This window comes from Poecilia mexicana, unplaced genomic scaffold (assembly GCF_051168715.1).
Source record: "Poecilia mexicana isolate PSO_F unplaced genomic scaffold, ASM5116871v1 scaffold_5, whole genome shotgun sequence".
NCBI classification, from domain to species: Eukaryota; Metazoa; Chordata; class Actinopteri; order Cyprinodontiformes; family Poeciliidae; genus Poecilia; species Poecilia mexicana.
In genome coordinates, this window is record NW_028263374.1 from 24,458,576 (window position 1) to 24,717,044 (window position 258,469).

At 37.3% G+C, this 258,469-nt stretch overlaps 4 protein-coding genes and 1 non-coding gene across 8 annotated transcripts; 3 read left to right on the forward strand and 2 right to left on the reverse strand.

Moving 5' to 3' along the window:
* The first annotated feature begins 1,151 nt into the window (after positions 1 to 1,151).
* On the forward strand, positions 1,152 to 4,355 carry klhdc7a (kelch domain containing 7A). The gene has a single exon (XM_015006818.2). It carries the CDS (start codon positions 1,280 to 1,282, stop codon positions 3,521 to 3,523), a length of 2,244 nt encoding a protein of 747 aa, XP_014862304.2. The 5' UTR covers positions 1,152 to 1,279; the 3' UTR covers positions 3,524 to 4,355.
* A 10,254-nt stretch (positions 4,356 to 14,609) lies between these two features.
* Positions 14,610 to 20,816, forward strand: dhrs3b (dehydrogenase/reductase (SDR family) member 3b). Its single transcript, XM_015006820.2, has 6 exons — positions 14,610 to 15,421; positions 19,001 to 19,144; positions 19,277 to 19,396; positions 19,809 to 20,047; positions 20,155 to 20,280; positions 20,406 to 20,816. The coding sequence occupies exons 1-6, from the start codon at positions 15,227 to 15,229 to the stop codon at positions 20,488 to 20,490; spliced, it is 909 nt and encodes a 302-aa protein (XP_014862306.1). The 5' UTR covers positions 14,610 to 15,226; the 3' UTR covers positions 20,491 to 20,816.
* A 37,497-nt stretch (positions 20,817 to 58,313) lies between these two features.
* lrrc38b (leucine rich repeat containing 38b) lies at positions 58,314 to 72,266 on the reverse strand. The gene is made up of 2 exons (XM_015006817.2): positions 70,587 to 72,266; positions 58,314 to 59,392 (listed from the first exon to the last, which is right to left on the reverse strand). The coding sequence occupies exons 1-2, from the start codon at positions 71,212 to 71,214 to the stop codon at positions 59,145 to 59,147; spliced, it is 876 nt and encodes a 291-aa protein (XP_014862303.1). The 5' UTR covers positions 71,215 to 72,266; the 3' UTR covers positions 58,314 to 59,144.
* A 7,079-nt stretch (positions 72,267 to 79,345) lies between these two features.
* trnai-aau (transfer RNA isoleucine (anticodon AAU)) lies at positions 79,346 to 79,419 on the forward strand. The gene has a single exon. It is a non-coding gene; the product is annotated as a tRNA-Ile (tRNA).
* Positions 79,420 to 96,541: 17,122 nt separating this feature from the next.
* On the reverse strand, positions 96,542 to 226,356 carry ephb2b (eph receptor B2b). Of its 4 annotated transcripts, none has more exons than XM_015012588.2 (16): positions 226,175 to 226,356; positions 181,883 to 181,962; positions 166,121 to 166,805; positions 133,460 to 133,615; positions 129,321 to 129,656; positions 116,221 to 116,345; positions 115,081 to 115,243; positions 113,073 to 113,181; positions 111,694 to 111,761; positions 109,973 to 110,095; positions 109,561 to 109,808; positions 105,290 to 105,505; positions 104,706 to 104,855; positions 103,101 to 103,294; positions 102,131 to 102,286; positions 96,542 to 101,019 (listed from the first exon to the last, which is right to left on the reverse strand). In XM_015012588.2, the coding sequence occupies exons 1-16, from the start codon at positions 226,224 to 226,226 to the stop codon at positions 100,911 to 100,913; spliced, it is 2,970 nt and encodes a 989-aa protein (XP_014868074.1). In that variant the 5' UTR covers positions 226,227 to 226,356; the 3' UTR covers positions 96,542 to 100,910. The 4 variants fall into 4 exon arrangements, with proteins under 4 accessions (XP_014868074.1, XP_014868077.1, XP_014868075.1 ...); XM_015012591.2 differs by having other exon boundaries at positions 109,973 to 110,086; positions 111,694 to 111,758; positions 226,175 to 226,322; XM_015012589.2 differs by having other exon boundaries at positions 111,694 to 111,758; positions 226,175 to 226,322.
* Between the last annotated feature and the right edge of the window lie 32,113 nt (positions 226,357 to 258,469).

Here is a 258,469-nt window from a genome sequence, read left to right on the forward strand (position 1 = left end):
TCCAAGTTATATTGACCTGCGTAAAAACACCAATTAAAATGCATCTTGTGCTTTCTTTCCTCATGTTGCCATAAACTGATCAACCATAGCAGATGGTGAAAATAAGAAGTGCAAGTGTCTCAACACAAAAAGTCTATAGATTTCAATCACACTCTTGTTTTTCTACTGGGAGCAACAGTGAGGATAAGAAGCTGCTTTCATGGCCTATTTGTGAATTATTCAGAAGTCAACCATGCTCGCAGAATCCAGTTTCTTTTTTTGTCATCAGGCTTGACTATCAGATGACCACAGAACCCTTGCAGCTGACAGGACACCTGACACACCCTCTGAAAGAGTCCCACGTAACGTATCTTTATAATGCTTCACAAAGGGCTGGTGAAATAAAAAATCTGTTTTGTTCCTGATTGTAGGCTTGCTCTAGTATGTTATCAGCAACAATAATGACAGCCTCACAGTGGAGAGTGGCATGTTTCACGTATGACAGAAATACATGTTTACATCCAGTGGGAATAAATGGCACTGTCAGTTTTCACAATGGAAAATCTTCTGATTGTGTTTTTCATGGCCACCTGACAGTTCTGTTTTTGTATTGCCGTTTATCTTTTTTGTGGCCTACCTTTCTTTGGGCTTATTTCCAGAAATAGTAATTTAGGAGACTTTGCAGGCACAAGGTCGAACCTTTGCTCTTTGTCATAGCTATGCAAACAGATGTATCCTGGTTATTAACCATTTGCTAGATGCACCCATCATACCTCTCCACCCCTTATTCAAACTAGACTTTGCTACTGCAGCTCTAAACAAAGTAGGAAGTTAACGAAATGTTATCCATGATTATGTATCTGATACATTTTTCAGCAAATTGTAAGCCAGTCCACTCTTTGACATGTTTGATTTGCAGCAGCATGGACACAAAAAACGTTTTTGTTCTTTTAAAGGTATCATTGATCTGAATATGTAGATGGCATTTAAATGGTTTTAAGAAAAACAAGAGTGAGTCAGCAAGCCAAATATTTGGATACTCTGTGGATAGTAAAAGAAACTGCATCTGACTCGCTACAGGTGGTGTATGAAAGTGCCCCGCCTCTCCAGAGCAAGGGATGCAAATAGCTACTCTAAAGCTATCATTTTACACTTGATCCTTTGGGCAAAGAGGCGTAGTCATTGGATCACAGCAGCTCTTTTACAATGGAAACCAGACAGCTTCATGCAGCTGAGGCATTTAGACAATAGCTGAAAGGTTCATTCAACCAACGTTTGCTGTCTTATTTTTTTTCCAGCTATGCCTATTGCAGACCTTCTCGGAGTCCAGTTCGACATGCAGCTGCTGGTGAAACTTAGTTTCTCTGCTGCTGCAGTGCTGCTGGTTTCTTGGGCCTACAGATTCTACAGATCCAGAGACGTGAGGAAAATTAAACCTTGTGGCAAAGAAAACAGAGAGACAGAAAATTCTGCCAGCCACGACTACAAGAGGACACAGCAGCATCTCTGTTTTCAAGACAAGGACGATGATGCCAAGCAAGACTTAGCGACTAATGACTTGGAATCCAATAGCACCAAGGGAATACTTAATAAATCTCATTCACACCAAGTTGAAAAGAGTAAGAGTGTATTTAGTCGTTTAAATGATGATCAAAATAAATACATGGGGAAGGAGAAGCTTCATCAGGACCAACCAACTGTTTGCCCAAGTAATATTTCAATTGGATCTACTTTGAAGATACATGATCCAACAAATTATGGGTTGGCAGCTATTACTGGACGTCGCTCTCCTTGCCGTTTAAAGAAGCTAGATGGTGGAGTGGGTGTGAGCAGAGAGTTAAGACAGGACTTGGAGCACCAGGGGGTCTACTCCAGCTTCCTCTCCAAGGCGGAGATCAAAGTAGAAGATGCCAAAGTAGTACTGGAAGGATCAGGAGACAAGACTGTGAGTGGAAAAATATATGACTATTATGTTGAATCTTCCTCTCACTCAATAACAGATTCAAAAACGTTGCTTGCCCAGTATGAGCGGAACACTGTATCGAAGAAGAAATATAGAACAGAGGACACCAGCTTCATTGATGCTCCTGTAAGTCCTATTGTTATGCGTGATTTGGTTTTTCCACAAAGTGTTGTAGTGGAAGACTCCTTGCAAGGACGCCCGAGGCACCCTGAAAGGCCTTCTCTCCTACGCAAGGAGAGCTATATGTCTGCAGCAGAACAGTCTGAACCTTCCATCCACTTTCAGATTTCAACAAACTTAAGCCCAGTGACTCACCGTGGGGCCTCAGCAGATAATGAGACCATCTATCTTCAAAAATCAACAGATAAAGTACATAATGTGAAGGAGGCAACTGATGTAGAGACTATCGGAGGTGGTTCATTCTCGGGTCTTCCAGCAGAAATATTCCTCAGCACAGATCTCGAAATTTTGAAAAGTAAACTTAATCTTGGAAACTGTTTAGAGATACTTCATCTTGCCAAGAAAAAGGGGCAAAAATCCGTTCAGCAAGCAGCCCTGGAGGTTATGTCAGACAACTACCTACAGGTGCTTCGGGACCCCAACCTTTATGGACGGCTAATGGCTGATGAGCGGGAACGAATTCGGAAGCAGAGAATGAGAGCGAGAAGGTTTGTCATAGTTGCAGATATGGACCCTCAAGACTGTTTCAGAAACACAGCAGCACAGAGAGCAACATCAGAACAGAGGAGCACATCCAGTGCAATGTACTTTTATGATGACTACAAAGATGTCTGGCATTCTCTTTGCCCGATCCCACAGGAGGTCATTTCTAAAGCCTGTGCTATGTGCACAATGGATAACTACTTATTTGTGGCAGTAGGTTGTCAAGGCAGTGACAGAGAAATGACACCCTCAAAGAGAGTGTTTTGCTACAATCCTTTGACATCCATTTGGAAAGAGATCAGTCCTATGAATGAAGCCAGGCCCCGCTGCAAACTGGCAGCACTGGATGGCTACATCTATGCCATCGGAGGGGAGTGTCTCTCCTCTGTGGAGCGCTATGACCCACGACAGGACAGATGGACATTTGTGGCTCCACTGCCTAACGATACCTTTGCTGTTGCACATCATGTGACTGTGTGCAGTGGAGAGCTCTTTGTTTCTGGGGGTACTCTTAGATATATTTTACTTCGCTACAACCCCAAAACCAACACCTGGAGGCCAAGTCTCATTGTAGGCAACAAAGATAGATCTATAGATATGGTTGCTGTGGGAAGATTTCTCTACAGATTTGACATTAACCCATTGTTGGGAGTCAGTGTGTTCCGCTACCATACGGTCGCACGGCTTTGGTATGAGTGCAGCGCCAAGCGAATGCTGCACTGCCCAGCCTTCCAGTGTGTCGCAATGGATGGCACAGTTTACTGTCTCAGCCGACACTTCACCATGAGATTTGACGCAGATGAGATCTCTCCTGCTTTTGCAGATGAGGAGCTGAGTGTCCTCTCTGAAGCAAAGGGCTTACTCTTCCCCTTTATCCTTTCACTACCTGATAAGAATCCTCGACAGACAAGTGTGTAAAAAGGACTAAGCTTTTTTTGTTGATAAGATTTGATAGTAACTGAGTACTTGTATGAGAGTTATTATATTAGGGTAATAACTTACTTTATTGTCTTACAAAAAAATATCACCACAAACTGGTAAGCCATTTATTTGAAACATTATTACTATACTCTCTTCATGAAACCACAGCACATCAGTTTAATAAACAACTTTATTTTGTTTTTTGGACTACAAAGATGTGTTGTTTGCTATGTTCTATCCTTGGCAGTAGATATAAAAGATTAGACTTTTAATGATAGTCAAATTACTATTTGCTTAGATTTACACAGGAATTGCTGCCATGTTAATTGTTTGCTGCTTTGATTTGCCACTTCTTCCTCCCATTCTGGTAGTTTAATGCCATCCCAGATGCCTAACCTCTTTTCAGTAAAAGGTAATTCATAAAAACAATCTAGAGTAAATTAGTTATTCAAATTTGAACACTCAGAGTCTGTGCAATAAACTGATAATTTACCTCTGTGCTCATCTGTGTGAGTCATGAGTATAGCTTATGCAGTGGTCTGGATACAATGCTATTATCTAAAGCTGCTCTTTAAAGAAATGACAGATTGTAAATGGGTATGCCATGAGAATGAATGGTTAGCTTCCAAAACATTTGTCACATTTTAATCTCTGCAGCATTTACATTTTTGCAGGTATTTGTTAACACTTTAATAATTCTTCTTTCATGACAAAAAATGCTTTATCAACTCATTGAGTGGAATCATTTTCTTGTAACAGTCAGACATATTTACCCTGTAATCTACTTTTATAAACATCAAATAAAAATACAATTGTATCTCTCACTGTTCATGAACCCACTGTTATTGATTGTCAGCAAGAAACCTCTCAATTTTTGTTTTTCTTGAAACAGGTGACAGAAAGATAAGTATAATCTAAACAATGTATTGTAAACAATATTAACATGTACTGAAATTTATTTTGCAATGAATTTTCTCACAATACAAACTGAAGCTGCACACCTGAAAGATATGGAGTGATATGCCGCTATAGCGCCATCATGTGGTTCAGAAAGCTAACAATAGTCTGCTTCCATGAATGCAGTTGAAGACTTACCATAACACAAGGACATAAGGCTCTTGGGACACTTAGGGAGTGGTGCAGTAGTACGACTAACCAGATTACACAGGAAGAAACAAACCTGATCAGGAAGGCAGCAGGAAGTGAGGCTTTAGAGGCCTTAGAGGCTTCTTGATTTACCTCATTACCTACATCAGATCAATTTTTAACAGTTATTTTGTATTTGTCTTTTTTCATAACTTCCATAGATCTGGTATGATTTAGATATCAGAGATATCATTTATTTATTCAGTTGTCCTTTTTTCTTCCTGCATTGTGAACACTTTTGCACTTAATCAACAAACATCTTCACAGAAATATATATATAAAAAACAACTTTTTATTGTTTTAAATTCCTAAGCTGTCTTTTCAGTTAAGAAAGTTGCAGTTTTAATAATGAAAATATGACCTAAAATTTCAAACCACTTCAAACATAAAAACAATGGAAAAAAAAATCTTCAACCATATTCTTCTGCCAAATTTGTTTTGTCATCACATCTTGAGTAAAGCAATAATCTGAAACCTGTAAATATGGATTCTCTCTCAGATTTAGATCATTGTTGTTATTGACACCATATTCATTGTCAATAACGGGCACCAAGTGACTTTTGTATCCTGACAGTAAGTGGTCACTGATGGAAGTTGTGATTTCTGCTTTTCCTTATAGTCATCCATCGACTACATTGGGGCTGAGTTGATTGAAAACACTGTAAAAAGAACAGAAATAAAACCGTCATGTTACAGCAGTCGGTGATTACACACCTGACTGAATTGGAGCAATAAAATACATCTGGGACACTCTGGTTTTAAATATCAATGAACAGAGTTTAATTTATTTTGTCAATGCCATAAAAGAGATGGATACCGATGCTGATACTTCACAGCATGCTTCACGTGTATAATCTCTACATCACAACCTTATTTGCATATTAAATTGTCGCCTTATCAGGAATTGGCTTGTTCAACCTCCCAGACTGAAAGGTGGTGCTGGGATTCTAGGGTTGTAGTGTTGGAAAAGAACTATCGATTTTATGTGCATAGAACTGCTCATAGTCTGTTGCCAAATAAAGTGAGGGCAATGAAGAGTGGTGGTCAAACACAATCCTTTACGGCAGTCCATGGATAACAATATAAACAAGCGTTGCACACAGCCTCATGCGATTAAGTTATGCAGGGCATGACCTATTCTTTTTCAATGCTCTTGAAAAGGCTTACCATGTGACACGAGCAAATTGCTCTAACTAGCCTCTAAGTGCCTTTTAGGACTGATGATTTTACAGATTTTTCATGACTGCTGAGTCTTAACAGAAACTTGCATTCACAAGGAGTTTTATCACAGCCCTTTATCTTGGCCATCAATATTATGCAAAAGTCTACAATTTATAGAAGAAAACCCTGACTCACACAGTTGTGACAGGCATTCAATTGATGTTAATACCCTGAATGAGCAGTTAAGGGCTGACCTCAGCTCTCAGCAGGGCAGATCTTCTCTCAAAGACGTCTGGCTTAAAGTCCCAGTGGGGCCTGTAGTCTACACGGCTGGTGCTGTTAGCTATCTTTGGCTCCCGAGTGAACTATGTCAGAAGGAATAAACAGACACAGACAGCAAAGAGGAATGAGGGAAGGGGGATATACAGAGGCTTGAGCAATGAGCCTAGCTCCAAGATCAGCAAAGCTCACATTTCACTATCGACCCATTCTGTTGCACAGTATTCTTTAAGTCATTTTGCCTCCTAAGTTCTGAACCAGGAGTCGATAACTGATCCTCTAGTCGATACAATCAGTCTTCAGTTTGAGTCGGTCCCATTAAGATGCTGAGCTGATGTTAGATCAACCAAGCCTTGATAACTTTGCAATTTATCTTAATATTAGCTGAGGTTCTAAAACAAATAATGCTACTGCAACCAGGCCATAGCAATTAGAATTCAGGATTAAACAATAATCTGCATTTTCTGATAAAAGAGAATATGATAGACTGACATACAATGTTGAACTACTGCAGTAAATTAAAGTATGTAGGTCAATAATACCATCACCTTAGCTGAAGTCTTCCTTCAGTCCAGTTGCCCGTCAGCACTCTACTTTTATATCTCAGTTCTATTCTCCATCCGATTTGGGTCCATTTATCCTTTTCAATATCCTTTTGGTCCAGACTTTACCCACTGTCAAATCTGCAGCATTTTCTGAGCAAGGCTGGCAAATCAAAAAGACAGCATGTAGTCACCTGATCCCTTAGTGGAGGAAACAAGCTAAAGCTTGGTTGCCATGGACACAGCAAACACTAAAAATAAGGTAAGCTGGGTTTACTGTTTGCAAATGGGAGATGTCTTACGTGTTAACATTAAAGACATACATACTTTTGGGTTGAGTTATGACATTTATCTTTCAGTAGTATTTTTTTCCAGTTGTGGTGGACATTCTTCAGGGCAATGTTTTGTGATGGGAAATATTAGATAACAAGATTTCCCATTGTGTCATAAAATTTGGACCAAGATAGAAAATACAATGAAATATATACAGGTGCTGGTCATAAAATTAGAATATTGTGATAAAGTTCATTATTTTCCATAATGTCATGATAAAAATTAAATTGTCATATATTTTAGATTCATTGCACACCAACTGAAATATTTCAGGTCTTTTATTGTTTTAATTTTGATGATTTTGGCAAACAGCTCATGAAAACCCAAAATCCCTGTCTCAAAAAATTAGAATATTATGAAAAGGTTCTCTGAACGAGCAATAAAAATAATCATCTGAATCAACAAAGTAACTCTAAACACCTGAAAAAGATTCCTGAGGCCTTTAAAAACTCCCAGCCTGGTTCATTACTCAAAACCGCAATCATGGGTCAGACTGCTGACCTGACTGCTGTCCAGAAGGCCATCACTGACATCCTCAAGCAAGAGGGTGAGAAACGGAAAGAAATTTCTGAACAAATCGGCTGTTTGCAGAGTGTTATATCAAGGCACCTCAGTGGGAAGTCAGTAGGAAGGAAAAAGTGTGGCAGAAAACGCTGCACAACGAGAAGAGGTGACCGGACCCTGAGGAAGATTGTGGAGAAGGGCCGATTCCAGACCTTGGGGGAAGCAGTGGACTGAGTCTGGAGTAGAAACATCCAGAGCCACCGTGCACAGGCGTGTGCAGGAAATGGGCTACAGGTGCCGCATTCCCCAGGTCAAAGGTCAAGCCACTTTTGAACCAGAAACAGCGGCAGAAGCGCCTGACCTGGGCTACAGAGAAGCAGCACTTTGGACCACTGTTGTTCAGTGGTCCAAAGTACTTTTTTCGGATGAAAGCAAACTTTGCATGTCATTCGGAAATCAAAGTGCCAGACTCTGGAGGAAGACTGGGGAGAAGGAAATGCCAAAATGCCAGAAGTCCAGTGTCAAGTACCCACAGTCAGTGATGGTCTGGGTGCCATGTCAGCTGCTGGTGTTGGTCCACTGGGTTTTATCAAGGGCAGGATCAATGCAGCAGCTATCAGAAGATTTTGGAGCACTTCATGCTTCCATCTGCTGAAAAGTTTTATGGAGATGAAAATTTAATTTGGTCTGGAATCGGCCCTTCTCCACAATCTTCCTCAGGGTCCGGTCACCTCTTCTCGTTGTGCAGCGTTTTCTGCCACACTTTTTCCTTCCTACTGACTTCCCACTGAGGTGCCTTGATATAACACTCTGCAAACAGCCGATTCGTTCAGAAATTTCTTTCTGTTTCTCACCCTCTTGCTTGAGGATGTCAGTGATGGCCTTCTGGACAGCAGTCAGGTCAGCAGTCTGACCCATGACTGCGGTTTTGAGTAATGAACCAGGCTGGGAGTTTTTAAAGGCCTCAGGAATCTTTTTCAGGTGTTTAGAGTTACTTTGTTGATTCAGATGATTATTTTTATTGCTCGTTCAGAGAACCTTTTCATAATATTCTAATTTTTTGAGACAGGGATTTTGGGTTTTCATGAGCTGTTTGCCAAAATCATCAAAATTAAAACAATAAAAGACCTGAAATATTTCAGTTGGTGTGCAATGAATCTAAAATATATGACAATTTAATTTTTATCATGACATTATGGAAAATAATGAACTTTATCACAATATTCTAATTTTATGACCAGCACCTGTATATATATATATATATATATATATATATATATATATATATATATATATATATATATATATATATATATATATTTTTTTTTTTTTTTTTTTATTTTATTTTACACCGGAAAAGAAAAGGTGTGATTGGCCCGATTAAAAACATTAACATTTTGGAAACCATTCATTGCATGTTGTCAGATGGCCACAGGAGCAGTGGGTTTTAGAATGATAGCACCATCTGTCTGTAAGTAAGCAATGGTAAAATATCATGACTCTAAACAGCTTTCTTTGTATTACACCCTATAACATCTTCTGGGGCTGCAATGCTTCCAAGGCTCTATGTTGGAAAAGAAGAGACAATTTTCATAGCATGGCCTAAACTCAGTGGGTGTGTGATTCCTTCTGAGCACTTCTCAGCAAACATACAAGTCTCCAGGTTGTGCTGAAAATAGAATGCCATTCAGCCATAAAACAATATGGCCACAGCACGATTTTACTAGTATAAGGGCAGTTTGAAATCTGCCATCTGTAGGAACTGGGTAGATTAGGAGCTGAGTGCAGGGGAATGACAGATGTCTGCCCTCTCTCCTTGCCAGCTTTTGGCAAAGCACGGCAGCCAGGGTAGCCCCTCTGCTGTCCTCTCTGACTGCAACTCTGTTAGAGTCCAGACTAAACTCTGTCACAGTCACAGACAGGAAATGACATGTTCCAGACCTATAGTCGTTCAGCAGGATCCCTGTGATCAGGGGCTAATTGGTGGCTAAGAGGTGTAAAAGAAGAGACAGAAATAGAGAGAGAGAGAGAGAGAGAGAGAGATGTGATTAAGTTTCAGTGACTCTGCAGGGGAATTGGGAAATTTACCTTTAGTGAAAGCATGCAAAATGACTTTGCTTGAATATTTTAAAGTGAAAGATTCGCGTGTCATGGCTATGTCACATCAAATTTTTACATTGAGGTTTAGAATTGTACTATATTTATATTTTGTTTTTACACATTGAAAAAAAATCATGTAGAAAATAAAGACATAGTTGTATGGGATTTATTTATTATATACCAAAAGATTTTGTCACAATTTGTTCAGATAAGGAGGGTCCAATTAACGAATTATCATAGACCATGCCAGTATTTTTTATTGTTACTTTTATCCTTTTCATATTATGCCTACATTTTAATTCAAGTAGTAATTCAGGGTGATTTTCTATGCAAATTATTTGTGATTTTAAAATAAACTTTTGCATTGCCAACAACAAAAAACAAAATCTTGATATTTTCTAAATAAATTATGTGAATTGTTTTTCTGTACGACAGATAAACACCATATGTAGGTGGGGAGGTTAGTGCAGCCTCCCCACTCTATTATTTCAGACCAGTTAAGTTTGAATTACTTTAGCTATTGTTATTATTTTTCTGGAGAATCTTTTTGAATTAATCTATTAATCTAATTTAGTAGTTTAATTTTGTTTAAAGCTACATACTTTTCATGTAAGAGAACATATGAATGCTTTTGTCCTTGAATAAATTAACTGAACATCTATTCTGCCCAATCCCCACAAACTGCCATCGCCGTACATTAGAGGTTTTCTCAAGCTATGATACACAGTAGCAGATTCATCTGGTGCCTTCACACCAGCCCTAGTGAATTGAAAAATTGGTTTATTTGGAGAGGCTTGAATGAATAATTGAACTTGGTTGTTGATCAAAGAAGCTAATTTTGTTCTACCTAAAACTATAGTTCTCAGCTCACTTCAGTAGAACATATGTAGAATACAACCATGGGTATTGTGGTTAAAAACAACCAAAACTGACGTAGGTGTTCGTTCTGGCTTGCTGTTCGACGCGGAGTGAAGACGAGGCAAAAGCTCTGATAGAAATATGGTCAGACAAAAATATGTCACAGCTGCTGGTAACCCACTCACAAGGCCAATGAAGTTACAGTGAAGGTGAAAGGCATCACAAACAAAATGCATTTTTACGTGACATGATTAGAGGATGTGCCAGTTCAGAAGAAATTAATTTCTCATTGATATAAAGAAGTAGTGAATTTTCTTGGCATTCTCAGCAACATCAAAGATGAGAAGCAGAACATGTCATTCAAAATGTCTGGCTTATTTAAGACACTGAATTGTGAAAGGAAAATGTAGATATCCCAAAAGAACTGAATTGTTAATTGGACCAGGAATAAAGACGCAGGGTAAAGTTAAAATAACTTTACCCTGCAAAGTTATTTTAACTTTGCAGGGTAAAGTTAAAATAACTTTACCCTGCAACAGGCGCAACACGAGGTCTTTACTCTGTGGGAATATGTGCCAAACAAGTCAAATACACACATCTTAAACTATTGTTATAGCTGACCTGATGACCTATGCCCAAACAATGTTGGATCCAAATATGTCAGCAGAGAAACCACAGATCTACAACAAAAGGTTGAAACTGTTAAAACAAACAAGAAAAAGAATGTTCTTGATGGGTAAAGTCAAACTGAAGGTTATTCTCTCTGAGAGAGCGTGTTTAGTATGACAACATCAAAGAAGGGAAATACACGACTTTGTGTCTCTGAGCAGCTCTGGTAGACGTGATTTCTTATCTAAAATTTCTCTCATCTTGGTTTTATCAGCTGCTGTAGGACAAAGAAAGGACAGCAGCACAGCATAAAAAAGTTGGATTAAAAGAAGTCTTGGATCTAGTTTTAAAAATAAAAACAATATTTTTATTCACGTAAAAAAAAAAATAACATGGCAGAAACACAATGAGCACAGTTCCAATCATGCTGATGCTGACCACAATTGCCATGCCAACAAACAAACCCCGAACCATGTGTAGCTTACCACTATTTGAAGCCCCACGAGGAATGTCTGAATTCATCAGCTCAGAGTACACGAGTCCAATTACAAGAGGGATGAGGGCTGCAGCAAGAGCAGCAAAGCCAATTATTAAAATTGTCGAGCCAATGTCCATGGTGTAGCTGGTCTGCTAGGCTGAAGGTAAGTCATTAGGAGAAAATGTTTTATCTACCTGCTTTGAGTCCCTTTTCTCCTTCCCACATCTGCATACAATATATTCTGACCTTTGTTTCAAAACTGAAAATCTTTAGCTGCCTGATGCACAGCACAAATGATTTGATCCTTCAATATATGTCATGGCTGTGTGATAAAACTACATATGGGTTGTTCAAATAAATCCCTTATATTTAAAGTTGAATATTACACAGAAACATTTCAGTTCTGTCTTGTTAAAGAAAACCGGTATAGTTGAGTTCCAGCGGAAAAATTTTCAGACATATCCAGAAAAGTTTTAGCCTGTTTTTTTTAATCCTCTTGATGCCACGACAAACCCATTTATTTCAAACTGCTTTTGCCGCAGGGCGCCTTCTTACTGTGTGTATTTGGAAGAAAACATTCTGAGGCTTCCCCAAGAAGGCTGTCTGGAAACGCTTATATCTGAACTTTCACTGCTAATCTGTAGATGGCAGTGATAGCTTGGGTATAAATGTGCAGCAACTACTGAGATAACTCATATACTCATCTTTTGCAATATGTCTAAAAAAAACACATACTGTGGTATGAACAGAATTATGTCATGTAATGTCCTGTAATTGAAATTGGATCATTTGAAAACATACGACTTTAGATGAGAATATAAAGCAATTACATTTCTGAACATTTCAGAAATTTCCAAAGTAAGGACAGCATCTGGACATGGGTTGTTCCAGAGGTTGCAGTAAAGCCCTCAGAGTCCCTCTGCTTCCCCTAAGTAGCTCAGTCTAACACAAAGCAACCATTGTGAGGTTGCTCTTTAAAACCAGTTGCTGAAAAAGCCTTCAGTGACTCCTGGTAAAAATCAGTGTCAAGGCCAAACATCACAGAGTGGAATTTTGTCTGAGGTCCATTAATTCATATGGATTTTTATAAGCTATGCATAGGTTTTTTTGAAAGTAAGACCGACAGCTCTGTGAGAGTGAGTGTGACCTATATACTAAATTTCACACTTATCAGAAAGGAGTAACCAACTTCAAAAATACTGTTGCAACAAATTAGGCTTACACAGCAAGATAGCACTATGGTTGCATAAGCAGGTAGGTATATATAGAGAAAAAATTGTCTGCATTTGTTAATAAAAAATTGAAGTGTGGTGTGTAGATTGGTCTCAAAAATATGTTTCCCCGTTGCAGTATTTTTCCCCCCAATGTTTCAAATGAGTTGAATATTGAACAATGTAAGCTTGAGTAAATACAGTATAATTTTTCAAATGATAATTTTATTTATTAGGGAACAAAACTGTCCAAACTAACCTAATATGTGCAAATACATTAATAACCCAATCTAAATAAAATCAAGAGCAAATAAGAAGCAAATTCACTGACATTTATCCATTTGGAAAATGTTACAAGACATTTCTGATTATTTGAGGCTCAAGTGAACCATCAAATTGTCCACAAATGGAGAAAGCATGGAACAGTGGTGAACCTTCCTGGCAGTGGCTGGTACACTAATTTACTCCAATAACACATCAACAGCTCACCCAGGGCAGCCACAAAAATGTACAAGACTTTAAAAACAAGATTTCTAGATTGTGAAACTTTAGTCCGTTTTTCTTTGCAACAACTAAATGTGAAGGCATCTGTGAACAGCTATTTTCATGTCTATTTAAGCCAGATTATAAATTGGACGTAGGTCTGGACTTTAATTAGTTCATTCTCACTCACAAATAGACATTCATCTAAACCACTTCAGTAAGGTTCTGGCATGTTCGGGGTTGTGGTCGTGCTAGAGGGTGAATCTACACGTCAGTGTTAGTCTTTTGTAGTCTCTCATGTTTTCTTGCAGGGCTGTCCTGTATTTAGCTCCTTCATACTCTGGGGAAGAAACTCTTCCCCAGAGTATGGTACTGCTATCACCATGTGTCACCACAAGGATGTTGTGATCAGAGTCATATGCAATGTTACAAATAGGATTCTGCACATGTGCCTTAGTCTTAGATTGTCTTCTTTTGGTTTTCTGGTGGCCACTTGTCCATGAATGTCAGATTAGTGGAGTTAATGATAAATAGTTGAATTTTTCACAGATTCCGTGGGATCATTTCTTACTTCTCAAATTGTTATCCACTTCTGCCTCTCAGTTGGTAAGCCATATCTTTTTTAGGTTAGCAGTTGTGACGATATACTCCTTCTATTTTTAGATGATGGAATGAACAAGTACTCTGTCAGATGTTCAAAGCCTGGGTAGTAGTTTTAAAACCTAGATCTGATTTACATCTGTTCACGATACAATGCTTGATCTTTGCTTATGTTCTCTGTCTATTTTTTCTTCTGGCCATCACAGAACACATGTATTTATACTGAGATCAAGTATCACGCTAGAGGGTTTTATTCACTCATTAGTAGACTTCTGGAGGGAGTTTGTGGCACAGGAATTCGTCAAAGGATTCCAAATCAAAAACGGGATGGGGAAATGGGGTTTTATTTCTTGTTATTTATTTATTTATTTATTTTTAAACAAATATTTTCCCTCCACTTCACAGATTCACAGATTTACATAAGGGATCCGTAAAAAAAAGCCCTTACTGCTTTCTCATGGCTATGTTTGTTTGCACGTCACTGATTCACTATTTGCTTGCTTAATTGTTATTAATTGTTAAGCGTAATTAATTGTGGGCAGTTGGTTGATTTATGGTGTAATTGCCCAGCTACTTTTCGGACATTGTCTAAAACTCCCTCAAACCTTTTCACCCAGCAAATCCTAAGTGATTTTTGTATTGTCTTACTGCTGTTGAGCGATTGCAACACTACTGTTATTCTGTTACTTATGCAATGAGGTTAAATTCAGGTCAACGGGATTACGAAGTTAAATTTTCCCAAAGCAGACTGAGCACCCACCTGGGACGCGCAGGGGGTTACCGCTGGAGGGGGGAGCTGGACCACAGATTGAGAACCAGCGCTGCTGTAGACACATAAAGGGGGTGGGGAAGATGCCAGTACGCAACCAGTCAGGGCAGACGGGCACTGGAGCAAAATATTCATCCACACTTAACATGTCAATCAGGATTAATACCCTTACAATCCGCCCCTCTAGGTTCACCAGGACTTTCCACAAGTGAAAATAGCTCAAAGTCTAGGAAGAGGGGGTAATATATAAAGCAGGACAGGACAGGAACACAACACCAAAGACCGCGGCGGTTTCAGTAGCGCACAACAACACACTGCGTCGCTTGGATTTGTCTTTCACGCTTCTGCGTCTCACTCGGTGGCTGACAAGCAAAGATGAGTGATTACTCAGACTTTTCATGAGCCTGATGCCCTTCGAGGATGTCAAAGCGCTCAAAACAAACGCACTTCTGGGTTTCATTATTTAACATCCCGCGTCCGATGTGCTCATGAAAAACTTTCTGAGGCTGTAGATAAAAAAAAAATATAGATATATATGTTTGCAGATATCTCCCGCGGCGCACTGTTAGGAGGACATTAGAGCTAGTCAGCGCATTACTTGTCTGCTGTCTGTGGCCACTTTCCGAGATGGAGCTGAGAAGCGCATTTCGTATGCTTTTCTTCCCGATCCAAATGTTCTATCACATAGTCCGGGCAAGTTTGTTGTCGCTGTTGCCAAGCAGCAAGAAGGACTTAAGTAAGGAGGTGGTATTGATCACTGGTGGAGGTCGAGGGATTGGACGTCACCTGGCCAAGGAGTTCGCCAAGCAAGGAGCCAAAAAGGTAAAGTAATTAGACAACATAATGCATACATTTTGTCATACTGTTGTTGTTTTTTTATTATTATTATTTTTGCAAGGTGGAGTTGGGGAATGGCTTGTGCGCAAAAGTTCTGCATAACTCCGTGAGCTATTCACAGCCATGACAAATCAGTGACCTGTTATACTTTTATTTTTTTCTATTTGTGAAATTTAATCTGCTGGAAAATCGACCAGCATATCCACAGTACAAGTTCAATCTGTTTTGAAAGCCACAATAGAGTTGTTTTCATGCATTGCATTAGGACGTGGGATGTCTTATAGAGTAAATGCAAACTAAGATGAACCTTACAGAGGGAAAAATGCATTATTGAAGCAGTTCCTGCAGATTAGAAAATGGCTTTGTAAGCATTTCTAATTTGTCTCTTGTGAGTTAATACTTAGTACAAGCCTGGAACACGGGGAGACCATGAGAGATGCTTTAGAACAGTCCAATTTCAAAGTACAGTAATTTCCTATCCCTGAAAGTCATATATATATATATATATATATATATATATATATATATATATATATATATATATATATATATATAGAGAGAGAGAGAGAGAGAAAGAGAGAGAGAGTCAACTTTGTCAGGGTCATATTTATTATAAATTTATGTTTTTCAGTAGTAATGAAGCCCATTTTTGCCATCTCAACCAAAAACTCCTGTCCTCTGTCAGTCTTAACCAAGAGCTTCTGCTTGGATCTGAAATGCTTTGCTGACTGCTTTATGCTAAGGATAACAATCCACCAGTGGTTTGTCTACTAATCTTGAAGATGAACATTGCACAGCCAAGTGCTTGAAAATTATTGTTGTCTCTTTAATAGGGTTGTGTTAATGGAGAAGCTCTTTTTGATCACCTCGTATGGTCGCCTTCATTACACATGGGTTAAAAATGTTGTAATTTCAACCCACATTGAGCAGACCAATTGAAAGTTGATGACTGTAATCATCTGTATATGTGTGACACAGGCATTGCAGCTCAAATGATCTTTTGAAACACAATTTTGCCAGCTTGAAAACATTGCTGAAAGTTCGCTGAAACATTAACTGTTTTCCTGCTTCTTTTGATGCCACATCCTAGGGGAATGAGCAAGAAGAAACCAGTTGATTTAAAAAGCATTACTTTGCAGCTGCACAACAAAGGATGTCACTATGCTTTTCAGCACCTCATTGTTGACTGTTATCAAGGTGTGAGGGCTTTGAAAGCAACACCTTTGGTAATGTCTGTAACAATTGCTCTGTGGATAAAGAGATGCTAGAAGGAAATAGGTGGGCAATTATGGATATGGCTGACCTATGTGAACTTTACACTCACCCCAGTTTCAGCCCCATTGTGACTGGAAGTCAAAATTCCCTGATTTGCTTTTGCTCAGATCTTTGTTTGATGTAGGCTAAGATGACTATAACTGTAAGAATTTACCAAGATGAAGAGGGGTAGATTCAACTGTGAACAAGTTGACATATGTCGCATGTTTTGCAAAGGGAAACTCGTGTTTGCAAAGAAAGTATGTAGTGAAAGTTTCAAGAAAGTCAAAGCACAGACAAATTTAAAAAGTACATTTCTTCAAATATCCTTTTTGAAACCAACGTTAGAAAGAAAAGTAGTTGTCAACAACACAAGTAAACCTTCACGTGGAAGGTGAACCAAAGGAATACACAGACAACAGGTCTGTGTGGTTGTGCTTGTGTTGTGCTTGAGGCGGGAAGCACACCACTCCCAGCTGGGTATTGCCCTGCAACTGACCTTGCTGTCTCTGCAGTAATTAGACAGCGGCAGGCGACTGCCTCCTGAACTCCTGCTGCCCCCTCTGTGTGCCGCCTCTCTGCTGGCTCATACAATGGGTGTGAAAAGGAGGGTTCATACCCACCCATACATTGAGACTTGGGAGATAAAGTATCACTGTAATTCAGCTGAAGCAACTCAGTACACAGAGAGTTGTGCCTCAGTCTGTATCGAGTGACGTGCTCTATCCCTGTCAAGAATTTCTTTCAAGCTCTACCACATTAATTTGTTGATTAGAGAGCTTTTACTTGATTCGTGTGTTGACATTATGTCTTGTTAGGCATGCCTTGTTGGAGAAATCAACGCTTTATCACCAAAGAACACTGCCTTTGCAAGAACAATTAAAAACAGTTTTCTATCCGGATAACAATTTGGCCAATGTGTGCTTGCTCTGATTGTCCTGTGTGCTTTGACGGGTGATAAACTGATAAATTAAATAATGTTTTAACAGGAGAACACGGCTTTAAGTGCAGAGTTTTAATGAGAACTGTCAACTTTATTTGTCTTGCTCAAATCCTATTAAGAGCTTTAAATTATTTATCAAGACCTGTCTTCCTTCAGTGATTACTTAAATGGCCTTGCAAATGAAGCAAACAAACAAAACCCCAATCAAACGAGAGCTGTTTTCAGAAGGAGGCAAACGCCTGATTGCCAACAGTTCTGATAAGGAATTGAAGAGCATATTGAAGATCTGTGGTGCCCCAAAACTATATTGCTTAAATATTTGTTTATGATAATCTACCATGTTCACCATTAACCAGAACACTACCAAAAAGAATCATAATGTGAAAAGACTGGATCTGAAGATCTTCCATTGTTTTCTGACAACACTATATTTGGTTCCGTTCCAGTTGAGTTTATTTATTCAGCACTATGCAGTCATATATTTAGAACACCGACGCTATAAAAAAAATCCAGTTTCTGCACAATTGTCAGATATAACTTCTGTAATGACATATTTCAGAGTAATATCTCAAAGTCAATGTAAATTCCTGCATACCAACTGACTAAATGGGTGTTTACAAATAAACATTGGCAAAATAATATGAGATTCCAGGCTGAACATTGGGCCAAGAAGCAGCCTTGCTGTCCACACGCTTCTTGACTTAAATATGCAAGATCACTTTACTGTGGATATTTTTGCCCAGTGCTATCCTCACAGTCATGGGCAACCAGCCAAAGCCTGCACTGACATCCTCAGCTCTTCACACACACATTGTCTTCGGACTCCCTTACCAGCAATGACAAGGCTCATCTGCCCAACAAGCTGTGTAATCTCTTTGAGAATTTGTATTTGAGAGATGAGGATGGCTGACCCCGTGATTTCATTACCTTTCCCTGACCCCAAAGACTGACAGATCTAATTGCCCAATCACTGAGTCCCCCTCCTTCCCATCCCCATCCAGCCCCAAGTTCCCTGCTCAAATGACCAGCGTTCATTTAGTGTACGGGTGGATGAAGAGACAGTTCATTCACAGCAACCTCGAAGCCTTTAATCTTGTACGAAGACTATTTGTTTGAGTAAAAATGGCCTCTTTGTTCTGTCAATGAAAAGAGCAACATGTCTTATTGCCAAAAAGTTGCATAAAAGATGTCATGTTCAGTCAAAGACTGACTATAGCAAATAAAGAATAAGTAAATCCCCTTTCTACCCTCTCACATAATATACAGTACACATAAGAGTGCACTGAATTAGTTTGTGTTGTCCTCAGTTTCTTTGCAGAACCTCTCTTTATTTGTCTCTAACCTTTAAAAATCTTGCTGCTTATCAGGTGATCCTTTGGGGCAGAACAGAGAAGTGTTTAAAAGAGACAGTTGAAGAAATCTCCCTCTCTGGATCAGAATGCTGTTACTTTGTATGTGATGTGGCCAATCGGGACGAAGTGTACAAACAAGCCAAGGTGGTGAGAGAAAAGGTAAACTGTCCTAGGTGTTGTGAAGCTACAAGCAGAGGCAATTCCATCTACCTTTAAAACATCTTCTTGCTTTCCAGCATTTCATTTCCATTTTAATGTCCGCGGTATCTTGTGCTTTTTTTTTTATCCAAGGTTGGAGATGTTACGATATTAGTGAACAATGCAGCTGTAGTGCATGGTAAAAGTCTGATGGACAGCGATGACGATGCTCTTCTAAAAACTCAACATATCAACACCTTGGGACAGTTCTGGGTAAGCATTTCACAAGTCAAAGCAGAGACTGTTTGCCTGCAGAATTAGGGGAATTCCTTCTGGTGGATTATCCTTACTTTTATGTTTTGATTATAGTATGAAAGTGTATGCAGAAGGCTCCCCAGACATGTCAGTCATGACTGCTATTATGGCAGGTTAAGTGAAGAATTTCCAAATTGCCTCTCAGTCTCTGACACATCGGAGGGGTTTTGAAACTCTCGACATTTTTTTCTGTATTAAGATCAAAGGACCTTGTCATAAGGAGACATAAATGGAATTGTCAGCTAAATGTAATGGGAAATATAATATGTAATGACACTGCAGACAGTTTCTCATGTTGGTTCTGTTCTTCATTCCCCTTCCTGCATTTGTCTTCTTTCTTTCTTTCTCTCTTTTCATGTTAATGCTTTAGACAACAAAAGCTTTCCTGCCTCGAATGCTGGAACTACAACACGGCCATGTAGTGTGCATTAACTCCATCCTGTCCCAGTCCCCAATCCCTGGGGCCATAGACTATTGCACCTCTAAAGCCTCATCACTGGCCTTCATGGAGAGCTTGACACTTGGCCTATTGGACTGTCCTGGTGTCGGCTGCACCACTGTGCTTCCTTTCCACACCAATACAGAGATGTTTCGGGGTATGAGAGTCAGGTTGGTAGACACTCGAAGCTCTGAATCTATATAACTAGATAAAAGTAATAATTTATTTAATAAGATTGCTCCATTTATCTCCAAATCTTAAATGTATTCTTTTTTAGGTTTCCTCAGCTCTTTCCACCACTTAAACCTGAAGTAGTTGCCCAGAAGACTGTTGATGCTGTCAGAACCGACAAGGTCTTCCTTTACTTGCCCTGGACAATGCACGCCCTTGTTATACTTAAAAGGTAAAACAAATTCTCTTTTCATATTTTCTGTTCCTTTCATTTGATCTGGGCTTTTTAAAAACATTTTCACCTTAAGTCATGCCTTTTATTGAACACTTTGTCCCTCATCTCTCCAAACTCTCCAGCTTCATGCCGCAAGTTGCCCTTGAGGAAATCCATAGGTTCTCTGGGAGTTATACCTGCATGAATACATTCAAAGGAAGGACATAAATCTGGATTGTACACATCTCGAGAGACTTTTGTGTTGAAATAAAGGGAATATGGACCTTAAAGCAATCAAAGGTGGAGGATTTCTTTTGAAATCGAAGATGAACACTTAAGGAGCATAAAAAGTTGCTGCTTCTGCACGTAGAAGTTAGCGGTGAACTACATGAAGCACCTCCCTGTGTGTACATGTATAAAGCAGAATCCATGCATCTGTACAAGCTGTTATTCTGGGAAGGTTTTTGTGACACATTTACTATTTTTACAATTTTTAAATCCTTTTTAATGGGTCTTAAGGAAAACAAAGTAATAAAACTGAGTTTTAGAAATAAGATGTCTTTTATGTTTAAAATGAAAACACCAAGTATCCACACAGTATTATATGACTGGGATGTGACTCTCAAAGTGTGATACCAGTTGAATTTATTCTGAGCACAAGGCAGTGTCAAAGATGTCGAAAACATAACACATTCTCTTGGGAGGCGCATGAGGCGTTTGTTTGGTCTCAGCTTTCAGAAAACACTGTAGGTATGCAAGGTAATGTAATTCTCAATGAAAAATAATGAACCCAAATCAGATCAGTTTGGCCCTCCACATGTGGGTAAAATGGTTTTGCACAAAATTCAATTAATATGGACAGGCAGTGAGACCGCTGAAGTTATTGCTCCCAGCAGTTATCATGAGGCTTTTATTATTCAACAAAAAGAAATTTTATTTATTTAAGGGGAAGATGATAATATATCAAATTCGATTTAACCAGTTTGACTCGTACCCAGACAATGTTAAGATGTCTGGAAAAATGGTACATTTGTGTTTGCAGATCAAACAAACCCCCAGAGGCTGATATAATAGAAGAATGGAACAATGTGGGTTCTCTTTAGCATACGAATCTGAGCACATTCAAATACTGTAATTCAAAACACGTGGAAAGAAGAATAACACAATAGATAAGATTTGACTAAATTCACAATTACCTTTTTAATCAATGTGTCTTTTTTCACCCTGAAGAATAAAATTCGGAGTTGAGCTTGGTAGATCAATCAACACCTTTTAGTCTTAAAAATGTTAAACAGATCCTGCATGTTCTATAAATCCGCAAGGATCTTGGAATTAATCATTGCATTGACTCACAAGTGCCTTAAACCACGTTTGAGTAAATGACCATTGATTTTATCTAAAGAGGCTGTGAGATACGGAGCCGGTAAACAAGTTAACTCCAGCCTGTTAGATGAATACTTTGACATTTTGGTAAACGTGCTGATTAACTTCCATGCCTAAGGTTATAAGTGAATATCAATACTGCTCTCATGTTTCTCCCATAACTGAGAAGCTAATTAGCTCACTGTAGCATTGTGGGGGTGGGATCTGTGCTAACCTGGCTTTTTCCAGAGGGAAATAATCTGCCTACTGAAAGTGATATTGATTACTTTATCTAAATCTTAGCAAGATAGTGTGAGAAGCCCACTGTATCTTCCTACTTTCTTAATTAATTTGGATTGAGGGCAAAATACCATCTCAAGCACTTCACTGTGTTCTGCCAGACAGGCTTAGGGGAAGGCTCAGAGATAATAAGTTTTATTTATTTCTCTCAACATTTCATGTCACTCATTTTAGTCAGCTTTGGATTTACTGCAAACTAAATTTTTAAGTGCGGCAGCATAAAAGTAGCTATCACCATTTGTTTTTGATTTGTTTACACTGAAGGTATTTTCATAGTCGATGTAAAATGGAGTCAAGTTCCCTTTCTTTAGTTACACCAACACCCAAATGGGAAAGCTATTTAAATTAATGAGCATCATTACGTTTTATGCTTTCCATTCTCTTTTGCATCAGAACTAAAACAAAGTAAATCTGACTTTGTTAATATTTGATGAGATGATTATAAGATATTCTTTACTAAGGTTTATCACAGAGAAAACAAGCTGTATTAAGAGTAAGCTGTACCTTTTTTAATGAATTTTGTTGAGCTCAGGTTTTTTTAAAACTGAAAGACTTTTCCTGGCATCTTCAGAACTTATTCTTAAATAAAACACAAACTATCAAAAACTAAACACCATATGACAATAAATCTGCTAGATCTTATGTGAATTACATATATGCATCATATCTCTAAGAACTGCTGGCATGAGTTTTGCTATAACAAAGTTCGTTGCCAAACATATTTATAGACTTTTCACATTTTGCTGCATTGCAACCAGAAACTACAGTATATTTTTGGTGAATTATGTGATGAGCCGACACAAAATAGTGCATAATTCTGTAGCAATTATGCACTATTTTGAAATGTTGGGCAAAGTATTAAGCTTCCTTGGATCAATAGGTTTTACATCCTCTGTTTGCCATTTACAGCCGGAAGTCTTTTCAGATATGTTTCTACTTGCTTTGCCCAGGTATAGAGAGACACTTTTTCCATTTGTCTTTGAAAAACAACTCAAGCTTAGTCAAATTGGATGCAATCATGAAATTTAGTTTGTTTTCCTTCATATTACCAACCAAATTGGTAATATCTGGACTTTGACCAGACCATTATAACATTTTAAATCGCTTCAGTCTAACCATTCCATTGTCACCCTGGAAACATGATTAAAGTCATCCTGTTGGAATGTGAAGCTCTGTCCCAACCCTAAGCCTTTTGCAACCTTTGACAGGTTTTCTTTTTAGATTGTCCTGTGGTTTTCTTCCTCCTTCTTCATATCAACTCTGATCAGATTCTCTGTGCCACTGAAAGGAAGCATCTCCACAGCATGTCACTGCCACCATGTTTCATGGTGTTTGTACTTTGTCCCACACAGGGACTTACATTTAGAGCAAGATGCTTTATGCTGATGTCATTTGTCTGCTAAATGACTTGTGGTTTGTGGCAAACTGAAGATGGAACTTCTTCTGGATTTTCAACAATTGAGTAATCTTACCTCTCATGAGTCCAGATTGAGTATATGACTACTCATCCTGTCAGTAGGTTCCTCTACAGGAGCTACGGATGCTAACCATTTGCAGTTCAAGTGGTTAGGATTACTTGGCTGGTTTGGAGTTTTTGTATTTTGGGATACTGGATTAAAGATTGCTTTGTTTACATGATTAAAACTTGAGATATTTATTTGATAACCTAATGCTGCTTTAAACTCATCCTTAACTTTATCCATATCCTGTTTAGTGTGTTCCTTCGGTCTTCATGATGCTGTTTGTTCATTAATATCCTCAACTAACCTCCAAGGCCAGCACAGCTGTACTTGTACTGAGATTGAATCACACAAAGATTTATCTGTTGACTAACTAGTTGACGTCTGCAAGTAATGCATTGCACAGGATTTGTATTCATAAAAAAATATGGAATGATGTCACTTTCCTTCATCTTCAAAGTTTTGCATTTACAATTTTCTTGGTCTGTTTAAAGACCCAATAAAAACATGTGTAAGCTCGAGGTTGTAATGTGACAAAATGTGAAAAAAAATAAAATAAAATAAATAAATAAATAAAAAAATTCTAAAAAGTACTGCAATTATATCAACAATAGATGGAATTAAGATACTAAGATATTGCTTAGGTTATCATAAAGATTGCAAGGAAGTTTTCTTTTCACTAATTAGTATGTTCAGATTGTTGTTCTTCTTAGACTGACATTCAGGGAAAATTGACCGGAGCACAACTTAGGGCTAATTCATCAAACATGCCTACTCTATGCAGCGTGGTTAACCATGAAGCAAATAGTCTGTAAATAAAATAGTTGATACACACACATGTGGTATAAAAAAACCTGCAGATTCATGTATTCTGACATAGCAGAATTTTTTGGTTCTCTGAAATAAACACAGACAGAGCACACTCTTCAAAACAATTCTCCAACTTCTAGTGCAAGAGAAATGAAAGGGAATGGTGGCCACAGCTTCAATCACAAGAAGAAACACCCCATGTCTGAACTCAAGTCAGAGTGGTTTTAAACACTGGGAGAGTGCTTGGCCTTTGGCTGCCAGACAAGGCTCATAAACAGTCATTTGAATCCCGGCGAACCATAGATGCCCTCCTGTGTGCTCACGATAGGGCCGCTCATAGTGATCAGTAAGTGACCCACACGAGCTTAGATGGAAAGGGAACAGGGGAAAGAAGGCACTGCTGAGAATGAATCCGAGCCTCCTTCTAGGGGCCTGTTTCTCATTCTCTCCATGGGCTGTTGCGAAAGCAGTGGGAGAAGCAGCGTGTTGGGATGGAACTAGGTCGAGGAGGCATGTTGTGCACGTATGCTGGAAAAGGAGGGCTAAAATGGCTGGAAATCTCCCGGGACAGGTTCAGTGCAGGGTTAGCCAAAAAGCAGAATAAATCAAAGTGGGGCTTGGAAAGTCTTTTCCCTTTTTGAGCGCTGTCAGCTCAAGGGTTACTGACCAAGTGCAGGTGGAAGCAGTGAGTTTTAGGATGGATCACAAGAGAAGACATATGTGACTCTAGCTGTCCCAGCTGTGACTACATTCCCAGGTGTCTGTTAATTTTCATTGTGGAGTTGTACTCTAGGTGACCTGTATAGGATACATGCTGCCTCTCACCCTGTGATAACTGAGACACACAGCCAGCCCCCTGTCCCCCACTTCCCTGAGGAGGCTTAAGTGAATTGTAGACTGATGGATGGGTGACATACTCTAGACTTAGAAGATTTTGGACACATTTGTTTTCTCTTTGAGTGGCAGGATTGAAAAGCTGTAAAGTTAACTTCATGCTCACTTTCAATACTGATTTGAAATAACGTAGCCCTCAAAGTTGATAAGTAATTATTTTCCCATCCTGAACATTTACTATTAAATTCCATAGACTTCTCCTCTTCTGTACTTTAAAGCAACACAGTTTTTTTTTTCTTCTATATGCAGGTCAAGCATGTAAAATCCCAATGCTGGGGCTTAGAGAGTCAGTCTTCAACGATCCATTAAATGTATTTTAGAATCCCAGATCTGCAGACCATTTGAGTTGCTCTGCAGTGATGCTGAACGCATGTGAAACCTCAGCTAGTCCCAGATTCTGTCATTATTCGCATCACATACACTTGCAGATTCAGTGACATTGGTTTTCTTTGGAGACATTTCTCTGTGACTTTGAAGCTATGGCTCTGCTATATGCAATAAATCTACTTCATCACAATTTTTCTTTTTTTCCTATTGCTAAAACATAGGAAATGTTCATTCTTTTTCAAATTCTGCACAATGTGTGTCACATTTGCAGTAAGATTCCTGAGAAAAATCCTTCTGCTTTGCTCTAACACACTCAAGACAAGAGCTATCAGATATGTGAGCAGCAGACTATTATCTGCAATAAACCCCATAAGGTCTGTGCGCTTTGTGAACACAACCTTAAGTGGATACCTAAATGAGAATGTAGCAAGGGGCAACAAGGAGGTAGCAGAGTTCAGTGAAGTAATATTTGTTACAAGACCTTTTCCACTTTCTCTGAACAATGCCTTGGTCCTCTCTCCAGTTTGCTGTTGGGGTTCATCCATCACTGAGTAGGTACTATGATAAAAAGCCTTAGCCCTAACCCACAGCAAGGAGCCAGGCGTGACGCCTCAGTTGACCTGTCAAACTGTAAGAGTTATTATACACAGTAGTGTTAAAGGTTAAAGGGAGCAGCAAACTCGGAGGGTGTCAGTCCTCCAAAACACATCCAGGGACTCCATATGAATACACAAAATAGGCTACAACCCTCGAATGAATGATTAGTTGTGTGAAGTAGTTTGTTTAGATGGTCTTTTTGAGCTTCTGATGTATTGTTGGAAGATCTCGGTGCACAGTAGCTGTTTTCAGGGTACACTCTTAAAGATAGCTGCTTATAGCAAATAAACAACAACAAAAAGACTAGTAAAGAATATTGTTCCAGGTAATAAATGCAACAATTTCAAATTACCTGAAGAAATGTCAGCGCAAGTGATGTTTTAAAGAATGGAGCTTTTTAAAGCTAGATATAAATCTGAGGCACAATTCCAAGCCATAATTTTCTGTGTTTCTATATAAACTGTGCTCTGTTAGACATTGAAAGCTACAGAACCCTGCCTTAAACATCTCCACAACTTTATCTGTGACCTGCCGGGGGTGTTCATTGGTCTTAATTTGTTCACTGATAACAAACCTCTGAGGCCTTCACAGAACAAATGACTTTATGCTGAGATTAAATTACCTATGGATGGATTCTCCTAGCTAAAATAATTAATTTTAAAGGGTATTGGTTTCACTGCATTGTATTTAGATGCATTAGATTAACTAGGGCTGAATTCCAAAGTTATCTGTTATTTGTTTGTCTATAACTTAAAATGCCAATAAAATAAAATCACATTCGTGGTCTCCACAAATGTGGGCTCTGGAGCTCAGACTTTTATGAAACCTTGTTCTTTAAACAAAATAGTTCACTGACAATAATATCAGTTTCTCTTTTCACATTGCAAGTTACCTTAACTCCTGGGGTTAACATATCTATTATATATACCAGTCAATAAACTGACATAATGAACACCTGCTTAATGCTGTGAAAATTTGTTGGAAATTTAAATCACACCGATACAAAAATAAATTACAGATACAGTATTTAGTGCTGTTGTGAAATAACAAAGGGAAGAAGCAAAACAAATGGCCCAACAGGAGGTTTCAACCTCTTACAATATACTTTTTCTAAGATAATTTGCCATTTTAAAAGTGAATGTTCTATATTGTTATGCGATATACCACAAATCTCGAAAGCAGAGTGAAAAAAAAAAAGCAGAGACGGAGCATTTTAATTGCTTGTCTTCCTGGGTGCCTATAGAACATAAAAATATGCCTGGGGAACATGACTCTCTACTGTGAAACCACGAGTCTCTGTTTCACATGTGGTTTCCAGTGTTCTGCTTTTGAACACTGACAGTTAACAGGGAGAAAGTGGGAGGTAAGAGCTGAGGGACAAACAAAGCAAAGTAAGGCCTCCTTTTCACTGCGAGCAGAAGGCAAACACTCAAAGGGGAAGGGTGTGGGAGGGTGAAACACAGTTCACTTTGCACGGACGGGCTCAAGATATTTATAAAGCCCACCAGGCATCACGTCAGGAGAGCTCTTCTGAAAAATGTTGTTCCCAGATGCACCACTTCAACCAGACTTATTTATTACAGTCCACCTTCTTCACAGATTACACAACATTCACATGTCCGAACTTTTTGGTCTGATGTCTTACCAGCAGGCCGCTTTACTCAAGGTGAATCAGATGTGGGTCAGATAGAGGGCACTGGTCTCTTATCTCTCTAAACTGAACATCAGAGCAGATCTGAAAAGCTTAGACAACCATTTTCCTACAGCTCTGATATCGTCAATACCCATGGAGTCATGAGGGTTAAAGACTCCAAGTAAGTTTCACTGGTTTGATATGAAGAACATTCTCGTTGCTTAAATGTAAATGTTGAGGAACTTTTTTTATTTTACTTGCTGAGCTAAGAACCTCTCAGTCCCTTACATAGCAATATTACACAAAGAGCTTCCTTAGCCTGCATACAAGTCATGTGATCAGCGCTTGCGGTCTCTGTGAACTACACCTGAACTTAGCTAAATGGAAACAGACCAAACACACAGTGTGCGTCAGGATGAAAGCATCCCTCTGGAGGGCTGTAACCATAGGTTTGGAAAAGAGGATGTGGCTTGTGAAACAGGACAAGGGAGCTGGAAAGCACTGTTTTCAAAGAGGTGGATCAGCTTGATGTTTGCATGTCTTAGCAAAAAGAAAACAAGAAAAGAAAATCATATTTAAAGTGTAACTTCACTTTTAATTATTAAAAGATAATATTGCTACCCTCCTATTGCAAACCTTTAAGCCCCCCCACCACCCTTTGTCCTCAAATTTCTCTGGATATCTTACAACAAGTTGTACTTTCTTACTTGATGTACTTTCTTAAAATACATCTACACATGTTATTCCATTTAACTCAAATGTTGCAAATTAACTAATCAGAAATTTATAAACCAATGACATTCTCATCTTGGCTTTCCAAAACTGAATAAAGGCATTATAATGGTAATTGCATTTTTCTGGAAAATAATAAAAAAAATATGTAAAAAAGCCAACTTTCATATCATTCAGGCATTTGGCAAAATAAGGTAATCTAATAATCCAAAAACAGGATAAAAGACTTGTTTGACTTACATCAGGTGCCAGGCAATGAAAATAGTAAAGGTTATGTGTCTTTTTATAAAGTGTGTGTAAAGAAAAGCGTCCTACTGTACATATTTAAATATTTAAAAATAAAAACATTCACTAAAAGTCTAAGTCAAAAAGAAATGAAAATCCCAAAGACACAAAACAAAAAGTTTTCCAATGTACGACTTTTCACCTAACCAAAGGATTGGTTTTTGAGTTTACGATGCACTTGTACATTTTCTAAGTGCTTTGAAAGCCCAAGAGACTCCAAGACAAAGTAAGAAAAATGAGAAGCGGAAAGGTAGGAAACAAGCAGAATGTATTTGTGCCTGTCACACAGAAGCCAAGAAGAGTAATTGCCTTCTCAACACCTCAGGGGTGAAAGGTTAGCTGGGAATGTGGGGGGCAGTTGTGCAGCCTGCTGTAATTAGCCTGCAATTGAACAAATAAGTCTTCCACCAGATCCCGGTGATCTGGTTTAGACCATTGATGACCTTAAATGATGATATAGCAGCCTTTTGGAGAACCAGCATACACAATAACTAGATCTTTTTTTTTTTTAAATGGACATATGTACTGTCTCTTGCTTGAACTATTGTATGAAATTCATTTTGCGTAACATGTTATCTAACTCACCCAGACAGTCACACAGTTGGAATTGATTAAATATTTCTTTGAATTATTCTATGAAGTATCATTAATTTGGATAGGAGCATGTGGGGTTAATTTGGTTAAAAGGAAGATTTGTAAAATGACTAATGTGCAACAATTAAAAAACTGCCTCCAGGAGACATGCCAGGATTAGGTATATTCTGAAGTATTTTATCAACATAAGGATAGCTGCATCGCAACCTGTTTTCAATTCTCCCAAAGCCTGAAGCAGCAATTTTGCAACTCTTTCCATTGTTTTTCTTGAACCATATAAGGAGAAAGAACAAGAAGAAACATACGTCTCTTGTTTGATTAGACCAGGTTTTGTATAACAGGATGATCAGAGCTACACTCCCCCTTTCCAGCCACTGCTCTGCTGCTGGGCTTGGATGAGCCAGACTGGACTGAGATTGAACTGGGCCAAGGAATTCTCCACATCTGGCTTGTATCTACAGCTTACGGTCATTTGGATGCAGTCAATAGTTTCCAGTAGATCCACAAAGACTGAATTGTTCTGGGTTTGGGTCTTGTCTGCCTTGCTTAAAGAGGGCGTGGTGCTCTGGCGCCTTACTGCCACAGCTGGGGCTGTCTGTCAAACCTTCATGTGACACAAGACACTGTTATCCCCAGTGTTAGAAGTGGAAGACAGATTGGGTCTCGCCAAAGCCTCGCCAGAAATATGGCGAGGCTTTGAGGAAATCTGAGAGTTTGCATTCTAAGTCTCAATCTCAATTGGTGAATGAAAAACAGACTTTGATCAAAAAGTTTGTTTTCCACAGCTTTTAAGTGCATCACTTGAAGGAAAGAAATCAATATGCAGAACTCTTTCAGAGACTACAAGCACTTGCCTCAGTGAACTAAACCACACTCTGGTCCCTTTCCTCCCCCACCAAGGTCCCACACTACACTGCAAGTTTGACAATTGGGTTCAACACCAGGTCAAGCTCTTGGTTTGACAATGGGCCAACCAGTCTTCAATGGGAGTAAAGCAGACAGCTTTCCCACAAAGAGCTCAGTAACACAGAAGAGATTCTGGCTTCATGGCCTCTTCTATTTAAACCACACTAACTGGAGTTAAAGAAAAAATCTTTTTCAGTGTTCTAAAACCTGACTGTTGCTGGTTTTGCTTTTGCTGCCTTTGGACACGAACAGTTAAAAATTCAGCTATTTGCTTCTCTTTGAATGATAGTTAGAAGTTGTCCTATTGTTTGCACAGTGCATGAACAGAGAGTGTGAAGTCCTCAATATTTATAGAAGTCACTATTTTTGAGATTGTGAGATCTCAAAAATCTCACAATCTCAAATTTCTATTTATTTAAAATAAATAGAAATTTATTTTAAATTTTTTTGTCCTGCAAAGGCATCAGTTTGTTGCTTTTTATTCTAATCTTAATCTGTGAACAAGTTTTATAATGCAGGTTTTTCATGTTTCTGTGTGTATGCTGGTGTATGGCAGGCGAGCGCTGACTGAGGGACATGGATCTTGCACACTGAGTGTGTGAACTCTGGCTGAACCCCTGGGTGTACTGTTTCAGGCACGCTCTGACAACCTCGCCCCAATGACCCGGCTCGCGACTGCACAGTTCACAGGGAGGTCTTCTACTCACGCACTGCAACTCCCTCCTCCCACTACCACCCATTCTCCCTCCCTTTCTTCCCTCATCCCCTATCTGCTTCCCCTGCACCCTGCTTCACCTCTCTGTTCTGCCCTCCCTCTTCTCTTAACTTTTTTCAATCTTTTCCTTTGCCATGTGTTTTTTTCCACACAACCTCTCCTACTTTCGATTCTCTCTATATCTGTTTCTATCACACTATTGTCAACAAGACAGAAACTGTCTACTGGCATCTGGGAGAGACAGCCTCAGCAGACCTGCCAAAGTAGACAAAATCTTTTTAAATACTCAAGCACTTTAACATCTTTATCAGCTTAGGGAGCAAGTTTCTATTGTGGATAAACTTTTCTTGACACAGATAGCATAGTTTCCAAGACAGCATTATCATTCTTGATATGAATCTTTTAAAAAGAAAGAGAAATAAAAAAGGTTTCAATGACAAGAACTTACTTGAAACAGGTTGTGGTTGCAAAAAAATCTAACTGAATTTACAGTTGCACCCTCAATTCAGTTCTTATGTCAAATTTTTATATCAATCTTCATTCCCCATTACACACGTGTCACAAACTTTATTCCAAAATTTATTAAATTAATTTCTTTTCTTAAAATTCCATACACAAATATCTAACAAAGAAAATGTGGTTTATTAAAAAAGTTTATTAAAAATAGAAACCAAGAAATCCCATTTGTGTAAAATATACACAGCCAAACTCCAAGCCTGTGTCCTGAGACTGTAGTCTGCTTCAGCACACCTAGCTCCAATATGAGCTCGTTCACAGAGGTCTGTAGGACTTGACTGCATGCTAGTCAGGCAATTTCACCATTTTATTCAAGTGTGTAGGACACAGACATCTAGAAGTTGTTTGACTCTGGTCCTTGTGGAATACAATTTGGCACCTCTGACCTAAAAGCACAGTGGGATCAGGGTTGATACATCCTGATTTAAATCATTCTGTTGTAACCCTTGACTGTATGTTTAGTGTTTGTGTCCTTCTGGTAGTTGAATGTCCACCTCAGTTTCAAGTTCTTTTTGCAGCCTCAAACAAGTTTTCTTCCAGGAATTTCACATGCTTAGCTCAAAACATCTCCCCATAAACTCTAACCAGAATCCCTCTCCTGTGTGAGGAAAGAAATTCCTTCAGCATGATGCCACTACAGCCACATTTTACCGTGGGAATGGTGTGTTCAGAGTGGTGTGCTCTGTGAGTAACACACAGTGTTTTATATGAAGTCCAAAAAGTTTAATTTTAGTCTCACTCGACCAGAGACCCTTAAACTTTTCTTGACAAAGATAGCAACCAGTGACCAGAGACCAGAGTGCTCCCTATACATTTTATACTAACTACAGAGAGGAATTTTAATAGATTTTTTTTACGCTGTTTTTCCTGCCACACATCAGATTTGTGATATGTGACTAATAGATAATGAACAGATTCATCCACCTCAGATGTAGATCTGTGCAGCACTGCCAGATTTACAATGGAGCTCATGGCTGCTTGGCTGATTAATGCTCAACTCTCACGGTCTGTCAATTTAGTTGGATGACCTTATCTTGAATGCCTGCCCCTGTATTCGGGTTGTTACTTATGAATTAAAGTCGAAATTCTTCCTTCCACCAATATCTTCCTTCCACCTTTTTGCATGGTTATATGTGGGTTTACCTTTGTGGTTGTAATATTCCATAATTTGATTAGGTTTAAGGAGTGGGATTACTTTTGCAAGATACTCTGCAGATGTACTTCACCAGTATTCCATATTTAAGAAAAAATAAATATGTTAGACTTAACTTTGATTTGACACTGACATCGTGTACTGGCAGGTTAATGAGTGCAAATAAACATGGTCTCTATTTGAGCACCAAATAAAGACGCTTGATGAATGTTTCTTTAACATTTATGGCTCAGTTTCTTCTTCTGTTTACTCTAGGAAACCCAGAACATGTCAGTTATCTCTTACATATTTAATCTGACAATATCACCAAATATCACCAGTGGCCTCAAAATCATTTTTTGTGTCACTGTTTTGATCCTGTTTAATTTACTCAAACATCACTGAAATAATTACAGATTTTTATCGATAGTTTTTATAGTTATTGGTCTTGTTTCTATTTAAACTCCCACTTATATGTTTTTCAGTATCCTGTTTCTTGTCTCTGTTTCACCACCTTTTTGTTGTTTTTCAAAGTGAGGAAGAATTGGTGCACCACATTAAATATGACCGTGTAAAAAAAAAAAGTTGCTTTAAATGCTGTTCCTCTGTTTTACTTCTATCTTTTGGTCTTAACCTTTTCTGATGTATATTTTTTAGAACCTTCAGATGCTATATTAGTGTGTCTGATCAAACTCTTTCCATTAGGCTGTAATAAGACAAATTCACATAGCAGGGCACCTGATGGAAAGAAGCACTTTGTAACACTAAAGGACTTTCCATGTTTATCATACTCTCTCTTGTGCCGTGTCACAGATCTTCAAATCTCTCACTGCTGATCACCCCACCAGTCATGTCATTAACTGCCTGCCAACCTTTCTCTAACCCCTGGTACAAGCTTTACTCTTGACATTATGGGAGGGACCACTTAACCACTCAAAGGGCCCATGCTGTGCTGCCTATGCAAACTGCCTGATTAGTTGGCCACACCTGACTTGCTGTTTGGTATTTGATAGATTGTCCTTCATTTGTCTTTTTTTTCCCACTTCATCTTCACAGACAGCACATCAAGCAGTTTTCTATTTGTTTAGTCAGCTGTTAATAAAACCAGTCAAGAAGGTAAGCAAATAAAGTCTTCATATTTTGTATTTAGAGAACATCAATATATTACTGTTTTCTCTAATCTGACATGACTATATAGTTTGGCTTTTAAATTGCAGCGCTGTGTCAGTGTCCTATTAGGGCAATAACACAAGCCTGTCCAGAGACACTAAGGGATCAGAGCTTTCAAAAACATGCCTTCATCTGATTGTCAGAAAAATATTTATTGGGAAAGGTGCCTTTTTTCACCCTCCCATCCTCAGAATGACCTCTGTTTACCTAGGGCATGCCCCCGTTACTCACACACCCTGCAGAACTCCTGCTGGAAATGGGTTTGTATTACAGGGCCCCTAGGGGGCTCGCAGCAGGGACTGGAGGCCGTCAAGAGCAGGCCCCTTTAGCCACGGACAGCTCCTCCGCTCTCGCAGAGTCAGCAAGGGAAAGACCTGAACTTGGGATGACCCCATCAAGCAAAGTCCCCAATGAGTTCATCTACAGGCCACAGCTCCGGATCCCCTCACCCCTAAATTTTCCTGCACTTCTATTTTTTTTTTTTTTTTTTTTGAGGCATGTTTTTCCAACCAGGCCGAAACATTTTCCAGAGAAGTATCAGTGTCTCTATCCTCCCCACCCCTTCCTGCTTATCTTCTCCCTTTCTTTTCGACTAGCACCATAACCCCATCAGCCTTCTCCTTTGAAGAGTCATCTAGTTAACAAGTTTTACTCTTCTCACAAAGATAAGCAAGAACTCTAAAGTTTATTGTCCCTTCATATGATTGTTCCTTTTTATGACCACCACTCAAGGAGTTCTGTCATTTCCTGGTTTCTTTCTTTTTTTCAGATCTTTCTTGATAAATTGAATTTTACATGGTTGATTAAACTATCTGAATTTATATAATTACATACAGAAAGCATATTTGAACATGATGTGGGATTAAATTCTGTATCTTTTCTACAAAATAATGCTGACTTTATTATGTTCACTTGAGTTTTTTGTAATTTTCTCCAAAACGTTTTGAAGAAATAAACTTTTAAGACATTTGCCACAGCAGGAAGCACTTACTCATGTCCTTGCATGACCCCATATGACAGTAACTCCATGAAGGGCCTAAGGTACTTTTACCTCTCTAACCTTTCCACATTTTGTCAAGTCACATCAGCAACTCTGGATGTATTTTATCGGGATCCTTTTAGATTTACCAATATAAAGTTGTATCTAATTTTGATGTGGAAATGAAAGTCTGTGTGATTTTACATTTATACATTTATCTATACACAATTATTCTTGAAGGGTTGTGTGAGTGAGTGTGTGTATGTGTGTGGGAGGGTTGAGGGGCTCTCCCCAGTGGTTATTGAGTGTACATCCTGGATAGTTTGCCGGTTCGTAACAGGCTTTAAATGTAATTTATTTATTTTTATATTTTCACAGGAATTAATCTGAAAAGTGTGGCATGCAGATATGTTTAGTACCCAAATCCAATACTTTGCATTACCATATTTCACTACAATACAGCATGCATATCTCTACTAGATTTTTACTCTTTTTTAATGTTTTATTGGCTCTTGTGGCCTTTATTTGAGAGTGGTTAGACAGGAGGTAATGAGAAACTCAAAGGTCATCAGGCTGGGACTCGAACCTGTGGCGTCTGCTTTGAGAAGTAAGGCATCTATATGTGGTTTGTGCTTTCACCCCAGGGCCACAACAGCACCCATTTTCACTTCTTGCAACAAATTATTGACAAAATAGCTCAAATTTTGTCAAATTGAAAGTAGAAAGCATGCAAACATCCTCAACATTTTAGCTACAGCAAATTCTCAAGGGTGTTTTGGTCTGAATATTCAATGTGCCATTTGAACACAAGAAAATGCTTTCATCTAAGCCATTCTTTTCTAGCTAAGGATGTATATTTTGGCCAGATGCCTTCAATGGTCTATACAGTGGACAAATAGTTGTCTTGTGATTTCAGCTTCTTCCTATCATATGTTGATGTGTCCCTGGGCAAGGCACTTAAGCCCCAAGTTGCCTACAATCTGCGTATCGGTGTATAAATGTGTGTGTGAATAGATGAATGTGACATAAATGTAATACACTTTGCAGAGGTCAAAATTATTGGAAAAGCACTATTTAAGTTTACTCCATTTACATGGTGGAGATTTCTGTAGCTTGGTCTGTTACAGCCTCCAACAGGTATCCTCCTTGTTTCTACACCCCTCTGTACATCGATCCATTTTCTGTACACCCTTGTCCCTACTGGGGTCAGGAGGGAGTCTATCACAGGGCAACACAGAAAGACAGACATGCACACACTTAGGGAGAATTTAGAGAGACCAATTAACCTAATAGTCATGTTTTTGGACTGTGGGAGGAAGTCGGAGTACCCGGAGAGAACCCATGCATGCACAGGGAGAACATGCAAACTCCATGCAGAAAGACCCCAGGCTGGGAATCGACCCCAGGACCTTCTTGCTGCAAAGCAACAGTGCTACCAACTGCACCACTGTGCAGCCTCCTCTGTACTCCTATCAACTGTAATTTCCTTCCCTGTTCCTGCTGGAGAAAAGCATCTCAAATTATGCTGATATCACCATCATGTTTCACCAAAAAACTGGTGCATACAATGTGATGCTTGCAGCAACTTCAAACTAATGGCTGCTATATCTGATGATACTGATGATATATATATATATATATATATATATATATATATATATATATATATATATATATATATATATATATATATATATATATATATATATATATATATATATATATATATATATATCTCAATAGGGGTGATATCTATGGGCTGCATGATTAATAGTTACCCTCTCAGCTGATTCTCTAACTTTAGCTGTGGATGTCTACAGTTAGTCCAGAGCTCCTATGACACTCTTGGCTGCTTTTCTGATTAATGTTCTTCTTGCCAGGAATGTCAGTTTAACAGGACAGCCATATATTCATTGGTTTGCAGCTGTGCAATATCCTTTTCATTTTTGGATGATGAATTGTATAGTACTTTGTGAGATGGCCACAGTTCGACATATGTTTCATAATGTATCCCTGCTGTAACCGCTTCCATATCTTCAGCTGCAAAAAACTACATCACTGCAAAAAGAAAGTCCAAATCCTGAGGTTTCTAAACCACTTACTCTCCTCTCCATTATTGCACATTGAGATTATGTCCATAAACACCAGTCGTACTTGTCAGATTCTTGACAAGGAAAAGACCTAGTGGAGTCCAAACTGCATTGGGAACAAGCCCAACAAGCCCTGCTACCCCATATTCCTGCAGCACTCCCCACAAAATTCATTGTGGAATAAGGACATAACCATTCCCCAGATCAACAAATACCTTTAGAGCAGAAAAGCAAACTCCTATTATTCCCTAAGCAGTGCAGTAAAAGCAAAGATCTGGTGATAGTTACACAGCCAGGATGAAAGCTAAATTGTTCCTCCCAAATTGAGTTTCAGTGAGAGTCTTCTCTTCGACACCATAGAGCAAGCTTTATTCAGGAGGTTTAAAAGTGATAAACTTTGGATTGTTGGAATATACTCTCTTGTCCGATTTCTTGTCTCCCAGGTCACTGGTGCTGTCCTAATCCTCCATGTGACAATGAAGTGTGTCATCCACACTGTCCAAAGCCTTAAGCATCTGAGGCCAAATATCTTTCACACCTAGGTCCCTTTTTTAATTACCTCTGCCCTGTTACCCTGTTGATGGAATCAGCCTGTCCCCAAAGGAGAACCAAACCCCACAGTCCTTCTTCAGCCTGATTTCTTCCATCACCATGGCCCATTCAAATCAAATGTACTCATGCTCCCTCAAGGCATAATATACATCAATCAACCAATCACATTTTATTTGCATAGCACATTTCAGCAGCAAGGCATTTCAAGGTGCTTTACATGATTAAAAAACAAAATAAAAACAGCATGTGACATTGAATAAACAGTTAAAAAGATAAAGATTTTTGGAAAAAAAAGAAAAATAAAGAATTTAAAAAAAGAAAACAAAAAAGATAAAAACATACTTTTGTTACGGAATTTAAGCACCTATTATCACCGAACTCCGCCGTCCGTTTAACATGGGTATTATCCAGGCCCCGTCGCCTAACAGGACAAGGTCTCCAACCTTGCAGCACCAGGCTTAGTCCACCTATCACGCAAATTTTTGCGCTAGGATTTCACCATCCTACACAGATTTTTGTGCACTATTTTTACCTGTTAAGAGTCTAGAATTTACAGGGTTTTTATGCGCGCGCAATGACCCTCAATCACTCGCCACGTTTACATAAATAGATAAAAAGTAAAGATAAAAACATTAAAAACATCGAAGACATCAAAAACCTGCACTCTAACCCTAATTTAGCCATAAGCTACGTTAGCTTATGGCTAATTTAGCCATAAGCTAATTTAGAGTTCCCATAAGCAACTCTTAACAGGTGGGTTTTAAATTGAGATTTAAAGGCACCCAGTGTTTCAGTTGTTTTACAGTTTTATTGAAGTTTGTTCCAAATCTGTGGTGCATAGAAACTGAATGCTGCTTCTCCCCGTTTGGTTCTGATTCTGGGGATGCAGAGCAGTCCAGAACCGAAGATCTGAGGGGTCTAGACGGTTGGTACAGCAATAACAGATCTTTAAGGTATTGTGGTGCTAAACTGTTCAGTGATTTATAAACTAACAACAGTATTTTAAAGTCTATTATTTGAGCTACAGGGAGCCAGTGTAAGGACTTTAAAACTGGTGTTATGTGCTCTATCTTCCTGGTTTTAGTCGGAACGCGAGCAGCAGCGTTCTGGATCAGCTGCAGCTGTTTGATTGATTTATTAGTCAGACCTGTGAAGATGCTGTTGCAGTAATCAATGCGGCTAAAGATAAAAGCATGGATGAGTTTGTCTAGATCGCGCTGAGACATTAGTCCTCTAATCCTGGAGATGTTCTTCAGGTGATAGAAGGCCGACTTTGTGACTGTCTTAATGTGGCTCTGAAGGTTCTGGTCAGAGTCCATCACTACTCCCAGACATGGGCGTAGGTTTGGGTAGGAACGGTAGGGACATGTCCCGACCAATATTCACGGGATATGAAAAAGTCCCGACCAATTTTTGCCATATTGGCTCAAAGAACGTGGATCTACAATCTTTGATTAGCAGCAACAGGCGGTGCGCGGAACGGAAGCTTCTTAGTTTGACATTTATTATGAGCCTCCGAGACCGTGTCGGAACGGTGCTGTCGGGGGGAGGGGGGGAGGGGGAGTCAGTTGAATCGTCGGACGTTCTTTGATTAGCTGCAAAAGGCGGCGGCTAGCTGGGCACACGCGTCTCCTTCTGAGTCTCCGAGACCATGTCGCCACCAAAAAAGAAAAGGACAGACATTAGAAGTTATTTCGCTACGTCGGTAAGTACAGTGAGTGGACCCATAAGTTAGATATCTATCACGCAACGCATTTGTTGTAAAGTCCGGTGTTTAGTAAGGTCAGCACTGAATGTGAGGTAGAATAGGTCTGTTAATTATGTAATATTTTTTCTTTTTTTATTTTATTATTGATTTCTTCTTATCTGCAATTGTGTTTGCTGTATCCAGAGGATATTTCTTTTGATCTTACTTGTAACGTTTGCTGAATTTTGTAAAGGAAAAAGTAAAGTGTTCTTGAACTGATCTGCTGAGTATGACTGTATCTGGTTGTATACACAAGATGTATGATATGGTTATGGTTGGGGGAAGGGGGTTATTAAGCCAATGTGGTTTCCCCCCCCTTCTCAAAAATGTTCGGTGCTCTTGGGCATTTCACTGTGCTGCCGGGGGGGGGGGGGTCAAGGTCCCCACCAAAACTTAGACCGAACCTACGCCCTTGCTCCCAGGTTACGGGCCTGATCGCTGGTTTTCAGTTGTAATAACTGAAGCTGTGCATTGATTCTAGTTCGCTCCTCTTTAGGTCCAAAGATAATAACTTCAATTTTGTTTCTGTTCAGCTGGAGAAAGTTTTGGCACATCCACCCATTTATCTGTTCTAAGCATCTGTTCAGTGACTGGATGGGTTCAGAGTCACCTGGTGACATCGTGATGTAGAGCTGTCTATCATCTGCATAGTCATGGTAGCTAATCTTATTTCCTGCTATAACCTGAGCCAGTGGGAGCATATAAATATTGAAAAGAAGGGGTCCTAGGATTGAACCTTGGGGTACCCCACACGTGACCTTTGACCTCTCTGATGAGAAGTTTCCGATTGAAACAAAGAAATCCCTGTTCTTTATGTAAGATTCAAACCAGTTGAGCACTGGACCGGAGAGTCCGACCCAGCTCTCCAGTCGATTCATTAGAATATCATGGTCAACAGTGTCGAAAGCTGCACTGAGGTCCAACAGAACCAGCACTGTGGTTCACAGTTGGTATGTATATGGATATCATTCAACACTTTCACAAGGGCCGTCTCTGTACTGTGGTGAGCATGAAAACCAGACTGGAAGGAGTCAAAGCGATTGGTTATTGTTTGGAAGTTATTGAATTGTTTAAAAACTGCTTTTTCAATAATTTTGCTGATGAATGGGAGGTTGGAGATCAGCCTGTAATTCTGCAGTAGTCATTTGTCTAGATTGTTCTTTTGTATCAGTGGTTTGATAACTGATGTTTTCAAAGCCTGGGGGAAAACACCTGAAGACAGCGATGAGTTTACTATTTGGATCAGATCATTAGCAACGACAGGCAGGACTTTCTTAAAGAAATGTGTGGGTAGGACATCCAGACAGCAGGAACTGGAGCTTAATTGACTTATAATTTCCTCTAGGGTTTTATAATTAAGTAGTTGAAATTGGGTCATTTTTCCGGCATTTGTTTTGTTTGGGCATAGCATTGGTACTGACTTTGGAGTGGATGTGAAGATTAATCCTCTAATCTTTTGAATCTTTTCTGAAAAGAAACTGGAAAACTTGTTGCAGGCGGCATTAGATTGAAGTTCAGGTGGTAACGCCACCTGGTAACGATCTTGTTGGCAATGATGGTGTCACCTGGAGGATAGATTTTACCAATTGGCAAATTCTAATTGTTAATATACTGTATGTGTTGAGGAAGATTAGATAATCATTGCAATGAACAGGAATAAAGTGGATTGTAAATTTAATAAAATTACGACGACGTCTGTTTTGAATGTATGCTATATAACTGCACTGACATAAACAGAAACATATTTCATGGTCAAATGGACTTCAGTTCCGTTACTTATAAGTTTCAATCTGCAAAGGTCAAAAGCGGTAATGGGTGTAGAATTGGTCTATTATGCTGTTTGTCCCTTAGACATCTATGTGGATAAGTCACCAAGTCAGTAAGTCAATGTCACAGAGAAATGAAGTCATTTTTTCCTGACCCAACTCTAAACTACTGCTCAGGCTCTAACTTCGCTAGACCTTTCCCATTTAGCCTGAGTGCTTCTGTGAGCTCAGAGGAGAGCTGCTGGCAGGCAACCAGACATCAGCAGTGGTAATATAAAGGCTTAAAGACAGACAGGACTCCAGAGGCTCTGGCAAGCCTTCCCTCATGTATTTTGCCTAATAAAGTCCATTACACTCAATATCCTCACCTTAGTTGTCTACCATTTATGACACCATTGAGGGGGCCTGGTGGATTTATGGTTATTAAAATGTCCCCCAGAAAATTGGATTTCTATTAAATGCTAAGGGAAGGAATTTTAACAAGCTAATCTGTTGGCAAGGTCTTCGCAGTTTTCCACTTGAAAGGTGAAAAAGTGAAGGTAAGAAAGTGAACGCTTGTCCATAGCTTACATAACATTTCACATGGTGCCTAGTAAGATTAGTTTAAACTCAAATAATAAATTTACAATGAAAATCAGAGTCAAAGACAGTAAACACCCAATCTGCAAACAGCACCACCGAGTACAAGCATTTTGAGATTGTCACTGCCACGTAGAAAAATTATGCCTTTGCACCCTCTTGTGGTGCCCATATATAATTACATTTTTTGTAAGAATAAGAAATTGTTTGTTCCATTACTTTAATTTATGTATGAAAAATGTATGTACCTTCAATGGATATTGTTTCCCTCAGAAGAATTTATTCAAATGTTGTCTTATTTGGGAAGATTTAAAAAAAAAAACAAAACAAAACAAAAAAATTAATTTTAGAGCTCAATTAAACTGGGTGTTTTAACCTCTATTCAAAGATAAAGTTCAGGAAGCAAAATAAAAAACCCTGTGATTAAGCTGTCTGGAAAATGTTCAGAACCACTCGCTTAACAATAGCTGGGAGGCTCTTTTTACAGCTGCTTACAGTTTGAGCCTTTATTACAGAATACATTTCATTCAACATCTGCTTGCTTCAGCGAACAGGAAAATGCAGCTTTGTATGCTGTCCTTTTGTTGTCATTGTGCACTCTCACAGAAATCGTTTCTAGAATTTATGGCATGAAAGATCTGACCATTTTTTTTCTTAATTTCATAAGTGAATGACGTGTTTTGTTTTTTTTTTGTTTTTTTTTCAAAGTAATGACTAGCTTTGAGACCACAAATATGTGGGGAGGGTGGGTGAAATAGCACGTTTTACAGCTCATGTTACAGTGCCAGTGAAGCTAAGATAAAACTAAAATGCATTTTTGACCTAAATTGAATAAATCACCATTACATTTAAAGATATATTCCAAGAAATGCATAATAAGCTAAATTTTATTTAAATAAAATATTAAAACAATTTATTTTTGTGAGTCTTAGTAACTGTTGCACACGAAGAGTTCAAAAGGTTTTTGACAAAAAATAGTAATATTTCCAAACTTGTTTATCCCAAATTTGCCTCAATCATGCAAATAGATTTAATTTCGACTGGATTTCAGCAAAGTTAAAGGGCACATTGGAAAAAGAAAGGTTTACAATCTACTTTGCCATGATAAATGTTGTGATAGGATACACAGACAAAAATACACACAATAGTGTCCTCATCTGGTTCGAGAAGGACTTGCAGTAGACTGAAAACATTCTAGTCAAAAATGTGATATGTGATCCAAAGACAGTCTTCAAGTGAAGGGAAAGCCCAGTTACATTTCCGCAATCTTTGCTACAGAAAAACTACAGAATCCCCACAGAATTCAGGTTACCCTTCTTTTTCTTCTATGCTTTTAGCCACATTCTTTATTATCCAAGTGTCTTTTAACATGGAAGTCTGCCCTTGTTTAGGTCATGCTGTCTCTCTTATTTAATAAGCTCTTATTTAATAAGCTGCAGACTAGTCCCAAGATGGCATGGTACATACATAAGGAATCAGCAATTGTAACGTTTTGCATCACAGACTCTGTCCAATATTCAGTCAGTGTTACTTTCTGGAATTTAGCTTGCATTGCTTTCCTCTTCTCTTCAGTCTCAGAAAGCTGCTGCAGAAAGTTTACAACAGTTTTAAAACTCAAATATATAATAAAGTAAAAAAAAAAAAAAACATTTTAATCTTTTAATATAGTCACTTGTTACACTTGTGACTAACACTGACTGCAGTCACTCTACTAAACACAAGGTGCCACTGTAGAGAAAATAATACTGCTACACAGCCAGAGTGGCAGCAAGAGTTTATTAGAAGTCTACATTTTGCACACAAAACATATCACATTTAAACTTATCACTGGATGACCAATCACAGATGCATATAAGTCTTTATTGACTGAAAGCAATACTGTCCACATGTTTGCATAGCTAAGCATAAGTATACTATTTTACTCTCCTCCGTTAGAATGAAATACTTCTCCAGTTCAGAACTACAGTCACTTCACAACTCTCACGTCCATAAACACAATAAAACACAATTTCATTTTTAGAATCTTGACAAGAATGTCTTAAAGTTTATTAGAGACAAATAGTCATCAAATGATGTTGTGTTTTCTTGTTCAGTACTCATCTTTAAAATGAATCACACTTCTTTTGTTAGATAGCTCTGTTCACTTTATTGCTAACGTTCAGTCTTCGGTTAACTTCATCTCTACTTCTCTGTCAGAACAGTGTTGCCTTTACACAAGAACTCGCTCTCATTGCCCCCGGTGGACAATAGCAGTACGACATGCACATAAACAAAGTGACAGGATACAGAACTTGCAGCTTTAGCTTTCAAAGTAAATTAGAAAACATGAACACATAACACAAAATAACTCAAAGACATGGTAAGATGAGAACACAAATGACAACAAGGTTCTTCATCAACTTTAATTTCTCCAGCTTAAGTACTCTTTTAATAACTACATTTGAATTTCATCATTTTTTAAAAGTATTTCTTTAGTTTTAGTTATTGATCATTCATTGTACATTTTCTTTTTGATTATTGGCTTGTGTCAGAATTGATTTTTACTCTGATATTTTGCAGAAGTGCGATTGTCTTGTATGCAGTGTCAGTCAGTGGCGCAGCTGCACATTATTCAGGTGGATGCGAAAACATAAATCGCCTCCCCCCCACCCCCACCCCGAGGCGACGTTACGTGAAGTGTAAAATTCGCTACATGTACCTTGTTATGTGCGAGAGGTGAAGGGGCGTGAGGCGCGTCTCCCCCTCCAGACGGGGTTTTGGCGTCCCTTCTGGTGCTGCGCCCCTATGCGTTGCATATGCTGCATACCCACTTTTTGCACCTCTGGTGTCAGTACTACCCCAAGAAATTAAGCTATGTCTCAGAATGGAGTTAGCCTTACAAGGCCTGAAAGATCTTACAGATTAGTTGTTTGGATGTTTTGTTTTATTATTTCTTTCTACATTTCTTTCAGTTCTTTGAAGTGAAGCAGTGATTACAACCTCCAGCAGTGTCTTATCAACCTGGGGCCTGTAGTGAAGATGCAGCCATCTGCCTGCTTCACAGGCCTGTAAAGATCATGTATTTAGATTTTTCAGAGTGATCAATGCAATGTTGCCTTAAGTGCAACTCAAAAAAATATGCCTTGTCATTTGTCTGAATATTTTTTTAAGTCTATACAAACTACAGTTTGTACAATTTAAAATGTATCTGAGTCTCACTGGAGCTTAACATTTCTATTTATTCTGTACATGTCAGAATCCCAGATGGAGTGGGATTTAAAATGCAATATAAAGGCTACAACAAGAGAGAAGCAAACAGATTACAGGGACAGAGCAGATTATACGACTCGAAGAAGCTCAGATTTCTTTAATGTTTGCAGCCACATTGCATATGCAGTCTTCAAGTCTGAGGAAGAAATTTCTTTTTTTAAACCACCTTCTTGTTTTGCAGCAGGGCGGCTCATTAGCACGGATGTCCGCACAGATATGGCTATGGTTTGACTACACCTTTTAATTAGCTCATGTCCCAGTGCAAGAAGTACATGGAGAGAATTTATGTATACAGAAAGCAGTAATGTGCCCCATTTCAGCCAGTTAAGGTTTTTTTCTGTTTTTCCCCACAACAAAGGGACTGACAAATTTGCTTACTATCAAATGGGTTCCAAAAGAAATTAATAACTGCTGTATTCAGAATTAAAAGCCATCAGAATACATGACAGTGTAATGTTCTTTATACCCATAGAAATAACTGAAGCTTCAGTGTATCAGTTTGATTTCAGAAATTTAATTCAGATTGACTAAATTACCATTAAAAAGACTGAAAAAGATTAGATCCAATGACACTGATTTGTCACCAGATGGCAGTCCATGACTATCTCCACCGAATAACTAAATATAATTTACCACCTTTGATTGTGCAATAAAACACATATGTAGATTAAATCAGGGACAAGCTTAGAAGTTTAAAGCTATACACAGAAATTTAGACAATATTTCTGTTATTCTTTCTGTTGGCTAAAACAAACAAACAAAAAAATCGAATGACTCTCTAAGTTGAAATTGTAATATTTTTTATTCATTATAACACAGCTCTTCATCTATTGGATCTTGCTACTTTTAGCCATGACCTTTACAAATTTGGTTTTCAAAAAAGCAATCTAAATTATTTTTTTCAGAGGGATAAAAAGTATATATTGGCTACTCTGGTAAATAGCATAATCCATCCATCCATCCATCAATTTTCTGTACACCCTTGTCCCAAATAGCATAATGGGTTTTGTTTTTTGTTTCTCTGAACACTGAATCCTCCTGGGTCCCTTTGTGATTAACGCTCTTCTGATTAACGCTTAGCTGGGGGACAACTTATGTGTTGCAATATGGCAAAATGAGAATAAAAAATAAGATTATAAGGGGTATCAATATTTTTGCAATAAACTGTAAATGTGGGTATTCTTTTCTTGAGTGCTGCAGAAGACTGATGCTTTGGTTTATGTCACAAAAAACAACTGACAGTGCCAGAGATAAAGCTTAAAGTAGTGGAAGAAAACCCTATAAGTCTCAATCAATTTCTAAGATGAGAAACTAATCAGTTTGTCTGCGTGAATGATGTGTTCTTTGAGAATCCTAAATAGGTTAATTTGTGCTCACAGGTATAGTGAGTGTGTTGATCCATCTAATGTGTCTTTCCTTAGCGTAAATAATTTATACATTTTAATTTAAATTAAAATCTTTGAAATAAGTAAAAGCTAGACAAAACTTTCTGCTAAATATTATTTTTGATGAGTTTATGCTATTGCTTTAGTAGTCAGCAGGGCAGATTTTTTTGTGCAGTGCAGCACTATTGCTTTAGATGTAATACCTTCTGACAAAGTATCCTGCCTGACGAAGCACGACTGAAGACCTCTCAAATCTCTCTTTAAGCATTCCATAAAGTCATAGTCTAAAACAGCTTCAGATCTGTTGTTTGAGTGTCAATTAATTTTTATTACAAGGACATAATATGCATCTAATTAGTAAAGTGAGTCCGTGAGCTGAGGCAGGATTCTTTGTCACAGCAAGTAGATCGGTTTCTCTGCTAGATGAAATCATTACGTGTAATCTCTCAGGTGGCGCTTGTTAATGTTAATACAGCAATTACTAGAAAGCACCTTGTTTTTCCAATCTAACAACTTAGTAATGAAGTCGTCATTTGTTTTTGCCTTTGGAAAAAAAAAAACAGTGCCAGGAAAGTGGCAAAATAGTGCTGTAATGTAGAAGTGGGTAAAATTAAACTTTGAAAAATTAAAATGAAAAGTCATGATAAAGTATTTTCATATTTATCCACTATAATTTGTTTAAAAAGCAGTTTTATTCAAATTTCTTTAATTTCATTTAGCTGTTTTAGTTCTGAGTCAAGTGAATTTTAGTGTGATTATTATTTCTCACCCTATCTGTAATAGTGATTAGTTAACTTCTTTGTATTAAAAATGTTTAAGAAGTGAATAATCTAGTGACAAATATTTGCAACCCATTTCTCCAATGTCTAATTAAGCATTTCTTGAAAGTCTTGAATCAATTGCTCTTTTACGTCAGAGCATTTCAAGACACATGAATTCACTGATGCTTTCTTAACCCCATATAACAAATTCAGGAATTTCCTTTCTATAAATATTATTTTTGAACAATTAACCATATTATTCTCAGTTAAAACATATTTGTTGTTATTCCTGTGTGGTAAGAAAATAATCAGAATTTTTGCACACTACAGGATCAGGATTATGTGTGGTTAGAGTGATGTGGAATTGAACTTAACTGTGGAATTGAACTTAACTGTGGCTCAATAATAGAGCGTTTTAGAAAAATAAATATGGTGAAAAAATACAGATTGAATATCATAAGTGGGTAAGATGAGCTACAGAGTACATGATATTGAGCTAAAATTAAAATAAAATGTTTGTTTTAAAAAATATATATACTTCTATTTTTTGGCACATCCATCATTCCATATATTCCAAGCTTGCTGTTAAGTCAGTGATGTATTTTGATTAAAAGCATGTGCTCAAAGGGGAAAATGGTATTCAGATTTGTTCTCTAATTAGCAGAGATGGGTCAGGATTAAAGGCAGGGAATGCCAAGGGCTGTTGGTTTGCTGTTTATTTATGCATGTATGCCACAAGAGACATGAATAAATGATGAAATAAGCATGTAATACATCATTATCAAAATGGTGGCTAGTAAAACACAAGCCAGAGAGTCATTTGGGGGCAGTTTTGTATGTTTCACTTTGGAAGAATGTTTTGGGTTTTCAATGTGCTCATTTATGCACACAAGTGAGAAAAGTACTTATATCTGTCATGACCTGAGTAAGAATCAGAAATAGAGGCCTTTGTTCATGGTGACAACCTGTCTGTTCCTGAAAGGCATCAAGTCGTCTTTGCTTTAGGATAACTGACAGTGATTGCTGAGCATGCAAGCACTGTCTCAAAGTAACTGGTCACAATTAGCTGAACATTGCCCCAAACCTGAAATCACTCCCCTAAAATAAAACCATTGACGATCAAAGAATGTGAACTTGATCAAAGTATTTTGTCTTTATTTTAAGCAAATGAGAGCAGCATGAGTCATAACATTTCTTTATTTTTGTTACAGATTTCATTCTCAACATTCCTGTGTTCAAAGGGGAAAAAACATGAAATTATTTAATTAAGATCACATTACCAACCCAATTTAATAATCCTAAATTCACCGTAATCCTGCTCCAACCCATTGTAGTTTTCTTTCTCTATTTCTTATCCCTCCAATAAAAGTGATTTCCCCCATGGTCCTTCAATCCCACTCTTTGTTTAGGTAATCTAAACAGATGTGGACTTCCCTCAAAGTCCCCCATCAACTCTGCGCCCCTTCTCACATAAATTAATCCGAACCATGAATGTGATAGCAGAGTGCCATCTGCTGTGCTCAAACGCTCTCTGAGATGGGCAGAGCTCCACATCTGGACTACTGCCTGCCCATCCTGTTTTCTACTTATTATCCTCTTTATATACAGTCCCCACCACTCACTCAGAATGCAACAAGGATTTAAAAGCTCATCAGGCTTTATAGTCTTAATAAATCAGCATCACAGTCAGGGATACACCAGATGTTAATATAACGTAATGTGTGCAGCTATTTTGGAAAGAAAAACCAAATTGAGATCTGATCAAATTACATAATTTATTGTTTTACATTCACATATACCATGTTTTTTCTTTTACCAGCTTCTGATCAGGGGTTAAACTGGAGTTTCGTTCAAGATAAAAACTTGTTTCTACGATTTAGATATAATTATAAGTGTGCAGATATCTTTTTTTCTGTACCTACTAATTTGAACACTTCAGTGGCACCAAATATTAACATTGAAACAATTAATGTAAACAATGAATACAGTTCATCAAATGTGGTTTATAGTGATAAATAATAATGGATGTTGGAAAAGGTTGATACATGATCAAAGTCAGGTTGCCTCAGTAAAAGATCTGAAAACTTACTGATTAAGAACTGGAGATGTTGCAGTTAAACCTCTATTAATTGTCAAAAGATCATTCATTTATATTTTGTCACAGATTCCTGTTGAGACATCTAGAAAGACATCATCATGTTAAATTTGGATCCTCTGACCACTCACATTTAATGTTAAATAGAAAGAGTTTTGCAAAAAAATATATATTTCCAAAGTGTTCTGCCAGCTGCCACTATAAGAAATGACTAAGTAATTAGAAATGAAATGAACACTGATTTCCAACACTTTAGATCTGATGAGTTACAGTTATCACCATGTGGTGATCAGAGGGTTAACCACTGATGATCTGCACTCGGTGCTGTAAATGAGATATTCAGTTTGATGCCAGAAATGCCAGTCGAGCAGATTATCTTTGAAACTAACAATCTGTAACTGCTAAGGGATGCCATGTCCAGAAATAATAGACACTCCGCTAGAGTAATTAGTATATACCCAGACAAGAGTGTATTGAGAGGTAGTAGATGTTTGCATATATTCATGTGTTATGTTACATTAAAGACATTTTTGGAAAGCTTTTTTATTTGATTTGTTTTTTTTTAGATGAAATGATTATAAAACAAACAACTTTAAAATTAGAAAACAACAACGGTGAAAAGAAGTTAGATTTAATAATGGATTTAATCTAATCTATGCATTCATATAGGCACAGATTTATACACCCACTAATGTTTGGTGAACTCGTTTGTCTGTTAGGAACTTGAACAGAAACTATATTATTGTTTGAAACCAAAATCAAGTTATTGGCAAATGCTTTACGTTTCCTCTATTCAGAATTTGTAAAGCTCTTTCAAATTGGCTGAATTTGTGGCAAAAAAAATGGAAACGCATTTTTTGCCACAAAAAAAAGTGCATTTTTTTCCGTATTTTTTTTTTTTTTACATAAATGGATTGACATAAATGCATTTATGTCAATCCATTTTGACATAAATGGATTTGATTTATGTCAAAATCCATAGAATTTTGACATAAATTCTATGGATTTTCAATAGAATGTATGTCAAGGCCAATCCGGCACCTAAATCTTGTCCTGTTCTTTTGATTTAAAAGCTGTTTTTTTATGTGCTTAGGCTTGTTGTTCAATACCTCACTGTTGTCATGTATCAAAATACCAACTCAAACTCAACCATAAGAAGAATTGACGAGAGTAATTGGGAACAATCCAAAAATAAACAAGATGTAGGTCTATCATAAACTGAAAAATTCTGAAACACTTGGTTCTCCCTTAATGGTGGAGTGACCTATTTTTCAAACTTAGGTCAATTTAAAGCCCCCAAAGCTTTATTAGGTGATGTTACTAATAAAATGGAGTGATTTATTTATTTGATGTACAAAAAGTCAATTGACTCTACTCTATTTCAGCACCATCAAAGATATACTGGAGAAGTCTTTTGAGACAGATATTGATTGAGTCATTAATCTGAATTACCACATCTAGACACACAGAAGATACATGTCCGACAACCAAACGGATGCTTTAGACTTCACTGCCTGTAGATCTTCCATCTGCATGCATTCTTCTTTGGTACGTATTCACGAATGTACACAGACAATGTAAAGACAAGGTTGCAGAAAAAAGACACATGAGGGAAGGCGTTGCTTTTCCTATGAACAAACAATGATATAATAGAAAAGGTGGTTTAAAAGGCAGGAGGGCCCTGATGTTTACTACATGGAAAATGCAATAGATGGTAGATTACGATCCCATCAGACCAAAGGCTTTGCCTTGACATTTAGGTTGTAGTGAAAGAGGATGTTCCAGTAAGTGAAGCTGAGTCTTTCTCACTCTTTGTTTTTAGATGTACTTCTTTACTTACTTTTGTGGCTTTCGTGTTTTTCACTAAGCCCAATCCATCTACAAACTCCAAGTAGCTCACATAGATAAGTGTAAAAATTATAATAAATCCCTAATTAATTTTGCAAATGCTCTGTATGTTCTTCACCTTTACAAAAATTCCTTGCAAAGGTAACAAATGAAAACTAACCACTGAACACAGATTTACCAGATCCCTGTTTTAAGCATTAAGCATTTCTGAAATTGAATTCATAAATAACAGAATAAAGAGGAATAAACTGAGCAGAATTGCTTTTTCAGGTTTAGATAGGACAGGCGCGACCAAGTCCAGTCACTGAGACCTCGACTGCAGCACACCTGAATTAAATGACTCCTTAGCATGTCATTAATTTCTGAAGATGCCTGGCAAAGTGCCATTCAATTGACTCTGGTGTGTTGGACAAAATAGATAATAGCTCTGGACTGGACTGGGGATATAAGTAATCTTTATCCACATGTATTTACAGTAAAGCCTCTGATTGATTTCTTAAGCTAAGCAACATACATGCCTCTGTATTTTCTACCAAACCACTTGTCTTTGGCAGAAACTTGTGCAGGTATAGATGCAAATATGTTTTACTAGACAGTAGATGTTTGTGATACTACATATTTAGGTAACAAGCCGATACCAAATAAATACAGGACCCTGATTGCCGACACTAATATTTTTATTTAATTTTGATGTGTCATCAAACTTTTTGATATTTATGTTTTTGTGTTTTTTCCTTTGAATTATTTTGGTCAAACCTAGGACAGAATTTGGACAAAGTTTACCTACAAATGCAAAAATTAGCATTTTCAAATGTTCAAGCATTAGCAAATTTCAAGAATGAATCTGAAACTAAAGTGTCGATCAATACGATAGTATTGATCCAATACTGACACCGACATGGTATTTATACTGTTGATATTTTGGATCAATTTGCCCGCATCTACTATAATTTAAGTGCAATTCAAATACGTCGCTAGTTGCACCACATATAAATGTAGTTTTTTGCAAAAAACTTTATTTATGTGGCAAATACTGACTTCATTTGCTGAGTGAGTGAGTCAGTCAATGAGAGATTCAAAGATCTATCCCCTCCTCCCATTTTGTGCTAGCAGCTAACTCGTTCTTCATTCAATTTTAATGTGTTTACCACACCAGATGAATTTCTCCAAACACACATCTGTCAGAGTGATGACAATCACTAAGTGATCCCCAGTGGGTGATTGCAGTAACACCCGTTCCCCCTCACCATCCTGTGCATATGGGAAATATGTGATGTCATTTGGCTTTAAAAAATGTGCAACTTTAGACAGTCAATCATGAGTCACAGAGACATGTCATTTCAGAATGCGAATTTGTCAGAAATTTACTCAGACATAGTTGGTAAAAACAAAATAATACAATCACCAAAAAACTGCACATCATTTTTTAATTAATTCTTCTTTTAACATTAGCTTTACAACAGGCAGTATGATGTATTTTCTTGGAGAATACATTCTGAGGATAGCTGGCTCTGCCAAACTGCCAGACTGTCTCCTTAGATGCAGTGAATGAACTCTTTTACGGGAACACGCACTGATGCTCATGGCTGCCCACAGCTGTACTGTCCCTGATTCACCTCAAGCACTCTTTGTTTTAAATGACAATTCAAAGGGACAAAGAACTGTATTGTTTTATGCAAATCTTTACCCCTCTATGTAAAGATCAAAGAGTATGAGAATGCAGTTTTCTGATTTGAAATGATAAGCATAAAACAAAGCATCAAGATCAACGACATTGTAAAATGCAAAAATGGTACACTTTACTGCATAGGTGCCTAAATCCAGTAAAATCACAAGGCAAGTGTGGTATATATATATATATATATATATATATATATATATATATATATATATATATATATATATATATATATATATATATATATATATATATATATATATATTTTTTTTTTTTTTTTTACTTCCCCAACATATCTGAATCACATGAATGGTTCATTACCATACCTCCACTAAGCTGAATGATATGATGATGAGACAATTCAACCATTTGATTCAGGTGTGTTGGGGCAAGGACACATCCAGAGGTTACAGAATGATCTCAAGGACTTTATTTGAGTCTCTCCTCCTTTCACAAAAACTATAAAGCTGTTAACAAGGACAGCACTTGATGTATGCCTATTATTAATTTAAGAAAAGTTTTTTTGGAAAAAAAAAGTGTCTTCTTTTCTTTTGTTTGATTAAGATTGGGATTTGTTTGGGGTGTTTTTCAAAAAAGATCAATCTCAAACTTAAAATAATGAAAACTACAAAAAAAAAAAAACACTAACACCCTAAAGAGATCAGTATATGACTTGTGTATATCTACTCCTTAATTCTTTCTTTCAAAATCTACATTTTGTGCAATTCTTTCCATAATTCCCCACTTCTCTAAACACAATTAAATGTTCTGATTTTGGTTACTCACACACAGGGGGACATTAGCTGTGGCCCCTTTTGATATTTTAAATCTTTGAAGTGCTGCTCACTTCTTCTCAAACTCTAATTCCACAGTAAGGTGCCAGATCATTTATCATTCAAACCTTCCTGTCTAGGTGTTGGTTTACTTTCCTTTCTGTCCTGCTTGCTTCCTGCCTTACCAAAAGTAAATAAAAGCGCAAATGCTACGATAGTGACAATATTCACGGGATTAACCATTTCATTGTTTTACTAATTTACATGTTAGGTGACTTGCAAATTTGATTAACATGTGAAACCAGATATTTACATACTTGAATATAAAGACATTTTGATGTTAAATCAGACCAAACTTCTGTTGTTTCAGGTCAGTTAGAATAACTGCTAAATGGCACAATTCAGTAATTTACATACAGAATGATTACTGTCTCTTTTGGCAATGAGGGGAAGCCCAGATGATGAAGTCATGACTTTGGAAAACTTTTATAGGTTAACAGATGCATTTGAGTTACTTGGAGGCACACCCAAGAATATTTTTTAAGGCCACACCTGGAACATATTGCTTACTTGTTTGACATGATTGGGAAGTCAAATGAAATCAGCCAAGATATTGTGAAGCTGCACAACTCTGGTTCATCCGTGGGAACAATTTTTGTTCAAACAATTGTAAATATATATATATATATATATGTGTGTGTGTGTGTGTGTGTGTGTGTGTGTGTGTGAACAATATTGTGAAATGTATATATTTCATTTAGTTGCCAGGTCTAGTTAGTTGATGACCAGAGTGAGGCACTCTACAGGGTTGTGTGCCTCCCTGAATCCCTCACTCTTTCTCTTCCTGCCTCGGCGTCCAAGAGCACGAGCCTCTGGCTGTGTAGCCATGACAACCAAATGAGGTAAATGGTTGCAGGAGAATCCTCATCACGACCACCATCCTCACACATCTCTCTTCAGTGGTGCATGAGCATAGTACGATGATGTCTTTCGTGCATGATAATCCTTATCCACTGTTGTAATTCCTTAGTGGAATTCCAATAAGTGATTCTGTTCTGCCGAGTACTGTCATTTTGCTCAGTGTCAAGCCAACATTGCATCTCCTTAGGGAGAGAGTTATTTTTGTCCTTCAGTCTCTTGACTTTAGCGTTCTTTAGAAAAGAAGACTATGATGTTGTGTGGTTTTAATTTTTGATGTTGCATGCATCCCTCATCAATAAGGTAGGGAACATGCTTGGATAGTATTTCCAAATGCATCCTCTCTGTGACAGAAGAAAAATACACAAACATCTGCCATCATATGTGTGCAGCTTTGCACATGGGCGAATCACGGGCTACTACTGAACAGAAAATAGACACAACCAATTGCAAAGCTCGAATGTAATGGCATTGGGTGACAACTGACATTCATTCGTTACACTGTATTGCATCAAATCAGACTAAATCAAGAATATTTACATGGAAACTCCAGATAATTGCTGCAATTTCATATGACATTTTTCATTCTCAGTGTATTTGTTTTCACCTTTTAAAATATATTACTGCTATTTGCATATTTGCAGAGTGATAAGATTGCTCTGTGAAATGACACACTGTGCTGTGTTTACAGATGAGGATTATTTATCTGCTGCCTTGACAAGCCAAGTCTGTAAACCCAAGAAAACAAGAGGAAGAAATTCACATATATTACAGAGTTCTTTTTCAAATTTTCCAACTGCCACTTTATTAAAATGATCATTTCTACTGTTGTTCAAGACAGGTGAAATTAAACATACTGATGCCTTTTAACTTGCATTGATTCCTGCTGAGGAACATTGTAAACACAACATAAAAATTATCACAAAATGCATTTCTCTCTTTCAGTGCTACATCTTGCCAAATGCTACCTAGATTTTTCATGTATGCGCCGTGTAAGTAAATTTTATTTGGAGCAAACACAGATGAAGACAGGAGAAAGGATTTTATTACTATCAGTTTTTAACCAAACATCAATATACAGCTACACATACAGTCTGTTTGACAGTGTCTGATTGACATTTGGAAATGCATTCAGTAGCAACAGTGTCGTCACTCATTTTTCCGTCAAAATAATTTAGATTTGACCCATTCTGACATTTTGTCTGACAAATCACAACAATAATTTTGGTATTTTATGCAAGACAAGCCACACAAAAGCAGCCACCAGTGTTTCTGCTTCCCAGGGATGTGCAATGCCAGAAAGTTACAAAGGGGACAAACAATGTAAGTAAATGCTTCATTTTGGAAGCTGTAATAGAAAAATAGACATGAATCTGAAAATTATCCAGTTGGTAACTTAACAGTGCATGCTCTAATGTACTGATATTGGTAGTAAAATAAGTAAGAGAAAGTAAAATGTCATGCTAACATTTTTCATTCTAACAACTAATCTAACATAGTATTTTCAATATACAATAACTACACAGTAGTTGCAAATAATAATGATATGTATAAAAAAATCTCCCTGTGATCCCTTCACATCAGTTTGTGCATCTGGATATAAAAAAGCAGGTTATAATGGGTAAACAAATTCAATTAACTCACTTAACTTTAACTTTTTTGAGGGTATAAAAGGAATATTTTTTGCTTGTAATCTTGCTAGGTTTTCCAATTTTCTTCACCTAGGAATTTTTAGTGTTAGAGTGAACTTATTCAGCTGGAACAACTTAGAGAAACATAGCTCTGGCTATGAGTAACAGTTTGATTCTGATCAAAATATCACATGTGGTACAATAGACTTGGATTTAACTTTCGTACTGGTTGCTTGCAGGGATATATTAATAAGTATTGATATTTGGGGCACGTCTCTTTTTTTATTAATCTGGCTTAGCTTTGTGTTTTGGTACTCAAAGTTAAAACTGGAAGCACTTTTCAATTTCTCTAACTGCCCAAACAATTTAACAGAATGTGACTGCAGAAATGTATGTTCAACCCTGGAAAAAAACAAACAAACAAACAAAAAAAAAAACAAAAAAAACAACAAAAAAAAAAAACCTTTGGATGTCGTCTTGACAGACAGGAAGTAGAGGGTCAAGGTAAAAACCTTTAATGTAATAAAACAGAGAGGTAATTCAATCTAATTAGCCTTATCCTTCCCTACTTCCTGATGTTTTGAGTTTTAAGGAATATAACATTATCTCCCAAACTCCTGTAATTCCTTTTCCTATGTTTTATTATTGGATTTCCAAAGGAACACTGCTTTTACATCTGATAAATTCCCAAAGCTGACAAGTCTGTTACACTGATGGACATTTCAGAAGCAGGAGTTAGCAGAAGGTCAGTGTCTATTATTTCTATTCAGAATGGGAAATCAGTGTGTATCATGTTTAGGCAATACATAATATCCATAAATTGAAATTTTACCATACAGTGCCATTGTTGTTAGAATGTGGGACATATATGGCGCATATATGAATACATACATCAACACTACAAGTAGATTACAACAATTGTTATATGATTTGAGACATCCTTTGAAAAATTGTACTATGACTCATGATTTTTTAATGCCTATTGAAAAACAACAACAATGAATAAGGCCACATTTATATTTTGTCATTTCTGCAAAATGTGCTATTGACTGCTGCACATTTAGGGTTTGAATTCCTTCTAAAGAGAAAAAAAAAGAATGTGTCTCTTTTTCCTCTTGTATTCCCCGCACAGAAATGATCACAATATATGGATGGCTCTTTTTATATCCACTGGTTGACATTCTTTTTGCTACATCTCAGTTTGCTGAATTACAAATGATTACAAGAACATGAGAAATAATTACATATCAGCTTTTGTGCATTTCAAGTCCTTATTACTGAGGATTTGAAAACACTAAATGCAAATTCAAGACAAAAAAGTGTCCAGGACTCTGCTTTATTAGCTATGGAGTGTTTTGTACCATCATGACTGCAGGACCAGTGGAGAAAGTGTTCAAATGTGACTTTTTCTCTGTGTCAGTTGAGCTGTGTCATATACTCTTGAGAAAGACAACTTAAAATAGATGTAAAAATAAATAAAAATAAATAACAGAATGGCAGCTATGTTGAAGATAATCTAAAGACAAACCGTTTCCCAAATGGCCAATCTTTTGGCTGTTGTAAAAGAAATAGCCATATGTTGGAAATTAAGGTTAAGCACTGCAATGAGCGAAGACTGCTGATTTGGTCAAAAGCTCCTTTCAGATCAGACTGTCAGGCTCAAATGTGTTCTACAGGTGTTCTTCATGACCAACTTAGAGACCCCAAGTGAAATAAGGTCAAAGGTGACCCACTGCTGTTTTGTCTATGATCCACCTGAGAAGGTATAGTCACAGAGCCACGATGAGCATAAGATGAAATGGGGCAGCTATAGGACACTGTGATGATCCCCCAGTTTGGATTTAATCTGAGAAATATGTTTAGTATAATCTGGGACAGACACAAATGTGCTAAGCATGACTGCACTGCAATTTTGTTTGTATTTGAAGACCTGACTGTATTATGACAGTTAGCTTGTAACTCACAAAAACGATCCAATTCAGATACTACTGGGTATAAGATAAATGTTCAACATACATGTGTGCGTTGCTCTAGTAATTGGAGCTGAGTTACACATGTAGCCCCATGAGCTCACCAAATCAACTTGTAGGACATGAATGCCAAAGGAAGAAATAAGGAGATCTTTGTGTTTATGTGTTTATCACAGAGCTCTGATCTGAAAGATGCTAAAGACTGACAGGAAGAAATTGTAAATCTTTGGAGATGGTAATTGTTTGAGTACAAAGGGTTTTTACAAAGTGCAAGTTGGTTTCTATTGTGAAGCTACTTCTGCCTCTCTATGTGACATGCCATCCACTACAAAGTCCTCCCATGTCATCTTTCTTCTACTGAAACTTAATCTTTGGCAAAGACAGTAGTAGTCTAAATGAGATACCTGCCAAAATTAGGTTTGTTGTTTAAAGTGCATCAACAGAGTAACTAAATAGATTCAATTTAATACCATATTTTCGTCGTAATTTCCAAGACTATACTGTATATACTTTAGAAATATCTTTCTCTACATAGTTTACAGTAATGAATCTAATGAACATACTATCCTCTTTGTTTTTATTTTTGATTACATACCATTTACTTTTGTACTTTTTGTATATAATTTGTAATTATATAATGAATACTGCTGGAAGTTTGAGAAGACCAACTGTCAACCAAACCCTTCTTGTTAAGCTTTCCGCCTATGATTAATTCAGAAGGAGCAACACTATTAACCTTCTTCATATCTTGAGAGCAACCTTTAAATATAAGCAAATGAGGCAATCCAGACAGGACACTGTTAAATGATACGATATGCCAGCATATCACATTACAAGCAGTTAAATATTGAGGTCACTTGTCATTATGACATCCTTTTATAAGGGATTTTAGGTCAGTGAAGTGTCCTGCTTTACATAGATTAAGTTCCAGTGAATATGATTTTAAAATTCACAAAAGCCTTTAGCTTTCTTTACAGAATTTCAGATTCCAAAGCTGAATGTTCAGCATTAGATTTAGTTTTTTGGTTTTTCTAAGACAAAAATGACAGCACTACAAGAAAAATATTTTCTATGTGTTAGTAGTCCAGTGAAATCTATTTTTCTTTCGATACAAGTCATAGTCTTGGCCTCATTATTTTTCTTCAGAATATTTGACACTGAGCCAAAAACTTTGACTTTTCACAGACAAAAATATGATCCTCATATAATTTTTGAACACATGGAGTGGTATACTTACAAACCTCATTCCGTTGAGATGTAATTTGTTAGATAATATGTATATCCATCTTTTGACTGTAACTGTACCAATCCATGATCCAAGGGTTCTGGAGCTTTACCAAGTAGGAAACAGCACTGACCACACACTTTCTTGAGTGTCCTCAACTAGTTTGGAGAACGAGGAAAAACGTCCCTGCAAGGAAACCGTTTTTACTCCTCACTCTCTTCTTCATCTCCCTTGGTGCCTTTACTCCAGCGCTGGAAGCAATGAACAGTTGAAGCCAAAAAGAAGCTGGTCATGATGGCCACCACAGACACAGAGATGCCAGAAAAAATGATGATGAGCAGGTCTGTTAGAGTTAGGGTGGCCTGGCACTCACGAAAGCTGTCCTTTGAAAGCTGTGTCAGAGAAACACGTCTGCCATCCATGGGAAGGGAGCACTCCATGCCTTCCACCCCTGAAACAAAACAGGAAATGGAATTGGATTAAATCACCAGATATATTGAATGGTGGTCAGTGTGATTAGGTTTCAGCTCAAGTAGCCAGCAGAAAATAAAAGATCCCTGGTTCAGCTTTCTTGCTTGTACAAAATACTTGGATTCTAGTTTGACATTATGAGTTAAAGTTGCTTTGTGTTTACCGTATTCCCACCCACAACAAGGCAGCAGGTACACACTTACTCTCACTGGAAGAGTGTGATGTGTGGTTGCATACTGTGAAATAAACTGAAAACAGTAATTTAGGTAGGTAGCTTTAGATCAGCCCATTTTAGGAGCCTCTAGTGTATTACTAACACACTACTATGTTATTAATAACTAAAATTGTTCAGAAAATATGTCATGTTGGTTAATACATCCCACAGAAATCCACCTGTTTTGATAGTAGTTTTGGCTGCTTTCATATCCAGCATCAAATCTGAGGATGGATTAATGAATATTTAGTGTTCATTAATCTCAGGATCACAGTTCACCTACTTTGCATCCTTTTTATCCCACAGATTTATAAAAATAAATTGCACAATGATCACAGTCAGTTTTACAGTGCATATCCTTCAATTGGTTGCACCGACAATTTTGTTGGCCTTGGAGCCTAAACTACTACAAGCGTTAATTAGACATATGTCTTTAATGCAGGGCAACAGACTTTAATTGATGCACTCTTAACATTGCAAACACAATGCTCTATGCAGCACTGTGCAGCAGAAGACAGAAGACGTTTGGCAATGCATTGTACTATAAGAAACACTGCTGTAGTTATGTGGGCAGATATAAAGGCTTTCAATGTGGGTGGCTACTTTTCACTGTTGCTGGGCATGCAAATAGATAAAATTTCTAAAACAACATATGTTCCCCTTAAAGCATTTTTTTTTATATAATAATACGAGCAATTCTTTACAGAAGTTTTCATTACAATCTTTAATTTCATTAACATTTCTTTTTACTATTTAGCATCAAATATATAAATGTATCACTGAAGTAAGAACCTAATAAGACAAAAAAGCATAGCAAAAATCAGAGAATGAAATAAGCAGCTTGTGCAATCTGTAAGGCTTAGTAAACATACATTCAACATCTAAATGTTGTGACAATGGAAAAAGACATAATGGAAATTTGTGATATCATGGAATTGGTTTTCATGGTCCTCTGATTAACTTGCTACACTATTAATAAGGTTTGTAACTGAACTCTGTAGGAGCTTGATAAAAGTTGGTGACACTAATCCCCTAATACAAAATAGATTCTTACATCTCATCTAACATTCACTTTGTAGAGAACAGGAACTGTTACGCACCCATAATTGCAGGAAGGGGACATGGTGACACTTCTTGAATATTTCATACACACAGTTAAAATCAGATATTTACATATGCTGTATAAATACACAACATTTTGTTTCTGTGTTGGATATCAAAGCAGACAAAACCTTTCTGATGTAGGTTGGTTAGATTTAGAGTTATTTTTATATATAGATGTTAAGAAAATAATAATGTGTAAGAGATTTTTCTAAACAATGTATTTATTGGCTTTCTTCAGATCCACAAGCTTGTATGCATTTCTTTAGTATTTGGTATAATTGCCGTTTAGACTGTATAACTAGGGATAACCAACTTGTGTATCCTGAGCTGGTGGTGGATTTCCATAAGATCAGACCCACGTCACCAATGGCAACAACAGTCCAGGAAGTGAACAGAGAGACAGTGGACTCTAACCTGGATGTTCACTTGAACACTAAGCTAGACTGGATTCACAACACTGATACTACAGGAAAACTAACTGCTGAGGAGAGAGACTGAGGTCTTTTGGAGTGTGGGCCCAGTGAAAGTGGTAGAAGACAGAAAAATCTGGCAACATCACTGTTGGACAATGTCCCACCCCTCATATATGAAGCTGCTGCTGAAATGGAAAACTCATTCAATGACAGACTTCTGCATCCTAACTGCACAAAGGAAAGTTATCGTATAAACTTTTCCTCATAAAGTATATGGAATTGGTGGTGGTGTATTTTAAATGTTTACATACACCACCAACACTTCAAGGTAAAAGGTAATCATACGTTTTAAGAAACATCGGCATGGTCTTCTATTTTACACAAAATTATTCCTGTTGAATGTAATGCTTCGACGGGTGTCACCGAATTAATTTGTCATACTATTTATAATTAACTAAAGCAGGCCAATAATAATAAAAAAAATGTGAACAACTCGATTTTAGCTGATAATTCATGAAAAGGCTAGGAAAACACTTTAAAAACAGGGTTTTAAAGGTATAAATAGTGATGTTAACATTATTTTCGGTGATTATGTGATGAAAGAAAAAATAAACACAATAAACCATTTCAAATCTTTCCTCTTATATAAAATGGGATTTATTTTATGTAGTTGACCTGAGGAAAAAAAAGGTGTAAGAACTTGTTGGGACAAAAGTGCAAACTCACACTAATTCTATGTTAAAGCACTTTTTGATTTAATTTGAACAATATGTCAATATGTCAGAGTAGGACATCTTGACCAGGCGCATATCTCTTAATCACAACCCTCTTCAAGAGTCACCACTTATTAAAATTAATACATTTAGTTGTGGATTCTAACCCAATGCAAATCTTCAAATAGGATTGCAAGTTTGGTCTCAATGAAATGTTGAAAAATAAAATGCATCCTCATCTTTAACTTCAAGCAGACACCAAAATTAACATTACACAATACTAAAACAGATTGGACTGACTAACAGATTAGAGAATTACCCAACAGCTGTGGTTCTTTGCAATTGTGACCTTCTGAAGCAAAGACTATAATGACAGTTTCTCATAATTACAAGCTGTCATGAGGATATTCAGATTAGCGCTGTTGTAAACGAATATTTTTGTAATCGCGTAATCTATCGATTATTCTTATGATTAATCGAGTAATCGGATAAAAAAAAGATAAAATAAAACGTTGGTGAATCTAACTTAGCAGTATTTCTATCGGATATCAACATCAGTCCAATTTTTCACATTTGAGCATCCCTAACAATAACTTTTCCGTAGTTTAGAAAATAACAATAATAGCTCATTCTCTATCTTAACCTGAAGAAAAGTAATACAAAAATCTGAAATTATATTCAATTTAATAATAAAGAAACAACTTTCGTCAGCAACTCAGACGGAAGTGAGAGCACTGCGCGACGCAAATAATGACCCTGCCGGAACACAGTGCATTAAATAATAAAACATAACTTAACAAAGTTTCAAGACTTTTCCTGAATTTTCCTCGAGGAATTTTAATAATTGAGATACCCAAATCACTCAAGGAACCGTTCCAGCCCTAAATTGTAGTGAATTTAGTCTCATTTGAGACACACAGCAAACTGACCTCTTTACAAATATTTCCTGACTTGGCAGCATAGATCTAAATCCAAGTATATGCCTGGAGATATTTGTTTTACAAAATAAAGTTAGAGGAATTATTTTAACAGAAGCTAAGAAATAGCTACTAAGGTGTTAATTAGCTGGTTTAAAAAACCCTAAAAGTCAATGCAGAAATAAACGTTCATAATAGTGTAAATAGTGGTGAAAAGGTGTAAATAGTGGTGTTAAAATTCCTTTCAGTGATTCTGTGATGAAAGAAAAGAAACCAGGATAAACCATTTGGGTGAAATTCTTTTACAAAAGTTCACCCAAATATATGTTAATTAAAGGTTCCTTTACTACAGTCAATTGTAACAGATTCATAAAGATAACTAAAAAGAACACGCAAGCAAATGGATGAATTAGAAAATATTACACTAAGTAAATAAAACTATAATAAAAATAAGTCAATAAGTCTAGAATTGACATTAATGAACAACATAAAAAAAACTTTTCCCATTATTTGACATTTCCTTAGAGCAGAATTGACTGACCTGATTTTAACAAGACAATCAGCTAAAAATTACTTTTGCTACATTTACATTATTTATTATGAGGAAATTTAGTCTTAACTAAATTTCTCTCTGGTTTTCCAGCCTGAGAACGATTTGAAAAATATCTAGATGTAGTCTGATGTAGGAAATAAAATGAATAAATGGCCCTCAAAATTTCAAAGGCTTTTAGTAGATTATTGCAAAATTACTGTGAGTGCATCCAACAACATGGACTAACAAAAGAACAAAGAAAGAAAAACTAAATAAAAAAAATAATAACCATTCCTACAGTATAAAGCTCTTTCCCTTAGAGCTCATCTTATTTGTTCAACACCTTAGAACATTAGTGGCTGTCACACTAGAGCAGCAAAATCTCAGGGAAAAACAAACGGAGCCAAAGCAGAAAGCGAAACCCAACTTTGAACAGCTCATATATCTCTCTATCTCAGGAAAACCAAAACAAGGTTGACATACAACCAATAAAGCCACTTCGCCATAGGACAGAAGACATTGTGTGGAAGGAATGAAATTTATCTGGTGAAAACATGTTGTATTCATCACTGTCTTCAGAATGCAAACACGATAGGTAGTTACACATTAAAAAGGGTAAGAATATTGTGCATTTAGCTGTTTTGTGAAGAAAATGCTTCTCATTGATTATAGAGAATGGTACAAATAAGTCTCATACATTGTATGTTTTACTAATATTTGAATTAAAATATTTTTTTCTTCTTCAACAGATGTTGGGTTTGATGTTTTACATTCTTTCTGTCTTCTCTCTCTTTATGGTAAGTCATAAACGTTTTCTCCAAAACAATTTAGATTCTCTGTGTAGCTTGTTTTTGTCAAACTATGTTAACTTATTTACATTTTAGTCATAAATCATAAATATCTATATAAAAATAAAAGGTAAATAAATGAATCAGAGCCAACACAGCTGTTTGTATAGCTTGCTAAGTCATTGTATCTGTTTTCCTTAAACTGCCAAAGTTGAAGCTGAAACAATATGGCTAGAATCTATCTGCCTATCTTTGATTTTCTTTTCATGGATCCTACATTACACAAAATTACTAGCTATCAATTTTAATCAAAATAGCCAACTATTTTGATTAAAAGTTTTAAGCAAGTCCCACAACTAACTTTGACACACATTTATCCTTTTTATTCAGAGGAAATGCACAGGCCGAGTGAACACAAATGTACTTAAAATCTATAGGATATGAATCATATTACGTTGAATTGAACATGTAAATGCTATATCAGCTGTCTTGCTTTTTCTTTCATGCTTATTTTGTGTATATTTCCTAACTCTGGTCATGGAAGTCAAAAACAACCATGATGGGTTTAAGGACTTAACAAAGTTGAAAGGAAAAAGTTTTCAAATTGATGATATATACGCTAAGTTTTTGAACTATGTAGTACACTAACAGTTTATAAACTACTCCTGAAACATGTGATATGTCAAGTATTAAGACTCTACAGCAGGCAACTGTTCAGTGATGTAATACAAATCACGCCCTTACACTCTCAGGTTTGTCTGCCCACACAGATATGTTTCAGTCTTGGCACGAACAGTTGATAGATTACATTTAGGATTGCAGCCAGTCAACAGGACAGGCTATCTCCTGTCTCAGCCGTGATTGATCTACCTTGCTGCCTCGTTTCACATCCCTCCCTTTAACGCCACCCTATCTCTCCAGATTGATCTCTGAGCAAGTCAATTAACAGTGGTCATACATTACTGTTAATGTAGCTGAGCTTACATTTATAACACTTGAAACATAAGTGTATAGCGACCTTTCTAATAATCCAAGCATTCAGCTATGATACTTGATTTAACCTCTTGAACATATGGGTAAATGTCAATAGATGTAAATCACTCATACATGATTGGAGTCACAAGGAAAAGTTCTTCAGTTCTAAAAAACAAACCAAAAAAATAAAACAGATTTAATACCTAATTGGAAAAAATGTGAGATTCATTCAAGTTGGAAAAAGAATGGATGGTAACAGAGTGAGTAATATTTGCAAAGTATGCACAAAGAGAGAAGCATTGCTGCGACTCAGGGAAATGAGTGAATTATTCATAAGGGAACTCCGTCTGTGGAAAGATTCAGCAACCTTACACCAAGCATGCACAAATTTAGTCACCATTAAACCACAAAGCATGCTGACTGCGACAAACAGAATATTTAAAATATCCAAAAAATACATTTTTCTTTTATTTTCGAATAACATAATTCATTCTGATCATAAATACAGATGCTAAAAATGCCTTGAATTTTTAACACATGATAAAGAAAACTAAAATAATGTTCAAACAGGTTTCCACAGGCATCCATGTAAATAATGTGTTTTACTTCTGAAAGTGGCAGATTGTCCTCCCCTGCTTTTCAGCATGTACCACATGATGCTATCACTTTTTGTAAATCTGTCCACCTTTTTCCCCACTCAGCTCTCCCTCGCCAGCACCATCTCTCACATCCAAACTTTAAATAAACATTAAATTAGGCCAAGATAAAACAAGCTGTCAGGTTGTGTTAATAGAACAGATATTTTCACATCATATACCCATGGGTGGTAAAGATAGCCAGAGATGCCGCATTGAGCTTTGCAGCTTCATGTTTGTGCTACGTAGAACTGGTCAGTGACACCATATTTTCAGAGCTGTTTGTGCACTGTGATAACGGGTCTCAAAGGAGCAACTCAATAGGCTGTGAAGGAAAATTCAGGCTTTGACCCCAGTAGTCATATGAACTGCTACTTTACAGAGACACTGTTTGGGTCATGACTAGTGTTGATAGCAACACCATGATGGGCCTGAATCCCAATCTGCCATCTCCCAAAAGAAATTGGCCTGCCCTGCCCTGTAGGCAGCTGTAGCTCCAATTACCCTGGCCAGTGTGCTGTAGAACTGTGTCAGTCTGAATTATATATGGCCTTTGTTCATCCTTAACCCAAGAGCACCGGAGACAGCAGTGGATCATGTTTACACTCAATCTTCCACTGAAACATTTATGAACCTGATTGGTGGCTAAAAGAAACTTTTACATGGTGACCCAATAAGAAATACAAAAATAGATTAATTGACTTGTGAGTCAACTTTAAATAAAGAATTAGTTATATCCACTGCTACACTAGAGACAAACTGAAGTTATTTAAAAATGAACAGTGTTTTCTGCTTTTTTTTTTTTTTGCTTATAATTTGAAATTCAAAAATTTCAACTATCTTTCAACCATCCATCATTCTGACCTGCGGTGACACAAACAGAAAAGGATGCTGTGCTGTGAAGTTAAAATCACGAGGGAAATCAAGAAGTGAAAAATGAATTGGGAATTGGATTTACTGAAGACACTCTGCAGCTGCTATATTATGCAGGCACTTATGAAGAATGCTGCAACTATTTCTGTCCTATGGAGAGGAATGTCTATAGATTAATTTCTGTCTATCATACGGGTTCTACAGTTTAGAGATTTTTAAATGCTGATATCAACAGCTCAGAGGAAGCTATTCAATAAGCTCATCAGGAAGGCCAGCTGTGTGCCCGGATGCTCCCTCGACCCAGTTCAGGTGGTGGGAGACAGAAGGACTCTGGTTAAAATAACATGACTAATGGACAATCTGGAGACCTTCTTCAGTGACAGAGTGCTGCACTGTAGGAGCGCAAAGGAGTGTTAGAGAAGATTCTTCCTCCCAGCAGCTATTAGATTGTATATTCTTCACTGCTCCCAACAAAAGCGATATATGTTTACATCCATTCTGAGATTTGCATAATCATTAGCAATATTTTCCTCATTACTAATATTCATTAAAGATCATTTACTGTAAATGATCTGTTTTCTTTGTAATGTTTAACATGCATGCACTTTATGTACGTTTGAAAAACAAGTCATCCTACTCAGTTACATATCCCTTGGATCGGAATACGCCTTCCTGATCACTGTCTTTATGCAATAATCCTGTACAACTTATTATTGCTATCATTAATCTATCTGTAATTAATAAACACATAAATAAAATAAATAAATAAAATAAATAAATAAATACGTGTGCACACGCGTGTGTGTGCGCATAGATGTACTTTGATGCTACTGTTACACCTGAATGTCCACACTGTTGGACATTAAAGATTATTTCTATTATGTTCTATGTTTGGTAGTGTCCAATTTCAAGCGACAATAAAGTACAAAAGTGCTCCTACTTTTTCCTCATGAAGGCTTGGGAGTCATTTTAAGTTTTTGCTTATATCCCAACTTTCATACCCAGAAATCACCATGTTGTCCAGAGCTCCTTCCATTTCGTTTCCTTTAATATACCACCTTCTGCTTATGTTTTGAATATTTTCAGATCAGATTTCTCTTGATAAGTACGTATTTTTTAATAAATTCTAAAAATAAATATTGATTCAACATTCTAAAGGTCCTGGAGCTTCTTAAAGAGACAGAGGCCCACTTTCAAGGTGGGTGGTATCATTAGCTACAGTAAATAATGGGGGTATAGTATATTTTCCAGGTATATGGAGCCATTTTGTAGCACAATCAAGTAACTATGCTGCCTTCAGTTGTTATGAATATGTTATAGTATATCAAAAAACACTTTGACTTCACATCATAACCATATCTGATGCCTTGAAATTAGCTTGTCTCTTTAAGCACGTTATCACAACAATGCTTCTCCATATTGCCCATTGGCGTCCTATACAACCATTCACAGGAGCTTTGCAATTTGTATGATAAGCTCAGCAAACTCAGTAGTTTCAACAGGTATTTGCTAATTGCTGCTGCTGTTAGTCTGGAGGAGCTGTGTGGAGGAGACACAGGGGAGGGACGATTCATGGGGCGGGTCCTGAGCTGAGGACAGATGCAGGCGTTAAGCAACCCCCATATGGCTGCCACATGAAATTAAAGGATTCTTCAAACATGCATGAATGAGTCAAAGCAATGTTCCAGGTGTGTTTTTTATGAAGAAATAAAATTATAACATATTTAGCTCAAAAAGGTTGATGTAGCTTATACCCTGCCCCTGCCCTTTAATAACACCTCTCTTGATTAAAACAGGTTGCACAGGAAATACTTTGAAATGTTCTAAAAATGCCCTATAGCAGACTGTAGTGGTTAAAATATTCCCCTATGTCTCCCCTTGAATAAAAGCTGGTCAAACTGAAGGTTGCTGTTTACTCATTTTATTGACCCAAAGTGTTCAAGCATTAAATTGAACTCCTACATGACAACCAGTTATTTGTGTGCACTAGACAAAGGAGACATTTTTTTAAATGTCATGGTGCAAGAACAAAAAAAAACTCAACTCATAAACAGATTTCCATGATTTTGTCCAACTAGATTATATGTTGCTAACTTACATCAACTGATGGCGGTTGTTAGAGAGGCAACGCATACTGCAAAGCCTATCAAATCAAGCTCATTCACTAATGAGTATCCATCTGTGATTGTATAATCATGTCTCTTATGTTTGTTTTTTTATTTTTTATTTTTCAGAGAATAGGTCATACTATTTAACTAATGTTAAGAGCTCAGTCATTATGTTTATTGGATCTGGCAGCATGAGGACTGAATGTGTGAGCAAATTTTCCTACCTGAGGTGGCAAAGGAAAAAAGATTTGAGTGCAGAGTAGGGGCAGAATCAATAGCACAGAACACCATGGCCTATATGTCTGTAAGTAGTTTAATTTTGTGGGTTGTCAGCAGACCTGAGAAGTACCAAACCAGTTTTCAGACTGAGCACAAAAATATTCAGTCAGAAAACAGTTAACTTTCAGCCAATTTTATCTTGCAGACAGAAAGCAGGTCTTTATTACAGAGTAATATGCTTGATGAAATGCTTATATTGTGAAACTTTAAAGGTTTATCAATTTAAAAATTCTTCCCATCTTTTACTGTGTAACTTTAACTGATTCCTGCGATTATTTTTCCACATTTAAAAACACACTTCTTTAGCACTCCTTCGATTATTTGGCTCATGAGTAATCAGACTTTATATGAAAGTAGATCTTTCTGAAACAAAGCTGACAGTTTCCCCAACATTATCATATATTTTCAGGGTATTTGATCAGAACAGCATTGTTAAATCATTAAAATGTACATTTAGCTTAAATGGGTCTGGCAGCATGAGGACCCATGTACATTTAAGCTAAATACATATTTAGCTTAAATGTACATTTTAAGAAAAAAATCTATGTTATCACATCTCTGTAATCTGAAGTGAAAATTATCACCCTTAGTACAAGTCATGTGTGGCTCAGCCGTCAGATCTGTTTATTTTTGCTTCTTTGCTCCCACATCCTACCCTGCTCTCATGAGATAAGTCCTGTCTGTAACAATTGCAAAGAAATAATCTGTGCTCTACAAAAGATTTAACTCCCAAATAATATTTGTAGCAGAACACAAACACATACCATACAATAGGAAATACATGGATCTACAATTGAAATAGCATAAGATATGATTTCGTATCCTTTTCATCATGGAAAAGACTGGCAGCCCCTTTTTAATACAGACACCCTGGCTGTTAAAACCAGTCAACCTTATTTAGAGATTTTACCTAAAAAGCTATTAATATTTCATGTTCCTCTAGAACAAGCATGCACATACTGAGGCTGCTTTGTAAAACCACCAAAATGTCCATCCGGTTATGTAACGTAGCTCTCACGGCTAAATTACATTGGTGGATGGAGTCTGCCAGCCTAAAAATCCACAAGGATAAAGCAATGTACACATGATGGGAAAAATTGTCTTTATTCTCTCTGTAGAAAAATAAAATCTTTGCGTTTGCCTACTCCAGCATGCATGAAAATGTGAGATAATAAACCATCTTGTTAAAAAAAAAAAAAAAAAATGTTTAATCTCATGAACGTGCAAAATTGAAGTCAGTGCTTGGTTCACACGAACACTCAAATCCTAAACCATATGAGTTTCTTTAAACCATAGAAAATATTAAACAATTTTAAACACTATTAAATTTTCTAAAGTAAAACATAACTGTCACGATGAAAAACAAGTCCTATTGTCTCATGTTACGCACTGAGTCTCCCACATCAAGGGGCTATGGGGGTGGAGGCAAAAAAGAGACAAAATTAGAACAAGGGAGGGGGAGGGGGTTTCCTCTTCCACTGGGAAAATAAATAAAGAAGCAAATAGACCAGGGAAGTGTGATGTCGTTGGATTTACCATGTACCAATGAATGCTTCACTCAGATTTACGTTATCTGACTAATGCATAGTAACAAAGTGCTGTTTCTAAAATGACATTACTTACCATTTGGAAGCTTGTGACGATTTTCCATCAACCATTCAAACAGGTTCGTGAAGTTGCAGTTGCAAACCCAAGGGTTGCCCTCGAGTCTCACCACCCGCAAGGAGGGCAACTGACTCAGGGCTCCCACCTTTAGGGTAGATAGTGCATTACGTTCCAGTTCAAGTTCTCGCAGAGAGGTGAGGCCCAGAAAGGCGTCCTCACTCACCATGCTCAAATATGGGTTGTTTCCCAGTCGCAGTTTGATCAAGCTACGGGATTCCCCAAAAGTCCCCTTTGGGATTTCAGTCAGATTGTTGCTACCTAGGTCGAGGAAGACCAACCTGGAGGAAGTGCTTAGAGTCCCAGGTTCTATGTAAGAAAGGGAATTGTTCCGGAGGTCCAAGTAGACCAAGTCACTGTACAGAACCAGAAAATCCGAAGGGATACGGGGTATCCAGTTGTCGGCCAGTAGAAGCCTCCGGACATCCAAAGGGATCTCTTCAGGAAGACGGGTTAACCCCCGGCCACTACAGTCCACAGTGTGAGGATCTGGGCACAGGCAGGTTGCTGGGCAGTTTTCGCCCCAGGTCCAAAAGACAGAGGACAGCAAAACGAGGATAGGTTGAAGCCAGTGGACCCATGGCAACATGGTCGAGAGGGTCAAATGAATTAGGGGAGAGGAGGTTTAGGTTAAGGACAAAAGAGAGAAAATGGATGGGGGTTGAGAACAAAAAGGCAGGGGTCAGAGGGCAGAAGATTGGGAGAAGGGAGGGGAAGGGATGAGTGAAGGGGGTGAGAGAGATCAATCCTCTTGAATGAGCATCTTGATGTTATGGAGAGAGATACCTGACAGAGCTTAGGAATTGTGTGACGGCAGAGCAGCAGAGGAAAACTCTTTTCTAGGAGATCACGTAACAAGCTGCTAAGATAGAACAGCAGTCTATCTGTTTTATATGTGCAACTAGAGCCTGACAGTAACCAGTGGGAATAACGGAGGATAACACAGAGGGGAATGTAGCTCAGAAGCGGTAAATTAACACGAGCAAGCTGGGAGAGAAGAGAAGTAAGGGAAACAGACAAGGGAGAGGGGGGTTGAGGAGAAAGCTGTGTCCGCCACACTACCCCACAGTTCGTCTGGCAGCAGTGATAGACAAAGACAATGAGCACTGTGACAAAAAAGGATAAATGGAACAGTAATTCAAGCATGACAAGGAAAGAGTTGCATTCCTGCATTCGTCCATTAGTCCAAAGTCTTTGTGCAGAAAAGCCAAACGGTGTGAAAAAAACAGAGCTCACGGAGCATCGCTCAAATGTGTGGTGATGTTGCCCCCGCTCGCCCTTAATTCTCTCTCTCTATCTCCGAGTACCCTGCAACATGCTGTAAAAACAAAGCCAGGCTCAGTGCTCTGCTGTCCAGCATCATTTCTAAGCTGTTTGAGAGACAATCCAAATGCCCAGGCAGGAGCCTTGTGGATGTAGGATGAAGTGCTGAGCTGCACACAGCCATGCCAATCCAATGTCTGCCTCCGAATCTACCACGGTTTATCTCATGCCCTCTCCTTTTTCCAGGGGGGCGTGTCTGATTCATCAAGTCACTGTCAACACGTGATGTCACTTCCTATAGTGAGAAGAAATTAAAGGCAATAAAAGCTGTGTTTGTAAAATAGCGTTAGATTCTAAAATATATTATCAGCTGTTTGTTTTTAAAAATAATATTTACAAATATGTATGCATTATTGTTGTTGTTGTTGTTGTTGTTGTTGTTGTTGTTGTTGTTGTTGTTGTTGTTGTTGTTATTGTTATTTAAAAAATGTGACCACTCTATTTTCCTAACTAAAAAAAAATATCTGTAGGAAAAAATTATCTGCCAAACTTGTGTAGTTTTAGTTGACTACTAAGGTTGTTCCTCTGAGTTTCAGGTTGTTTTTATTTATTTACTTACGATGCTCTAGCTTCCTCTCTATATTTGAGTCCATACAAACAAGCAAATATGATAGTAATTATGGCAACTTGTACATCAATAATTTTTTATTCTTGGCTAACATATAATTTTCTTATAAAATAGCCCTCACAATACTAAACTAACAGCTCAAAAAAGAGACTGTTTTTACACAAACAAAAAAACCCTGAAGACTTTCTTGAGAAATTTCTGTGCTTGCCTTATGCTGCATATTTTGTTTATTTCATGACATTTTGTTATGAAGTCCTTTTTGTACCTTTTATCCAGCAGTTGTAACTTCTTCATTCAAAATCAGATCTATTGGCCAAGTTTGTGTGCACAAACAAAAGTTTGACTTCGGTTTCACACACTCACAGCACACACACATTAGGCATAAGTATATAAACTTCAGAGTAAATAAAAGATAACAGGAAAGAATATATATATATATATAGATAGATAGATAGATAGATAGATAGATAGATAGATAGATAGATAGATAGATAGATAGATAGATAGATAGATAGATAGATAGATAGATAGATAGATAGATAGATTTTTTTTAAAGGATCAATTTAGCAGGGCACTGCTTAAACTGCCACTGCATTTGTTCCAGTCTTGAATTATGTTTTTATTCACAGAAATTGTGTATTCACCTGCCATCATAATGGTTCTTATTCTTATCTAATCCGTTTGTCTACATAACCTGCATGCAGACACCACTGACAAGAGCTAGCCACCAAAGTAGGGCATTGTTTTCACATGAATCCACTTCTGAATGACATAATATGCACAATTTATGGCATTCAGTTTGTGCTGCTTTCAGATTCATTTGTTCATGTCATTTTTGCCACTGTAGATTGCACTAAGTGACTAATGCTTGAACCTGTATTAGTCATCCACTTGTAGTAGGGCTTTTTTTATTCATTGTTGTAATATTACTTTACAACTGCAAGGATACAACTACAGAGTAGACTTTCCTTGGGGGCAAAAAAAAAACAAAAACAAAAAAACAGTTGGCACATATAAAGCCATGTAACACATTGTTAGTATTCTGTTGCTGTCCATAATGAGTTGTTCCTTTGTCATTCCAGATTGGATTTGAGATAATTAATAAAACTAGAAACTGATTTGTGTTAGTAAAAAATTGTTCCTAATATGCTGATGAATCCATTAACTATTATGCTGCTGAATTAGGCGGTCAGCAGATGTCCACATTCACCCTGTAGAACAAAGTTTGATGGGTTAACGTACACACAGGCAAGTCACCTACAACTGCTATCTCTACTGCATATGAATATGAAATGCAGAGTTTCAGGTCTGATTATTGGTTGCAAAATCTGTCCAAATATTCACACCAGCAATGTCTATTACATTTGGTGATCTATTAAAAAACGCACTGCAAATTTAATGCTTAAGGAAACTGAGATTTAAAAAAAATATACAGTATTTTTAATGTGATGTGCTCTAAAGCTGCATGTGCAATTTAATTAATCAACCCTCTCTATCCATTTCTCATGTTGTGTAGACCTAATTTTAGCTTTCATGAATTTAAGCTAAAAATCAACTCAAATTTACTGCACCTAACTTTAAATTTCTTAAAGTCAGTAAGATTTAATCTTTGTTAAGGGGATGTTTGCTTTTTCCAAATTTGAAATAGACTATGTTTCTGTAGCTTCATTAGTATTTTAAGAAACAATTATAGTTGTTTTACAATGTACTGATAAAATTATTACATTAACGCATTTTATAATCCATAAATGAAGTAAAACTGTGACAGGCAGTGACGAATGTTAGCTAATAACAACGGTAATGCTATCGTAATAAAACTGTTATAATGTTATTCAGTAGAAGTCGTTTTATTTGTTTAAAAGTTATTTTGAAAGTTACTTTCAAGTTGTATTTGATGACAGTGAAACATAAAGATTTTCCAGTCAGAATTGGATGTCCCTGTTGCAGACATTCAAAAATGGATAACACTGATAAAAACTGACTTATTGTATCAATGTTTCTAATCCATATTTTACAAGTAAACCCTCCATAAGTGCTAAAGTCTTCCCATATTCTTCTACTTTGTGTCTACATGAGGAATAGGCAGTGTGCTTTTGTTTTTTTATTTATTTTTTTTTTTTACAGACGCTTAAACAAATTGATTTTACAGTCGGTAGCAATGACTCTCAGCTATTGGTGTTCAGAGCAGAAAACATTTGAAGTACAAGAGGAGTAAGACTGTGCGTCAAGGTTCCATGACCTTGTCAGCAATGAAACAGCATCATTCTTGATTTTCCTTTTCCTTTTTTCCTCAGGTTTTCTATGGGGTTACCATTATGATGAACGATTCAAAGTTCAGCTTTACTGGATTTAAAGTACTACAGGGAATACATAAAAATGTTGATGATAAAAAAAGCCTTAAGTTGTTTTTCTTGCACATTTAATGATAATATGCTAAGAAATTGTCCACCATAAAACTATTTTTGTCAATGCACACTGCCCTTGTCTAATATTTTAGCTTCTTAGTTGTATCTATTTAGGGAAGCTTCAGTGAAAGTTCAGCTTCTATTTATAGAGATAACAGGAGCATGCTTGAATTTGCACAGTATCCACACCTGCAAAATGCCTTCTAGAGCTACATCTTGATCTGCTGCACATTTAGCATTTCCTTTGAAGCAGTCACTGCTTTCTGCTTAAATTAACTGACTGACCAGCCGCAGCTGTATATGAAGTCAAATTAATCCCATGCCTAATGTAGATTAAAATCGGATTGTGTGAGTGGTTGTAAATGAAAGAGCACTGTGGTGGCAGGATAAACCACATGGGAGGATTAGTTTAGATTTCCAAGGCAGACTTCAGAAAACTAATTTTCACAGAATGCTGTGAAAAATGCATTACAATTGCATAACTAACAGACCTAATACTAATAAATGTTCGCAATCATGACAAATATATTTATCAATTTGAGTTCACAATTGAGACGTGTCATTTGTTTTCATTATAACAGGCATGGTTATGTATTAAGGCTAAAGTTTTAAAGAAACGTGGTTAGGAAAACATTACAATGGAGTTTAGAGATTTTACCTAAAAAGGTATTAATATTTCGTGTTCCTCTAGAACAAGCATGCACATACTGAGGCTGCTTTGTAAAACCACCAAAATGTCCATCCTGTTATGTAACGTAGGTCTCACAGCTAAATACATTGGTGGATGGAGTCTGCCAGTCTAAAAATCCACAAAGATAAAGCAATGTACACATGATGCGAAAAATTGTCTTTATTCTCTCTGTAGAAAAATTAAATCTTTGCGTTTGCCTACTCCTAAATTCCAGCAAGCATGAAAATGTGAGATAATAAAGCATCTTGTTAAAAAAATAAAATAAAATAAAAAATGTTTAATCTCATGAACGTGCAAAATTGAAGTCAGTGCTTGGTTCACACGAACACTCAAATCCTAAACCATATGAGTTTCTTTAAACCATAGAAAATATTAAACAATTTTAAACACTATTAAATTTTCTAAAGTAAAACATAACTGTTACAATGAAAAACAAGTGCTATTGTCTCATGTTACGCACTGAGTCTCCCACATCAAGGGGCTGTGGGGGTGGAGGCAAAAAAGAGACAAAATTATTATTATTATTATTATTATTATTATTATTATTATTATTTCCTAACTACATTTTAAAGAAACGTAGTTAGGAAAACGTTACGATGGAGTTAAAATCTAGTGTCTTATATATATATATATATATATATATATATATATATATATATATATATATATATATATATATATATATATATATATATATATATATATATAACATTATAACATTTTACACATCTAGAAATTTAGGTTTGAAACTTTAATTCTTCACTTACAAACTAAAATTATCTTTTACTAATCTTTCAGCAATACATATGTCTTTTCTCCACAAATAAACTCAGGCTGTTTACAGGTCTGAGCCTGAATGAAAGATATGACAAATAAGAGTAATACAGCCCTGTTGATATTTTTTTTTCAGTGCCTGGTACAACCATTATAAGTCAACAGTACGGCTCTCAGTGTGAGTAAAATCAGTAGGAGGGCTTTCCCTATGGATCAGCCAGTGTGAGAGCAGAACAGCTAAGCTCTTTCCGACTGCAATTAAAGAACAGGCCATCAATAAATGATGAATGTCAAACACAGCGTGATGTTTGGCCTGGTAAGAAGCCTAGTATCCAACAGTATGTAGATTAATGGTCACAGCAGGGCAGGAAACAACTGGTGGCATGGTGGAAACAGAGATGGGAGACGAGAGGAAGTTGAGAAGACCCTGTTGCAAATGTCACTATGTCCCTTTCAACACCTCTCACTATGTGGCGGTGGACATTCAAGATGGAACAGCAGCTGTTATTTCCTAAGCCATTCACTGACATTTGGTATTCTTGGCACCTTGCCTTTTGCCCTGATAGGACGTGAGATAAAGAATGATGTTTCTATAGCCCAAGGACAGAGTAGAAGAGATGGCTCAGGGCAGCCAGTGATCATCTCTGCAGCAATCAGCGAGTAATTCAATATAGTGCAGCAAGGTACAAAGTCCATATCCTAAAAAAGTTACAGGAAAGAGCAGCTTAGCACCATGATCCCTGGTATTTCATGTTGTTAAATGATACGAGTGCCCAGGATTCCCACACAGCTGGGTCTGTTTACAGTGATGTCCAAATGAGCAAATCTGGGATCACATGGCCTTCTTCATCTCTGTGAGAAGGCCTCTTTCTTTTGCAATTTTTGTCACCAGGGTGAGAGAGATGAGTCAGACTTATTTTTGTTTTAGAACCTCTCTGCATGTAGTAAAAGCCTGCAGTCATTGACACTCACTAGGAAGAGACATTTGCAGCCCAGATAAGAAAACAGTGTGTGCTGTATCTCACAGTCACTGCAGTGCAAAACATTGCTGACGTGCAGCTTCTAAAATCTGTTGGAACATAAATGTGGGATGTTTTTTGTGGACACAGCTTCTCATTTTGTTTTTGAGTATTATTATCCTAGTTAAGGTCTGAAGGCTGAAGTATTTCTTGGGTAAAAGACAAGGTCAACATTTTGGTAATAATTTATAGCAAATCCTGAATTCTTCGCTTTTCAACATGCTTTTACCACTAAATTCACAGTAAATGTTTTATTCCTTGTCTTTAGCAGTAAGCTATTTTAAGGTGATGCAAACGCTGCAGAATTTAAAACAGTGTGGGAAAAAAGCCACCATATAAAAACATGAGAAACGACCTTCAGTGCCAAGGAAGAAAGCAATCATTTACCATGGCCTCCTAACTGTGTCACATCTCAGCAGGAAGGGAAGCAGGTGAGAAGTAAAATGACACACAGAAAGCTCCAAAGAGTAAATAAAATATTAAGAGTAAAAATTAAGGATGCTTTTCATACATTAAAAATGAAACCCAATGATTTACAAATTTGTTGCATTTTTTCCCATTTATGTTGTTTTCTACTGGACTGAGATCCCACCTGTCAAATCCCAACTCCTCCTCGACTCATCATTTGCCAACGCACACCTCTGTGGCCATGCCAACTGCCAGGATGAATGAGGTAGTTAGTTGATCTCACAGAAGGTTTGAATTTCCTTCCAGCAACTAAAAAGCTTTCCTCTCAGCTGTGCTATTTAGGGAAGTGTTTATGTGTCGACTGGGGTTTAGCTGTGCTGTGTCTTGCCTACGTTTGTATAGAATAACCATGCCACCTCTAGATATAGCACTAGTGTCATGTCATCCAAGCCTGTTGTCATGCCTTGAGCATTATCAAACATAGTTTGTTTAAAACCCTTTGAATCTGTCAGATGTACCCAAAAGAGCCAACACACTGGCAATGGCTGCATTGAAAGATGAAAGCAAGTGCTTACCTACGACCAAGAAACACAACCCACGTTGAACTAATGTCGAGGAAATGACACAGTATCACACATCATTATAGCCTAAATGCATTAAAACAATCTTATTAGATTTAGGGTAAAACTACGTCTGATTTGAAATATCTACCTGAAAAGTTAGGCTTCAGACACCAAAAGTGCATCCTCATTCTCATTAACATTTTTTGAAAGAACTAAAAGAGGAGTGACTGGAAAAAATATATATATTCCTAAGTTCAATATAAGAGGTTGAGGAAAGAATCAATTGAGGAAGCATATGTATTCATCAGGTTATTAAGTGTGAGACATTGATATTCATTGTTTTTTCTCATTGATTTTGTGTGTAACAGCACCAATTCAATATTTCAATTTTTCATAAAGCTCTAAACACCTTCCTTACAATTGTGAACTTTACTCTCATATGGGGATATCTGTGATTTGCAGGGTTTCTGAATCAGGGTTGGGGCAGGAGCAATCAGTAAACTGGGTCTTCTTGTGTGGAACAAGCTTCTAACTTTTTCCTATGAGGCAGTCACTCTATTTGTTTTTAAGACTAGGCTTAACATTTTGTTTTGATTGGTTTTTATGTTTTCCTGACATGTCTTTAGCTGTTTTTTAAGAATTTAACTGTTCCAATCAATGTCTTTGTGTATTTCTGATTTTTCATGAAAGTACACCTTTCATTGGTCTATAGCAGAAAATCAAAATGAAAAATACAGTACATAGATTTGTGACTACAATGGGAAGGAATGTAAGAAATGGAAATGAATGCTTTTGCAAGGCACTGTGTAACTCAAAAGAAAATTAATAAGTATGAATTAAGTTTGGGAATGTATTCGTTGTAAAGAGGCACTATAGAAATTAAATAAGAGAATTACATGCAGAATTTGTCAAATCCTGTTAAGATCATGTAAGTTTTCCTTAAATCCATGGAAGCCCAAGAGTATGTATGGCCGGTTAGCTCAGCTGGTTAGAGCGTGGTGCTAATAACGCCAAGGTCATGGGTTCAATCCCCATACTGGCCAATTCAAATCTAAAGTCTTCAGAAAATCAACGCTTCAAAATAGCAGAAGGCTTTAAATTAAGCCATGATGCATAAAGTGTGCATTTCCTATGCAAGTGTCAATGCTGAATGATTTTGGTGAAAATGGCAAAAGCATTTGAAGCCAACTGCTGAAGACTTGACGAAAGGAAAGAAATAGTCCATGCAGTGTGAAGAACCCAGGTAAAAGCCAAAACTAGCTAAAAAAAACTAATGATAGCAAATAGGTTACCACTAGCATGCTGGGCTACAGTAAAATCCATGACATGTAAAAGAAAAAAAAAAAGAATCCATACCTCTTATGGTTCCTGAGATAACATTTGTTTGGAGGCAATTTTTAGCACGGTAACTACAAAAAACAATGCTATATGGAGTACGAAAAAAACAATGTCAAAAGTTCAAATGATTCCCAGGTGTTAGCATAAAAGCTGTTAAACTGCCCAACTTCAAAATCGCCACTGCTTTGTGTCCTCCATGACAGCTCTGAAACTGGATCATTGATTGCAATGAATAGGCAGAACCTGAAACATCCACAGTGAAACGCAACCGACATTTTATAGTGTAATTCTCAATTCTGCCACAGGATGGAGCGGTTTCCCCCATGGGGAGAAAAATTCATAAAAAGCTGAATATTATAAAAAAAGTATGAATGTTATAAATACCAAGAGATATAGCCGGCATTAGGAGAACAAGCTGAATAGTATAAAAGTTGAGTGGTAAAAATAGAACAAAGTATGCAGGAAAAGAGGCGTGGCGAAATTTACGGAGCAACCAGAAAAATGGAACTCAGTGTGAATGCCCACAGCATTCACACTGAATATCATTAGACATGGCTGATGCTAAACAGTACCAGATGGTGGTGTGGAGTTGGACTAACAGGTACTAAAGCTAAATACTAACAAATACTCTGACTGTAGTTTGACCCCACTGACAGGGAGCTTTACGGGAGGACATGGCAGGAATTATCATCTCACTGCTCATTATATTTGGCACAATGCGATCAAAATGTGTATTCGGTAACCTTCTGCCCACACACACGCACACACACACCCACAAGCTTTCCTTTGACTCGCTTAATCTCTCATCTCTCTTACTGTATTTATTGCTGGTGCAATCCTTTTAATTTTTGAGCAAAAGTTCGAAGGTCGAGAGTGACATCACTATCAGTCATTCATCATCTGTCTCTCTGCTACACACTCACTTTCACTGAGACACATGCACAATGGATTTGGAGAAAGAGCAGAACCCAAGGACAGCCTGTAACACCCAGAAGCCCTCTGGCTGTGCAGGACAGTGTGAGTGAAAAGGGCAATGTGAAAAGCTTTCCAAGGGAAGTCTCTGTCTTTGCCCCCAGTCTGGGTTCTCTTAGTATGTTGTGTATTTAGGTACAGCTCATGACAGACAATACTTCAGGATACACAGATGGTCTGACCCATGACGTTAAGATTAACAAAACATCTGTTTCTCCAGCAAAGCTCAATCAAGAGACACACAAATTATTGGCAAGGCACATGCTTTACGTAAGTATTTGGTAGTAATATTGTGACTAAACAAATATTTTATATTTATTCTCTTTCTCAATTAATAGACCATAACAACATATAAGGTCATTTGGTTTAATGTAGCAGACATGACTTTAAATCACCACTGTATTAATGTTCCTTATTCTAGTTTGTCACATATCCACATACAAAGTTTTCCAAGAGCATGTGACATCACATCATACATGACAGAAATTTTTAAGCAAAAATTTTAGCTTACATGGCTGATTAGATAATGTACAACAATCTTTGTGGTGTTTTATATCAACTCACAGATGTGGTTTAACTGATGTACATGATGATTTGTACTTCTATTAATTGAGTTTCTGCTGTTTTTCTTAGTAAACCAATGGCAAATTCCACATAGTACATATAGCATCATTGTGCCACATGGCCTCTTGGTCTTCTCAGCCCTTAAACATTTACAAAGTATTGTTTAGATGAGAGGGAAAGAAACCTCTCAACATTATGGGAAATCTTCATGTTTAATCTTTTGTCCTTTTTTTCTTATGCCTTGAGCCCAGAGGCAGTCCTAGCCAGTTTGTCGCCCTCCTCAAGATGGTGCCATACATGAGCGGTTGTCCATGTCGCCCATAAACTGCCACTGCTTGAGCCTTATTGGCAGGAAGGAGAAACAAGAAGAGAAATGGAGGTGAGCTTTCAGTGATTTACAAACTGAGAAATAAACTCCTCAGTTTGTAATCTATGGTTTTGTTGGTTTGCTTTTATCTGTTCAGCAACGTACTTTCACTTGGTATGTGAAAGGCAGCAGAAAGATATTGTTAAATGTGTGCAGACTTAATCTATATGCAATGACTGATTTGCATTTGCTACAGTATGAAAATAGCTTAGAGCTATATCTTTTCAAAGCTGGAACACATTTTAAGAACGCTCCACTGGGTGAGAGCAATGTCTGTCTGTACAATGCGTGATACTATAACCTTTAACATGGATAAAGAGTGGTTAAGGACAAGGTTCAAATGCTTAATCCAACCTAAGGCTCTACTAAAAAGTGGGTCTAAAATTCTCCATATTCCACAAAACTCTAGAGAATCCACCATGAAGATGTCACAGATTTACTGAGCTCAGCTATGGCAGTTGTCCCCAAGGTTCAGGCACAAGCAAAAATAGAACTGTGGTGATTGACAGGCTCAGAACCAAAGACAGATTTTCACTGAGCTTTTTTTTTTTTTTCTTCAATTTTGAGTCAAAGGTCATTTTATGGCTTGAACTAGAAATATGCAAGAAGCATCTATTATATTAAATAATATTTTCACAACTATGGACGTCAAATAGAATTCTATAAATGTCAAAAAAGTTACAGCAATAGAAATATTACATTGCTGATAGAGGGCAAAATGGATTCTGGCTTTCATGTTGTTTATGCCACATTTTGGCTCTAAATGTAGAGGTCAGCTCCAGATCGGTTACATCTGAGGCCAGGGTGTTTCTTATGCTCTTCACCAATCACAAATCATATTTGGGGCCACAGAAAGAGAACTTCAAGATAACAGTTGTGTGTTTACATATTGTTTTATCAGTCAAGTCAAATAGGGTTTTATTTGGTCAGGGCCAAATTACATCATTGTGAATAATGTTAAATACTATTTAACCTTCAGAAGTACAAATCAAATGCATAGAAAGCTCTATTTTAACCGTTAGTTAATAGGTAGTTTTAGCTATACATTCTGCCACATCTGGCCCTTTGAGGACATTTATGATCTTGATGTGGACCAAAATGAAAATCACTTTGACACCAATGCTGTAGATCATGAAAACCTCTCAAATTACATTTCTCTGCACTAATGCTTTGTCAAGCTTCTTGACATGTTACTCTTCTGTCATGTTGGCAGCTGACATCATCATTAATATGTCCCTGGCAGAAGCTCAGGGGTCAGGAAGTCCAGCTGTGAGATGGCTTAAAATGATGACCTGGTGCTACTTGGCAGTGTAATTTCAGGCAGTGTATGTTCTATGTGGTGCTGCACGACAGGACAAAAATAACAACAGTGCAATTTCATTCTCTCCTCCCTAAACAGTGGATATAACTGGCATTCTCCTTCTATCACGCTGAGTTTGGCAGCAGACGCTGATCTCACCATATAAATACTCTTCTGTCCACGGGTGGTGTCAAAACCCAAGGTTAAGTCTGTTTGTGCTGGCAGCATCATAAAATATGTGCTTCTGTTTCAAATTAGTCCAGGAGAAGATGAAGTTGTGCAGGGCACTCCACGTAGCGGGCACACACATGGAATGCATAATTTCATCCAAAGGCACATTAACTTTGAGACGGCTAATGACAGGGATAGAAACACAAAGACAATTTTGATTAGTACAAGTTGAAGCGGGTGGAGATAGTTGCCAAGGAGAAGTCCTGAGTAAGAGGTGTGACACATGTGCGTCACTGTTTTTTTTTGTTTTTTTTTAATATACAACTCTACCCTCTTCTCTTGTGCGTATGTCTGTCCTTCAGTCCTGCCACGTCAGACAACATGTTCCAGCACCCACTACCATCACGACCCCCATCACCAAGGATAAGTGGGTGGGGGCCTCCGTCTGTTTTCCTGTTTTGAAGATCACTGTCAAAGTCATGACTCCACATGTAATGAGAGGAGGAAAATATTTCTGACCGCTACATCTCCCTCCTGTCCACAGCTAGTCAGCAAGTGCAAGGATGTTCTGTCAGCACATGCCAATCTGAATGTGGGGAGATACACACAAACACATCAATGCAGAGAGGTGTCAAGTGCTTTGAGTGGTACTGTACCCTTCCTCTGATTCAGCTGTGAAAGTAAAATTGTTGTAGTAATGAATAGACTTAAAGTGACATTTAGAGGAGGCAATCTCAATCAGTAGAGTGAGCAGAGCATGACTGCACATGTATATAAACTAAACAAACAAAAAAAACTTGCTTGCAGAATCAAATTAATAATAAATGTATGGATGCCTTGTGTCCTGTGGTACTGTGTTACATAAGGAAGGAGGCAACTAACTGTTTAAAGGACATCTTGGGATAAAATTTACTATAAAACACAGTCAAATTTGACATAATTCATCGAATTAAATCTAGAATATATCCCCTCTCTCTCACCCCATTTATTTTTGATTATTGCTTAGTATTTTTTTCATATCTTGTTGACCCAGATGAGTTTAGTTATAACAAGGCAGGGGGATCAAAAATTGATATATTTCAAGTCACATGTAACCTTTCAGAATTTCTTTTAACCTCATTTATATAGGTTAACCATTGAGGGACAGTGTCAAGAGACACCTGAACAACCAAGTGAAATGCATTAATCAACACAAAATACCAAATGAAACAGAGATAGAAACAATCATCCATTGATACCATCTCTATCCATCCATCCATCCATGATCTTCCAGGATCAGCAGCTTAAGCAGAGAGACCCTGACTTCCCTCTTCCGGGTCTCTTGGGCCAGCTCCTCCAAGAAAACCCCAAACCGTTCCCAGGTCAGGCGAGAAACAAACTCCCTCCAGTGTGTCTTGGGCCTTCTCCTCCTGATGATACATGCCTGGAATACCTCACCAGTGTTTCCTCTCCATGTGGAGAAAACTTGTCTCTGAGTCCCTCCTGGATGACTGATCTTTTCACCCCATCTATAAGGGAGATCCCAGACAACCTGCAGAGAAAACTCATTTTGGCCGCTTGTATCTATGATCTCATTCATGCAGTCAGTGGCCAAAGCTTGTGACCATAGATGAGTCTTGGAACGCAAAGCTTCGGTTTGCAGCTCTCATTTCACCATGATAGACCGGTACAACGCTCACATCACTGCAGATGCAACAACAATCCCCCTATCGATCTCCTACTCCATTTTTTCCTCACTCACTAACAAGACCCCAAGATACTTCCACTTGACGCTGGGCCTTTTCCTGACCCTCAGTTGAAATCTTCTGAGATGATTTCACACCCTTAATATGGAGCTCATGAAAATTAAACCTACATGGTACTTCCTAACCTCACACTGCTTTCAGTAAATGCTATAATTAATTTTCGAAGTTCGAAGTTTACCAGGTTGTGTTATGTTTGTAAAGTTTTGTGTCAGGCGTTTAATTTGGAATGTGCTTTTGCAACTTTTACATTGTGCTCACCCCAACCCACATCTGTGATCCCAGCCCCACTACTTCCTTGGTCATCATTTTAGATTATATACATTAGTTTTTTGTTATATGTTTTTTTTCTTGCTGTTGCTGCACAATTTTTGTTTGCTTTATTAAAATTAAGGGAGTTTTCATCATGGGCTCAGCTTCTAGTTGTTTATTGCTGCTTACTTGTACCACAGGGACAAAGGGAACAACTGCCAGACTGTGATTAATTGTTCTCAAACTCTGTCCTGCAAGTAGGAAGAAGAATTCATTTATTTGACTAAAGCCAATAATCACTTGCATTTTTGACTTTCATTAAAACAGAGAATATTTAATTGGCAATTACAGTATTTAATTAAAGCTGTAATTTGCCAAGTGTTAACTGAGATCTGCGTTTCTCTGTCAGTTACTGTGACAACTGTTTAATTGTCCTTCTCTGCTCAGTGTCCTCAGTTTATTCAATGGCACTCACCGCCCCAAGGAAGCCAGACTAAGAGACAGGTTGCATCAATATGTTTATATTGTCCAAAAAAAAACCTAAAAGTTGACTTAACAGCTTTTAAAATAAGAACTGCAAAATTAAATCACAGAATATCTGCTGTATATATTGTTAGTGAAACCATATGGGCTGTGCTGACCCATTCTTAAATTATACCACATTATGTAGTGCTCCTGTTATTGAACTTTAACGGCTCTAGGTTTTGCTCCAAAATACTTTACAGAAGACATTTAATCACAAATATAACTGGGCTTTTCACACTATTGTGGCAAATTCTTATGACATAATTTCTATATGGCAAATCCTACTTTAAAATGAGCGAAGCAGTGAAGAGATTACAAGATAATTACACATCTGTATTGTATAAATCTAACATCACATGAAATATGGTTGGCAGACCCTATTATCACTATTTCATTAATTTCAATAAACATGTTCACACTGACAGAAATAGGAAGTTCAGTCACATTTATTTGTGTATATATTCAGAATTACTAATAATCGAAATGGCAACAAATCAGTCAATGTTCAGCTCCAAACTCACTGTTTAGAAAATTACATGGGTTGAAAAGGTTAGAACTTGCCACACTGAGTGACTGAAAGAGAAATGGTTTACCACTTCATGAAATAATAACATTAAATTGGAGTTCAAGAGTTCTTCGGACTGTAATTTGTGAAGAATGGTGGCTCAAGCGTCGTGATATTGGGATGTTTAGTGATGTATTGTATTGGGTATTCAAGAAATCATGGATGAGTTTGAACACATCAAAATTCTTGGAGAGGTCTTGTTCTCCTGTGCTGACATAATGGCCTTGGGTGTTTCAGCAAGACAACAATCCCAAACATACCAGAGAGCAAATACCATCTGGGTTTAAACCAAGATAATTACAATTTTGGAGTGGCACATCACAAATCCCCGATCTTAATTCAACAACTTGTTGACTGACATCACATATACCGTTTTTGAAGAATAAAAGAAATGCAAAGAAATTTTGAAATGTACTCCAATCCTCCTGGGCTGGAATCCACGGTTAATAGGTTCCAGAAGATTCTCTATTCCATGCATACAGATGCAAAATTCTGAAGAATTTTTCTATTTAAATGGTAAATGTTTGAATTTCAAAAGAAAAAAAAAACAGTCATTTTCCTTTTTCCTCTCTGTCTGTAGTGATAACAAATTGGATACATTTTCTTCATGCCTCGATTTGGAATAGAAGTCAGATTGCCCGGTGTTTTTTAAAGGGTCTACCATTATTTTAAACAAAATGAGAGATTCATAAACAAACTGGTTTATGTGAAAAAACACACCAGCAAGTCTTCCCATATTTATTCTTGAATAGTTTAGTGCCCAGAACAAATATTTGAAGGTATATTTACAAGTTAAACATTTCAGTGTAATTGTCGTTATTGCACTAATCAGCTATTTGACTGAATATTTTAGGTCACACTACACAGCAGCCACAGTAAACAAAGTGAGATGAGCTACAACAAGAGCATCATTACTAGACAAGTCATACATAGAGGGGCTGAACTGCTGCACCGTAACCAGAAATAAAATGCCTAACCTAATCTTGCTCTCTCCTCTAAAAGTTCCAATTATTTGAACTTAAATGAAGAAAAAGGAGAAATGTCGCCATCAGTTTTACTCCAATCTAAGGGATGCAATAGAGAGAGTCACAGCAAGGAGTTTTGCCATCACTTACGTCTACCTTCCTTATCATTTAGCACCTTCCTATTTGGCAAATGCCAGTGTGTCATAGACAAGCCTAACTCCACAATACATGTATGCATTCTAAGGACTTTGTGCCAGCATTACTCAGTAAGGGGCATTAAGACATCTGAGCATGAGATAAATTGAATGGCTGGTGCAGAAGCACTAGGAACGTGAGTTAAGAGCAAACAGATACCATGAAACATCTCCCATAGCCTGTGGTAGTCAAAGCAGCTCTATCTATCATCCTCCTCTTCTCTCTTAACCCCTTTAGCTCAACTGTCATTCTACCCCAAAGAGTTTGATGGATTGACTCCACTTACTGTTTATCTCAACCCAGCAAAAAAAAAAAAAAAAGCTACTTTGGAAAGTACCAATGTACCAATTTGTCATGTAGTGTCTTTTGTTTTGACTTTAGTAAGGATCAGTTTGCGAAATATCAGTTTGCTTGCATATATTAAATTAAAGATATGTGTTTCTTGAAATACAGCAGGCTAAAAAAAAAACTTGGATACTTGGATAGTTAACTCATTATTTTCAAAATATTAAGCACATTATTAAACGCCTCTGAGGCCCCAGTAAATAATACACTGCACATCATCACACGATGCTATTCATCTGTAGTCATGAACAGATGGTATGGTGTGAGTGCCATGTTAATAATGTCCTCCAATCAGTCATTTGTGGAACTGTAGTTAGAACTGCTCGTATAATGACACATAGGAGGAGATTAAAGGTGAGCTATGACCTTCCTGGGATTACACCCAGGCCTAGTAATCTGTTGAGACTGGAAGACACACTCTGCTGCATCTTAAAATATTCTGTCACTGTCTCCACCTGACCAGAGATCAGCGGAGAAAATATTACCACACAGCAGCTGACGTTTATTACCGTGCCTTGACTGATGTCCTATTTGCCTCTTATTTCTCCTTGAGGCCCGATTTGAGTCCCATTTCTTCTGTTGACAAATGTCATCAGCTCGGGCAAAACAACAGTGGATAAGCTAAATTTATTTGTATTAAAAATCTCTTTCTCTCTCCCTATCTCTCTCTACTCACTCTCACAAAAGAGGAAAATTGCAAGATGTCTAGACAGGCTGAGACCTTGCGGGGATAAGGGGGGATGGTTGAGGGAGCTGTCCTCCAGAATCTTACTGATTGGCAAATTGTCAAACACTGCCACCCTGTGGCAAGCTGGATAAATAACGAGGCCTTCTTGTGACGTGCAGCTCTCAGACTTGATAAACTGCTTTGAGGAAAATGGTAGGTTATCCGGTGATAAATATGTTTTACGGGAAAACCTGGAAACCTGTAATGTGTGTATCATGTGCAAGTGAATTATTCTGCCTTTTAAGGTTGAACGGTTTCCGTTACTCATGATGTTTTTTGTAGACAACGTGGAAGACAGTAATCTAAATCCAGCCTGATCTTCTTCACCCTTTTCAAAATTGTGAAAACAGTAAGAACCTAAAGGCCTGGGGGTTGTGATGTGGCTCCTGAGCATAAATATTTAAAAAGTTGCAGGCAACTGGCTGACCTAGATGTGAAATAAAAAACAGAATAAAGAATACTTTAATAACCGTCAGGTCAATACTGATAACAGAATCATGAGAGTTGTATTTCCTGATGTACATTTTCAGGATATCAACCAATGTATACTAATCCTCTGTGGCGATCCCAAAATTAAACCATGAGAGACATGTTGTCTCTCTTCTGGTTTCGATATGGATTTTAAAAAAATTATAAAATGCTTTTTTTTTTTTTTAGCTAGGCAGCAGAGCAGAAAGACCATGAATCATTTCTGGCAAAGAAAAAAAACGAACAGACCTAATAGCAAATTTCAAAAAACACTGCAGATATCATTTCCACATTTGAATTAATTAATACACAAAACAGACTGCATTTAAAATCAGCAGGAAAACAAAGTTGATAGATCCTGAACATTGGAATCGTTAAATTTGATCATATTTTAGGTAGCATCTCTCGTAAATGCTGAAAAATGTTTATATGTAAAATATAGATTACATGTTGTCTTCAGAATTTAACTCAAAAATTAGAGTTTGATTTTATTATTTTATTCTCAGCTCCATAGGTTTTGACAGATTTGTAACATGAATACTTTTTATCAAACACTCTCTAGTCTCTGGTCTTCTGCCCATTTCAGTTCGCCAGCTAAAATGTTTTATCTGAATGAAGTGAACCAAAAAAAATCTCCTTTCTCAAACCATTAAGCTAATGCCTGCAAAATAAGTCTGACGTTTGGAAACCTTGCTCTTTATTTAAATGCCATCTTCAGCTGCATTGGATCATCTGTTATTTGACCAAACAAATGATGTTTTTTTCATGTTTAATTAAAATAATATGTAATCATTGGAACTATTAATACTGGGCCTGTTGCAAATTATTATTTTAGTAATCAAGTAATCTGTTGATTATTGTGAAGATTAATGGAGTAACAAATACGGTGTTCCTGTCTCAGTTGTCATGTTCATGCTAGCTTGTAGCTTCCAGCGTCAAACAGTTTCCCGGTCCAGATGTTCAAGCCAAGCTGTTTCCGGATTGAAGCGCACCGGTAGGGAGTCACATGGTTGCGTCATAATGACGTCACCAGGACGTTGTTCTTGTGCTACTCACGAAACTGAGTAGCGTATTTTGGTTACAGGTTTCTTTTCTTTTTTCTTCTTTTTTTCAGTGTTATGATTATTTTATTTATTTTGTATACTTTGATACGAGTTTGCTTGAGTTAAAAGTTATTGTAATGTATTTTTTTTTATCTCTCTTTTTTTAACCTGGATGTCCATCCATAACTTTTTTTTTCACCTGAAGATGAGCACAATAAACACCATCTAAAGTGAACCACGGTATTGGCCTTTCATTTTTGTCCAAGTGATAGCAGAGCCCCCCCCCCACACACACACACACACACACACTTACTTAAAGAAATCATGTAGTTTTAACAGTAATATAACACATTGAACGTTGACATAGTGTGATTCTTTGTTTTTGCCACTGGAGGGCAACGCAGCACTATTCTTAGAGTCACTTTGGACATTTCACAGGAGGACTACTTTCAGAATCTATAATCCATAAAGTCTCAAAAGACAGAAAATCTAAAAAAGGGGAAAAAAAGAAAAATGTCAAAAATATGCATTAGAAGACAATTTATTTCAAATTAACATAGATCTCAGATTGGAATTAATTTTAAATAAAGCCCCATCTATAAATCATACCTTGTATACTGTCAGCTCTGCTATTAGCATACCTGCATCTGAACCTAAAGAAAAACTCCTCTGAGCAATTTTGCAAGAAGGAAAGACACTGTCTTTAGTTCTACCCGAAATGATGTGGCATCTGCAAGTTGGGTAACTGAGGTGGAAGAGCATTACAAGGAGAGGGAGTTGAGAGTCTAAAAGAGAGTCACAGAGAGTTCACATGTCTCTCTGCGTTGTAGGGAAAATGCAAAATCTGTGATTTGACATCTGCGCTCTGTAGCCCAGTAACATGGCATTGTATAACCGCATGTTTATTTTTGGTCCTGATTTTGAAAAATCATCTTTTTACTCATAAGCATTTATTAATATTTTTCATAAGCCCCATGGGACTATTAATATTCATTCGATGCAATACAAATAAATGATATGTAATTTCCTAGGATGCACTAAAATAGGAAACTGCATTATGTTTTTTTTAATTATAGGTGTCAATGACAGCATTTAGCATAATTTTTGCTTCTGTTTTATTGTCATGCCACGGGATCATGCCATAAATGAGGCCTTTATTTAAAGTTCCTACAAGGACTGCATTAGCCTTTCAGTAATATTTACTGAACCTACTGGGCCATGTCAAGAAACTGCAGGATAGAGGTTGAGCCGGGTGTAGTTTTCTGCAGCCCAGGCACAGTTGTTGACATTTGCTTTAATTCATCGGTTCAGGCAAAGGGTATTTTAGCAGTATGTATTACATTAGCCACTATCTTCAATTCAATTCAGTTCAATTCATGGCGTCCTGCTTTTTTCCAATTAAGGTTAGTTGTGCGGTAAACAGATCCATGCTCCCTGCGCTTGGAGGAAGGACTATGTCTTATTTCATTCTGATTCCACTCTCCATCATGTGTTTGGAACGGGAAATGATGTAAATTACTTGTGACAGTTCTGACCCATTTGGAAATCTTTCCACACAACATGAGTTTGTGAACTCTTCCTTTCTTACCCGTGTTGGTCCTAATGGTCTTAGTGGCCACAAAGAGTTTTTATCTCAGCACCATTGTAGCAAATTTTCATTGACCTGCTGCCTTTAAAATTGTCTAGCTCACAAGGACTTTTGATCAGATATATTTATTTTGGTGTGGAGTTTCTTTCTGTTGTAGATATATTCATAGCTCTTAAATATATATGCACATCCTTATAATTTTTTATATAATTATAAATCATATGGTACTTGTATAAATTATGTTTTGTTTTTATTTCCATGCTGTCTTATAAAAAGTAAACAAAATATTATTCTGAAAAATCACACAAAACAGCTTTTTATTTGTACAACTGTATAAATCATAAATATTCAACTGTTATTGCTGTTACAACATAAGTAATAAAACACAAAAATTAAAAAAGCCTAACAATTATTCTTGTATAAAACATTTATTTTATATTATTAGTAGTAGTTGCTATAATTATTACAAGAAACTGCAGTGTAAATCAGATTTGAGTTCAGATGTGATTTTTTTGCACAAATAATTTGTGATTAAATGTTTACCATTTAATCTTCTTTCTGCACTCCTCTTGGTTGCATGTAGAAGTTTTGTAATTTCAAGAAAACAAAAAAAAAAAAGCATCTGCGAATGTTTAAACAAAGTAAATGTGTCTATGTACCTTTTTTTTTTAGAAACCTTATCGTAGACACACACACATAAATTCAACTTACAAAAACCGATACGGTCCTGGTATTTCTGCTTCACCGAATGTACATTCATGCATGACTTGTTTTCTACCAATATTTGTTTTTCTAGTAGAAAATATAAACATATTTGTTTTCTTAAGTCAACAAAAATGTGCATTAAAATATATATTTAAAAAAATTACATTAAACATCAAGACTGCCCTCCATAAAACTGCACATGAAAAATGAGTATTTATTTCTGACTAAAACTAACTGATGGATTGGTCCGTTTATGAGTTACCACAAAGGCAACCAGTGAACTTTCTTTGATCTGCAAAATGATCACACATGTTTTCCAGTGTTTTGGTGACGACAGATGTGGCCAACAGAATTTTGTCCATGCTCTTGTCCAATTCCTATGATATCGCAAAGATGCTGCGAATGCTTTTTTTTTTTTTTCATGCCATTATTCCTTTGCTCTTAATTTTAGTTGTGGAAGTAACAGAATGTGGCTTCTGGCAGTGCTTAAAACCACAGGCTTCGGCAGACATCCTTTAGCTTCACCCAATAACTATGTTTCTAGTAGGAAATGACACAGGCACTTTAAAAAGGGTAAAAAAGCAATGTAAAATATATCAATTATAAAAGGCATTTCTTTTTATGTAATATTTTAATGAAAAGTGCAATGTTTTAAATTATTTCTGCACCCAATAAATGAATAGAATTATGTATTATGATAAATGTTGGATTAAACAATGAAGTGGTGATGTTTATATAAAAAATAATATAAAAAAGGTGTTTAGCAAAACTGTCTTTGTGAACAGTATTCAACAACATACCTCTAGCAGGAAAAATATTGTGTTCAAATGTTCAACATCTGCTGTGATAAATTTGTGTTTTAAAATTTAGATTTTCAACTCAGATTTTTCTGTTTTTTTGGAAACATTACTTATGTATGTTTTAACGGATATTACCTTAGAATGGGCCATATTTTATTCTTAAAAACTATGGTTATACAATGATAATGATGCTTTACAAAGAAGAGATATTTTATTCAATTATTCTACATTTTACAACCAAATGTGGGACAGATTCTCCAGCTACCGACTGAAGTTGGAATCTATGCTAGTATTGGATGTAAATTGTATTTTCAGATGTAGGTAGACTAATTGTACTCCTAATTTGTGTTCCTTATTGGTCTTATCTCCCTTGAAAAAGAGATGTTGATCTCAAGGCATTTCTTAGTTAAGTGAAAGTTAACTAAATAAATTACGCCCTTTGTCTTATTAAGTTATAAAGGCTAATGAGGTGCTTACACAGACATTACTAAATTTTCTATAATTTTCCATCCTCTTTAAATTCTACTTATCATTTGATATAAATTTGACTGAAAGCATCTTTACATTTGTGCCAAAAATGCAAACTTACATTTCAGTTATAGATTGATGCCTGATTTTATTATTTCTGTTACCTAAATAACAAATACAACATCAGCTGCAGATCACTGTAATCATGCCTAATCCCTGTTTTTCTCCCCGGTCTTACGTTTTTATCCCCTGAGCTCTGACTTTTTAGTCTCTATCGGTTTTCTCTGATTCTCTGATATACTGAGCTCTTAGGCATTCAGGTGTTGGGGTTGGCTGCTTACGGGTGGTCAAAAGGTAGCAGCACTGAGGGCTCGGCATACCATTGGGGTCCCCCTCCCCACTGAACTCTTGAACCTTCTCCTCTCCTGCCCATGGGGTAAACCTCTTAACGCACGCGCCATTCTCCGCCAGGTCAGGCCAAGGTCTGTAGCCTTTCACGCGTTGGCTGCTAATGAGGTTTCAAAATCTCCAAGCAGGGTGAAGGCAGTCTGACCCACACTTGAGAAACTGAGGGTGTGAGAGACGGCAGTACCCTTGGTCTAAATTGCTTTTGACATAAAACCATCAAGCAATCTGCAGTAGTCTGGCTCTGAGGGCAACACCAAGAGAAGTAATAGTAACTCAAATGTTTAATTTGACCTCAAAAATGATCTCTGGATTTGCAGCTGTCTTTGGGTAAGTCCTTTCTGATGAGTATCCAATGTGACATTTGTGGACATGAAAGCAGGCACAAACTTGTTAGCCATGTTCTTATGGTTGTGTATTAGAGGGACACGTATTAAAGTTTAAACTCCAGGAATTTGGATTATTTCTCAAGGATTTTTCTTTTGCAAATCTTTGTGTGAGCTCAATGAAATGTGAAAAATATTGAGTGAAATTGTTCTGTTATTCAGTGTAAGAAAACATATTGCTATGAAAGATATTAAATTGTCTTAAATCAATTTTCTGTTTGGTCTTTAAGGTTACCCTGAAATAAATAATGATGAAATACCTTGAAATACCAAGATACTAAGCTCTGAACAACTGTCCAAAACTTGGTAGAGTATCTTTTTTCTGTTTTAGGTCACTGCAAAATAAAATTTTGATTTTATTTTGCAGTGAGTACCCAGCAATTTGTCACTTAGTAAGATGCAAACTTTTTTTTTTCTTATTTTTGACAAGGCCACTGGAGTACCAGCTTTAGAATTTACTGTTGCAGAATCAAAAGCCCCTGCCCTCCGTTCCACATTAAAGACTCCCCACTGCCTCATCTCACCTTACTAGAGCTCATTTCCACAGCAAAATGGAAACCCAAGGTAAAGTTTTTTTTTATTTTTTTAAATAAATTTAAGCAGCTACTAAACATAGTAACATTCAGCAAACATATCGCAACTGAAGGCTTGCTAAAGTGGTTTCAAAAATATTTTTAAAAGCATCCATAGACTACTGCTGCATTAATAGTTTTTTTTTCCTCTTTACATAATTACAGAAATATAACTGTTGATGCATTTACTGCATTCTTTATGTGCAGTGATTATGCAGTTTAATTCTATTGTCAATTTGAAATAACTGTCAGTATAATATTCTTTTATAAATGAATTTAGATTATTTTATTTTTGTATATTAGATTTCAGTTTTTTTTTTTTTTTGCTGTAATTCCTAATTTGATATGTATTTTAAATTCTTTTGAATACTTCAAATGTACTCATGAACTAATTTATAGTCCTTTATTTTAATTATTTTATATTGTGAATGTGACTTAATTCTTCCATTTCAAAAAAAACACCTGATATTTGCTGTTTATTTCTTTTACACTTTTATCTTCTCTTATATATAATATGCAACAATATTAAACAGAGTTTCTGTAACACTGCTTGATTTAATTCTATAGTATGAACTACTCCTATTGTTCATGTGTAACTCCGTGTTAAGTACCAGGGGAGTTGTATACTGTTAGGCGATATAGTAGCTGCAGCTATACATTAAGCATGATTAATTGCATATACTATTTAATATATTAAATTGTGCACAGCAAGAAAAAAGTGAATAATTACCTGTTGATAATTAGTAAGATTAACATTTAAATGTGCATCCATTATAAGGTTTTGTTTAGGTAGGTTCTTTATAGATGTTAAATGATATAAAGGATAAGTTAAGCAGGCGTAGGATTTAACAAGTATTTGTTTCTTTTATCTTCCTTTTTGAACTTACAAATATCAGTTGTATTTAGGTTCAAGGTTTCATAATGCCCACATCTTAATTATGAAGCTTTACACTCACGGTTCGTTGTCACAAGATTTCATTTATTTATCTGTGCTTTAATATTAATAGAAACTATATTCTTATAGTAAATAAATTACATCGTCCCTGGTACCATTCATATTACATCCATTTCATAAAGAAATCATCAAATACACTTAAAGTGAGAAAGAAATTAGCAAGATTCCACGTTATTTCACTGTATATAAATACATTAACAAATAGAAAATTGTAAAGCAGCGTTCTGATTTTATTAGATTTAACATTGACTAGTGATAAAAAAATATTTTACATTTGGTTAGGGGTTTTATATCACTGCCATATTTTCAATTATAATTTTGTAACACCAGTTACATGCTTCTCTGTCTGTTTTGTTTTCTTATCCTGAAATTACCAATATTATACTTGGTTTCAATTTAGTTTATGGCAACTAATGGTTTTATGCATAAAAATACCAAATTGTATCTACAATAGTTAAATAAAACAAACAAATGGAGCTTGCTCCAAGTTTGGTTGGGGATTTTGATATAAAGATTTATTTACATTATTAAAAAATGGAAATAATCCTAATATTTGAGTTTGGTATGATTAAATTCATATTATTGAATAGATTTTGCAATGCTTAATTGTGTTTTGAATTTTTTACATTTTACAGCTTTTTTAAAATTAATGCCACAATTTAACAACCCTGTGGGCCTTCAAAGGTTCTTTGTCTAGAGCGGAAAAAAATAGTTGAAATGTGGTAAATAAATCAACTACTGGCCACATTTTCTGTTTTTCGTAACAGATCTTATTTTTTTATTGAGGAGAGTCAATTTGGGCTTTCCATTTTAGAAAATAAAACAATGACAATATTACAAATAATGAAATTGTTACATCATTCACAGGGTTACAGTCAATATACATTTATACAGAAATACAGGATCTCCCACATCAGTCACAGTGGTCTGAACCGGCACTGGTCTATTATGTGGGCATTAACAGATCAGTGGAACAGGGATATCCCCCTAACTGCACTAATCAGGAGCCAGAGTGGTATTTGGTGGAGGGGGTAGATGTTGGGGGCAGGTGGGAGCAACAGAGGGGAACACACAGTCACACAGGAGAACACATGTGCCAGGACGCTGTAATGGTACAAATGTTTGTTCAACAGGGGAAAATACACGGGCTTACTCTTAGCAGCAGCCAGTATTTGTCCATCAGCAGCTTGCTCAAGTCTCCAAAACACTGGAGATTTGCCTGCTGCAGAATTCACAAACTAAATGGGCTTGAAAATGTCAGTCTAAGAACATTTGAAACACATCAGTAGAGGGCGCCATGCTGCTTCCCGCTGCAGCTGTTAAACTACACAACATGAGGCTGACTTCTTTATAACATGGATCGGCTCATGTTTATCATGTAACTGTAACACTCAGACTTTACCCTTTTCCTCCGTCCTTTAAAAAATGACACACTGTAAAGGGAAGGCTGAGTAGTTATGCTTTGCATCCCAGATGTAAAGATTAAACTAATTGTTTTGCTACAGAAAAATGTAGTTCGAAAATGTGGAAAGCAACCATTGACGTCGGAGCCAAAAGGCATTTTGAAAAAAAAAAAAAAGTAAAAAGCTTTTTTAATGAGTGCAGCAGGAGAATATGTATGTAAATTAAGCAATGTGCACAATTATCTTTTATATATATGTATATATTTACAAATCACCAACTGTCTGAGTAATCATCAAATAATAAAAATATCCAACTACATCTCTTAATTTTGATATCCATTGCCGTTTGAGGGAATCATTTCACTTACATCAAATATTCTGTCTCATTTCAGAGGAAATAAAAAAATAATTACAGTGAAAATTCCTTCAGAAATATTCTTGCCATAAATGTGTCACAGATGAATCAGAAACCTCATTTTTTATACATTTTAACACTCTGTATTCAGTTGCTTAAATTAAACATAAGGGGCCCACTGTTCAATGTGCTCCCTAAACTGCAACAATGTAGAGTTGCAAGAATTAGATTACTTTTTAAAATTTTACAATGCAAATATTTTTTTTCTAATTTCATAATGCAAATCTGAAATTTCAAATGCAAAACCAGCAAAAGTACTTGCCTTGCAAAAAAAAAAAAAAAAAAGAATAGACAGTAAGCAGAAGGGATTACCCACAACCTCTTTAAGGTAGTTCCTTAAAATAAATGTCAAGAATAATTGCTTGATTAATAACTCAAAGTCTTGGCAGCATCCAGAGACAAGCCTCTGAATGAGCCATGATGGGGCTGGAGTAAAGAAATACTGTACCTTGCCAGCCTTTCGCATACTGCAAATTAATTTCTTGCACATTAAGAGCTTTTCCTGATGACGGAATATTTCCCGCACTGTGAGAATACATGCTACATTTTAAAACAAAACTGATGAGCTGGTACATGCTGCGAAATAAAAAAAATAGAAGTGGGAAAAGGTCAGAAAAAACACTAAGTATTGGTGGCATCTAGGTCACAGTACTGCCTCTCACTTTGCTTCCCCATTTTCTGTGGCTCACGATTCTCCCCCTCTACTTTTACAAAGTGTTTCATGAAAAAATTCCAGCGCAATATTTGCTATTATGTATCCTGCTGCAGAGGAAAAGAAAAAAAAATCAATCCCTGTCTGCTTTAAAGTCGGTGGACAGCTGGGGATAAAGTAAGATAGGATGACAGTGGTGGAGTAACTGAGGTTTCTCTCTCTTTTTTTCTTTTCAAAGAGAGTGTTTAGTCCCAAAACTGCCTGTAGTGGGAACATGAAAACTCAGGTCAGCGTCTGAAGGTTTGGTTCAAGTAAACATGAGAAGCATTGTCCAGTCTGGAGGAATCTCAGTGGCACATACCATTAGGACAAGACAAGACACAACTGCTATGCTGTTGAATGTTAATATGCCTGCTGCTGCTGATGCGTTTTAAACACGCCGAGACGGAACCAGACAACTGGCCAAAGCCGACTATGAGTAGATCAGAAGAAGCCGTTTGACAGGTGGTCGACAGGCATGTGTGTTATCAGGAGGACAGAGAGAAGAAATCGGTGCCTGGGCAGAGAAGCTGTGATCGGGGTGCAGCCGCCCCACTGTGACCAGACACATCTGACCGATGGCTCACAGCTGGACACCCATGTCTGTCTGTCAGCTCTCAGGGCAGAGCCCGGCAGGAGCTCGGCATTACTGCTTATCATTTATTGGTCGTGTGCATAAACCCATGTCTGATTTACCATCTCTGAAGAGTCACGGGGTTTTCTTGAACTCCATCTCCCCTTTTTACAAAACTTACAACAGGTTAACAGCAACAACACAAACCAGGACTGGCAGTTCTGTACTCATGTAACAGTTAGTCATCATAAAATAATATACAATGAATGCATACATGTGAAGACAGAAGCTTTTACAAAGTAAAGCTTTATCTACATGGTTTTGTGCATGATTTGTCCTTCAAAAATAAATGGAAAGCAATGGAGGAAGATCCCAAGAGTTGGTAACAAAAATAAACTCAAAACTCATGGGAACAATAGAAATTCAAAAATAGTCATACCAGAATTGCAACAATATAGCACACATTTTAGTTTTTATTCAACAAACGTATGACTGTGACATGACTGTGAATGTAAAACAACTGTGTGGTATCAAAACTTTAATCATTGAAGCATAAACATCCTTTTTTTTAAACAGGAAAACTGGAAGAATACTGAATATAGTACTAGACTAATCGCTGCAAATCAAAGCACTGTGAAATTAACCACTCACTCAGCATGCTATCAAACACAAGATTTGACACTGTTAGAAGCTACCTTTCTCTTTGTGTGTGTGACATGTGAGTGCAACATGTGCAAGTACGCACAGACGGCACTTGAGATAAACACCCTGAAGGAGGATGCTGTAACTGGATTATTTTGTCTTTCTGTAGAGTCTGATGTAAACAGTAGAACCTGTTCTTATTTTTTGTTTTTATCTTTTTCTAAGAATCTCTGCTGGAAGTCAGTTTTGCTATCTTTTTGCACAAGCTAAAACGATGCAGCTAGAGGCAACAACTACTTAAATCCTCCCTGTAGTACCTGTAGTCATTCCTTCAGCTCTTGAACTAATCGCCTAGAATAACTATCTTTGAGTCATCATGTTATGGCAGGTCAAGTGCATCTGATATGTACAGCACAGGATCATGACTAGAGTGTGAAGGGGAAGAGTTCTATTTGGCAGACTGTGAATATTTCACTGAGAAAAAAATAAACTAGTCTTTAGTTAGAGGAAGCATGGCAAGAGGGATTCTTCAATACAAAATATCAACATTAAAAATTTCTCTCAGTGAGAGAAAAGTTTTTCCCATTTTCTGTCGAGCCGATTTCACTGCAAGATTTGTCCATTTCACTGATTGTGGTTTTAACATCAGTCTATGCCACAAGTTGTCCATTTCATGGTTTGCGTTTCTTTTTGTTTTTTTTCCTTTTTTATTTACCTGTGGTACCAGTTGGGCGTGCATGTCAAGTTCCCCTTTGTCCTCCAAAAGGCCACAGAGATCTCTGCGTTTCCACATGCGGTCCAAAATTTAAAACAAAAGACAATTTCCACACTTTGTTGAAGATCCTCTCCTCAACTCTTCCTTCGTTTCTTTTGTTGCCCTTTTAAAGGGTAGCTTTCCTACTCAGTTCTCTAGTGTACAACCTCATATCATCTATAAATTTAGATAAACTCCTTTCCTTATCAGTTTTTTTTTTCCTCTTTAAAAAAAAATCTTTACAAAATTAGCAGAATAAACAAAAAAAGGGGGGGGTAATAAATGCTGAAACAAATAAAATTGGTGGAAGATTGGAAACTGATTTGCTGGTCACTTCTAACCTCCCGTATTTCTGGCTCTAATGGTGGGTTTGGCTGTGGGCCACCTGGATTCTTCATCACTTTGACTTGCAGCGTCACAGCTCTCCACAACTTATCCCAAGCATGGAGGGAGAGCCAGGGAGGAGAGAGAGGAGGAGAAGAGAGGGAACAGGAGAGGGGAACGTGGGGCTTGATAGCAGCCTGGTGGGAAGACCAGACACAATGCCACACAGGAAAAAAGAAAATCCACTGCATTCTCCACGTCCAGAGCCCTGTCTCCCAACACCTTTTGCCCCCCTCTGCTCCTCTCAGGAGGGTCAAACCTCCACTGACTGAATCTGGTTCATCTGTGCACGCATCATCTGGACGCTGTTCAGGATCTTCTTTTGATGACCTGCTAAAGTCACACCAACCCTCAAGATGTCACTGTGAAGCACAAAAAACACATGTCAGCCTAATGTTACCAATGGCTATATACAATATTTTATAACCAACCTATAAATTATTGATGCATGTATAGAAAACAAAACTGTTAGCACTAATGCTAGAATAAATGAGAATGCCAGAATAAAATCTGAGGTTCCACAAGACTTTGTTTTGAAACCACTATTGTTTGATTTATTAAAAATATGCTTATCTGCTACTTCAGTTCTTTTCTCTCCTGTGATAATTTTATTTTATTTTTTCATAGAAATGTTTCATGACAAGTATAACTTGTCATCTTAAAAATATTTTCCATTGGTTGAGTTTAAACTTATCTCCAAAAGTACATACTTGTTGTAACCTTTCTTCCATCTTATCAGTACATTTTTCTTTTTGTTGTTCTCCATTGGGTTTTCTATGACTCTGTTGTGACATGCTGTAAAAATTATTATATTTAATTGACAGACGTTTTCGCTGATTTGTTGGTGTATCACTTTTTATGGAGCAAAAGTAATGCTTAGATTGACATGCATACATGTTTTTTTTTTTACTACAGCTTACTCTATTTAAAGATCTTTCACTCTATAAAAGTTGTGGCAATGCAAACATTATTTAGTCACAACAGGGCAGCTATTTATCTACTCCTATGCTGCATCTCAGCGGTAACCACATTTGTTGGATTACACATTACCATCTGTTTGCCTGAAAAACTGAAGCTAAACATCTCTGTGGGCTGATCTCTGGCTTGTATTGTTGTACCCTGACAGGAAATGACTTTTGTTGTTTCTGTACAAGCGGGATGATACTTTTTCCAGCAACTTAACCCCATGTGCTCTTTTTCCCTCTTTAAAGTAAGGATCAGTAGGGCCTTGTTTAATACATGAAAAATGCTTTAAAAAATCCCAAGCTTTAAGTTATTGTGCCCACTGTTTAGCGTCCCAAGTCAAACATTATTTGAAAATAGCATCCAGAAATAGCATAAATTACAACAGGCCGCAGAGTCTTGTTTCTGCTAAGATTTAAACCCCAAACCTCTGAACACCCACTACTTTTCAAAGTTTTCTCTTGCACTTATCAGAACTTCAGTGCAGGCCAAGGTATCATTAACACTTACTCCATGGTCATCTGAGACACCACATCAAATGTAGAAAAGTCAGAATTGGCAAAGTTTTCTTTGTACTGGCCCATTTTGATGGCATCCAGCCACTCATCCACAGTGCTGAAGGTGGAGAAGTCTGGGATGCTGCGGTCCAGGAGAGGGAGATGGACCCTACAGGGGACATAAGAGGGATGGATTAAGAATAATAATAGTTCAAAGAGGAAGATCTAACATCATGGTCAGTCCAGACCACCTGCAGACGATTCAAACATGAATTATTATGTTACATTTTCAAAATGTTTGACAGCACGTAGAGAATCCCACAAGCCTAATCCATGAAAAAATATTTTCCAAACTGTTTCCTCATAAAGGGTATTTTCCAAATGAGGTGATAGTCTTCAGGGAGCCAGCGTATTCACTGAGTGTCTGTGGAAAATCTGGGTTGTGGTTCTGCACTATACCGCAAATGAAAGTACAGGCCGGGATAATGGAAATCAGCAAAGCCCTGGCCCTGACAGCAAACTAACACCCAAAGCAGAGATGCCTGAAAATGTTTTGTTTAAAAAAAAACAAAAAAACTGCAGAGCTGCTCCAACCCCAGGGTTGCCTGGAGCATTCGTGGGAAGGTTTGGATCGATCAAACCAAAAGGCTTTAATTTACATAACCGCTAGGCGCCAGGAAAAACAAGAGAAACTGCATTTGGCAAATGTGAAGAGTGCCACAGATGACACTGTCGCAAAAGCACAAATATTTTAGTCAACAATTGAAAGCCTTGTTGCTGACAGAAGCTGAGATGAATCATACACTTAAAAATGTTATCCATATCAGTGCGGAAGAAACCAAAATAAAAAGGCCTGTTTTCTGTGATGCCAATGGAGACATGAATAAACGCACAACCAAATACCTCACGGGGAGAAGAAGGAATCACAAAAAGGAGAAAAGCGCAGCCTGAAAATACAAAGACTCAGCTTGTGTTTTACTTACCCTGAAGATAAAGGAGTCATAGCTTTCAGTGTGTTCGGATTACGGATCATCTTGTCGAGGTTGTTAACAATCTGGCTAAACTTGGGACGGTTGTTACGGTCCTTCTGCCAGCAGTCCAACATGAGCTGGTGCAGCGCGTTGGGACAGTCCATCGGCGGGGGCAGCCGGTAGTCCTGCTCTATAGCATTAATGACCTGTGAGGGGAGATAAATCACTTTAAGGAACATATCACATATCAAAACATGCAGTTTCCCACAAAAAATAAATAAATAAATCTATTCTAAATTTGGAGTTATTAGTAACAATTAGTTCAGGTATTGTTTTATGTATTCATTAATTGTCTGACTTATTCACATGTTAATATAACACTAGTGAAATATTTGCAACTAATTCACAGCTTCTTTAGTAAATAAAATTATTTAAAAACTAATTTTATATTTAGGTTATCTTTGTCCCATATTAAAATTTGTTTAAGTATGTGAAAAAAATTAATTTGATCAAAAATAAATTAATTAAACAAAAACTGAACAAATCGGTAAGGAAGCAAAAAGTTTTTAACAACACTTTATGATGTGACACAGATGCCTACTTGTCTTACTCACTTTTCAAAATGCTTCAAACAAGAAAACATATCATTTAAGTAAAAGAAAAAAAAATTAGAATGTCAAAATATAATTGATTTCTAGTGTAGTTTCAAAATTACCTCTGGTTTTAAGCAGTTTATTTCAATTTTTTAATTGTTGTTTTCAAAAGAACCAATAGAAAAAATGCTGTAGAGTTAACTATATGTTCCATTTTCCTGACACACGACTTTGATAGTGAGCACACTGATATCAAAACCTGTAAAAATACAGACTAGGTGTTTTTTTCCTTTTTTTAGCAACATACTCTGTGCTAAAAATTTGATAATCAAACACCTTTTAAAGTGTATTTAATTTTTAGTTCCCATAAAGCCACTTTACAGGTCTGACACTTGTATACAGAGGTAGAGCATAGTTAACAGAGAGGAACAACCCCAAGCACACTTGCAGGAAGGGCACACAATCCCCTGCTCATTATCAGGGTCATTAAAGAAACTCCATTCAGACGCAGATTAATCTTATTCACAAGACCTCCAAACGAGGACCCCGATGGAGCAGAAACACTATCTGGAGCTGCTAATATGATAACCGTTGAGGTTCTCAGTCCCTCTTAGCACATTAGTGTTCTCACTTTCAATTTGAAACTATTTTCATTATCTCTCTCCCTATAATTTGCTCTCTCCTTCACTACCCAGAGGGAAACAGAAAATGGAGACTCCAGTCAAGAGCAGAAATTGTCCACTGAACACTGCTGTGCATTTCAAATGATCTGATTATGTCTGTGTGTAAAGTGTGGGGGAATTTTCATATAATTGTGTGTCTCCTTTCTCGTGTGTTTAGCCAAGAGAAAGGAGACACCATTGACAAATTTTATCTCAGAGGAATTTGAGGCTTTATTAGAACGCAGCGAACCAAAAATATATATGTGCGCTGAGAGTTGGGGAATAAATGTTTTAGGGTGGCCCCTAGCCTAAAAAAATTAACAGCACCAGTGAAAATGACAGAAAGCTTGTTAAATACGTACGTCTTGATTGGTCATGTCCCAGTAAGGTCTCTCTCCGTAAGACATGACTTCCCACATGACAATCCCGTAGCTCCACACATCGCTAGCTGAGGTGAACTTCCTGTACTGGATTGCTTCGGGAGCAGTCCATCGGATAGGAATCTTCCCTCCCTGTGAAAATGAGGGGAATGACCCAAGTGAGGCAAGTGACACCGAAACCTGACCGCCGCAGTCTGGAGAGACACTATTCACAGAAACAATACTAATTGTAATCCAAACTGCGAGGTGAATATAACAAAACTCTTAGGAAAGAAAGTGTGGTTCATGGAATTTTCTAGCCAGAAGACGGATGAGGAAAACAAGTGGAGAGATGACATTTGTCCTGATAGGGGGGAACAGAGTGGGAGGGCACTGTGGCATACGTCAATCCCTGGTTTAGTCCTTAAAATTACACGGGAAAAAAAAAAAAATAAATAAATCCTTCTGGCAGAACTATGCAAAGAGTTGTCAAGCAAGGACTCATTTCACTTACTTTAGAAGACTGATAATATCCACCAAAATCAGTTGAGTGTGTATACAAGGTAAGAGTTCAAATATTTTATTACCAGAGCACTTGTGTACGTAGGATCTGATGTATCGTCCTCCAAGAAGCGTGAGAGACCGAAGTCTGACACTTTGCACACAAGGTTGCTGTTGACCAGGATGTTCCGAGCAGCAAGGTCACGATGCACATAATTCATGTCAGCAAGGTACTTCATGCCCGAAGCAATGCCACGTAGCATACCAACAAGCTGGATCACAGTGAACTGCCCATCGTTTTGCTGAGGAAAAGATATATTAGGTCATAAATTATTTATAGATCAAAAGGAAAACAAATCTCTTAATACATGAGGCTCACATGACAATACTGTACTGCAGTAAACTTAAAAAGGATAAATCTCAAGGTGAAATTTGATTCAGTGACAGACAACTTCTGGGGTTGCTTGAAAAAGTATCTTATTGGGTTTTAATGGCATATCTGAGTATTTATGTTTAGATTTTTTTTTTGATATAACCTCAGAAAAAAAACGTTATTTTTATTTTATTTTATGCAGGGGCAACTATACTATCAGTCCACAAAATGCACTGGTTTCATGGTTGCAGTTTAACTCTTCTTTTAAACACATTGGAATTCTAAGCATATGCTGCATTATGGAAACAATGATATTTTGTTACAGCATTTTATAAAGAGTCTTTGACAATGTTCCTCCAGGTTATTTGTTTTTTAGATTATGTGTAAAGTCTGCCTGCTTGAATCAGTTTGTTGGGACTTCAGTATTTATATTGTACTAACAGTGAAGAATTACTAAGCGGTGCCGTCGAGAGCTTTCTTCTCTCCTGTTATGCATTCTAGCATATAAAAACACCATATGGATGTGTTAACAAGGTCAAAAGCTTGATTCTCACCGGGGGTGGCCTTTAACCACCAAACTGCCAGCCATATGCCAGTTTTTAAGATTTTTACTTAGGTTGTCTTGTTTAATAATAACCTTGCAATGGCTCGACCTTTTGATCAAAGTTTTATGCAAAATGTCTTTGTTCGCATCGCGAATCACAATTAAGATATGAATTAAGACATACACCAGAAAAATATGCATGTACTGGAGAGAGCTACAATGATTAGGGTGATGGCAAGTAGGTCTGCCAACGTCAAAGATTTCATCACCAAAGACAGACAGGAAAAATACCAGTGGACATAAAACAGCAACTGTTTTTTATGAAAATAATTAATAATGCCCTTAGTGACAATGACATCTATACCAGTTCACCTCACAAGAAAAGACATTTTGAAACTTGTTTAAAGTTTGATGCCCATTTAAACATTTAACAGGGGAATGAAACAGATTATTTATCTATTTATGATTAGATAAATAATGATAGGATGAGATCATTATTTATCTTCCTGAATTTCAGTGCAGGAATGGCACTGCACTTTATCCTAATATTACCTTCAGTGACAAGATTGAGGAATGAACATATAGTTGGTACAGATCAAACATAATGAAGTTATTTTCAGCACACGTTTTAAGAGGGAATCCTGTCGGTGCTGCACACCAACAGGTTTTGGTTGAGCTTAACTTGCCTCTGTGGGACTAGGCAGGACTAAGCTGGGACTGGCTGTCTGCATACAGCTGTCCCCCTTTCCGTTCTGGTGACGGCTTTATACCCCATGCTCGGGTAGTGTCTGGAGCAGTGGTGCAGCTGTGCCTCCAACTGGGCACACCTGCATTACTTCCACCACCCACCATGATGCAAGGAAACCAGACGACCCCGGATAATGGGGCATGGGAGCATAAGGTTGAGTGTGGACTGACAAAAAAAAAAAAATAAATAAAAAGCTAAAGGTGGAAATAGCAGAGCAGGCGATAAAGGCCCAGACCGCAGCAAAAATTCATACAACCTATTTCTCTTTCTAACATTTTACTCCTCATTAGCTGAGTGGATAACTCTCATCATGCCAAGCTGCCCATCCTTGTGTAGCACAGCAATTAAACAGGATGTATTATTCATGAAACCTTTCTCACACATACACACTAGCACCTAATCTAAAAGCCATCTTGCCATATACTTTAATTGGACCAAATCCCCCTATGTGATTTGGGTCAAGTCAGGGGAAAGACACACCCCTAAATAATGTCAGTAAAGGTCTTGTTTGAGTTTCAAGAAATAACTCATGGAAGTCTGGAGTTCATTCTGTTTATTTTCTAAGCTCATAGGTGGCTCAAGATTCAGTCCCAGCTATGATCTCTCAATCCCCGCTCCATTTCCTCAGCTTGTTTTTTCTACAGCAGTTAAGCCAAACCTTCAGCAGGCAGCTCAGTAGTCTCTACTGCTGCTGTTGCAAACAAACAGCCATCAATTGCTCTAAAAGATACAAATCATGTTCAGAGGCTTTGACACTGTCAGCAGCTGTTGCCAAACTGTCACTGTTGGGTGCTACAAAGCTTTACTGTTGTTTTCAAAACAAGTGGGCTGTCAAATATGTTTAACATGCATCTACATATACAGAAAAACAGCTTTCACTGCAAGATCAGATTCCCCTTGCAAACCAAAAAAAAACAAAAAAAAAACTGATCCTTTGCCTCTCCGAGGTCGGAGGCAGAATGCAAATAAAGGCTCTGAGTGTGAACCCAGGCTCAGCGGTGCGCTGACAGGGGTTTTTATGTTGAATTCAGGATGATGGCTTTGATGTTGTCTTGGAGGAGGAAGTTAATACTGACAACTTGGGATGGTTGTCAGTGGTAAAGACAGTGTTTAGGCATCTTAAGCCTACAGTGAAATTGAATTTTAAAGTAAAAATAAAATAAACAAAAAAAAACAACTTTTATAAATGCTTGATTTCATAGTTTACTGTTTTATGAAACACATTTAAAAGTATTACGGTATTTCATAGACATACACCTTATAAGCTGGCAACTTTTTCACAGTGGACCCTGATTTTTGCCCACCCAACTTTGGAGATGGGTAATACCTTTTAGGTATCACCAAATAATAGACTATTATCCACATCTGCTTTTGTCATCACAAATGACTTCAATCTACTAAAGACCCCCATCTTTTGTGTATCATAAACCGCAGATAAGTCGGAGCCGCAACATTTGGAAACACCTTCTCTTGACATTTTTGGATATAAAATGAAAAGAATCAGCACACAAAATGTGTACAAAGTCTTTCTTCACAGTGAATGAACCTATTTATGAATCATGGAGTCCATTCAGGTTTTTCTCTGTACATTGTCTTTGCACATTAAAAAAGCTAATTTAAAAGCAGTTTCAAATAAATAAAGTGAGAAGGCCTATGTGTAATTCTTAAAAGGCATTCTTACTATGCTTACTGAGAGTGGTTGAATATCAGATATCTCAAATTAACTCTCTTTTAGAAAACACCATGCATCATGAGCCCCCGTTATTTGTACACTGCTCTGCTCATTCACTTAAAAAGCCAACAGCATCAAATAGAGTAGAAGCAAGCATGCAAAACCATCAGAACAAAAGACCTGATTCGATTCTGCAACTATCCCAACACAGTTAGTGATGGGCTGTGGAACATGTCATCCTATAGTGGTTTCATGTTTAAACATATGACATTTATTTTAAGCCTTGAAAAGTATCTGAATGGCATGTAAATGGAGGGTTCTATATAATGTCCCTCGCTGGGGAGATTGTGAAAATTAAAAAATCCAATGAACTCATGAGCACTTTATATTTCATGTCAGGGAGCAGAAGACAAAAAAATAATTAGAATTTCATAAGCATCCATGCGTGGTGCTGCATAATAAGCAGCGAGCCCAAGAGTGACAACAATTCTTCGTTCCACCTGACAAGACACTTTATGAAACAGAGCACAGTAAAGACTGACAGAAAATATTATTGAGAGATGGGATAAAAATGAGCATTTGCAATTGAGTACAATAACTCTCCGCTGGTAATAAGGACCTACTACGGTAAAATTACCTCCAGCAATTGAATTTGATTAATCTTTATTATGCGAGTTGTTGAATTGTGTTCTAGATATTAGTATGCTGTATGCGGAGCAGGACTGATTGCCTCTTGTCAGCTTTTGACAGATAGTTTGAATTTATCTCAAGAGTTGTTTAGTGCAGTAGAATATGCTAGACAGAGTTGTCATAAACTCATTATGCTGAGATCATTGAATCATCTCTTTTATTCTCGTCAAAGCACAAGCTTTGAACAGAGACCTCCACGCTTCAAAGGAGGCAGTTTTTGAGGCCAACACTGTTGTTAGAGCTATCATTACTCTGTAGAGCTGTAAAATTGTTAGTAGTAAAAGTAAAAGCATAAAAACTGCTATAGGGGAAAATTTTCTGGTTTCTTACTCTCAGGAAGGTATCAAGGGATCCATTCTCCATGAATTCAGTGATGATCATTACAGGACTGCTCTTGGTAACCACTCCTTCAAGATGAATGACGTTAGGATGGTCAAACTGACCCATGATGCTGGCCTCGCTCAGGAAGTCTCTCCGTTGCTTTTCCGTATAGCCAGACTTCAGGGTCTTTATGGCCACAAACATCTCTCTTTTTCCGGGGAGTTTTAAGTTGCCGCTGCACACTTCCCCAAACTCCCCTGTTAAAAAGTAACATGGAAAATAGATCAATTTATAAATCCCCCATAATTAAATGTGGAACTAGAAATACGCAACACCTACACCAACTGCACCTACTTTGACTTAGCTATAGCTTTGGAAAATGCTTTATTCCAATCATGGTTCAGTGAGATTTCTTCCTTACCTGCACCAATGACCTGTTCAATCTTCACGCAGGATATATCAATCTCCTTGGCAAACTCCCTCACTGCCTCATTTGGGTCCTCATACGTGAATGGATCAATGTAAATCTTCATTCCTGGAGACACTTGGAAGACAGGAAAGAGCCACTATAATATTTAATTGATGTGGTCATGCTAGCAGACCTATGGGCCAGACAGTCAAATGCAGTGAGATTCAGCAATAATTCATTCATGTTCCATTTCCACAGTCCTGTGCAATTATGGGATATTTTTTTTTCTAAGACATAAAGGTAATGAAGGCTGGAAGATGGAGGAGGTACTGTAATTACAAACGGTGGTTATGACAAGTACCTTATGGCCACTGTGTGTGGTTATTCAGTCAGCAAGGACATGGCACCTTCAGTCATCTTATCTGTGATTTAGTGGGTTAATATATATATCATCTCCAGTGAGCCACAGTGCCATTAACACTCAGGAGAGGAACCAGGGTCCTGTATTGGCATCGTTCAACTCCACCTCTAGAAATAAATTGGCTGTCCTAAGCTGCAATGCCAGGTAAATTGGCTTACGGTGGCCTTTAAGTGTGTGGGGACTTAAGTGTCCTGAGTTTTAAATCCGATTATACTGCACATACCTCCACATCAGACCTGAGGCCATCTGAATGGATGCACAACTCACACATGGTCGGCTGCAGTGCAAGAATAGCATGCACACTGCCTCAAAACCTGGCAGACTGCAGCGAGAAAACATGCTGCAGAAATGGAACAGATGGAAAAGATCTTGCCCGGTGCAACCCCCCATTACTAAAGCCCACAATCTCTTCTCAAGCTGAAGCACGGTTCAAAAGACCACCTTCCTTTAATGGCAAAGACCACCATAAACAAGGGCAAAAGCCTGAACTGTGAGTGGTGTGAGAACAGGATGCACACAAGACACGTTGGCTTCTGATAATATCTGTGAAATAGCCAGCTATTTACTGGCACACTCTTGACTGTAGCTAAGACTGGAGTCCTTTGCACTGCCTGACTGAATTCTGCTGAGAAAGTTATTGTCTTATGGGTGAAACTGACTTACTAAAGAGGAGAGTGCTGAGACAAAAGTGCTGAGACAAAATTACACAATTGTATAAATTCAACAGTTAAAAAAAAAAAAGATCTGTTAATGGGGTCAGACGGAAATATCTTTCTTACAAAATTATCCATGCATTAACGTCACTGAAACTCTTTCTGAACTATAAGAAGGAAGAAAATCATTGAGTAACTCCACTTATTCACCAAATTCCTTTGAAATTTTTTTACAAAAGCAAATGACTCATGTACATTAGTAGTCTAACGGCCTTTAACATAAGTGAAGACTGACCTATTTCTAACATAATGGAATTAGTTGACTATGAAATGTGATGCCTGGAACACACAGCTGAACACAAATCTTGTTGTTAAGTCCGCACCCTAAGTGAGCGGAATCAAATAATGGGAAAGATTTCACAAAGGTGCAGGCCAGGGGTAGTGAACGGCCGCTGTGCAGGGTCCGCAGACAAGGACAGCAGCAAGCAAGGTGGTAGCCATGGAGACAGGTGTGTGAGGCTGTTGCGCGCTGGATGGGTGCCACAGGGATAAACTGCGTGACACGGCAGTCATAGATACAGGTGTGTCTAATCCTGGAGCGGAAGCTGTTGGTGAGAGTGAGCGGAGATGAGCGGCGGTGGTGGTGGTGGTTTACTCACTGTGGCCGCTGGTGTAGTGCTGCAGTTTGTCTGTGTATTCTGAATCACCCCTGTCAAAGCCACGCCTCCTGGGGAAAAGACAAAGAACTCTAGCGCTGGCTCAGAGAGAGGGAGTAAGGAGGGGGAGAACACATGAATCAAACACCCCCAGGTGTAGCTAAGCTGGAGATAAATCGGCTAAAACCAGAATAGAGGGTAGAAAAGGGGTTTTTTGTTTTGTTTTATTGCTGCACAAAAGAAGGCATTTACACCAGCATACCACACAAACATAACTAGATCTTTCTTTTTAGAACCTGCTTGGTTTTAGTGGATGCATTAATTGTGTCGCTGTGGTAATTATTGTATAGTTAATGCATAATTTCCTTTTTTTTCCAATATGCATGTATTTTTACAATCTACAGTCTAAAGACAGAGTATTAAAAACAATGTACTGGTGCATGTCAGTGAATTAGATTATTTAAAAATAAATGAATTTATATTTAATATTATTAAAAAGGCAAAAATCATATACTACCTTAATTTTGCACAGATTGATATTTTTAACATTTATATTTGTGCACATTTTTGATAATTATGGCTTGCAGCTAAAATAAATATCAAAACATTAAAAAAATGACATTAAGAAATCATTTTTAAAGTATATGTTTTATGTTGAAACCTGCACAATTAAGAAGACTGTTGATTTACAGTTTCCCAGGATGCAGTTGTTAAGCGTATCCACAATGTAATTGCTACAGAAGCTGGCTGTTCACAAAATGGCACATTTTAGCATATACAGTATATAAAAAGTTCAGTGAAAGAAAAACGAGGTAGAAAAAAATCCACAAGCAACATATAGAACGTTTGCTCATAGATAATGTCCTTCTTTGTAGATTTTTAATATTTTTTAAATAACTCTTAAATAATAGAAGCAGACCTTTTCATTTTGTCTTTCCAACACAATCTTTATTATGTCAGTTTGAAACCATAACCTAAGACAATGAGTTACTCCATATGTAAAAGCCTTGGGGAAATCTGCAGCAGTAACACTGTAAGGTTAAGGAATTTATCTTGCACATACTTTTCAGACTTAGAAATGCTGCACAGGTGCAGACCTGCACTGTCAATATAACTGGCCCAAGTGGGAACTGAAATCCAAGCCAGAATACATGAAGATTTAATACTTCTGCAACTGAAGTATCCGCAGAGCTTTAATTTTTAAACACCAAGACTTTTAAATGTACTGAAAACTTTTGAACCGAGGTAGTTTTATTTGTTCAACAAAAAAGCAGAGGGGCAAAAACGAGAAAACGACAAAAAGTTAAAAAGTTCACACAAGCTGAAAAGTAAAGTGGCATTTTTAGCCATGTTTTTTTTTTTTTAAGACAGAATGGACTCACCGGTTACAAACGATGATGATGACAACCAGAGCAATGAGGAAAACCAACCCAGCAGCTGCTGAACCAATGATGAGTGGAAGTTTCTCCTGAATGCTTGTGTTGTATTCCTCTACAAAAGAAGAAACACAGAGATAAGCATAATTCCATGCATGCACATACACACAGTCACACAGATCCACAAGCTGAAACATATGGGAAAGCATCTGAGCCTCTGCAATGGGTGGCAGACAGACATACGGCTGGGCGAACCATTGAGCATCTTGGCATCACTGCTGGCTGCACACAACATTTTACAAACCGCATCGAATGTGCTCCGATGCTGCAGATATGGACAAATCATCTGGCAGAAAGTGTGTGAAGTGAAGGAGGAAGAGAGCATATTTGGATGAAAAGCAGACTGGTCACACAGCCAGGAATGAGAAGCTTGCGACTAAATGGGCACACAGAGACAGAGAAAGCTTTTTTGTTTGAGAGTCACATACATTTTTTTTAATTATTTTTAAAATGTTTTATATGGGATTTAAATGATGAATTCAATGCAACTAATTAAACTTAATAAAATGTTCATGTCATTACTTCTGAAAAACTTCATCTGTCCTCTCTGTTTCTACTTTGCTGGAACTGTTAAGTTTTTTTTTTGTTTTTTTGTTTTTTATGTTTGTAGAACTGTTATTCACTTTAAACTGTATCAGCAGCATTTTTCATGCAACTCAAAATCACTTTTAAGTGGAAGTTGAACACACTTAGCACTGTACGCCCTCTGTTTACAAAATATTTCCAGTTCTGAGTCAGTCTGATATTTTGTGTGTGCTGGGATCTGTGTGCGCGGCAGCATCACGGATGTTCCTGTGAGAGTTCAGGCTAATGATGGCTCTAGGCTCTGCAGGCTGATGGAAATGAGATGTTCAGAGGGGAATACCCAGACATAGCTCTAACATTAACCTACTTGACTGATGTTTACTAAATGTAAGCCATGTTTTAGATAACAAGACAAATTCAATCTGATCTCTAACACAGTGGTTGTTGTAAAAAAAATTAAAAAACATTATTAGTGCTTGATCTAATTATTCAAACTACACAATAAAATAATATGATAAACAGCACTATGAAAAAAAATATTTATCCCTTACATATTCATTCTGCTTTTGTTTTTTTTTGTCAGATTTACACATTTCAGACCAACAGGCAAATTTCAGACAACGATAAGGAAAGTAAACAGCAACATATCAGGCTTTCACTTCTTAAGCTAGGAAAGCTGTGCAATCCGGCCTGACCAAGTGTGAAAAAGTAATTACCTCCTTGATAAATTATGCATCACAATTGATTGACAACAATTTTGAAAAGCTGAGTTCCATTTTGCTAGCCACACCCAGGAACAAATGCTTCTAGACCAGATAAGCCAGAAATGAATTATACAGAACCTGTCTGACAACATGAAGCAGGCAAAAAGAAATAAAAAAGCCACAATCTATGCAAAAAAAAAACACAACAACAACAAAAACTGAAGCAGCTCAGCAAGTCAATGTCTGAATGGTTTGTGTGCAGTGGGTCATATTTGCTGTGTCTGGATATCACACACTGTATGACCAAACCTGTTATACGTACAGTTTTATCATCAGGTTTTGGGTCTTACAAGATAATTTTTTAGATTAAGGGGGCAAATTCTATTCACACACAACAAAATTAGCTTTTTTCTTATTTTTATGTTATTACCTCAAATGACCTAAATACGTATTTGAAAACTGTTTTTTTTCTTTTTTTTATTGGAATTTGATGTAAGTATAACAAAAAGAAAAATAAAACATACAGGAAATCTATCACTTCACAAATACTTGTTTACAGCAGAGTAATTGTTTTAGAGTACTTGTGCTTTTTCCAACACATAATGCGTCCTTCTCAGTCCTGCAGCTGTCTGAAATCTTACTGCCCTACCCGGTGTGTTGAAAAGCCAAGGATGAAAGGTGATAAGAACTCTGCGTGCTGCAGTGAGGAATGGCTGAATTCTCACCCTCCGTCATGGTCTGGAAGTACAGTTTGCCACTGTAGCGTCCAAACCCAGCTACAGTGCGGGCCCGGACCTGGAAAACATAGATGCTCCCAGACTTGAGGCCACGGATGACTGCCGTGTTGGTCTGGCTTCTGATGGTGGTAGAGTTATACTCTGATTGATCCTGGGGGCAAAAAAAATTCAGTAAGTTTCAGTGGACAATTATGAAATTGTGCAATTGCATAAGGTAATTATTTTCAAATGCTCAATAATGCAATTGTACATTAGGGGCCCAAGCTAATGATAGAACTCACATTTAAGGTATTTTTTTTAAACAACTAAAACAATTAGTTTTTATTATGAAGGGAAACATTGAGAGGCTGCTGTTAGGAAAGTAGACTGGGTGGCAGTTTGAGGTCAGGTGGATCCTCTGAGCTACGTGTGATGATCAGAGCTATATTCCACTGCCATACTTTCCCTCTCCAGAATGTTGACATGTTTGAGAGCAGAGACTGGGACATTTTTAGCGGCTTCCTTCAATACGCTTCTCAGCATACACTTCTGAGTCACAACAGGAGCTGGGACAATTGTTTTGACAGCTCTCTCCAGCAGTGTCAGTAAGAGGAATGATAGTCAAAAGGCAAGCAACAGACAAAAGCTTGAGAAACTACATAAGTGCTTCTCCTCGTGTGTTTTCTTATTAACTGACATGCTGGAGTACACACACATTTGCATCTGTGAGTGTTCTTTTGAGAAAGTATGCTGATTCGGAGGAGCTTGCCCCTCAAAAAACTATTTTTACATCAGTCAGCGTACCATTGTTTCAACCACAAGTCTCAGCACATCAATCCCCACTGGCCCTGCTGTGGGGCTGAGTGTGTTTTTTTTCTTTCCCAGTGACTGACCGTGATTGTAATTGGAGGAGAACAAGCAGAGGTTTGAAGCAATATTCAGAAGCTACATGCCTCCAAGGATCTGCTGCTAAGCAATTGAGCGGAGAGAATTCACATTTAAAATACACTAACGAAACGATCCAGCTCTTAACAAACTAACACTATATTTAGCTTGATAAGAATAAAAATAAAATACATGGTCTGTGTTTTATGTTCAATAATGACTGGATGAAGCATTTGCAACATGTACTTGAATGGCCAAAACTACCTTTTCATAATACTGTAGTTCATAGTCCAAGATGACACCATTTGGCTGATCTGGCTGAGACCAGGAGAGGGTGATGCTGTCCACAGTACGGCTGACCTGGTGCATTATAGACACAGTAGATGGAGCTGTGAAGACACAAAAGCAGAGTGTTACCTGAAAATTAAAAAGTACAATCAGCTTAAACTCCACAGTCACACTGAGAGAATCTATCTCATATTTAATCTCATAACCAAACAAGAGTTCTGGAATGCTCTAAGCCCATACAACATATAATAATGTGTAGGCTCCAGCTGGAGCATCAAGGGTAGAAATTAGGCTTACAAGTCACAACAGTGGCAGAACCACATAAGCAGGCACATGGGACTTCCCGATGTGAAATGCGACTTTGATGAGATGAATATATGCTTGTCATGGTGATAACAGAGTGCGTTCCTCTAATATTATTCAAAAAACACCAGACCACCATGTAAAGGAAAGTGGATCTTGTTATTTTACACACACACACAAAAAAAACAAGCAAACAAAACAAAAACCACAAAACAGTATCATAAAAGCCAAAAACAAATACATGTTTGTGTTGATTAGGAGAACTCTCATTTAAACTTCATGCTGATTTGCTTTTTATCCCAAAAGAACATCATCCAATAGCACTGATAAACTAGTATAGTCAAAAGAGTTACATACTTTAAAATATTTCTGGGACTAAAAAAGAATCCTAACCACTGCGTAAGAAGCAACCACACAGCACTGTCAAACTCTATTAAAGTCATTTTTAAAATATTTATGAATTTAAACATCTTAAGATATTTTTAATTGTACATTATTAATGAATAGATCGTTACTGTAAAATACAAACACAAGCTAATTTTTAGACTAAAAGTAAAAAGGAGGTTTTTTTTTAGGTTGAACATCATTAATTTATTGTACTCGTTTTATTTTGTCAAATATGAATGTGAACTAAATTTTACAAAAATGAAATTTTTTTGGTTTTTAGATTATTTATGGAACTATTAACAATATTTATTAGAATCTCATTTTTGTCATAATACTTGCTATGCTAGCAATACTTGCTAGAAAACATCATCATGGGTGGTCTTCTATAGTCTTACACAGCCAAGTGACCTTAAATATTGTCAGGTCAGACAAAGGCGTGATCACCCCAAGTTGTCCAGCAGCCATTATGATTAGTTCAGGGTGCCACAGGTCAACTTAAAGCTAAGAGAGGCTGAGGATAAAAAGCTCCGTCTGGGAGCTTGGCAAGGCCTGTAGACCTAAATGTCTGAGCCTCTCTCTGTGTGTGAATAAGTAGGGTGGGTTGAGGTGTCAGGGAAGGAGGGGTATTGGGCAAAATTTATGTACACCGAGCCCCACGCTCATCAGTTTCAGGCCCATGCAACTCACACACACTGCCCTCAGCCAGCAACAGAGTTACTCCCCTGAGTCCAAGCAATAAAGTCAGAAGTCTCTCCCTCGGCACGCGTTCTCTGTTGAAAATCCATTGACTGGAAAACTACAACTACCACGCCTCTATAATATAGGGCTGTGAAGTTGCAAGAGTGTGGTTGTTATATAATTATCTATAAATTATGCACATGATTTTTAAAATACCACCATGTAAAGGAAAGTGGATCTTTCATAAACTGACTGCATACAAGTATTGGGAGAAAATGTGTCCTTAAGTTGTGTAAAGAAGAAAAAGAAAAGGAAGTTATTTAAGTAACCACAGTGACTCAGATCTAATAATAAAACATCTGTCAGCAAAACTTTGCGTGTCCTTCCACTAAAACAAAACCCTCCGTCTAGCATAATAAATTGTGATCTCACATAAAAGAGGCTGGAAAGTCACTGAGTATGTTATGTGCAGCTGCCGGAAAATAATAAACTGAGACTCTGTTATTCATTTTAGCGAAACACTCACCAAGATACCCTGTAACTCTTTAGTGTTTGGCATGGTGATCCAATCCAGGAGTCAGAGGTACAGCAATGTTTACAGTGTGCAGTCAGGACACCAGCCTGAGGAATCTCATCCGTCTCAAACTACTCCCCAGTTTGTTTGCAGTCACAAACGACAACCTAATAAGGCAAACAGTTACTCAAAGGGGAACTCACGAGTATCCCATTACGGATGCACATATATTCAAGACGGCCACATGGCCTTTTCCTGCATAGCATTTCCATTAAACGCACGGAGCAGCCATGCCCAGAAACCTGATACAGGACTGGAGAAACAAAGGCAGCTCATGTATTCATGTATAGAAGGATGGACACATGCCAGCATTAAAAAAAAAAACCTGTTGGAGGAGAACATCGTGGTTTGTTTTTGTCAATGGACAACTTCCAGGTAGACTGAGTGGCAGTTGACATGTCTGGCCTCAAAGAAAGCAAAGACGGCAAAGTGAGAATCAATTAAATGAGGATATGGCTATATGAGGTAAATACTGCACACAGAAGTAAAGTGTTGAAACATTAGGCAAGTAGAGAAAAAAACAAAGATGTTTGAAATATAAAACCAGCCGTGCTGCATATTTTAAGGTAATTCAGTGCATGCACTTCAAGCTAAATTGATGTTTCACCAATTGAGTGTGGAATGCATTGGCATGCCGAGACGATGCTTCACTGAATTGATTGCTTCAGGACTGATTCACATGTGAAAACTATTTTCTTACATCAAATTTATGAACTAATTCCGCGAGTGTCTTTGGCACTTTAATTCTTCAAGCCTACCTAGATTCTTTTTTTCCGTATCTTAATCTGTAATTTTGAGGGTTAAGTAAATACTTCAGTTTCCTGTGTGTAAACATAAGTCGTCAAATTATGCCACTAAACACATGTTGCAGTATTTCAGGTCATTTTCTGTTGTTGCAGTAATCATTTCTAAATCATGAAGATTGTATTCACTTAAACACAATTAGAAATTAAAACGGTGGTTGGAGAAACCTTGTTATTTACATACTGTAAGCCAATTCTATCAAGTCTGATCTTTTTCTCCTGAGTAACAGACAAATACTTTTCACTGACAGATTTATTCATAGGTTTTCTCAGTGAAGGCTGTAGTCATGCTTATAAAAGAAAAGAAACAGTTACAAAGACAAGGGCATGGATTGCAAGTTCATGTAATTAAATTAGATGGGTGAATTGGAGAGAAAAATGGTGCGGTATTTTATGGTTTTTCACCAACACCACAAAACATGAGCATGTGTATATTGTGCGTAGTTTTAACTGTGGACAGGCTGTGTCTACTTTTATTTTATTTTCAATAAATCACAACTTCTAAAAAGCTCAAAGCAAATAATGGGGACAATCAAATCAGATAATGAATACGGGGTGGAATGACGCAGTATCAGGTTTCTTAATTGAACAAAGACAGGCAGCCCCAGCTGTTGTCAGAGAATTAGGTTTCAGACCCCACATTATTACCCCACACTGGATCTGATAGAAAAAACAGTCGCTCCGAGTCCACTCCAGAATGACACTCTGGCCTTGAACCAAGCTACTAGAACACAAAGGCTCTGTTTTGCTCCACATCTGCGATTGATGTTTTACTGCTATATCTGAGCACCTAATGGCATCCCTAATCAATTAAAGATGGAGTTTACGGGGATATTTCTGCTGATTAAAAACAGAGCCAATTTACAGAGACATTTTTCCGCTACCGCACGTAGTACAAAAGTGGGGCTTTCATCCATCCAATTAATGTGTGTCTCTGTAATGTTATTATATTGCTCTCGTTTAGTGGGCTTTTCCACTCTCTCTTTGAAGATCTCCTTGACTTGTAGTGTTTGGCCTCCAATAATAGGCACCGTTAGGAACATGATGGGCATCTTCATTAAGCAAAGCTGATAAAGAGGGGCCACTGTGGGTGACTGGCAGCAAAACATTTTGGACACACACTTACTGCACAAACTTCCAGGGGAAAAAAGGAGTCCTATCTCGTGTCAATAGCCACGAAATACACAACAGCTTTTATTATCAGAGAAGTGGGGGAGAACTATAGGTTTATTTCACACAGCTCACAGTCTGTACTATGTAATAAACTAAAACCTTGGAAACAAGAAGATATGTTGAAAACCTCAAACGTTTTTATGCCTGTGGATCATATGCCACAGATAAATGTTTAAAGTCTTTTATCTGAATTTTTCTTGCAACCCACTGTGTCTGCAACCATGTGGCTCTGATTTGATTAGACGTTCTGCTGCAAAGAGCAATGCTATGATTTGGGGAAGATGTGGGGAGGTTGCGAGAACAGGTCAGGCCTTGTAAATCCCTTTCCCTTTTCATTGTAAAAATCAGTTTTCCCGCAGCGCAAACTCTCACAAGAGGGCCTGAACCAGTTGGCCGTATACCATGCAGCCTCCCAAACTTGCAGCCACTGCTCCCCTCCTTTGGGCTTCTGACCATTTATGAGTTGCAGAGACATCTTACAGGGAGAGGCCCATATTTGCATGTACTTTTAGCGTGCTGGCAGACATCCCCGTTTCCCCAGCTGCAAGGGATTGTGGGCTTTACATTTAAAAAGATTTTCCAATGCAGTAAAGCTACGAAAGTGAGATTTCAGTTGATCAAGCTTTAAACCAGCTGTATTGGAAGAGACTAGGGGCTCTAATACACTCATACAAACACCAAACTAATTCTAAATTGGGCTTGTTAGAGGTTTGAATTGTTTTCGGGGCTACCAGTGGATGGGGTTTAAATGTAGGCCAACTTGTTAAATTTGTAGAAAAACTAAATGCAATGCAGATTGGTGTACAAGTAGAAAATTTCCAATAGGAAATTAAAAGCATTTATAGGTTTTGAATAATTATGGTACTTTGTACAACTTTCCCAGAGTTTTAAAGGGGAAGAACCATTCTTAAGAAAGGTGAAAAGACAGCAAATGGTAATAAAATATATTTTCCTTTAGTGGGCTGTGCTTTATATGGGGCAAAATAAAAAAAAAATATATAAGTCTTTTTTTATAAAAATTGTGCTGAACATTTGCACACTGTCAGAAATGTCATCTTACATTACAGAAAAAAAGTCCTTTAGTAAGGGTAAAACAGCCATTTCAATTGGTAAAAGCATTCCAGGCAGAATAAAGCCACAATTTTGAATCCACAGATTCGCTGTGGTCTTTCAGTCTCTCTGGGCCGATTAAGACTGAACAGATAATATTCGAGTTGTCTGCTGCAGCCGTGTAGATTGAAGCCTTTCACGTGTACAGGCGTGGGTCAACGCTGCAGTTTAATCAGCAGGCAGCGTATCTGCATTTAAACAACTTCCAAATGGGCAAGAAGAAAATCTCCACAAACCACAGGTTGCATGTCAATATTATTCAAAGTTGGAAAACAAGTGTGGACTGTGGCTGTCTTTTTTCCATTAAGGCAAGGCTTTAGTGGTAGTTTAGATTGCACAATACTGTGGAAAGTAAAATAAACAGAAGTAAAAAAAATATATATAATATATAAATATATAATATATAAATATATAATATATAAGACCAGAGACCAGGATTGCTTGAAGCAATTTCTCTCCAGGGGAATTTTGTCCCTCTACCCAGAGAGAAAGAATAAATATTTAGTATAAAGCATATGGACTAGATGTGAGAGATTTTTTTGAAATGATCTATAGTTATAAATCATCAGTATATTGTTCAGCATAATATCCTGAATATTTGCAGTTGGTTGCTACGTGATTTTCATGGCTTTCTGAGTAGGTGAGATAATCTGAGCTTTTGAACATTAAATCAGCACATTATGCAAATGTACCAAAACACAGAATGATCACTTTTGCTGCTTGACAGAAAATAAAAAATTGCCTCTTTCAAGCACATCAAAGGTTTTAGGCCTTCTCAAGAAAAACAGGCTCTTCTGCAAATTGGATTAGCATTACATTTTTGTTGCCAGTGTTTTTATACAAATGCATGCTCAGATACTAGGGGGAATCCTCCTGCCTAAATAACTGCATGACTATTTTGAGTTGACAAGCAGTCTTATAAAAATATGTGACATTTTAATCCAGCCGTCATTCTTGTTTTAGAAGGAAAAGCTGGTTTATTTATGTTTGTTGTTTTTTTTTTTAAAACCAATGTGCTGCATTGTTATTTTGATTAACAACAGTGACTTTTTGGCCCGACATTAAGGTCATCCAGTCCTTTGCAGTGTGGGGCTGCTGCAATGAGCGGTGAACAACAGACAGGATTATAAAAGATCATCTATGCTTATAAAGGTCCCAACCCCAAATTACAGATAAAACCCTCAAGAGGATGATAGAAGTCGAGTTTTTATGATCTGCATCGTCTATGTGAGAAAATCTAGGCTAAGCATTAAAAAAAAAAGAGTTGCATTAGTACAGAGTTAGTGGGGGTGGGAGCTTATGTTCAGATGAAAAGACAGTTCCAAGACCGTTTCTGAGACAATAACAACTGTGTTTTGCATCAATCTTCAAAGAAATGTCAATGGAAATTTTAATGCGCTTGGCAAACCTAAAGGGGTGAGAAAGACGAGCAGTCCATGAGGAGAAGTAAGAGAGGGAGGGCTGTCATTGAGCTTATCACAGATTCATCTGCTTAATTGATGAAAGTAACTCTATAAATTTTACAGAAAAGTTAATAAATTAAAAGCAGCGCTCTTTGAACCACTCTTGGATATAGCAAGTAAACAAATGACTACATTAAAGTAAATTCAGTTGTTTAGAAATTTCAGGATGCGGTTAAAGCACTTAATGATAATTAATTGTGCATTTGTATTTACTCTCTTTTACTGCACACTAAGCTGAAAGATCGCGGCCTTTCAACCTTAATTAATAACCAAACAATGTGCATTTTCTACTCCTCTCTGTTGCACATGTACAAAGCAGCAAATCTTTGTGTAATGTACTCACTGAAAGGGGAACAAAGCTCACTAAATGATTTATTAATAACAGTAATTAGATAACTAATTTTGATGTTTTGTGGTCTAATTATCTTCCAGGAAGTCCTAATTAAATTCAGATTCCTTGTACAAACTATAAAAAGAAATCTAAAGAATCTCTCTGTCAACCCTGCACACCGCTTACAACATATTTAGTTTCTAAACATATCTTAATGTTTGTCAGCTGTAATATTTCTTTGTATATACGCTGCTCGGTATCATCATAAATTCTGTGCATGTGTTTGGCTGGCTGGATACCAAAGCAGCTTTGCTCTAAAGGTTCTGTCAGTGCTGAGCTCCAGGTGCCTGCTGAGGCCTCCTGTCTGTCTGCAGGGCTGACCTACGCTGGCACTCACCATATGTGCCCTTCTCGTCACCTTCTGTCACAGTCGTACTGAACAATGTATGTTGGCAATCCTCACCTGACTCTCAGTCGGTCTCTTTATCATTTAGTCAACAGCTTTGACACTTTCAGATATTTTCAGCTCAACCTTGCTAAACATTTTCTCGGATTACTTTATAACAAGGCCAGTCTAACTTCATACTCTTGACTACTCTAAAGACAAACAAGCAAAATTCATCTTGTGCCATTGCTATGTTTATTATACCTGGTGTCATGAGGATACAAAAGATGTATTATGCCAGATGCAGATTTCTTGATTGTCAATACTTTATCAAGGGTTTGCAAAGTTATATTTTGCAGATTTTCATTAGATAATATTACACAAATATATTGTGCCTTGATTTTAGAGCTGTGAAAAAGAAATACATTTTTTTTATTTTTCAGCCGGTGTCGTGAACTATAGGTCAAAAGGATAGTGGCCACATTTGGCTTTCTAGTAGCTATTTTGGCAGCTCCACCTGGCTTTACACCAGTGCTCCACTGAAGCAGCAAAGTCCCTGGTAGCCTGGTTACAGTGAACCTGAGCAATTTGAGGCATAATTAACTCATAAATCTTCCCTAGACCATATGAAAAGGCTGAACCTGATTACACCCCCCGTCCTCAGCATAATGTGAGAATCCACAATCAATCAGCTAGTCTGATAAGAAAGCAATTCAGGTTCTGTGCTTAATAATTTTAAACAGCAGCTCACCTTGAGCGAATGAAATGTCTAAACAAATATGTCCTCTGAAATTTAATATACAAAATCACCACAAAGAGCAAGACTGAATGTGCAAAGATCAAATTTATCTGTTGAGCAAGGCTGAATTCACTCAGAGCACATTATATATATGTTGCCCTCAGGTAGTGGATGATCTCTATTCAGAGTCCTGAAATTGATGATATAGCAAGTCTACAGACAGAAATAAAATGATTCATTGCCTTGGCCATCAACGTGTCTTCACAATCTTAGCTGTAGTCCTTGCCATTTATAGCAAACTCACTTCTTTAGTAAAATCACACACTAAATCACATATGCCCATGAAGACCATTTCCACCCATGTTGTGTGTAGGCAGAGCTATGAATGTTGACAACTGCTAGCAGCACTTACATAGATGGAGGATCTGGCCTAGAATCATGCAATTGCTTCCATGTGTCTGGAACATTTAGAATAATTCCAATATGCAATGTGCCTCTTGATTGCTTCCCTAAATTGTCTATGTGTTAAGCCGTGAGAACAGAAAAGAAAGCAACAAAAAAAAGTAGTTGGACTGCTCCCAAAAGAAAATTTAGACTGATAGAGGTCCAATATTATCATTACAGTAATGGTTAATGAACGATATTTACCTTTATTAGATAATTCTGTATTCTTTTGAAACAGTGAAAATACTGCAGCATTTACATGGCTTGTCTACTTCATCCCACAATCCTGCACTGCATCACTATCACTGACAGATTCCTAAACAACTACCACATGGTCAACCTCCTCACTTCCCCCTCCTAAAACACATACCCAAACAGCAGCAAGATTGAAATAAGCATCAGTTATTATTATTGGCCCAGTTTTACTTGTGGGACCAATACTGGGATGTTTAAAAAAATTACAACATTGGCTGATCTATAAAACATCACCTTATCAAGCAAGAAGATGATTTCTTTAAGAGGTTAAGGCTCCCTGGAATATCAATAAAATAGTGCAAGTCTGACCTGATAATAGGTCAAGCAATTCCCCAGGTTGAAATATGTTGTCTAAAGGAAAGCAAAAAGAAGGTATAAGAGTAAAACAATGAAACAGTTTCCAGAATACAGAGTTGGAACCAGGTTTAGATTCACTATATAAAAAGACACAGTCTCTCTTAATGTCTGTAATACATGTAGATTAAATCTTGGGTCAGTTTAGATGACACAAAATAATTGTACTTGCTAAATGATATTTAGAGAGGCAATATTTGCCTTTATTTAATTTGGGGAAGTTCATATAATTATGTCAGGACTTTGCAAACTTCTTATAGATTAAAAGAACATATAATAATTTCTAGATGACTGAAGGTGTCACATTCATTTATTGAAACAATTCTACACAAGTAATATAAGAATGTTCAGCTATCATTCTGAACATTCTCAGGAGATACAATTTTATTTAGAGTGAAATGTTTTAATCATACCCATAACAAAAGTTAAACGTCTTCTGAAGATGTTAAGGTGAAATTGCAAAGAGACATTATCCAGTAGAATGCTGCATTAACATGGGTCAGGAAGAAGCCATGACTCCAGCAGTAACAGAAAAGGTAAGAAAACTGTTTGCAAATGCACTTAGGGACAAAAAAAAAAACATCAATTATCCAGGATTGTCTGATGAAATTACAATTAAAGTGTTTGGCCTTTACTACCATTGTTAAATTAGAAGAAAAACAGGAAGCTTAAAAGCCGTTCCAACTGTGAAGGAGGGGACGGCAGTATCATGTTGTGTTGGGATTTTATTGGCTGAGGGTCTGATTAAGTTCACAAAATAGATGCCAGTGTATGTAGATATCAGGCTCCGATTGCACTTGCAATACAAATAAAAGAAGGCACAATGAGTCAGGAGAAATGTGATCTTATCCTTAAAGGAAAAGGCTACCATTTTCTCAGTTTCTCATATTACCATAGCTATAAAGTGAATCATCCTAACCCTGTCCAGATTTGTGATTTCTTCCTTGTGTCATCTTTACAAGGAAGAAGAAAATAAACAGCGAGTGGAAATTGTGTGGATGAAAATGTGTTTTTGGTGTCAGAGGCCAGCAGAAAAAGGGCAGATAGGTGAGATGATAGGAAGGCAACAGCAGCTCAGATAATTCATGGGAACCGCAGTATGAGCAATACTGCCTTTGAATGCACAACATGCACAACACACTGAACCTTAAATAAGACAGCAACAGAAGACCAAGCTAGTATACTAAACTTCATACTCCTCTCAGCTGTGAACAGGAAACTGAGCTCACAATTTGCACAAGCTTAGGCCCCGGGGAAGACCCAGGACACGCTGGAGGGACTATGTCTCTCAGCTGGCCTGGGAACGCCTTGGGGTTCCCCCGGAGGAGCTGGAAGAAGTGGCTGGGGAGAAAGAAGTCTCGGCCTCCCTTCTGAAGCTGCTGCCCCCGCGACCCGACCCCGGATAAGCAGAAGAAAATGGATGGATGGATGGATAAATGCAAGTGTTCCAAAACTATCTAAAGTATGTCAGTTCTAAGACTTTACGTAATAAATCCGTGGAATAAAAAATTTAGACCTTCTTCCTTGTGTGTAGTGTCATATAATGTATGCATACCACATACTGCTAGAAATGTTTTATGAGAGACAAGTGTTAAATCACTGCACTCACCTGTCAAGCACATTTAACTTCATACTGATACTCCAAATAGACAGACACCACAGTCCATGACAAAAAGCATGAAGCTTTGAACTTCGCAAGACACCTTAAGCTAGTTTATCGTCAGAAGCAGAGTAGCAGTTTATAGACATAGCAATGCCAACATGGATAAGCAAACTGTGAGTCATATTAAAAAAAACAAAAAACAGCTAGGGACACATTTCAAGAGTCTGGTAAGCACAAGATGCAAGTTTTTCCAAATTACTCATATGCTTATAAAAGAAATTTAAACACCTTCAGGGAAAGAATTTGCTTTGTGTGACATACAGTGTGTAATTAAGCACTATATTTTCAGAGGAAATCATGCCCTTCATTACAGAGGCACTGTCACCAACCACCCACAGAGGTCGGTTGAGCCTGAAGGTAAAGGAGTGGAGTGTGTTTGATTGGATGCAAAGTAGTAAGTTTCCCTTTTCCCACACACCAAAAAGTTATTGCTTAGCAATCCATAAGACATTTTTAATTTGCTCACCCACATTACCAGGTTTGTCTGTTATTGTGACAAGCTCATGGTCATAAGTAACAAGCTCCTAACATAGAATGTCTAGAATTGTGAGACTTTTGTTGTTGTTTGTCTTAGATAGAGAAATAGGACAGAATTGCCTGAGGTAATTAAGGATGACATGATGTTTATGTAACCTCCAAACCTCACAACCCAGAAGCAATTATTGGCTCCTGGTCCCCATGACCCCAGTTCTGTAGCATTTTGCATCGCAAAACCGCAATCCTGTGTCCTAAGAGTTAGCAGGGTACAGGGTGATGGGGGAGGTGGGAACACTGAGTGGGGGCGAGCAAGAGTTGAGTTCTTTTCACAGCTCGCTCTGACGGGAACTATTGCTGTCTAATATGGAGTGACGGGCACTTCAGTGGAGAGGGCGTAGAGCCCCCCAATTTCCGCCAGGTCCCCTCAGCAGGAGCAGCAGAGAAGCCAAGGGTTGGGGTGGCAGACTTATTGTGGCCCAGTGAGTTGGAGTGGGGCATGGGGCCTCATTACAACGCTTAACTGCACTCACAGGCCCTCATTAACCCACCACACCAGTGACTCAAATCAAAACAGACAAAAAAAAAAAGAGGGTCAGTGCGTGAATAAAAGGTTCTATTCGAGCTGTAGCATTGTAACTGAGTGCGTTATGGCATTTTTAAACAACCAGCCCCCAGTAAACATTTAATTCTAGAACAATGTGTCAATTTAAGTATAAAAATGTCCTATGTAAATGATTCATTTGCTTCCTTTTCAAGCAATTGTAAATTTCTTGTTAGACTGATTCTGTGCTGGCTTTGGATTATATGAGGATGGGGTTAATCAATCTAATAAAACTAAATAAAACCAGTTCACAATAATTCAGATAATTAATCTTTACTGATGACCACCCTATCTTTTTATCCAGTCTTCATCTATCTATGCATTCCCCTCAGCTGCATACAAATAGCCCTGGACAAATTGCAAATTCAGTAAAATCAGCCCACTCAAAATGCCTATGGACAGACAGTTGACCAGTTATATGCATGTACACTTATCAGCCACTTTATTATGTACACCTGATTAAGAGCTTGCTCACACATAGCACTGCAATTTCATTGACTGCCATTTCAGTCAATGAAATGGCAGCAATTCAAAGCATTCAGGAATGTGAAGATGACCAGCTAAATGTATTTGCTGATATCCTGGGACTATCATGTCTTTCTTTCTTACACAGATTGGCCCCAGAAGCTGAAAACACCCAGATAACAATGGAGTTTAAACTTGAAAACATGGAACCAACCTGCTTTGTATCAACAGTGCAGTGTTGTAATACTATGGGAAACATTTTTTAGCACACTTTCCATCAGTCTTCATAGCCATTGTACAACAATATTTGTTAACAAGTGGCTAGTGGTGTCAGTGAAGGCATTGTTGATGCAAAACAGTCAATGCTTTAGTAATGTATTTTGATATTGAAATGCATACTAAAGACAAAGCCAAAAGCTGAACTGCACTGGCCAGTTACTCCTGAAGAGATCACATCACTACTAACAGAGATATTTTAAGTCTAACTCTTCAGTCAAGTGTTGTAGTTATTTAACAGTATCAAGAGAGTAGACAGCTGCTGGATAGCACTTAGCTCCCTGGTCTAAAGTACGTAGTGATGAGGTCACACATTAAAGACCAGCAGGCCATCACATTCTGTCCGTCACATCATCAGCAGTGCTCTGTTTCCCATTTTATAGCCCTTAATCTGCATACATCACCATAGAAAAGAGAAAAGAAGCAGACTTCGAGGGGGCTTTTGCACAACACATTATGTACATGTGGAGAAATATGTGTGATGAAAATTGTGCAGGGCATAAGCAATGGAAGAGTTACAGGAGTGGGGAAGAAAAAAAGGGGAAAACCACATGGCGAAGGCAAAGCGCTGAAGAAGACAGATGGACCTACTTACCAGCCTGGTTAGTGGTAATGTTGACTGAGGCGTACTGAGGAGAGTAGGGGCTCTGATCTGACACCCCGTTGACAGCCTGCACCTCAAACGTGTACTGTGTGTGGGCCAACAGGTCACTAATGTACACCCGACTTTTTGTCAGGCCAAGCTGACGGGGTAAAAACTGAACATTGTCCCCACACCGGGTGCACCCGCCGCGGCCTCCGCCACAGCTCTTGCAGATGATGTTGTAGACTACATCCTCACGACCTCCAGAATCTCGAGGTGGCATCCACTCCAGCATCACAGAGGTTTCATTCACACTTGAGATCACGGTCTGTGGAGCTGAGGGCACAGCTAGAAAACAAGGAAGATTTATAGTCTCAACATTTAGTTAGGTAAATGCGCAGAAAAAATAGCAAAGTATTTTGATCAAAATGTTGTGCAGTGAATCTTGTGCACCAGATATAATTTTCCTCCCACTTCACAATTATGCGTGACTGTGTTGGTGTACCACATTAATTCCCAATAAGATACATCTAAGTAAGTAAATGTAAAAGTGTGAGAAACAGTGTGTGAATAATTTTGAAGACACGGTATTGCATGCACTTTTATTTCATTGTAATTGCCTTTGTAATATTATTTAAAGGCAAATGAGCAAAGTCATGATGCTTAATTGGACCCTACTTATCCAAATACAGTATGTTCTCAAACACTGGGTGTTCATCGAAATATTTTATAGTGGCTCAAGTTGGCCAGTTATTTTTCCCATTTAGCTAATAAAATACATTAAAAATTAAACTTTCTGAGCACATATGTTCAGTTCCAATTTGGCATTATCAAACCCGAATCATGATCAACGAAAACAATTTTATTCAGCTTTTCAAATTCACTCTTTAAGAGTATTTTCATGTAGTTAAATTGAAGGCAAAGCTGTCTTTCCTATGTCTTTCAACAAAACTTTGTTCAAAGGCAGGGGGGTCTGACTAAGACTCTGGCGAAAGTCATGAAAAACTGATATAGAAAAAAAAAATGATTGTAGCTCATGTCAGTGCAACATTTGGGAAATCTGGAGGATGTGTTGTGCCCTTGACAGTGTGAAGGGTATAATTGCTATCTCTTCTTAGACAAACCCGTAACAGGAGAGGAATTCCACCAGCTTGTCTGTATAGCCTCTTAGAGTTGACTGCATTCCAGGCTTGCAGTGCCTTTTCCCTTGAGATGCCCATTTACACTCTCATTTTCAAAGTTGATCTCCACTTTGTCAAGTGCTTTCCTAACATCTTTTTTTTACATTTTTTTTTGTTTAATGGAGAACAGCATAGCGGCTAAGAGAGACCTACACTTTTCTATTGAGACATTCTTAGCAGGGCGGAAACTTCCACATGTTGCTGCGTGTTGAGTGGCAGGGCAAACAAACAAACAGTGAAAACTGTTTATCTTTTAAGGCCATGTGCACCTAATTACAGGTGCTGGTCATAAAATTAGAATATTGTGATAAAGTTCATTATTTTCCATAATGTCATGATAAAAATTAAATTGTCATATATTTTAGATTCATTGCACACCAACTGAAATATTTCAGGTCTTTTATTGTTTTAATTTTGATGATTTTGGCAAACAGCTCATGAAAACCCAAAATCCCTGTCTCAAAAAATTAGAATATTATGAAAAGGTTCTCTGAACGAGCAATAAAAATAATCATCTGAATCAACAAAGTAACTCTAAACACCTGAAAAAGATTCCTGAGGCCTTTAAAAACTCCCAGCCTGGTTCATTACTCAAAACCGCAGTCATGGGTCAGACTGCTGACCTGACTGCTGTCCAGAAGGCCATCACTGACATCCTCAAGCAAGAGGGTGAGAAACAGAAAGAAATTTCTGAACGAATCGGCTGTTTGCAGAGTGTTATATCAAGGCACCTCAGTGGGAAGTCAGTAGGAAGGAAAAAGTGTGGCAGAAAACGCTGCACAACGAGAAGAGGTGACCGGACCCTGAGGAAGATTGTGGAGAAGGGCCGATTCCAGACCAAATTAAATTTTCATCTCCATAAAACTTTTCAGCAGATGGAAGCATGAAGTGCTCCAAAATCTTCTGATAGCTGCTGCATTGATCCTGCCCTTGATAAAACCCAGTGGACCAACACCAGCAGCTGACATGGCACCCAGACCATCACTGACTGTGGGTACTTGACACTGGACTTCTGGCATTTTGGCATTTCCTTCTCCCCAGTCTTCCTCCAGAGTCTGGCACTTTGATTTCCGAATGACATGCAAAGTTTGCTTTCATCCGAAAAAAGTACTTTGGACCACTGAACAACAGTGGTCCAAAGTGCTGCTTCTCTGTAGCCCAGGTCAGGCGCTTCTGCCGCTGTTTCTGGTTCAAAAGTGGCTTGACCTTTGACCTGGGGAATGCGGCACCTGTAGCCCATTTCCTGCACACGCCTGTGCACGGTGGCTCTGGATGTTTCTACTCCAGACTCAGTCCACTGCTTCCCCCAAGGTCTGGAATCGGCCCTTCTCCACAATCTTCCTCAGGGTCCGGTCACCTCTTCTCGTTGTGCAGCGTTTTCTGCCACACTTTTTCCTTCCTACTGACTTCCCACTGAGGTGCCTTGATATAACACTCTGCAAACAGCCGATTTGTTCAGAAATTTCTTTCCGTTTCTCACCCTCTTGCTTGAGGATGTCAGTGATGGCCTTCTGGACAGCAGTCAGGTCAGCAGTCTGACCCATGATTGCGGTTTTGAGTAATGAACCAGGCTGGGAGTTTTTAAAGGCCTCAGGAATCTTTTTCAGGTGTTTAGAGTTACTTTGTTGATTCAGATGATTATTTTTATTGCTCGTTCAGAGAACCTTTTCATAATATTCTAATTTTTTGAGACAGGGATTTTGGGTTTTCATGAGCTGTTTGCCAAAATCATCAAAATTAAAACAATAAAAGACCTGAAATATTTCAGTTGGTGTGCAATGAATCTAAAATATATGACAATTTAATTTTTATCATGACATTATGGAAAATAATGAACTTTATCACAATATTCTAATTTTATGACCAGCACCTGTATAGTAGACGTGTCCTCCAGGACTAACAAGATAAACAGTTCCACTCCGCCCACAACATCCTAAATCTGAATCGATCACTTTTTATTTAACCTCTTTTTAATTGGCTGCAATTAACAGATCTCTTGCACTGGAAGAAAGCCCAATGGAGTGCTCTTCTTGGAGTCTCTCTGAAACACAACTCCTCTTTGGCATCTCCTTCTGAGGGAGGAGGACTAATATCCCTCCCATTAGCTGGCGGGCCTCTCTGATGGGCCTGTTTTCTTGCTTTAATCAGACCAGGCCCTGCTGCGCTTAATACGGGTGACGTGACGCTGCTGCTTTCTCATTCACAACAGCTGCTCAACTCCCAGACCCAGGCTTATGCAAATCTCCTTTGTTGGAGACCATCAAATCTTTTCCCTTCTCTCCCTTTTCAACAGGCTAAGAGGGAGTTTAAGGGAAAAAACACAACTGAAACACTGAAAGGTGCTTATTTTTCCTAACTCTCCCCTAGAGCACTAATTCTCCTTCCCTCCACACCCCTTTTCTTTCCGGATAAAATTCCTGGTTTCTTCTTTTATAGCTGTCTGTCCTTCATCCTTCCCCCCCACCCCCTACCTTAGTGTTGCTTCGCTCTATCCATCCATCTGCCTTTTTCTTCTCCCATATCAGCGTTAGTCTCAAATTCTAATTCTGATTCAAACGGCTTCATTGGCATCACAAGGGAACGCTTCACCCCGGCTCATTCTCTGAGACTGACCCTTCACAAAGCTACGTGCCCTGGCCCACTAACCTCCAGTCTGGTTTGGAGTAGGGACTGTGTGATGTTGAGGGAGGGCAGCCGAGCCTTGTCTGCCAGGTCAGATCTGTGGACAGCCACACTTTGAGCATGTCAGCATTATGTTTGTGCGAGGGGCAGCTCTGACAGGGTTTCTCTGTTCAAAGCTGTGCAGATGACTATCATCCTTTGATCTCAGAAACTTCTACTTGCGGGTGAGAAATGTGCGTGTCAAAGACTTCATATCTGAAACTAAAGAATAACTGCTCATGTCTGGATAGTTTGTGGAGATGACTTGAATGCTGAGCAACTATAATGAAAATGGAAACCCATACGTACTTGTGCATGGCATCTGCAGAGGATCAGAGTCAGTACGATAGTATCCATTGCGACAAACGCAGTTGATGGCGCCCTCACTTGTGGTACGGCTGTTGATGGGACACTGCATACAGGACTCATCGCCTTGAGTAGGCTTGAAAAATCCTGATGGACAGGCTGAAGACAGAGGACAAAAAGAAAAATGTAGTCATTCTTAATAAATCTTTTTTTTTTTCCCACAAAAATAGAATACTGATGAAAATGCCAGGATAAATATTGTACAGTGAAAAACAGATGTTTACATACACTCTATAACAAAATTAAAACTGACATTAAATCTAAATTTTATGTGTTTATGTTAGCTGAAATGACTAACAAAAACATAAAATTTATAATTGCTAAAGGCTAGAACGATGTGGACACTTCTTTCTTCTTTTTTTACTTCTTGTTTTGAATTTACAAGAAATTAAGAGCATCTGGGGAGTCCCAGATCATGAAGACATGGCTTTGTAAGCCTTTGATTAAGACCAATTTGCAACATTTTAGTTAATTGGTTGCAGACCCGTGGATGCATTTTAAGACAGATCTCAAACATGCTGCTTGTGTGACATCATGAGAAAATCTAAATAAATCAAGCAGAGTATCAAAAGGAGAATTCTGGACCCCTGAATGCCTTGTTCATCATTGGATTCAATTATGAAATGTCTGAAGGTGTTACACTCAACTTTTCAAACAATTATAAACAAACACAACAAAGGAATGTCCAGCCGTTATGCTGCTCAGGAAAGTAGCATCTGTGGTTCTGCGTTCCACAGATGAACATGTTTTGGCTTGTAACGTTAACATCAAACCCCGAACAAAAGCCAAAGAGCTTGTGAAAAAGCTGACTAAAGCTGGTAAGACAGTGTCATTATCCACAATGAACCAAGTCATGTACAGGCAGCACTAAAAGGCCACTCAGAGGAAAAAGCCATTACTCCAAAAGCAACATAAGAGCCATATTGTACTTTGCAACTGCCATTCATTTCTTTATTGTCCCACATAGGGAATTTTGGTGAGCGGCAGCAGTCAGAGACAGTAATGGCATAATCCACACATGTCAACACAATTACCACACCACATGCATTCTGGGAAAAAGACGTAAATTTTTGAAGACATGTTGTGTCTGATGAAACTAAACTAAATCCAATCTGTGAAGTATGGCGGTGGCAGTGTAATGTCGTTAGAGTTAGCTGCAGGAGCAACTGATGCGCTTCCATAAATCATGACGTAAGAATGACATATGGAAATATTGACGGAATCTCTCACCACTCGGCCATGAAGTTTAAAGCTTCAGATCAAATGGGTCTTCTAAATGGTAAATGATCCAAAGCTTAGTATCAATGTCGCAAGTTGACTCTTTGTAGACACATAAACATAAAAACATGTAAGTTTGCTTTGAATTATTCACGGTGCTGCGGTTGTCTGAGAAATATCCGAAGCATTCTGTTCCCACACAGGCACAGGCAGGGTAATCAAAACATACACCGCATTCAGCATTAAATACTGTAATTATGTGTGTGGATGAGTCATCTCTTCTACATAGGTGGTTTTGTTTGAGTGTTGCCATAAGATTCAGTTGCTGTTGTGATAATATTGGTGGTAGTAAAAAAGAACAAAAACAAAAAAAAAAAGAACTGTGCTTTTGGTGAAATCTGTTTATCCTTCACTGGTTTAAAAAAAGTAATAAAAAACTGACATTTGCACCTGCACCATGTCAAGAGCTTTTCTTGTAACTCGAGCCAAAGAGAAATCTATGGATTTGCTTCAGGTAATCTGGCTTCAACCTGCTCCACTGATGGAAAATGAAATATAGAGGTACTACTAAGACCGAGGTGTTGGAAATACAGCAACCTGAAAAAAAAAATGCACATGGGACATTGTGCGTGTCTGAAGTTAAAACCCCTTCAGGTATTTTGAAATACAGTTTCTTTTTCTTTGGCAGCTTTATAAAAAGTGGAATATGCAGCCAGATAAAAGGAGATGAGAAGGCGTTCTTATATACTGTTTGTCAATTCTTATATTTTACAACAACATACTAATATATAATTTTAATCTGAAATTTTCAAGGTAATATTTATCTACATCCTCTTATTGCTACTTGTACAACTTAAACACTATCACAACTATAACAGAAAATGTTATGGAACAAAATTTCTATATTTTGCAAATTTTTTCATTCTCTAACTGTAAATGCAATTACATTACAGACATAGCATTGGAGCATAAAAACACCAGTGAATAATACTAAACTACATTACCCACATAGCTTAGCATCAAAATACATAAATTAATCCACACATTGCTTCTGAAGAATATCCGTGAAGAACAAAGATTGACAGTAAGTAAAGATTCAGACGGGACTCTAAGGCACAGTTTGGCAAACCTGATATGCAACAGTTATAGTAAAGAAAACAGTAAACCTGTCGATGGAAGCGTTTGAACATGCAGGGTGTGGGTACTTAACGTGGAGCTCAAAAGTTAAATATTACAACACTGACACAGTTGGGCCCGGCCATCTGGCGCTGTGGCCCCTCAGTTTTTCTGAGTAACCCTGGCTCTTAAAGTCGAAGAATCAAAGAAAAAATATTTAAGCCATGGCTAAGCTATTAAAATACTACAAAGCTCATAAAACAGAAACATGTCAAGTTCTGAAAGATATGGGTATTTGTTTTACCCTGTTCAAGAAAATTACAGCCATAAGTTTAAAATAATTAGAAAGTACAATTATGAAGTTTTTACACCAGCCCAATTTCTTCAGTTTTTTGTTACTAAATATCTGAATTTATTTTAATATTCTAAACTCCTCACCAACTCATTTGTCTCTCATAAGGTCTGTCAGTTGTATTTGGAGGAAGCTGAAATCGAACCTACAACCTTCACAAGACAACTAATCTACCCAGAGTAACAGTCTGCTGTAACCCAGAACAGAAGGCAAATTTCATAGCCACTATTTAAAATCACGGGAAATACCCTGTGAGTAGTCATATTATTTAACATAACATAAGCCTAAACTGTGACAGTAAAAGATTTTATTTGGACTTTTGCCTTATTTAAAACTATGATATTACTAACACAATTGTAATAATCACATGCATAAGCTAATTCAAAGAATTTTTAAATGATCATCCAACAGTAAATAAACTGAGGCAGTGTGGATGTAGAGAAGCTAACCTAATTTTCTAACATATGATTATATCTAGTTATCCAAACTTAAAAGTTTATCTAAAAAGGCACACGTGACAATCTTAGTTAAATAGCAGAAGTGTCAACAGCAAAAAGTTACTCAAAATAAAATTCAAATAAAGTTAAAGATCTTTTCACAAAGTATTAGTGTTGACATGTTTTTCTTCTTCTATGATTGATGGAGAAAAAGGTTTGGGGGACTGAGAGAAACACGAGGCCTGGACATTCACACTGCCAGTCAACAGGGTCCATTAATGAGGCCCAGGCAACAGCTATGTGGGGAACTGGGATCAGACCAGTGAGGTCCATGAGAGTGTGGGGCTCCACGAATCAACACCATAGGAAACAGCAGAAAGAGGGAGTTGGGGCGGGAGTGTAAATGAAAACAAAGACATAAAATGGAAGAAGTTGGGAAATTTTTCATCCAAAGAATTAAGTGAATTACTGAGTCTGTATTAAATTAATGTGTGGTACCAGCATGCAGACTAGGCAAAACAAAACGAGGAATAACATTCAAATCTGGCTGTAGAGGAGACTGAATGAAAATAACTGACTATGCAGAGCCGCATGATGCCAGGCCATGACAGTGGTTGCATTTCTGTGGTTCCTGATGGATGACACACTAGTCCATAATTTAAATTTTCCCACTGAGATCCTAAACCAACAGACATTATTGTTTGTTCACTAAAGGCTGTAAAACTTTGTGTAAAAAACTACATGAAGAAATATTCTCTTAACAAGACATTACATTTTCTGGGACTGTTCAGTTTTATTTTTTCAGATAGATACAATTCCTCTATAAGACAACAGTAATTTAATGATTTGGGTATTTTTGTATATTTCTTCTAAGGTATTCTCAATAAAACTTACTTAATACATTACACAGCTTATAATGTTATGCATTATCAGTATTAGGGGTTGCTACAAAGTCAGCGATACAAAGAAAGCGTCAGTCTAGCTGACACACGTTTGCCCAGAAAGAGTAAAAGCTGCAAGTCAGTGACTCCATGCATTCTGTATGCTTAAATAAAAATTAAACTGAAATGAAACTGACTTTGAATCTGTCAATGTAATTGGTTGGAATTGTCTTTCTTTGTAAAGTGCCTTAAGATAACGTGCTATTAATTGGCGATATGTAAAACACATTTAATGTAGTTGAATTAAATAAACCAATCAACATCACCGCTTTCACTCAAGAAGATATAAGGGGACATCTATTGTAAAATATGAGTGTTGTAGCTTACAGTATGTTTACCTTGGAGAACCAGACAGGTTGGACTTTCAGTCCAACTAAAACAAATGACTCAGCACTAAGAAACACACAAAGAATTAGATGTGTGTACTTTTACAAACATTACAGTTTGATAACTCTTATTCATGTGGTAAAAGAGACTTGAACCAATGTAAAAAAACAAACCAAACTTTTTTGTGAAGACCAAATGATCCACTTCAAGACGACAATATTATATGTCTTGGCATTCCTCTGTGCTTTACCATGGTCGTTATTTTAGGGAGAAATTTGGGGAATTTCCATTTTATACTCGGATGACAGATTTAAAGAGTTGCACAGTTGGTTGGTGTCAGATGCAGAGCAGCGGAGACAGGGAGAGCTGTGATTAAAAATCAGATCCGGAGCTTTAATTCCCTACCTACCCGCCTGCCCAGACTGCTGCTGTTGAGCTGTTTGATCATCACGCTGGCAGGATTGCTCAACACGTGAGAACTAAAGGCAAAAATTATCTGGATGTTTCCTCCGACTAAAAATATCTTTCTGCTTATCAAAGTTAATTAGTGTCGGAATATTTACTGACAGCAGCCCCACTGTTGTTCCTGCTCTTTTCTCCAGTCTGCTAATAATATCATCAATAGCATCAATCAAAAGGAGGCTATAGAATTTTTTTCTCTCCTTATCAGACTGCTAAAACAACTTTTAGACATAAGAGTGACAATAAAAAGTGGGCAAAAAGCAAGAAGAAAATACAAATAGTAAATCTTTAAAACAATTTATAAACACCTAAAACCCAGTTTAATGGTAGCTCAGTGGAAAGGGATTCAGGTCTAAGTCCTGAATAGTAAAAATAATAAAAATATCTGCCATCTGGGTGACTTAGTTTTATTTTTAGCATGGTCTAATCATTTAGGTGCTAAGTGTTATATTACTTTAATTTAACACTACTTCTTTAAACATCTATCCCCAGCCCCCCAACACACACATAGCCCAGCTGCTTATGTCTGCCAATGTTTATGACTGATAGTAATATATAGTCACATAAAAGCTTTAATTAGAGGTTTTTGCAAGACTCACTGAATAAATATAGGACTGAAGGAGCTGTAAGGTAAGTCACTGCACTAGGGTGCTAGTCAAGTTTTATAGCAGGTAATTTGCTGGTTGTTTCAAAGGTTTCCTGAACATTACAGTTGAAAAGATTTACAGCACATTAAAGAAGGTACCTGCAGCAAAAAAAAAAACAAAACATCTGAATCCTCCAAAGCAGACGGGTCTGTGTGGATATTTATGTGTGAGGGAAGAGAAAAACAAGCCAATGCCAACGTGAACAGCCATGTTGGCTTCTTCATCATGTTTATGTGGTCTATCAGCCATCAAACACACAGAGAAATAGACACATTTACAGCAAATATATAGAGAAAGGTGAGGATTTGACATTCCCATTTCATTTAACAGATTTTCCCCCAACAAAGGGGGATGCTACTGAACAATCGGGAAAGCAACATAAAGCAATCCCATCCATGGCTATACCTATTGTAGCAAAAAAGAGGAAGAGGCGAAAAAAAAAAGAACCTTCTACCCGGCTTCCTTCCCAGAACATCTCTCATCTACAGCACCAAACAGGGAAGCGTTTTGTCCCGCAGTCTGAAGAATCACAGCAACTGTAGGACGCTCTTCCGGCCCCCTCTTCCCTGTTCTTTCTTCTAAGGACACATTTCATCCTAACCGAAAGCGCTTTATTTAATGAACACACTCTTAGAGAAGAGAAAAGGGAGACAAAGACAGACAAGGTCTTTGTGTGTCTCCATGTGTGTGTCTGTGTGCGTCTGTGTGGTGTTTAAGGTGTGAAAGACAAAAGGCTGCAGGGGTAGGAAAAAAAAAGGAAAAAAAAATCAGAGGTGCTAGGTTTTGTGAGCACAGCAGGAAAAAGTGCTGAAAGCGGTGGAAATGGACGGCATCAGTGGGATTTAGTGGAGGGTATTTCCCTGATTTCCCTATTTCCCCGAGAGACACAAACTGCTTTCGTTGGCCTCTGTTGAGTCTGGGGCTGCATGTACAAATGATATAAATAATAATGGTCACACTATAAACATAGTCATGTGAAAGTAATAATATAAATACCAATCATGTTTTTGAAACAAAGTTCAGTGTATTTGAAAGGCATATTTGTGATAAACCACGATAAAATAGCAGATATTTGTGAAGTTAAAGGAAATGTAAAAAAAATAAAAAATACAAATAGAAAGAGTAGGGTGTATATATTCTCCTGCCAGACTACAGTCCACTGTCCTTTATTCTCAGTAGAAATTAATTCATTGTATATGTCACAGGAAAAATTTCTCCTAAGGGAGATGAAAAAAAAAGAGTCTCGACAAGATGCATAACTGCAAACCTTCCATGACATGCCAATTCAACTAAAAGGAGAACATCTATCTCTAGAGCAGGGTATCCAAAGTGTGGCCCAGGGGACATTTGCGGTTCGTGGGCTGATTTTGTGCAGCCCTTGACTGCAATTCAACATTTCTGTAAACACTGGCCCACTGGTTGATGTTGATGGAGACATTCGTCTTTTAATTAGAGCCAAATAATTTCAGACACATTATTGATTAAATAACAATTCTCAAGTCTTTGGATTTTCTTTTGTGTTTTATTCACTGTGGTCTGTTTTATGATCTGCATGTTTTTCTATCTTCAGTTATTTTCTCTGGGTTCAATATTATTTATGTGAGGATGCCGAACTAAGTTTAGTCTCTTTGTTTATTATTGTGCTCTGTTTCTTGTACATTTTAGTTTATTTTCTTAGATTATTGTCAGGCATTTTCCCTTTTGGTTTCAAGATCTATTGAATTCTAGATTGGCTGGTCTTGTGTTAAGAAGTCTTTTAACTCAATTGTCCTGCTTTCTCCCTGCCATAGTTGAACCATATTTTCCCTGATTAGTTGATCTAGTTCTTTGTCATTTTCCACCCTCACCTCACAATTTAAGCTCCTGATTTTTCATTGTTCATGGCTAAATTCTTCCATGGTCTACAGGTGCTGGTCATAAAATTAGAATATTGTGATAAAGTTCATTATTTTCCATAATGTCATGATAAAAATTAAATTGTCATATATTTTAGATTCATTGCACACCAACTGAAATATTTCAGGTCTTTTATTGTTTTAATTTTGATGATTTTGGCAAACAGCTCATGAAAACCCAAAATCCCTGTCTCAAAAAATTAGAATATTATGAAAAGGTTCTCTGAACGAGCAATAAAAATAATCATCTGAATCAACAAAGTAACTCTAAACACCTGAAAAAGATTCCTGAGGCCTTTAAAAACTCCCAGCCTGGTTCATTACTCAAAACCGCAGTCATGGGTCAGACTGCTGACCTGACTGCTGTCCAGAAGGCCATCACTGACATCCTCAAGCAAGAGGGTGAGAAACAGAAAGAAATTTCTGAACGAATCGGCTGTTTGCAGAGTGTTATATCAAGGCACCTCAGTGGGAAGTCAGTAGGAAGGAAAAAGTGTGGCAGAAAACGCTGCACAACGAGAAGAGGTGACCGGACCCTGAGGAAGATTGTGGAGAAGGGCCGATTCCAGACCAAATTAAATTTTCATCTCCATAAAACTTTTCAGCAGATGGAAGCATGAAGTGCTCCAAAATCTTCTGATAGCTGCTGCATTGATCCTGCCCTTGATAAAACCCAGTGGACCAACACCAGCAGCTGACATGGCACCCAGACCATCACTGACTGTGGGTACTTGACACTGGACTTCTGGCATTTTGGCATTTCCTTCTCCCCAGTCTTCCTCCAGAGTCTGGCACTTTGATTTCCGAATGACATGCAAAGTTTGCTTTCATCCGAAAAAAGTACTTTGGACCACTGAACAACAGTGGTCCAAAGTGCTGCTTCTCTGTAGCCCAGGTCAGGCGCTTCTGCCGCTGTTTCTGGTTCAAAAGTGGCTTGACCTTTGACCTGGGGAATGCGGCACCTGTAGCCCATTTCCTGCACACGCCTGTGCACGGTGGCTCTGGATGTTTCTACTCCAGACTCAGTCCACTGCTTCCCCCAAGGTCTGGAATCGGCCCTTCTCCACAATCTTCCTCAGGGTCCGGTCACCTCTTCTCGTTGTGCAGCGTTTTCTGCCACACTTTTTCCTTCCTACTGACTTCCCACTGAGGTGCCTTGATATAACACTCTGCAAACAGCCGATTTGTTCAGAAATTTCTTTCCGTTTCTCACCCTCTTGCTTGAGGATGTCAGTGATGGCCTTCTGGACAGCAGTCAGGTCAGCAGTCTGACCCATGATTGCGGTTTTGAGTAATGAACCAGGCTGGGAGTTTTTAAAGGCCTCAGGAATCTTTTTCAGGTGTTTAGAGTTACTTTGTTGATTCAGATGATTATTTTTATTGCTCGTTCAGAGAACCTTTTCATAATATTCTAATTTTTTGAGACAGGGATTTTGGGTTTTCATGAGCTGTTTGCCAAAATCATCAAAATTAAAACAATAAAAGACCTGAAATATTTCAGTTGGTGTGCAATGAATCTAAAATATATGACAATTTAATTTTTATCATGACATTATGGAAAATAATGAACTTTATCACAATATTCTAATTTTATGACCAGCACCTGTATACTGCTGTTCATGCTTCTTGTCCTTTATCTATTTTTTTCCTTCATTAATGCCTCTATTCATATTTAACTAGAAGTTTTCTGTTCCTTTACGCCCCTTTTAAGTGGTTAAAAAATATATTTCTAACAAAGAAATCTATTTAAAATATTGCATGCTTAGATTTTGTGAGCCGGAAAAACATCTATATTTTCTCATTTTACTTATTCGTTGTTAAATTAGTTTTGGCTCATTAGCTACTTCTACGTTGACCATTATAGCCCATGTGGGAAAAAAAAAAAAGTTTGAACACCACTGCTCTAGTGGACTTGCAAAGACCTTTCGCTCAGCTGGGAGAATCTTGTGACAGTACATTAACCCAGCACTCCATAAATCTGGCATTTATGACAGAGGGGCAAAACTGTTGAATTGTTAAAAGAAAACCAAAAGAATTTCTCTATGCAGTTAGCCACAAGGCATGTAGGGAGAAAGGCAAACACATGAAAGAAAGCACTCTGGTCAGATGAGACAATATTTCAACTTCTGGCTCTTGGAGTTGACTTAAAAATGAATGCTGCAAAACATTGGCTAATCCTGGAAGAAAACCTGGTAGAGCAAGCAAAAGTTTTAACGCAAGTCTGTGTGAAAGGGTATAATCAAAGTAAATTGATGAGTTACTCAAATTACATTTCACATATACACTCCATCCAATCTGATTGAGGATGAGCTATTTTAAAAAGAGTAACGGGCAAAAATATCAGTCATATGAGCAAAACCGGTAGAAACATGTCCCAACAACATTTGCAAGTGTAAATCCAACTTTTTCCATAAACAATGTCTCCTACATGCAAGGTTTTACAAACTATTAACTAAGGAGGCTGAATGCAAGTCACACTTGACTTGTATTTCCAAAAACCATATACCGTTTTGTAAGTAGTGATTAGATGCCAAAGGTACACTGCTACTTTTACAAGATAAAAGCAAGACATACTAATCTTATGTATAAAAAAGGACATAATGTCAACTTTTGCAACAGGTTTTTTTTATTAGTTTTCAAACTAATAATAGTAGACTATCAACCTTTTAAACAGGTCACTTCCAAATAGAGCATAGCTCTATGAAATAAGAGTCATGGCCACAGCTAAAGCACAGAGAGCCACAAGTTGTCTGCTCCTGGGAGCCAAGCCCTGACCCAACCCCCCCACTTTAGCACTTCCATAGGGAACACAAGCTAGCACTGTTTGCAACACAGGCTCTCATGATTCAATTAGGAACACAGTCCTCTTGGCTGTCTAATGCAATCAGGCTTGTGTGAAGGCTATTAGACAACTGGCATTCATTTCACCCCAAAAGTACACAAATGATATATTCATTTCTCCCACCAGGTTTCCATGTCTTGTGCAATTAAAAAGTCTGGAACTCCGTGTTGCTTCTCACACTCTAAGCCAGGATAGAGACAGTGTGTCACCACTGTTGACCCGCAAGGTGTAAATCACTTAAAAACTCAGAACACTCACTTGTGTCCCCCAATTAAAACTTAAAAGAAACCCATCTTTAGAAAGCCAGGGCAGCAACCCAACATCACCAAGAACCACCTGCTAAATGAAGAAACACCTTTTATCCCAGGCTTTATTTAACAGTAAGTGCAAGCATCTAGATGAGAAACAAATTATATTATCATATTAATGTTAATTATTAATATGATCAAGACTTTCAGAAGACAAGAACGGACAAAATATTTATGTAGCATAAAGGCCATTGACTGATTTTTGAATCTTTAAATACAATTGTATGAAATATGAAGAATAAAAAATATTTTATTTAAATTAATTGTCATGTTTTTTTCTGCTGCTTGAGTGTTGTGCTTTTTTAAAGCAAGGTGCTTTCTATAATCAGCTTACCAGAAGGACAGGATGGTGCATACAAGCCACTACTAAAAGGTGAGGGTAATGTGTCCAGATGTGAACTGATTAATGATAATGTATTTGTTACAGATGAGCTTTTCCTGCAACTTGTATAATTTTTTTCATATATGTATTATAAACTTTTCTCACAAAAAAGCTTAAAGAAAATGAGTGAAAATCAAACAGCAACTTGTAGTGCTGGTCAGAGAAAGTGGAACAAAAAAACCTCTGACTTTCCCCTCGTCTTCCACCCTAATGTATATCTTTGATAGACATCTGTAGCGCTTGGCAGAGTGGGTTCGTGTGCAGCAAAGGACATGTATCATGGAATACGGCAGGACAGCAAATTCAATGAAAACTGACTTTTCTTCTCAGCATTTTGCTCTAAGCTGCAGCTCTTCAGCAGTTGTCATAGAGCTCAGATCCCAAATCCCCATATTTTCTGCAGCTTCCTCTGAGACAGATTTGGAGCTGAAGTTAGCAGCAGATTAGCTAGAGTTGTGGGAAACCTGGGGAATGAGGTCTGAGGGAGCAGGTATCTCGGCAAGCCTGAGGCTCAAAAAGACACAGTATACACAATGTACATGCCCTGAGCAAATATAAACCCTAGGACACAGTCCAGCAGCACAGGCACACAACCAGAGATTACTTAAGTCCATCCTTCCCCAATTCATTAACTCCAAAATATAAATAAACAGGAACCATCAAACGAGCTGTAAATAATCCATGTATGGCCACTGCCCAGAGGACAAATTCAATTCACTGCAAGGGCTTCACCTCATGTATGTCACATATAAAATGTTTACCATTACAAGGTTTAGCACAGGACAAAAAGAAGTGTGGAGAGCACCACACCACAAGTACCTGAAGCTAATCTGTAAGCAAAACACTGGTCATGAAACAACCACAGTAAATTCACTGGCTGCCAAGTGACCTTATTATCATTACCTCATTGAACTCCCAGACATAACATAGGCAGAGACAATGCAGAACTTTCATCTATTGCTGAAATCACATCTTAATCGACCAAGTCAGTTGTAGTAAATCGAAAGAAAATGTGGGCAAAACCAGTGTAGGTAAATGTTGGAGCAAGTCATTTTTTTATTTTTCTAATAATTACTTAATGAATTATTTTAAAACTGCAAAAACTAAGAATAAGATATAACCAGCTCATTGCCCTGAAGACATTGAAGCAAAGAAATTGCTTTTTTTTTTTTTAATCTTTCTGATGGATGCCTTACAAAATTCATAAATTAAGTTTGTGTTGAGTGGGGGATCAATCATTTAGCAGAAATGTAGAGCAGTGCAACAAAAGTCAACCTCATCACCTCCTATACAAAATGGATAGAAATTAATAAGATGATGTGCCAAGCATTACTTCTGTTGGTCCTCTGATTAAAAACTGGCCTGTTTGCATTGTGGTTATCAGTGAAAAATTCCAACGAGGGGGAAATAATTGAAAACTATCCTAACCACAGCTTTTCCATAACGTCTGATAACTACCATCTGTCAATAAAGGAGGAAACAGATGAAAGGAGAGTATCACAGGATTTATGCATGCAGAACAGCAATAAAGTCTGGAATTTTCACTGCCGTCTCAGTTTTTTTTTTCTTCCCCCCCTCTTTTTAATGTAGAGAAAAGAAAGAGGCAAAAAAATGTGGAATGGTGAAATTACAAGCATCTGAGCCAATGCAAAGACACAGAGTATGATATGAACAAGTTCAGAGGGTGGTGGGTGGTTATGGGGAACAATGTGGAAAGGGTCATTTCATGCAGGCAAAACACTTGACAGCTTGCTCTCCAGAGGATGTAGAATGTCCAATCACATTGCTAGTGAGCCCCTTAGTACTCCAGTCTGCAGATGACTGGGGTGTGGCAGGAGGCAGGCCTGAGTGTCGGCATTAATCTCCATTTGGGACGGAATGTAAACCTTGCACGATGCTCATCATACAGAAATTATCCCTCTATTCCTTTATGTCTTATGACAGATAATTAGTAAGACTTGGAAAGAAATGTCAGTTAATGCAAACTGTAATTTTGTTTTAAGTTGAAATGATCAAATTTTCACTTGCAATTTGCCTGTGCTCACATTACCCCATAGACAGAGCAACTAATTAATTACATATAGTACTGGAAAAGGGTAAGATTTTCAAATGAATGTACGCTGGTTATTTATTATGAAATAGCATAATTGAAATGATTAAGTAAAATAAATAAATAAATACAAATCTAAGATAAATGTAGTCCGGTGGCATTGAGATGTGATCCATCCATCCATGGACTATCTCCTCTTATCCTTCTAGGGTCATGGCGGTGTGCTGGAATCCAAAACATTTAACAAGTCATTATTAAAATATATTGGATGCAGCTAATTTTCACAATTTGCTATTTTGTACCTTTTGTAGATTTTTAAAGGAACTCCCATGGGGCATTTTGTATCAGCAGTGCTGGGGAAGCAACATAATTGGGAGGGGATGACAAAGCAATGCGTTGGTACAAAATGGGGTGCAACTAGGGAAAGAAAGTGTGCATGTAACAACATCAGCCTGGAGTCAACTATATCACAACCAGGAAAATACAGAAAAGATACTTAAACATCATTAAACCTCAAGTCACTTAGGCTGGCAATAAAATGAGGGAATATTGTAGTGTTCACATATCAAAGTATTATAGCAGGGCCATCCCTGAAGCAAAAACCACCAAAGCCTGATCACTGTTGAAAACGGGCCCTGTTGAGAAATGTTTTATTTCCCCTCTTACTCAACAAGAGAAAATTACTTGCATGTCAAACCCCTCAATTTTTAGTACAGCTACCTAAGCCCATGATTCATACATTTTAGGGCACTTGTGGACGACTGTATTTACACTACATGCTCTCCTAGATGCACCGATCGATGTGTCTTAACTCTTTATGAGTTTTGACTGGGGGCTGCCAGCACCTCAGCCTCCAAAACCCCCAAACGTGCCCTTTTCTCAAGGACAGCCAGTTGCTAGGGCAACAGGCGCGATTGCTATGTAAGGCAGCTTCCCCGCTCCGTTCTGCAGGCTGCACCCGGACCTTAGAGTCCTGATCACAGCCACAGACTGCTGATGATACTGGGACTGGGTGGACGAGCATGGTGAGTGGAGGTGGAAGATAAGGCATGGATAAGAATGGGACTGGTGAGACAATTTAATTATAAATAACCTCAGCAACCCACTAAAGATGAGCAGTGTGTCAGAGTTGAATTTACACTTGCCTTGAAAGAGATAAACCATATTGGTTGAAATATACAACCAAGTACAAGCAATAAACACCCTCCAAATGCCGTGTGATGGTTTCAACACCCCTTGGAATTTGTAAAATGTAATCATTAGTATCTGCTCCAATAGTCAGCATTTGTTTCTGCATAAAACAGAGCAAGCAGTTGGCCAGTATAGGTGAAACACAAGCTGAGGGATGTGCCGTGGTGGTTGAGTCCTTTGTGCCTCGAGGCAGTTGTAGGAAATAGCTGACGGAGGCAATCACTTGTCTGTATGTGTCTTTTTGTTCGTCTGTTTGTAAAGAGCAGCACGTAGAGCAAGGGAGAACAGAAAAAGAGAGGAAAGAGGGGTGAGGAAGAGGGGGTAACAGCTTTACCAGAGTCCAAACAAAGGCAGCAAGCGGCAGTTCTAAGCTCAGCAGCAGAGGCTCCCTAAGGTGCAGTCTAGCTGATAGACAGGTGGCATAAAGGGGTTGTGTGTTGTCCAGTCAGTAGAGACAAGGAGTGTCTCAGATGAGGGAAGGAGGAAGGATAGGAGGGAGGAAAGAAGCGGTGGGGGTTGCATCGCAAGAAGCAGCTGGTGCTGAGGACTGTCACTGTCCCAGTGTACAACTCCAATGCATGTCTATAATCACACAAAGAGAACATCCCAAATAAAGAGCAAAAGATATGTTACTTTTCTTATTCAAAATCAGTATTTTTTTTTGTCTTCAGTCATCTTTCTTTGCAGTGAATTTATTCAAGATTATACCAATTCTTCTGCCTACAAGCATTTAATGAGGCAGCAGGGAATCTAAAGCAAATTTTGACATCCATCTTATCTAGAAAGCTGTAATGGGAATGGTTTGCACGCAATCATGAATCCAGTAAGCACATGTGCTTATACTGCATATACAAACATACCTAAACACAGCCAAACTCCTCTGTTGCAATGTGAAGCATAAACACATGGTGATATAGTTTTCTTTTTGTTTGTGGGCAGCCTTTTAAACATCTTGTAAAAAAAAAAAATAGAGTTTGAATAGACATTTCCAACCTGACAGACTTCGAGGACTCAAATTGTGGTTAAAATAAATATAAAATAGACAGTTTGAGTGGCACTCACTGATCTGATAATGGCACTCGAATGGATAATAAGTTTATGCAAATTTAAGTCATGAAATGACATGGGTGATCTGAACACCCAACATTGGATTTTGGATAAAAACATGTATTGAGGGCTTAAAATCCAACATTTCCACAAATGCCATTCAACAATCTCTTGAACTCAACACCATCTCTGGTATTGCTGGGGGAGATACTCTGGAAGTCACTAATGGCTGATGTTAAAACATATAATGTATTAAATAGTCCAATGATAGCTGTGGAGAGAAGTGGTGGCCTGGGCAAATTTTTACTGAGTGAATAGATTGACTAATTAGCCTTTATGTAATTGACTCATCGAAAACAAGGCATCCCTATGCTATTCATACGCCTACACAGTGTCTTTCAGCCCCCCATTACCACATCCTTAACCCTGATAAAAGAGGGGACTCAGAAGGCTGATCTTTGTAGCAATCAATGGTGGTTGTTCATCGTCGACCCCTCAGGTCAGTGAAATTAAGCACCCAACTCGCACACAGGAATAGGGCCGATGCTTAGGCACATGGTGAGATAGGGACATCCTTTGTTACCTTTGAAACCCTCGGCTTGGAGTTTCCCAGAAATGCTCTCATTCCAGTTCCACCTGTGTAGGGATGGTCTGACCCAACAATGATACTATCTAAGAATAGTGAAGTAAGCACTGTGTCCCTTACATGAGGCGAAGCAGCTGCTTTGGGGTTATATAAATTCAAGTTCAGGGTCAGAAGACTGATGTAAATAAACATTACCCCACGCAAGGTTAGAATGTTAAAAGTCCTTATAAAGAAATATAAAGCACTGCCCCAGGAAGACAAATAACACCTAGCTTTTTTATTTCTCAATCTAAAATGTTACAGATTAAACCATTTTTAATGAGACCAAAATATTTTGTTAATGGAAAAAGATATCCAAAACAACTTTTCTGTGAAAAAATGACTCCCTCTAGACCTAATAACTAGTGGTGATAATCTAAGGTGTAACTACTATCAAGCATAACTGGCAATGAGTCTTTTATATTTCAATGGAGGAGTTTAAGAGGCTTAATTAGTAGTTTTCATTTTCACTGTTTAACATTGCAAGACCTTTTGTAACAATATTACTTCATGCTGTGTTTGACAGCTAAATGTAGCAGCTGTATTCTGTTTCTTTTTGGACAAATATGTTGAAAGGCCCACTTTCTATTTGGGGAAGGCCTCAGGTGTACTTGCTTAGGGAATTCCTGTTCAAGCAAAGTTAATCATATGAATAAAATCTGGTAATACCACATGCATACATGTATAACCCTAAAGCAGCCTACCAGCCTGAAGGCGTAGCTTCCCCCTTGACTTTCCTCTGTACATTCCATCAGTGCACATCTGACATATCTGCACAGGCCAGTCACATATCATCTTTGACACTGACGTTGCAGTCCTGAAAGGGTCACTGTAAAAATATAATGGTTGAGTAGCTTTGTCTTCCTTTTGGCAGAAAGCTTCTGTTCTTAGGCATAAACTGACAGGTGTGTGAATCATCAAAACTGCATGTATTTTATTCCCTTAAATGGAAGAGATCTGCTGCAGTGGGACACAAAAACTGTGTAATATATATATATGTATATACTCACCTACCCTAAAACACACACAAAGTGTGTTTAAAAATCCAATTTCTTAAGGCCTGATGAACATTAAAAAGAATTTTGGGCAGCCTCAAATAAGTGAGGGTCTGCAAAAAAATACTGGAAGATTAGTCTTTAGCTCCTGGAGGCAGTGGGATTATCCCAGAGAGTCTAGAGGGGGTCGTGTCAGCTGCACTCATTGACTAAAATCCCCATCTGCAGCACACATATGAAATGCCATGTGCAAATAATCTTTAGACGTCTTAGCCAATGCAAAAATACCAGGTAGATGTGGTTTTCCACAAAATGCCAGACAGGGCTTATGTACATTTGTCAAGCATGTGTGTCTTTGTAGATCAGGTTACCGAAATCCTTTATCCTATTCTCCTTTTAAAAAAGCCAACAAAAACAAAGGAATTTATAAAATAAACTGCTTGGTAGAAGGTTTTATCAACTAAAACATCTAACTACAACAAATATAAAGAAACATAGGTACATTCTAACTTTTAAGCACAGAGATGTTTCCATCTTTTGCTGCCGATTTCCTGCAGAGAAAATAAATAAATAAAACCTCTCAGAACCTCTTAAAAAGAGGTAAAGTATGTAAATCATCTTATCAGCGCACAAACAGGTTCTGGCTCGGCAAGCTCAATTAGCTTGTGTTCACTGCAGTGTGCGAGAGACCACGTTCTCAGCACGAGACCCGCATGAACAGAACCAGAGAGAGATGACAGACAAGGCGGACTCACAAAAGCCTGATTGTGACGGCGGACCCTGGAAGGTCTGGAAGGAGGAAGGACTTATGGTCTCTGAGGGTTTGATGTGGCTGATACCGATCTCCCAGCTAAATGAAAATGCAACAAAGTCCTATGAAATAATTGCTTCCACTGAAGTCCAAATCCTAAAAAGAGTACGAGAGAAAATGCAGTATTGATAAATGAGCTTTGAATGATAGATTACTGTATTAAAACTGAAAGTATGCTATAGCTAATATGTTGTTTCTTTTTGAATACTTCAGGATTACCAGACAAGACCAGACAGCTTGCAGCTTCCATTTGACTGAGCTGCTGTTTAGTTTGGAAGAACAAAAAGATAAATACTGAAGTGTTTGGGCATGACGTTTGTATGTTTTGATTAAACAGTGACAATATATCTGAATAGTGCTGCAGTGATCCAGTTGATGCCCATCTTTTTGCAGCACTTTACTGACAGATAAAAACACATGTCTGAGATATGATTTCAATGATAGTCATCCAGTAATGGGATGTATGCCTGCTGGCACGGCATTCTCACAGATGGAATTAGCACCATCTATTGCCAAGTTTATGTTGGACCTATTCCCCATTGCCACTCTTAAATCCCAATGAGGAATAACACTGTGAATGATCCATGTGTAATTGAGCTGCTTGGAGACTCAAGTGACTCTTGTCTTGCAATGTCGCAGCCATGCACAGTACTAAGGGTAATGATGAAACACATGATCATGGACAAGCATCAACAGCATAAACACATTTTTTATACAAAGATTGTTTGAAATGAACTCCTACAGGGTTCCTGCATTGATAATATATGTGCAAGCCTAAAGCCATTATGAATGCATGATAGCTTCTGGCCATATGAACCAATAAAACTATGCTATGGTTTGTTTGATCTCCACTCAATGTCTCAATTTGAGATAAAACAGATTGTTCATATATATATATATATATATATATATATATATATATATATATATATATATATATATATATATATATATATATATATATATATATATATGTCTTCTCTCTACAGACTCGACAGAAAAAAAATACATATCTACAAGCAATCTGTTGAAATAGGTCATTATCACAAAGACGTGCTGTGACTGCACGCCATCCCCAAATCAATACATGAATTGCTATATTTAGAAAGAAGGTCGCAAGGAGGAGTTAACAAAGCTCTACAAGGGATGAAAGACATCAATGTGTCAGTTTTGTGCTTAAGAGATGGCTGCTCATTTTGGATTCAAAAGGCTTCGAGTTGCCTTCTCTAGTGAGAGATGCTCTCTGTGGAGAGCAGAGATTTACCTTGCGGTGGCCAAGTATGCCAGTTAGCTGGAACGGTAATGTTCAAGGTGATAAGAATGACAACATGAAGAACTAGCTTTTATAAATAGTATTGCAATTTTTATGCGAATAAACATGTTCAGTAGGTACAGTACTATTTATTTATTACTTTCACTTTTTTTCCAAGGATTGCACAAAGCACACAGGTCAGATTACTGACCAGACTTTCAGAGTCAAGTAATCCCTTAAAGAAGAATCTGACAGCATGAAGTAGGACATAAGATTTCAAAAAGCAACTCTAAACACCCTCATCTAACGATCTTTAAGAAAAGATGAGGAACAAAGTCACTGATATTGTTCAGTCTGGAAAGGTCACAGAGCCATTTCTGTGGCTTTGGGACTTAAGTGAACCCTATTGAGAGGCATTACCCACAAATGTAGAAAGAAAACTCAACATTGAAGAGTGGCAATCTTACAAAAATTACACTGAGAACTCATCCAAAACTTGTCACAAAAGGACAACAGAGATTTCACTTTAGGTTCTGTTCATGAATGAACAATAAGAAAGAGACTGGGTAAAAGTGGCATCCATAGGAGAGTTCAAAGACAAAAACCATTGCATGTTCTTCCTGTGCACCATTGCATGTTCTTCCTGTGCATCCATGGGTTCTCTCTAGGTCAACACTGTATCATGTTCTTTTACGTTGTAAATCCCTCCTCTGTCAGTCTTGGCAATTCAGTTCTTTATTCCAGCGCTGTCTCCCTGTGAGGTGCCAAGGTTTGTATTTTACATTCAACCAAATCCTCACCATTGTGATAACTTTGCACACTGGGGGTGAAAAAAAAAAAAAAGCTAAGACAATGGAACAGCAAAATGAAAACGCTCCCATTAATGGCTGTGACTAATCTTTTCCAGGCAGTTCTTTAAGCCTGTTACTTCAGAGAGAGAACCTACACCCATACTGAGACAGGAGAAAACGGTGTCCTTGGTGTGTGTGTCTAGAGGCTGTTCCATTCAAACTATGTTGGTGGGGTGTAATGAAAACACCCTGCACATGAAAATGCACCGATACCCCCGCCCCACCAGCGCCCACCTAAAAAGCCAGCATAACTCTGTCGAGACCACACAGCATCGAGATGACCACAATAAACCAGAACACTGGTCCCAGCACGAAGCAAGCATTTCCCAGGCATCAATACGCTGCGAGGCCAATCCGGGCTTTGTAGTAAACACAGGCGGGTGGTTAATGTCAAACCGGAGGACCGTGCTACGTGATTCTTCTGTTTAGCCCCGTTTGCCGTGTCTCTACTTTAGTAGTTGTTATTTCTAATCTGTCTCTCTCTTTGAGTTTGAGCGTTGTTGATCTGGAGCAGATGGAAAGTAATGGAACAATATTTAAGGAAATAGTAAGTCAAAATAACAATAAAAAATCGTTCACTTCTTATTTGAGGTATTACAGGTGCTGGTCATAAAATTAGAATATTGTGATAAAGTTCATTATTTTCCATAATGTCATGATAAAAATTAAATTGTCATATATTTTAGATTCATTGCACACCAACTGAAATATTTCAGGTCTTTTATTGTTTTAATTTTGATGATTTTGGCAAACAGCTCATGAAAACCCAAAATCCCTGTCTCAAAAAATTAGAATATTATGAAAAGGTTCTCTGAACGAGCAATAAAAATAATCATCTGAATCAACAAAGTAACTCTAAACACCTGAAAAAGATTCCTGAGGCCTTTAAAAACTCCCAGCCTGGTTCATTACTCAAAACCGCAATCATGGGTCAGACTGCTGACCTGACTGCTGTCCAGAAGGCCATCACTGACATCCTCAAGCAAGAGGGTGAGAAACGGAAAGAAATTTCTGAACAAATCGGCTGTTTGCAGAGTGTTATATCAAGGCACCTCAGTGGGAAGTCAGTAGGAAGGAAAAAGTGTGGCAGAAAACGCTGCACAACGAGAAGAGGTGACCGGACCCTGAGGAAGATTGTGGAGAAGGGCCGATTCCAGACCTTGGGGGAAGCAGTGGACTGAGTCTGGAGTAGAAACATCCAGAGCCACCGTGCACAGGCGTGTGCAGGAAATGGGCTACAGGTGCCGCATTCCCCAGGTCAAAGGTCAAGCCACTTTTGAACCAGAAACAGCGGCAGAAGCGCCTGACCTGGTCTACAGAGAAGCAGCACTTTGGACCACTGTTGTTCAGTGGTCCAAAGTACTTTTTTCGGATGAAAGCAAACTTTGCATGTCATTCGGAAATCAAAGTGCCAGACTCTGGAGGAAGACTGGGGAGAAGGAAATGCCAAAATGCCAGAAGTCCAGTGTCAAGTACCCACAGTCAGTGATGGTCTGGGTGCCATGTCAGCTGCTGGTGTTGGTCCACTGGGTTTTATCAAGGGCAGGATCAATGCAGCAGCTATCAGAAGATTTTGGAGCACTTCATGCTTCCATCTGCTGAAAAGTTTTATGGAGATGAAAATTTAATTTGGTCTGGAATCGGCCCTTCTCCACAATCTTCCTCAGGGTCCGGTCACCTCTTCTCGTTGTGCAGCGTTTTCTGCCACACTTTTTCCTTCCTACTGACTTCCCACTGAGGTGCCTTGATATAACACTCTGCAAACAGCCGATTCGTTCAGAAATTTCTTTCTGTTTCTCACCCTCTTGCTTGAGGATGTCAGTGATGGCCTTCTGGACAGCAGTCAGGTCAGCAGTCTGACCCATGACTGCGGTTTTGAGTAATGAACCAGGCTGGGAGTTTTTAAAGGCCTCAGGAATCTTTTTCAGGTGTTTAGAGTTACTTTGTTGATTCAGATGATTATTTTTATTGCTCGTTCAGAGAACCTTTTCATAATATTCTAATTTTTTGAGACAGGGATTTTGGGTTTTCATGAGCTGTTTGCCAAAATCATCAAAATTAAAACAATAAAAGACCTGAAATATTTCAGTTGGTGTGCAATGAATCTAAAATATATGACAATTTAATTTTTATCATGACATTATGGAAAATAATGAACTTTATCACAATATTCTAATTTTATGACCAGCACCTGTATATATGTCTGCACCCCATTGAAAACCTCATGATTATTCCGACAAATATTGATTTCTGAACTCTTCCTTAGTTACCTCTGTCTGACAACTATTACTTTTCCCAGCCCTGTCCAAGTTATAATTTAGTCTGCCCTGCAACATTTTTTAAAGTTCACTTCAAATTTCTCTGTAAGTTACATGGAAAAATAACTATTATTTGTATGTAGAGAAGAAGGCGGCTTGTCTCTCCAAATATGGTGAAAAAATGTTTTAGCCTCAAGAACTAAAGAAAGCCCCCTTATTTTTAGTCTAAAAGTGTTTTGAAAGGAGCTACATCAGAAAATAGTGGACATATTGCAGATGGCCAAATAATCTGTCTTATGCAGTCAAAACAGCAGGAGCTTAATAACCTGGTGTGAGAACGTTTAAAGTGTTGATATTCGTGATGCTTTGGCAAAGATGCGGATGATCTTCCCCGCTTATCTGCTGACATGCTGTCGGGCAGTTGGGTAGAAGGCAGTGGAGAGGAAGAGAAAGAGTCTGCTGCTCTTTCTGTGTCCCTGGCTAAGAATCCCCACCCCCAACACTCTGCTCTTTCTTCCCCCATGCTGTTTGTACTCTAATATCTGTCTCCTTTTTCTTGGCTTCAGCAATGAAACTGTTTAATATTTAATCACCTGTAGCTCACCAAGAAGACATGTTTGTCTGTGGGTTGTATTACTTATTTTAGAACCTGTTGTAGCTCTGAACTGACTTCATGTGAACCTCCAACCACAATAGGTAGTGGTTATATAAAATGCTGTTATCACATTGCATCTCATGGGGAACGCAGAAAATATGTGAAGGTAACTAAACAGAAACCAGATAAATAACAGATGTTTTTGTCATGCTTATATCTAAAATCTGTTCTTGCTATTTCTCAGTGACGTTAGGGATTTTAGCTGCAGGTAGACAGATATATGTATGGTATTATGAAGAAGACTGAACATGTATGAATCAAAGTATTGCTTTTCATTTTTAGTTTGTTATGGAGTGATCAAGGAGCATATTTGAATTCAATGGCGTGTAGTCAGGAGACACAGGTGGGGTCGCCTCAACAGTAATCTTGACGATTGAAATAGGTTTATCGTAAGTAAAACAGATGCTAAAAATGATGAGAGAAAATTAATTGAAATACTTTTCAAAAAAATAGTTGATTGGTAATATTATATTTTCTATGGTCAAAATCACTTATGCATTGCCTTTTGAGGCCGGTGCAGTGCAGTGCCTCATCTCTGGTGGTGCTGTGTCACAAATAGTGAGCCAATCAGGCAGCTGGTGCCTGACCATTACCGTCTCCCATTATAAGACTATTATAACTATTATACTTGTTTAGTTACACGTGTTTTGATGATGTTCTACAGTCTAATACATTTAAAGAATGTGACTAACATATTTAGTGTTTTTGATCAGCCATACATGAGAAGTGAAAATGCGTAGGGAGCGGCAGGAAGTACCGTGCCTCATTGATAGAGGGCAGTGCTGAGACCTATAAGCACAACAGCCAACAGGTACTCTTCTTCTATGCATTAAAAAGACAAAAACAGTGTGAAAAATACAAAAAATATAGTTGGAATACAACTTCCTTGGCAATACTTCCCAGTAAAGCTGCCAGATTTTTAACAATGAAAGAAAAATGAGAAAAACATGTATTTTATTTTTATTTTTTCTTACAAAAGAGTGATAGAGATATTGGTCAAGGTCAATGGATTTAATATAAAGACAAATGTAAAACAATACACAATTTTCAATTTCAATTAAAAAAAAGAGAGGTCAGTCAACGAAAAGAAAACAAATTTAACAGATTTTACTTCCTATTAAATGTAGTTTTATTTTCCGTGCTATATTGTATGGAACTTACCAAAGCACAGTTAAAAGCTTACATCAGTTAAGGTCAAAATTGTATTGAATTGTACATTTGGTTTTAGGGGAGCCAGTGTCTCAGCACACAACACTCTGAACTCATTTCAGTCAAGGGTATCGTTTTTCTCTGTTCTCAGTTTTATGACTCTAATCTAAGCCAAAAGCACACAACAAAAGATATCATAATTTACCAAGTGCTGACTGACTTTAAAAAAAAAAACAAAAAAAAAAACAAGGTCACTGATCCCCAGAAGGGATTCCTGTCTTTAACAGTCTGTCTGATTGTTTTCCATTTTTTTATCTAGGCAGATGCTTGAGTCATCAGCCTTTCTTAGCTAAGAAAGATTCCTCTAGAATGAGCTATGGCATCGAAAAGAGTACACAGAGATATTGTGAAAAATCCCTGGCCTTGTCCCTGGTGAGAAATTGGAGGCCGGTGCAGAAGGATATGTATCCTGTATACTTCTATATTCCAGGACAACCTGCTCAAGGCAGATTTATCATTCTAAAAATCATAAGTTCTCAGAATTGTCAAACTGCTATGCTTTTGTGGATACACACCAGACATCTGACTGCTGTCTATTGGGTTACGACTAAGATGTTTATAGGTGTTACAACAAAGAACCAGACCCACAGGAAGATTCCTCACCAAATGCAATGACCAGTAATGTGGAGGAAGGCACAGGGATTATATGAGGTCAAACAGACTGAATCTGAGATGCAAAAGATGGTGTTGGATAATGAGGAATGTGACAGAGGGGCATGTGGAGCAGAGCCTAACATGTGCAGAAACATCTGGAAAACGTTTACAGGCTTAAAGGCCACGATCTCCGAGTTCGGCAAGATTCAAAGAAATCGCAGGACACATTATCACTTCGACAGATGATTGATGTGCTGTGAAAAATAGAATGGAAAGTATATGTATCAGTATGCTTTATGCAGTCAATTTACAGTAGGCCAATAAATCTTGTGAGGCCGTTCAACTTTAAATTAATATTCATGTGAGCAAAAGACATATACAGAACTAAAAACCTTCTGCAGAAAGAAGTGGAATCCTGCTGAACCATGCAAAGACTTGTTCACCGGTGTGTCTTTAACTCAGGCAACATAAGTCTTAAAACAGATCAGAGAAGTGAACACAGCACAATGGAAAAAAAACAAAAAACATTTCAATCACTGCATGATAAGTTGTGTTATAAAATAGAATCTTGTGGATTTTAAAAAGTGGAGCATCTGTTATGTTTTTGTTTCCCGTTTTCGGAGAATCCCTTAACTATCATAATGATAGATTTCTTCATGGAACCATTGATGAGCATGTAAGCTTTTTGTGGGTGACAGGTTAGAGGTTAAACTAGCCATCTAAATTTTATTTGCACCCTCCTGTGCATCCTTAGTAGGTGGTGAAGTTGGTGATGAAGGTGCTAGGATTGGTGTAGTAATGTAATTTTCCAAATATGCTCCCCCATTTTCAACTGAAATACTAAGATGAAACATACAATCAGTTTACAGATATAGGGGTTGAGTGGTTTTCATTGTGAATAATAATTTGCCATTGGTTACATTTGCTTATTTGGTGGAGGATGTTTTCAGATATTTTGCTCCAGAGAATGAAATAAAGAGTCTATACAAGTTAGCAAGAGATCTTTACAAAATTTATTAATAACTCTCGATTTCTCCCTGACAGCTTTATGAACAAACTGACACCTCTTTGAGCTTACTTCCTACATTGCTTACAGGCCAAAGTCTGTATCGAATACACATCACATCACTAGAGCTAAATGAAAAGATTAGTAATGGAAATCAAAAGATGTTGCCTATGATGCAGCTAATAAGTCGTGTTAGTTGTGCTGCCATTTAACAAGCAAATGTTGCCGTAATGAATATCTGCTCAGGCTCTAATTTGTATTCCTTACGCTTAACTGTGACTCTTCCAACAGCAGTTGAGCAAGCCATCTATCAACAAGAGTACAGGTGCTGGTCATAAAATTAGAATATTGTGATAAAGTTCATTATTTTCCATAATGTCATGATAAAAATTAAATTGTCATATATTTTAGATTCATTGCACACCAACTGAAATATTTCAGGTCTTTTATTGTTTTAATTTTGATGATTTTGGCAAACAGCTCATGAAAACCCAAAATCCCTGTCTCAAAAAATTAGAATATTATGAAAAGGTTCTCTGAACGAGCAATAAAAATAATCATCTGAATCAACAAAGTAACTCTAAACACCTGAAAAAGATTCCTGAGGCCTTTAAAAACTCCCAGCCTGGTTCATTACTCAAAACCGCAGTCATGGGTCAGACTGCTGACCTGACTGCTGTCCAGAAGGCCATCACTGACATCCTCAAGCAAGAGGGTGAGAAACAGAAAGAAATTTCTGAACGAATCGGCTGTTTGCAGAGTGTTATATCAAGGCACCTCAGTGGGAAGTCAGTAGGAAGGAAAAAGTGTGGCAGAAAACGCTGCACAACGAGAAGAGGTGACCGGACCCTGAGGAAGATTGTGGAGAAGGGCCGATTCCAGACCAAATTAAATTTTCATCTCCATAAAACTTTTCAGCAGATGGAAGCATGAAGTGCTCCAAAATCTTCTGATAGCTGCTGCATTGATCCTGCCCTTGATAAAACCCAGTGGACCAACACCAGCAGCTGACATGGCACCCAGACCATCACTGACTGTGGGTACTTGACACTGGACTTCTGGCATTTTGGCATTTCCTTCTCCCCAGTCTTCCTCCAGAGTCTGGCACTTTGATTTCCGAATGACATGCAAAGTTTGCTTTCATCCGAAAAAAGTACTTTGGACCACTGAACAACAGTGGTCCAAAGTGCTGCTTCTCTGTAGCCCAGGTCAGGCGCTTCTGCCGCTGTTTCTGGTTCAAAAGTGGCTTGACCTTTGACCTGGGGAATGCGGCACCTGTAGCCCATTTCCTGCACACGCCTGTGCACGGTGGCTCTGGATGTTTCTACTCCAGACTCAGTCCACTGCTTCCCCCAAGGTCTGGAATCGGCCCTTCTCCACAATCTTCCTCAGGGTCCGGTCACCTCTTCTCGTTGTGCAGCGTTTTCTGCCACACTTTTTCCTTCCTACTGACTTCCCACTGAGGTGCCTTGATATAACACTCTGCAAACAGCCGATTTGTTCAGAAATTTCTTTCCGTTTCTCACCCTCTTGCTTGAGGATGTCAGTGATGGCCTTCTGGACAGCAGTCAGGTCAGCAGTCTGACCCATGATTGCGGTTTTGAGTAATGAACCAGGCTGGGAGTTTTTAAAGGCCTCAGGAATCTTTTTCAGGTGTTTAGAGTTACTTTGTTGATTCAGATGATTATTTTTATTGCTCGTTCAGAGAACCTTTTCATAATATTCTAATTTTTTGAGACAGGGATTTTGGGTTTTCATGAGCTGTTTGCCAAAATCATCAAAATTAAAACAATAAAAGACCTGAAATATTTCAGTTGGTGTGCAATGAATCTAAAATATATGACAATTTAATTTTTATCATGACATTATGGAAAATAATGAACTTTATCACAATATTCTAATTTTATGACCAGCACCTGTAAGTGTGACTCTTACTTATAATGTTGTCTGGACGCTTACGGTGTTTAAAAAGTGTTTACATTATAGCCTTTTTCTCCTCTGTTGCTGCTTTGGTCTCGCTGTTACTGAACCTCAATGCAAATCTTTTTTTATCTGCTTACACAATACACAATGCAATGAACAGCCTGGTAGGGGTGTGTTTGTTTGGGTTTTCTTTGCGTCTTATTCCAGCATGAAAGGCAGACATCAGAGGGGTTGTTCCCCACTTGCACTGTTAGTAAATTAGTGTTGCCATTAAAGACAGCAGTGGCAGGGGAAATAAAAGCAGTGGCGTGAATTTGTCTGTGCTACACTGATTTCCAGCCCTAAACTCTCTCCAGACCAGGAAGCTGCAATAATTGGGATTCTGACAGTATGTTATGGGGATTCATTTCCTGCTTTTGCCTGCTCCCTCCTCCGCCTTCTTTCTCATGTAATCATGTCTGCACTGCTCCTTCCTATGCACTAGATCCCCCTAACTCGTCTCATCTACGGCCACGCTTGATTCGAGAATTTAAGACTTTTCTCTTTACCCAATTGCTTTGTTGCAACAGGGACCTTACTTGACAATACTTGTTAGAACTGATGCCATCCTCACCAGGAGACAATTTACTGTTTACAATGTATTTATTTAAAATAGGGTCAATGTACAATATACATTAAACTCATGTTGTAGATCAGGTGATAATTTCCACATGTATGTCCCAGAGACATTTAAGGTCTCTTGTCATGTTCCGAATTCACCTTCAGATAGTTATCATCCATGTGACATAAAGATAGCCAAGTAACATTTCACACAATTATTTAACTTACTTGAAAATGTTCATTATGCAATATTTATAATTATGAAGATAGGAATTTGTCCAAACAAAAATAAAAGACAGAAGGGTATTGGGTCAAAATATGACTGAAAGCATAAGTTGACATGAATATGTAAAGTCATGAGGTCAATTTTAATTCCTTTTGACTGCAGTAAATGGCTCCAGATCAATTAATCAATTCACCAAATTGCATCACCATTTTGTACCAACAAATTGTGTTGTTTCCTACTAGTTCTGTGAACAATCCATTTACCATACTTTGGGCTGAAATTGGTGAATCCTCTTTTTTTTTCTGGGGTCCTTTATTTTAATGGATTAAGACATTAAATGCTCATAAAATGACTCACATCATGTGAATAATTTAATTAAATTATTATCTAAAACATTACCTTATTTCTCATTTATGAAAACTGACTAACAATAACTATGCTGGTAGATATTTTTCGGAGTGGGTCACCCACCTTTCCTACAAATTGACAATGAGGATAATGTATAAAATTAGTTGGGATAAGTTATCAAAACCAGTTAATAACAAGACTGCAGACACAAAATGACAGAAAGCTAAATGACCAACATTCTAACCTCTGGAGGTGTGATCTTGTCTCAACCTCCAAAATGTTAGCCGCAGATTCTTTAAGTCAGTTGCAGAGTTGAACGTGCATGAATTTGACTTGCTTGTGCAGCACATTCTGCAGATGCTAGATTGAATTGAGTTCTGAGGAATTTAGAGGGCAAGTCAACAACTCAAAGTGGTTGTTGTGCTGCTCCAAATCTTTGTTAGCCAAGTTTTCTTTATGTTAGAGAACATTGTCTTACTCAAAGAAGCCATAGCCACCATGACATAATTTTCTGTGAAAAGGTGTGTTCTGTGTGTATGTTCAAAGTAACATTTGCATGAGAAATACTCAGTTTTACCACCAGAACATTGCAATGGATGAATGGATAGATGCGAACCAAAAGCTGTGCCTTCAAAACTACAGAAGGGCCGATGTCATTGGAGATGCCATTGTCAGACTTATAGAAATCCTTAAATTTATTTCTGTTTCCTGCTTATTATACATCAGCTTTGGGGTAAAAAAATATATATATTTATGTGAATAAACCACACATATTACACCTACTGACAGGTACCATGAGGAAGAAAAACATCATAGTTTTTACATTTCACCTGTCAGTGGTGATAATGTTATGTGCAATCAGTGTGGGTGTAAATATGTCAAAACATCTGTCTCAATTTGACAAAAGTTAATCTGATAATCTCTACCTTTAAAGTCATGTTCACCTCTCTATGCCGCCCTCGCAATATGAGCTATGCAAATTTATCTTCAGCTCCCCTCAGCTACATCTTAGAAAGCTAAGCAAACAACAGCATATTGGTCACTACGCTTTCCCCACAGCCTCTCACACCAACACATGCAACCAAGAAATGAATCAAATTGTTATCTCTGTGACAGTTTATCTGCTTCCAAACTTTTATTGCTCAATAACATGAGGCACACTCCCACAGTTGAGACCCTTGAACTCACAATAGTATGGGGTTAGATGATCAGATTACATTGAAAGACACACATGGGCATTGTTAAGGGAGTTTGCAATTCCACCCATGAACATGGCTCTCGTTGTGCCCCAATGAGGGGAATGCTTTTCAATCTGGAGAAACCGGCGAGGGCAAAGAAAACCTGAAGTGACACTGTGGTGAACCATCTCCTCAAGACTCTGAGGGGAAATTAGATCTGTCTTTTTAGGACTGTCTCTGCTGAAAGGCCTTTGCATGGTTCCTTGCATTCACTGCAGTTCTTAGAGAGGAAACTTAATCTCACTTGTAAGACAATTGCAGAGAAAAATACCTTTGCAATTTGCTGTAAGCACCACCTTATGCTGTCAATATTTTGACAGATTTCTTGACAGCATAATTATTTGTCAGAATCCCTGCCAGCAGTTTAATTGTTACATGCGTAATTACATGTTTAGTTGGAAAGATGTTGGAAGAGAGCGTTTGTTGTACAAAACAGTGTCTGAGTCTCGATTCCTCTGTGAGTTGGTGGGGCAGCCTAATTCCATAATGAAAGAGGATATCTTCCAAACCCTTTGATGGCACTTCTCGTAAATCAATTCATTACCCCATAATATTGGCAGGCAAGGCACATCTTTCACAGATCAATTTATTATCCAACCTCTTGCAGCTGAAAGGCAGTGGTTGACCACAGCTCCAAAGGCTGATATCAGTTTTCTGTCTTTAGGAAGCTGACTGGAGAGCAGACAAGCTATGCCTTCCATCAAAAAGAGGTTTCTAACAATGGCGAAACCACCAGAATAATATCAGTGTTACTGTGTTGTATTTTCTTTCAATAAACTTCACAATCATTTATCCTGAGATTTATAACTATTTGCATGGTGTAAAAAACAATGTCCTGCATCACATTTCACATTAGAGATTGTATGTTCCTGTTTAAAGCTTTCATATTCAGTTACTACATTAAATGTTCAAAATGGGCAATAATGATGAAATTCTATTTTCAAGTACTTATTTCTTGTAATTAGAAATTGTTCATTTCTTTTTTGTTTTATGTTTTTGTAGACCATAATACAGTCAAATTGTATGAGCATGAAGTGACCTCATCTCTTATGTATTCCGATTTAATTATATCCTCCAATCACCACTCGCTTTTTGGCCAATCAATTACCCTTACTTTGGTGGTAAAGAGAAGTCAGTGGATCAGAAAGTAATCCGATTTCTAGTCATATTACAACACTTAAAACTGAATCAACAACAAAAAATAAATAAATATATATCAGCAATAAATCTAATATCACTGTGTCATTATTGGATCTTAGTGTTGAGTTTAACACAGATGATCGTAGCACAGTAATTGGCGGACTGGAAAAGTAGGTGGGATTATCCAGTACTGTACTAGATTAGTTAAGATCTTATTTGGCAGGACAGAATTACTTTGTACCATTTGCAATTTGCAAATCTGAACAAATAGATGAATTCCTCATAGCTCCATTCTTGGTGACTTTTATTCAATGTGTGTTTTGGTGTTATTTTCTTAATGTATTTCTTGTTTTTAATATAACTGTATTCATTTCTCATTATGTTTCTTTATAAGCTATTTTAAATACCCTTGTTTTAAAATGGTGCTATACAAATAAACTTGCATGGCCAAGTTTGAAAGATGAAAGGAAAGTGGAAATCTCTATCTTTAAATTCACCACATTCACAATGAATTTCATATATATAAATATATATTTAAAAAAAACATTATGAATGCTTCATGCACTTTCTAGCTATTTTTAAATGCTTCTTGCTGGCCTATGTTCCATAAGAAGATGCTTGTGTCGGCCCTTATTAGTAGTCATTGAGCTTGCCCAGCAGTGTTTGTAAGGCTGCACCCATCCCGTTTCCCTCCCAGCATACAGACTCCGGGGAAGTGCTGTAATTACAGACTCACATATGAGAGGCAGGAATAAACCGATCAGAAGCACAGGTGGGTGGTTTGAGGTTCTTGGACGGATCAGCATGACTCCAGTCTGCAAGCTATGCATGTCGTGCTGCGTCGAGTGATCAAGATCTCTAACAACAATGGCCAAATACCACCTGCCAGACTATGGATAGGGCAGGGTGCAGGTAAATGTTGGGTGCATCGATGTTTTGAAAAGCTTGATCAATTCTCCTTTGAGAGATTCCAATTTACAGAAATGTGGCCAGTTTTGAAAAAAAAAAAAAAGAAAAATCTCTTTGTCCTGTTAAATAAGTAGAGGCACTTCACCAGCATTTTGACAAATTAAATGTCTTTTTTTCTGTCTGTTTTGTTGAAGAGAAGGGACATATTGGTGAAAAACAAAGCAGAAAATGGCTAATTTTATTATTTTGAAAGAAATATTAAAAATAAAAAAATTATATATATGTAGTTTGGATAATGTTAAAATTATTCTTTAATAACACATTAAAAAGTGATAGTTTTAATTGCTCACTTCATATGAAAAAACTCCCAATCACAGTTATCTAATTTTGTCATGATCAGGAAGCATTATTCCCACAAAAACCTTTAAGAATAATCAAAATACGTCATTTTCCAGAACACGTATATTCAAAAATAAATGGGAGAACAATGTACCCGTTATGGAAATGTGATGATGGCTTCAGTTAAACTCTGCATAAAATGTATACCTTTCATCAATTTTTTTTATGAACGACCTTATAACACTATTGTATTTTACTGAAAATACATTTTCAATAGTGTATATTGAACTACCACACATAGTCATTGCATAAATAAAATCCTTGTCCAGTGGGATCACTCCGTTATAGTGGAAAATCACAGTGATTTGTTGGACTTAAAAGGTTGCTAACATAAAAAAGCCACCACATACCTCTACAAACGGTTCCATTTTCCACAGCCTCATTCCCGGCTTTGCACATACAGCGCCCAATGGGTACCATCCATTCTCCATCACCATTGCAGTAAAGCTTTATGGGAACATCCACCTCTTCTGCGTTAGGGATACAAACACCCCTTGCAGCCACCAGCGAGGTGCTCTCTGCTCCAGACAGAGTCTCCTGGAACAGTGCCCCATTAGTGATGATTCGAGGACACTTTCTGTAGAAGACCCGGACTGCGATGAGTGACATGCAGCCGCCGTAGTCCTGAAAGGCCAAGTAAAAGCCGTTTTTCGACACGGGGCCAAAGCTTCGCACCTCCGTATTAATCTTCATCACTCTTCCTCCAAGGTCCACCTGGGAGAAGCTCTCATCTGCCGCAATGGTGTCAACCTTGATCCAGGGATTTTCCATCCATGCCGGGGATGTTCTGGTGGCCGTGTCAGAATCTGATTCATAGTAATATAGATTAAATGTTTCTTTACAAGAGCCTGGGACATTCGGGATGCTACTGCAGTCCCTAACAGAGAATTTCATCTCCACGTGGATCCGCTGTGCACCACGACGTCTGATGTATTTTGTCCGTACCCAGTTGTTCTGATTGCTGTCGAAGACATTACAGACCTGGTACGTCCTGATGGTGTTCATGTGTTCATCGTAGCCGCTCACCTCCTCCCACTGTGGAAGGGCACAGAAAAACAGCAGATAAATATTTTTCTTGTGGTTAAGTTGGGCTGTAGCACTAAACTTGAGGAAGACAAATAGTGCTCTGTAATTGAGGGAAACTGTTATTCTGATTAATTTAATTAAGTTTAATTGAGTATTAAAGCACTGGCTGGGTTGTATGTTTCTTATTAATGTAAACTGTCTTACAGTACCGGTAATGCAATTTCTCTAGTGATTAGCAAGTATGTTTTCATGGAGACTTTGTAATAAAGTTGATTACTGCCACTAATCAGCTTACAGTAATATTATGATCAAATTGATTACATGGCGATGACAAATAAAAGTCCTCTGAAAACTCAATGTGCAAGGATGCATTTGATACTTTTAAAAGATTAAGTGAGAAGCAGCTTTTTCGATCTAAAATTTCCAATCAGAACTGAGTGCATACAATATTACAGTAAGTGGTGGAGTAAGCCATATATATATATATATATATATATATATATATATATATATATATATATATATATATATATATATATATATATATATATATATATATATTTATTTATTTATTTATTTATTTTTTTTTTTTTTCTTACAAATTCTTTATCAGTGTCATGCAATGTTGCAAATCCCTGCAAGCCACAATCAGGAAACTTTTATAAATTGTTTAAATACAACACAGATGATAAATCATAATTTATGTTGTATGAGTTTTTCTTTTAGAACTGAATGGAGCTGTTCAATGCTATTCTAAAGAACTTTCCCATATTGATGCACTTGCAAAGAGTATTCCAGAGAATATTCTTTACTCATATTCTTTACTTGTAAAGAATATTCAAGAGAATATTCTTCATTCAAGAGAATAAAGAATATCATGGAGAGAATAAAGAATATTCTCTTGAATATACGCCTTGTCATTTTGAGTTCACACTTTGACTATCCTCTTCAGATGAAACCTCTGCCTTGGCCATGGATCAGAACAGCTTTAAACGCTGCACTCTCCAACCACCACTGCAGGTCACGACCTCTACCTAAGCATTTCGGCCAAGTAAAAAGAAAAAAGAAAAAAAAATCTGTTCTCATCCACTGAACAACTTTGCATCTGCACTGCAGACTCTACTTTCTCTCCCCCCTTCACTCTTCACTTCACAGCTGATATAATTTCTCAAATTAGTCCCCACTTAGTGAGGACTTTGACAGATTTTGACGGGCTGGGAGAAGAAAGTCACCCCTCTTGTTACAAACGCGCATTCTATCAAACACTTTGACTAATTAGAACAGCTTTACAGGTGCTGGTCATAAAATTAGAATATTGTGATAAAGTTCATTATTTTCCATAATGTCATGATAAAAATTAAATTGTCATATATTTTAGATTCATTGCACACCAACTGAAATATTTCAGGTCTTTTATTGTTTTAATTTTGATGATTTTGGCAAACAGCTCATGAAAACCCAAAATCCCTGTCTCAAAAAATTAGAATATTATGAAAAGGTTCTCTGAACGAGCAATAAAAATAATCATCTGAATCAACAAAGTAACTCTAAACACCTGAAAAAGATTCCTGAGGCCTTTAAAAACTCCCAGCCTGGTTCATTACTCAAAACCGCAATCATGGGTCAGACTGCTGACCTGACTGCTGTCCAGAAGGCCATCACTGACATCCTCAAGCAAGAGGGTGAGAAACGGAAAGAAATTTCTGAACAAATCGGCTGTTTGCAGAGTGTTATATCAAGGCACCTCAGTGGGAAGTCAGTAGGAAGGAAAAAGTGTGGCAGAAAACGCTGCACAACGAGAAGAGGTGACCGGACCCTGAGGAAGATTGTGGAGAAGGGCCGATTCCAGACCTTGGGGGAAGCAGTGGACTGAGTCTGGAGTAGAAACATCCAGAGCCACCGTGCACAGGCGTGTGCAGGAAATGGGCTACAGGTGCCGCATTCCCCAGGTCAAAGGTCAAGCCACTTTTGAACCAGAAACAGCGGCAGAAGCGCCTGACCTGGGCTACAGAGAAGCAGCACTTTGGACCACTGTTGTTCAGTGGTCCAAAGTACTTTTTTCGGATGAAAGCAAACTTTGCATGTCATTCGGAAATCAAAGTGCCAGACTCTGGAGGAAGACTGGGGAGAAGGAAATGCCAAAATGCCAGAAGTCCAGTGTCAAGTACCCACAGTCAGTGATGGTCTGGGTGCCATGTCAGCTGCTGGTGTTGGTCCACTGGGTTTTATCAAGGGCAGGATCAATGCAGCAGCTATCAGAAGATTTTGGAGCACTTCATGCTTCCATCTGCTGAAAAGTTTTATGGAGATGAAAATTTAATTTGGTCTGGAATCGGCCCTTCTCCACAATCTTCCTCAGGGTCCGGTCACCTCTTCTCGTTGTGCAGCGTTTTCTGCCACACTTTTTCCTTCCTACTGACTTCCCACTGAGGTGCCTTGATATAACACTCTGCAAACAGCCGATTCGTTCAGAAATTTCTTTCTGTTTCTCACCCTCTTGCTTGAGGATGTCAGTGATGGCCTTCTGGACAGCAGTCAGGTCAGCAGTCTGACCCATGACTGCGGTTTTGAGTAATGAACCAGGCTGGGAGTTTTTAAAGGCCTCAGGAATCTTTTTCAGGTGTTTAGAGTTACTTTGTTGATTCAGATGATTATTTTTATTGCTCGTTCAGAGAACCTTTTCATAATATTCTAATTTTTTGAGACAGGGATTTTGGGTTTTCATGAGCTGTTTGCCAAAATCATCAAAATTAAAACAATAAAAGACCTGAAATATTTCAGTTGGTGTGCAATGAATCTAAAATATATGACAATTTAATTTTTATCATGACATTATGGAAAATAATGAACTTTATCACAATATTCTAATTTTATGACCAGCACCTGTAGTTCTTAAATCCCATGTCCCTCTTAATTATGGCTACCGTGATGCTTGGTTTGACCTAGACCTTTATAACAGCCAGGCTAAACACAGATATCTAATGCAACAATAGAAAATAAAGTTGTGGGGTTTTTTTTGTTTGTTTTTTGTTTTTTATTTTTGCCAAATTTAAGTCTTTTTACCTGGAAAGTTTAACTTAAAAAAGACAAAATATTAATAATTTTTAAAGTTGCCTTTCTTTAAAACATACATGACATACACAATACACACTATAAACCCATTGAAAGAAGGTAGAAAAACTGCTGAGCAAAACAATTTGAATTTTAACATTTGTTTAAAAACAGCTGTCTCCCTAAGGGTCATCACTGCGGCGTTCAGGACAAAGGCATGGTTGCATGTTTATTTTGCCAGTTTAGAATGCTGGGGTTTAAGGGTAAGACAGTCTTTTGCCCACTACTGACAGACATCATCGTCACAGGTCATGAGCAGCCATTGACCTTCCTACTTGTTGAAGAGCAGTGGGGAAGCTGTGGGCCAATTAAATGGGAGCAGACAGGCTGTTCTGATGAGCACAGAGCGTTGAACAATCGCAGTTTAATAAAATGAATGTGAAGACAGGTGGGGGTGGCTACTAATGAGGGATGCAGGAGAGGGGAAACTCTAGAAAAAAAGTGTTGGCAGTAATGTGGGGGGAAGGGTTGAGTTGAACAAAAAAAAAAAGAGACCCCAAACAAAATGTGTTTTGATGAAGGGCCTCCTTTTGTCCTGTCATGGCCTTTTTGCCCTCCTTTCATCACAGCTAGTGGAGGGAAGCAAATGGGGCATAATAAGAGCCTAACGATCAAGCACAGAGTGTGAAATTAGAAGAAACGTCTTCATTTTCACAGCTTTTTTTACCCTGGCTCTAATCAAGAGGGCTCTAAAAGGGTGGTCATGTGTTTTAACTGCAGCAGGTGGAGGTAACAATGGTGTTGGATGTCAAGATAGATTAGCTAGATGGAAAGAGGTTGCCTCAGATAATGATGGACATGAAAACACAAGGTTATTATTGTACGGAAATCCTGTTATATTTGCCAAGGTGATTTTATGTCCCTGAGCTTTCTTATGTGGATAAGATGTAAATGAAAAATTTTGTTTGTTGATCAGGATCACTGGGAAATTTTTCCAAGGTCAATACGCAACGTCTTTTTTTTAAAAAAAATATATAACTACTTCATCAAGTCTATTAAGAAGGAAATTAGTTTTCATGCTGCACATGCGTTACTGAACAAAGAATCACACTTTTGTGATGAAAACTAAATGGTGTGAAACAGAATGCCCGACTAACTCTAGACAAAAGCATTCTGTTTTGTGCGTTAATTGCTCTTGTCGATGATCTGAGTCCAACATTCCTGGACTGCATGGTTCACAAAAATTAAGTCCAATACTTGGACGTAATCCCTCTGGGGATTAATAAAGTATATTCATTCATTCATATACACAATACTTCCTTGTGCATTATTACAAGCATACAAAATTAATTCTAATATACGTTTTTAGATTTGGAAAAATATACCAATTTAACAAATGTCGGATGGACCATCAAGACGCTTGAAAAATGCATACCAAAAATAGGACTGTCATTGCAATGTATGCATTATTAACAAAGCTATTTACAGGTTCACTCACATGTATGCTCAAGGACCAGCAATCAATTTTTCTTCACATCAGCAATATAGAGACATGATCGATCAGTAGAGTAAAGGACTCTCAGTGTAATATTGATTAAGATGGTTGTATAGAAAATGGGAATTGTAGAGACTTGCAGGGACTACAGCACTGTATGTAGGGCTGCTTTCATTTAGAGTTGCATAAAATGCTGCAGTTCAGTGATGCTCACTATGATTACGGTTCAGAATCAATATCACTTGATCAACTCCAGGAGAAAGTACAACTAAACTGCAAACTATATGAGTGAATGACAACATCAGTCTTTCATTGGTAAAGCTTAGAGGATTGTGTAGTCTGGAATTACATCTACAGCATAAGTTTTAAGAAATACATTGTTCTAAATGCAAAATAGGTAAAATAATAACACTCTTATATAAAAGATTTAGTCTGGCTTTTAGTAATTACCAAATCTTCAGGTTAAGCATGTTTCAAATTTGAATCATAGTTGCCTAAAAATTTTCCAATTTATAACCAGCTACCTCTGTTCAGAGCTTGAAGACAGGGGACTGAATTAACAACATCTTAATATAGACGAGTTTTTTTATTTAGCAGTATTAAGATTAAAGTTGGAAATGCAGCATGCATCAATATTTTAAGATTTCCTTAAGGGCCACAAGTCAAAGAATGTCTGATTGGAATGGTTTGTATTTTGCTTCTAGTAGAATATTCTGCACTGAATCTTGACTAGCAAAACACGGACATACACAACCAACAATTCAAATAAACACATGATATGCAAGACAGCAAACAAACATATGTAATCAAATATTTAAAAGTACTCTTCATCCTTCATGCAGAAGATTGTGGGAATTACTACTAATCTATATTTCATAGGGGTTGAACCTGCATGTTGAGTGGTATTTTTGGAGACAGTAAGAATCAGTACATTTGTAAAATGAGTATAAGTACTAGTTCGATTAAAATGAGTGCAACGAGAACACTTTCAGAAATCCAAAATGGTGCTTTAAAGAATCTGTAATCAATTTAAAATAACTAATTCCAGTTTGAACAGTCCATAAATTGGAGTTTCCATATCTGTCTCATTCAAAGGTGGCCATAATGTGAAAGAATTCAAATAAAATATTTTTTTTTTATGTTTTCACAAACAGAATTAAGGTAACTTGAATGCTGAGTTACTCATACATTGTGTGCATAGTAATTAAGAGTGAGAATTTCCCCATGATCCCTATACAATCACATGTGCTTTTGCAATGTCAATAGGATCACAGAAAAGTGTTAAAAAATGTGCTCAGAAAAACAAACATGAAGCTACCAGAAACCAATTCTTCTCCACTGTTTTCATATTTCAAAACTGCAACCTACCTCAAGTTCCCAGAAATATGTTTTCTTTTATTATTTGAGATATTTATGTTTCATGTTAAATATTCACTTTAACATGAAAACCATAAAACATAATATTTTCCATTCAACTGCATAATGAGTTTGCACAGTATGTGTTGTCCAATAATTTTGAACACATAGCTAATGCCCAAAGAAAGCCAAAACTTCTCTCTTACTTTCATAAATATTCATGTCTATTCATATTCTCAGAATAGACTCTACCTCGGTTAATGTTAGTCTTTAATAGCGTGACTGAAAATGTTGATGCTATTACTGAGTTTTTGAACATCTTTTTGGTTCAACTCGCCCTACAGGCTGTCCCTAACTACTTCAGACTGATACTGAACTTTCCTGATGGTTAATCAGGTAAAATTGTATAAATCAGAACTGCTTAGCACTTCTCAAGACAGACATTGATTGACAAGAAATATCCTGATGTTTAAATATCACAAGATTTATGTGCACTCTTTTTCTGTAAATCTTGTTTGCTTCTACAAAATTCTTCCAAATGAGAAAAGACATAAAGATTTAATGCTCAGTTCAAGGGCAAACTGTACGTATCAGGAATTTGTGTTAACCTTCATGGAATTAACACCGCCACAAAGGCAACTGAAAACTACATGAAAACAACGCCAAACCCCACAAATTGTGTAACGCTGATATCGCCTTTCAAGGATGGTCTGAACACAAAACAGAAGCAGAAAACTCTGTCTGGTGGCATTACAAATGCCCTTGAAAAGATTTCATGCAGAAAGCAATGCCATTAAGTTGTTGAGAATTTCCCCTTTCTTGCACATCTGGAAGACAGTAACAACCAACATGCAGACGGTCAGGAAGTTTGTTGGCTGCATCACGTAGGCCACAAATTCATTCTTCATGGACACTGTCTTCAACAGCCAGTCAGATTTGTGATAAATACTTGTATTTCTTCCCAGTGAACAAACTCTAAAGGGCTATTCTTTGCCATATCATGAATTCAATGCTTTGCGAAGCACTTAAAAATCCTATTTTCTAGTTCTATAACAGTAAATTCAATAACCAAAAATATTTTTTAGGAAAAAAATCAACACATCAGTCAAGCAGTGGAATGCATACACTGTCAGAACAATCAAACATTTAATGTTTTCATTGTTTTCACACAACATAAACCTTGTATTTATCACAACTTGTCACTACAGTGTTTGAATTAACCTGACCAAGCCTCATGATACAGAGCCACATTTCATATCGCCGCTCAATCACTGACAAAAGTAAATAAATTATTCACTCAAAAGCAGAGAGAGAAACCCAATGGAAAACTCTCGGGGCACATTCACCCTGTTTGCAGTTGTGGGAAATCTGTCAGAGCAAGAGTACCTTCCCTAGAGGGACAGCGGACAAATGACACCCACTGTCTGCATTCAATTACTACGAACGAGGCCATGGGAGCCAAATCCTGAAGGAAAGTGGGCCTCACAGAGAGGAGAGACTTACCCACTCCAAGGCTTAAGTAGAACTGTCTGCTGTAGCCTGCCTCAACTTACATTGTCCACTACTAATGTACAACACATGAAGCAAGAAGAAAGGTTCCATCTTTTTCTTCCCTTTCACAATGCTTACATGTGGATCATATTTGCATGTGCTCTTGAATCATTCTAAAAAACTAATTTCACAGAGTTTAATTGTGAATCACATCAAATTAGTGGTCTCCAGCTATCCAGTTTCCAATTACTCTATATTAGAAAGAAGTCTTGATGGCTTGCTTGAATTATCCACAATTATTTGTACACAACCAGAATGCAATAGAGAATAGTTCTGATGAATCAAGACAGATGTCCTTAGCAAACATTTTTTAAGCATGCAGTCCACATCCCATTCCTGCAAAAGGCCTGCTGTGTCATGTGTCCCTAAGTGACACTAGATGTATTGCATCCTCGTACCGCACCACATTAAAACACATCCATAACGATAACCTAACCCACACACACTGCCTTATTATGTTCTCAGTCTATGCAGTAGACCTCGATTTTCCCTCCACAGTAGTTGTGTGTGCTCCCTGGGGCCATAAGTCTATTTCTAAATGGCTGCAGTTGTCAGCTGTAAGAAAAACATTGACCACTTAACCCTGCACTGCTAGCCGGCTATATATCAGTTCACATAGTCATATAGTAGATATTCAGTGAGTCTTGTTCAAGCTGCAGTCAGTGTACCAGCGACAGATGATCACTCAGTTCAATTAAGGGTTTTAAATAGCACCAAATCACCAGAAAAAGTCATTCCAGGACACTGCACAAAAAAGGTAAGCAGATGCAAATTCAAATTGAATTGTCGTCCAGTCCAGTAGATTTAGACTGTGTTATTTCAGAATTATAAAGCACCAATTTGTGGGAGAAATTGTCCAGAAAAAGCAGCTAACAGATTGCATCAAGTCTTGACTTTAATTCAATTTCCACAAGAGAAAAATAACTCCTTTCAAACAAAAAGGACCAACCCGACAGCATTTGGCATCTGGCTTGGTCCACTGGAGTGTGAAACAAAAAGGAAAGAAACAAACATAAAAAAAAAAATAGCAGGGAAAGATGACTACCATACAGCAACAAAAGTTATTAACATTTAGTCACCTCTTACAAACCTGGAATTTAATGCAGTTGACCCTCTAACTATGAATGCATTTGAAAGATAATTCTTATGAATGCAGATGACACAAAAATGTCCAGAATGTAAATTTTCCTCTGTACACAAATGTGCAGGATTGCTGTGGTAAGCCATGAGCTAGACTGCTGATTTCCTTTGGAAACCTTGTTCTGTATGCTTCACATGTGGTGTGTCTCCCGTGCTGCATTTTCTTTCCCTTTCTGTCACCACTACGATGTCTGCAAAGAAGCCATGGCAGTGAAGACATGTTCACTTCTGGAGGCATTTAAGAAGGTGTGTGCAACGTCTGCAAAGCTTCTGTTTCCAGCATTATGCAAAATAAATAAATAAATAAATAAACAGTTTTCTCTCACAGAATAACTCTATAAAAAGTCATTGTTATGGCAAATTTTTGTGACAACTTGTGCAGGCAAAAACAAGTGTCGATTAACCAATTTCATCTTTGTTGCAAGCCTTATGATGTGTCATTAATGCTTCCCTAGCATTCAGGAGGGTTCTCATCTAAAATGATTATTTTAATATATTGATTTGCTATGCTTTATATTTTAAGTGAACATACAGACTTTCATTATGCAAATTGCTTTGGTGAAAACAATTAAATGTGTAGTTAGAGGTCCCACTGCATTTAGCAATGCTACTTTGGATGCATGAATAATCATGACTATATTGAAAGGAAGCTGTCTGTTAAATAGTTCCTTAAGTAAAAAATTACATACTTAAATCTCGCTTTTTAATTTACACAAAGACTTTAAGTAATTTACCCTCATTTTACTTAGCAGGAAAAATTAGCGTCATACTTGTGTTTTCATAAAAAAAAAATATAAAAAGAAACCTGTTCAGTGATGTAGCTACAAAGGCAAATACCTCTCTAAGCTGCCTCTGGTCTTTTATAAACCAAACTGGTCTTCAAAAATGTGAACTATCATGAAAGAAGCCAACATGACCAGCCTGGAACAAAACAGTAGGCATTAGTTTGAACTTCATGTAGTTGATATATGGCCCTAAACATTTAGGGCGATCTCTTAATCTTATAACCAACTCGTCATGCAAGTGAAATATGATGAGTACATCACAACCTCAACAAGCGAAGTCCAGTTAGCCAGTAGGAAGTTGACCTCAACCCACCAATCAACCTCAAACTTTTTATAGAAAAAAAGTTCAGAATGCGCCTCAGTCATGGTTTGAAGTAGGGGTGTGAAATTATGTGGTTCAGGTGTGCCGACACAGAGATACAGCTATAGGTTGTGGGACACCAGAATTCAAGGACTGGAGTTTAACATGTGGGTTCAAATGTTTTGTGACAGGATAATGTCTAGGCCAAAGCATTGCAGATTTTGGCCCTTGGGGTGTCAGATGTTCATGTTGAGGAACAACACGATTAAATACCAGAAGGGGCATGAAATTTGATTTTAAAAATCCTAACCCTTTGGAACTAATTTATAGATATTTAAATTGATTTGATACGGTGTATTCATATATCCTGTACAATAAACATTTCCTTAAAAGGCAGTTATATAATATATCTAACCACTTGTTTAATTTTCCACTGGGATGGAACATATCTCTTGTAAAGTTAGAGAATATACTGAGTATATGCAGAGTAGTGAAAGCCACATGCTGGTTTCATGCATTGCTTGACGTTACTGATCTACCAGCTAAGCCAAGCACTGCAGTATAAGTGTAAGACAATAGGTTCTGTTAGGCACCTCTCGCTGTTAAATTGAGGAGGAGGGCTGGCCATGTTTCTACACCTGTTGCCTTGGGCCCAAAGCGACAAGCTATCTCCAACACTCTCGTTTTTCACCCTTCAGTAGAGGGGCCTCTTAACAAGCTTGGATAAATGAATATAAAAACTTCAGCATCTACACTAATAAGACCAATCTACAGGTGCTGGTCATAAAATTAGAATATTGTGATAAAGTTCATTATTTTCCATAATGTCATGATAAAAATTAAATTGTCATATATTTTAGATTCATTGCACACCAACTGAAATATTTCAGGTCTTTTATTGTTTTAATTTTGATGATTTTGGCAAACAGCTCATGAAAACCCAAAATCCCTGTCTCAAAAAATTAGAATATTATGAAAAGGTTCTCTGAACGAGCAATAAAAATAATCATCTGAATCAACAAAGTAACTCTAAACACCTGAAAAAGATTCCTGAGGCCTTTAAAAACTCCCAGCCTGGTTCATTACTCAAAACCGCAGTCATGGGTCAGACTGCTGACCTGACTGCTGTCCAGAAGGCCATCACTGACATCCTCAAGCAAGAGGGTGAGAAACAGAAAGAAATTTCTGAACGAATCGGCTGTTTGCAGAGTGTTATATCAAGGCACCTCAGTGGGAAGTCAGTAGGAAGGAAAAAGTGTGGCAGAAAACGCTGCACAACGAGAAGAGGTGACCGGACCCTGAGGAAGATTGTGGAGAAGGGCCGATTCCAGACCAAATTAAATTTTCATCTCCATAAAACTTTTCAGCAGATGGAAGCATGAAGTGCTCCAAAATCTTCTGATAGCTGCTGCATTGATCCTGCCCTTGATAAAACCCAGTGGACCAACACCAGCAGCTGACATGGCACCCAGACCATCACTGACTGTGGGTACTTGACACTGGACTTCTGGCATTTTGGCATTTCCTTCTCCCCAGTCTTCCTCCAGAGTCTGGCACTTTGATTTCCGAATGACATGCAAAGTTTGCTTTCATCCGAAAAAAGTACTTTGGACCACTGAACAACAGTGGTCCAAAGTGCTGCTTCTCTGTAGCCCAGGTCAGGCGCTTCTGCCGCTGTTTCTGGTTCAAAAGTGGCTTGACCTTTGACCTGGGGAATGCGGCACCTGTAGCCCATTTCCTGCACACGCCTGTGCACGGTGGCTCTGGATGTTTCTACTCCAGACTCAGTCCACTGCTTCCCCCAAGGTCTGGAATCGGCCCTTCTCCACAATCTTCCTCAGGGTCCGGTCACCTCTTCTCGTTGTGCAGCGTTTTCTGCCACACTTTTTCCTTCCTACTGACTTCCCACTGAGGTGCCTTGATATAACACTCTGCAAACAGCCGATTTGTTCAGAAATTTCTTTCCGTTTCTCACCCTCTTGCTTGAGGATGTCAGTGATGGCCTTCTGGACAGCAGTCAGGTCAGCAGTCTGACCCATGATTGCGGTTTTGAGTAATGAACCAGGCTGGGAGTTTTTAAAGGCCTCAGGAATCTTTTTCAGGTGTTTAGAGTTACTTTGTTGATTCAGATGATTATTTTTATTGCTCGTTCAGAGAACCTTTTCATAATATTCTAATTTTTTGAGACAGGGATTTTGGGTTTTCATGAGCTGTTTGCCAAAATCATCAAAATTAAAACAATAAAAGACCTGAAATATTTCAGTTGGTGTGCAATGAATCTAAAATATATGACAATTTAATTTTTATCATGACATTATGGAAAATAATGAACTTTATCACAATATTCTAATTTTATGACCAGCACCTGTATATCTGAATAAATCCTGGGGATTAGGGACTTAGAGTTTCATTGGGCTCCAACAGCCTTATACGGAAGTCGTTTTAAGACCCAAAATTATTTGGCATAAAAATCAACAAATATCCAATTCAAATCAAAACATACTTTACTAATCCCAAAGGGAAAATAAATAACATGAGAGCAAATGTAAAAGCAGCCAGATACCTTAAAAGATTTTCAGTAAACTGAATGTGTGACTAGAACATTCAAGTTAGTCAAACATTTTGACAGAACACCAAACGCCCAAAGTTTTCTATGTATATAGAATCATTTCTTTAAAGTTCTTCCTACATCCACAGCAAGAAATTACCCTGGATGTGATACTAACTATGCCAGGCTTTTCCAGGAGAAAGAACAAAAATAAATACGGGGCATTAAGAATGTGCCTAAAACTCATTACTTCGTCCAACAAGCTTGAGGCAAAGGCTTCAGTCAACAGTGGGGTAAAGAAGTAATTGTTTTTAAATAGCTACATGCCAGTTGCTGAGATAAAAATCAGAAAAGAAAAAAAAACAACAGTTTAGAGGGCTGAGTCAAGTTTTCTTTGCAAATGCGTAACATATCATACTGTCAAAACATTCATTCACTGAAGAAAGAAAAGAATAAAAAAAGGATCAGAGGGGCAATAACCCTGTGAAAGTTAACTGGAGAAAAGTGCTTGTAGCCATTTGTGTTCTGTGTTCCCCTGTAACTAAAACCTGAGTCTGGGAATGACATCAAACAAAGTTTAACTATCTTCCCGTTACAGGTTTGAAAATCACTTTTATATTCTAATAGATATGCAGAGAATCCAGGAGAAGAATTTTTAATTACAAGTGAAGAATATTGTATTTTATTTGTACTTCAAAACACTTCAAGTTCTTTGCATAGTACTGTGTGTGTGTGAAAAACTGTAGACAAAATTCATAAAATATGTAAATAAGCTGTTTTTATGCAAAGCAGCAACTGGATTTTGAGGTCAAAGTAGGTTGAAACATCAAACAATTTAAATTCCAAATGCAGAATTTGAAACAAAATATTTAGTAAGGTGCCAGTGAATAAAAATGTTACGTTTTGTTTGTTTTTCACTTAACTGAACAGTAGTACAAAAGTCTTGTGTCGTCCCTCAGTATGTTGGTGTTATGAAAACTGATTTACTCAGTTTTTTTTTTTTTGGTGGTGGTAAAAAGTTTGAAAAGAAAACTTTAGAATTTCCACTTTGGCAAGCTGGCTATGTAAACATACTGAGTGCATGCTTTGCTTTATGTAACATTTTTCATATGTGAAGAAAGGATGTGATGTAAATTGTGTCTGAGGTGTTGCTAATATCCCTGTGAGCACATTTGAGCAAGATTTAGCAAGACAAGAAGAAATCTGTACTTTGCTATTCACTGTAAAAATTAGGAAGGTGTCAGCTTCCTACATTGTGCCTTCAACAAGAAAAAGAAAAGACAACTTTAAAAATGTATGATTAAACTGCTGATGGCCTTTTTTGCGTTGCAGAAAAAGACCCATTGTAACTCATCAATAAACCACAGAGAACTAAGAAATCAGCAGAGGATTTTGAAATGCCCCAGGAAAAACGTCTGCTGTGCTTTTTTTTTTCTTTTTTGGGCTTAGTCTAAGAGGTCTAAATCTTGTGGTAAGGTAAAAAGTGAAGGGTAGAGAGACGCTGGTTTTGGCTGCTTTAAGTAGGCCTGGCTTGCATGTGGCTAGGAGCAACCACTGCTCTGGCAAACCATTTGGAAATACCGTGCATCACACAGTAATAAGGCCCATATAACACATTACTTCCAGTCTGGAAGTTTATTAGTCTCCATGTTCCTTATTCACCTTGAACTACTTTTTATGACTAAAAAACCACAGGGAGTTATGCATATTCAAATACATGGATATTATGTGTGAATCTAAATAAGGCAAGAAACTTCCTTGTCAGAAATCTACAAGTTTATATTTCTTCTCTTTTCTTTTCTTTTTTTTTGAAAGAACAAAAGTCTAGCTCACACTGAAGCCATGCTGGGACACTGATTAATCTTTTGACCTCAAAGTGGGAAACCAAAACACAGCCTACCAACAGAGGATACGTATTCATGGGGGACTGAGCCAATTTACACATTAACTACATATACACAATTAGTAAAGAGAGAATCACCTCACACTTTGTTAAAAAATGGCTTTCCCCTCTGGCCCTTTAAATAGCCATTTGTGTTCACTTTACTTTCAGAGTTGTTCTTTTTTGACTATATTTGCTTTGTTGATGATTTAGAATAACATTTTCCGTAGGTCTAAATTTGTTTTAGATTTTGAACCAGTTGTCTCCATTGTGGCCATTTTGGCTAATTAAAACTCAATGAAAATGTTATTCTTGATCCTTTGTAATTAACAGTCTTAAATCATTCCATTTAGGTAAAACAGCTTTACACTAAACTCAACATTGGAAGTATTTCGTAATCTTTTTTTTTTGCCAGCTGCTTTTGTCCACATAGGGAAAGGGTATAATTTCACGTGTTGTTCTTAGTTTCCAATCATGGAATATGATGGCGTACTGCACTTCAACGAAGCGAATAAATTGCACAATTTGGACATAGATGTAAATTCAGATAACTGCGGCTAGTGTATTGAGAAAATGGTGTCTGTGCATGCATCTCCAATTTCCAGTGAATTCCTGCTGATGTAGGTAGTTGAGCAATAAGTTTCCAAGATAAATTGCATACCCCAGCACCAGTTGTACAAGAAGCTCCTAGGATAAACTCAACTTTGAATTTTGAGGCTGTTTTAAAATATGTACAATGGGTAAAAAGAAAAACTGGCAGTTAAAGGGTTAACATAGCAAAAGTTATGGATATCTAATGTGATTTTTCTCAAAAGGTTTATGCAGTAAAAGTAGCAGAAAACAACAAAACTAAACAATTACAAACGTGTATGTCGCTGTTTTAGCAAAGTGATTTTGAGCAAAGGCAGAGGGTAAAAACACAATGTAAATGGGATATTTGGAGTAAGAATGCAGGGAGAGTAGACTAAGTCACTTACGCTATTGTCACTTGACCCCGACACAGGATAGACCGTCCAGCCAAGCTCCGCCGTGGCTGTGGTGGAATCCATGAGCATCTCTGCGGGGAAATAGGAGAAGAGATGGGGGTCAGATAATCAGCTCCTGTGAATGCTCTGCTGAAAGGAAAACTATGACATTAACATAATCATTCAAAAAAAAAATCAGTTAATGTCTGTTCATATATCATTTTGAACAATCTGGACATAATCTAATCACATTTTAGGATGTAAATTATACTTTTTCAGACTCTTGGTTTAAGAAACCTACAGTTAAGATGTCATCTTTAGTATCAGCATTTATTAAAGTAGCTTTTTTGGTAATTTCATAACAGGACAAACACATCCAGGTCAGCAGAACAATGCCATTATCCCAACATCTTTCAGGAAAACAACTGGCTTGAAAAGTAAGTCTCTGCGGTACACTGGAGGCGACACCATATATACCGCGGATTAGCTGTTGGAAAGAAACACTTCTAGTAATTGGGGTCAAAGAGGATGTGCCTCCTGACAGATAGGAGAAAACCTGTGGCACAAATTTCTCTAGCCTAGTCCAACTGTCCATCATATGATCAGTGAGACATTCATATGGTCACCTTCTCTGCCTCTTTTCCATAATCTTTGTACCCATGCCCTCGAGTCTGGGTTCCCACCCAAGATGTGGTGTTAGCTCCACTGCTCCCTCTCTGCTACAGTCAGCAGGTCTAATGAATTTCTTCAGCTTGTGTCACTCCTGTGCTCTAGGGTTTAGCTGCCACAGATGGAGACACCATTCATCAGTTTGGAGGCGTCAGCTGCAACTCCAAAATGCCACAGAGGGATTTAGAAACCCCCTTGACAAACATGGCTACTAATCTTAACATAAGTCAGACCCTGGGACCACGACACAGGTCTGCTAGATAAATGCACTCTGTGGCACTTCACTCTTATGATAAAGTTGAAATAACTGAATTCAAGCTAAGTGTGTAGATCCTTGTCAAAGAAAACTGCATAAATCAGATAAAATGTCAAAGTGTTTTTTACAAAGGTAGTGGACCAAGCAGAATCAAAGACAGAGGATCTAAAGTTTTGACTAAAAGGATTTGGTTTTCTCCTTACATTTTCAGTGCTGTACAAGATTGGATAATGTTCCAGACACTTTAATTTTTTTTCTCATAACCTTCTAGTTTCTCTGATTTATATGCCAGAGAAAGCCGCAGATTTTAATTAACAGCCTCCAAAAGCAATGCTTTATTTCAGAGCCTTCTGCTGACTTTCAGAATCTCACCAATACTCGCAAGACATAATACTTGATTTCACATCCATTCAGTTATCACAAAGCATAAATCTTATAATTAAGCAGATGAGACTGCAATTGAGCAGCTATTGATAACCTTCTGAGTGACTCAGAGTCTGCATGGGTGTTAGGCAGTGAAATGGTAATTATACCCCATAATGATAACGATAATTAGTGGGGGAGAAAAGTGAGAATAATAAACCCCCTTTGTGGTGGTTTAGAGAGTGTTGTGGGGGAACAGGGAGCACATTTCTGTAGGAATGTTAACATTGGCTGGATGACGCATCATTCTCTTCCCCCAAACCCAACTTCTTTCTCTCTGAAGCCGCACATTCCTTTTGTCTGTTTCTATTCTGACCTACCATTCTCACTTGTCTTTTGCTATTTAATCATTTTTTTCCTTAACAGAGTTTTGCTACTTCTCACCTCTTTATTCACGTTCTCTCGGGCAAACCTCCCCCCCCCCCCTTCTTTACTCTTGTTTTATGTCTATCTCACTCGTGCTATCAGTGACCCAGAAGCACTACCTCCATATGAAAGACTGATCACTTCTCTTCCTGCTGCTGTCTACACTTGAGTCTCGGCAGCCACACAGATTCATTACCTCCCGTGAGGCAGAGCAGCACATAGCTCACCCCTGTCAGCCACAGTCTCGTTCTCGGTCCCAGCCGAGGCAGAGCGCGAGTGCTCAGCAAGACGTGCCGGGTATTAGTCAGGAGGACACAGAGGTACTCGCGGGAATGCGTAGGAATCATTTTTCGTTTTCACTTGCGAGGACATGTTTACGTATGATCATTTGAATTTTATCACTCACAGGAATGGCGTGAATGCATGCTGAAAACTAGTAAACACTAGTCCTACTGGAATTCTCTCGTCTTACATGGACATGCAGTCAAAAATATTCTTCAGGCACTCTTACAGAGGGAATGGGAAAAAACATAGAAACTCCTTAATTAGAGCTGGTTATCATGTGGGTTTCATTGTAGGCCATTGCTTTGTAGACTTCATACAATGTCTGTCAGGGTTTTAATTAAAAGCAAAAAGATTAGTGAAAGACTGTACTACATTCTAATTAGATACAAATTCCAGGAAATCAGGAGTATTTGACTGTCAACCAAGTAAATTTGTGTTTTTTCAGGGGTTTTCATTTGAAACAGTGGGTGTAATAAACCTTTTACAGCCTCAAGACCACACAAAAGCAGACTAACTACAAGAAATGTATGCAAACTACTACTTTTCTTACTTTAAAGAACTATATTTTTTGCACTGTGATATTACATTTTCAGTTTAATTCCAACAAGTATGGTGCCCTCCTTTAATTTGAACCTAAAAATCTGATCTTTTCCATAAGAAGTAGTGACAACAACACTTTCTAGTTTGGATAATTTTTGTGAGTGAAAATTACTCAGAGTAAACTGTCATCAGTACCAAATGCTTAAAATGAATTCAAGGAAAAAATAGAAATGTTTTCTCCAACCTGCAAAAAGATGTCTGCAGTTCATTTAGGTTATGAAAAAAGTGAGAGTAAAAGATTTTCAAACTGTGACTAGGCTCAACTTAGACATGGGTCACTGATATGTATACTAGTAGTACTAACTTAGAGCCATATATTTTGACTAGACTCAGATCAAGCAAAACTGCCTAGTCCAAAAGCTGTCACACAAGCAGCACAACAATGTCACTGCTTTTGATAAATAATTGACTGTTCACAGCAGAAAGATGCAAAATAATTTGAATGTTCTCTTGTATTCTCTTATAAATCCTACAAAAGAAATAAAAAAATTGGCATGATTTGGTATGAAACATGTTGCCATTACAAGAAAAAAAATTAAGAGCGTTGCAAAAAAAAAAAAATCTTTAAATAGACACCATTAAACTAAAAAGTAGAATGTTTACTCTTTCATTCTAATTAAAAATAAAACAGTTTTAGTGTTGATTTTACTGCACATTAAGGGTCGGTTTGCAATAGATATATTTTAGCCAGCACAATGTTTAGGCTAAAAGGATTCACCAGAGTGGTCCAACATCTGATGATGAATTGCAGTCTCTCAATTTCCCATCCAAGCAGTAACTGTATTTGCAGTATTTGTGTTGCAGTGTTAACTGATGCATAAAAGTGTTTTAACAGGTTAAGCTCGTGGGAAAATGATCTCCATTTTGGCAGGCAGATACGGGATGGATACTTAACTGAGAACAAAAGAAGCATATTGACAATATGACAGTGAATAATTAAAACCTTTTTGTATTTTTATGCTCTTAACTCTAGAGGCAGGTATGAATATGCAATGAGCCCTAGGAGTCTAAGAAAAGCCCACTATGAGGAGAGTGCTTCCTCTAACACTTCCTGAGAATAAGAAGAGAGTTTAGTGCTGATCTTAGAGAGCTCTCAACTGAGAGGCTGTCTAAAGTGACAGGCGAGTGGAATGGAAAAAGGGGTGCGCGGTACTACAACAACACTCTTCTTCTTTAAGAGGGGTCAACGTTTCATCTCTGCTTTCAAAAAAATAAAAAATAAAAAGCAACAGAATTTCCAATGAGGGATACACAGAGGATGTGTTCACTGCAGAAAATTGTGTTTTATCCACAAACAGCTGCTACGACTCAGAAAATAAACAACAAATGCCTATAGACAAGATTTCCTAAATTGTTAGTCATTGTGTAAAGGTCCCAGTATGGATTGTTTTAACTTGCTGTTTACATTGCAGCTCAGATAATTATTCTGTGGAATTTGTTCTGCTTCTGCTGTTTTCCTGTATTGGCTTTGTTTCTTTCTTTGTTTCTTTCTTTTTTTTTCTGCCAGCCCATTTCTCAATGTTTTGCCCTTGGTTTACCATGGTGACTGACAATTCATGATTTGGCCAAAGGGCAAAAATCCCAGCTTGACAGCTGGATGACCAATTAGGAGGAGGAGATAGACAGGTTCCTCCAGTCTGGGTGATGGATGTCTCTTCTGCCAGGAGGAATATCTGAACAAAAAATATGTGCACCTTTTCTTACGGCATGCAACACAACAAGGCTGGCTTCTTAAACAAATTTTACAGTTGCACACACCATCATGTGCAGCTACGAAGTGAGACGTTTCTCTGCCTTTTTTTCCCCGAGCATGAGGAACCGATTTTGACAAATTGCTTTGCATGTTATTGCATCATCAGGTGACAAAAAACAAAAAAAACAAAACTGCATATAAATGACATGGTAGCTCAACCAGAAATCAAAGAAAATGAACCAATTTTCTAACAAACCGGCAAATATTTAGGTCCTATGGCTTAACAGAGGTATTTCAAGAAAAGAATTGACCTCCAAAACAAAATGAAGCAGCTTGAAGGCGTTATTTCATGTTTATCTTTCTTGCCGGCAGAACTGTAGCCTCCTTCCTCCACGGAGCAAATCGCTCAGCATTTAATAATAAAAAAAAAAAAGACATAAACCCACATATGGTGCTGCGATAATGTCAGCGAACGGAGCTGAAAAACAGCTTCAACATTCTGCCCCAAAAATCCATGTTTTGTTAAGTTCTGGTAAACCACAACTGCAAGACAAATGTGTGTGACTGAACACCTGAAACCATGTTATTTGAAAGCAAATGTGGAAAGACCGTTGTATGTGCCGCAGTTGGAGGGTAGCAGCTGGTCATTGAGCTAAAAACAGAATTCTATATAGTCAACCAAGCACGCAAATCTTGCAGATTAAGAGGAAAGGGAACGGCATACCCCTGAGAAAGCCAAAGACATGATTTATAGCTTCAGTGATAGACAGAGCTACTGTATGACCAGTTGGAAATAATAACACCTTTTATTTACATTCAAGGAGTGCGAGGAGCTCCCAGCCTCGAGAAACTTGGCTTAACTAATCTGTCAACACAAGCTGAGCTCATTAAGGTGCAAGGGAGCTTTCACCAGAGTTCTAACATTTTTTTTAAGTGTTAGATTAATTTTTAATGTCTATTTTACAATTAGGCAAGCTTTCTTGTCACTGGGGCATCAGTGGTGGAGAGTCAATTAAGTAGATTTACATGGTATTCACAGTTAAGATGTTGATAAAGGGGTTTCAGTTAAGTTGCAATACAGCTCAAAAGTTCACCCTTTACCCATTAAGACTGCACTGAGCAGAGTTTTTTCCAAGGAATAGAAAGATGAGCAAGGAAGCTGGGCAGTTGATTTTGGCAGGGTCTACTGGAGTGTGAAATATTGTACTGCACACACAAACACTCATAAAGTGGAGCACTCGCAGAGCACTGGCTGTTGACAGAATGATACAGTATGGTGTTCCCAAGGGCCCCAAGCAGGATGTAAGACGGTAATCTCTACACAGCCAAGATGAGTTATCAGTCAGTGCGACTGAACTTGTCAACAAAGCAAGCAGACTAGAGCAAAAACCAAAAGCAAGAGATGCAAACGGGTAAGTTATATGGGCCTGAAACAATTTCAGGTCCCACACCGGAGAAGCAACTGTCTTTGTCTGACATCATATCTCAGAGCTGCTTCTTACTTTTCATTATGATGAAATACTCTGTAATCTCACTTCAGCTGGGGCTGGGTTATCTTCCATCACACAACGCACATTCCCTGGCACAACCGTTGTTTGTTTATAAGCACATACAGTGAAGTTGGAAATATCCCAACATTAGAATGTAGATTGTGTCATTAGAATGACAGAAGACTCATTATATTTTAAAACAGAAATTTACATACTTAATAGAGAAATGTATTCTATTTTCATATGTTGAGAAATAGTGATTGTGCTATTATTGAGCAGAAAATGTTTTAATTTTCATTCAGATTTCTATTAAAGTCAAGACCTTTATAGATGGTTGCTCTGATTAAATAATCACATCTAAACTATCAGTTTGAACAAACAAAACAAAACAGTCATAGCTGTTCATATTAATCATATCATATTAGCTTTCAGTATCTGCAGCTGTCTTATTTTACTGAACACCAGTAAAATAGTGAATACTGAACAGCCATCTGAAATGATTATTATTTTTTCATTATTATTATTTTGTAGCATGCATCAAGATGTTTTATGTCTTATGCAGTATTTGTAGTTGTAATATCAGTGTACATTAGTCATTAAAATATTTCAGGTCTAATTGACACCATATTTCATGGCGGAAAGACGTCAACTTAAGCAATAAATTGCAAGTTGGAACACTTACAGACCCTGTCTAGTGCAGTGAGAAAGAAACCTGGCCACTGACAAAAGCTTATGGATTTATTAGCACGCCTTCCATATTTCCCAAACCCCTGAAACCTAAATAGAACTGTTTAACAGATCAGTAGATTTAAAATTTTGCAGAGGAAAGTTCTGTAAAGCAGAGGCCAATATTTTTATAGGCCGCAGCCTACGAGAACATGAGTGTGACTCGAGAATAGCGAGGCCATACAAATGACATCCATCCATCACTCCAATCATTTAAGTGTTTTAGGAGTTCTGTGATATGACTCACTCAGTGCAGTCGAAATACCTGCAGCAAAATTTGACAGGGATCGCTTTTTATCAAACTGACAGCTTTTCAGATACCACTCCTAATTGATTTGATGGAATACGCAAACCTCCCACGCCTTGCCTACAAGTCATCAGTTGAAAATGAATGATGAAAAATGCACGTACATCATGTACTTTACAGATGTCTGCAGATGTGTGTTTTACATGGACTGTCTCCTCTCTCTCTCTCTCTCTCTCTCTCTCTCTCTCCATGGCCTTCCTTTTTTCTTGAGCTCTTACGGGAGCCTTCAGACTGTGTTATGCATGTATTAGACCACAAGATAAGATTTTGCTTAGGCTTTAAATGCACAAAGCTGAATTAGAGACTGCTGGTGGACTGATTTTTCCCTTTGATTTTGTTTTACATGAGATGATATCTGCATTAGTCAAGAGAACAGCAATCTCCATGCCAACCAATTTGATTGGCACCTAAGGCAAATTACAGTAAAGTACATAAAGTGGGTGGTTCTAGATAAAAGATTCAATGGGGAAGGCAAAAGGATAAAATAACAAGAACTTTGGATATACTCTAAGAAATATGGCTATGTTAAAAATGAGAGCATGCAGTCCATGCTACATTTACTGGCACTCCTAATAAGGATGTGTAAAAAACCTTAGTGCAGAAGTATAACTGCATACTTAAAATTTAGGAAAAAAACTCCAACCTTACCTTTGATTTGAGTACATGCGGAAAACATATTAAGAAATAATTGTTTTTTGACAAAATCATTACTGGGGAAAATACTAGCACTTCTAAGAATCCCTTTAAAATAAATAAAGTTCTTTAAGTTAAACAGAGATTCTTAGGAACTTTTAATTAGTAATTCAGGCCTTTTCCTCCATGGTATAAAAATAAGATGACATGAGATAAATTTATTTGAGCTGGATGATGACCCTACATTTACTTTGACAACACACACAATGAATATGACGGTGGGAGATGAAATATATTTCATTCTTAAAAACTGCAGGTAAGACGGGTTAACAAGTCTCTACAACAACCAGTAGAGACTATATATACAGTTCGACTTCACCAGCTGCGGAGGTTTGATGCTTTGAAAAGTAGTTTTTCTATACTACCACCACATACATAAACATATAACATTTGACAAGCTGTACAATGACTTGACCGCTTCGGACCGCTCCGATTTCAAATCAGGGATATTCCACATGTTGGATTTTCTTGGCCTGATATCACAGTGTGTGGTGTTCAGGAAAAACACGAATGCCGTCTGTTGAATGTGACGTGCAGCTAATCAGAGATAATGGAAACACACATGAAAATCCAAAAATGCTGGAATCAGAACAACTGCTATGGTGCACCAGAAAGTCCAGTGGACATTGGAAACGTCTTTGCATTGGTTTTTCTCTGTTAAATACAGTTCACAAACTCTCACCATTACTCTCTGAATCGGCCAAGTTTGTTTATTCCAGCTTGGTGAAATAATACAGAAGACGGTTCTGTCCTATTGTGAAAAAGAGGTTGTTCAAAGTATTCGCAGCATTGACACCAATAAATGCTTCAACAGCAATTTTAGTAAAAACTATAACTTAATATATTTCCCCCATTAAAAAAAATAAATAAATACTCAAATTATAGGTGTGATGTATGAGGTTTAAAAGTGTAAAATTGTGCCGCTGCAGAAAAAGACAAATTTAATCTTATGCTTTTTACACAGATTTACTTGGGGTGGCAATAAATGTGACGGATACTGTATATACTTGGACACATTTATAAGTGAATTTGTGTAAACGATAGGTACTTCTTTTTATTGTAACAGCTTGTTTTTATTTGGGTGATAAAAGGATTCCTCCACATATTAGAGTCATCACAGAACAGCAAACTTATCTAGTTTATGACCTATTCTATGAGCCTTTACAGCCCTTTCATCCTCTAAAAGATGCTTTAAAAGCTGTTGTAAATTCCTGTTCAGGAGTTCTGGCTCCTTATCATTTAAAGTGTGGTGGTAAGGTTCATCTACTAAGGTTAAGAGCTGCTTTTTTCACAAAGAGTAATAAAGATTGTCCAGCAACATATCAATCACCGTTTAAGGCCCACAGTTTACTATACATTCAAACACATTTGTGTATTGCTTCTTGTTTGTATAGTTTAATTCACATCTATATACACTTTGAATAAGAGACTTCTCAGAAAGAAAAATTTTTTCAAAGAAATTGAATATTACCAAGTTGAAAAGGTAAGTAATATTACTTTGAACCTACAGTGGAGGAAAAAAATATTAGTCATCCCATCTTGCTTATACTTGACAAAAAGAACTGATGCTCATAAAGCAGGAGTTGGGTAATCAAAGAACTGAATGAAATGGAGTGAGTCTTAAAGTATTAAGAAATTCAAAGAGTCACACAGCACAGAACAAGCCTGGAAGACACAAGGTAGTGAAATATTTCAATGACAGTGGAAAGAAAACTGATCATAGATCCCAGAACAGCTTCAAAATAATTAATGACTTGGCCAAGTCATTAATTGCTGAATTAAAGAAAACAATCTCCAGAGCAGTGCTCATGGTTGCCATGCTAGAAGACAAAGAGATGACCAAGACACAGTTTGGCAGCTGACTTCACTAGGGTTTATTTCTACATTTTTACATATCCCTCTTTCTTAATGAGTCCTTCCACCTTGTCAGGATTCCAAGTTCTAGCTGCAGTGAAACTAAAACCATGTTTCACTGATGGTGTTCTTTGAGTTATAGGCCTTCTTTCTCAAAACATAAAGCAAAGAGCTCCAGTTATGTCTCATCTCACCAAAGAACATGCTTCTAGTAAGCCTTAGCACACTTCAATCAGGATTTGATTGCGTCTCATCTGTGGAAGACTAGCGTTTTTTTTTGCAATGACCTAAAAGGTCACTGGATTAAGCACCATCTCCAAAATACGCCAATGAAACTGACTTGCCTACACAAACCCCTGACTTGAATACCAGCAAATATTTGAGGGCTGAACCAAATAAGATGAATCTATGCTATAAGGCGATCAAATCTGAAACAGCTTGATGGATTCTAAAGAATTGACTAGAATTTATCTGGAGATGTTTGGAAAACTGCAGCAAACTACTGCAAATTGTACTACAGTATGCAGTAGTACAGCAGACTGTAGTACTAATTATTCTGACTGGCAGTTTTTATTTTCGTGGACTAATTTGATTCTCAGGAAATTGTAGCATCCAAAACAAAACTAGGATGTTTGAAAAAGATATAAGTTTAACAGCACTTGGGAAATACTAGGAGTTTTAATAATTTTGCCCTCAACATTAGCTTTTCAATTACTCAATTTAGCCAGGTTTACACAATTAGCTGTAATATATTGCCTGTTTGCAACATTGGAGGTTTACCAACACTACACTACCGCACATGACAACCTAAGATCACAGCAAGGGCTTGACAAATTAGTTTTGCATGTTATCATATATCAAAGAAATGTCTCTCAAAACCACGTTGCATGCCATATATCCCTTTACTTGGTGTGCATTTGGTTTCTGGGTCAAGTACTAGGGGAAAGAGTAACAAGATCCTAAGACTTCCCCATGTTTAATGATAAATCTTACTCATCTGGGGCTGTAAATGTTTCATGAAGTCTAAATAAATGAATAGCTTGTTCCCGCTGCAAATCTGTCTGCATTTCCTGAAGGCTAACTAGCTCTAACAAGCTAAGGTGCAAACAAACTAAACACCCTCTATTTATAATTAATTTAAGAAAAAAAAACAGAAGAATTTAAACACATTTTAAAATATGCAGCCCAGTACGAAAAAAATCAAAGCTTAAGATTCTCTTAAATTGATTTATTTATTTTTTTTTATCTTGAAACGCTTATATAAACACTGTAGAAGTTAACATTCTGTATGAGTTCTGTATGAACTTTGCCCAAATTGCCTCAAGAATACACTTTGTACCTTAGTTAAGCATAAAAACACAACTTGTACATGTAAGTAATACCTCAGGTTACTGTCTTTTACTGGCTTATACAATAGCAGACAAACTGAAAATTCTGGTCTTATGGTACGGCAGCATGTTAAGTCTTGCCTCATTTCAAGGGGCATTCTGCTTTCCTTTCCATCTCTCCGTGTGTGATGTGTGCATATTTGTGCAAAAACACATTTGTGTGCATTTGCAAGTGCAATAATGGGATGGCACCCTGCCCTATGATTTTGATTTAAATGAACAGTAAAAAGTTTTAAAAATTTGCTAAACTGACACACATAATGATCCAAAAATTTCTTGCTAGTCATACTTGATGTATCATAAGGGCACGATTTCTGTGTAACTAGATTCTATTAAAACAAGAGCATTCACTGAACACTCTTTGCCAAACATATATTAGATATAACATACTGGCAATGTTCAACATATGAAACTAACAATGTCTGCTGCATAACAAAGTTAAGTTTAACACAGTCTTAGTTTGAAACGGTCTAACAGTTTGTGCTGATTCCATTCAGTTAAGCTTATACGCAATTTCCAGTAAACATAAGAAGACATTTTACTAGACAAACAGGTCAAATTCATACTTGAAAAGCTGTAATCCAATCAATGCAGTAATATCGCTGCTTAGCTGGATCCACATTCAATGACATGAAACTTAATTTTACCTTTGTTAAAACACAGTGCAGTTTATTCAGTTTCTGTTTTCAAGTGTTTAAAAGTAACCTATTTAAACAAGACAGACGGTTAAATTAAGACGTTATAAAAAATATTGTTTTCAAAAGTAGTATAAGTTGGGTTTATTTTATATAATAAAGTTACTATCACACAGGCATATCATTTTGATCATATCATTTCAATCTCTTTTAAACATTCCTAAGATAAACTCAGATCGAGTGGAGTAGTAGTGGAGCAAGTCTGCTCATCTGTCAATATTATTTTTGTAGGTTGTGCAAAACATACTTGACATCCACAATGATAAATTAACCTAGAAATATGTTTGATTGGCAGCACTTCCATAAAAAAAAACACCCTGATGTCACGAAATAAATCAAATCAGATAAGAAAGTAACACCCTTAATAGCACAGTCTTTCATCCATGATGTATTATGAGCCGTTTTCTGTTTTCCCAATGACGGGTTTTCACTCCTGCTTCAAGGTACAACATTTCATGGCTATGTGTCACAAAGAGGAATTTGAACAGTGTTATTGATGTGGACGAGGTCAAGCTAAGAGAGCTGATCTGTTGCCAGTCAATACAACCTGTCTGCCAACAAAGTCATCAGATCAGAGCTGTTTCTCTGTCTGTGCAGGATCCTGCAGTCTCCACCCTTCCTTTACGCACACAGAGACACACACTACACTGACCAGCTCATCCACCTTCCAGACATTGGGGTAATTACTCAGTGGGATGGTAAACAAAATGTGTTCTAATGTGTTTGATGTTTCGGGGTGAATAACACTGGAGAACAGATTTTAGACAAATTAAAACTAGGCCAGCAACCTCAGCATGTTACCTGTCAGAAATTATTTTATATAGCAGGCAGCCAAAGAGGGAGGATAGATGTAAGGGTGTAATTATGTGTATTAATGGGTGTTTTACTTGTGCTTTACATACCTGCAGTCATGTGGGAACTGTAAAAGAGAAGTAATGATTTATTCTCATCTAGCAGCACACCAAAGACACCCTGTCTGGACTGTTGTTCTCCTTGCCTCTGTCTAACTTCTCTCCTTTCTTCCTGTTTCTTACAAACCATCCCTCCTCACCTTCTTCCTTCCCTTTCTAACTTACCCTAATTTATAGGCATGATTTTTCTTTCTCTTGCACCATGTGGTCCTTTATTTCACCCACAACACACAGCTCATGTTCAGTTATAATACTGTTATACACCATGTTCCATAAGAGCTGCCAGTGTACCCCAAAACAGCAATGACTGTTTAACCATCACCACCCCATCTGCTTTTACTGATGTGGACCACACATTTCATGGAAAAAGAGAAGCCAAAGGGATCACACGGGAGGTAAGGCATCTTGGTGGATTCCAGGCCTGTGAGCTAGTTCCTACCCCATTCTCACTTTAGAAGAGTTATGGTGGGGTCACGACCCTCTGGAGGTCCATAAAGCAGAGCAAAGGGAGGTAGTGGAAGACAGTTTTTGAGCCACATGCTTCACCAACTGCCTGCTTTTACTTCTGGCACCATTACTGCATTTAATTACTCATACGCCGAGAAACAAAACGCCACAGAAGAACCCAAATATCACTTTCAGTACAGGCACCCCTAAAGCCCTTGCAATCAACATCCTCTTAATCAACGACAACAAGACACAATGGAAATTGGGTTGGCCTGCCATTAAGGTACCATAAGGACTTGAGTTACTCATACAAACATAGCCTTGTAGATATTGGATACCAGCACTGCACAAACACAGCGTTAATGGTTTCATGGTGGTCAGCTGTGAAAGAAGACATAAAGCAGTAATGGTAGGGGAGTGAGAAAGAGAAAGACTTAATAGAAGCAGAATGACACTACCACGGAGAGAGTTTAAAATATGTTAGGGCAAAAACAGAAAGCTGATTAAAAACAATGAATTGCTTCTGTCCTTCATCTGTTTACATGACATGAATAGGCTGAAGTCAGCAACTTGTTAAAAATCTATTTTAGAAGGAAAGCAATGTCTCATCTGACATAATTGGGCCAGCTCCCTTTTTGTAGAAAAGTTGTTCACTCACTGAATATAAAGATAAGTAGAAAATGAATAAATCATTATCAAGTTTGACTAGTCATATAAAAGAAAAGAAAATACTTTGAAGAAAAGTGCTTCTGTTTTGCACATTGTGAAAATATACGTCCTTATGCACCATCTAAATGTCATTTTGCAAATGATCTTTGGCAGTTCAAATATATTTCAAGTGAATACAGAACACAGACATAGAAAATCAAAGGACACAAAAACATCAGGAAAATATATTTTTTTAATAGTCAAAACACAAATGCTGCATATCAAACAGTGAATAGAGGAAAAACTATGCTCAAACCTATGTTCCAACCATGCACATATATTACACAAAAACTTTCATGAAAAAAGTGAAAGGAAATCTCAGACCTTGGGCTTACATCTCTGTGATTTACCGTTTTCCCAACAATACCTCCAACGAATATCAAGCAGTGTCGTAAATTGTCTGGGAACATTGGGCAATAGGACTTCTAGTGTGACAGACATCTTGTTATTGACTTATTTTTCCCACAAATAGGGGCTTCCGTAGCAGTTTGCTTTTCGTAATCCTCTTCACTTTCTTCTCAGAGTCCGACTCTAATGATAAATGTAATAACTTGAACTAATCTCCGTTGTAACTTTCTTCCATTCTTCTGCTGCAGAAAACTAAGATCAAGATTTCATCATATTGTGAAATGTTCAAGAGCTTTTCTTTTTTTTTATTGCACAATCTGTGCCAGGCTGAAAACACAACTCTCAGGTTTTAGAATATTATTTGGCCAATCAGTTTTGCAAAAAATAGTAATAACTTCAATAAATGAGTTGTATTTGTCTAGAACTGTAGCGTATACTAGATTTGTTCTCTAGTCTTACAAACTTCAACAACCTTTTGCATTACCACTTGAAAACAATTAGTACCTCCCTGAACTCATGTGCAGATATCCTTAGTGGTTCTCCATGGTATGTGCAGTCTTTCACATGCTAAAAAAGTAAGTTCCACTTCTGTTTGTTTTGTAGCCATTGCTGCCATTTAGCCCAGTCAGATTACTTAGTTTCTCTTATCTCCCAAATAGCTCACATTTAAGTGTTCTCAGTGTCTGTTCAGCCTTGGGTTTAACTCCAACCATCATGTTTACCAGTGACACAGATGAAAGACAAATTGCTCTTGGGGTACCAGCCATAAAACGGACCACAAACCTCTGTCTGTAAAGGACTTTATGGTTTAACTGCAATAGGAAAAAAGACAAAAGGGATATGTCAGCTCCAAGAGCAGCCTGTGACAGTTGAGCACAGGGTAATGACATCCAAACAAAGCTCGGTGAGAAACCGAGACAGAAATCTGTTGCCCAGAAGGAGGAAAGGCGTATATCCTGAGGCTTGAAGTCAAGAGGCAAAAGCCATGTCAACACACCCAAGCAACTGCTGTTGCTACGGCAACAGGCTAGTGGTGATGAACAGGATGTCATTTCCTTAGCCAAGATAATACTGATCTATATCTATGAGCAATAAAACAAAAATCAAGGAAGCTAGATTTGGTAAAAACCAGTTGAGTGAGGTCAAAGGTTTTCTCATCTTGGTGGTATTTAACAGTCTGAAGCAATACACAAAGGCCTACGTTTATTTCTAAAAAACATTCACAAAAGGCAGCCAAAGCTGTAAAAGGATACCGCTAATCAAGAAGTTGGTTTGGTTCTGCTGTCACTTTGAATATAAAACATTGAAAAGCATTTTTTTTTCTTAAAACACATAATAAAAACTTTAAATGATGAGTAAGCTCTTTTTATAAAGAACATAAAGTCTGTTAAACCGCTTCTTAATACCTTGTTTTGCTCTTGGAGCCACTTTCCCTAAATCAAAGGATTAACCACTAAAATTACCACTCTGCCTCTCATTCTCAGAAAATACCCACACATTACTCAGGAGACTTCTGTGCGTCTTCATTTTTCCATAATAAAAGAAAAAATGTGTGCAAACCAAGAAAGAAATGTTTTAACATAAAATACATAGAGGGGTGTTTCTAAAAGTATGAAAAGTAGGTGCATTAACAAGCTGTCAAAGACTGGGAGAAACAAAACATGTTTCTATGTGCATATAACATTCAGTCATGTTTCTGTCATCAATTGAAATAAAAAAGAGATAAATACCGTATTTTCCGCACAATAAGGCGCACATAAAAACCTTCAATCAGCCGCTGACTTCATTTTCGCCCGTAGAAGAAGAAGCGCGCGGTGCATGCTGGGATAGTTGTCAGAACGCTGGTTTGTTAATAACGTTTGACCTATCTACCTACCGACCATCTAGAATCAGGTTGTCTGCAGGTCATTTAGCACCACGTTCTCCACAAACATGCTGTGCGCGAACAGAGAAGGGTGACCATCGTCCGGCCACACCCCGGCCCAGTCGCGGAAGGCTCTCCTCACCAACTGGAGTCGGACTGTTTTGTTGACATTCTTTATGTCAACAAAGTGGCTTTAGACATTCATCCGGGGTGCTTCGACTAGAGTTACCAAGGGACCAGCCCCTATACATTTAAAGCCGGGGGGGCGTTTGGGGGAGGAGAGACAGAGACTGCGGTGGCAGCGTGTCGGTTGGTCTGTGTTACCCAGAAAGCAGTTGGGCACAATATCGCAACACCAACACCGTGAGTGAAACAATGACTGGGACACCCTACGATATAAAGTACTCGGGGACCATTTCTTTAACACATCCATATTTGTAGAGTATGGAACAAATCGTGTCTCTTTTAGGTTCAATACGGGACGGGTGGCAATCCTAACTCTATCGTCTATTCTATGCGCCTTATAATGCGGTGCGCCTTATATATGAAAAAAGTTTTAAAATAGGCCATTCATTGAAGGTGCGCCTTATAATCCGGTGCGCCTTATAGTGCAGAAAATACGGTAAATAAATGAACACATTTAGGTATGTTTGTAGCTTCTTTCCTAAGCGATCTTGATGCATTTTTACATAAAATTTAAATTAAGTATACAAAATGAAATCTGTGCACACAATTTAAACTGTTTTCTCAGAATACATCAACAGGTGGCAAAAAGGAAAGTAAGAGTTAAAACAACCGTGCTGCCAGAAAAAGTTTGACAAACATTAGGCACAGACATGGGAATCAAGAGAAACAAAACCATACAGATAAACCATAAAGTGAAGGACTAAGCCAGCTGAAGCACAGAGTGACTGATTCACAAGCCCAGTGAGCGGCTGGCATGCAAATCAACCCTGTATGGGGTTAAAGGCAGGATGAGAAGCGGGTGCGTGAAGAGGCTTCACAGGCAGTCATTTGCCAGCATTCAGCTCCCATCAATATCAGGACCGATTAATGAGGGGTTGGGGGGAGTGCAAGGAGAGGGCAGGGAGGACAGCAGGGGGGCAACGACCAGGTGTCGGAGGAGACACAGAATGGAAATAAAGAGGGCGCACGCAGTGATCCGCGAGGAATTTCAGCAGGACAGCAACAAGAGCATTGGGTGAAATGAGGGGGGTAACTCATAGCTGTGTACTGAAAAAAATGTATTCTTAAAAAGTTGCTTTTTGTATTAAGGGCTTGTACCTATCACAGTATTAATAAAAGGGCATGGTGACACACATCAAAATTAAAAGCATAAAAGAAAAATCAAATTGCACTTGGTAATGAAGATCTAATTTCAAACTTTGTCAGAAAAAAAATATGGATCCAGATTTGAACCATGGAACATACTACAGCTTTCTCCATTATGTAGTGAAAGTAAATTAAGCTTGATTTCTGTTTATGAGCAGATGCTCATAAACAGCAACTGCTCATTTCTCCTTTTAAGAAAAGGCTTTAAAGATTAACATCATGTCCTAAACTTGGGCAGTGCTCCTCCCCAAAAGAAAAATGTTCCAGTGTAGATGACAAAGGGCCATGCTTCTTTAGGCATCTCTGGACCTAAAGTTGTGTTTCATTTTCCATTGTGCCTGTTGTCCATGTGGGTGGCCATGCATGTGTGTGTGCTTGTGTTTATGAGTGAAGTGTGTGTGTGTATGCATCCGGGTCATGCATGAGTGATCCTGTATGTCGTTTCAGTGCTTAAGTCTGTGTGTTGAGCAGAGTTTATGTGTGTGTGCCTCTATAAACTTGTGCTGGCACAACACAAAGGCAACAGCGGAGAGTGGTTAAGCATGTGTTTTTATGCTATGGGCCTGGGGGAATGTGGATTTCGGAGATTGCAGGGTGATGAGGTGGCAGGCTCTGGTCGTAGTCCTGGAGTCCTGCTCCTCTCATCTGCGATGGCCTGGCTCATGTGACCAGAGGTTCTCACAGAAGACCGAAGCAGCCAGAAACAAGGGGCAACGTGTTAGGGCCACATGCCTGTTTCATTGTTGGAATGAGATGCCTCACTGCTGAATGCGACAAATCAATCCTGAAACATCAGCATCACTTGCCAAACCGGACCAGACGAGATTGGACAGAGGAAGCACTGTGCTCACTCATCTATGGGAACTGACTCAGTTTGCTTTTCCCGTTTCTTAACTCATTATTTTTCTGGATCTGTTGTTTGTTCCTTGTGGCAAAAAAACAATGACAGATATGTCTTCTATCTCATATTTGAGTATCAGCTTTACAGTGAAAACATGAATAAGGCATTCTACACTTTTAAGATCAAAACTGATCTCTTTGTTGCTTTTACAAAGCCAGACATCATAGAATGTGCAAGAGTGTAATTTCCTGATGCTCCTTATCCTCTATCACAGCCACCACATTCTGTCTGTTAGTGTGTTCATATGGTGAAGGTGTGGTAGCTCACAACACTTTTACAACTACTTTCTGGTTGCGCAGCTGTGAGAATTCAAATGTGAAAAACAAATAGTCACGCACAACTATAAAGTGCTGACTTGATGCCTTCAAGTTAAAAGTGCTGGTTTGGCAAAGAACAGTTTATGGAGTTTTTCTTTTTTTGGAAAAAGTGAAAGACAGCTGTAATGCAACATAAAAAGACCACATTATTACTAGGAGGGGCAGAAATAAGGAATTTATGTTGACCTTATGTTTTTGAAAAGTGTATGCTAAACAAATAAAGTTAGTGCAAAAACACTGGTTTGGAAGCCTAACGAAAAAGAAGAGGCCAGGAGTAGATGCAATGGCCTCAAAGTTTGCTAGTCTTCTGAAAATAGTGTTTCAGTGGTTTTTCTGTGGGACAATGAAGTGAAAGTTGTCAAGTCAATCAAGGAATACTGAATAAAATGATATACAAATAAGACAGGGACTGGAGTCGTGAGTCAAGAAATAGATTGACTCATATCTTTTTATCAACGTGCATACTGACAGTAAGTAAAGACAGAGATGGAGAAGGGAACCGTAGAGAAAGATTGTTAGTTTGTGACAACCCTTTAATGGCACCAGTTGGTTTCCTTCCCCAATGACTTAAGAGTGTTGAGCCCTTCTGTGAATAATCATACAAGTCAGATTCAGACAAGGGTTAAGAGGTTAATGGATCCTCTGTGCTTTTCCTTCCTCTGTTCAATTTACTGTAATTAATGCTTAGAGGTTATTGTCATACAATATCCTAATTGTCCAAAGTAGTATGTAATTAACCACATCTGTATAAAGGTGTCTGCAACTGTACAAGTCTGGGCGGAAAATCTTAGGAAGGTATCCAGACAACAATGTGCCACTTACTTAGGATAGAGCAATTCTAAAACAACAACTTTCTCTTTTCTCTCTTTGAAAATGGTATAGAAATTCAGCAATAACCAGAAGTCAGGGAGATTTTGAAATTCTGTCACATGTTGAGTTTCTGCATAATATCCAAGACAAAGTAGTGTCTGCTTTCTTTTTCAATTGTTTCTAAATATACTTACTTTTTTTTTTTAACCACATAGCTATTTTATGGAAATGTAGAAATCTCTAAATGACAAGTAAGAACTGCCATGTTCTTATCCTAAGACATACTTGTCTAATCCATTAGCATCAGAAATTCATGTGCTCAAAAAGTCCTGGTAATTGCCATTGAAAGTGACATATGAATACTAGAAATTCTAAATATCATGTCATCTACTATAAACCTAAGCACTTGTGCTTTTCCCCTCTAATGGAGCCTTTTTTGATGATACGGATGGTAAAACTCCCCTGACAACATGCTGCCATGGCTTATCTTTGGCAAAGAGTGTGTGTGCGTGCATTAATTTTCCTGTGTATTCTATCTGCTGGGGTGTGTGCCCGCATACATTGAGCAAATTCAGCTAGCCCAGTGCTGAGACCTGATGCTTGCGTGAGCATGTGTGTGTAAAAGAGGAATGGTGAGTGTTTGGTTCTCTGAGTGTCTCTCCTATTGTCTAGCTCTTTCTAGATAATGGGTGTATATTCACTTTAGTCTTTGGATTATTTGGCTGACTCAGTTAAAGGATTTTCATCAGACAATTCTTACAATATCCTCAAGCTGAGTTAAAAGGCATAAATGAATGTTTTATTCCATTATTCAGTACTGCTTCTATGTTAAGCCACCAACAACTACAAAGGTACCAATCTGCATATTAAAAACATTCCTGCCCAAAAGGATGGATATGTCTCACATGCATGGGTTGGCTCTCACAGCTTGATTCAGATGTTTTATAAGGGCACGCTGTCTATATTCAAAACCATTTGTCTCAACAATTTAGCCCTTAAAATTTAATATCCAATATCTTGCAAAAACTAAAACTCTGTACTGTTTCTAGGAGTGTTTTAGAGATTCACCAAAGTCAAAGTTACCTGCCATCAATTGTTATTTATGAGGAAGAATTAATTCCTAGAAAGTTGTGGGACACTTTGAAAAATACAATGACCTTGGCAACTGGGCACAAAACAATAATGCATTCACACCTTTGGCAGACTTTATGCAAACGAATTGAAACCAGAATATTTGATAAGCTTTTTGCTTACAAAGGTTACATGGCTGGAGGTTTTCCAAGCAGATTATTTGATGGTGAATCCTTTGTAGAGTTCCCTGTATTATGGCTGTTAATATTTGGGCTGTGATAGTAAAAAGGTAGTAAATTTTCAGCACTGTAGTAGCTACAGAGGGCACTGAGTGATTGTGGGTTGTAATTAATTTACTGCTAGATTACACTGGATAATACCCGTACCATTATAAAATTAGGTTGACAGTTGTCTTGCCATAGATAGTATGATGCAAATTTGAATACACAAAAAAGGAGGTAATTTACATATTTATGAAAGATACAGTGACCCAGGAGACATGTCTAAAATGAAAAGTATATGTATTAGCACAATTACAGGGGAAACCCACCTATAAAACTCCTTGAAACATAAAAAACTGAAAAGGATGTTGCATTCCTAAGAGGCATTTTCACAAGGAGAAGCGGTTCTGCTTAACTACTTCTTTAAGAAAAAATATTATGTACTGTATTGGAGTATTGTACAAGAATTTCAACAAATTAATCTGAATACTACAAAAAAATCAATAAGTTTTCATTCATTAAAGGCAAGTTTTGTGTATTTTACACAACACAGGTCTATGGCACTGCACCTCCGCCATTCAAAAAAAGTCAAGACAAACCTCCAAGAAACTTTAACGATTCTTTCTTTTGTCTTAATCTTTCACTATCCTTTCATTTGAGAATGCACAAAAGCAGTCAAAATGGAAAAATGTTTGACCATTCCACAAGCGTTTTCTATCCACATAAACTTCTCCTTTGCCCCTTTGTGTGATTAATACCTTCATGTCTTTCAGAGTCTCTCTCCCACTATCCCAGCCCCACATAGCCCAACCCAGACAAACTTTGGTCCTCATTATACACAGCTTCCACTCTAGTTCCCAAGATTAGGCAAATGAGCTCACAAGCGTAGTCTATAGAAAGAAACCCAGACTGTGCTCTCTTTTCAAAATCAATCTGCACTTTCACTAAAAGCTAAAGGTAGCTAATAACTGTTTTACTTACACAATGTAAAATTTTATTTTTGCTTGATACCATAAACACTCAAAGGTTTGCAAAAATAATGTGCATCTTGTTAATCTTTGTTTGAAATCTAATGATTCTTTTTGAATGAGCATTTCTATCACTGACAATGCAACATTCTTCAACTGAGGAGCAAATCCCCACACAGAAGGAACTTACACAAAACATCACATGCAAACGCTAGTATAATTCAAATTCAGCTGGATCACTTCCTGTCATTTCAAAAGAAGCATACAGCAGTGCAGTACTGCTCACTTAATCTTCAATGAATTGCAGCATGTTCTGTGTGAAAATAATCAGTTTATAAAATTACAGATAGTAAAGGGTTTTCTCTGTGGTTTTAACAATTTTATGCTAAAATCTGTTATAATCTGTTAAACTGTTTATAGTATAATTCATTGCATTAAAATGTCTGAAACATCAGACCAACTAAACATTGTGGTCAAGATAAATGGGGAAACTTTGATATACTTTTATACATTTAATTATTTTACAGATTGCATTTCCTCTTCCTGACACAATCTAAAGTTTTGTTTAGCTTCTTGGAAGCCCAGTTTCATATTCTAACCAGACAAGTCCAGGCAAGATGGTTTTGGTTTCTCAGCAATAGTTCAAAACAGTCTCAACGAACACAAATTAAAATGACTTCCCAAATTGAAAATAGTATGTTCATTTATGAAGGTTTAGGTAGCTGGATTCAATTTCTTCTTTTTTTTTTTTTTTCCTGAGCACAATAAATACCTTAACAGAGTGAGTGAAAGCTTTCTTTATCAGAAAATGAAATCTCATATTCCAGAGTCCCTTATGCAACCTTGGACTGTATCCAGCCTATGTGCATTTCAGTCTGCCAGCAACACAAGGCAGCTATACAAGGACACAGTATTGCATTAAGCGCATGATGCTTTTGCATTTTTATGCACATCTTCCATAGCATGGACAAAGACTTTACTAAACAGTAGACAAAAATGTGACAGAAAAATAGAACATAGAAAATGTACTCAAGTTTTTTTTTTCAGTTTTACTCTTGAAGAATTGCTCCAGATCAATAAAGCAATATACGCAATATATGCTAGTCATATACATATTTTTCCAAGTGAGAAACAATGTTCATAAAGTTTATAGCTTTTTTGAAAATTAACACATGATCTTTTACCCTCTTTTTTACTTGAGAAGATGAAATCCAGAAATCGGTGAAAGCACAAACAATTCACATGCTTGTAGTGTATGCTGCTTGCTTGTGTGCTAATTTGTAGGTAAAAAATAGAATGGGAAGCACTCAGTGTTTAATGGCTACAGGAACCATTTTTGTTGTTAGAATTTAACAGGCATGTATAAAAAGGTGTACAAAAAAGGCTTGAGTGATTAAAGATAAGCAATGCCCAAGCTGCTAAATTATTTCAAAGGTAAGAGTTATTTGGTTTACATGTGTACAGTTTTATTTAATTAGCCTAAGATATCATAGCTGAGATGTGAAATCGGTCTCACTCTTGACTGATGCAAGAGGATGCTGCAGCCTGTTCAAACTTACCGAAAAGTGTGAATCTCACAGTAAGGAGTCAGGATAAAAGCAATCCATCATACTGTTTGGTTCCATCTCAGCTGGAAGAAAGCCAAAACAGCACTTTCAAGTGAGCAGAGACACCTTTGCCTCTTACAGAGCGATAAATCTCATTGATTGGAGTTAAATGCTTTCATTCTGTGGATACTGACTATTACACCAAGCAGCATGTAAAAAGGGGGAAGAGATCATTCACAAACAGCGAGATACTCAACTAACATTCACTTTAGATTAAGTCAATATTAGACTAGATGAGTAAAATACTGCTGCAGATCTGGGGTTTTAGAAACCTCTTGTGATATGACTGCATATAATCAAATACCTTGAGGAGAGTAGGAATGCCAACTATATAACATCACCTATTTTTATTGGAAATCATTGTATTTTTCTCCACTGACCGAACTATTTCCTGCTATGCAGGGGAAGTGTACCTTTGCATGATATACTTTACATTATATTTATTTCTATATTAACAATTGTTCACAAAAGATGCTTAATGCAACAACATTAGGTAACTTCATGATCCAACAACTGCCGTTGTGTTTTAATGATGAAAGGGGAAAAAAAGACAAGTCTGTTTCACTGCAGTGCTTCTTGGATGGACTGCTGAGGTTATTTTTAGCATTGTTGTACTGCAGCACTCAAGAACAGATTTAACCCCCAAAAATATGGTTTTAACATGTTAACACCAACATGTTACAAAATAGCATAATGATTTTTATCATAAACAAATGAAGCTATTTATTAGAGCTATTTACAAGCTGGAAATGTATCCAGAGTGTAAAACTCAACTGATAATATGTATTTTCATTCTCTCAGTAATCAAAATAATAAAATTGTACCATTAAAGTAATACGAGTCAAACTTTTTTTTTTTTTTTTATTAAAACACAAATTACAGAGGTTGTCTTGTGGTTCTATAACATATCATTATGGGAAAATTTTTTTATTATATCCATAAAACCTATGGACTTTGAAAGTCTGAAACAGTAATTATGTTCATCATTGTTTGTCAAATCAATAAATTATTTGTAAAGAACTAAAGACTGTAGCTATGTTTCTTAAAAACAAGTGAGAAACGTAGTTGATACCAGATACTTCCATACAACAAATAAAAACAACATATATTTTTTTTCTCACTGAACACAAGTCAGACCAAACTTCTATAGTTTTAGGTTAGTTTGAATTACCAAAATTATTTATATTTGCTATATGTCTCAATAATCAAAGAGAGAATAGAGTTTATTTATTATTGTCTTCAAAAGTCTTGTGAAGATCCTGATTTATCCACAGTGAAACGAGTCTGGTACAAACATGTAGACCATAAGCATACAGCCAAAGCGGTTGCACAGTGGCAACACAAAAAGAGGATGCAGTGAGCACTTTTGAAACAAATTTACAGAAGGTGTGGGTGAGTTTTAAGGTAAAAAAAAAAAAAAAAAAAAAAACAGATTTAGATAATATATCACCCTTACAAAAGGTCACTTTATGTTATAATTGTTAACCTACAGGGTAAACTGGAAGTTTACACTTACGGGAAAAAAAAATCCAAACCTAAGAGAGTAAGATGCACCACAGTTCATACCATGTCTACAACAGATAGATCAAGAAGTAAATAGAAAACAACTTGAATTAAAATTTCTGAAATTTCCCCATTGAGGAATAAATAATTTTTATAAAATGACAAATATTCAGTGCCTGATTATTCTATTCAGGTGCTGATGCAGAGCTTAATAACTAAAGCAAGGTACGAAGTACAAAAGATAGCTATACATTCCACATTTAGATATGTTCATCTAAATGAGAACTGATTCTCAGAGTTTCCGTTCAGCCTCTTCATCCAAATACCCTATGCTTAAGACCGACTGGTGTCGTGATTATTGCAGGATTTACATTTAAAATGATCACTCAAGGAGAAATTTGGAAATGACAGCATGTCTTTTCTATTTACACTCTCACTAAGTGAACAACGCTCATCTGAGTATCAAACCAGTATAACAACACTGTGCATGTGCAAACAGCTTATTCGCTGGTGCAGCTGCTCACTTCTCTGCCACTCAGCTGCTGAAGCAGAAAGAAGTGTACCTGCAGTTGGAAGAAAACAACTTTGCTTTATAGCAAACAATGGTCTGTCCCAAAAGCATAGCCTGTTCTAATGCTTGATTTCTTTTCCAGGTTTTAATGTTGGAGACCGTTGGAAAAATTAATGAATGACATCATGGTTAAAATATATTTTCTGAGAACTATCAAAGACGTTCATATTTCCGAATTTAAGAAAATGTTCAGATGGATATTTCTGCATATTTATGCAGATTGCATTTATTGGTTGATGTAAATTAGCAGACTCAATAGTTTAGTAATGATACGAATTCAATTTATGGGACAATGAAAATCAAAATGTATTTTCCACTGGCGTTTTAGCTTGCAAAGCAGTAAACAGGTCAAAATATCTGCCTGAAAGTTTCACCCTAAGTGTGCATATGTATGCTGGGAAAAACCTGAGTAAATCAGAAAACATCCATGAAAATCTACTTGTAGCTGACATGAGTGTTTCTGCTCCTGGAAACAAGGCCAGACCTCCTCCTGTTAATGTGAGCAGACATGTTGCTTAATGTACTAGGAAAAAAAGCTTTCCATACACAGCTATTTATCAACATGTAGTCACTATCTATCTATGCAAAATACTGGCAGATGTAGCTCATAGTTTTACGGACCACGTACTCCTTAAGGGCTCAAAACTATACCCCTCCCCCCACTTTAGAGCTCAACATTGCACATCTGACGCTTGGCCCTCATATATATTCTTCACTGAAACCCACTGAATACTTAATCTTGGTCAGCTGTGTCATGCATGTAAATGTGCTTTGTGCGTCTTTAAAATAATTGTAGATAGAAGCAGATGATATGTTGATGATGATAATGTGCGTGCACCCACATCTGCTTCCAGTCTCTCAAAGAGACCAAAATCCTAACCCAACTAACCTATGTCCTGATGCTGGCTGCTGTTAATAAGCACTCACATAACGGCAGAAATTACATGCTGACTTCTGAAATGTTAATAAGGAGATTAGGTATGATTTTCCTTCCTTCAGTGCTCAAACAAAACTTCATCACATCTGTGTAATATATTGCTCTGAATACGCCTCGCCAAGCCTTGCTTCAGTAATCCACACATTAAATAAGTCTCCGTCGAGGAAAAAGTAATTTGTTGCAGTCAATTCGGGACCCAGTAGTCCAAGAAAAATATGTGAATATTGTTTATAGTAAGTCCCTCAGCTATCCAGACCTGTGTCAAGTATGTGCAATCAGCTTGAGTCCACTGACCAGGGAGCTAAAAAGGAACCAATGACTCATGCCCTACTGATGGATCTCTTCGTTGTGAGAATATTTAAGGAGGGGCTTTAACCACATTGCTCAGTAGTCCTGAACAGGGAATGTATGAACAGTAAGCAGGTAAATTCAGTCAATGGTTAAACATATTTACCAGCACTGGTGACTATACTGAGTCAGAGAGTGGTTTCCTGCAGTAAAATTTTCCAGAAACAGTGCAGCTTTCTGAGGCCATTCCTCTTCCTCTATCAATTCCACAACAGAAGCCAGAGCCAAATCAGACAAACAAGTGTAGAAATGTTCCTCGGAAAAAAAAAAAAACACTGGTGGAGAGGCAGTCTTTTTTTTTTTTATATCAGAAGTATAAAACAAGAAGCTAAACTAGCCTGGCTGTAGACTTCTTACGCAATTCTGAACTACCTTCAGTGCTCCTTCTGGGCTGTCTCCAATTGAACTGGTTTTCTCTGGTACATTTTCAGCTGGAACAATCAGTGAATAAAAGGAGAAGTTGTGAACGATGATGTTGACAGTGTGCCTGAAGCTGCAGCAATAGCAGAAATGGCAGCAGAGGAAATGAACAATGTCATTCAGTCCATGTTGACCATGCTTTCAATTATTCAATTAATATTAACAGCCTTCTCGTTCGGCTCGGTACTTCACTCGTTACAGTGCAGGATAGTTGTTTCAGAATTCCATTGCTGTGAAATAATTACAAGTTATAGCTGCAGCCCTCCAATCCTTTCTTCACACACCAATTGCAAGAAAACAAGGACTGTGTCGGCTAAATTATTTTAAGTTTGCTAGAGTTACACTGTTCCTTGAACGCTGGGGAGTCTGTACATTAGTTTATAAACTGTAATCATGCAATCATCGATTATCATTTCATTGAAAAAAAGCCTTGACTTTTTAAATTCATAATTAGAAGTCCTTTTCTTTTTCTCTTGCACACTGTTGGAAGTCAGGATTGGCACAGTTTCTATTAAGACTGTTAAAGTCACTTACAGTTTCCACTGACTTTACTTAATTTTTACACAAAAGCTGTTAATAATCTTCGCTTTATTGGTCTCATTTCCTTGTTGTCCATCACATTCTGGATGTTGCTGCTGCAGTCGACAGTAAACTGTGCTCCCCGATCACTGACCATGATTTAAGTTAACAGACAAACGGCAGAATCGCCCACAACTGACAACCAGGATAAAATAAAAAGTTCGGAGAAATTAAAGTTGTCAAACACTTTTCAGCTCATGCAGTCGAAATGTGCCTATATACCACTTAGCGCATGGGTGTCCATCTCCAGTCCACAAGGATCTGTGTCTTGCCATGTCTCTCTGCTCTAAAACAGCTGATTCAAATGTTCCGCCTACCTTCTCAATATGTCAGACTTCTGCAGAGGCCTGCTAGTGAGCCATTATTTAATTTATGGGTGCTGAACCATATAGAGATCTAAAACATGCCAAATAGAATCCCTTGAGGGCTGAGGTTGGACACTACTGACTTAAGGTACAGCAGAGAGTTGTCTTTACAATTTATATATGTTAAAAACTCAAAACATCTCAGATATATAAGCTGGTGTTGCTTGATGGCCTTCGAACCGTGCATAGTTAAAGGAAGGACATGGTCCATCAAATTGGACAGTCGCTCACAGCGGACACAAACAGTATTATATATCGCAAATGACATATTCACGCAAAATCATCTCAAGGTTTTCTAATATCATACAGCCCTACTTCTAATATTCAACGATGTAGCAAAGTCGGCAAAACACCATGTCAAGGGTGCTTTCAAGTGCAGAAGCAGAGACTACAACTATAACATGTTTCCCTTGCTCACTGAAGTAAAATAAGGTTTTCTCTGCCCCAAATGCCTGCTCCAAGCAAGACACAGGGGCACAAAAACAGACTGTCTGAAATCTGCTACTTTAAAGAATGTAGTGACACCAAGGATCAAACTAAAAGAACACCTATCTTTAAAGGTACCATTTCAAACACCTCATTCGGTTAAGGAGCAAGGCTGACCTAGATGTTGATTTGAAAGTTCTTAACACTCTTTCTTTTTAACCTTACATTGAACTGCGCCTGGTTGACTTAAAGTTAGTACAAAATTCCTCATGTATCCTCTCCGTCTTTTCTGCACTTTTTAGAAGAAAAGGCTCCTGTTAAGCTATGAACAAGTTATATGAAAGTCAATGGCAACTATCTTTATACTGCTGAAACAGTGTAAGGGTGTGAATATGCAATCAAACTCTGATGCGGACCAAAAAGGCCAACTCTGATCCACCTACATACCTCGATCTCAGTTGGGTTGATGTGAGCTCTGGTGCGGTTTGAATGGATATAAAAATGCCAAGTGGGCCAGAGACCTCTCCAAAAGCAGGAAACAGACCAGGGTATTCTGGGTAAATACAACCAAAACAAACGTGCGAGTCTGGCACTAGTGTAAAAAATGAGTCGTGGGCTTTTGCAAAAGACAAAAGCGAAATTTTACAACCGCTAACCACTCTATTTTTGTTTACATTTGGTGAAGACGGAAGTTGTGTTCAATGTCTTCCTTTTGTTTCCTTTAGTGATTCTTGGTCCAGCACCACCACAGGCAAGGAGGTAAGCAGGTTTTTCAAACGGTTTTGTTTGACACAGTGCAAGCGAAAGTCATGCTACAGAATCAGTTGTGAAGTAAGGCAATACTGGCCGCTTTTCCAACACAAGACAGCTACATAATAGCATGTAGAACGCAATTTATTCAAAGCATAAAAGGTTTATGTGCTCTAAAAATGACAGCATCATATCAGACAAAACAAAGCTTTTGATGCTTAACCAGTTTATCATTTTGGAAGTAGACCAGCTATAGTGTGCGTAAGATAATGTTGTAATTCTACCATCAAACAAAAAGGCAAACTAGGATTTTACATTTTGAACCTAAGCTCCTCTGTTTATTTACCTAGCCATCTTTTAAGCACGGCTCATTTCCAGAGCTCCGCCACAAGACAAACCATGGTTTTTGGGAAATATGCAATCCAGCTGTAAGGCCTTTATATAATGACCGTCTGTTCACTAAACTCACTTTACCTTGGACACAACCTTCCACCTTTCTCAAAGTAAATCCTAGAGGAACACTTTACTGTCAGTTATGTATAATATAACAAAATCACTGACCCACCTGTTTTACATCTCCTCAGTCATTTCTACACTTGCATTCCTAAGCTGAAACAAGTCATTGATAGTCACGTGGCAAGAAAAACTATTTTAGCTAAATGTAGAAAGTTTGTTTCCAATCGTATGTCTGCTGAAATGCCCTCCCTTGAATAAGAAAGGTATTTTTAACTCCCCAGAAGCTGCAAAATGCTACCAGCATACATCACTGCTGTATAGGCTTTGATTGAAATGTTTTGGTGTTTGAGCAGTGCATAAAACCTTCTCCTCATCGAGCATGCTTTTTGTTGGAACTGAGAGTCGAGCTGGGATCTGGACTGTGGCTGCAGGGGGACGGACAGAGATAGAGCCTGGAAGAAAGCTATTGCTGGGATCAGAGCCAGGCAAAGCTGCCTGGGACTAGAGGGATGTGGTTAGGATAGGCTTGAAGCAAAGTAAGACTGGGAAAACAACCAAAAGTATCTTTATTTATTGACATATTTAGTATGGTTTAGAGAAGAAATAAAAGTGTTTTCCAAGGTAAGAATAATTCCATATTTATATTTTTTGGGGAAATTCACTATTCAAAATAAATATGATGTTAAGAAGGAATGTTTTTCTTATTCTAGAGTGTGTAAATCAACCTTGTTTGTTCGTGTGTGTGTGTGTTTGAAATGTTTGTTACCTTGTGGGTGTGTCTTTGTGGCAGCCATGGGACCCTGCTGAAGAGGAGGCCTGCCTTGAACCCAGCTCTTTTATAGAATGTGCAGTGATAAGAGCTGGAGTTTGATTGGTTGAAGCTTAAAGTAGTTAAAAGAATAAAATGTTTTATAAATTGTGCATTTGCATACATAAAATTTCTGCCTGATATTTTATTATTGATTAAGTAAGTGTTAGTGTTTAAATTGTGTATGTGAAAGTTCACTTTGTTTCTTTTTTCCCCCACTCTGGAAGGCTGAGGTGATTGGCCAATGTAAATTGAGGCGGGGTTTAACCAGTGCATAGGTGGACCGCTCGATGTAGATGGACTGACAACAGAGCAGCCATTTTTTTTTAATCTTCTGTGCTGCACCAGCTTTATTTGCTGTACAGCCAACATTGACTGACTTGTCTTTCCACACCACACATCTCAGCATAACATATGAGAAGAGATTTTATCTATTTATATTACAAAAGTAATCTCTCTGATAAACAGGAACAATAATCTTGTCAGCCGGTATTTTATTATGAGAATCAATTGATTTTAAATATGAGGACCAGTTAAACTGGACAGTTTGTTGATTTATAAAATGCTAGAACAGACACAAAAGGATACTTTGGTCAGGCCAAAATTTAATGTCCACTCCCTCCGTAAACATTGTAAATTTGCTTTGGGACTCAAGTATGTCAATATTCATAAAGAGATGTTTACATATTTAAAAATCATCTGTCTCAGCCAACAGCCTGTCTTTGTGTTTGCTGCAAAATCAGATGCAATTCAATGATGATGAGCTTCTCCATGTGCAGTGTCGGGTAGGATGATGGTTTCAGACAGCCCATTAAGCGCTTCAATTAGACCTGCTGGTTCTCACCTCCTCGTCACTCCACGTGAAAGGGACTTAACTCTTCCTTCACGCAGCTGTACACAATGACAGACGCACGCTCATGTGAGAAAAAAAATAACACCATTCACAGCACACATCTGGTGCCAATTGCTTGAAGCCTTAAAAAAAAAAACCTCACACATATGTTTCTTTATGGCCACAGGCACAATCATGTCTCTTCTGACAACCTAGCAAAGGGCCCTTAAATCTTTTGGCAGCTGAGAAGTCCAAACCCAGAGACAAGGTGACAGGTAATGTATTTCTACAAAGTGGTGGGTTTTTATCCAGCCTCCTGTTAACGTTTCACATTAGCATTGGGATGACAGGTGGTGCCTGGTCAGAGAAAAGAGGATTTTTTTTTTCATCGAAAGGCCCCAAACAGGACAAAGTAGATGAAGATGGCTGCAAATGAGATGTTTTGAAATGAGGCTTTGCGATTTAGCTGTTGAGAAGTGCCCTCTGCCTACCTAACATGAATGTAAGTGTGTAAAGAGTGTGTAAGGACTTCAGCACACTTCTTTTGTCAGCTGAAGGATTAGGCATTGTGGTTTTTTAGCGCTGATGCCTTGTTACAATTGAAACGCAAAGCTTTGAAAAACAGTGCTTCCTCTTGTTGAAGCAGACACTTCCTAAAATCTGCAATCTGGTTTACACACATATATAAATGACTATTTGTTAAAGAGTAGCCATTGATCAAGATCCTTAATGTCTAACTAAATGCATTATGGCTGGATGGCTAAAGGGACAGACAGTGTCAGGGTTAAAGTCATTTGATCCTTCAGGGAAATTCATTTTCCAAAATTAAATATAATTTCACCCATGATCAGGATTTTTAAACCTAAATACAGGAACATGTCACCTTCTACATGCATTAAGTGATAATCATTACACAAACTGTAGATTTCCTTTTTCATTCTCTTCACTGATAGGAGCTTCTTTTGTATGTAAAGCAGCATAAGTCTTTTTTTTTTCCTAAGTCTGTGTGTTTGCTCTTTGTATTTGCACAGTGTTTCACGGAACAGCTTAATCTTTTGCGCTGTCAAACCAGTATTTGCTTACTGCCATAATTTGTTACCTGTGTGCAGCAAAGGAATGTTAGGATTTGGGCAGAAACAGATTTTTGCCTTTTCTTGATCTTTAAGAGGAGCAAAAAGTGCCTGAAGTGCTGATTTAAGCAAACGCATTGTGATTTATCCTTAGGATGGCTGAAGTGAAGGGAAAGATGAAAGACATATCAATTAGTATTGTGTTATTAGTGCAGTTTGCTACATTTAATCACTTTAGTGTACGTTGTCCTTAAATCCCATGTCAATTAAATTATTTATAAACATGTTTGTATGATTTAAAAAATTACAAAGATTAATTTCTGTGTTGGAGTGAGCTACAAAGTGTTGGAAAAGTTTTCATTCCACTTTTCCTTTACACCCTATTTCTTTTTGTCAAGATACAACCATGCCTTTGCAAATAAAGAAGAGTGTGGCATACACATGTTCTTATCCCTCCTTTTTCGAATTTCCATACATAAAATGGCAGATAGCAGGGAAGCAGAGGTTCACCTTTCAAAAATCCATAAACATTCATCATTCATTTGAGTCACAAATGTGACTAAATTCCATAGGGTAGCCTTTGGGACATTTTCTTATGGATTCTTTTATTAAGACTATGATTTCTTTTTAAACTTTATGTCTTTGTGTTACTTTGGGTAGCACATAGAAAATGATTTACTTCATTTTGTAACATCATCATCAAAGTTCCTGGAAGGACATCCAGGAGTCAAAGTGTGACTACATAATATTAGCTGAAATGCCATTTTTGCTCCAACCCTGTGTTCACACCTCCAAGTGACTAATCCAGCTTCAAGCTTCTGGTTTCCAAGTTAATACTATAATTCCAAAAAAGCCAGACTGCCCAACACTGCAGGTGCTGAATTTGAAACGGTGTACACAGAAGCGTTCAAATGATTGTGTGTCTGTGAGGTACACAACAAGGCCAGGATGCAGAAAATAACCATGCCGGTATCTGTGAAATAGAGATTAGGACATGCCCATGCCTAAAATTTGTCTGTGGGGAGAAAAGCCACAAAACAGGAATGGTCTCAGTTTCATGTTTCTCAGAAATGGGACATATTACGGTAGGCGCAGAGATCAAAGGAAATTACTTTCTGCATACTGTTCTGTTTTACTGGCTCTTACGAAAGGAAGAAAAGTTCGGTCACATGGTAATATGACAAAGCCTTTTTACTTTGTTCATTGAGGCAAACTGAAGCTATAAATCAAAACAATGGCCCTTTGTGTTAAAATTACTGAATTTAGCTTGACCGAGGAACATTTGGAAGAAGGATTTGTATAATTTATTCTCTGATTTTCTCTTAGCTGGCAGGAAATATGCATAAAGCAACTTTTTCTAAAATGACATATACCAATAGCTAAGTTTGTTTGGGGGATTTATCAGTTTAAAGACTTTATGGCCACAGTTTGCGAAGGCCGGTCTTAGAAAGGCAGTACAACTGAATTTGAGACAGTCCATGAGTCCCAGGCATATCTTTTTAATCATTCAAATATTTAAGAGGGACTGCCCCCCTTAAATACAGTCCCGATGACGAGACTATTTTAGCTTATTTGTTTTCCCTCCTACAGGCGATACATGCATGCACTATGTTTTAAAGATCACTACAAAGTGCAACCAGGTTCCAAAGGAGAACTGGTCCAACATGCTCAGGTTAGGTGTAATGAAGTCTGGGCGTTGCTGCAGTACAATAGAACTTAAGTGTCAACGCACTCCTTTGAGTTTTCTGCACAGCAGAGCCCATCACTGCTACATATGTTAACCTTCATTTCACTTTAGGGCACTTTGTCTTGAAGTGTCCACCTAAAAAAAGATGTACGTTTTGGATGTAAATGTGTTTTTGTTTTAGCGTGCAATGGGCTTTTGAGATTAGTCAGTCTGCTGTTTGTCACTCTACAATCAGGGTAATTCAGTCACATATCGCCAAACATTTAAGTAATTTTCAATTTATTTTCTATCATGTTTTGAACTACACTTAAGAATGTATTAAAGCAAACTTAAACTTCACTTAATTGTCTTAAGTAACAAAAACAAATTTGTGAATATAATGTATTGCAAAGTACTTGATGCATAGAGGGCAATCTAACTTTATTGATGTTCAGACGTGCTTGCATGGTTTCCAGATCAAAAGCCTATTTTGGCCCTATGATAATAATATTCTGCATGTTTAACTTTATCATAGAGCAGTCATTTCATTTAATGGTCTCAGCTGGATCACTGTATTGATTTCACAGACACAGCAGGTCTCCTGAGATTCTCTATAGATTTCCCAGCTGCCCTCCCAAATGATCCATTGTGATTCCTTTCCAAAGGCCCCTGCCAGGGGAAGGCATGGAAAACGGTCATCATTTCACCGTCTTCTTATATACCTGAGTCCTGTTATGTCAGCTACATTACCTCAACGCTGCTTTGTGATTCCGGACATTGTTTTATTGACCCCAAAGGACATTTATTGGTCTTTCACTGGCCGCTTAACAGAATGCGTTTCAGAGATAGTATTTCCTGCTCAGTCTGTTTAAAGAGGTTTAAAATTGTAATAAAATAACAATGAATAGTTCACTGAAATAAGAGGGGAACAAGATGTTATTACAATAAGGGGTGCTCTTAAGTGTGAGTGTGGTTGGATATCCCTGATTGCTTTCTCCAGTAGATCCATTTCTAGTCAAGTGGTTATGTAAATTTAGATCGCTTTCTCTGCCCAAACAGAGCATTTATCATCAGCTTTGCTGAATATTAAACGACTTCAATGAAGTGTCAATTGATAGAGCTCCATAAACACAATCATGAGATCTAATCTGCACTGAGTCTGTGCTATTGATTTTGTTGTCTTTATCAAAAGTTGACTGATGGGAGAGATATTTAGTCAACGCAGATATAAATGAAATGCATCAATCATGCTATGCTTTTATTAAAAGTGATAACATGATTTTAAACTTTCAAGACCTCCAGACATTATTTAATAACCAAACATATGCTTTAGAATTTATTTTCCCAATAAAGAAATATATGTCCTTAATCACTACAATATTCCTCTAAGAATTAATAAAACTGCTGAAATTAATATTTCTGGATTATGCCAGGTTTGCATTCATTAAATTAATTCATGACCAATTAAATTGTTGTCCATATGTTGTGTCTTTATGTTTCACATTTATTTGTCTTGGTGGTGTTCACGATGCAGTTTGAGTTTATAATATTAATGCCATAATGCATGAATATGAGAGGCTGTAGCTATTACCCTTTTTTCTGCACGGTATTTGGGTTTGGATATAACACTCAGTACTAACTCAGTACACTCAGTATACTCAGTACTCAGTACTAAGTGATTATTTGTGTTAAGTCTGAATAAAGCATAGCATAAAAATAACAAATTCAAAGTTAATTAAAAAAAAATCATGAGATCCAATCTTCTCCAAGGCAACACAAAGTCCTGTTTTGGAATTCTATCAGTTTTGTGATGCAATTTAATTTTAATTAACCATACATTTTATCAGAAGTTTTCAATGCAGTGACAGTATAATGTATTCACCATTTAGCTGAATTGCAGCAAGTTTCAGTGCATTGCATTTTAGGGTTGACAAGGTTTTGCTAATAGGATTACAATTTCCAAATTAATTTGGGAAAACGGAAGATGAACTCCACCTCCCTAAAACCAGACAAGTCACAGCCAAAGGCCAAATAATTAATTGCCTTGTGTTCATTTTCTATTCTCTGAGCTAATGCAATTACTAAAGTGAATAAAAACGATCACACTTGAGGACACAAAAAGTCATCTCTGTTGCTATGCCTCCATCTGAAATTTAAATGTCATACCATTTTGAGTTTATTCCATATTCCTTTTAAAGGCCTGAATTTCTGAAAAAACATGTAATCTTTACCCCCTACAGCAGTAATCACATTCAGGAAAGCCCATTAGGATACGACAAACGTATATGTTTACAAGCATAAGAAGATAATCCAAAGACAGAGGCCTTATCTGTGCCTGCTATGGCTGCTGGAACCGGTCAGGTCACAAACACAGGACCACAGTCATCACTTTTAGAAAAGCAGGGCCTGCCTGCCAAGTACACTAATCAGATAAAAGACATCTAGCCGCTGGCAGCACCTCAGCTGCGGTGTCTCTATCCGAGTGAGACTTATAGACCTGTTAGGGTCAGACAGTGAAAGACTGAGTTTTTGTTTTTATCATACTGTCTGGCAGACCTGAGATACAGCCAGCAAGCCAGACCCAGAGGGGAAAAGGAGAAGATATTTTTTTATTTTATTTTACTGGCTTTGTGTTGTGAGGCAGGATGATGCACACGGTGTTAAATATATAACCACCAGCAAAATCAGAAAGGAGCAGTGCTGGTGCACACTAATTAACAGGGGTGGGGGAGGGGGGGGGGGCTTGCTGGTGGACAGAAGGTTTGGGCCGTGGAGAAATAATAGAAGAGAGGGGACAAAGATGGACAAAAAAACAAAAGACAGATGTCACGTGGGTCCAGAGTCGCTGATAGATGCGTTCTGCAGCTCGGCACACAGGCAGTGGTTCAGGTAGAAAAGGCTTCCCTTTGTGATGCAGATGACAACGCAATCAGCCTCGCTTTGTCTCTGACGATGGGCTCTGCTCCCAGGCACATTGAGAGACAGACACTAATCCAGTGGGTTTGTGTTCACCAGGCGCGCTCATAAAGGCTGTGTCACAGTACCTGGGGTGTATGTGGATGAGGATCTCTGAAACAAGGTCTGACCTCTCTCAGGCTATGCTCTCCCTCCTCCTCTTCCTCCTGTCTCTCTTTCTCCCCACATCCTAGCCCCAAGGAGCCTGCTTTGGTGAGTTGAAAATTAGAAGCGCTACATTGTTAAATGTGTATGGCTCACTCAGACATAGGAAGTGACATGAATAATTATTTTGAAACTTATTAAAACGCACTTTAGTACCTCACAAAATACAACACAAAAATGGAAAGCGTCAAGGGCACAACTTTTCCTAATAATAGGTAAAACTTCAATCCAAGCAAGCGCATTGTGTAATAAATTTAATTTTCCAATTAGGCCTAGATTTTGCAAGGCCATTTTGACACTGAAGCTTTACACATTTTGTGTGGCTGAAAATATATTTCACTGTCCCCTAATAACTCTGACTCCCAACGGGTTAGGATGAATCAAGCCCTCCCTAATAAATATGACTTACCCAGAGACTGTGCAATACCAATTAACATGTGCTAATTAAGATAACAGGATATAGGCACATCCTTGATCTAGATTTCTGTGTGAGATATTGGAAAGGTTACAGAGAGGTAAAAGGAAGTTTCTTGCTAAACTATTCAAAAGTCATCACTTTTAGTTAGCAAGAAGACGGCACAAGCTTTATTTTTATTTATATGACAGTTATATTACTCACATTAAATATATTTTATTTACGTTGCCATTTAATTTAAAATAAGTATTTCAGTGCAGACATTTTAGTGACTAGAACCTATAGAAACACGAAACAAAATCATAGTTTAAAAAAAAAATATATATATATATATATATATATATATATAAGCTAAGAGAGACTTGCTAGGATGGCTGAATGAACAATGTGTGTTGAAAAGAGACATTCAAAAACTTTTATGATCTCTTATTAAAGATCAAGAGGCCATAACTCAGTCATATGACAATCAGAGAAAGATAAACAATTTACAAAATAAAAAGTTCTTGATTAAATCAAAACAAGAGAATCAAATGATAATTTCCCTTCTTTAGTCTTATGCAGTCTTTCAAGTGTGAGTTTTTGTTTAGGGATGTACTTCTAAAGGTGATAGGTGATTGGTTGATACTTATAGGTTAAACCATCTTATCCACTGATCTTATCTACCTCTGCAAAGGTTTGAAATACGCACCAGGTCATGTCTGCACATGAGCAGTTAACAATAGTCCCTACAGTTGCCAACTTAGCAACTTTGGCATTATATTTATAGCAACTTTTCAGATAAAAAAAATCTGTGCATGCCAAAATCTGAATCAGCTGGTCAGACCTCTTAAAATGGGTGATCCGCCAGAAAACTGCACTCACTGCACTCCTATTTTTATGTGATCTTTATTACGTATCTTGTATAGTATTTTGTGAATTGTATTAAAAAACGTATAATTCATTCATATTTCAGTAACAATAAGCATGTTCTTGGCTAGATTACAGTAATTACTTAATTGCTATTTTTGAAATAACTATAAAAATAAATTATGACTTTTGTGATCATAACTTTTCAGTGATTTCAACAATTGCTTAGCAAATGGTTTGTTTCATTGTAAATTTCTCTGCAATTTTACATATTTATAGTTCTTCAGTTTATATTTTACAAACAGTTAATTTTTTTCATGTGTAGTAACTTCTCTGGCAAATTTAGCAACTAGATTTTTCTTAATTGCTAAAATTATGCTTGTTTTTTGCTAGTTAATTTTCAGAAACTCCAAGTGTCACACATTTTTTTGGACTGAGTCTTGAGAGATAAAAAAACAACATAGGTAAGGAATAATAAATTTGCACATAAAAAATAAAATAGCAAGCACTGATTAGAAAGGCATTTGGTTTTTAAGCCACTACTAAGCCTGAATCAAAGTGCTTTATGGATGTGTTTAAAGAGCATAAAGTGGACATATTCCACCTTAATGCATTTAGTAAGAGGAAATAATGCACAATTAGACAGCATTTGACTCACTGATGACCAGTTAGAGCCAATCAAGAGACAAATGAGTGCTGCATCAGTATGACAAACCCAATCAACCCCCATCTATCTGCAATAAACTCCTAAGTATCAAGTCATAAAGTGACAGCTGGGAAAACTTTCATTACACAGATATAAATGTGTTCAAGGGGTCTTTTTCATATAGAATTATCAACAGATGTTGTGATGTCAAAATAAAACCCACCTGCTTTGGGAAATTAATATCACTGCTGCAAAATTTATTTTGATTATTGTTTTAGAAACACAAATGGACATAAATGCATGCCATATCTATATTTAAATAAATCAATTTAACTTTCTAGCAAGGCTCTGGCAGCATGCTGCAGAATACTGAAGGATTCAAACACCTGTTGATAATATTTCTATTCAAGATAGCATCATGAGGGAGCCATATTTGGCCATCTGCTCTTTGGAAACTAGTCAAGCCTGAGACTGAAGTGACACCTGTTCTTCTTTTAAAACAAGAAAATAATTACAGACCAAAAGTTCTCCAAGCCAAACTAAACCATAAAAATGAAACAACTTTTGACGTAACATGAAGGTTTTTTACAGTGCCTACTTTATGTAAAAAAAAAATAATAATAAATAACAAAAAAAAAATGATGTACTGAGCATGATTGAAAGATAACATGGAATCAAAACTCACCGATCATGTGAGACTAATGCAAGCACAACAATGCTGTGCTGTTTACAGCGCTTTAGGACATTATGGCAACTTCTTATATTACCTATGGCTTGGGAAATTCCCTTCAGTCATTTTCCTATTTTTTTCTGTTTAAAACAATATTACTGGCAAAGATAAATAGCAGATAAAATTAAAAGAACATAAGAGATCCTTGATTTCTGAAGTGTTTCCAAGTCCAAAAATGTGGCAAGTTGAAGCCTTTTCAACACTTCAACACTATTCATCACATACATTTCACAAACTTAAATGCCATTTTAGCTTAGAACCCACCCCGCAAAAGTCTGTTAGCCATGGGACTAAAAGGAGAGTTGGCTCACAAAAGTCAACCCAAAGCAATCTGATCCAAACAGCTGAAAGCATGGAAACAGTGTCAAGCTATCCATCACAAGTTGGAAAGAAACTTTAGTTAAAATGTTTGAAAAGGCTGATGCCAGGAGCAATGTGCTCAAGCCAGCAGGGACCAGAAACCGATCAAACAGAAATTCCCTTTGTGAAAGTTTTAACACTTCTGACCGACACAAGCCGCTGGCTTTCAGTTGTTCTCCATCTAATTTTTACATAACATCTAAATATGTATCAGTTATTTTTCACAAGTACTGAAAATCAAAATCTATATAATATTATATATACAGTGGCCACAACAAAGCTAAGCTGTTCCGTCACACCGTGTATAACCTTATGCAATACAGGGAGGGAAAAATGTTCTTAAGTAAATCAATGATACTGCCTTAATCTCGCCCTAGAGGTAGCCATAGATGTCTCAGAAATGTGACACCCCCGTCAAGTGAAACAACTGGTACCAGTACTAATTGAAATTTTGCATGCAAAGTGACAATGCCTGGGCCCTCGGCAGCATGGATTAGGGCTTGAATAGAGACAGATTCTTTGTGAAAGCCTACTGTGGCGGTTGGCGAGCAGGCCAGCTCCATGCATCTGCTCACTGGGTGGACTGAGAAAACACAGGACTGTATACGATCACTTATTTTACCTTCCACAAACTACCTCGTTTGCTTTTTCAAAAATAAACCTGTATTCATTATACTCTTTAATATTCTCTTTATTGATAGTTATTCTCAGAAGCATTTACTGGACTTACATTAACACATTCACCAAACGTAGGACATTTAAATACCCATAACAATGACAGTTTGCTTAGTTGTCAAATGAGGATATAGAGCTGAAAGTAAAAATAATCAAGAAATTAACATGGTATGTGACATTAAAGCTATGAGAAGTGTAAAACGTCAAATTAGCACATGTTTGCCAATGTTCAGCTGTGTGGTGTCCAGTCCTGAATGCAGAGCTAAAGGAATGCAGTGCATACTGAAATGCAATCAAATCTGTGAGACATTTTTTAAAGACTCCATGCTGTGATCTCATTCTGCCCCACTTCACCATCCTCTGCTGTGGTTTCGCTCCCATTATGTTTCCTTCAAAGAACGACAGGAAAAAACGCTGTATCAAAGTGATCTATCATTCCACTCACACCAACAATGACATGCATACAAGGCTAGTTGAGGATGGTGTTGCATCATAGCAACACCAAACCTCCCAGAAAAACATTTGGACAGTACAAACTCAAACATCACAATAAAGAAGAGGGGAGAAGGGGAGAGGCAACAGCAGAAAAGCCAAATAATCCATCTAGTAAAACTCATCTCCTCCTAACAATACAGGCTACAACAATTTTATGGCTGAGAATGAATCTGAAAATTTCCACTCAACAGAATTAGATTGGTGTCACCGTTGTTAGTGGGGCTGTCAACTTAACACTGATGACAATGAATGGGTGAGCTAATAAAGGGAATAAATCCACGGTGTGTTTTCATAGACATGTTTGACAGAGTCAGACTAATTTCCCAGGCAGTACTGCGTCAATTAATTTCCGAAAAGAGCCCATCCCTTGCTGTTAACTAAACCAATAGGACATGGCATCAGCTTACATTAACACTAATCAACGATTTAAGGTTGTTTTGCGTTCCGCTTTACGTGTAAATGCTTTTGAATAATGGCTGAATACAACGGATAAATTTACTTACCGTACAGGTTTGAATGGGGGGACGTACTATTCAGCAGTAGTTTGAGTAGAAATAAGATGTTGAAGAAAACAGAAATAGAACACAAACAGTGATCCCTCAGCGCCACCTTGCAATATTGTCGTTGTAACATAGTTTTCAGATTTAACGTACTATTTGTAAAATGGACACTTGGAGCACAGCTGGGATTTTGTTAAGTTCAGACATAGTTTTAATCCTCTTAGCCCCCCTAACATGGTCCCTGCTTGATTCATTGATTATTTGTACAACAATGTACCTCTTTTATATTTGCTTGTCTGGAAATAAGCATTATAAGCACATGTATTGAGATTTTCTGCATACGCAATTTAATTTTTGCTGTGAATTATTTTTATCCGCACTTTTCTGACAGTTAAATTTTTTCCTGGCAATTAAAAATGAAATTTGATGCTGGAATAAAATTATTTTACTATCGACGCTTAATAAAAGGACTATGTAAAGACGCTTTCAACTGCTAAGATTAATAAAGGACGAAATGTCGTCTCTTCATGAAACGTGTCAAAAAAGTCCACTGGAGGGCTCTGTCAGTGTTGCATGCTGGGATAGACATTTTTTTTTTAGATTAGAGCTGCAGTGACCTCTTTTTCAACTCTTAATTTTTCCTACGTAAGCCCGACTTGCGATTTCATTGGACAGTCAAGCAGGGTGAGTCACAGGGTAGAACTGAGATGTGGGACGGCATTCAGTCGGCAACGGGCTTAGTTGGGTTTCGAATCATAAACTGGTGCTACACCGTGTGATCAAAAAGTCCTTGAAATTGGCATGCTGCATTTGATTCGTGAAGCATTGCCATGAAACCATAATGAATTGTATTACAATACAGAAAAATCCGTTTAAGGATTTCGAGGTGATGTTTGATTGCAGCCTTATATGAAAAGCAAGAAAAAAAAAACTACAACAGTGGCTCTGATTGCGTCTGAATGGGAGAGAGAAAAAAAAAAAGAAGTGGAAGTGGAACACCGAATAGTGTGAAATTGTTGTTATTTTTGGAAGCTTTCATATCCTGTGCTTCCCTTGAACTTGAAGCAACCAGCAAAAACAAATTCAGGTCAGAAAAATAAACAGTTACTTCAACAAAAATCAAGCAAAAATAATATCACAAATTAAATACAAACACACTGTTGTGATAGACCGCGTATATAAAGGATAACGTTACATAGTATCTGTGTGTAAATTTTTCTTAACTTATTGCAGTTTTCACTTAATATGATAAGTTTATATTCAGCCTAAACAAGATTTATCTCTATATGGAAAATAATTAATTTACAGATTTAATCTAAATAATTTACAGCAGTTGTATTTGGGCAGTGGAAAATGACCAAAATATATAATGGTATAATTATTTTATTAACAAATTATATATTGTAGCATATTTTCCCTTTTTTTGTTCAGCTAAAAATTGTGTCAGTCTTGGACCAGGCTGACACAATTTTTTGTAAATTCAACATTTACAAATTTATTAAAGGTATCATGAAAACCTGTCTGTGTGTACACTGCAATGAGTGCCACTGAGCATGATGTTTAAATGAACCAAAAACATGAACTAGAGCAGTAAGTTGTGGCCTATGCAAATATGCATGATGGTTGTCAGCCTGTCAGTCGTAACAGTACATGAAGCCTGCCAGGTTTTTAACCTGAAGAACAAATCTGTATACACATACGGCACATAGTTAAAGATGAACAAAAAGTTTCCTATTGTTTTTTATTCTTTTTTTGGTACATTATCCTGCAGTTACATTGGGTTTGGTCTGGAATAGTTTCTTTGCTCCACCTGTAATTATGAGGTTTCGTTAAATTGACCAGAGGAAGGAGGACACATTTGTTTTCTGAACACATCCTCAAAATAGACTGCAAAAAATTACTGGGCTGACACTTTCCACTGTTCGTGGCCGTCCTGAACTGTCAGTGGGCTAACTCATTCCAGCTACTCAAAACCTGCAGACATGCTAATTTAATTAGGCCTTTTTACATTCTAAAGAGATACCTGCAATACAAATAATAAAAAAGACACGGCATGTTTTTTTGTTTGTTTGTTTAAACATTTTAAAGTATTTTGAAGAAACAACCTCTGAATATGTGCGTAATGGTGTCACATTCCCTAATAGAAAAAGACCTACGTGTAGAAAGCCCTACTGAGTTACTTTCAAGCACAATGAATAGATTCCTGTAAACACCTGAAAGCTTATGAAAGCTCTGTTTTTACCATTCAACCTGTTTCATTGTGCGCTGAGCCACGCTGACTGATGCCCTTTCCTGCTTTGCTAAGCTCCCTGTACAACTGACTGCACAATGATCTGAAAAGAAAAACAAGCTTTTACAGGTCAAACTGGGCGACGTTCATTTTGTATATATGTGTAATAGAACACATAAAGAACAACATAAAAGGTATAAAACAGGTCTTTGGTTGTTTATTCTCAACTGACAAGTGGGAGCGACACACCTCCACGGAAAGAGATGCGCTTGCCAAATTTAACGTTTTTTTATTTCCTAATTTAGGTAAATGCATCACACAACAGCCGGTAGTTTTATAAGACTATTAAGGTTATTAAAGGTTATTGGCTACAGGGTGCTGCGAGAGCATGTGTAACTGTGACCCATTATCACCCAACCGTCCCTAAGCGGAGTCTTTATGCAACATTTCGGTACTATAAGAAGCACCGACGGGATTTCTTAAAACTACGAGAATGGCAAGTATCCATTAAAAATAATAAACGTGCATTTATTCACGCGCTTTGTCTCAAACTCAAGCCGGTAGAAGGATGCGCGTGCAGCCGTCGGGATGCGAGCAGGAGCTTACCTTCAACAGCTATCACGGCTGGTATGCTCCATAATATCCATAAAATATCCATTATTGGTGTTGAAAAAGCCCAGACATTCAAATGAAATAAGTCCAGAAAGCCATTGACAGCAAACACAGAGAGGGGACTGACGGTCCTTCTCCTGCAATTGAGCGCTCCCAGATAGCAGAGCAAAAACGAACTCAAATCTGGACCAAGTTTGGGCGAAACCATGGAAGAGCAGACAGAGGGGAGCACCGAGCAACACGGGCGGACAGCATACATGTTTACCTCTACATTACTCAATTCCCTTTCACGTCAAAGAGAAAGAATAACTTCATATGCATTAGTGGTTTTAACTTACTTTAATTATTCATACTGTTAGTTTGGACAATGTTAAGAGAAAATGTTTATCCCCTTCACTTCCACTTCAGTTCACCCTGCTGTCAATCATCTACAGACGGACAATCCTCAGAGCCTCACCTTGCGATAATGAAGTGTTGAGGGATGTTGTGTAAAAGATGGAGCAACTTATTCTCAGTCCCACACTGCTCGGATTGAAATTATAGGTTATCCTTTCTTTAATCAAAGTTCTGGTCTTAGTGACATTCACTAAGCTCCTACAGCTCATTTCAACAGCCAGCGCTGATTGTAACAGGTGACAAGTCGGGAAAAAACTGAAGTAAGTTTACAAATTACCTTTCCGTTTTCCCTTCACATCTTCATTGTTTTATTTGTGAACATTGTTTTACCACTTGTTTGTTGTCGCTACTCGAGAATATTTTCTTATTTTCGCCGGCAAAACTTATAGATAGATAGATAGATAGATAGATAGATAGATAGATAGATAGATAGATAGATAGATAGATAGATAGATAGATAGATAGATAGATAGATAGATAGATAGATAGATAGATAGATCTTTCTCTGCTGGACATCTGCAATAAATAAAGCAGGATGAAACACGGCAAAGTTTAAAAAGGTGAATGCATTATAATTCAATTAATGATTCAATGCTACGTTGGAGTACAACATATATTTTTGAAGCAGCGTTTTGTCGCTCTGGAGCTTTTATGACTCATTCAGTACATTTTTAGACCTACAACTAAAGTAGCATTAAAGTCTAGACAAATAATAATAATTTCACAATGTTAGTAATAACTTAATCAAAGTCATATCTGAATTGCTAATGCCGATTTTATGTTGCAGAGATGCTAAATTAATATTTATAGTTACTTATTTAACACTTATTATTTGAAATTAAATTATATTTAATTAATGGAATATCTCCAAGCAGGTAACTTTGTCAGTGTATCCCACCCAAGAGTAATTACATCAAACACAGGCAAAAATGACCTGTTGTAAAAAAAAAAAAAAATGGCTTAGCTGATAAAGCACTGCTTTTCTTCTTGCACAAGAAAGGGCATAAAACGTGATTTGATTCAATATCTTATCACTATGCATAAATTGTAAGAGTAGAAACAGAGCTGCTAGAACATCATAAACACAAAACTGATTTCAGAGGTCTTAAAGTAGTATTCTGGATTCACTGCCATTGATAATAATAACCCCAAGTTATTTATTTAATATACCACATTAAATAAAATAGTCATACATTTACCTATTTTGAGTTACACCTTGCTTTAGTGAAACTACTGTTAACCATTCAGTGATTCTGTGATAATTATGCAAGCAAAAGTCATATTTTTTTCAATTTTGTAAAATATGTCATACTCAAAAATTAATTGTAAATTTCCATTATCTTAAAAAAATTAAAAATATAAATATAAAAATCAATATAAAAACAACAAAATTAAAAAAAAGATTAGACATGACACTAGATTTACTTATTAAATGTATTAATTAAAAATAATTATTTCTTCCTGTCTAATGTAAACCATTCGCATGCATATAAATTAAATAAACTACAATACCTTGAGAGAATACATGTTTTTAAAAAATTCAGAGATGTAATTTTGTTCAGAGAAACAAAACTGCAAAACTCATGAATGCATAAAATATTTAATTGTCTGTGATTTTTAATCACAGACAATTAAATATTTGTCTATATTCATTAAAACATCTCAAATAGCATTTGAGATGTTTTAATGAATTCCAGCAATGATGTCAGATGCAATGGTTTTCCAACAGCAGATCAAAATACATATTTTTATAGTCGTAATGCATTTTACTATCATAACTTTAACACTATTTTAATTTGATTATTGTTTACCAAAGATATTCTTGGAGGAGTTTGCGATTTTATATTGTTTTTTTTTCCACAATTCTGTAAAATATATTTCTTGCGCCAAATTATTTGGTGAAATTCCAGTATTATTAAAAAAGAAAACAGATAAAAAATAAAAAATTTCTGATTGCGACTTCATTTAGCGAAGGGCGAACACAGTTGCAGAAATTTTCATCTTAAAAAGTATTATTACTTCCTTTCTAATTCAAAGCAGACACATACATATATGACACTCAGAACGAACGCATGATAAATATACCAATTTATGCTAATATTTCAGACTAGCTCTTGTTCAAAGAGAGCTACAGACGTGACTCCATAACACATGTGCTCATGACAGTCCACCATGTACAAGAGAGTACATGTAGTGGCTTGCCTCCTGGATACAAGTCTGAAGTTACTGAAGCTGAATGAGAAACAAGAATTTGGAATAATCAGTTTGTCATCAAACATGCCTTTCTTATTACAAGCCGTGGTGCTGTAGCTATGCGGCAGAACTCTCATGGGTTAAATGAAGCAAGCTGATTTATTTGCCTCCACTGGGCTGGACTGTATTGATTCCAGGTCACTTGACTGGCTGGCTTCAGATCATGTTCAGGTGACTTCAAACAGATAGAACAAAATGGCAAGGCACTGAGAAAGCAAGTCCCCCTCCCCCCCTTACTATAATGAGTTCCATACAAGGCCAGCCTTGACTTGAGCCAGAAGTAAAGTGAAAGACGTTGAAGAAATGATATTAATACTCCTTGAATTTAGCCGACAGAGATTTCTCTTCCACGCAATGTTATAATGGATACAGTGTCTGCTACGGCTGTAATGAAACATTTGAAATGCAAAGCAGACAGCCTAAAATGTGGCATAAATCCTCTCATGTTTCTCTGCATGTCTGTAATCCAGTAAAAGCAAACCGTACAACACCACCGTTCCGTAACAGCGCCGTTTTAAAACTGTTTATTATGTATGGTTCTACAGCAGTAAACATTAAGCATAGCTCTAGTAACTTGCAACAAACCTACAATTTATTCTCCAATAAAATGCCAGGTGCACTAACTTGCCTAAGTTTACAAGTGTAATCCATATAAAATGGTATGACCATACGCAATGGTGTAATGTTGTGTAAAGCAATATCACAACATTAACACCGAACTGCAGGCTAATGGAAAATGTTATGTCATGGAATTCTGTCTTGTTTTAAAAAAATATATTTTTTATTTAATTTGAATAACATCAAATGTGTACAAATGTCAGCACACAAATTTGAATAAAAAAACTAAATAAGTAAATTCATAATTTTAATGATAAATCATGACATAGTTCAAACCACTTTTCAGATTTTTTCATCAGCATTTAAAATGATCTTATATTGGGTTATTAAAACAAATCACACTCACCTGATTTCCTAATAAAGATTTAATCCACTTAGTATAAATTATGTACTATTAAGTATATTTAAAGTGAACATATTTGGATAGATGCTACTTCTCATAAAGCTGCCCAAATCATTACAAGAAACAACAAATGTAATCACAATTTAGATGATATAGAACAAAACTGATGTCCTCCACAGGGCAAGACTATAGAATGAAGAACTAAGTTGTTTCCGAAAACATGACTTTATGAAGAAATTTATTAATAAGCACTCGCAAACACAAACCTGATGTGTACAGTGTATTTGCTTGTTAGTTATTTTAGGTCTTGTATCAACACTGCCACCTACAGATTAAAGGATGAACATTCCCAGAGCACATCATTTAAGAGAGGAAATATACAAATAAGAGATTTGGAGCAATATTTTTCTTTGTTTATTTAATTAACATTTTACTAAAATTGGTGTCTTTGCTGCAGACTTGTTTTTAAAACAAAAATTAAAAGTTCAAGCACAAAGTTAATTAATAGTCTTTAAGAAGAGTTAGATTATTCATGAAATGAAACAAATAAAATGAAATGAACAACAAGAAACAATGAAATACACTTATGTTACTTATTGTATAAGTAACAAAATAAAAACAATTGGTCTTCAGCTTCAGCTTCAACTTGTATTGGCCCAAAGCCAATCAAGTACTATTCAAATTGAATCAAGAGAGTTTAACACTCTGACTGGACCTTTAATTGACAAAAACTGGACCCCAGCTTCAATTTGAAATGAACTGACTTCAGGCCATCAGTGTATCAGTTTCATGCAAAGTCTTAAAGGGCTTCTGGAAAAGTCTAGTACTCAATCATCTTTAGAAATAGATGACAGTAACAGAAATAAAAGAAAATGGCCTGCTCCTTATAAATGATGTCATTGCTGATTCCTGTCTCTTGATGGGAAAAAAAGCTAAAGACTCATGTAATGAGACTTCTGTATGTGGATTAACGTCTTCATGAGCAGACAGCAGAATCAGCTGGATTTACTTAGTTAAACTGGTAATATAATTTATCTTTGATAATCCAGGTTTGAAATGTATCAAATGTATCCTTGTATTTTTGCTGACATGATTAAACCATCTGGCACAAGTGTTGCCTACAAAAACCATTCAAGTGAAAGAAAATAAAAAGTGGACTCTCACCCCACTGCACTCCACTTAACCTCCACCACCTTCCCAGCATATTGGTTTACCCCTGCCAAAAATTTAATTCAATCCCACTAAGTTGCTTGAGCTTTAATTAAATAGACCAAGAGTCTTGGCAGGCATTCATTTATTGTCTTGTTAAGGTAACTTTACAGACACGGTAGACGCTTTACTAGTAACTGCCAGGACCTGCAAGGAGTTGCTCCCACTGAAGTAAATTCACTTCCCTGTTCAAATTCAGATATATTTCTCTCCAACAAAATAAGATGATAAAGAGGAAGACTGTAGTCAGTGTTGTCTTTGGTTTACATGGGACCATTGGCACAGTTAAACGGAAATTCTTTCAGAGGACAGACAACATTTTTTATCATTGCAATAAATCCAGGCAAGCTTGCTGTAAAAATGAAGTCTTGTAAAACATAATTCATCTGACAGTCATGACAAAATAAATGCTTTGATTAAATGGCTGATATTAATCATGGCTTTGGTTTCAGATGCAGACATGTCTTTAAGCTCTCTCCTAAATTATATAAACAGTTATGAACATACAAGCATAAATCTGTTGCTGTGTGATGATGCAGCATACTGTTGACATTGTGGCTTTCGTCTCCAAACCAAAGCTAATTTTTTCAAACTGTGCCGAAGCCAACATGTGTTGCAGTCTTCATACTCTAATGTGTAAGCTACCACAGGCTTCCTAATGTTAATGGGAACAACTTAAATTTATAAAAGCCTTAACTTTTAAGTTGATGCCACTACTGTTTTAGCTGACTGTAAGGCTTTTTGAGGATCTGCAGAGTCAGACGGGAGTCATCCAGTACTGGTATTATTTATTAAAAGGAACCCTGAAATTGGTGTTAGAAAAAGTCCTTGAATTTGCCTTGAACTTATGGAATTTCTTCTTATTCTTCTATGTTCTATATCTCATACATAGACCACAAAAAGTTTCTGTTGAATGAAGTACAATCTGAAAAAAAGAAAAGATTATGTAACAATGTTTTATGCTAAGCTGTTCAGTTAAAATGTTTAATTGGTGAATTGCTGTTGTGTGAAAATATGAATTGGTATTAAATTGTTAAAGTAGTATTCAAATAAACACACACACAGTTGAAACAGCTTTTATCCACACTGTGTAAACAAACACATCACAGACCCAGAAATGAACATGTGTTGGTGTTAAGATCTTGTGAAGGTGCTGGTATAAAGTATCATTAGCCACAATGAAATCACTCCTGTACCAATATGGGCTGCAACAACACTCAAAGAAGAAGAAGCCATTATTCCAAAAACAAACAAAAAAAAACAGAATACAGTTAGTAAATTCACAAAATTTTGGTTTGACTGAATCAAAACGAAAGTGTTCAACTAAATTATTACATCTAGAAAAAAAGGGAGAAGTTATTAAACCTGAAAACGCAATCCTAAAGGCAAAGTACAGGGCTTTCAGCATCATGTCATGTGGGGGTTCAGCTGTGGGAGGTAACGATCCACTTCAAAATATAGCTGTCAGCTTGTGAAAAGAACCTTGTAGAAACATTTAGGCAACATCTCAAGACATTAGCCACGTAGTCAAGGTTTATAGATCAATGACCGTTGTAAATGAACAGCTACCTAAAGTATCCCACCACTTTAATTGCAAAGTGGCTCAAGGACAACAAAGTCAGTGTTTTGTAGTGGACATCACTAAGCCCACATCTCGGTGTGTGAAATAATTTTGCTAATCCTACTTGATTGAGAACAGGAAAAGCTTAGTCTGATTAAAAGTGAGACAAGAAGGAATAAAGTTATTTTTATACATGTATTTAAATATCTAGAATTAACTGCATATATGCAAAATACAACATTAGATAAGAAAATAAGACATAGGCATTATAATTAAATGCATAAAAATTAAAATTCTAACGAATAATTTAAACATACCAAGATGCCGTGGTCTTATGATTGTTGCAAACAAAGCTGAACTCCAGCATGATTAAAGTCTGACAGAACAGCACCAGACTACTAAACACAACCTGCCTCCTTATCTTTCTTTCTCGTCTCTCCATTCAGAATGTCGGCCGTAACAGAACAACAGATGGAGGAGCACAACAGGACATTCCCACTAAGAGGATTCCTGATTCTTTGCCTGTCGCTGTGGACTTTTTTTTTTTTGCAGGCATAAAATCTTTCATCGTAACCCAGCTCGACTGGCTCACTGGACCTGATGTAGAGTTGCTGGATAAGCCCTGCGAAACCCGCTAGTATGCATGTTGACCTGCTTGGCAAATGGAGAACCCTGACGGAGTGCGCCGTGAATAACATTGAATTAATGACTCAGGTGGGATTAGAAAGTCCCGGTTGTGTCTTGAATCTCTTAACTGCAATCTCTTGTTCACAACTCAAAGGTACGTGCCAGGAGTCTGTGTTTGAGTGGCCAGGTGTCAGATTTCATTCTATGTTTAGAATGGAGTTATTACTGTTACAGAGGCACTTTTTGTTCAATTAACACAGACAGTAACTAATTTTAAATTGAGAACAGTTTTAAAGATAGATAAAAATGTCATTTTTTAAAATATAACCATATAAAATAAATATAATTCTAAAGAGTCTTTTTTAATTTAAAGATTTGTGGCACAAAAAGTATTTTTAAGAGACTCATTTGCAAGCTTCCATTTCTCTCATAGTTATATCAGTCAGTTAAATGTTAATTTCTAATTATTAGCAAAGATTGCTTTACATAGTACCTAAAACATGGAAATCAGTTTTTAGTAAAGTTTAGTAAAAAAGCAATAGCCTGTATTTTAAAAAAACAAAAAAAAAAACATGATGTCTTTGTTCAAAATCTGACCTCTCTTGGAGAAACCGGAGTCTTCGATGAAAGCAAATACAGTTCAGTTTGGAAACTTTGATTCAGTCTATAAAATTTTCACATCATTCATGAAATATTTACAGAAATTTTCTTCCCATCGCTGACAATGTTTGTTAGAAAAGTGCAACAGTTTTTTTTCTATCTTTCACAAACTGGTACACTTGCAGACAAACTGTGCTGTGCAAGGAGGTAGTGTGACATGTTTTCGCTTTGTGTATTGCTTCTAACAATTCAACTCAAGGACTTTTTTAAATAGTTTTTTGCTGTAAATTATTTGTATAATGTATTAGTCAGAAGCTTGTCATTTGGAAGATAAAGTTTTTTTTTTGTTCAAGGCTGAAATGCCTTTCATTCAAATAGATTTTCAGAATCACTGCTTGGTTTCAGGTTTCCATGCTTTCCTATTCATTGCTTGGTCTCGTGTATCAATTCAAATAGAAGTTTATTATTTTGGTATGATTTACGTTTACTGAATTTATTTGACTAATATTTCACTAATTGTTTGTTAAAAAATATTGTAGCGTTTTTATGCTTTTGCACACAAAAAAGCATTTAAACGTAAATGATAGAGACTGTCAGGCTTGCAGATTCCAGTAAAGAGCTAAATAAAAACCCTACATCTATTCAATGACTTTACACAGTGTGGAAAGAAAAAAAATGGTTAATTTAATTTGGTTTCTGCAGAATTTCACCACTTTATTGTGGTTTCTTTGTGCTTAACCTCAACCTTGGGAGGAAGCAGGGTGAGAAACTGTGAATCTCCAAGGGGAGCCTTCATGTTTGGTCTTGTATTTTTTGCAATGAAATTACATTGCAACCTGATCTTTTTCATACCTCTGTGTGTTTTTTTATTTCTTTTTGTAGACTCAAGAAAGAGTGTGTATTTTTCATAAAGACTCTCTTACTGGCCTCTGTATATCTTGAATATCTGACATAGAACGAGTAATATACCATAGCAGAAAGTACTTTCCTCTATATCTTGTAGCAAGTCAGTGCAGAGAGTAAACGAGATGGTTTTACAAGATTTTATACACTTTATGCCATAATCACATGATCTGTGTGCTTTGAGGTGTTCTTGGTGTAATTTTAAATCATTAAGTAAACATGTTTTCTCCAGATAATTTTTGTGGAATTCATCTGTAAAGCGTCATGCAGTGACTCATCAAGTTTTCACATGAACAGACACGGCGAGTTTCTGAACTCAGCAGCGTGTGGAAAGAATTCCAACTTGCAACTACGCTCATTTTTATTTTCACAGACCATAACTTTATTGAAGGCTTCTGGATCCTTTGATATTTAACTTGCCAGAAAAATGAAGCATGAAGTTTTATGTATATATGTAAAAGGTTTGCTCCAAGATGCATGAAGAATATTTGTAAGACTAAAATTTGATTTAACAATAACAAGAAACCAGAAAAGCCTAGTTTCATCAGAGTAACCAAGTACAAAAAGTGACAAATGTTTGTGTGTGGGTGGTGAGGTTGCATTGTTTGGTATCTGCGTATGTACAACGTTTGCACACATCCAAATGCCACTGCCTATAACTGTCTGTGTGAGGAAAGGAAAGCTGGGGGAGCTGAAATCGTAGAGCAGAGTGGGGAAATAGAGCAGAAGAATACAAGCCCAACATAAAGAAATCTTGAATAATTCTGCCCTAAGACGTGTGAAGGCTGCGAAGAGCAGAAGGGAGCATCCAGAGGTCGTTTCCATGGCAACCTTTGCCCTGGGAGATCACTGACCCTCCTGCCATGTTGTACAAGCGGGGCACAGATTGTAGGTCACATATGGCACCAGCGATCCAATCAAACCTAATCTGGCTTGACTTGTGGGTTATAAATTATATTGTAAAGCTGGTTTACACTCAGGCTTAGCTCATCTGTACACTCATGTGTATGATAATGTCTCTGTTAATGGCAAACTGATGCAGTGACCCAATAAATACTTATGTCAACACATGTATTTTTTTTTGCCTGTTGATAAGGGAAAAATCAGCTCAAGGATTCAGCTGCTAAGCATAAACCGAAAAACAAAAAGATGAATTAGTTCAGATGAATTCCTTTTATAAGTAGGTCTGCACAGAGATGTCATAAAATGTTTGTTGTTAGTTCAACATGTGTTGCAGGGAATTTTTACATCCCGTTGTGGTTGTCAATCACGTTCATCTCTCTGCTAACCAGACAGTCACGTGAGCGTCTGTAAAGACTCCAGACTCTGTATCTGAGCTTTCATGCACTCTTCCCTTTTGTTATATGTGTATTCCTGCCTATTTTATCCTTAACCTCAAATTCAACTCTAGAGTTCTGACCAGTGTTGTTCAACTCCATGGTCTTCAGGTTTATTATTAGCGTTGTTCCAAAGTGCATCAGATATAACATTCAATATGTTAAACTGTTTATATTGATGTTATCCTGAAGAAGTATGTAACGCATGCATGTGTTATAGACCCAATTGTTCCACATTTGTGTTGACTATCAGAAAATAGCTTGCATTTTTCAAAGAATTTGTCCAGGCTGCACGCAAGCCTTTTTTTCTCTAAAATTATAGAGGACTGTGGCAGAAGCTAAGCATGCTTTTAATCTGTGAAGATGTGTTTATATCCAGTTTTGTCTGAGAAGTTGACTTTTGCCACTTTCATTTTGTCACTGAATATACCAGGTGAAAATATTGTTCCAATATGTCAGTTAATGGTTTCAAAAGTTTATTTGTACGTCATTGCGATAAATATGTTGTTTATTTTGACACTTTTTCAAAATACTTATGATTTCTTGTTCTTCAATTGTTTTGAAGAAATCCTAAGATAACCTTATGATTTCTTTCAAAAACATGAACAGCATTATTTACGGTCAACACGATTATTTGGATTCTTTAATTCTGAAGTGTGTCCAACTTTGCAATGTCTTTGTTGACCTTGTTTACACTATTATTGATCATATTGACAATCTTGTTATTTCCATCAAAATGTAGAGGACAATTACTGTCTTCAGTTGTATCTATATATGCCATTTAATACACATCATATGTTTAAATGTTATTTTTCCTACCTGAGTAAACTATCTTTGAAATGTATTTTAAAACTTCTCATATTTTCTGACTTACGATTTTAGGTTCTTAACATCCCCACACCCTTCCGACTCAGCTCCACCAGACTAACGGCAGCAGCAATCAGCAACCTACAAGGTTATCATGTGAAGCACTTCTCAGTCCAATCAAAAACATTTGAGACTGATTATAAGGGAAGAAATTGCAAAGTCAGATTACTTTAAAGTTATTTTTAATATGGTTACACTATTTTTATGTCAACTGAAGGTGACATAGTTACTTGATTACACTAAAAATGGCACTCTTTGCCAGGAAGAATATCCCCATTTAAATACTGCAGCAAATTAATTTGGAGAATTAGGAAATGTTAATGGCATAATTTTCTTTTTTTTATTACATGGTTGTTAAAAAGCACAGAATTTCAAAGATCTAAAAGACTGAAGGTAGGTTTATACCTAATGTCAAAAAACATGTATAACTTAAGGATTTTAAAATAATTTTTTGTTGAAATCTCTTAATCCTTAATTTTCCCATTCCAAAAAAGTTCCACTTCAAAATAATGCAAACTTATTGATGTGAGAAATTCTCTGAAAGCGAAGGTGTGACATAGAAGCCTGCATGCACTGCGGACACGCATATGAATGATTCATACAGCTTGAGCTTTGGGATTATGCTTGACGTTAAAGAAAAAGCACAATACTCTACTTCAAGAAAAACAGATGCAGAAGTGGAGGAAGGGGGACTCTGACCACATTCTACAAATTCTGATAAGATCCAGTTAAGGTCAACTTTTTAATTTCTTCACAAACATTTACATGCCTTTTTTAATGCATAAAATGTTCTAGGGTTTAACTGTGAAAAAGTAAATAATATTTGCTACTTATCTTAAGTGCTCCAACAATCATTTAGCTTTAAAATGCAGTGTGGCCAGTTTAAAAACAACTCAGGTCCTGATGTGTGTGTGTGTGCGTGCGTGTGCGTTGGTGTGTGTGTGTGTGTGTGTGTGTGTGTGTGTGTGTGTGGGGTTGTGTGTGTGTACGTGTGCGTGTGCGTGCGTGTGTGTGTGTGTAGGGGTGTGTGTGTGTGTGTGTGTGTGTGTGTGTGTGTGTGTGTGTGCGTGTGGGTGTGTGTGTGTGTGTGTCATAAAAAGGAAACTGCAGGACATGGAGATCTCTGGAAAAAGCTTTTTTATTGGAATATAAATATTTCAGCTGTTTGAATTTTTAAATGAAGCAAATTACTTTTGGGAAATCAGGAAGGTCATAAGGCTTCCTTTTATGCATTTTCAGAAACGCACTTTCACATTTTTGATGAATATATATGCATTTATCAGACATTTATCATAGCTGGAAGTAGCTTTTCGAAAATGAAGGGCTGTCTCAGTCTGATGGAAAGTAGATCCTGATATCTAACTGTGTCTCCTCGCTCTATCGCTGCCCCGTGGTTCCCGATTTCATGAGTGAGCTGGTAATAATCACGGGTGACTGAATTTTCACCTTTTTGCTGAGATCTATAAGTGAGGGCACATATGGGAATGCTTGGGGTTTAAAGTCAGGGGAGTCTTTGCATCTGCTCCTCATTTCTTCATCTGCTTCCAAGATAAAACAATAATAATATTGAAATCATAGTCAAAATTAAATTTCATTTAGTAAAAACATAAAAGTTAGTTAGTTTTTAATGTTTGGAATCACAGCTGAGTATTATAATTTGCTTTATTAAAACACTGTGATGTCTCAGAGGGAAATAGATTTTTCTACACTCCAAAATGCTTCAGAATAATACTTGTAGAAACTAGTAAAATTTGTTAAAACCTGCAATCTCAAAACATTACATTTATTTAGACATTTCTCTAGGAGACCTCATTTTAACTGTAAAACATTTCAGTCAATTAAGACATTATGTTGTCTGAAAGTAATTTAAATAGCAGCAGCCTGTCATGTCTGTCTGTTCAAAAGTAACTTGCTTTAGTCATCTTTCTTACGTTCTCCCTGTTCTCCTAATTCTTCAGTAATTTTCATTTGTCTGAGTTGAACCTAATTAAAAAAAAAATCTAAAACATTGTTTGTTTGTTTTTTGTTTGTTTTTTAAGGATCTGAAAATATAAGTATTTTAACTATAATTTAAAATGTCCATAATTTGTTATTTTTGTGTTCTTTAACATGCAATTTCTTCAATTTAACTTGGGAGCAAGGTTTCGAGAGACATTTCTTTTTATTTCTTCATTTTTTTGAAAATTAATGAATAAAATAAATTAATATGCAAATTCTGAACAGTCAAACAAATGAAAAGAAATGAGATCACATCTAACAGGAACAAGATACAACAAAAATCCAACTATACAATGAAAATGTGTGATTAGTTGAAATTTGCTTTTGTTTATACAGTAGAAAATTGTTTTGTGAAACAAACAGTATTATGTTTTTATTTCTGCTTAACTCTTTGATTTTATTTTTCCATCATGACATTGTTGTCTTAATCATGTCTGTGTCGTCATTATCCAGATGATCAGACTTTTAATAAACAGAGAATAATAATTATTCGCAGCTACAGCGGAATAGATTAATGTACAGACAGTGCTAACTTTGTGACCAGGAGCTGTCAGGTTTAGTTACACTTCAATATCCCAGACATCTTCCAGTTCTCATGCTGTCCTTCTGAACTCTGCAGCTGTATCTTTAAAATGTCCTCAAGGTTCACTGAGCTTTGATGGAATGTTCTGGTGTAGTCAAGTGCACCCAGGCTGAGTGATCAGACCCTTTATTACTGAATCATGCAATATTCTATATTTCAGATGGCTTGTTTTGGGAAAACTGTCTAGTCGTCTGAATGAAAGGAGAAGTACAACTGGTGAGAAGAAAAGGTGCAAGAAGCACCACCTTGACACTAATGCAATTTGAAATCGTCTGTAATGCCCTGGTTCTAAATTGGAAAAATTGACCTTGCTGGTAGAGGTGACACAAGTCTGCACTTGGAGATGTTTCACTGGCTAAGAGGATGTTGGAGAGAAAGCTGAGGCTGAGCCTGAAGGCAGAGCAAATATTTCATGAGTAATTTATTATCTAGAACATGAAAGCGTGCGCTACTCAAGATCCTGGCCCGGATATAGACAGTGATCTGGTCACGTAGAGAGGGAAGAAGGGAATCAAAAGGGCAGACCACAGAATAGTGAACATTGTACATCAACTATCCTCCAAGGCTGTTAAAAAGATCAAGAACTTCCACTAACCCAAAACACGTGTCTGCAGGACACATTTATTGAAGTGGCTTTAATTATGAGAGTCATGCTTTGTTACTTAATGATGTTTAGGGGTTTTATATGTTTTTTTTTTCATTATCATAAAATAATTAGTTGCAGATTATTAGCAACAGTTCATTTAATGTCTATATAAATTAATTATATTAAATTAAGTGTATTAATAATACACAAAAAATTGTCAAAAAACAAAAGTAAATTCTCTTTCACTGTTGAAAACAGACAGACTATTAAAAACATCTTAACTTAAAGCAATAAAATTAAATAAAGACATGTCATGTTTATTGTTGTAAGTTCAATTGAAATAGAAATTATTTCAACCATCTAAATGGTACATGGAGAAATGAGATGCTTCTCTGCAGTCCAACAACACAACATAACACAACAACTAAGTTGAGGATAGTGTATATGTACAGTACAGACTCAGATTAGGGAAGGCATTCAGGAGTCTTACGTGAAGAAAAATTGTTTCCCATCTTGGTATTTAAAGCCTTCATGTTCCAATACTTTTTTCCAGAGGACTGCGGGGAGAGGAAGCAATGAAATGGGTGGGTGGGCCACCGTCACACTTCTAAATCACTACAAGTGCAGCGGGTCATGCAAACGTTGATTAGCTAGTCAGAGCAGAGAAACTCCAATAGTCTTTTTACCTGTCCTCACTCTGCACTGTAGGCTCTTGTAGTACTATTCCCAAACCAGACTGTAATGCAGCTGCAAATAATTACCTCTCTAGTCCTTCTGTAGAACATGGTGCGTATGAGTCACCATCTGAACGCTCCTCATTTTCTTCTCGGACTGCTTCTAACTGAGGCTGCACCGCTGTGTGTTGACGGTTCTCTGTAGTGGGTGCACCACAGAACCTGCTACACCCAGGCCAAAGTATTATGATTAGCAAAGTTGGATGTGGGTGGAGCTGACCACTGCTGTCAGCAGTGTGAGAAGCGGATTGATCACAAAGTTGCTACCGTTTTCTTAATCGATTCTCAGTATTGAGAGTTTTGAATGCTTAACAACACCTATGAACAGTATTGTGATGCAAGTGTCCTTTTCTTCCCAGGTGGATGAAGTGGAGATTGTTGGAGATGGCATCTGTTGAGAGATTGAAACAATCCGTTATTTCCATTCACTGATGTAATTTTATAAGTGCATGGTAACATTTTTAAAGAAACATACTAACAGAAATACATGCATAGCATAATTTATCTGTTGGACCATAATGGAAAAGTTTCATTTAAATTATATTAATTAGTTCTGCCTTTGAAATAAAATATAACACAAACAAACCTGAATGTGTTGAGTAAAATGTATGTTTTGTCTAAGTGTGTAGCATGAGAGAGAGCTGTAATTAGTTTTTCTTGTTATGTACAACATTTAGAGTGCAGACCAAAGTTTTAATCAATCAGGTCTTGAACTTGTTAAATACTTGGTAGACGAAGAAAAAATCTTTTAAAAAACCCTGGCTTTCAGTTAACATCAATTAACTGCAAAAGAAACAAAGTAAGTATGTGCACGTACTCACATATGCATGTTTTAGTCTTTTTTTAATACTAAGTGATTTAAAGGCACCACTTGTTCATATTAATACCCATAAACATCTTTATGTAACCCTTAAAGCCAACAATGCGTGTTAAGACAAAGAGGAATATGGGATCATGATGTTTGAGAATTTTTTTGTTGTTGCCCATCCATCTAGGAAGAATTATGTCATTTCACAGTGCAAACTGTAGATACATCAAACATTTTTAAGTCAAACAACTGATACATTCCTAATACTTCCAAACTACAGTCTTTTAACTTATGTATTGCTACTGTTTGGTCATGATTAACAACACAGTGTTAGGTGAAAATAACTCTTAGTACATCAGTGTCACTCCTGGTGATGAGTTGATGATGTCGGGATGTTTTGCAGTCACATGACCAAGGCACTTTGCATTCACTGAGTCGACCATGTTAACCAAACTATTCCTGAGCCAAACATGATCAACCTGTCCAAAATCGGAAGCTTGTGTATAACATTAATAGGACAATGATCCCAAACACAACAGCAAGTGTAACAGAGAATGACTGAAAATGAAAGACTCAACATATTTCAATGGCCCAGTCAAAGTCCAGACTGCAACCTGACTGAATTGTTGTGGAAGGACATTTAGAGAGCTTTTAGGCTTTCCTGCAGTCACGTTGACAGCCACAGCAATTGTTGTTTTATAAGAACTGTATTAATTAAAAGCTACAGTATCATTGCTATGCTGGCAGCTCCACATATATTACCCAGAATGCATCTTAAAGCATTTTGTGTAGTAGCCATATCTAAAGTGCTTATAGACTTGCTATATCAACACTTTTAGATGAAAAAAAATATTAATTAGATTAACATTTGCAAATTCTTACTTCCCATATTTTATATTTAAAAGGTTGGGCAACTCCTGGAAAGTAATTCCATGAATTTTGAGTCTTTTGAAGATTTCTTTTAGCAAAATGTTTTCAAAGGAGGTATATTTCTCCAGAACTACTTGATGTAATTCTTTGAAAGAAATCTAAGTATAACCTTAAGCACCTTAAGCAACCTGTTTCTGGAAAACAGCTTTGTTATTAGACCACATTCCCAAATGAGTCAAAGGGGAGATCAGGTGAATGCGGAGAGAAGCAAAATGGAAAATAAGAAGGAGAATGTTGAAATCGGTTCAATTATCATGGAGAGCATTGGAATAATGGAAGTGAAGGAAATGAGTTTGAAAGAGTGAAAAATGAGAAGGAGCAGAATTTCTGCACTGCCATGGTGTGTTGGAGAAATAAAAATGTATCCCAGATTAACATGTGACTTTGTCTGGCTTTATGATTTAGTGCGCTGACAGAGGCTGCACAAAAAGGTGCAAGAGCAGAACCGGAGGAATGGCAGTGATTTGGTTAGAAAGACTTATGTTATTCTGAATGTTTCTAAGAAGAATTTCTTTTCTCTATCTATATATTAACAGGTGTGAACTGTAATCCTTAAAAAGGTTTGCTGTGTTATTTTAGTCACTATGGGTGCAATTTTGTAAATTAATATAATATTTAAAGGTTAATCCTGCCACTGTTGTATGAAGCCACTAAAAAACAGACATCAGAAGCTACTTATTGAGAAAAGGGACTGAAGAGTTGCTCTCTGGTCCAAAGACTGTTTTGCAGATTAGAGAAAATTTTGCATTTTGTTTGGAAATCAAGGTCCAAGAGTCTTTCTTGGATCATCATTGATCCAAAAAAATCCCCATGCCAAGAAAAACAAGCCTTCTTTTACGGTACAAAGAAAGTCATAGTAAATTTGTGCCAGGAATTCTTAAGAGTAGATTAAAAAAATGGTCTGCATGAAACTAATAAATGGCAGACTCTTGTAAAATATCAGAAGCTACTTTTTGAGAACATGCAAGACGTTTATTAAAAAGATTATATGAACATGCCATTAAAAGCCAAGAGACAACAAAAAAAATGCAAGTTTTTTTTGTAATTTTCTTTAAATAACCTCAGCTATGCGGTTGCCCCTTCTACACCCTCAATTTCCCTCTTTATCTGTCTTACCTCACAAATCAGTTGTAGATCTTTGCACACCTTCATACATCTAGAAACATTTTGTCCAAAGTAGTCAGGTGAGAAGATGGCCAACAAAAAAAAAGTTAGAAGCTCCTGCGGGTTTCAGCACATACCTTAGCGTTGGCCAAGAGAATATGACAATTCAGTGAAAGACATCCTGCTCTGTTCCAGCACTTGAAAAATCATATTCATCTGTCTTTAAGGAGTATATTACGGTTATCCTGACATATCACAGCTCTATATTGCTTTCGACTTCATCATTGGCCCCTCCAGTCAAACGAGAAAGGACCTCTCAGCACTGGCTGCAGTTTGCTTATTTCCCCTGGGGTTGGGGTTAAAGGAGTCATTCCCTATCTGCTTTATTGAAAACCTTCTTGTACAGAAAAATCAGGTCACACTGGAATTACCATGTCTTGTTTTTTACTTTTTCCTGTGCTCTAAAGAGGTGGGGGAAAGAAAAGAACCCTGCTGTGTTGTGTACAATGGATCAGAAAACTGTGGCGAATGTCTTCACAATTCACTGGATTATTTAGTACTTTCAGTGTTTTTGTACCCAGGGGTTGTGTGCCGAAATGAGAGCGCTGCAGGGATCTGTACTCTCACAGTTTCTTTTTATCTACATTAGCAGCAACAAGTACAACACAAGTCTTCTAAAATAAATAAATCTCAGCTATGTGTAATGGAATATCTATAAACACATTGTGACCTACTAAAGTTGTTGCACAGTGTTGAGCTCTCTTCTATTCTGTTTTTTTTTTTTTTACCAAATACAGTGTTTCATGCATTATTTGCTTCAACAAATTCTCTCCAAGGCTATTATTGCAAAGTAGTAATGTAATGTGACATTTTACTTCAGTGATTTTGTTTTGAAAATTTAATGTACTTTTTAAAACAAAACAAAAAAAAGCATGTTTCTCAAATCCCTTATAGTACCAAGAATAATTTGATTCTTTCTATTGTGGTAAGTTCTCCAGTTCCTGAAGCAGCAAAGCATTCCCTGATCATTACACTCCCACCACAAATGTTTGTCTGTCAGTATGATGTTTTTATTGCATCATGTTGTGCATCGTGTCACAAAATGTGACATGGCTATGACATCAACTTTATGTTATTTTCTGTCAGCAGTGGCATTTGCCTTACAGCTCTCCAATTGATGCCATGTTTGCTCTGTCTCTTTCTTTACTGTGGAGTCATAAAAACTGACCTTAACTGAGGGAAGTAAATAGAAGAAAAATCTATAATTCAAACATAATTAAATGAACTAAAACATTATATCTACAATGAGTTAAAGAGAGTTAAAAGTAGGAATAACTTTATGGGAGAAGGACTTGAAAAGACTGACTTGTGTGTATTTCAAACAAAGTTTTGAGAGCTTAGCAGTGGTTATTGTATTTCTATTCTCAGTTTATTTAAAAGCACGCTGCCAAGTCATTCCGTTGTGCAAAATGTGGCCTAGCAAAATCTGTATTACATTAACATTGTCTTGTCTGAAAAAGACAGCCTCTAATGTTAGCATCTGCTCAAAATACATTATACATTGTTCAGCAGTAAAGATGCCTTCACAGATGTGCAACTTATCCATTCCATATGCACTAATTCAACTCTATTCCATCACAGATGCTTGCTTTTGAACTGTGCTGTGATAACAAGACAGATGGTCATTCTTCTCCTTAGCCTGGGGGAGGGAGCATACGTGATTGCCAAAAAGAATTTCAAACTTTGATTAGTGAGACCACAAGACACTTTTTCTATTTATTTCAGCCTATCATAAATTTGCTCACAACCAGAGAAGACGGCAAAGTTTCTGGAACTTGTTTATATGCCTGAATGTTTATGATAGTTCTAATTTGCAATTTCTTGGAGCAGGTATGGATAGTCTAAGACTTGTTTACTGAATGTTTGCAGAGCTTAAACAACAGATTTTTCAGCGTCTTTAATTTTGTCATTTTGTAATGTCCTTCCCAGATTTGTGCTGCAGTAGTTCCTTTCTTTTACATTTTAAAACTAAATATAACAGCTTTATTTAAAATGTTTGAAAATTTTGTAAAAGTAAAACAAAACAATCCCATGTAAATATGTATCTGCAGACTTTACCATGACACTGAAAATTGAGCTCAGCTGCATCCAATTTCTACTGATTAAGCTTGAAACATTTCTACAACCCAACTGTGGCCCGCCTGTGCTAAATTCAGTTGAGAAAATATGATTTGGAACTGAAAACACTTGTCCATACAAGTTCTCGTAGTTGACAGAGGTGTCTGTGAGGAAGCCAAGCAATACAGTCGAGGTAACTGTCTGTAGACCTCTGAGACCATATGGTGTCAAAGCACAAATCTGGGAAGGATATTAAAAAAAGAACTACATGTATTATCCCTGTAATCCTTTTGGAGATAGTAAAACCACCTGGAATTTCAACCATTGCTAATGCACTCCACCAACCGGGTCTGACTCGTCAGCATTGAGGGCAAGAGGACGGCAGCTAAATAAGTGCCCTTATCATCTGACCAAGGCAAAGATAAATCTTCAGATTAATCAATCAAGTTTATTTGTATAATACATTTTGGCAACACTGCAGTTCAAAGTGCCTCACATTGTGAAAACACTAAGAAAAATATATCATATAGTGAACAGTTGTGAAAACCAACAACATTGAGTCTAGTGTCACTAAAGTCATCAATACACATCAAATATGTTCCATTTATTATGGCTCAAAGGCAACTATAAATGGGTAGAGTTTTAGTCTTGATTTAAAGGAACTTAGTGGTTAAGCTTTTTTTGCAAGCTTGTTTCAGATCCAGGGTGCACAGAAGCTGAATGTTGCTTCTACATGACTGCTTCTGGGGATGCAGAACAGACCTGATGTTCTATGTATGTCTTTAACATTAATAATGTGTGCAACATGAATTTCTTATAGAATGAGAGCCTATTTCTAATGCTTCTTTGTGACTTTAATTTCTCAAACTTTTTGTCAGTGCAAACTTTTAAATCATTTTTTTTTTCAAAATAAAAAAAAAAGCATTTAAACTTGTGTTTTAACAACAATGCATATAGTAGTATTTCAGGCTGTGGCATGTTGTCTTTGTAACTGTGTTTGTTCATATTATCTATAGTCGAGCAATTGAAACTTTGTTTTTATAAGATGAAACATAATGTTTACTGTTCAACTACACTGACACCTCAGAAGTTAAACATCTATTGCTCTAAGGCAGGGGTGTCCAAAGTCGGTCCTCGAGGGCCGGCACCCTGCATGTTTTAGTTCTCTCCCTAGTGGTAGTAACAATTTCCTCAGCAAGTCAATGTTCTCCTTAGGCCTCTAATGAACCATCATTTGATGCAGGTGTGCTAAACCAGGGAGAGAACTAAAATATGCAGGATGCCGGCCCTCGAGGACCGACTTTGGACACCCCTGCTCTAAGGGTTAATGTAATGTTTCTAACAGAAAATGTAAATGATGCATAAGTGAAACAGTCTCTCCATCCATTATATTTGAGGATGCATGTTCTGAGTTTCAGGCTGAGACTGTACTAAGACACCTCCTGGAAGGTGACATTATTGTCATCCATATGGGCTGTGTATCACCTGCTAAAACAAATTAAGAAGTCTGCCACAAAAAAGCCCTAAGGATACAACAATCTCTGTGTCACTTTATGTGCCTTCCAAGATAAGAGCTGTTTCTCTCTTCTCCCAAGTGGCTGATAGTGGTGGTGTGAAACTGCTGACATCAGAATCAATCTCTGTCAACACACTGTCATTTCTGATACCGCGGGGGGCGCTGATGACTACTGCTGCTGCAGAGATCTGCAGACAAAGTCACAGATCTGTCATTAAGATGCTCTAGGTGTGAAGGCGGGATGAGAATTTGCAGGTTTCCCTTTGCGTAAACCTAACCATCATTTGTTAACTCAACTGTGTCTTGATAAGACTCCACTGACCCGGGTGGTTTGTAGAACAGTGGAGGTAAAATTAATTTTAAAGAGCAGCTGTTTCCCATGTATGTGCCATAAAGACTGTTTATGGCACATACGTTTTTAATTTGTAAAAGACTTGTTACAAATTAATGTTTTAATTTGTAAAACAATTTAATGTCTTACCAATTAAAACATTAAATTGTTTTAGTATGCAAATTTAATGTAATTGCAGCTCATATTTAAAAAAAAATCATGTGCTTAATAAATTCATAATCTAAAAATATGTGAGATTATTTAATTATAGATAACTTAAGTCATCTTTAGTGTGATAAATTTGTAGGAGCAAAATCACTTAAAATTGAGAAACCTTGTTTTTTCCCACTGCAAAAAGTTCTTAAGAGTACATTATGCATCACATATATCTGTCTTTTGGGTATAAGATGTGTTGACAGCCATCACTGGACAGCAGATTGCCAGTATTTCTATGGTTTCCAGCGCCGCCATGGCTGGATGGACCCAGAGTGTCACCCACGGGTCACAAATAGTTTGGCCCTTTGAACTCTCTGTTGTCAACTGAAGCATGAAGGCATCGATCCTCGCACCCCTCGAGGCACTGCTGCCCGCAAAATCGGTGTCAGACTACAGTGCATCTCTGCAGTGCAAAATCGTGAGCGACATCAGTTGTTTCCCTGAAGCTGATCAACAGGCCACCCACGGTCATTAAGCTGGGTAAATGACAATCGACAGACTCCAAAACTGTGAGTGTAAAACTGCAGGGCTAATCTGGGACAGGGGAAAAAAAAATCTCACAGGACGACCTCTTTTTAATGTTCGATCAAACCTTTAAACTTTAGTTGGCCTTGATCTCAATTAGCATTGCACTGACATAAGATAACATGCTGCCAGGGAAAATAAGCATGTATTTTTTTGTGTCCTCTTGTCGTCTAACATTTGTATTTTCTCCTTCCTTTATTTATACCTTAATTTTATTGTCATTTTTCGGGAGGTGTTTTAGTGTAACTTAATTTAATTTTATTTAATTTTATTTAGATTTACTCTATTTAACTTTTAGCAAAAAATAAGGGACAGCATGTGTTTCTTATCCTTAAAGTAGGTGTATAAAACGATTGCTTTAAAAAAAAAAAAAGGATGTAAAACACATTATAAAATGTTTCATTTATTTTGTTCTCTCTGAAACGTCCGTGAATATTTACAAAGTCCCGGTGCACAATCAATTTAATTTCTACATGTACACATGCAGTGATTACCAGGGAGTAAAATCGCTGTGGCCCAGATTTTCTGCATCGATTAATGACACTTTGATGGTTTTCTACTATTTGCTGCTCATGCAGGCAACAATGAAGTGAAATCTTTCTACATATCAACCAAACAGCTGGCACGAATCTAGGCCATGGCTCCTTTTGTTTTTTTGGTGATCATCTAGAAAACTATTACAAAGATTAATGGTCCCTTTGTTTTAGATTTCCCAATATGAAGTGTTTGAGAACAATTTCTGGAGTAGGTTCCTGTGCTGGAAAACATTATGTAAGATTGTGGCAACTGTGAAGGAAAAAGATCAGCTTTTGAACTTACTGAAGCGTAAACCTTCAGTGAGTTCCCATTGCAACAATGTGAAAATTAAAATGATTTCTGAAAGGCTGTTTCAATAAAGAAGGTAATGTTCTGTAACTTCCTTACAGATTGTTGTGTTAAATCTTGATTGTTTCCTTCCCTAGAGATAAAAAAACATAAGCAAATTAAATATATAATTTCTTAATGTTAGAAAGACGTACTTAATGTGTATAGAATTACCCATTATCCAATCCAGTACTATAAATAGAAAGGGTTTGAGGGGGACCCAATAATTTGTATTAACATCTTGTAATGAATGTCAGAAACAAATTTAAACCATATGCATGGCTAAAAAAAAACACGCAAAATGAAGAGACATTGGCAACAGATGGAATTTTCCCCCACTGTACGGACATCCCTAACGCTCATCAACCCTACAATTAAGTGTGTCTCTGCCACGCATGCAAACACACGCAGGCACACACAGACACGCAAGCGTGCACACACTGACTATCATACAGCCACAATCTGTTTATCCTTTGCAAGTGATACCAAGGGCCATATCCTGACCTATATATGAGCCAGCTTTAGTGGAGCTCTGAGTGAAAAAGCTGCATCCAGACGCTTTTCTTTTTGCTCTACAGTGAAAGAACAAATAGGTCAAAGGTCAAGAGAAGGCCAACGAATGACAAGGATTGACACAATCTACAATGACATAGACGAACAACAGCCTGTCTGCTTGTATATGCCATGTGTGCAACAAACTGGCTTGTGGCAACACTTTCGCCACCAAGTGTGAACATCCTAACCTACCTGAAAAAAGAAACAAGGCTTATGAAAGTGAGATAGATCTAACCAAGCGTTTTAGGACCAGGTTTGCTCAGATATGCTAATATGAAAGTAATTTAAAGGTGTGATAAACAGTGGTCATTACATAATATTATTAAAGTCATTGTGATAAGCTATGTAAAAATACTATTAAGGACAAAGTGTCAAAGGTTTAGATTTTTGTTATCTTCCAGCTTTTGTTTTACTAAATGTGTTACTTTTTCCATTGCATTGTCTTATTTCTTTTATTTTCATACTTAGCAATCAACTGACTATCTGGGAATGTAATTTCCATGCTGTATAAGTAGCTAGACAATTATTAGCCAAATTAATCAGTCAGTTTTCTTTCAATATCAAGTATGAGTGAAGTGTCTGTAAAGTCAAGTGTGACGTGAGACTGTGTGGTGGTACTATTGGGTCTTTCTTTAATTCTATAGCAGGACTGGTTTTCCTAAATGTCCAAAAAAATTTGCACAGTTTATTTTCTGGTCAAACTGAATGCTAAAATATTAATTGTAGAAGCAAACTTCCTATGGCACGACGTCTTCATTTACCACAAAAATGTCAGGCAAATATGGCGTTATTGTCATCTGAGGGGAATACATTATTTATTAAATTAGAATATTACTAAAAATATATATTTTAGTAATAAAGTTCCAAAGTGAAAGGAAATTGTCATTTATTTATATCATTTATTTATTGCATAAATAAATTACACACAGGTTAATATTTTCATGCCTTTCTTTGTGTTCATTATGATGATTCTATGGTTAAAGCTAATAAAAACCCAACATTTAAAATAATAAAATTATGGACCGGAGAAAATCAATATAGAAATGTAGGCTTAATGAAACCTATGTTTAATATCCACTTAAAGGTTGTTTTCAAGGAGTACTTTTAATCTGACAAATGAGAGTCATTAGAAGGCAAATTATAATTTATTAAATAATTTAAAATGCATAAAAACATGCTCAGCTCAAACTGTAGTGCATCACTAGGTAGCCACATTCTTTCTGTTATGATAAATAGGAATCTGAAATATAAATTCAAATCTCATTAACGAGTCACCCACTTGTTTGTATAATAATAAACAAGTTAATATGTAAAGAATCAATCTTTTTTGACATGAGCTTGTTTATGCACAAAAAAATAATTTTGGCAGTAAAGCAGGAAGATAAATTATAAAATTCACATCCTTCAGAGGTTTTAATGACACTATATTTGTGAGAATAACTGCAAGCTGAATATGAAATCGGCAAAAAATGAAAAATAATAAAAAAATAAATAAATTCTAAAGCTGTTTGTCATTATGTGTATTTTTCTTTTTTGTAATTTTGATTTTTTGGTAAATTTTTCACATGAAAAATGTTTCTCAGATTATGAGAAGTACATAAAATTGTCTCAGTGTTTGTAGAATAAAATTCATAAAAAGTGAAATTAATTAAAAATTAATTTAGTCAGAAAAAGAAAAAGTTAAATTAAGAATCTTGCTGATATATTCTTGCCATTTGTAAATGACAGATGAGGTCATCCAGGAGTCTATCTTTACCAGCTGTTAAAACTTTTGACAATTTGATTTTAATATTTTTTTCATCAGTTAGATGAAATAATAATATTTTAAAAGCTCTACGTGTTATTCGCATGTTTCTGTCAGTGCATGACAAACATTAATGAAAGTGAACGTTCTCTGCATGAAAATGGATTGACTGGCAAATCCACCAAAGTATGTTTTTCTGAAGTTGCTCTTCAGAATTTATTTTCATCGGCTTCCTCGAGGTGGATTACTCTCTGACTGATTTTAAATTATTTGGAAAAGAAAAAATGTGTACAATTTGTAACTGAGGTTTGTTGTAATGAGTTTCCTAATTACTGAAGGTCTAACATTCTCCTATTTGAATGACTGCCTTACATATATCTGGTATTTATTCTTTTATCCTATCTTCCTTTTGAGGAGATTCTGTGCATGGTTTGTGGTGTCCCAAAAAAAGAATGAGGGAAACGCACAAGATCTGTGTGATAATGTAATTGGCATTCACGTGTAAGTGAATTTGCTGGAACGTGTTCCTCACGTAAAGCTGCTCAGTACTTGGTAAATGCTCCCATGTGTTTTAGCTTTTGAGCACTCAGACAATTGGCAGCAGTTATTTTCCACTTTTGCCACTCTAATTATTCTTAGCTTGACATTCTGCCAGCCAGTACATTTTTTTTCTTCTGTATCTTCTTTTCTCTCTTTTCGCACACACTCAGAAACCAAATCAATGCTTCCTGACTTTTCCCCCAGGGAACAAACTTGATTGCACTTCTGTATCAAAGATGGAAAATCTTGTGGTCTTTTTGTTTTCAGTAACTAACAGCAGAAACTTGGCACATGAATACTAAAAATAAACAGAAAATAGAAACTGATGATGCAGATGCTAAACAAGCCAAAGGTATTTTCTATGTTAAAAATCTAACTACAAACAGCTGTACAAAGACAGATGTTTTTATTATGGTTATCAATATTCAGTTTCCTTCCTTTTAACTTTATTGCACTCATTATAATACTCTTTCTTAACAGCACATCGATGTCATGCAGTTTAGGGCGTAGGCGCTCAAAAATTATAGATATGAAAACAGAATCCTTTGTGGGTGGTTGAAAACTGCTGGCTTTGAGGTGGAGAACTTCTGCCATCTAGTGGGAAGGACTTGTCATCACATATTGAGATTTAATTTAGGTCATGCCCTAAATAGCGGTTTTGTAACACATAAATCTCAGCTAAGCAGGAATCCTTATGAAAATAACTTATTTTTTGAAAGGCTGGTTTCTTTTTTTTTGTTAAAGTCCCTGCAATCAACTAAAAGAAATAAACTAAATAACTGATGAAGAAGGCTGGCAATTTTCTTAAACTTGATTAAAAAATAGGAGCAGTTTGATAGTAACACATCACTCTTTCAGGCCTGCTTTTAGAGTTCTCTGAAATGTTGGTAGCAGAAATGATAGCTCACTTTACATACAGTGATTTAAGAAACTATTCACACCCCTCTGAATAGGGGTGTGAATAGTTGACGTTTAACAGGGGTGTTAAACGTCACCCCCGCAACCTCCCAAAAACTCACAAAGCAAGAAATCCTCAAAATTATGAAACAGGACAAAAATCAACACAGTAAAAAAACAATTCCGTAAAAAAACAGGAAAATGTCCTGGTAATTTTCTGCCAGTACATTTTACTGTTTTTAACAGCTTTTTCCCGTAATTTAACAGTTCTTATATGTTAAATTTTAAACACAGAAAACTGTTAAATTACAGGAAAAAAACCCGTTAAATTACGAAAAAATTCTGCTGGAAATTCCGTAAAAAAACAGAAAAATGTACTGCCAGAAAATTACCAGGACATTTTCCTGTTTTTGTATGGAAAAATTTTAAATTAAATACTGTTAAATTACGGGAAACTTCTGACTAAAATTCTGTAAAAAAAAAAAAAAATAAATAAATAAAAAAACAGAAAATATCCTGGCAAAAAGTTACTGGGACATTTTCTGTATTTATTTTTTCAGAATTTCCATCAAAATATTTTCCAGTTTATATTTGACAGTTTATGTCACATTTACCAATATTTTGTTGACCCAAAACTGAAATTCTCTGTCTTTTTACTGTCTTTTGTGATATATTCACAAACTTTTTTTAAAAGCCTTGGACATTTCCAAATACTTTTGTCTTCCAAACCATTGATTGACCATTGAATTTTTAAATAAAACTAAATTCTAAGTCCACAGGAAATGTAGTTGTAGAACACAAAACACTTAGTTTGAAAGTAGCTCATGCAAAGTGACATAAAAATGAAACCATTCTACCAACAATTTGCAGACTTTATTTTGCAATTTAAGACCATAAATTGACGTCATCTAGTCTTTATAACTAACTTTCGCTATTATATATTAAGAGGTAAACATATTCTTGAGCTTGCTAATGTTTATCTTCTGTACATCACAACTAATTAATTGGATTTTAGTATACAAATTTTCAACATACAATACAGACCGAAAGTTTGGACACACCTACTCATTCACTTGAATTCAAGACTGCTTAACTTTGTAAAGCAGTCTTGACTCTAGTCTTTGAAGTCAAATAAACAATTTTTGAATTGTGAATTTGAATGTGATGAGTATGTTGGATGCGTCTTCGTGTAAATCTGCTTCCAGTGCCAGGTGGCACAATTTCCTCATCCGCTACCGGGGTTCATGAGGAGCTGCATTAGAATCCCCCTCAAGACCAACCTATAGAAGAATCAATCAAAACATTCAGTTTCTGAGTTTTCTCATTTGATTTTGGTCTCTATGTTTGCCCTCAGGCCTGGACAACATCTTACCCAATCTGACTTTAGTACCCTTAAGCCATTGGATTCCAAATAACGTCTTGGTGTAAGCACATCTCCCTTCAGTGGTCCAGCTTCCTCCAAACCAACACTAAGCTCTCCATAGCTGCCATGGAGAACCTCAGACCAAGGTGTCAACTACAGATACGTATTAGTTCCTTTGCTTGCTCTGTTTTAAAAATACTGCCTGTCAACAAGCCCTGGCACAACAGCATATTCATAACAATCAACAACTACACTTCCCTCCAAACGCATGGGATCTCCCCCTTCAAAGCCGCTATCTCTGCCGCTATCCATGAACTTGTCAATGACCTTGCTGAAAAACATATTTCCATTATTTATTTAAAGCATTTTAAAACCTTACTTTGTTTTCAGAGTAGATTTCTTTATGTGGATCAAAAGAAAACTAACATTGAACATGCACAGAGATCAATTTAATGCACGACTATGCCCAAACGACAGTAATTTGAGCTCCAATTTGTCTAACATATTTTTAACATTTAATTAATAATTGAAAATCACTGCAAATGCAGCTCTGGTTACCTTCTTAAATCTAAGACAGAAAATTTTGTTTGTGTATCTTTTCTTTTTGTTTGACTCGCAATTTCCTATAATTTACTGGAAAAGATGATTTAGCCTTTTAAAATCTACCAGCAAGTAATACAAAATAAATTTGTATTACATAATAATACACCTAATACAAAAAAAAAAAAAAAACAATGCATAGATAGGATCAAAATGCATCCTTGGTGCACAAAAAATGCTGTGTACATATGCTCTTTTATTTATTGATTGTTTAGGTAAAGGTTTTCTATAAACTGAGAACTTTAAAAATCATGATCCCAAGCAGTACTCTGTACATATTCTCTTTAAAATGCATTAACATGTTTTGGTTTAGTTCTGCTATGATACTTAAGATTTTGTGCAACTTTGAGAAAAAAATATGCACTTAAATCTCCAGTCTGCACACACTTACAGAGCACCTATTTTTGTAGCATGAACAGATGTGCCCATTGGCTGGGATCGTTAATCCAGAACACTAGGGTTGATACAAGCAGGATTTAGCCATAGCCATGATACTAACATCTGTCAGAATCTCCTTTCAAGCTCCCGAACACAGACAGGACAGAGGCAGAATATTTTTGCTTGCAGTCGTTTGATGAAGAGGCCGGAGCGGTGAACAGATTCTGAACGTGAGGTAAGTGTTCAATGAATTCACAAGTTTAGGAGGATTCGTGGCCTAGAAAAAAAATTGCTTTGTTCAGCTTACATAACACGTCCCACAGATTAAATTCTAGCCGCTTTGTGCTTATGGCGCATCATCTCATTTACAACTGTGCTTTAATTTTTTATGTGCTTATGTTAATTTGGAATTTATGAATTTTACCACTGCAGTTTATCATTGTTTGTATGTTGAATACGTAACAGCAATTAAAAGCATTACCTCAAATTAAAGTAATTAGACTTAAACTGAGATGTCAGTTGTAGCTGAGCTGAAAGACAAACTGAACATTAAAAAGATGATGCAGGAAGAATAAGAATATTGTTGCCTGGTTATTTTAACTGCCGCCAAGTTAGTTGCGTTGGAGCCAAAAAAAGCTGTAAGACACAAAAAACAAAGTTTAACAATCTAATAAAATTTTTCAAATCAACAAAGTATCAGTGGCAATAAGAGTCCTTGTTTTGTTTGTATCTAATCAATCAACACTTTATTAATTCTTGTCTCAGCATGGCAGCATATGATCCTTTTGTCATTTACAGTAAGAAATAAAACCCCTAAATTTACTGAACTTTTCTGACTTTTTTCAGCCGTATTCAATTTTGTCCCTCAAACGTAAAGGTCATCATTGTTCCACATTGTGTGAACCTGATCAAGGTATTTTAAAACTAGAAAAATGTCTCTCCAAACTGGCAGCTTTTTACAGTTGTGCAGTATTCTGTAATGGCTCATGCTCTGGAACGGTGCACAGAATTTAGCAATCCTCTGCACGCAAAGCCCCAGCAGGTTGCAACGTGAAAAGCATAAAATGAGGAAAACTGTGAATACCACAGGACATTATGTTTATTACTGAGTGATGAAATAAAATTTTAATGAACCTCAAAAGAAACTGGGTTACTGCAGCAGTGCAAGGGAAGATCAAGAACATCAGTTCTGAAGTAAAGAAGGCATTTAGATTATTCGATACAGAAAATGTCTTAGAACTTGGGAATTGGATGTTTTCATCAAATAAACAAAAAAGTGAATAATACCCAAAAATGAATTAAAGAGTGGCAAATAATTTTATTAGCAGCTTCAATCCAATACCATTGAATTACCTATTGAACCTACCTATTAAAAGTAATATGATAATAGATTGGAGCAAATTTAAAACTATAACAAATGGGGCCTTTCATTTGCATTACATACTGCATAATAAAAAATTAGTATAGATATAAATTAGTAACAGGTTCTACAAGGGACTGCAATTAGTGCTAGAGATAGTCACCAGATGTCTCTATGCCACCCGAAGAATAATCGTTTGTAGACAATGGATGGTTGAAATGTGGATCTGATAGAAATTTAAGTGTGTTTGTTTTTTTTTTACTACAAATACATCAGTTTTTCTTTCTTGCTTATTCTTTATTTGATCTAAAAGCTGAAGCGGTCTCTTAAAATATCCAATTAAAAACAAGGATTCAATTTTTAGCACCAATTTGGTTCTACAATCAAATCAGATGACTTATGCAAAACAAAAAGCAACATAATATGTTGTCTGAAATCAATAAACTCAATACTGGGATTTTTGTATCATTTTGTGTTGTTATTTTAGGGCTGAATCTCAGCTGGTCACTGCTGACAGTTGGGGAAAAAAGGACTGAATTAACTCAGCTTTTCTATTTTAGTACTTTGATAGAGAAACATATTTTTTCCACTTAATAGCTGACGTACATGTCCAAAAGTGATCTTTTCTCGGTGGCAACACTAGGATGATAAAACATCCTAGTCAGCACTTTTACCTGCTTTGTAAGCAGCATAAACAGCAAGAGCAAGATTTTTCTGTACTCCTGGCATACTGAAGTGTTTGAGCAGGTATTGGCTTTGTGATGAATACCAATGGAGACTTAATTGGTTTAACCATCAAGAAATGTGAAGCAAAAAGCAATCGTATTTTGTGTTTCAGAGGATTAAATGAGAACATGAGCAATCCTACATAACAAGAGACAGTCACATCCGAAACCATATCTCTGAGGCATGAAAAATACACATCACCTTATTTTGATTCAAGCCTTCGAACAAGTGTAATAAAAATATGTCAACAGAGGACATTACTTTGATTTACAATCTCCTTGACACGATTTAAGAGTTTTTACATAAAACTTTCCACACCAAGCGATTTAAAATATTTATAAGATATAAAATGTAAAACCTTGTATGAAAAAGTAATGCCAAAGGAGATTATTCTTATTTTTTTAGCAAACATAATAAGCAATTGCTCCCACTATAGATTTTTAAAATATCCCACTAGAGTTTTAAAATATTTAGTTAAGACTTTTAAAAGGCCCATTTCAAACTGTTATCAGATGTTGTTGGTAATTATTATATATTTACATAAATAAATATGTTTAAGCTCCATTTTCAAGATACATTTTTTTATCCTGAAACAAAGATATGTAAAAAGTCAATCTAGTCTTAGAATGATATTTAATTTCCCTCAGTCCAAACTGTAAATAATTAATCATAAAATTAAAGAACACCTTTCACAAGCAATAGATTTCACAAAATGATTTTACAAACTTTGACATTTTAAGTAGCAGAGCTGTTCCATGCCTTGCAGGCTTGGTGTGTCTGAAAAGGTTTTCTGGACAAGGGTCATTCAAAAGCCACCACCTGTTAATCTACTGGGGAGTTTTCATTTGATGACTTGCTATTTAGGTCAACTGTTAAAAAAACAACAATCCTCTTAAAATGGAGAGATAGAAATAAAAAAACCTAGAACTTTCACAGTTTTTTTGATGGGCCAATGCTACATTTTGATTTTAAGAATAACACTCATTCATGCAATTAGTCAGATAACTATATTCGTTTCCTAAAAAAACAACAAAAAAATCTCTACAAAGTTACATCATTATGATCCAGTTGAATGTGAATTAATCAACAGTTTTTTAAG

Excerpts from the sequence above, each read along its gene's own strand:
- klhdc7a (XM_015006818.2), top strand. The coding sequence starts at position 1,280 with ATGCCTATTGCAGACCTTCTCGGAGTCCAGTTCGACATGCAGCTGCTG.
- dhrs3b (XM_015006820.2), top strand. The coding sequence starts at position 15,227 with ATGGAGCTGAGAAGCGCATTTCGTATGCTTTTCTTCCCGATCCAAATG. Across the intron at positions 15,422-19,000 it reads CCAAGCAAGGAGCCAAAAAG|GTGATCCTTTGGGGCAGAAC; the intron begins GTAAAGTAATTA and ends GCTGCTTATCAG. Across the intron at positions 20,048-20,154 it reads TTTCGGGGTATGAGAGTCAG|GTTTCCTCAGCTCTTTCCAC; the intron begins GTTGGTAGACAC and ends ATTCTTTTTTAG.
- lrrc38b (XM_015006817.2), bottom strand. The coding sequence starts at position 71,214 with ATGTTGCCATGGGTCCACTGGCTTCAACCTATCCTCGTTTTGCTGTCC. Across the intron at positions 59,393-70,586 it reads TCGTCACAAGCTTCCAAATG|GGGTGGAAGGCATGGAGTGC; the intron begins GTAAGTAATGTC and ends GTTTTGTTTCAG.
- ephb2b (XM_015012588.2), bottom strand. The coding sequence starts at position 226,226 with ATGGATATTTTATGGATATTATGGAGCATACCAGCCGTGATAGCTGTT. Across the intron at positions 181,963-226,174 it reads AGCCGTGATAGCTGTTGAAG|AGATGCTCATGGATTCCACC; the intron begins GTAAGCTCCTGC and ends ATTTCCCCGCAG. Across the intron at positions 111,762-113,072 it reads ATCATCATCGTTTGTAACCG|GAGGCGTGGCTTTGACAGGG; the intron begins GTGAGTCCATTC and ends TCTTTTCCCCAG.